Source organism: Ictidomys tridecemlineatus, chromosome 5 (assembly GCF_052094955.1).
Source record: "Ictidomys tridecemlineatus isolate mIctTri1 chromosome 5, mIctTri1.hap1, whole genome shotgun sequence".
NCBI lineage: Eukaryota > Metazoa > Chordata > Mammalia > Rodentia > Sciuridae > Ictidomys > Ictidomys tridecemlineatus.
In genome coordinates this window covers 152,769,485-153,057,842 of record NC_135481.1, presented here as the reverse complement: position 1 = coordinate 153,057,842, position 288,358 = coordinate 152,769,485, and the positions used below count along the sequence as shown (strand labels likewise).

The 288,358-nt window shown below is 42.4% G+C and overlaps 3 protein-coding genes across 5 annotated transcripts; 1 reads left to right on the top strand and 2 right to left on the bottom strand.

The window, feature by feature from the left end:
- The first annotated feature begins 153,899 nt into the window (after positions 1-153,899).
- On the top strand, positions 153,900-168,604 carry Cst7 (cystatin F). 2 transcript variants are annotated; one of them, XM_005334592.5, is made up of 4 exons: positions 153,913-154,260; positions 164,781-164,953; positions 167,177-167,293; positions 167,998-168,604. In XM_005334592.5, exons 1-4 carry the CDS (start codon positions 153,948-153,950, stop codon positions 168,073-168,075), a joined length of 681 nt encoding a protein of 226 aa, XP_005334649.3. In that variant the 5' UTR covers positions 153,913-153,947; the 3' UTR covers positions 168,076-168,604. The 2 variants fall into 2 exon arrangements, with proteins under 2 accessions (XP_021588404.3, XP_005334649.3); XM_021732729.3 differs by lacking the exon at positions 167,998-168,604 and having other exon boundaries at positions 153,900-154,260; positions 167,177-167,522.
- Positions 168,605-172,869: 4,265 nt separating this feature from the next.
- Apmap (adipocyte plasma membrane associated protein) lies at positions 172,870-208,680 on the bottom strand. 2 transcript variants are annotated; one of them, XM_005334590.5, is made up of 9 exons: positions 208,495-208,680; positions 199,567-199,683; positions 194,225-194,340; positions 183,841-183,933; positions 182,266-182,382; positions 180,837-181,011; positions 180,130-180,264; positions 178,177-178,369; positions 172,870-173,980 (listed from the first exon to the last, which is right to left on the bottom strand). In XM_005334590.5, the coding sequence occupies exons 1-9, from the start codon at positions 208,584-208,586 to the stop codon at positions 173,771-173,773; spliced, it is 1,248 nt and encodes a 415-aa protein (XP_005334647.1). In that variant the 5' UTR covers positions 208,587-208,680; the 3' UTR covers positions 172,870-173,770. The 2 variants fall into 2 exon arrangements, with proteins under 2 accessions (XP_005334647.1, XP_021588403.1); XM_021732728.3 differs by lacking the exon at positions 183,841-183,933.
- Positions 208,681-224,378: 15,698 nt separating this feature from the next.
- On the bottom strand, positions 224,379-284,941 carry Acss1 (acyl-CoA synthetase short chain family member 1). The gene is made up of 14 exons (XM_005334588.4): positions 284,581-284,941; positions 272,606-272,702; positions 252,600-252,799; positions 244,338-244,513; positions 243,580-243,732; positions 238,829-238,976; positions 237,455-237,592; positions 235,745-235,837; positions 234,081-234,193; positions 233,590-233,716; positions 231,658-231,785; positions 231,447-231,510; positions 227,663-227,781; positions 224,379-226,014 (listed from the first exon to the last, which is right to left on the bottom strand). The coding sequence occupies exons 1-14, from the start codon at positions 284,906-284,908 to the stop codon at positions 225,835-225,837; spliced, it is 2,064 nt and encodes a 687-aa protein (XP_005334645.2). The 5' UTR covers positions 284,909-284,941; the 3' UTR covers positions 224,379-225,834.
- Positions 284,942-288,358: the final 3,417 nt, after the last annotated feature.

Below are 288,358 nucleotides of genomic sequence, written 5' to 3'. Positions count from 1 at the left end.
GTCACTGAAGGGCCCAGGGACAACTAGAAGTGAGGGATGAGAGTGTTTGTGCCAGGTTTTCCTCATGGGAGAAGAGGAGGAATCCAGGGAAGATGAGGAGGAGAGAGTGGCATAAAGTGGTCCACTTCATGCTTTGAATAAGGCCCTTGCTGTTCTTATTTTTAAAACCACGTGTTTCTTTCTCTTCCTCTCCCTTCCTCCTCCCTATTTCTCTGGGGAGGCAGGATTACCTTTCTTCCCCATCCTAGGCAGAGATATCTGTCCTGGAGCACACACTCACCACAGGAATGAAGTAATTCAGACTTCAGAGATGGTGCCCGAAGATTTTTTTTTTTTAATTTTTATTGTTGGTTGTTCAAAACATTACATAGCTCTTGACATATCATATTTCACACTTTGATTCAAGTGGGTCATGAACTCTCATTTTTACCCCGTGTAAAGATTGCGGAATCACATCGGCTACACATCCACGTTTTTATCTACTGCCATACTCGTGTCTGTTGTATTCTGCTGCCTTTCCTATCCTCTACTATCCCCCCTCCCCTCCCCTCCCCTCTTCTCTCTCCACCCCATCTACTGTAATTCATTTCTCCCCCTTGTTTTTTTTTTTATTTCCCTTTCCCCTCACTTCCTATCCGAAGATCTTTTAAAAGACTGTTTTCCAAATTAACAAGTGAATTACAACTCTGAAAAAACACCTGGAATGTAGACTTCAAACATCCTCTTTAAAAAAACCCCTGTTCCCCCTGATGGGGAAAATCACAGCCTCTGAGACAGGATCCCCCTGCATTTCTCCTTGCTAGCAAAAGCAATAAACTTTTGTTTTCCTCCCCCCCCACCCCCCCACCGCCTCAAAACATGTCCTTGTTATTGGATTAGCACCAGGGACAAGGACCAAGCTATCAGCAACGAATGTGGGGACCCAGGTGGAATCTGAGAGCAGCCCCCACTCCAGATTTCTTGGACAGGCCTGGCTCTCCAAGGAATCCCACTTCCATTATAAGAATGCAAGGTGGCTGGGGAACTTGTTGAGAGCCAACTTCTGGAGAGTTAGGGGCTGGGTGAGTTTGCCTCTGGTTGAACTAGATGAGCCGGTCTTTGTCCTAGATGCCAATCCAATAATGAGGACACAGTTTTGAGAAAAAAGAAAAAAAAAAAGTTTTATTGCTTTGCTAGAAAAGGAGAAATGCAGGGGACTCCTGTAACAGATGCTGAGATTCTGCCCATCCTCAGGAACAGGGGACTTTTATAGGGGTGATTCAAAGGCTCCATTCCCTGAGTTCTCTGTTGGAGTTGTAATTCACTTCTTAATTTGGGAGATAGTCATTTCTGGGATCTTCTGGTATCATCCCCAAAGTCTGGATTCCTTCCTTCCTGTGGTGGGTGTGTACTCAGAGACAGAGAACACTGCCTAAAATGGGGAAGAAAAGCAATTCTGTTTCCCCCATTAGGGAGGATCGGGGAGAGAGGAAGAGAATGAAACATGTCCATTTTAAAAATAAGTTGCACTGGCAGAGCAGCGAGGGCTCTTCAAGTGGACCACTGTTACCCAGGGAAGGCCAGGTTCGGTGACGGCAAACAGGGGCAGAAAGAACATCCTATAAAAATATTGCAGCCTGTGTTCATGGTAACACAAGAGCTCTTCAGAAAGAGGAATGCTTTGTGCTGGGATGCAGAAGCACTTTCATCTAGGGAAGGGACAAAAGAAATGAGAGACAGGGCAATGAACTGACTCCAAGCCTTCAGCTGATCCTGGATGGAGAAGTCCAGACACTCCCTGGACAGTGCATTTGCCCCGGCTTTCCTACATTCAAACCCCCCATATCCACTAGCCTGCAACCTAGAAAAGATAAAGACTCTGTCATGGCAGAGACTAACCCAGGAGAATAGTGTGTGCGGGAGCAAAAGGAAAATTTCCCTCACCTCTGAAATTTCCCTGGGATGAACTGACAATAGACAGATTAACAGGAGATCAGACACAGAAATGGATCCGTGTGCACAAGGGAGAATACCAAGAGTGTGATGACCAGTGCAGATGCTTCTACACCCTTCTTCATTAAGGGCAAAAAGTGGGTGGGGAAATGTTAGAAATTTGAGACAGTAAATTATTATCAAAGATAAAGAATGGACCTGGAAGACAGAAACTAATTTATAAGTGGTTGTTTGTTTTGTTGTTGTTGTTGTTTTGTTTTGTTTTGAATTTCAATGAGAGACAGACATGATCTTGTAACCAAAGTCCATCCAGGTGTGAGACTCCTTAGTATTTCTTTTGTGAAAGATAATGAGATTTAGGGGTGATGGAAGATTGTTTCCTCTAGTGGGTCTGGTCTGAGTGCAGATAAAGAAATAGCAGACCCAAGCCTGTTCCAGCATCTGCATACCAGGGTGCCACATTCAGGGTTAAAATTCCTGGACTTCTTCAGTGCCCAAGGCCACATGGCAGTAAACAGAGGAGTCATAATGGAAGTACTGAGTAAGAATCATGACTTCCAGCCTCTCAGGGTGAAGACTCTTCATCTCTGCTCTGTCCCTGGAACCCAAGCCCCTGGAGCATGTCTTATGGATAATGCTGAAATTCTCAGCCCTCCCTGAACCCCAGTGACCAGCACCCAAGACCTTCTGTGTAAATGGCCTCCACTGGAGAGCTAAGGATTCATATGATAAGATACAAATCCTAGGCTCGTTATTGACTAACAATCTCGGGGGGGGGGGGGGCAGAAACAGGAATCTGCTTCTAACAACTTACTCTTCTGGGGGTCAGGGGACAGGGAAGACAAGAGCATCAGACCAAGAGTGGGCAATCATGAGATGCAGCGGAGAGGTTTGTGAGAAAGAGACAGAGACGGCAGACAGGGCAGGTCCATAAAGACTTGATTACATGGAGCAGGTGAATGGTGGCTTTCAGGAGCCACACAGTCCAATTTATCTCTTTGATCCATAATGACAAAGCAGAAATGAAAACTTCCCTCTCTTCTTTTTAAAAATAAGTTTTCCTCTGTGCCCGGTCAGAAGCACCCAAAGCAACACAAGGTTGACAACCGAACAGAAAGTGCCATCCACCACCATCGGGAGGGGCCCCCAGCACTGCTGGAGCGTTTGCTGCTTGGCCCCTATCTCCATGTCCATTACTGTAGCTGCAGAGTATGTGACCACCGCGGATATCTTTCCTCTGTACACATGTGTATCAAGGAAGGAAATTAAAATGGAGCAACATTGGCTCAGAACAATTAAAATGGAGTCGTAGATTTCATTAGCTCAGGCCTCAGGTAGCCTGCAGCTGAACCTTTAAACTGGCCTGTAGACATGCCCACCACCACCACCGCCACAGGCAAGATGAACTTGGGACTTGGCCAAACTAGTTTTGTGAAACATTGTTGACCTCTACTGACCTCTTCCGCTATGGACCAAACTACCTGGAGATTGAAATAGCGCCCTTTCCATACTAGACCACTTATCTTTTACCATCACCAATCATGATTCCTGACTAAAATGTGATATAATTTCTGACCCCCATTGCAGCATAAAGCTAAAAATACAGCCCCCATTTTGTGAGACTCTAGAGTGTATTCTCAAGACTGCTTGAATCTGTGTTTTCCTGGATTTCAATCCTCAGTAGCCCCAGGTAAATATAATCTTCTTTATTCTCAACTAGGTTGATTTTATATACTTTCAACATATGTTAATTCTTTCCTTTTTTCCAGGACATATTGTCAATAAACTAACGCACATTTTATCATTAAGGTAAACACAAGGAGGGAAAAAAAAATCTCCCGTAGGTCTCTCATTAACTTGACATGCAATTTTCTTTTAAACTTCCTTGTGAAAAGTAGAGCAACATTTGATCAGAAAAGGAAAAATAGAGTGGGGGCTGGATAGGGGAGGAGAGTTTAATCTCTCATCTCTCTCTTCCCTTTGTGCCATTGGAGTTATAATAAGTGGCTATAAAAGCTGATCCAGCTTTGGGGATCAGCTTGTCAGGGGAGTGGTGGGTGGATATAGTGTGTGCAGTTCCCTGGTTTAGTGCAGTCACAGCAGCCGATGATCTGGGGGCCGTGAATTATGGCAGGGGCACTGTGAATCAATGAATGTTCCAAGACTGACCCATAAACAAAAGAACGGTATGCCTCCTGCACATCGATGACACCGTTTTTCAAAAGGATGTCGATGGTGTGGTGGCTGATGAATGCAAGCTCGTTCTGAAACTTACCTGTGTCTGAGGAAGCCCTGGTCGCTGTGTTCTGGAACTTTGGAGCACCATCATGTTATAGCTGTGATATTTTCTTGATATTTAAATAAAAAAATGCTCACAAAGCAAAGTGAGGAGTATTGAGATGAGATCGTGGTGGCAAGCCAAGGACCGAGGAGGGGTGGACATCATTAGGGAATTTAGGGGTAAGAGAACTGATTTATGGCTCAATTGTGGAGCTGGTGACGTGATGAATGTTAGTCAAAAGTCAGAGAATTGTACACCAGAAAGTAAGTGTTCATCTAATCATACTTAAGACATTTCATTAAATTAATACATATTAACTAGAAAAATTAATTCTATTTTTAGTTAGTTAGTTAGTTAGTTAGTAAGTTAGTTTTTCAACTGAAAAATTTCCTCCTGATATAGCAGGGGAAATCAGTTCTGATTTTGATAGACCTGACATTTCTGAGTCATAGGTGGTACATAACCCAATTAACCCCTAAGGGTGCCCCAAAGTCTTTTAAATTAAGGCAAACCACTATTAGATATTCCTTCACACCTGTTAGAATGACTATTATCCAAAAGACAGTTAATAACAATTATTGACAACTATATGGAGGAATGGAAGCCCTTGTACACTGATGATTGGAATGTAAATTAATGCAGCTGTTATGGAAAACAATGTGAATGTTCCTTAAAAGTTAAAAATAGAACTATCATATAATCCAGTGATCTTACTACTGGCATATATCCAAAGGAAGCAAAATCCGTACATCAGAGAGATACCTGCATTCCCATGTTCATTATTACAGCATTGTTCACAATAGCCAAGATCTGGATGAACACAAGAATCCATCAACAGATGAACGGAAAAGAAAATGTGGTATATATACAAGATGGACTACTATTCAGCGGTAAAAAATAAGAGTAGTCTGTCATTTTGCAACCACATGAATGAACCTGGAGGACACCATGTTCAGTGAAGTAAACCAAGCGCAGAAAGACAAAGACTGAATTACATCATTTAAATGTGACATCTAAAAAAGTTCATCTCACAGAAGTAGAGACAATAGTGATCACCAGAAGCTGGGAGAAAAGGTGGCAGAGAAATAGGGAAATGTTAAATAAAGGGTGTTAGGACTCAAATATGAGGTATCCTACAAAATCTCCTGAATATCCAGAGATCGAATGATGAGATTATAAGAGCTGTAATCTAATTCTAGTTGGAATAACTAGGTGGCAACCATAAGCAAGTAGGGTATGGCTAGAGGAGGTGGGTCACTGGAGACACGTCCTGGAAGGGTATATTTTCCCTGTGTTCTCATATTCTCTCTCTCTCTCTCTCTCTCTCCTCTTCCCAGCAGCCATGAGAAAAGCAGCTTCTCTCTGCTATACCCTCTGCCACAATGTGCTTCCTCACCTTGGGCCCAGAGCAACAGAATCAGCCATCTATGGACTGGGATCTCTGAAATTGTGAGCCCCTAAATTTTCTCTCCTCTCACATGTTCTTGTCACATGTTTTGGTCACCGTGATGCAAAAGCTGACTAAAGTAAGAGTATAAAGTTAGACAGTAGAAATAAGTTCTGGAGATCTATTCTACAGTGTGGCGACTGTAGTCAATAATAATAATGTACTGTACACTTGAAAATGGCTGAGAGTAGATCTTAAATCATTTCACAAGAAAAAAATAAGCACATAAGGTGAATGGAGAGTTAATTAGCTTGACTGAATCACTTTGCAAATATATACATAGATCGAAATATCGCATTGTGGGCTATAAATACATATTCAACTTTCATTTTTCAATAATATTTTAATAAAACTGGAGGGGGGAAAAGAAGGTTTTGAGACAGAGATATAGACCTACACACTTAATCTTCTTGATCTTCAGGTTCTGTCCTGCCTCATGGGGCAGTTACAGGCACTAAATAAAAGGGCACCTATGTCACACAGTGACCTATTGGCAGTTGCTTCCAGACTCCAGTTTCTCTCTCACTAAACATCTTAACTGCCTTTTGTGAGATCCACCTCCTCAGTGATCCTCCTCACTTCCTACTCTAGTCCCTATGGTTCTAGGAATGGGAACCAACCCTACAGACTTGGTCCTAACCACCACGGTGTACACATAGCCCAGCTAGAGACAAAAATCACCAATGGCAACAATATGCTTGCAAGAGAAAAGGAACTTGCATCTTCTACCATGGGAATTCAGATGAAATTCTTTTTTGCTTGCCATGAATGTAGAAGGTCACTCCCCAGGAGGTACTGGCAACCCTCTTGGGACCATAATGGGAGAGAGACTGCCTGGAAATGGAGCAGAGACATGAAATGAGAGATTATGAATTCTGGTCCAATTATTGGTATCTTGGGGGCAAGTCTCACCTGGGTCTGTCCATGTACTGCTCACTCGAATGATCCAATAAGCATTCTCCATAGTTTAAGACTGCAAAAGTGAGGCTTCCTCCTATATGCAACATAAAAATGCTGACCACCCCTTAACATTTGATAGAGGAGAGTACTAGTAAATGGCTGCATTATTATCATGGTTGTTTTGTATTCATCTTCTACCCTGATATCTAATTAGAGAATCTAATGCATGCAGAATGGTCTGCCAGTTGATGGAGGAAGAAAAGATGAGTCCAATGTGGCTTAGTGGTGTGAAGATGACACAAAATACCTAAAAATTACAAAACAGTAAGGGGTAATGCCCAAGGAGTTTCAGAATGTTCCTCTGAGAATGTAAATATCAGTCACAAAGAGCAGAGAGCTATTCTTGATAGATATTGCCTTTGACCTACATAACATTTAGACATAAGCAATGGAAGGAGTATAAAAAAGAGACATGGGAGACTCACACTTAGGACCTCCTCTTCACTTCCTCCTCCTCCTGCATCTCACCACATGAAAATCACTGCAAGTCCAGATTAACTATCCCTAGAAATGACCAGGCTGTCCCATTCACCTCCCAGAGAGAAGCCTGGGCCTCTGACTGTGTCCACTAGGACCAACCAACATCCTGTTGGATTTGGGCTCCTCAGCCCAAATTCAGCTTATTCTGGCCAACATTGGTTAACTCTTATCCAGATCAAGCCACATTCCCCACACATTTCTCGGGGATCCAAATAAACCTTTTGAAGGCCTCCATGTGTGACTGGCTAATGGTTTATGATATCCTTTTCCTTTCTCCTCTTGGATGCCCAGATGCCTCAAGAAAGCACATAATGAGGCAAAAACCAGACATGATCACCAACACCTCTTAGATTTTGTTTTCTAAAACACCAATCTCAAAATAGAGGGAGAGGTAGATGCAGTGAACAAGAGCTTTCTTCAAACTAAACAACTTTCCACTGGGTGTGCAGGGGAGAGGCTTTGGGATCCCTCTACAGGGAAGGAGGTGGATCATGTGTAACTCATTCCATCAAGTGACTCCATGATTTTCTGGCCTCCCTGAAGCCCAATCCTGTGGGCCTAATCTAAGGACCTTGCTAAATCCTTGAAATGACCTTGGTGGTAAGGAGAGACTGGGCATCGGAATTCCCTTTATAACCAGACGTGGAATTTCCCATGGTCTTAGGGGAAGGGTCTAAAACTAATGAAGTTGACCCATGGAAATTTTTACAATGCAGTATTTCCGTGGATTAAGGTTCATGCCTGCTGCATGCTATGCCTTTGCCTCCATACATCCTTTGTTTGGAGGGTAACATGTTCACCTAAACAGCCACTTCTCCTAGAGTGGACATTTCAGTCTGATAGCCTTGTTACTGAAAGCTTGATCCTCATTCCTGATGCCAATCCAATACAAAGACAAGGTTTTGAGAAAAGAAGTTTTATTGCTTTGCTAGCAAAAGAGAAACATAGGGATCTCCTGTCCTAGAGCCTATGATTCTCCCCATCATGGGGAGCAGAGGGTTTTTAAAGAGGCGATCCAAAGGAATCCTGTTTCCTGAGGTTAAAGAGGAAAGATTAGGGATATAAAATTGGGGAGGGGAAGATCAGGGAGGAGAGGATCAGGGAGGAGAGAAAAAAACATGTCTGTTTTAGAGCAGCAAGGGCTATATTCAAAGCATGAAGGGAACCATTCTTAAATTTCCCTACTGTCAATTTCTATCTTCCATTTCTATGGGAAAAAACGGGGTGACTACATCTCCAAGATGCTTCCTGCTAAAATTGGGCAATGAAGAGGGTCTTTAGGGTGGAAGGTTTTTACTTTTTGTGGCTATTCTCTCTTCTGGAATTTGGTTGTGTAGTTGCAACAGAGACGTAAATGAAAAGCACATACACAAGTGAATGATGAGTGGGAGAAGAAGAAAGAAATGTCTGTTTTAGACCTGCAAGTGCTATATTAAAGGTTTAAAGTGGACCAATGTTACATCCTCATCTGCACCCATATAGAGCCAGGTCACAGGATAATCTAAAAGAAACTGTCCGGAATGACGTGGCACATAGAGGAGCACTTTCCCTCCTCTGCATCCTCCATTGTCAGGATGAATGTCCCAGGATACAACCTCCTTCCATAGGCACTCTGCTCATCTGGGACCTTCCCAGTTACAAGAATATCCACTTTTCAGAGCCCCTGAAGTCTCACAGCCTTCTCAGCACTTTTCCCCAACCAGACATTCAAGATGCATCCATCATAGGTTTTCATTTTGTTTTGCTTCCAACAACTGAAGTTGCCACTGTAGAATTTTCACCCATATTTTTTCCCAAGTGGAAATTTCCTCAGTCCCTCTAAATAAAAACAAAGGAGCTATCATGTCAATGCTATCATTGCCTTCAGTGCAAACCTTCCTCAACCCATCCTGGTGGCCCAAGGGAAATAGTGGAGACTGAAAACTCAATTGAAAACAAGTAGACCCCACCTCGAGCCCTACATGGTTGTCGGTGTGTTCCACGCAGATACCCCTAGGGAACTGAGAGACACACAGGGATAATCCTGGATGGATAATCCAGGAGGGATAATCCAGGAGAACTTCATTGGTTGCCTTTCCCTGGGGTCAATGACTGCTGGGGGAGGGTCCAGCTCCCCAGATTCAGCTCCTGTAAAGCAGAAGAATGGACTAGTCACCTCCTAGGCCCATTCATCTCTGTGACCCCTTCTCCTGAAGGTGAATGCATGATGTGATGGGGAAACAGGCACTGACTTCATGAAGGTGCAGTGAAGAACCAAAGGCCAGGCAGTGGATGTGGGGGGGGGGGGCATGCAGGAATGCAGGCAGGAGAGTGCAGAGGACCCTGGAAGAAGTCTGGAACATCCCTGAATATATGGCAGAACATCCCCAAAAATATGTCTTTATGCTCATCCCTTGACAGAACAGAACATACTAGTACTCACCTGTAGTCCAGCTACTGGAGGGAGACTGAAGCAGGAGGATCCCTTGAGCCCAGGATTTCAAGACTAGCCTGGGCAACATAGTGACATCCCCATCTCAAAACAAAAGCATAAATAAAAACAAAAAAGTGATTAGATGAAGCAAAATGCAGGACACTCAGAGATCAGGGAACCCACTCTGAGGGTTTCACCAAACCATCTCTGACAGCTGATGGAAGGAAGGTCTCGATTCCACCCAGGCCTGGTCATCGTCAGAGTATATTCACAGGTCACCCCCCTCTGCCCTGCAATAAGTGAAGGCACAAAGCTCTGAGTTTGAGAATCATCTCACTCTGTACTACAATGTCCTTCTAAGACTCCCAGGTGACATCAGATAGAGCAGTTTTAACTTGACCTAAAATTCAAAGTTGAGCCTGAGGACATTTAAGAAAAATGACTGGTACGAGGAGACCCGCATGTGTCATAACATACCCAAACGACCAGTTCTTCTACACTTTTGTTTAAACAAAGTTATCCAATCGTGGCAGCTCTTTTCCATGTTTACATTTTTTGCAGATAAAAAAATCCAACTTACAGCCCACATACTCACCCAGAAAGGGGTACTGCCCTGTAAGCAGGCTGTGATGGAGACTCGTGGTCCTAACTGTGGCTCACTCCTCTTTAAAAAAAAAAAAGCTATGGTTTCTACTGGACAATCCAGAGGACCCCACAGTTCTTCAGCCTGGCTTCAGTTAGCATACCCTGCAAAGCTTTACCCCCAAGGTGACCTTAACACCCCAGGTCAGTTAGGTCCCACCTCCAGGGAAGGGAAGGATCCAGCTTCACTGTTTTGTGAAGCCTCCCCAACCAGGTGGTTCCAAAGAAAGTTAAGTCCCAGAACCCCCAATTTAGACTGTTAAACTGTGCCCATAATCATATTTTATCACATAAGCCAATTTTCCAAGAAATAATTGAGGCAGCTGGATGCCCAATATGATCATCAAGATCATAATAATTACGACTAACACCTGATTAATCATCACATGGCCCCAATATGGAGGCACACCAAGAGCACATTGAAGAGAGGGCAAGGGATGTGAGAGAAAGAGAATGAGAAGCAAATGATGTGAGCCACACCACAAGCAGCTCCCACACCAGTGGACCACAGAAAGTTCCAGAAGTACAAGAGATGGTGGGTCTGCTGTCCCATGCTCTGTTCCCTGTGCTCTTCAGAACTTGAGTGACTCTCCCTGCTGAGCAGTAATACCTGCAATGTCACACTCCATGGCCCCAGGCTAATCCAGCAGCATCACTGGGGCCCAGCTGGTAAGTGTGACATGCCCCACCCAGTTGTGCACCTGCTAACTGCTGCACCCACTCTCACCCAGCACACAGCCCCTCAAACCCCACCCCACACAGGTTTATGTGCCACCATTCCCTTTTATAAGGCCCTCTGTTTCAAAAGATACTCCAAGCCACAGGGGTCACCCAAGGATTTGAATTTTTGCCCAGAATGGCACTTTATTTTTTTGTTTGTTTTATTGTATTTTTTTGTTGACTTTATTTTTTTTAAATACACAACAGCAGAATGCATTACAATTCTTATTACACATATAGAGTACAATTTTTCATATCTTTGTATATAAAAATGTTCATACCAATTTGTGTTATTATACATGTACTTTGTTGTTATTTTTTTTTGCATTACAACTCTTATTACACATATGTACCAGAATTTTTCATATCTCTGTTTGTATATAAAGTATGTTGACACCCAATTCATGTCTTCATACATGTACTTTGGATAATGATGTCCATCACATTCCACCATTCTTGCTAATCCCCTGCCCCCTCCCTTTCCTTCTCACCCCCTTCCCTATCTAGAATTCATCTAATCCTACCATGTTCCCCCTCCCTACCCCACTATGAGTCAGCCTCCTTATATCGGAGAAAACATTGGGCATTTGTTTTTTGGGGATTGGCTAACTTCACTTAGCATTATCTTCTCCAATGCCATTCATTTACCTGGAAATGCCATGATTTTATTCTCTTTTATTGCTGAGTAATATTCCATTGTGTATATATGCCACATTTTTTTTTATCCATTCATCCACTGAAGGGCATCTAGTTTGGTTCCACAGTTTAGCTATTGTGAATTGTGCTGTTATAAACATTGATGTGACTATGTCCCTGTAGTATGCTGTTTTAAGTCTTTTGAGTATAGTCCAAGGAGAGGGATAACTGGGTCAAATGGTGATTCCATTCCCAGATTTCCAAGGAATCTCCATACTGCTTTCCATATTGGCTGCACCACTTTGCAGTCCCACCAGCAATGTATGAGTGTACCTTTTTCCCCACATCCTCGCCAACATTTATTGCTGTTTGTCTTCATGATAGCTGCCGTTCTGACTGGAGTGAGATGAAATTTTAGAGTAGTTTTGATTTACATTTCTCTAATTGCTAGAGATGGTGAGCATTTTTCATATATTTGTTGATTGATTGTATATCCTCTTCTGAGAAGTATCTGTTCAGGACCTTGGCCTACTAGAATGGCACTTTAGATTGCACACGAAATAAGAGAATCAAGAATCATCATATTAAAATGACGCATATAATTACCAAACTAAACATATAAATATATAAATATAGTTACCAAACTAAACATAAAAATTTATGTTTACAATAAAATAAATAACACACAGTGCATGTTAAAATTAACAAACAGTTCCCAGATTCCAAGAATTTATCTGGAATGCCACACTGGGATAGGGCTCGCAGCTGTTCTCAACTCAGGTGAGACATGAGGAGAACCAAGAAGGAGACATGGAAGAGAAAGACATGTTATCTCAAAGTAAAGAGAATTCTGTCTTCTCCTCAGTTTGGATCCAGGGGTTTGGCCCACTCTACTGGGTTTGCCCTGGACCATCACGGCCTCATAACTGAAGGCTGAAAGAAGGGACCCAGAAAAAAAAAAAAAGTGATGGGTCCCAGGTAATTCCATCAAAAGCCATGAGTTTCAGCAGGGAGGATTTGACTGAGGACAGAGCCAAGGAATAGAGACAGCGAAAATGTGTCATGTGCTTGCATTTCTTTGTTCAGTGAGCTCCTGAAAAGATTTTTGCTCAGAATTAAGTTGTCATCGGGATGCTATCTTTTTATTTCTTAGTATGAATGGATTTTACCTAAATTTACTGAAGCTGAAGGAATGTCTTTGAGATTTGTTTAAGTGCATTAAAAAAAGTAAATCCCATCCTGACATGTGACCATGGTTAAATCCAAACTCTTGAGACCAAAAGGTCACTGAAATAAAAGTATTTATTGAGCTGTTACAGGTGCCAGCCAGAAATGAACCAGATCCTGGAACAAGTTCCATCAGTAGGGCCAGGTGGCAGTCAAAAATATGTCAGCCAGACCAGAACCAAAAGCAACATTTTATAATAAAAAGTGGGGGAAGGAAAGTGCATGTTATTTATATTGAAGCTATATTGGCTGTAGATAAAATAGGAGAGGTGGGATTACATGAAGCCTTGGGATAGGAGGGCAATCTACAAAGAGATGCACTTTTTGCTTCTGGATAGATCCAGGTTAACAGTTTAGAAAGCTGACAGGTACAGTGGCCTTGCTGGTTAGCCATGATAGGATTTCAGCCCATGTTTCAGTATAAACCATCTTTTTGTTGGTTTCACCTGAAGCTGTCCACTGACTGTTTCCCTTATCTCCTATCCCACCCCATTACCTGGCTATTGTAGTTAAATTTAGGACAACTAAGACATTTGTCAGCAGCATGTTTCTGATCACATCACAAAGGCAATTTTTTTTCCTCTGCCTCTGCCCTTTTCTTTCATTTATTGAGCCAGACACAGAAAGGACAGAGCAGGCGACTAGTCAACCCAAAATATGACCCTCATGGAGCTCACATCCTGGTCCAATGGAAAAAAGCAGAGAGGAAAATGTATTCACCAGCGCCAAGCAACATTAAGAAAAGGAAAACAGGTCATGGGGGGTCCATGACTCTCTTCCAGGTGCCCTCCAAGGGCAGGATGTGCTGAGACTTAGAGACAGGAGTCAGACCTAGGGCAGAAAACACCTGGCAGAGGGAACTCCTGTACCCGCCAAATACAGCAGGAAATGCAGAGATGGTGAAAATGCAGAGCTGCCCTGGAGGAACCTGTGCTGCTGCGGTTAGAGGGAAAGGAATTGTGGCTCTTTATGAAGAGCAAGCCTTACACGAGACCCCATTCTGATGTGTTTGGCTTGAACTGACTCCTCCAGTCCTCGTGGACAGGAGCTCCTATTGCACAAGACGGAACATGGCTCCAGAGGCCTCACTCCCAACCACAACACTGTAGGACAAGGACGCAGAAGACTGAGAGGGAAAGATACAGTGAGTGACCTTGAAGAACAGAGCAGAGGTCAATGAAAAGGCACTCAGGACCTCACTGGGAACAGATGACTCAGTGTGGCAGGGGCTAGGCCACAAAAGATGATGTCAACCCCACCCTGTTATCTGGAGCCCCTAGGAAGACACCATGGAAGATGTTCCACCACTCCGAGGCAACCATGCAGGCCACCATGAAACACAGCACACTGCCCTGAGGCATTTCCAGGCCACGGGTGGCACCAGACAAGGAAGGGAACTTTTTGCCAGTTCTCAAGTCTTCCCAAGTGATGCACTATATGCTGTGTTCTTTCCAAATTTCTTAAGGCAGAATTCATTAGTGTAGCAAAATTGGCTCTTGTTTTACTAAGCCTGGGGTGGATGGTTATGTAGCAATAGTAACAGAAAACCAAAGATATGCAAAAGAAAAGAAAAAGTGCTAATGACTCTGAAATCCTGCAATAATTTCCAAGAGTGCTCTAAGTTCCAGTCCCTGGGTCTGAGGCCTCACTGGGACATTAGAAACTTCCTGGGGACAGATGACTCAGTGTGGCCGAGGCTGGACCACAAAAGTAATGTCAACCTCACCTTCCCTCACAAGATAGGGCTCAAGGGCTGACTTTCTCACCAGTGGACCCGTACATCTGTTCTACGCCGTGGACCTCCCCAATCCCTTCTCAGTTAGGGGTGCTTTCTGCCACATTGCCCCCATATAAAAGCCCTATAAACATGAAACAAATGTACTGTAAACACTGATGATACATGAAAAAATGCACCATAAAAAAGGACATATAGCACATAAAAGTTTCAGCTTAACCAAATAATAAATTTAACCTAGTCTCATTAATATGCTAATGATAATAAACATGAAACATTTAATTAACTATCGCTTTGCTCATCTTCTTTGAATTTTAAAGCTTTCCAGCATGCACTGAACTTATTTGCAACTTCTTAAAAACCTGAAGCAAGTGTGAGCCGATGCTGTCTTTCCTGGTACTACCTTCTCTTTGCTTTTTTCCCTCTCCCCTGTCCCGAGATCTTCAGATGGGTTCTGAGGCAAATAAATAAATAAACAAACATGTATACAAACTCACACACAAATACATACACACACACACACATATATATATGACTCATATGACTCATATGTATATATGAGATATGTGTGTGTGTGTGTGTGTGTGTGTGTGTGGTGTAGACAGACATTTATACAGAGAGGTTTGTGAAGGTCAGTGGATTGCTCCCTCATCATGAGAACATTCTGATTCCTGGACTGTTGGAGTCCAGCTCCAACAGGGGGTCTCAGGAGAGGAACGGATGGTGAGGAGTCGGCGAAAGATGGGTGGAGAAACAACACAGACACAAAAGTGAAGGTGCTGAATCCCAATCTTTACTTGTGACGTTAATCATATGTACTTTTCATTTTGGCAGGCTCACAGTACTTTGTGGTTACAAAACAGGAATCATTATTCAAAGAAACAAAATATTACGTAGCTACAGTTAGATAAGAAGAATGTATCTTAGCTTATGCATAAACAAGCATTTTTCTTTTCAGTTCGTGTTTTGCTTTGAGCTGTTTCTGCTAGTTAACTTTTAATAATAGTTAGAAATGTCCCAGGCTATTGGCCTTTACCTTGACTATTCTTTCTTGACTTACTGACTAGAATCGGTGCCATGGTTATGGCAAGTGGTTAACTTGAAAAGAGAGGTGACTAATTTTAATCAAACAAGAGTAAGAGCACAAACCATTGTGCACAGGAACAAGAACAAGTTGCCCAGTACTAAGCACTAATCTGTCGTCTTAACATTAATTCTTCTTCTCTAGATTTTAATTTCTCAAAAACTTCCTTGACTGTTTTTCCTACAGGGGGTTTTTCATTAAACATTAACAATTTACGCTTCACAGCTGAATCATTGCATTTAGAGCAAACAGATCTATTCTTTAGAAGTAGTTGCATTCATTGGGAAAGTCATGTTTTTTCCTTCATACTTAATGGTCATATGAGAAGTCGCAACTATACTTATTAAAGGAATACAAAAACAAACCAGCCCATTCCCAGAAACATACTGCGCTCCTCCAGAGGATGGACACCTTGCACCATCCACCTCAGTAGGGCCTTGCCATTGCCTGAGTCAGGGGAGGGGTGCAGCACTGGACCTCTTTAAGTACTCCTAAAAGAACTGACTCAGGTGCACAGAAAGTTGTTAGGAACTACAAGTGACAGTATGCTAGACTCTGCTGGATAAGACAATTGAGGCCTTGAGCTGCCAAAATAAGCAAGAGTGCATGCCACCTCACAGTGCAGTGGGAACACCATTTGTGGAAGATCAAAGACTCTAAACTATACTACCTCTTGGAGTGTTGATATACACTATGGTGTGCACATTTCATGCACCTGGATTTAATAAATTGGCTTGGTCAAATTTTTGAAAAGAATGGCCCAGAAAAATAAGCATGTAAACTGAGCAGCCAGTGTTACCCAACAATCTACCCCTGCAAACCCATGTCCCCAGGAGAGCTTGGGGTATAAATTCTGCAGTTCCCTCAGACACTGAGAAGATCTGGGGTCTCAATGGAGAGGTTGTTTTGCTGAGCTGTGACTCTAGTGTTTGAAGATAAGCAACTTGGTGCCACCACAGTCCTGACACAGCACGGAGCCCTTGAACCGTCAAGACTTTGTGAGTGATTTACGGCACATGCCCCATGCAGAAACTCATGAGTGTCACCCAAGGTGAGAAGATGTTACAGCTACAGTGTAATTCAATCCTCTTCTGAAAATGAAAACAAAGAGGCTTCTAAGTATTGTTCACATAAACCAAGCTTCATGTGCCATACTTTTTTTTAATTTGTTCTTTTTAGTTATGCATGACAGTATTTTGATGCTTTATACATACATGGAGTATAATTTCCCATTCTTGTAGTTATACATGATATAACCACAAGAATTACAAGTATGTGCCACCACTGTGCCTGGCCTTAATTTATATGGAATTACACTGGTTGTGTACTCATAATGAACATGGAAAAGTAATGTCTTATTCATTCTACTTTCTTTTGTATTCCCATCTCTGCTCCTTCCCTACATTCCCCTTTGTCTAATCCAATTAACTATATTCTATTCTTCCTTCCCTCACTCCTTATTGTGAGTTAGGATCCTCTTATTAGAGAGAACATTTGGCCTTTGGGGTTTTGGGGGGGTTGGCTTATTTCACTTAGCATGATAATTTCCAGTTCCATCCAATTTACCAGTGAATGCCATGATCTCATTCTTCTTTATGATGGAGTAATATTTCATATATGTATGAAATATATATGTATGTATGTATATATATATATATATATATATATATATATATATATATATATTCCATAATTTAACTATTGTGAATTGAGTGGCTATAAACATTGATATGATCATGTCGCTACAGTCCTTTGGGTATAAACTGAGGAATGGGATAATTGGGTCAAATGGTGGCTCCATTCCAAGTTTTCTAAGTAATCTCCAGACTGCTTTCCAGAGTGGTTGCTCATGTGCCATACTTCTTAAAATCTCATCTGAGTCCTTCTCAGGGAGCACTCTTACTCCAAACTAGGGACAATGGTTAAGAGAGAGAACAGCCACAGCTGGAGTGGGGCAAGGAATCACCATTTCCCTCCAAACCTCATACTTTGACCTGTTGGTCCAAATCAACTTAGCCCTAAGGCCATCCTGTTGAGAGTAAATATCACCTACACAAAATGTCAGATTCATACTCCATAATATGGTGTGAAGCTATGGAGCTTGTTCCTTTTTATTTTGATACATTCCTGTTTCAGAAATTCATGATTACTAAAAGAGAGTCCTCAGGAAAAGGGCCTGACATTCTTAATTTAATCTGCAAGGCACTAATGGAGTTGCTCACTCTCCTTACACACAGCTGGTCTTCAAAGACTTAATAAGTCCAAGAACAGGGGATGGGTCTTCAGGAAATATAGTTGGTAGTAGAAGAATTCAGAAAATATCATCAAAGATCATATGGTGGAGCAAGAAAGAGACAGACAGACAGATTACATCAGCACTTGAAGGGCTACTTGATCAAGACAAAACTCAGGAAGATTTTTTAGGCAATAGAAGGTAGAGATTGCCATATCACGCCTCTCCAAGACTACCTTTGGACTGAGGATGCAACTCACCAGTAGAAAGCAGACTTAGTATGTGCTTTCAATCCCTAGCCACTCCCACCATGCCCAAAACAAGAAAACAAGGCCAGGCACAGTGGCACATACTTGTAGTCCCAGCGGCTCCGGAGACTGAGGCAGTAGGATTTCGAGTTCAAAGCCAGCCTCAGCAAAAGCAAGGCACTAAGCAACTCAGTGAGACCTGTCTCTAAATAAAATACAAAATAGAGCTACGAATGTGGCTCAGTAATTAAGTGCCCTGGAATTCAAACCCTGATAAAAAAAAAAAGAAAAGAAAAGAAAAAGAAACAAGAATAACTTTAAGAAGTTCATTAGATTTAGCAACAACAACAACAAAAACCAATAGTCTTCTCTGGAAGAAAAATACAAAAACAGTCAACAAACAAAATTTTTAAAGTCTTAATCACAGACAATAGTCAGCCTATTGCAGTTATTCAAAGAAAAACCTGTACACAGATGTTCACAACAGCTCTTTTCATAATGACCCAAGAATGGCCATTTGTTGGTGAATGGGTTAGCAAAATGTGGTTATAGCCATATAATAGAATATTATTATTGGAATATTAAAAAGGAGGGAAGTTATGATTCATGTCACCACATGAGTAAATCTTTAAAACATTTTGATAAGAAGCCAGACATAATGGGATAAATATGCATGATTCCTTTTATACGAAATGTTAAGAATAAGCAAATCCATAGAGATAAAAATAAAACAGATTAGTGATTATAGTTGGTGGCAGGAGGTGGGCATGGGAGGTGAAAGCTAATGGGTACAGGGTTTCTCTTTGGGGTGATGATAAAGCTAGATATTGGTGATGGTGCATTGTATACTTCAAAATATACAATGGTAAATTTTGGATCATGTGAATTTTGCCTCAATTTTTTGAATACTCTATTTGATTCATCATTTTAGATCTTCTTTGGAGCAGTGTCGGGCCAGGGCTCCTTTATCAGAATGATCTCAGCAGGGTGAGGAAGGTAACCAGACAACCTGCTTACAGGCAGGAGGGAGAGTGTTCCAGATGGTCTCAGGAAGCCAGAGGGGTTTGTCCAGAATGTACGTATACACCAAAGCCTGCTTTTTAAATAGTTCACACAAAGGATGTTAAATCAAAGGATGTAGAAAGGGGTAGACAATTTCTCCCATGAATCCTAGCAAGGAGCTGCGCAGAGCAGGCAGTAGGGAGAGGAAGTGAGGTGGGCGGGGCCAGGCTTGCTTTTAACCAGCCTCCATCAGAAGTGGGGTGGGAGGGACCCTAGGAAATGGCTTCCCAGTGGCCTTTGTTCTTGAACCTTCTATAGATTAAAAAGGAAAAAAAGAAAAAGAAAAGAAAAGAAAATTCCATTCAGTCACCATCCCACATCCCAGCAAGAGCATAAAAATAAAGTGATTGCTTATTTTAAACACCTGAAGTATCTATGGCAGCAGCAACTCAGAAAATCTGATCAGGTGATGATGGGAACTGGGTCACACATGAACACCCATTTTAAACACACACCAATGTCACTCTTTTGCAAAGGTCAAAATTAATGTTATGTTGAAAACATTTTTCAAAGCACAATTATCTTGACTTGTGAAGCGAATCAAATTCCTATTAGGTTTACAGTCTTGAATTTAAGCATGGCACATTTCACCAGAAGGGCTTCACCCATTAAAGTGAAAGCCAAATTAAGGAGATATTACAAGGACCTCATATCCCCGGAGCTGGCTGCCTTTGTCCACACTCATTGGTCACCCATCCTGCAGGAAGAAGCAAGATACTGAGAGGCTTTTCTCCTCCCACTGTATCCCGCCACAGCAGCATGATATGCTGTCTTGCCTGCTGGGTGGGGTCTGCCAGAAGCCCTTGGCCTGGGGAGCCTCAAGTCATTACATCTCTGGAGCAGTGAGAGGCACAGTCTTAGACTGTTTTGTGTGGCTATAACAAAAACACCTGAGACTGGACATTTTATAAGGTAAAAGAGTTTATTTTTATCACAATTCTGGTGGCTAGATGGTTCAACTAGCATGGCCCTGACCCCTGGTTGCATCATAACATGGTCATGAACAGGAATCAAGCAAAATGAAAGGCAGCCTCCCTCTGAGAGATCAGCCAGTTCCTCTGAGTTCCTTCGGAGGGTGGTACCCATATGACCTAATTATCTTGAATTAAGCCCCACCTCTTTTTTTCCTCTGTGTGTGTGTGTGTGTGTGTGTGTGTGTGTGTGTGTATGTGTGTATGTATGTATGTTGCTGGAGCTCAAACCCTGGGTCTGGTGGTGCATGCTAGGAAAGTGCTCAGCCAATGAATTATACCCCTAGCCCTTTTTTATTTTTATTTTGGAGATAGGATCTACTAAGTTGCCCAGGACAACCTCATATTTGCAATCCTCCTGCCTTGACCTCCCAAGTAGCTGGGATTTCAGCACCTGAAAAACTGATCTCAACATGCAAGCAGGCACCAACTTTTAAAAGCTCCACCACCTCAACAGCCCACACTGGGAACCCATCTTCCAGCACAGGAGCCTTTGGAGGACACACTCCAGCCATGTCTATCTAAACCGTAGCAGCCACCCACTGTGTTGCCTACCCACAGACGGGGCAACAGCCATCAATCAGGTCAGAAACAGAAAAGAAACTGCCCAGGGGTGCCTCCACCCTGCCTAGCAGCCCATCTGCTGATGGCTGGAAGCTGGATAGACATCATGTAAAACTGACCCAGTATAAAAGTGACCAACTTTCTGTGGCTGCATAAATTAAAAAGCATCACAGTTTTAAGCAATACCCATCTGTGAGGCATAATTCTGTGGCTCAGGAAGTCTGAGAGAGTTCCGCCGGTTTATTTGCCTGGGTTTAGCTCTCACAACCTGAAATCAAAGTCACCTGTGCTGTGCTTTACCTGGAGGCCCCAGGGAAGGCTCACTTCCAAGCTCACAGGGTAACAGTGGCTTCCCTTCCCTGTGGTTCTGGAACTAACATTCCTGTTTCATTGACTGTCAGTAAGCATGGACCTCAGTTCCTAGGGGTTGCCCTCAGGTCCTGGCCCATGACACCTCTATAGCAAAACCAGGAATGCAGAACCCGCCTGGCATCAAATGCCCTACCATCTTTATGTCCCTCTGACATCTTCCACCACCAGGTGGACAATATTCCCTTCTTCAAAGAGATCCTATGATCAGGATTAGTTCACCTGGATGATACCTACTTTGAAGTTGAAGGATTAGTCCATTTCTCCTACTATAACAAAATACCTGAGACTGGGTCATTTCTAAAGTACAGAAATGTATTTCTCCCAGCTCTAGAGGCTGAAAAGTCAAGGTCAAAGCCCTGATACCTTTGGTGTCTGGTGAGGGTTTGCAAGATGGTGCCTTGTGCTCCAGAGAGGACAAATGTTGTGTCCTTTCATACTAGAAAGCGGAAGGGGAAAAGGAGGCCTCCAGTGCTCCCTTCAGCCTTTTGTAGAGTGGAGATGGGTACTGGGGATTGAACCCAGGGTTGTTCTACCACTGAGCTACGCCCCCAACACTTTTTATTTTCTATTTTGAGACAGTCTCATTAAATTGCTGAGGCTGGCCTTGAACTTGAGATCCTTCTGCCTCAGTCTCCTGAAATCATTGGGATTACAGACATTCGAGTTTAGCCTCTTTTGTAAGGATGCTAATTCAATTATAAAGGGCCCCTGCTCTATGGCTTATTGCCTCCTAAATGCCTCGGTTTATCACGAATGACTTTGGCAATTAAGTGTTGACATATAATTTGGGGGGAGATACATGCAAACCACAGCAGAATCCTAATTGCACCTGCAGCAGCAAAATCCCTTTTACCATCTAATGTTCCATTGTTGCATGACTAATGCCTGTCACACTCTCAGTCTTGAGGATAAAAGTGGGAAACCCTGGGGGGTTTCTTACAATTCTGCTAGCCACAGCCAGTAACACCATATGTTCTCTTTTCCAGGATCTCCCCCCTACCCTCCATTTGTGCCCAATTTCTGGGCCTTCCAAGTTCACTAATAATAATAGTGACAGTTAGCCCTTGGTGCCAGGTCCTTTGCTCAGCACCTGAAAAACTGATCTCAATTAATACAACCTCCTATGAAGCCAATTTTGTTACTAATCCCATTCTGCACAGGGGAAATTAGAGGCTCAAAGAGGTTAGGCAATGTGCCCCAGGTGACACAATCTGTACACAAACGCAAAGCTGTGAAGAATCAGGGCCAAAATGGGCATCTTGTGCTCCTAACTTGGGCCCCAAGTAGTCACAGTTTTACCCCTCTGTAGGCACTGAGCACCTGCATATGGTTACGGGACCCCTGACCCTGTACCATCCACCATCTCCCTGTGTGAGAAGCCCTAGCCTCACCTCCATCCTTGCCTTCTTCTGTGCGAAGCACTCTGGCTTGGACATGCAAACATAATACATGAACACATTCATACACAAACACACACACATACAAAAAAAATGCATGCATACACAGAGAAATATGTAGGCACATGCAAACATACATGATATACATATGCACACCTAAACTCATATATATACACATATTCACATGCACAAAAACATTCATACATATACACACGAAGCCAATTTTGTTACTAATCCCATTCTGCACAGGGGAAATTGTTCCATTGTTGCATGACTAATGCCTGTCACACTCACAGTCTTAAGGATAAAAGTGGGAAACCCTGGGGGCCATCTTAGAATTCTGCTAGCCACAGCCATAACACCATATGCTCTCGTTTCCAGGATTCTCCCACCCTCCATTTTGTGTATATCAACCTACATATACACAAACACTTACATATGCAGACATAAATATATACACATATGCATGCATGTACTCATAAACACATACACATAAATGAGTGTAAGTATACACACATACATTCATATATACATGCCCATATAGTCATATATTCATTACCTGTACTCATAAACACACATCTAAATACAAATAGTTCTAATTCCAGTTTATAAATATTCATGTTTATGATTTCTCCACTTTCTAACATAGCCAAGAAAGTGTAGTCCAGAAAGTTTTCAAAGCAAAATCATCAGTCATTGAACACACTAATAAAAAAATCTCTATAATGGAGTAACATAACTATCTAGTTTTGAGCAATGTAGCTGCCAGTGAAGCCATCCAAATAAACTTCTGGAAAAAATCTGAAGCTCTCAATAAAAATTCCAAGGAACCTAAAGAATTCTGAACAGTCTGAGTAAATAAAAATGTAAAGATCAAGTCCATGAGCTGGGAAGGTTGGATGGGTGTAGGATGATTTCAGGGCCACCTCAAAGCCTTGATCTTGTCCTTTTCCTGCATACTGCACATCTTCTTTCCCTTGGAGGGGTTAGCCAAGGTTTCAGAGAAGCCCCTTCATCCCCTTCCCCCAAATGCCATGGATGACCAGGCCCCATGTCCATTCTCCAAGATGACCCCACTTGCACCCTGGTAATCAACAGGATCCCATCATACCTGCTTTGGAACCTTTCCTCAGTTTGAATGACACAGCTGATGCTTTATTGATTCATCCTGTTGCAGGATTCACGCAGAGACAGAGCACCAGGGCATTCAACAGGAAGAAGTGTTTATTTTGTGCAAGCACAGACTTGGCAGATTCTCATTCAAAGACCAACCCTGAATGCACAGGGGCTTCACCTTATATGGCCCCTGCTAGTCCCTCTCCCTCCTGCATTTCATTATATATTAGCCCCTTTGTCTCCCTTATATGGAAAAATACATTTCGTGTGGGTATTCTATACTGTAAAATCATAAAGAAGTTATGACAGAGCTACGCAGAAGCACGGAAGTGGGGGAGTTGGCAGGGTTGCATATGCACCCTGAGTGTCAGCAGTGTGTCATATGTGTGCTGAGTGTGCCATCTCACCTTCCTTTTGTCTGGAAAACATGTGTACATGGTTACTGAAGGCGTCCTATTGTCTGACAGAATCGCACACAGATACTAGCTATGCCATGCTGTGTCTTTGTTTGAAGAGAGCTCCTACCACATTCCCTGCTTTGATGATCAGATCCATTTAGGATCAAAAAGCATAGTCCTAACTTAATGGCTTATATTTTCATAACATCATGATGTACACAACGGTAGCATCCATGAGGTTGGAGAGGGATCTTATAACCAGGCATAACAGGCCGGGTAGGAGGAGGCAGGCCTCCCGCATTGAACCCACAACAATTATGAGAGTTTTGAATCCCTCAAAAGTTGAAAACTATCCTCCAAATAATTCCCCAGGTTCCCAGCCTTTCCAGGTCTGAACTGGAATGGGGTGGTCTTTCTCATATGATCTGTAATTTCTTCTATGACCTTGCCTTCATCCTCAGTCTGTAAGCAACAGTTGCTCACACACCCCCACCTTCTGCTGGTTACCAGGGTGCAAGTGGGGTCATCTTGATGAATGGACATGGGGCCTGGTCATCCATGGGATTTGGGGGAAGGGGATGAAGGGGCTTCTCTGAAACCTTGGCTAACCCCTCCAAGGGAAAGAAGATGTGCAGCATGCAGGAAAAGGACAAGATCAAGGCTTTGAGGTGGCCCTGAAATCATACCCCACATACCCCACCTTCAGAAGCAAGCAACTAGACTAAAGCCGAGAAGTTTTGATAGATAGCATTGTGCATTTGAGTACTTTGGCCAATAAATCGAGGGCTTATGTGGTCCCATTAGTTATAACTTCAATATTAGCCTGTAGCCTAATGATATGATTTAACCCGTGGATGGGAGTTCGGTATCCCCAGGACTCATCCTCTGCCCAAGTGGCTGGCCATAATAGTGAATTACCCACTCAGGGGGCCATTCATCATCTCTCCAGTCACCAATTGCCAGGGTTCACCACTCTATTTAGGCCCCTCAGTCTTCATGTAACTGGGATTCCAAGTTGCTCTCTTCTGGCTAATGGAAGGAGGAAAAAGAAGGGGAAAATTGTCCCTGGTACACAAGATCCAGACCAGAATCCGGGCAGTTTAGCATAGGCAGCCCTTCCACATAGCCAGTGTAGTCCACCCGGGACTTGCCATTTGATTTCTATGGCATCCTCATTCCAAGACTGTTTAAGGTTAGAGAAATTTGAAAACGTATGGGGATCTGGTTCTGTGTGATTTATGGATCCCCACCAATAATTTTTCTGGGTAGTTACATTATAGAATTTTTGGCCCAGACAAATTTTTGATCCTGACTAAGATGTTGAGCAGTTTTCCCTCTCGGGAAAGACAATATTTTCCAATAATTGAGGTTTTTAAGGAACTAAATACAAGGAGTTGAACAGGGAGATGTGGTTCCAGGGTTCATGAGGGTCTAGCTCTTTAGCCTCCCATGGCCACTGATCTCCCATATTAGTTCTTCCACACACATAGCAAGAAGAGACTTTCAAGATTGAACTACAGTCTCTGCCAAGAGACTGGTTGTGATGGAGACAGGAGGTGGGCTTTTCTCCATTTCCTCATAAACAGAATGAAAGACTTGTCGGGCATGGTAGCTCATGCCTGTAATCTCAGGGGTTTGGGAGGCTGAGACAGGAGGATTGCAGGTTCAAAGCCAGCCTCAGTAAAAGCAAGGTGCTAAGCAAGTCAGTGAGACCCTATCTCTAAATAAAATACAAAATATGGATGGGGAGGTGGCTCTGTGGCCGAGTGACCCTGAATTTAATCCCTGGTACCAAAAAAAAAAGAGAAGAAGAAGAAGAAGAAGGAGAAGGAGAAGGAGAAGGAGAAGGAGAAGGAGAAGGAGAAGGAGAAGAAGGAGAAGAAGGAGAAGAAGGAGAAGAAAAGACTTGGTGGGAGGAAGACTTAAGTTGTGACCCTTTGGAAGTACAGTATGGTTCCTGAATCAGTACTTCAATCAGCTATACATATGCCAATTTGGCAGTCTGTTTTCCATCCTGAGTCTTCAGAATCAAGAATAGTGAAATTAATAGGGTTATAGGCTCCCAGTGTACAGTCAGGTGTAACAAAACCCCAAAGTAGGACAGTTTTGCTCTCTCTCATTCTGCCAAGTGGCCCATGTCCAACCCTTACAGCCTCTTTGGGGGGCTCCAAAGCAAGAAAAAAGAAAAAAAAAACTCTGTATAATAAGTACACATGAACAACATACCATTTGCAGGATGATTGCACATATACTTGTCATTGAGCTTGTATCTTTTTCCCCCAGTAAGTCTCCACATAATGTGGTGGACATATGGTGGGTCACAGCAGGTACTCAAATCTCACTCATGACCCCACATGCATCAAAAGGTACTGACCCTAGTTGCTTTAGATTAGTGAGCTGAACTGTATAAATTAATGGGTCCTGTTCCAAATCCCCTTCCCATGAGCTCCGAAGTTCCAGTCATTTCTCAGTTGAGGAATATTGTGGATTGAAACAAGAATATTGACCCTCCTGTTGGCAGATAGAATAGGTGGTCTTATTATGCTAGCAGGTCCCCAAGACTTTTCTTTGGCAGGAGAAATGGGTTTGAGTAGAGTAAAAGTAGAATTGTGGGAATACCTTGGCCTGATCAAGTCATGCAAAGGCATAGGTCACAGGATGAAGGGCTTAAGGTCTACAAGCAGGAGCCAGATCATACACAGTCGTTAGCAATGAAACATCCTATCAAAAAGAGGTAATAAACCATTAATAGAAACTTTTCAACCAGTGCCAGTCAGCCAGAGCAGTCTCTGCTAATCCTACAGTGAAAATTAAAGCTAAGACCGTGACAACAAGGAGGGATAAGGGTAATAGTGCCAAAGCATTAGAGTGAAAACTCTAATATAGGAAATAATAATTGTCCATTTATCTTGGCAGGTGGTCAATTCCTCAAGCTTCTGCCATGTGTAGATTACTCAGCTTCAGGGGTGACTAAAGCAGGGCTATTATCCTCCAGAGTCTCTCAGGATGCCACTTGCTTATTTCAGATAGTCAATTTGCATGGTGCAACTGGATCTGAAATGCACTTCCAGTCATGAGAAGTTGGTTTCTGCTGTGATAAATCCAGGGGACCACTTCAGCCATCTTCACTGCAGTAGGGGTAGATGAAATGACAGTGAATGGAGCCCTCCAAAGAGGCTGTAGGGGATGCTCCAAAGAGCATCTCCTGGTTTAAAGGGATGGGCATCAGTAGTCAGGCTTATGTGTAGCCATTCCCTAACCCAATGGTGTATAGTGGTCAGGATTGAGCCAAGAACCTGCATCTGCTGCCTCAATGTAATGTTGCCCGGTTCCTTTAAATCTCCTCATATACCCCTTATGATGGGAGGAGGGCATCCATGAAGAATCTCATAAAGACAGAACTCTGTCAATAGAGCTATACCTAATTCTTAACAAAGCAAACGGCAAACCTGGTCCCAGTGTAGGTGGGTTTCTGATATCACTTGCTTAGTTGTAACTTTAGAGTTTGGTTCACTTATTCTACCTTTCGTATCTCTGGGGATGGTATGATATATGTACCTTCCAGGTGATCTTCAAATACTTTACCATAAATTACTCCAAATACCAGCCATTATTAGATCACATAGTGATCAAGATTCCAAATCAGGGAATTATTTCCTTTAGGAGAGGTTGGGCCACTTCATATGCCTTCCCTGTGTGAGTATAAAAAGCCTCTGTACCCAGCCTGAGGAAGTAGACACAAAGACCAGCAAATATCTATAGGCTTGAATCCAGGGGAGCTCCGTGAAGTCTACAACTTCATTTTCAAATAGGGTCCCTCCAACATTTTGTACCCCAGGGGAGGACTCAGGTCCCTGATGAGGATTATTTCAAGCACATGTTTCACATTGTTCACACACAGCTCAGGCTATGCTGGAGAGCGAGGGGATGTAGAAATTACGGCTTAACGTGGCCTTGAGAGGCATCCAGCCAATGTGGGTCTCTTGGTGGAATTTCTGAACAAAGGCTGGGGCTAGGGCCTCAGGAATTGCTCTTCAGCCACTCTTGAATCTCCACTGTCTGCCTGGGAGGTAACTGCCATTGTGAGAAATCGGGGTCCCATTCTGCCAATGGACTATGGTATAGGGCAGAAATCAGGGCTGTTGGTTCTATTGCTCCCTTGGAAGTCACAAACCTTTCCTCTTAGTCTGCTTTATGATTTCACCAAGTGACCATGGCATTTTCCCTTTGATGTCCCTGACAATGTATGCCGACCACCTTTTTAGGAGCCCATACAGCATCTAAGAGTTCATGGATGACTTTGCTATAGTTTTGTCTTTTCCTCCTGAGTTGATTAGGCCCTCTTCCTTATACAAAGCTCCACGTAGGTGGAGGGTAGAAAAGGCATATTTAGAGTCTATGTATATATTGACACATATCCCTGCTGCCAGATGAAGAGCTCAAGGAGTTCAGCCTTTTGTGCTGAAGTTCCTTTTGGTAGAGGTTCCACCTCAGTGGTAGAATGTAGGGTCACCACAAAACACAGCCAGACAGTCTCCGTCTTCCACAAAATTGTACTTCACCATTGGGATCTTTGAAAGTCCCAGTCTGTTAAGTCCAGCCAGCTGGAAAACACCTCATCTCTGATTCTTATCCAGTCATGATCTGGTAGACATGGCTACCTAACAGGCTGTAGGATCATAGGGTTTTAAGTCCTCATTACTTCTAGGTGGATATGCAGATTTTCACCCAGCATTTCTTGATATCTGATTATCCAGGTATTAGTCAGCCAATACAGTCCTTTATACTCAATGTCAGTACTGAGTGTGGCACTTGGACCATTAATTCTTGTTGCATAGTCAGTTTATTGGCCATCGATGCCAAGAAGACCATGGCTCCAAGTATTCACAGGCAGGGTGGCCATCCTCAAGCCACAGTCAAGTTGCTTGGAGAGGTATGGATGATGCCATGACCTCAATATCTGGGTCAGAACTCCCAGTGCAGTGCCAGTATACTCATTTACACACAAGAAGGAAGGCTTGGACATGTTCTCGGGGGATTTACAGAATTTTCTAGAACTATCCTTCAAAGTGCTCTTCTTATCCAGGAAGCCACCTCTTAACCCCGTAAGCCATCAGAGTTTTTTTAAATATTTATATTTTAGTTTTAGGTGGACACAACACCTTTATTTTATATTTATGTGGTGCTGAGGACCGAACCCAGTGCCTCATGCATGTACTCTACCACTGAGCCACAACCCCTGCCCGCATCAGAGTATTTTTATAGCCTGTACTCATTGGAGTCAGCAAAGGAAACATGTTCTTCCCCCTCAATAGCCATTGTATTTGTGTCTACCTGGCCCCTCCAGCCACTTTTGAAGCTGTGTGAAGGGAAAGAACCCGGCATTGGGAACTATGAAATGAATTAGAGGAAATGGATATTTATGTGCTGATAAGCACACATCCAGGATGGGCAAGAGTCTAAGGCTACCTCTATCAGTGACCCTCCCCTGGAGGGTGATATGTTGAGATGGTGCACCTGGGATTGAGTTAGGCAAAATGATAAAAGAATGATAATCCATTTGGACTTGACCTGGCCACACAAACACTTGAAAAGCAAAGAATTCTACCTAGCTAGTGGAGAAAGCAAATATCAATGAGATTCCAAGTGGTATGGATTCAATGTACCATTGCCAGCTTTGAAATCGAGGGCAGGCCACATGGCGAGAAATGCAGATGCTCTGTTAGGGGAATAGGTCCCTGGGAAAAGTGAGTTCAGCCCTCACCTGCTCTCTCAAGCTCTTGTCTTTCAGGCTTCTGCCATGGGGTGATGCACAAGAAGGTCCTTCCCAGATGCCAACCCCTTGGTCCTGGACTTTGAGCCTCCAGAACCATGAGAATGAATGTTGTTTCAGTCATCTAGTTTATGGTATTTAATTTATTTATTTATTTTTATTTGTTCTTTTTATATACACATGACAGTCTAGTATATTTTGACATATTATACCTACATGGAGTATGACTTATTCTAATTAGCATCTCATTCTTGTACTTATACATGATGTTGGTATTTTCTTATATGGCAGCCTGAGCTGACTTCATGCTAAGAAAGCAACCTCATTTACAGAAGCTAACCTCCATAAAACAGCCCATGTGACTTACCCCATTTGTCTTTCAGTTTCGAATCACCAGGATCCTACAAGAGGGAAGATTTTCTCATTTCCCACGGTGTTCTCCTTTCTTCTCTGAAGATTCCAACCTGTCATCACCTACTCATGACTCCCCAAGTTATTGATATCTCTCCCAAGTCCTACCTTGTGCTTTGGGCTGGGACCTCAGGATGCACCATGTAGGACTGTGATTTGGAAGCTTTACATGGAGGAGATTGCCATGGAAACTAGGCACCCTAGGACCACAGAAAGGGAAGAGTCTGGTCCATGACCTGGGGATTAGGGAGGATTCCAGGGATATCTAGATTCCCCTGAACATAAGCATCAATATACTTTAAAACCAGAATTTTGATAGCTCTGAGAATGGCCTTAGAAATTACAGGTGCTGACTCCATCACTATTTTCAGATTGTGTTGAAATTCTCCTTCAAATACATGTGGATAGTGTTACTATCAGCTCTCCTAAAATCATGTAACTCAGTTTCAGAAGGCAGAGAAAATTTGGTAAACTGAGCCAAAGGACAATAGGAAGGCTGTCCATTACCTAAGATCTGGAGCAACTCTGTTGCTAATGCCGTATTTCCTGTCATTGAACTTGCTGAGACAGTTTTTCACACTGTAGCTGAGAACCCACCTCCTATGCTGAGTTGGCTTAGAGGTTTGCATGAAATAATTAATTCACTTCATCAAGGATCTCTTGAGTACCCTGGAGCTCACAGTCTAGTGGGTACAAGAGGCAGGAATAAAAGCATTGGCCAATGTGGTCAGTGCACAAATGAATAAAAACAGGGCACTGTGAGGGATGAGGAGGGAGAACATGAATATATCACAAAAAATATGGTGGAAGGGTGTCCTTAAATATTTGTCAAATCAATCTGGTGACTTAGTTAATAAAGCAGTGATGAAAAATGGAGAATTTAAACCACCAAGCAAACTAGGAAAAGCTGGGAGACTGCAGAGCTGCTCAGGCCCCAGGAGGCCACCCAGAGCAATAGCCCCAGAGGGTCACTATTTGGAGTTGCTCCAAACAATGTAGGAAAACACAGCAGAGTCAGGTTCACTATGACCCATTGGAAGGGGTAAAATCTTCATATTTGCTCAAGGGAAAACACCCTATTCTGCAAAGAACTAACTTACTCTGCAGATAAAAATTAAGTGAACTCAGAAAGAATGAACCATGGCTATTCCTGATGATAAACAGGTGAGTCACAGAGTCACATTCATCAAAGATTGAACTACATGGCAGAGGGTGCCATGGTGAAGTTTTATCTGGACCTTGATGAGGAACTACTAGGTAGGAGAGATGCATTAGTCCTTGTCTAGGTCTTAATGTCTCAGGTTTCATTTTTGAAAGATGCTCCTGGTTCAAGTCTTCTCCGAACAGGTGGGACTTTGCTCTAAATCTCTCATAGGTCTCCAACAACGGAGTGGGTTAGGAAAATGAATACCTCTTTATCCTCTTTAATTTTTAAAATTCAAGCAAAATACAGTAAATTGCAAAATTCTTGACTTGAGACCAGAATAGTCCAGAGTTAAATTGGGGAAGCAATCCAAATGTTTAGCCCTCAGGGATCCTACAACACAAAGTGAGTGAATTAGAAAAGATCACATATAACACTATTGGAAAAGCAGAAGCCGAGGATCACATCCATTGCTCAGGACTCCAAACCCAGCTATAGTCCTTGCAAGTTGTGTGACCTTGGGCAAGGCTTTTAACCTCTCTGTATGCCTGTTTCTTTATCAAAAGATTGTTGACAGGATTACATGAGAAAATTCATGTAAAATCTTAGTACAATACCTGTTACAAACATTAGCAATCACTCTCGTAGATTGTGATTAGTAGAGCAAATCTACTATTCAACACTAGTTTATTCCCCAGTACTAAGTTCCTAGACACAAGCTTACATTCCCCCTCTTGGCCATTTCTCCTATAGGTCTGCAACCATTTGCTTCAAGTCATAAAATCCATCCCAATCACCAACAATATGAGAACTCCCTTTCTTAATCCATAAGATTAGCCCATTCTACCATGGTATTTGCTTTCTTTGTTTTCAAGAAAATTTGCTTCTGTGACTTTTATGGTACATTAGATTGAAGACACCATTGATACAAAACCACTATTTTATATACTGCTAAAAATGAAAATCCTCCATCAGGAAAGCTATGATATCCCATTAACTCTAAGATGTACCTGATCTTGGAAAAGTTTTCTAAATGAATACATCCAGAATCAGTGAAAAATAGTACTTTATCTACACACACACACCCCCAAAAAAAAATCACACAGGAAGAAAGTCAATGCCAGCTTCCTTCCCAGTAGTGAAGGAAGAGGCTGTCTGCAGCATCCCAGGAAGCACATAAACACAGCCAAAAGAGTATCCCTGTGCTCACAACTCCAGAATAGATCTTTTTCTAGATTCTAGAAAGAGGAAAGAGTGATTCACATCACATTACTTCTTGTCATTCTCCTGAAGAAGCCTGACCCTATGAAAAGGCACTATATGGGGTAGTGTCTCATCATTCTACCACAGCCACTGCTCCACTACTCACTGAACTATTCCTGAGCTGTGGTATAAAGAATGCACTCCGTTGGATTCATCCTTTCTTCTCTGTGATTCTGAGCGTGAGGGCAATGGAGAGCCCAGGTAAGCTATACTATACACTGTATCTATCTAGTTTTTGTGTTTCCTGCACTCCCAGTCTCTGAAACTTTCCCTCTACCACTAACATCTCCTTTTTCCATGTGGTAGGTGTGCATGGGTGAGTGTATGAGTGTATGTATGCAAGCATGCCTGTGCATGCCCACACACATACATACACATAAACACACACACATACACATGTACATGCCCAAGATGGGTCAAGAGCTCCACCGACATGGTTGAGTCTCTAAAATGTTATGCAGACTGAAAAGGGACAAACAAAAAGATTGCATGCCATATGTGAAATTCAAGACCAGGCAAAACTAATCCATGCTAAAAGAAATTACAACAGGCTTACTTGGAATGGGTAACTAACTCAAAGGACTGACTAAAAAGGGTCACAACAGAAACTTCTAGAATAACAAAAAAAAAATCTGCATTTTGTTTGTGTCAACCAAGAGTAAAATCAACATTGTGAAGACCAAATAAAATTATACTTATTTAAAGTTAATTGGGATTGCACTACAAGAAAATCCAGTTCAAACAGCCTTAAAAATGTGTTCCAAGGCACATTACAAAATGGTGGCTATACTTAAAGCTTACAAACACAAGGGAGTATTGGTTACATCATTTGTTTTTCAAAAATTGTGACTGGTAGTAACAGAGTTAAACTGTTTTGTTGAAAAAGAAATTGGATGTTGTCTGAATCTCTAGGTAATTTATGAAAAAATAGGAGGTTTTACAAAGGGTCAAACTGTGAATTGCAGTTTGTCCTGGTCCAAGGGTCAATATGCACCTAGATGCACAAGAGCAGGCAGCCTAGTACAAATGTTCAACTACTGACATTTTTTTAGACCTGACTGACATTGCCTCCTAATTATTTTAGATTCCCCAAATCAATGCTAATACTCCTCCATTTCTTTTCCTTTTTTTTTGACATTTGGATGATGGTTTCACAGAAGTATAAAATTATCCAAACTCATCAACTAAAACTTAAAATCTGCAATATTTTATCTGCGTAATTCCTAAAACAATAACAATAAATGCGGACATATGGTCTATAGTAATTGTTCTCCTCCATAGACACAGACATTTCTAAAACCCTATGAATATATGCTTCTGACAGTACAGCAGGGACAGAGAGGGAACTCTGTCTTATTTACTGTTCTACCCCCCAGATCCTAGAACAGCACCTGGCTAACAACAAATTACTATATGAATAAAAGCAAGACATGGTAAGCTATACTTCATAATTATCCATGGAACATGAGAAGGATTCCCACAATCCCATGTGCAAGAACAAACCTGACCTCATTGTCTCAGCCGAGACAGTTTTTTTCAAACTGCAGAACTCTGCGGGATATAATCCTCCTATACATCAGAAATGACACCCTATCCCTTCAACAAACCCCAATTTTAATTTATCTTAGTTCATGTTTGATACACAGTCATGGTCCAATGTTTATAATAACTGAAATCTCTTCTTAGCTATACCTGCAATATACCTGCTCTGGTTTATATCTACCACCCTTTCATGCACTCATGAATATTTTTTTATAAAAATGGGGCAATGCTGCACATGATGATTGATAGGTTTTTTCCCACATAAAAATATTTCCTGTGTCAACATAAAATAACAACTCTTCTATGAACATTTTTAAAAATAGTTTACTCTGAGCCAAATGTTATCCTGAATGATATGTTCTACAGTGGAAGAGATTGCATGAACTTCATAGCCACAGAACAAAGAAGGCCATAAATCAATGCATTTGCCAGTTTACATTGGTGGGAGCATTAGGTAGGTGGGCTATAGCAAAATTGGGAAATAATTCCTATAATCTCAGAAGTTATAGAATTCTTAGCTTTAACATTGGTAGAAGCTACATGTCTGCTAAGCTTAGTGATATACTCTGAGTGTTTTACCTAATAGTCATGAGGATGTTAGGTCAGATGCAGATTTTGAAAGTAAATGACTATGAAAAGGACTAAGATAGCTCAAGATAATTTTGGCTTTTGACCTGCAATATTCCATCCCTCCACAATCACAATGTGCTACTCAGTCAAGGTTAAACAGTCTGTGGGATCTTTTACATGAAGCTTCAGGAGATGAGGCTTCACACCTGTTTATCTGTTAAAGTCATTCAGCCTTCTTCAACACTTGAGGCTGAGGGGATGAGCATTTCACTCAGTGGGTGTGATATTGCATATTTGTACAGGTAGTTTACTCAGTGGATGAACTTTTGTGCTTGTACTACACTGCGACATTCAGTGACGACTCTATTAATTATTGGCTCAAGTTTCTTCTACTCTGTTCCTGTTATGGTTTAGTTATGAGGTGTCCCAAAAAGCTAATATGGGAGACAGTGCAAGAATTTTCAGATATGAAATGATTAGATTATGAGAGCTGTAACTGAGTCAATGGATTAATCCAATTATATGGATAAGGTTGTGGTGGAAATTAAAAGAGATAATTTATGCAATGTGCTTAATGGGACTTAAACACCATCAGTGGATAACAGTTTAACTTCCTTTTTAATTATTAGTTGTTCAAAACATTACAAAGCTCTTGACATATCATATTTCATACATTTGATTCAAGTGGATTATGAACTCCCATTTTTACCCCGAACACAGATTGCCAGTTTAACTTCTTCCTCTTGGTTGGACACTGAGCTTATCCTCAATGTTCTATAAACAAGGCTGCAATGAGACACTGTAACAGCCAAGCCATTTTGCTTATTGTAAAATACTTTCGGAGGCTACCTTCTTCGTGTGACCGAGCACAGTGGACTTACCCCTTGGTGAGTGCAAAGCCAATAAGCACATTCAGGAGAAAAGAATAAAGAGAAGCTTGTTATTTGAACCATGTAAGGAGTGCTTGGGAATGAGTCCCAAAGCAGTGTCCCCAAACACAGGAGGCAAGGGGATTTTTATTAGGAAGAATCATGTATATTCATATTGGAAAGACTTGTCGCGGGGTAGAAGAAAGGGCATTAAATCTGTATAATGCTTTTGGTAGTGTGGCCATTTTGACAATATTAATTCTGTCTGTCCAGAAGCATGGGAGATCTTTCCATCTTCTGAGGTTTTCTTCAATTTCTGTGTTTAGTGTTCTGCAATTTTCATTGTAGAGGTCTTTACCTCTTTTGTTAGATTGATTCCCAAGTATTTTATTTTATTTTTTTAAGGCTATTGTGAATGGAGTAGTTTTCCTAATTTCTCTTTCAGTGGATTCATCCCTGATGTATAGGAATGCGTTTGATTTATGGGTGTTGATTTATATCCTGCTACTTTGCTGAATTCATTTATTAGTTCTAGAAGTTTTCTGGTAGAAATTTTTGGATCTTCTAGGTATAGAATCATGTCATCAACAAATAGTGATAGTTTGAGTTTTTCTTTACCTATTTGTATTCCTTTAATTTCTTTCTTTTGTCTAATTGCTCTGACTAGAGTTTCAAAAATGATGTTGAATAGAAGTGGTGAAAGAGGACATCCTTGTCTTGTTCCAGTTTTTAGTGGGAATGCTTTCAATTTTTCTCCATTTAGAATGATGGCCTTGGGTTTAGCAGAGATACACTTTACAATATCGAGGAATGTTCCTACTATCCCTAGTTTTGCTAGTGTTTTGAACATGAAGGGGTGCTGCATTTTGTCAAGTGCTTTTTCTGCATCTATTGAGATGATAACATGATTCTTGTTTCTAAATCTATTAATATGATGAATTACATTTATTGATTTCCCTATGTTGAATCAACCCTGCATCCCTGGGATGAATCCCACTTGATGATGGTACACTATCATTTTAATATGTTTTTGTATGTGACTTGCCAGAATTCTTTTTTTTAGTTTTTTTTATTTTTAATTTATTTATATGCAGTGCTAAGGATCAAACCCAGTGCCTCACACATGCTAGGCAAGCACTCTGCCAATGAGCCACCACCCCAGCCCTTGCAAGAATTTTATCGAGAATTTTTGCATCTATGTTCATCAGGGATATTGGTCTGAAGTTTTATTTCCTTCATGTGTCTTTGTCTGGTTTTAGTATAAGGGTGATTTTAGCCTCATAGAATGAGTTTGGAGGGGTTCCCTCCTTTCCTATTTTATGGAATATTTTGAGAAGATTTGGTGTTAATTCTTCTTTGAAAGTCTTGTAGAACTCGGCTGAGAATCCATCTGATCCTGGGCTTTTCTTGGTTGGTAGGTTTTTGATGATATTTTCTATTTCATTACTTGAAATTGATCTGTTTAAATCACGTATGACCTCCTTATTCAGTTTGGGTAGGTCTTACATCTCTAGAAATTTGTTGATGCTTTTGATATTTTCTACTTTAATAGAGTATAAATTTTCAAAATAGTTTCTAATTATCTTCTGTATTTTAGACATGTGATATTTCCTTCTTCATCTTGTATTTTATTTTTTTAATTGATTATATTTTTAAAATACATGACAGCAGAATGCATTACAATTCTTATTAAACACATAGAGGCACAATTTTTCATATCTCTGTTTGTATATAAAGTATATTTACACCAATTCATATCTTCATACATGTACTTTGGATAATATTTATCTTGTATTTAGTAATTTGAGTTTTCTCTCTTTTTCTCTTCATTAGCATGGCCAGGGGTTTATCTATTTTATTTATTTTCCAAAGAAGCAACTTTTGTTTTGTCAATTTTTTCAATTATTTCTTTTGTTTTGATTTCATTAATTTCAGCTCTGATTTTAATTATTTCCTGTCCTCTACTGCTTATGATGTTGATTTGTTCTTCTTTTTCTAGGGTTTTGAGATGTAATGTTAGGTTATTTATTTGTTAACTTTTTATTCTTTTAATGAATACACTCAATGCAATAAACTTTCCTCTTAGTACTGCCTTCATAGTGTCCCAGAGATTTTGATATGTTGTTCTGGTGTTCTCATTTACATCTAAATTTTTTTTTAATTTCATCCTCGATTTCTTATACTATCCATTCATCATTAAATTGTGTATTATTTAGTCTCCGTTTGTTACAGTATCTTCTATTTTTTATTTTCACATTGATTTCTAATTTCATCACATCATGGTCTGATAGAATGCAGGGTATTATCTCTGGTTTTTTGTATTTACTAAGAGTTGCATTGTGGCATAAGATATGGTCTAGTTTAGAGAAGGAGGTATGTGCTGCTGAGAAAAAAGTATATTTGCTCATTGATGGATGAAATATTATATACATGTCTGTTAAGTCTAAATTATTGATTATATTATTTAGTTCTATAGTTTCCTTACTTAGTTTTTGTTTGGAAGATTTGTCCAGTAGTGAGAGAGGCATGTTAAAGTCACCCAGTATTATTGTATTGTGGTCTATTTGACTCTTGAAATTGAGAAGGGTTTGTTTGATATACATAGATACTCCATTGTTTGGGGCATAAATATTGTAATTGTTATGTCCTGCTTATACACACTTCCCTTAAGAAGTATGAAATATCCTTGTCTCTTCTGATTAACTTTGGTTTGAGGTTTACTTTATCTGAGACGAGAATGGAAACCCTTGCTTGTTTACGCAATTCATATGAGTGATAAGTTTTTTCCCACCTTTAACCTTCAGCATGTGGAGGTCTTTGCCCATGAGGTGAGTCTCTTGATGACAGCATATTGTTGGGTCATGTTTTTTAATCCAATCTGCCAGTCTGTGTCTTTTGATTGATGAGTTTAGGCCATTAACATTCAAGGTTATTATTGAGATATGATTTGTATTCCCTGTCATTTTGATTTATTTCTGGTTTTTGATTTGTCTTAGTTTCTCATTTGGTTGAATGTCCCTTTAGTGTAGCTCCTCCCTTTGCTGGTTTTCACTTTTTTTCCACTTCATCCTTATAGAATATTTTGTTGAGAATGCTCTATAGTGTAGGCTTTCTAGTTGTGAATTCTTTTAAATTTTGTTTATCATAAAATATTTTAATTTCATCTTCAAATCTGAAACTTACTTTTGCTGGATATAAAATTCTTGGTTGACATCTGTTTTTTTTTTTCAGAGCTTGAAATATATTATTCCAGGACCTCCTAGCTTTGAGGGTCTGGGTTGAGAAATCAGTTGAGATCCGAATTGGTTTCCCCTATTCATAATTTGATTTTTATTTTCCTCTCAAAGCCTTTAATATTTTATCTTTATTCTATGTGTTAGTCATTCTCATTATAATGTGTCTTGGTGTGAGTTTGATGTAATTTTGTACATTTGGGGCCCTGTAAGCCTCTTGTATTTTCCATTCCATTCTTTAGGTTTTGGAAAATTTCTGCTATTATATCATTGAAATGATTGTGCATTCTTTTGGTTTGTGTCTCTGCTTCTTTGTCTATTCCAATAATTCTTAAATTTGGTCTTCTCATGTTATCCCATAATTCTTGGATGTTCTGTTCATGGTTTCTTACCATTTTCTCCACATGTTCAACTCTACTTTCAAGATTATATATTTTGTCTTCATTGTCTAAGGTTCTGTCTTCCAAGTGGTCTAGTCTGTTGGTGATGCTTTCTATTGAATTTATAATTCGGTTTACTGATTCCTTCATTTCGAGGATTTCTGCTTGTTTTTTTATTTTTTATTTTTTTTATGATATGTAACTCTTTATTGAAGTGGTCTTTCACTTCCTGTATTTTTTTTATTTCCCTCCTTATACTATCCTTTACTTCACATATCAATTTAACTATATACAATATAAACTCCTTCTTGGACATTTCTTCTACTGTGTTATCAGTGGCTTATGTTGAAACATGTTGGTTTGTTTGGGGCACTTTATTCCCTTGGTTTTTCATGTTGTTAGTGTGTTTTCCCATCTAAAAGTATGTATCTAAGGCAGGATAAATTCTACCCTATAGACCTACAGTGTCCCTGAAAGTTTTTAGCACTTCACCTTACTGGTAAGGCCAATATCAACAGCACCCAATATATAGCCTTAAACCTAATAGCTCCCACTAAGGTGTCTACTGATTTCTTGTTTTAAACCAAAATGATGAGTTCAATAGCTGTTTATAATACAAACAGAATATTTTTAAAAATGATTTACAATTGCAAGTGGTGGATGAGAGAACAGAGGTGGTGTAGTATGCAATATTTTCGAAGAAGGGAGAAGCTAGAAGTAAAAACTCACAGGAAGAGTGGAAGAGGAGACAGAGATTGGCTTTTGGTTGGAGAAAATTTTGAAAGAAAATCCAAGAAATTAGACAAGAGAAATTAAGAATACAAGCAAAGAGAAAAACTTAAAGACATAAGAATGCAACAAAAATGCAAAACACCATTCATTTATCATTGTCTTCCACACAGTGATCTTGTTCCAAATATGGTAGAGAGATTAGTGAATCAAAAAATAAAATAAAATAAATCTTGCTGGAGAGTTAAACTGACTCTGTCAGTGTACAACAGTTTCTCAGCCCTGTCTCTGATATCTCTCAGGATCACCAAACCCAGATCAGCCCTTGCAAACCCAGTCTCTATCCCACCAATCTAGGCTTCAGATACCTAAGGATTGGCTCCGCTGCAGTCCCAAGATCTCAATGCTGCTCCTACTTGCAGAGAGACCACCAGGGATACACTCATGCAAGGAAACAACCCTGAGATGCAGCAGCAAGACAAGGGCCACCAGCACTCTCAGCAGAAAGAGCCCAGGCTCCTCCAAACCCACAGGCATCCCCACACTCAGGCCCTGGCTGGTGTCTCAAAATGGGTGCAGCCATGTGCCACCAAACCTGGAGTCTCCCGAGAAGCAGTTCTCTAGGCCGTGGTAACAGGGGTAGTGGAGGTGATTGTTGGCTGCAGGCAGTGAGTCAACGGTAGCAGCAGCTGCAGCTGTGGGGGCAGCGTCACCAGGCCATCTCTGGGAGGTCAGTAGCAGTGTTGGTTTCAGCTGCATCCAGGGAAGCGGTTTCTTCTGTGGCAGCAGCATCCAGAAAGAAGACCTCAAGACCACCTCAGGCAACGGAATCAGAGGCCCCAGCAATGGCAATAGCGATGCAAGGGAGGTTGATTGGCAGGAGACTTCTGTTTCAGCGACAGCGACCACGGAGGTAGGGTAGGAATTCGTGTACAAGGTAATCCAGGTAGCCCAAGCTGTGCCAGAGAAGAGACCTCGGCACAGCAGCGATGTCTGCCAGGGGAAAAAAAAAAAAAAAGATTTTAATGCATAAGTTCTGCATACTTTCAAGACCTGTCCCTCCCTAAACCTGTCTCCCTTCCAAGCCTGCTACTCTCAGATTTCTGGGAAATCTGTATACTGTTAATTAAAACCCCAATAAATAAATTAAGTATAGAGAAATACCTGATGTTTCTACAGCTCATATATCACTCAGACCTTTCTTCTAGGACCCTTTTTCTTCCATGACAATCACATGTAGAGGGGGCACATTCCTGACCGTGTTCAGTTTGAGATGGTGTTTTTCATATATCACATGTTCAAAAATGGTGGGTGGGAATGCCCCCCGCTAGTGAATAGTTTAGCATTAAAATGAGATTCTAATGAGCAAATTTTTTCTGTGTCCTCTAGAAAAGTGACATGGTAATTTGGGTTAAGCTGATTCCTTGGGTTTTCTCTGAAAGGCTTTATCTGAAATATAAATAAATTAATTAATTAAAACTAAAAGGAAAGTTATCCATCATTTTAAGAGGAAGCAGCTTCTTCCCCTGAAAACTCAGGTGCTTTCCAGCTAACGCTAGCAACAGAAAACCTTTTCATCCTGTTACTGAAGGCTTGGTCCTTGTTCTTGATGCCAATCCAATAATGAGGACACTGTTTTGAGAAAAAGGGAAAAAAAAGTTTTATTGCTTTGCTAACAAAGGAGAAACATAGGAACTCCTGTCCTAGAAGCTGTGATTCTAAGATCAGAGGGCTTTTAAAGAGGTAATGCAAAGGTTACATTCCAGGTGTACCCTGTCTGGGGTAATAATTCACTTGTTGATTTGGGAGACAGCCCTTTCCTAGTTCTTCTGGTGCTGTCCCTGAAGTCTGAATTACTTCATTAACTGTGATGTGTTTGAAGCATGAGGTTGATCCCTGTTGCAATACAAGTTTCAAAACTGCCTTTCAGAAGCGAATCATTCAAGTTACTTTGCAAACCAAGAGGGCAAGAAGTGCCCATTCCCCACATCTGGCTAGCCCCAGGAATATATGTTCATATTTGTCTGCAAAGTTTTCCAGTTGTTCAACAAAAAACACTCTTATTGTTACCTCCATTTTTTGTTAATAGTAAATATTTTTAATATGTACCAACCCTTTGTTTTAACCTATACCTTACGTTGTTTTTTGTTTTGTTTTGTTTTGTTTTTCTTGTCTTCTTCTCTCTGGGGTTTATCGATTTTCTTTTTAATATGTGAGCACTCTTTAGATAATACAAATATTAACCTGTAAGGAAAATAATAAAAATGGGACACAGAGACAAGATGCAGAGGTAGGAAAAGAAGTGGCAGAATGGCAGAGGCCAAGCTGATAAGCTTTATTTATATCAATAGGTTACTTTAGGTCATTGACATCATTAGTACATATTGTTCATTGTATTACTAGGCTGGTTATAGATTTAGCAACAAAATGCAGCTTATTCCTCAATTACATACTAAGTTGCAATGTGCCGCAGTCCAGCTGCAGCAAAATAACTAGGGGGTGACGAGCAACTTGTGTACATTGATACAGCAGGAGTAGGAGCCGTTTATTGTAGGACAGGAGGGGTATATATACATTCCACACAGCTTATCTTAATTAACATAAACTAGATACAGCAGTCAACCAATAAGGAATCTCCACACTTAATGGCTCGCTGGAGTTACTTCACAAACCACTCCCTCTGGCAAAATGCCAGGCGCCATCCCGACTTGTTTACAGACTCTAACAGCAATGTGCAATGTTAGGAGCTTTATGTAGCTCTCAAGAAAGTCCATTGTATAAAATTACTGTTATGTGGACAGATTTAGGCTGTGAAACACTGTGGTTGTCTAACAAGAGAGTTCCCTTATTCCCAGGAGCTGTGTGCCTGAGATCAAAGTGGAGGCTGATAGGACTTTAGTGGCATTGCCACACAGCAGCTAGACATAGCACATGTATTAATTATCTTACTAGTTCCTAGGAGAAGCAGCAGTGCATTCTAAGGGTAGGAAACAGAGTGCCAGTTACCCCCAGGAGTTCGCTCACTAGAGGAATGCTTCCCTGTATATTTCCACAGCCAGAATCCCTTCATTAAACATTTTTAGGATAACCATGTAATTTATCTACCAAATCAGGGCTCTTCTGAGAGGAAAAGTGTTGCAACCAATAATTACGCAGGACACCAGGCATAAACCAGGACTCCCTGAAGCAAATTAAGAGTTATGAGGATGGTGTATCTAACCATCTGCCGCTTGTTGCAAATGTTTCTCCTGTTTTGCCATTTGCCTTTCAATTCTGTTTAAGATGTTTTGACATTGCCGATATTTAAATACTTATGGAGTCAAATCTCTTTTTCTTTTAGCTTCGCCCTTTTGCAACTTGCTTTGAAAGCTCTTCCCCCACCCAAGATTACAAGATGCTGACCTAAGTGTCTCCAGGCATCTCTACCCATTCTTGAAGGGACCCACAGGTCCCTCCTCAGGGTCCCAGACCCCATGGTCCACAGACACCAGGAATGTACTCTGTAAACAATGTGTCCTATTTAGAGTCAGATAATACTAAGGGGAAGTTTAAAATATTCTCTTTTCTCTCTGAAGTTTCAATAATTTTAGTTTATGAAACAAACTGATGAAAGACAAAGGGGAAATTTTATTACCTACCTGTCAAGGAAGGAAATCAAAATGAAGTCACTTTAACTCAAGCACTTTAGATGAACCCAGAGGCCATTGTTGAATCAGGTTTTAGACGTATCCACATCTAAGCTGAACTTTTAAACTGGACCACCCACACATCTGCTCTTGAATGTAAGCTGACCTTTGAAATGGGCTGAACCATAGTTTCCTGAAATATTGTTTGCTAAGCCCTGTTGACCATTGGTACAATAAGCCCCTTCCCCCAAACTACTCAGAAGTCTCCTGGAATTGATGTGTTCTAGCTTGCAACCCTAATTACCCCCAAATAAATGTGATCTTGGCCAGGTTGAATGTATTCCTGGTGGACATGCCTAAACATGGAGCCACACATATACAGTATGAAACTCCAAAGAAGGCTACAGAGTTGAAACCATATAAAAAGGAAAACTGAGACCTCTGAAGGGAGGAGGTCACAGGGCATGGGAGGGAAGGAGAGGAAAATTCACTGAATGAAGGTCTTCTTATTATACAAGTGAAGTGGCAGTCATGAGAAGGCCACCTGTGGTAATCCCTGTCCCGGCCTTCATCTCTTCTTCCTGGAAAACCCATTTGCATTCATGGCTTACTTCTACTACCGATGTAAATCCTCTCCACAAAAGGACAGCCTGTTAGAGATATTCCTGTGTCTGCAGTTCCCCTGAATTGCCATCTCAAAGTTTTCAAGTGTTATTTGAGGGTAGCCTATTTTGATCTCCTTCGATACAGAGCAGAAGCAGAACTCCACCCTGCTAACTAGAATCTCTTAGTGTCTGTATATAGAAACTAACTGAAGTCTCAGAAATAAATTAGTAAATATTCTATTGACAAAAAATAAATATCTTTATTTTTAAAATCCAGCAACACAGCACACATGTGCAGAACAAATATGCCTATGAGCTCCCGGCAGGCAACCTCAATTCCTCTGCTTCTTCCAGCACTTTCCCTGCCCATCTTGTCTCAGCTTCTGCTTTCTTATGGCAATTATCTGTGCTATCAAGAGCCACTTAATGAATTTTTCTCTTTAGCAATACTTGGATTATTTGATTATAAATAGAGTCTGGCTTAGGGCTTTGCTATGAGAGCACATTGGTTTAAAAATCTAAAACGCGGCTATTTTCAGGCCAGCCCTGAGGTCCAGTGGTAGATAAGGAATCCACATTTCTGTTCAGCCAGGGCCATGGTAGCTCTCCTATAGAAGATGGATGGATTTGCAGTGTGGGTAGAGCCAGATTATTTGCCCAACCCAAGCCAACGGTAGACCAGCAAGCCAGTAGACCAGAGTTCATTTGGAATAGTCAACAGGAATGGAAAACCTAGATATCACCACATTGTCCTATTGCTCTGGCCAACTGAACCTGCAGCTGATCCATTTGCTGACATGATGAATGCCCTAATGCGCTCCAGGCTTTCTTAAGCAGGGAGCTCAGAGAAAGTAGAAACTGCTTGAAGAGAACTGCAAGTTCAAATCAAATGCATTTGCAACCTAAAAAGGTCTCTTTCCATTTACATCCCCTAAACTAAACAATGAGGTTGCCTGTTGGCTGTTCATAGATCAAGCTTGATTTTCACATGTGTTCTGTTTGCTGGAATTTATTTGGATTTTTTCCCCAAATAGAGTATTTATTAATTTATTTTTAAGACTATAATTAGTTGCTATATACAGACACTGAGAGATTCTGGTTAGCAAGGTGGGTTTTCCCTTCTTCATGGCACTGAGGGAGATCAAAATAAGCCACTCCCATATAGCACTCTAACGTGAAGTTTTTGCTAGATGAACTATTAATTTACTGTCCATTGTCTCAGGTTGGTGTCTTAGATATGAACACAAGAACCTGGGAGCAAAAAGAGTTTATTCTGTGAAAAGTTTCAGGAGAAGACCTCCTTTGTGGTCCACAGAAATCCTAATTTTCTACACATTTCATGTCAAGCAGCATCACATGAAGCAGCTCTCTGTGTGTCGAAATCTCCATCCAGGTCTCTCTCACAGCTCTCCAAGGGGTTCTCAGCAGCAAACTCCAGTGGCCAGCCCAGGATCTGCTGAGGACATTATGTTAAATGAAATGTCAGGCACTTAAAGACAAAGATCATATGTTCTTACTTATATATGGAAACTAAAGTCAATTTCAAAGACAGAGAATAGAACAGTGGTTTCTAGAGCCTGGGAAAGGGGGACGATGGAGACAGGATGCTCAGTGGGTACAGGAGAAGAGTGAGAAGAAGGAATGATTTCTAATGTCCTATAGCTAAGTAGGATAAACATGGTGGGCAATCATTAATTGAATATTTCAAAATAACTGGTGGAGAGGATTTTTAATGTTTCTAATCTAAGGAAATGGTAAATGTCTGATGTGATAGATATGTCAATTACCACATCTGATCATTACTCAATGTGTTTATGTATTGAAATATCACAGTGCCCCATAAATATATACAATTACTATGTGTTAATTGAAAATAAAAACACAATTTTTAAAAAATTGCAGTTATAGGGACTGATAAAAGGGATAGTGAGTGGTGGTGTAATGAGTTCAGAATTTCTTTGGAATGATGAAAAAGTCCTTGAAAAGAGACAGAGATGGCAGCTGCACAAAATTGCAAATGTACTCAATGCTACCAAATTGAACATTTATGAATCATACACACAAATAGTAAATTTTATGTTTTGTATCTGTTACACAATAAAAATGTATCCTGAATAAAAAAGTTAAACATATATTTACCATACAACCCCCCAAGCAGACTCATAAGTATTTATCCAGGAGAAATCATCACTCTGGTCACCTAAAAATGGTGATTTTAGACTTTTAAAGTGAGCAATCATATAATCATTAATATTATTCACTATTTTCTTGATTCATATTTTTAGATTTAAAAAGATGAACAGTTTTGACAGATGTAGAAATTTCTTTTACAAGGATATTGTTTAAACTCGGCAAACTATTTCATATAGGAAATAACATTTCATAAAAGAACTAAAGTTATTTTTTTTTAATAGTACTGGGGATTGAACCCAGGGGTGCACTCTACCATTAACCTACATATCTTTTTATTTTTTTTAAGACTGGACCTAAATGTTAAGACAGGGCTGTTCTTAAACTTGTAAACCATCGGCCTCAGCCTCCCAAGTTGCTAGGATGGGTTATAGGTGTGTGCCACCATGCCTGGATAAGAACTACATTTTCTTACCAAAAAAAAAGAGAACCTCAAAAATCATTGTCTGTCTCACTAGTTTACATTTTAAACATACATTAAATCTCTAAGCTATCACATAAAATGCCAGAATTCAAGTTCTATTCACTCTCTTTAAAAACACTTTGTGATCATGTTTTATTCAGAACCAACTGTTTAAACTGTTTAAACCAGGGGGTTTGAAGACATGAACTGCAAAGATACAATAAGAAGCAAGCTTGAAGGATTCTGAGAGTTTGTAAGCTAACTCTCAAAAGAAAAGCATAGGGTGTAGCCCAGTAATGGCCTAGCATGGGCAAGGCCTTGGGTTCAACCCCAACTGTGCAAAAGAAGAAGAAGGATAAGGAGGAGGAAGAGGCTGGGGGGAGGAGGAGGATGAAGAAGAAAGGAAGGAAGGAAAGAGCAAGGAAGAAGGAAGAAAAAAAATGAAAAACCTTTTAACTTTTTAAAAAAGCAAAATATAAGTATGTCAGGGGCTACTCCTGGAAATAAGTTTTCCAATTAACTGCTATGTAGAACACACTGTTTATGAAAGGCTAAGTAATGCATGTCTGCTAACTTCAAACATATGTATAATATCTAGATATACATATAACATGTGACATAAAATATATACATGTGTAACATGTTATTTTATACATATATATAATTATATATATGTGTGTGTGCATATATACATGCTCAACAATAATCAGACCAATTATTTAGAACTTTGACAAAAAAAGAGTGTTTTCAGGAAGCAATATTTTATCACTGACATTGTTTAATACTGTCATTCCCTGGTTGTAATAAAAGCAGACAGATTGCAGGCAGTTTTATGATTGCCGTAAAATTCTTTACAGAAAAGGCCCCCATTGACTGCATGACTGCCCCCACTCAGGACACCTGTTCACTGCAGCCTAGAGTAGGTGTCATCCTTCCCTCCCAACAAGGCCCCAGGTATTGCCCTCATTTACTTTAGAAAGGGCTCTTACCCCACACTCAACTAATGGCCACCCTCTCCACTTCTAATGTTGAATAACAGCCCCTGAAAATTCAGTCAAAACCTGGTACTCTGTGTCTGAGACCAGACATTCCCTTTTTCTTCAACCATTCCCTTTCCCCTGCAGAGTCTATTCCCACTTATCCAAGAACTCTACAAACAGATTTATTCTGCCCCCACACCCACCCTCTGCATCTGTCACCCACATTCACTGGGTCAACAACCTTGCGATCACCCTCCAGTGTAGTCCCAGCATTCATCCCATTTTCTCTCCTTCACATCAGCATTGACACTGTATCTCAATCAAGTCAGCGGGTAGTCCCAGGGCCCTTGGGTAGAGTAAACTATTTTGTTTACCCAATGAAAAGCCCAAATTTTTAAAGATCCCAGGTCATCTTCGTGTGTCTCACAGAGCTGGAGACACAGGTGATCATGACCCAAATAGCAAATTGTTTTGGAGTTTTTTGTTCTGAGTTTGTGTTTGTCAACTTTTTGTTACTGTAACAAATACATGAGATTAATCTACTTATAGAGAGAAAAAGGTTATTTGGGCTCACAGTTTTCAAGGTTTCTCTCTATGACTGATTGCTCCCATTGCTTTGGGCCTGTGACAAGGCAGCAAGTTATAGCAGATGCCTTGTGCTGAGAAAATTTGCTTATCTTTTGGCCAAGAGCAAAAAAGAAGAGAGAGAAAGAGCCAGAGTGCAACTATCTCCTTCAAGGGCAGGGCCCTAACAACACCTTCTACTAGGCCCCACATCTTAAAAGATCCACCTCCTCCCAATAATGCCAAGCTGAAGACCAAGACCTTAACACCTGGGGGAATAGGGGACCATATCAGGTTCAAATTATAGCAGGGACCATCTCTCATGAAAGATTTGCCAGGATTGCCAGTGGGGAGGGAGATGGTGCATGTAACGGAGACATTCATAACCCCTAGAAACCAGCCCCTAGCCAACAGCCAACAAGTGTACCATCCACGGCTGTGAAAGACTGCAGGAAAGGTTCCGTGTCTGGACCAGATGGACTCTTGCTGACTCTACTCTCCTAGACCCACTCCACACCTATTCTGTCCCCAGTAGTCGTCCCTGATCTCTTCATTCCCTGTAGATCAGTGAGTGAGCCTTCTCTCCAAAGCCCTCTCTTCCCAAAGACCTTGAGAGCCACAGGTGACTAGAGCAGACAAATTATCTCCTGAAATCATGGAGAAGTGTGGAGAATGTCCAGGGCCACGTGCTGGTGGACCACCCAGCTGGAAAGAACAAGGCTCTCCCTGCTTACAGGTCCCTGCTTGTTCAGGGTTCCCTTCTTCCACCAAGAGTCCTTCCACTTCTAAGCACCCACAGCCCTCTCTCTGCCCTGCCTCCAGAGTATTGGAGCAAACACGAGCCACGTAATGCTCAAAACCTTTCCACAGAAATGTGTCTGTAGAGGGTAGCAAGGCAGGAGTTCTCTCTGGTTAGGGAACACTCCAGTAACGGATCTCTCAGGGCAGGATTTCAGATCCAGTGGATGGCTCTTCCATGAGTGCTCTGTCCAGGTAGGAACTCCTTTATATTTCTTAGTGCCACAGATACCAAAGTGGGCATCGACCCTGAAAAATAGACCTGTCAGCTGTGAGGGCACAGAGAAATTAGTCAGCTAAGTAGTCTGACCACCATGCTCCTCAAATATGGCATGAGGCCTTGGGTAAATCATGTTCCATCTCTGGACCTCAGTTTTTCCAAGTGTGAAAAGGAGAGCAGACCAGCAGGTCTTTAAAAGCCTTTCCTGCCCCTAGGGTTTTCAGACATGTTACTCTGAATTTAATAAGGCAAAAACCAGTGTTGTGCTGTTTTTCTTTTCTGTAACAAAATACTGAAGCTGGGCATTTTATAAAGAAGTTTATTTAAGTCACTGTTTTTGGAGGCTGAAAGCCCAATTTCAGGTGATTCTGGTGAGGATCACTGCACATAAAAATGCTGTGCAGAAGAATGCACATTAAAAATACTAATAATAATAAATATATATGCATATATATATATAAGTCAAAGAAATTCAGGGGCCAAACTCACACTTTTTATAACAATAAGAACCCATTCTCAAAGCCACTACCTGAGTTCCCAAGAAAACTACTGCTCAAGGTGGTACCCCCAACACCCTAATCATCTTCTACTAGGTCCCACCTCCTAAAGGTTTCACTGCCCCTCAGCATTGCCACAGTAGGAATCAGCATCAAAATTTCCAGCACAGGGGATTTTAGGGGACTATGTCTAATCATATCCAAACCCCAACAACCAACTACATAAAAATGGGGGAAATCATCCTCCTGCCAACTTATCTACTCAATTGTCTCAAATGATTGTTTCTATTTAAGTGACTGAAGGGATTTCCTGTTTGTTGTTCTAAAATTGTTATGATTTTAGACGGAACGCGTGAAGGAGGAGAGTTCAGCCTTTGGGAGAAAAGATGCTTGAGCTCATGATGCTAAAGAAATCAGAGATTAAAGACAATAATCAGGGACAGCCCTGGAGAGGCTTCCCAGGACTCTCTGGTGCTGTTGAAGCCTCGGTACATAGTTTCTTCTATATTTGCACCTCCCTTCCCAAATCTGCCCTCTAAATACCAACAGCGTGAGTTGCTATCCACTTGTAGGCCTCCTGAACTCCAGAAGATCCCTCCCCAAAGTCCTTGATTGCCTGCTAACCTGGGGCAGAATGCCCAATCACCTAACTTATGGTTCACTCTGAACCGAGACCCCTTACCTACCCTCTGCCCTCACACCACACCTGTCGTACCTGCAGCCCCTGTTTCCCAGGTCTTCAGGAGGCCCCAGGTTAGTTACCAGAGCCTTGACTAGCCTCTCTCCCTCTTTTTTTTCCTTACTTGCTAAATCCCCTTCCCGGAGGGTACCCTCTGTGGACTTCTGAAGGCCTGGTAAGCTAATGCTGAAAGCTGTGGCACCAGCCGCCAGGAGACGGGGCTTTTCTGGATGGGTACATGTGCCACAGACAGGTTCCTGTAGGGAGTCCTCAGGATGGATGGATGCATAGACACATCTATCTCTTGGAGGGGGAAAAAAATACCTTGAAAGAAAATGGGAGAGAGGAGACAAACATCCAGAAGAGGAGGAACAAACAAAAGTCCCTGAACTTTTCTTAGCCTGTGACTGCCAAGCAACCAGTGATCTCCTAAGCCACGCCAAATAATGAGCAAGTAGCAATAACAGCATTCAGGTCCATTACACTGAAAAATGGGAGGGAATTTTATGGACTGCTGATTAAAACCTCATCCCCTTGCAGAGCATCTGGCAATAGAAGCGGAGGCATTCATTACACATACAGGAGTCAAAATATATGGGCAATCAGTGGAGTTTTATCTTTTGAGGAACTTTCAAAGGACATGACACCCCAGTCTTGGGAAGATTCCAGTGATTCCAAGACATGCTAGCTGTGTTTAAACGCTGACATTCAGATTACCTTCAAAGGGCCATGTGTGGGGGCTGTCATTTTGTGCTGCTGTTTACTTATCTGTCTCTCATAATGACTCAAAGGCAAGAGATACTTGAATTCTCATTGCAGCTTTATTGTGCCAGCGACCTAGAGATATTTTTCTGTTAAGGTCTTTTGTCTTGTTGTCGGCCCTCTTGAAAAACCAGTGACAATAAGACGACAGCAGAACGGATCAAAAGGTGAAATATTTTCAAAGAAACCACTAAGCTATTGTTAGTTAAGCCTTCGTCTTATTTAATACACAGTTCAGATTCCTGATGGCCTTGCTTTAACAGTTGCTCTGAGGGAAAATGGATAGAAAAGAGAAGAGGAAAGGGACAAAAAAAAAAACAAACTGCCATAAAGGTACTGATATGTGGCCATTTTGCAGATGAGGAAACTGAGGTTCAGAGAAGTTCTTAAAAAGTAACCCAAAGTCACAGGGCAATTGAGTCGTGAGGCCAGGAAGCCTGGACTTACAGTATGTCCAAGATAGGTGAGAAGGAGAAAAGACGTTGCCTGACCCTCGTGGATAGGAGGTGGATTGTGAGAACTGGTTGAGGCAGAAGGCCATCCACAGTCAACCGTGGGGAGGCAGAGAGCTTCCCTAAGAGCAGAACAGGGTGGAGAACAAGATCAGAGGCTCTGCCCTCCTGCAGGTAGGACTGAGGCAGTTCCAAGACTAGAGAGAAACCTTAGAGTTTGAAAAAGAAAGGACTCTCCCCTGAGAAGACACCCACCATGGTTAGGATCTGGAAGGCTCCCTGCCTCTGGGGCAGACAACTAAAATCTGAAGATTGAAGTTGAAGTAGACCTAGATTCACAGTCTTCAGGCCCCTGACAGGAGCAAATGTACCTCCTTCCTGAAGTTACTTGAAACATAAGTGCCATATTTGGATGAGCGCCCTCCGGCCTCAGACTCCTGTGTTAAAGGTCTGGTTACCAGCGGGTGACACTATTGGGAGGTGGTGAAAGTTTTCAGAGGTGTAGCACAGTGGGAGGAAGTTAGGTTATGGGGTGTGTGTCCCTGAGGGGATATGAGTTCCCCAGCCCCTTCCCATCTCTCTTTCTTTCACTTTGCATTGCCATGGGCTGAGCAACTTTGCTTCACTGTGTGCCTTGCCGCGATCTCTGTTTTCAGGCCTGTTTTAAAACAACCAGGTCAAGTCATCATGGACTGCAATCTTTAAAACTGTGAGCCAAAATAAACTGTTCATCTTTTAAAATTGATTATCTCAGGTATTTTGTTACAGTGATGGAAAGCTGACTAATCCAGCAAGGCACAAAGAATCCCCACAGATAAAGTTGAAAAGCCAGTATCCATCTGGCGCTGGTGATGCTGATTGACAACCATACTTTGAGACTTGCCAGATGAAACGAGGCACAGCTGTCATTGTCTCCTGAGAGTCAAGAACTGTGTTGGGCTGGGGATGAACTGTGCTTGGTCCTTACACAAACTTCAAGTTGACTAGATAAGGCAGAGGGGTGGGAGGGGAAGGGAGGGGGCATGGGGTTATTAATGATGGTGGAATGTGAGGATCAGTAGTATCCAAAGTACAGATATGAAGACACAATTGGTGTGAATATACTTTGTATACAAGCAGAGATATGAAAAACTGTGCTTTATATGTGTAACAAGAATTGTAATGCATTCTGCTGTCATACATAAATAAAAAAGAAAAATAAATAAACTAAAAAAAATACTTCAAGTTGATAAGTTGCTACGAGATGATGTCCTTAGAGAGGGCAGACACAGCACAGGCCCTCAGCAGGCAAGGGTGCTACATGCTTATCTTCTCCAGTCTGATAAACATGCATCTGCATAATGTCATCAGTGAATGTTTAGTGAATAAAACTAATCAAATACTTAATGCAAGAATAAAATGTAAGGGCCAAGCACACTGGTACCATATCTGCACTCCCAGTGACTCAGCAGGCTAAGGTAGGAGGATCACAAGTTCGAGGCCATCCTCAGCAACTTAGTAAGACCCTGTCTCAAAACAAAAGATTTTTAAAAGGGCTGGTGATAGAGCTCAGTGGTAGAGTGCCCCTGGATTCAATCCACAGTGCCACAAAACAAAAGGGATGAAATAAAAAGCAAACTTCTAGAATATAAGGTAACAGGAGAATTGAAACTAAAATGATAAGAAAAATTACAGGAAGAAGCTAACAGAATAAACACTCGGGGTATGACTAATGCCAGAGGTATTATGCTTCTAGCAGAAACACAGATGATGAATATTCCAGAATGATAGAAAGTGCCATCCAAATGGAAAATCCACCAGGTCTAAACCTGTAGCATGAAATAACATAGATCCAGAGCAAACCCTGAAAGACCAAAAGGAGTAGACAAATCCACCACCAACACAATGCAAGATTCAACCTCTCTCTCCATAACCTGTGATATCAGAAGCAAATGTGACTCCATTTTGTTTTATGACTTCATCCTGTAAAACAACCATGCCAAGCAGAAGGGTCGTGACCAGGGCAAAATGTTCTTTTCCTTTTGCTATAGAAATCTCTGAGAACACGAAACTACCTAACAGGGCATTGTTTCTGTAACTAGGGTAACGGGGCTCTGTTTCTGTAACTGGGGTGACTGGGCTAACTGTGATTGGTTAGGCTTCCCTCCGCTTGACTGCACTCTCCCGCTTCTGTAACCTGGCTTGCTTGCATTGGCTAGACACCCCCCGAACATCACTTTTGTGGTTTTCACCCTTGCAATTGTTTGGGGCTGATCAGGGGAACAGCTTTATGTTCTGGTCAGCCGCCACCGGTGCGCTTCAATAAAGGCTTGATTCGATTATACTTGAGTGGTCTGGAAGTCAGTTTATGAAACCCGGGATGAAGCTTTAATTATAACAACCTATAAGTCAAGCAGGGGAAAAAAATGAGCCAACACAATGAACCAGCTTCATGGTTTGAATTTGAAATGCCCCCAAAGTCTCACGTGTTCAGATCTGGTCACCAGTGCAGCAATGTTCAGAACTGAGTTTTGGAGAATCTATTGGATCCTGAGGGCTCTAATCTCTGCAGTGAGTTAATCCACTGATGGTAGAGTGGACTACTGGGAGGGAAACTGCAGGTAGGGAGGCATGGCTGGAGGAAATAAGTCACTGGGGATGTGCTCTGGAAGGGTTTACCTTGTCCCCCACCTGTTTGCATTCATATTCTCTCTCTCTCTCTCTCTCTCTCTCTCTCTCTCTCTCTCTCTCTCTCTCTCTCTCTCTCTCTCTCTCTCCCCCCAATTACTTACAAAGTCAACTGTCTACATATTTCCTACCTTTTATCTTTTCCAAACTGTTGATTCAAAACTGTTGTCCATTTCTTCATTGGATTGTCAGTCCTTCTCTTTTACCTTGAGAAGTTATTTTTGTACTTTCAGAATATGCATATTGATCGCCTATATGAATTGAAAACCAAAACAACCCCATATGTTTGAAAATGTTAAAATATCTTCTAAATTGTTCATGGAAAAATAAAATAATGAATAAGTCAAAGAAGATATCATCGATGGATATGATAAGCCACTTGGAACTGAACAATAACAAAATGCCATCTAGCAAGTCACCCAGTGTACAGGCAAGGAACAATTAAAAGCAAGTACCACTTAACTTTAGGGGTATAACTAAGCATCCAACTTAGAAATTGGGAACAACTGAATGAAGTAAGGAAGAAAATAAGAATTATAAGAATGTAAATGAATAACCTAGAAAAATATGGCTTAAATCTAGTCAATAAAATGAAAATAAGTCCCTCTGGAGAACTGGTTCTGGGGGAAATTCTAGGGAAAGGTTTTACATTCTTTTACTTTTTGCACTTCTCTATTGCCCAAATTTAGTTTGAAAAATCATGGACTACTTTTTAAATTTTGTAAATGTTAAATCATTAATTCCATGAGTCACAGATCAATGTATCTTCACTGAAACCAAAATGCAGATGCTATAGATAAAGGAAAAGACTAACATGCAACCCAGTTCCAACCCCAAATGCTTCCAGTAATCACTGTTATTAGATGGGTGTGTACTTTTCCACAATATAAACTATTTCCAGTTTAGTGTGATTTTTCATGAATTTATAAACCAATACTTGCATCTGTCACATTTTCAGAAAGTGAATAAAATAATGATCCTAAAGGAGGGAAAACGCCCACAGACCCATGAAGAAATGAGAAGCCAGGATTGTGTCCATCAAACCTAATTTCTAATTTCTGAAACTTGGAGGGTTCTATCATGATACGCCATAAATTCCTTATATGCTACCCTGGCTCCTCCGGTGAATACACGTAAGAATTTGTGCCCTGGTTCAAGCTGTTTGGTCTCCCTTCATTGGTGTCATGAGGTCTCAATGGTTGGCAAACTCAATTCCATTTCAGCCTCAATTCCATTCCTCCCGGAAGTTCTACTTCACCTCGCCAGAGAGTTCAAGATTAATCAGAACTCTCTCCCCACCTGGTTCTGAGTGGCCCTTCCTAGGTTAGCATTAAGGCACAATCTCCATTCCAACAAGGTTTCTGTGACCCAGTTTATTTCCTGGGGAAATTATGTGGGTCTTTGTGACACATTCCCAAGGCTGGATCTTGTGTCCCAGCCACATGGTCAGTTCTTGATTTTGGTGGTCCAAACCAATGCTGACTCTCCATGAGATGGGAACCCCAAAAAGGAACAAAGGAGTCTTTCTCAGAGACATAGTGGAGCGCTGTGAGGTCACATCTTGCCTAGTCATCAACCCTATACACTGGGAAGGCACCACAGCTAGTATGATGTGGTAGGAAAACACATCAGGGGTAGAGTTCAGATCACTTCCATACCCTTTCACATGCTTGGTATGCCCCTTACACATCTGAGTCTCAGTTCCTAGCCTGAGTTCACTGTATGACTTCTGCTTTTCCTGTCTCTGAAAAATATTGTGAGGGTTAATGTTGCTAAGTGGAGGCCACTGCAAGGAAAATAAGTATCTTAAATCAACCTATTCCTCAGCTCATCCTACCAGGACCCAGGACAACAAAAAATCAGCTAGAAAGTCCAAAGTGAGCAGGGAAAGTCTGTCATGACTGGGTTGACTTGTTCTCATCCCAAGGCCACCCAAAGATCACCAAAGCTTTGTATGCACTCTGGCCTCCACCAGCTGATGCAGTTGTTGGCCAGACCCAGAGCCTGATCTCCAGCCCAGTTCTGTTAGGTACAAGCATCACTTCTTCCCTGAGCCTCAGGCTCTGGAGGTGAGAACTTGTCAGAAAGCAGAGCTCACCCTCTGCAGGGACCTTCCAATCTCCACTCTTTCTCCCCATCCCCATTTAACCCCTTCTGTGACCTCAGGTTGTCACCATTGATGCAGAGGAGTCATCTGCTCCTCACCCTGCCAGTCCAAAGCAAGAAGATAGAGCGGTCTCCCCAAGGTGAGAAGAGAGCCCTGCATTGCATATCTCAGCCCAAGAGTGGAGAGCATGTGTGTGCTTCAGGAATACAAACTTCATGCATCCCCTGCAGACTGGGGCAGGGACTGACTGGCAGTGATGTCCTCTCAGCCCCATCCCCTTGGTGTGTTGCTCATAGTTCTCCATCAAGTACTGAGACTCAGATGCACAAATGACATGCCAAGTGTCTGCAGGGACATTGGTATGACCTGAACTTGTACTTTGGTGCATGTTCCTACCACATCAACACAGCTGGGGATACCTTCTCTGGGTATAGGGTTGGCCACGAGGCAGGATGTGACCTCACAGGGCTCCGAAAAGTCTCTGAGAGTGACTCCTAGTGAGACAAGTGTTGAAAATCAGGATGGGGTCCTGTTCCCCTGGTACTGAAGATAGAACACCCGAGAAATGCCAAGGGATGAGCAAAAAGTTTTATTTAAAGGATAGAATAGAGAGAGTGTGTGTGTCCTCCATAGAGGAGGGGATCCAGAGCTAGTACCCTAGGGAGGTGTCTTCCCCCTTTTATAGATTTCAGATTTCCTTTCTTCTCATGCCCCTTCCTCCTCTTATCTTGCCTACACGACCAAAAAGTGGCGTGACCAAGGACAGGAAGAGAACCATCCAGGGGGTATTCATTAACAATTTCTTGATGAGAAAAACAATTCCCTGGAGGCAGGTGACTTTGGCAACTGCTGAGGAGGAGAAAGTGCTCTGGGGGTAACTAGCGTTTTATTTCCTTTTGATCAGCATCTATCTTCCTGGTCCAATCATTCATTACCTATGCTGACTGTCATTTTACCCTGGTCTCAGTAGGAGAGGCAAGGGACAGCTTCAGCCCCCAGAAATTGATATCTGGTAGTGGCCATAAGCTATATTTTAAGGTCAGTCAAACTTTGACACTTGTGTATGCAAGCAACAAACTAAGCACTTGAAGAGGTTTGTGGGATTCACCCACATCGTGGAGATAGGGGAAATGCTAGGCAGTTAGGTAGAGAGCCCAAGTGCTCCCCTCCTCCCTTATCACAAGTTGCATCACAAGGCCATGAGCTCTAAACCACAGAGACAACTCTAGAAAGCTGAAGTTGCTCAAGCAGCTCATAGTTCCAAGGCACAGACCAATCAGCAAACCCTAGCAGCAAGCTTGAATCACATAACACCAAGACTCCTAGACTCAAAACCCAACCATTAATTTTTAAAATAAACCAGACCCCTTTTATGCCCATAAAAGTAGGATGGTCAGCCCTAGCAGGAAGCACTCTTAACCCTCCCAGGCACGGTGCCAGGTGTTCTGAACCCTTTCTTTCTTTTTTTTTTTTTTTTTTTTTTTGTTATTCTCAGTGTTCTTGGACTCGATGGAACACAGACCCCATCCTGACCTCCTGCTGGTAACATTATAACCACGGGAACTTTTTTCTGTCATTATTGACACTTTTTATGTGTGAAAACAAAGGACTTAAGGACCTTGCTCAAGCAGCACCCAAAACAGTGGTCCCTGGGGTCTGGAGTGGCTAAAAATAAAGTCCTGAGACCCAGTGAGGAAGAAAAATATCTTCAGATATTTTATTGTTGGCTAATGTTATTCCCCATCCCACTAGGCCCAGGGTCTTATGTCCCACCATCTCTTAAACATTACTATACGAGGGACCACACATGAACCACTGGGGGACACACTTACACAGTATCTAAACCATAGCACACCAGATACAGTGGAATATGACTGTAATCCCAGTCACAGAGGAGCCTGAGGCAGGAGGTTCAAAAGGTTGAGTCCAATTCTCAGCAACTAAGTAAGACCCTGCCTCAAAATAAAAATAAGAAGGGCTGCGGATGTAGCTCAGGATGTGCCTGTGGATTCAATTCCCAGTATTATTAAAAAAAAAAAAAAAAAAAAACACTCAATCTCATTAATAGACAAATACAAATTTAAACAAGCAAAACAACCTAACATTTTTCTTTCATAATATTAGCAAAGATATAATATTGGCAATGGCAAAAGGGTAAAGAACTAGACCCTACCAGTCACTGGCAACTGAGAAGCACTTTTTCAGTCTTTTTAGAAAGAATTTGGTAATAGCTCTTAAAATTTTAAATACATAGCACACATTGTTTCTTAAACTGCTTATTGCATGTGTGCCCTTGGGCTATTTCTTGACCATTCTGTGCCTTGGGTTTGTTATCTATAAATTCAAGATGCTCTGAAAAGTAAAGAAGACCCATTTAAAGCACTTAGCACTGCAGCAGGGCACAATGAGTACTTTTAAGTGTTCACTAGGGTGCTCTTCTGCAGAAAGAATTGTTAGGTCCTTAGGCCAAAGTAACTCCATTTTGAAAATCAGCACCTGCCCACCCACCCAGGCATGACCTTCCCCTTAGGCCTGCCCCCAAAGAGTCCCTAACTACTGAAACCACAACAAAGATGTCAAGTAAAAATCACAGGACCAGATGGGTTATTTTTTAACTACTCCATTGTACATGACTATATAGTTAAGAAGTTTTTTCAGCAGGCTGCTGTGACTTGCAGAAGGGCAGCCTGGCAATAAACCTTTGCTTGAACTCAGAGCTGTGTCTCCCATGGATATTTGCACCAGCTATCCTAACAAGAATTTCACAGCAAAGCTGCATGTACAAAGATGCGCTCCACAAATTTTTACCAATTATACATCAGATAGAGCACAAACCTCTAGGATATATAAAGAACTCAAAAAGATAAACACCAAAAATACAAAAAACCCAGTCAATAAATGGGCCAAGGACCTGAACAGACACTTCTCAGAAGATGATATACAATCAATCAACAAATATATGAAAAAATGTTCATCATCTCTAGCAATTAGAGAAATGCAAATCAAAACCACTCTAATATTTCATCTCACTCCAGTCAGAATGGCAGCTATTAAGAATACAAACAACAACAATAAGTGTTGGTGAGGATGTGGGGGAAAAGGTACACTCATATATTGCTGGTGGGACTGCAAACTGGTGTAGCCAATACAGAAAGCAGAATGGAGATTCCTTGGAAAATTAGGAATGTAACCATCATTTGACCCAGCTATCCCTCTCCTTGGTCTATACCCAAAGGACTTAAAAACAACATACTACAGGGACACAGCCACATCAATGTTTATAGCAGCACAATTCACAGTAGGTAAATTGTGGAGCCAACCTAGATGCCCTTCAGTAGATGAGTGGTTTACAAAAAAATGTGACATTTATACACAATGGAATATTACTCAATAAGAGAGAATAAAATTGTGGCATTTGTAGGTAAATGGATGGAGTTGGAGGAGACAATGCTAAATGAAGTTAGCCAGTCCCCCAAAAACAAATGCTGAATGTTTTCTGTGATATAAGGAGGCTGATTGATGGTGGGGTAGGGAAGGGGAGCATGGGGGAATAGACAAACTCTAGATAGGGCAGAGGGGTGGGAGGGGAAGGAAGGGGCCATGGGGTTAGAAATGATGGTGGAATGTTATGGTCATCATTATCCAAAGTACATGTATGAAGACACAAATTGGTGTGAATATATTTTGAATACAACCAGAGATATGAAAAATCGTGCTCTCTAGTGTAATATAAATTATAATGCATTCTGCTGTCATATATAAATTTTTTAAAATTAATAAAAAAATAAAAACAAAGATGCACTTCAAAGCATTCCTTACAGTAGAAAATCCTGGAAACAACTTCAATCTCATAATCCCAGAGCTAGTTAAACAAGTTAGGTGTATCCATACAATGCAACCAGGGTGCCATTAAAAAGAGTGACCCCAACACTTGCACACATATGGAAAGATGTAAACAATTTATGACTAAGTGAAAAAAGGCACACTAAATGAGAATATAATCTTATTTATGTTATCTGAAGAGGGGAGTCAGGGAAGTTTGAAAGGTTCCTCATCACAGAGAGGTTACCCCAAGAGGGGAGAATAAGTGGGGGGATGGGGGGACACAATGTACTTCTACACTGTTTTGAATATTTATAAAAACACAACTTTTAATATTTTTTCATGGTGTGGGGATTTAGCCCAGGGACACTCAACAACCACTGAGCTACATCCTTAGGCTTTTTTATTTTTTATTATGAGATAGAAGCTCACTAAGTTGCCCAGCTGACCTTGAATTTGTGATCCTTCTGCCTCAATCTCCCAAATCACTGGGAATAAAGGGATGCTCCATGGCATCCAGCTAAGCATTTCTATTTAAATAGAAATTTCACTGTTTAATGTTGAAAAGTATAACCTGGTGAGAATTTTCAGACTCCATCAGAAATCACAGAAGAGAATATACTATAGACACTTGGTCATTGAGCAGATACTGTTTGGTTGCTGTCTTAGTCCACTCCAGCTGCTAAATAAAAAATTTGAAAAAAAAATACCATAAACTGAATGGCTTATGAACAACAGAAATTTATCGTGGTTCTGGAGGCTGCAAAGTTCAAGATCAAGGCAGATTTGATGTCTGGTTGTAACCGAAAGCTCTGTCCTTGTCCCCAATGCCAATTCATGCCAATTTAATAATGAGGTCACGATTTTTTGAGGAAAAGGAAAAAGAAGTCTTATTGCTTTGCTAGCAAAGGAGAAACGCGGAGACTCCTGTCCCTTAGACTGTAATTCTGCCTATTAGGGAAAACAGAAGCTATTTAAAGAAGTTATTCAAAAGCTACATTCTGGGTGTGCTCTGACAGAGGGTCCCAGAGAGTCCTGTTGGTGTGTGGAGGATTGACTTGTTAATTTAGGAGACATTTACTTCCTAGATCTCCAGGCAGACATCTCCTTCCTGTGGAACACTGATAATTCAAGGTAATTTTGTTTCCCATCCACAGGTTAGGGAGGGGGATAGGGAGAAGAGGAAAAGGAAAACTTTCCATTTAAAAATAAGCCTCAGAGCCCGAAAGGTGGTGCATGCCTGTAATCCCAGTGGCTCCGCAGGCAGAGGCAGGAGGATGGAAAGTTGAAAGCCAGCCTCAGCAATTTAGTGGGGTGCTAAGCAACTAACTGAGTGAGACCCTGTCTCTAAATAAAATACACACAAAAAAAAGAAAAAGAAATAGAGCTAGAGATGTGGCTTAGTGGTCGAGTGCCCCTGAGTTTAATCTTTGGTAACTACCCCTTTTCCCCCCACCCTCCCTACCCTCACCGCCCTGCCAAAAAAAAAATAATAATAATAAGCCTCAGAGCACCCGAGGGCTATATTCACAAGGTGAACCACTTGTTGCATGGTGAGGGCCGCTTTCTGGTTCATGGACAATGCCTTCTCACAAGGTGGAAGGGAAAAAAGAGCTCTCTGAGGTCTCATTTATATGGGTGCTCCCAAAAGTCCAAAATATGACCTCCCAAAAGTCCCCATCTCCTAATACCTTCACCTTGGAGATGAGAGTTCCAAACATATGAGTTTTGAGTGACACTGACCCGTCAGCATTGAAGGGAGCATGGGATCACTGGAGTGGGAGTAGCAACAGAGCTGCCCACAGATCCTTCCGATTTGGTTCACATGATGACCCAGCTAAAGCCACATACATGCAAGGTCCAGAGACAGCTCAGGGCCTGAGTTGAAGAGCAGGTAGATGATGAGAAGCAGAGAGGGAGCAAAGAGAGAGGAGGGCACACAAGACACAGGGTGGGTGCCAATTAGGAAGACAAGTCCTAAGATTGGCTCAAGGAGAAAGCACAGTTCTGCGAGCTCTGCCACCTCCGTGCTATGGCCACAGCTTCCCCTTGGAGAGGATATGTAACTGAAAGCTCAATCTCTGTCAATCAATGTCAATGCCAATCAACGTCAATTTAACAAAGAGGACCCGATTTTGAGAAAAAGGAAAAAGAGGTTTATTGCTTTGCTAGCAAAGGAGAAACACAGAGAACTCCTGTCCCAAATCTGTGACTATCTCAATCAGGAGGGACAGGGGCCTTTTAAAGGAACTTCAAGGGTTACATTCCAGGTGTGCTCTGGTAGGGGGGGACCAAGGGCACTCTGATAGCTGTTAAGATTCACTTGTTAATTGGGGAGATATTCACTTTCCAGATCCTCAGCAGGCATCTCCTTCCTGTAGTGGGTGTGTTCAAGGGCAATTAGCTAGGGGAAGAAAAGATAACACTGTCTCCCCAGTCTTGTTAGGGAGGGAGATAGGAGAGAAGAAAGAGAAAAAAAAAGTTTTTTTAAAAAAAATGTGCCTTAGAGCAATGAGGGCTACATTCAGAAGGTGAAGGGACTACGGTTACAGATAGGGCCAAGAGTTGAAAACTTGTGCCAACAAATGCCAAGTAATGAACAAGGAAAGGGAGAGCCATCAGGATATGACAGGGAATGCCAGAAGCAAGAGTGAACTGCGTCTCTGGCCCAAATCCATCCAAGGAGGCACCTCCCACTCCTGAGCCCTAGCCAGTGGTTGCCATGAAGGGAAATGGGCTCTTCTTAAGTGAAATTGGACATTCAGAGTTTTATATGCAACTCTCAATTTATTAATATGGAAACTAACTTTAAAAGTGTTTATACTTAACACAAGTCAAACAAGACATGTGTAAATCTCATGCTGCTGCAAGGTGACATCCTCAACCTCAGGGGTCCGTATCCAGTGACACTGTGTGAACTTGGAGTCATGTTATTGGAGCTGGGCCATAGGCAGATGACTCTGGAGGAGAAACTAGAGCAGGGAATCAGACACAGTAGAAATGATGCTTGCCCAGGAGACAGGGTAAACATATTTATAACAAGCTTAAATGGGGTACACACAGCCCTCTGGTGCACATCGGTACATTACTATTAACTAAACTCCAGGCTTCCTCTGGATTGCAAGAGTTATCCCCGATAGAGACCGTTTTCTGTCTGTTATAGTTTGGTTATGAAATATACCAGAAATGCTCCTGTGTTAATACAGGAATGTTCAGAGGTAAAATGATTAGATTATGAGACCTGTCACCTAATCAGCAGATTAATCCATTTGCTGGATTAAAAATTTGAATGAACTGACTAGGTGGCAACTGTCAGCAGGTAGGGGCGCTACTGGAGGAGGAGAATTTTTCTTATGGAAGGATAGAATTTCTGTTGCTACTACCTCATCCCAGAAGTACAATTTAATCATCTCTACCCAGCTTTGAATGTGGAGTGGAATTAGTGACTACCTCCAAATAAGAAAGAAAAGGAAAAGGGAAAGAAATTACCCCCTGGTGGAGAGAGCTGGAAGACTGTTCTGGCCAGGTGGTGGAGGTCAGTGTCCCAGCGATGCCATGTGAATGTCAGGTGGCCCAAGTGATGGGCTGACAAGACCTCACAGCACACAGCCCCAGCCTATTATGAGCAAACCTCAGCCCATTCAAATTGAGAGGCACCCAGCAGAATGCCTGGCCTCCTCTCAACTGTCAGAATCATGAGAAGCAAAGGAAGACTGAGAAGCTGTGACAAACCAGAGGACATAAAGAGACGTGGACTCAATGCCATATGGAATCCTGGATGGGACCCTGGAACCTTATGTTAGTCAGCTTTTCATCTCTGTGACCAAAATACCTGACAAGAATGACTGAGAGGTGGAACGGTTTACTTTGGCTCACAATTTCAGAGTTTAGCACACGGTCATCCAACTCCTCCGCTGATTAGATTAGGAGACCTGTAACCTAATCGAGGTGAGGCAGAAGATCGTGGTGGAAGAACAGCAGGCGGAGAGTGCTGCTCTTCTCATGGTGGCCAGGAAGCAGAGAGAGAAAGGGAAACAAGTCAAAGAAATACCAAGGCATATCCCCAGTGCCCCACTTCCTTCAGCCATGCCCCACCTGCCTACAGTTTCCAGGTAGTTAAGACCATTCAAATGATTAATCCAGCAAATGGATTCCTCAGCTGATTAGGTTATAGATCTCAAAATCTAATCATTTCACCTCTGACTATTCCAGCATTAACACAGAAGCTTTTGGAGGAAACGTCATATTCAAACCATAACAAATAGAAAACAGACTCCAGTGGGGAAACTCCTGCAATTCAGAGGAAGCCTGGACTTTACTTAATAGTAATGCACCCATGTGCACCATGGCTGCATGCACACTGTGGTCTTGGCTTTGACCAATATGCTATGGCAATTTAATAATGGAAGAAATTGACTAAAGGCTATGTATGTTCTCTGTACAACCCTTGCAAATCTTTGGCAATCTAAAATTATCCCACCCCACCCCCGAAAAAAAAGAGTTGTTCCCTCTCCTTTCTTTTCTTTCTCTCTCCAAACCCTCTAGATGCAGAAGTTCCCAGGGGTGAGAGAAAAAGGTTGATAGGTTCTTTGCCTTCCAAACAGAAGAAATACCTCAAAGCCTTAGTAAAAATATGAATGAATGAATGAATGAATGAATGTGAGGTCTAGAACCTAATTAGTGGATTGATCCATTTGCTAGATTAATAATTTGAATATATGACTAGGTATAATCTAAATATCAATGCTTTGTCAGTTTTATATATATATATGTAATATATGTAATTGTAGGTAGGTGGAGCATGGCTGAAGGAGGTGGGGCACTGGGGCATGATTTAGGTACAGAAATACATCCACAGATCAGCCGCCTGGCTTCATAAAAGAGGTTCGTAGCATAGAAGTTAACTAGTGAGATCAAAATAAACACTAAAAAAATGACAAAATCATGGAATTTGCAGGGAAATGGATGGCACTAGAGCAGATTATGCTAAGTGAAGCTAGCCAATCCCTGAAAAACAAATGCCAAATGTCTTCTTTGATATAATGAGAGCAACTAAGAACAGAGCAGGGAGGAAGAGCAGGAGAAAAAGATTAACATTAAACAGAGACATGAGGAGGGAGGGAAAGGGAGAGAAAAGGGAAATTCATGGAAATGGAGGGAGACCCTTATTGTTATACAAAATTACATATAAGAGGTTGTGAGGGGAATGGGAAAATAAACAAGGAGAGAAATGAATTATAGTAGATGGGGTAGAGAGAGAAGATGGGCGGGGAGGGGAGGGGGGATAGTAGAGGATAGGAAAGGTAGCAGAATACAACAGTTACTAATAGGGCATTATGTAAAAATGTGGATGTGTAACGGATTTGATTCTGCAATCTGTATTTGGGGTAAAAATGGGCGTTCATAACCCACTTGAATCTCATGTATGAAATATGATATGTCAAGAGCATTGTAATGTTTTGAATAACTAATTAAAAAATAAAGTAGATTAAAAAAATGAATAAATAAATAAACACACAAGACTCAATTACCTTTTTCTTTGACCAGGTCTGAAAGGGCCCTCCCTCTGGCTCCTGCCTCGAACCACCCGGTGGGGCAGCAAGGCTTACTCAGGACTAGCAGGAGAGATCGAGAGAGCAGGCCAGAGGATGGCCTTTTATTGGGGAACAAGAAATTCATGGGAAAATTCCATCCAATGAAGGTCGAGGGGGACAGCATTCCAAGGTCAGGGTCAGTGATTGGTCTCATGGTCAATGGTCAATCACACACCCACACGGATGGGCTCTCGCACCTAGAGAGGGTGGGGATTAGTTCGACACAGTTTAGCCAGAACACCTCACACCCAATCAGGGAGATGCTCAATCACGTTCGAGAATGGCTTCCCACACACAGATCAATAATATACATTTTAGAACTCAAGGCAGACCCACAGACACAAAGGGACCAGATAATTGGTAAATTTGGACAGGAAAAAATAGTCTTAGAAGGACAAAAGTGAGAGTCTACAAAGATGGGAACAAGGATGTTGCACTTAAGATTGCATGATGCAGCAAAACTTTCTGTGCCAACCTTTATTACTGAAATCATTACAATATTTTATTGTTTATAAGTTCTCTCTATTCACAAGTGAAATGGTTTAGTTTGTTAAAAATAAAAAGCATTTTTCAGTGCCTACTCTGTGCCAGCATCTTATCATATAATTTAATTTTCATACTCTACATGAGAATTAAGCCTAATTGTGACTAAAACTTTGTTTTAATTGCTTTCTAACTGTCTAACTTCCCAACTAAAATCCAAATTCTGTTAGGCAGAACTTCCTCATCACTGTAACACTGGTACTTGGCAGAGCTTTTGACATATATGAGACAGACTCTGTAAAAAGGGATAAATGAATGAACATCTTATTTCAGAGCCTATTTTCTGGTCTTCTAAAACCTTTAACCATTGTACATCCTGTACAATATTTTATTTATTTAGGTCTTTATTTTGTTTCTTCATGTATTCCAATGCCTACAATAATAATATTTTACACAATAATATTAAATCTATAACTGAGTGCAAAAAAAAATAGTTCAATACTACAGAGCAATAAGTAAGTGACACACTGAACCTGGAAAACTGGTACACTATAAAGAAGGGAAAAGAAAGTTGAATACCTATCTTACCCTCTTGAACAAAGTAGTCTTCAGAAGAGGGAAATACTTAGATGAAAGCAGTAAGATTATAAAGGAAATGTAAGAGAATAACTTGGTAATCCATGGCTGAAAAGAGATTCCTTAAAACAACAACAAAAAATTAAAACCTGAATAGATTCACCTATACCAAAATGAGGTAGTTTGATTCAGTAAAGATCCATACATAACATTAACAGGTGACAGATTGCCAGATGGCATTTATAACATTTTAAACTGACAGAGGATTGATATTTAGATTATACGAAGAACTTCTACAAATAATACGAAAAAAAAAAAGACAAGAAACAAGAGAAGAGCAATCAAAGGTATGAACAGTCTTAACTCATGAGCAGCCAGAGGAGAGCACATTTAAAACTCTGGCCAAGATGGAGTGGCAGGAATCAAACCTATACCCCATGCCCACCTAAAATAGTCACACAAAAACAAAACCAACAAGGTATATGAAGCAACTATGCCCAAGACTTAGGTTTCAGGTGGTAGAAGACTCAAGGGCTGAGACTAGGAAAAAGAAGCAGCCCTGGGACTGCCCCCATCTCACTTCCATGGGAGTTTCCCAGGCTGGAAACATGAGGTGGGCAGCAGGTGGCCAAGCAGAGACTGGAGGACCCCTGAGTTAGGAGACAGAGTTGAAAATCCAGGGGCCAGGGCAGCCAGAGATTGCAGAGCACAGCATGGCCAGGAGAGTGCTTCAGAGTGCACAGGGAGACTTGCAGGGGCCCCAAGTCCTGAGATTACCATGGATCCATGTTGGAAGAAAATATCTGAGACTGGAAAAGAATCACTAGAAAGGAAGGGGGGGAATCATGGGCCAGGAATAGTGCCTGATCCTAACAACCCCACCAGCCATTGGGTAAAGTATTCAGAAGAATCTGACCTCACTAGTAGATTAGGGACCGCCCCTGTATTACCTAACAGTGTTCACAAGTGAGACTCAAATGAATCAAACCATTTCCAGTAACTTAATTGTATCCCATAATAAATCTTAAAAAAAAATACATAGAAATATAAAAATGCCCAATCCCCGAGAAGTTAAAATTCACAGCATATGACAACCAATTAAAAACTACCAAACGTGAGCTGGACGCAATGGTGCACAGCCTCCCAGTGATTCGAGAGGCTGAAGCAAGAGGATCACAAGTCCAAAGCCAGCCTCAGCAATTTAGCAAAATCCTGCCTCAAACTAAGAAATTTAAAAACAGGCTAGGAATGTGGCTCAGTGGTTAAGTGCCCCTGGGTTTAAGTCCTGGTTACCCAACCAAAGCCCCCCAAAATCACCAAACATTAAAGAAACAAGAACACGCAACTCATAAAATGCACCTAAAAATGTGAGACATTTAGCAATACACCTTTTTTTAATAGATGGCAGTGAATCATTGATCCCACTCCCAGATGTACTTGAGGAAATTCATGGAAGATGTTCTTCATGCTAGAATTCAGGATGACCAAAGAGGGTGGGGTTAACTGAAAGTCTTGAATACACTAAGAGCTAATACTAATAGCTGCAAAAGGTAATTCTAGATGCCAGAAAGTACCACAGATACAGCTGAAGAATCTCATGTTGGGAGAAATGAAAATGGAAGATGTTTGACACACACACTATTCTTGCACACTGAAAACATGCAAACTTGCAGCAGCCCTGCACATCTAAAAAGTGTCCAACAGGGTGGAAGTGTGGGGGTAACAGGGCTGAGGATGGAGGAGCTGCAGCCAGGTGGAGTTCTAGGGTTCAGAGCAAATGCTGCAGTGCAGCTCCACACCCCAGATGGCTCTTTTTCCCCTTACCAGGCCATCACTAACCTGTCTTTACATTCCTCTCTGGTCCTCCCTCCTTTCTTCACTGATGGAAAAAAGATATTGACAGGGGAGTTTATAAATGTGTCTTGTTCACTATAGCTCCATTTTAAATAGCTCAGAATTATTGACACCGCACAGGCATGATACTCTCTCTGTTCCTGCCAGCAGGAGATAAAGGTTATTCTTCTTTGCTGGTACTGTCTTGTTCCTATTCATTCAGTGCCTGAAGACCTCTAAGAAATGCATCCATGGTCTTCTATTTCCCACATAGACTCCAGGCTTCCTGTTCCCCTCCCAGCTCCTGCTCTACTCCATCTGCATGTCCTTCATATGACAAGCATTGCTAGGCACCTCTTACATGCAAGGCCTCTTTTGGATCTGGCCCTGGCCTTCCAATGCATGCAGATACTGAGAACAGTTCCCAGACTATGACAAAAGCTATGGAGGAATCTAGCTATGGAAGTCACTGAAGAAGCCTCCTGCTAATCCCTCCTCTGTGTAGTTCGCATTTGAGCTTGTGTCAGTAGCTGAGCTTTTGTCAATCCAGTGAGGAGTGGGACAACACAGGCCATGCTTTATGACAGGCAGTAGGTGAGCTTCATTGTGGACAATTCTATAGATTGAGCCACAGTCTGGGTGGAGGCGGCGGGGAAGTTGGGGGAAAAATAAACCTCAAGGCTCCCCAGGGCTTTGGGAAGATTAGCACCAACTAGAAGTGCTCCTGTCTCAAACATCCCAGGCACAAAGACACCATCTGAGTGAGCTTCAGTTACTCCTACTGGTACCCACCTCTAACCAGCCTCTCCGCACTGGCATCCGCTGACTGATTCTCTATCCATGACATCAATTCTTCCCAGGGTCAAGAACATTGTTATACAGAAAAAGTGGCAATCTGTACCCACCTGTTGAGAGTCAAAGATCAGTAACCTCTTCCTACCAGTCAGGAGTCAAAGGATAGACCAAGAACAAAGAGTTCCAGCTACCCCAATACTCAGTGACTTAGAACAATGGCTGCCTTAATTGCTATGACTCTGCAAACTAAGCTGGGCTCCCCTGGGGGGGGGGCTCTTCTGGCCAGTGGTCACTCACTGCCATCAGCTCAGAAGTCATCTGAGGGCCAGGCTCAGCCAAAAAGCTGGGACAGCTACACCTTATTGTCTCACTAGTCTAAGAGTGAACACCATACAAGGCAGCTCAGGCCCTCCTAGCACAAAAGCAGAAGTGCCAAGCCTCCTCAAAGCCTAAGCTGGTCCTGTACTAGTGTCACTCTCTCCACACTTATTACAAGTCACAGGGCAGGGGACTAGACAGGCCATCTACACCAGGAAATTTGTTCATTGGGAACCACAATGTTACAGATAACATAGAGCAAGCCTCCCAAATTTGCCCTCCACTCCTTCTCACCCACCTCCTCCACAACTGTGGCAGCCACTCCATCTCCAGGCTCCATCCTGCTTCCCTTTCCCCAATAACCCCATCCCCCCTTTGGGGAGAAACTCTGTCCTAACTTCAGGCCACTCTCCAGGATGCTGACATGCTGCTTAGAACTTGCCAACTCTCCTTCTCAGGGGATAGCAGCTGTGGCCAGATAGAATGGTGTTGTTCCTACCTGCCTAATAATATCTGGGTCTTAATGATGCCAAATCCCAGGATTCTGGCCAATGCATGTTCCTCCCACAGCATCCACCACTCAGGGCTGGGCATTTGTTAAGTCCATTTCACTAATAGGCAGAGACACTATGCCTTCAAATTCTAATCCTTGCATAACCCTGAGCTTTCACATCTGCTTCATGTTCATCTCATTCTCTCCTCACCACACCCACCAGGCTTGGTGGGTGTGGTGAGGAGAGAATTCCAAGATTCACACTGATTCCAAGATTCACACTGGGTTTGGAGTAGAAGGTCTACTTAGGCCACCAGCATAAATCACAACTTCAACTCCTCCTCCTACAGAAAGCCCTGTATGGGTTGCAGCAGGGTATCTCTACCCCCTTATTTGCAGTTGCACCCTAAAAAAAATCTCAACAGGGATATATTTAATATCCAGAATTCATGGAAGATATATCACTAAGCTGACTTTTTAAAATATTTTTTCTGAAACAATTTTTATTGAGATATAATTCATACACTATGAAATTCATTTTAAAGTGTACAACTCAGTGAATTTTAGCATATTCACAAAGTTGTACAACTATCTAATTCTAGAATATTTTTATCACCTCCATAAAGAAATTCCATACCCATTAGCAGTCACTCTCCATTCTCCCCTCCCCTAGCTCCTGACAACCAGTAATCTATTTTCTGTATCTGTAATTTGCATACTAAAAATATCATACAGTATGTAGCTTTTGAATTTCTGGCTTATTTCACTTAGCATAAAGTTGTCAAGATTCATCCATGTTGTAGCATAAATCAGTAGTACTTCATTCCCTTTTTTGGCTGAATAATATTTCACTATGAGGATAGACCACATCTTGCTTAACCATTTATCAGAGAATGAATATTTCTATCATCTCTGCCTTTTGGATATATGAATAAGGGTGCCGTGAAAACTCATGTACAATTTTTTGTGTGAACATACATTGTCACTTAGGAGTAGAATTGCTGAATTGTCTGGTAACTCTGTTTAATGTTTTGAAGAATCATCAAGTTGTTTTCCAAGTGCCTACACCATTTTTCATTCCCATCAGCAAGGTATAGCAATAATAATTTCTCCTTATTCTCATCGTCACTTGTTTTATCCATCTTTTTTATAGTCATCCTAGTGGGTCTTACCTGAAATTTACTTGGAAAATTTTTATTTTTATATCCCTAATATTCAATTCACAAGATTTAAAAAAAATGCTGGGAAAATGGTAGAATATCTGAACCATGAGTGGGGTTTATGGGTATGCATCTTCTCCATCTCACAAGCCATTCCACAATGTGGCCCTGACTGCCTCAACCAGTGGACAGAGAGATGCTATGTGACTTCCAAACTTGGTCTTAAAAGGAGATGCAGCTTCTGTCTTATTTATAGGAACACTCACTTTTGAGCCACATGCTGAATCCAATGGAGGTGTTCTGGTGGATGCCCAATGAGCCCAGCCCTTGAGTTGTCCTGCCCAGTGCCCAGACATATGAAGACTCCAGCTCCAAACTTGAGGTCTCCCAGCTGAGGCTCCAACATCATGAAGCAAACTCCAGCCAGCCCTCCATGCTCTTCCCCAAACCATGACTCACAGAAGCCATGAGCATAACACAGCAGTTGTCCTAAGCCACTTAGTTTGGCAGCTGTTTTTTACACAATGGTATCTGCAGCCGTGACAATCTGTTCTGGATGGTCTGGCTCCCAGGGTGGTGAGGTTACCCCTGCAACATAGTCAAATTGAAGTTAGGTCATCTGGTGATAAAGACAGAAGGTGCTAAGAAAGTGACATTCTATCATCATAGATTATCCCTTATAGGAACTGTTATCTTGTGTTCCAGTTATCCTTGGGGGGGGGATTATTTAAGGTTATCAATTATAAAGAGGCTTTTTAAAATTTTAGATATATTTTAAGAATTTTTTTAGAAGTTTTCAATCAACAAGTAATTCATTATCATTTTCCCCATTTCAAGTAATAGGAACAGGCTCCTGGTTTGTGCATCAGGTAAGAAGTCTTGTTTCAAGGACATGTGTTACTTTGAGAAAATGTTTGAAAAAATCAACTTAAAATGATAAAAGGTTTTGGCTCCTGGTTTCAGTTCATGGTCACTTGGCCCTGCTGCTTTGGGCCTGTGGTGGTACAGTACACCACGGTGGGAGTACACGGCCAAGGAGGCTGCTCACTTCCTGGTGGCCAGGAAGCAAAGAAGAAGGATCCAGATCCTAATATCCCCTTCCAAACACATCCCCAGTGACCTAACTTCCACCCACTTTGCCCCTGCCCCAAAGAGCACCACCTCCCCATAGCCACCACAGGTTAGGGCCCAAACCTTCAACACATGGGCCTTTGGTGAGCCTTCAAGATCCAAACTATAATTTGTATACAGAAGGAGCTCAGAGAACTCTCTTAAGAAAAATCCCCCTCAATAACATCATAAAAACATGACCAGAAAGAAAGAACTAGGAATTAGACGAAAAAATCTCCACTTACTAGAAGAAAATGTAGGCCCAGCACTCCAACATTTCCACTGAGGAATTGACTTCTTAACAAGATGCCTAAAGGGCAAGAAGTGAAATAAAAAATCAATAAATGGGATGGCATCAAACTAAAAAGCTTCCTCACAGCAAAAGGAAACAAGAGCATGAAGAAGGAGCCTACAGAATGGGAGAAAATCTTTGCCACCTGCACCTCAGACAGGGTGTTAATTTCCAGGATATGCAAAAAAAAAAAAAAAACTTAATACCAAGAAAACAAAAAATTAATCACTAAATGGATAAAGGAACCAAACAGACACTTCTCAAAAGAAGAAATACAAATGATCAACAAATACATGAAAAAAATGTTCAACATTTGGCAATTTAAAAAAATGCAAATTAAAACTAAACTGAGATTTCACTTTACTCCAGTCAGAATGACAACTATCAAGAATTGAAGTAACTAATAAACGTTGGCAAGGGTTTTGAGGAAAGGGTACACTCATAAATTTTTGGTGCAACTGCAAATTGGTGCAACCACTCTGGAAAGCAGTGTAGAGATTCCTCAGAAAACTTAGAATGGAACCACCATTTGATCCAGCTATATCGCTACTTAGTATATAGCCAAGGATTTAAAATCAGTATACAGCAGTAGCACAGCCATATCAATGTTTATAGCAGCACAATTCACAATAGCTAAGCTATAAAGCCTACTTAGGTGCCCTTCAACAGGAGAATAGATAAAGAAAATGTGATATATATATATATCACTTAATGGATGAGTAATGATCCATTAATATATATATTTAAGGGATCATTACTCAGCCATTAAGAAGAATGAGCTTATGACATTTGCCAGTAAATGTGTGAACTTGGAGACTATCATGCTAAGTGAAATAAGCCAAAAAAAAAAAAAAATAAGGTTGAATGCTTTCACTGATATGTGGAAACTAACACACAATGGTGAGTGGGGTGGGAGTAGGAGTTCTATAAACTAGACAAAGTTCTATTAGAGGGAAGGGAGAGGGGGACAGGAAAAGGAAGACAGGGGAATGAATCTGGTATAATTTTCCTATGTACCCACATGAAAACACCACAGTAATTCCCAACATCATATACATCCACAAGAATGAGGTCCTAATTACAATAAGGTCCTTGCTTGCATAATTATATCAAAACAGATTCTACTATCATGTATAACTAAAAATAACCAGTAAAAAAAAAATCCAAACTATAGCAGGACTCATTGTGGTGGTAGATAGCTAGGTATGCAATCTGGCCAGGACTTCTCAAGGTAGAGCAAATGTTCAGCATTCCAGTGAGTCCTCACCCCAGATTCTAACACCTATGACCTCAATATGTAACATCAAAAATTGCTAGAGGCACTGTCCACTGGAAAGGAGCCCCATCTCCCTGCCCCAGTCACCAAACACTGTACTGAGCTTCTGCTAAAGCTGGTCATCTTCCAGGTACAGTTCCTCCTGCTTTCCCCTTCCTGCCTGCCCTGCCTGGAGCTCAGGCTGACCAGCAGCCCTTGGAGGATTCCACTGCCCCCAGGAAGAAGCCACAGGGTGACAGTGGTCTATGTGTAGCAAGAGTGGGAAGATGAGAGGACAGTTGAGCACTCTTGACCCCACTCACTGAGCTTTTCTTTGCACCACCCACTGTGCAACTAGAGGTTCCCACTGTACAAAGGAGGGAAAAAGACAGAAGAGGAACAAAGGAAGTGAGATTAAAAACTAAAAAGCCAGATTGGGGATATTTCAGGGAAGCAAGCCCAGCACCTGAGCCATGGGACAGCTCTGGGCTGGGGTTTTATAAGTTGCATCATAAAATAGGAGATACATAGGAGACAATCACCTTCATAGACAGCAGCTTCCAGGGATCCTCCAGCAACTGCACAAGGGAGAGCAGAGGAGGGTCTCCTGGCAGCCCCCAAGACTAGGGGGTTTCTTGGGTCCTCAGAGCAGAGGGAGCAAACCTAGATAAACACTGAGGGGACTTGTAAAACACCACCATCTACCCAGCCCTGACAAGCACACATTCCCACAGTGGCCCTGGAGACAACAGTACCATGTGCCACATCATCACTCACCTGTAGCCTGTGCCACCCCAGCAGCACCAGAAGTCAGGTGGCAAGGCCTTCTGAGGTCAAGAAAAGGCAGCTCATTGCAATGGTGTGAATTCGGTCTGTCCCCACCAACACTCACATTTGGGTTTAGTCCTCAATGTGGCAGTGTTGAGAGGTGGGCCCTGGGGTTAGGCATTTGGAATGTGGGACCTGAGCGCTCATGAATAGTTTATACCTTTCTTAGATGGGTGATTTCTAGCTTTTGAGGGCCTGGATCAGTTACTTAGAGGGCAGGTTGTTATAAATCAAGTTTGACCTTCCCTTGCTCTGCTTCTGTACTCATCTGCTTCCCCTTCTGTTTTTCTGCCATAAAATGGAGCCCTCGTCAGATGCAGCTACCTGATCTTGAACTTTTCATAACCATGAGTCAAAATAAACCTCTTTTCTTTAATAAATGATCCAGTGTCATGTATTTTGTTATAGCAACAGAAAACAGACCAAGAAACTCATTTGGAAGAGAGATAGGTGACTCTGGGGACAAGCTGAAGCTCAGGACACTTGGTGAAAAACAAAGCTGAAGTCCCACAGCATGACCAGGGATCCCCAGTCTGCAGGGTGAAGTTGGCTTCCTTTCATCTGGTAGTGCCATGGCTCCCATTATTGTGATTAATTATCAACAGCATCCTTGGAAGACAGGGTATCCATCCGCAGCCATCTGATTAAGAATGAGAGGCGAATCAGTGGCCACCATCTTGGAAAGCTGTGAAGGACTACAGGGCCCCAAACCCAACGTTAGGAATTCTAACTCCTGTGCCCTACAGGATGTTCCCATGTACAACCCCCATGTTAAAACCCCACAAGCTGCACATAGCACTTCCCAGCTGCACTTAACACTCCAAGCTCTATACAATGCCACCACCAGATGTTCCATATAGATAATCCTGGGAAGGCCAAGCTTGAGCAAATAGAGTAAAAACAGGAACTAAAAGAATAGGATGCAATTTATGGGTTTCTTTTCTGAGAACATAAAGTGGAAAAAAACAAGTTTACCCCCCAGGTGACCTAAGGGGCTGGACCTAGAGGAACTTAGATAAACCAATAGAATAACTGTTACTGTGCTAGGCTGAAACCTTGCCCCCTGCTTCCTATAAAAACTCTGTACCCCCGAGCCCGGGTGTGCCAGTCACCGAAGCTCCGGCTGAGGTTTTGCTGTGCACCCGCAGGCGCCTGTGTGAGAATAAACCCTCCTGCGGTTTGCATCCAGTGTCTCGCGTGGTCCATTCCGGGTTGGGGGATCTGGGGGGTCTTTCAGCTGAAGTATCCACCGCCACTCTCCGACAGATTGCAACAACAAAACAGGTGTGTGGCACTCAGCTCATCCCCCATACATCAGGGAATTCGCATAAAATCTCTCCTAGGCTTTCCGGGGGAGGGAGTATCAGAGTGAGCCTGCATAAAGACTAGGGGAAAACTAGAGACACCTGACCTTCAACCCCCCCTCCCATCAGCAGCCAAAACGAAACTTGTCTAGCCAGTGCTGGGGGAGGGGCAAGCAGAAAAAAATCAAAATGATAGAGTGCCGGGGATCCCAATAGCCAACTGTGTGACCCCTGAGATCTGGGCAGACGGATTCGAGTGGCCTGCCCCGCGGCTACAGAAGGCGTGGCGCCTCAGAGAAGCGATTAATTAGCAAGCAGGGAGAAAAGTGGCTGGGACTCAGTGGAATCCCGCCAGCCAAGCCAGCACTGACCCCCGGGCTGAGTACTGGATTTCAGAGGGGGAAGGAAGCGGTACAGTTCTATTCCCCACAAGGGAAACAAAACAATAGAGTGCCGGGGTTCCCAATAGTCACCCTCCACACCCAACAAACGGCAGGCCCAGAGTACAGTTTGAACTGCCGAGAACCATCCCTCAGGGGAAATCTGGTCTAGCAGGAGAAACCAAGACTAGCAGGAGACACCAGGAGACTAGAGGCAAGGCCCTCTCTACTGGGCGGCTGGAAACCGCAGGCCCGCCGGTGACAGTTCACCCACTGCCCGCATAACTGGGCGGTAGGAGAACGCCAGCCCGCAGGCGACCAATCACCCGCCCGCAGCCTGTGATACAGGGTGGCTGGAGACCGCCCACCTGCCACGACCAGGAGCTGAAACCAAACAGAGACAGTCCAGTCACACCCCCTCATTAGGACACCCTGGCAAGGAGCCTGGGGCCCCTCATAGCAGAGTAGTGTCTTCACTGGAGCTCGGACATCGGAATTCCTTCCCAGCGGAATCCACATTAGCAGGCATAGTTTAACAACACAAAGGAGAGACATCAGAGTAATACAGAACCAAAACAAATCTATAGAAGAGAGCAGAAACACGACAATCAAATAGAGCTGGAAAGTAATGTGGACAACATGAAAAAACAAGGGAAAAAAAAGAATATAAACAATGCAAGACAACTTAATTCTACAGGAGGACATAGAAACATAAGAAGCAGGGATAGGAAAAGAACTCAAGGCATACCTAACTCGAATGGAAAGAAATATTAGAGAAGACATGAGACAGCAAGTCCAAGCAATAAAAGTATATTTTGAAAATGAATTAAACAAACAATTCAAATGGCAAAGAACGAGCTCTACCAGGAGATAGAGATCTTAAAAAAAAATCAAACAATAATCCTAGAATTGCAGGAAACTATAAACCAAATTAAAAACTCAAACGAGAATATTACAAATAGACTTGATCAGGTAGAAGTCAGAACATCACATAATGAAGACAAGGTTTATCAACTTGAAAAGAGTATAGTCAACACAGAAAAGATGCTTAAATCCCATGAGCAATCTATTCAAGAGATATGGGATGTCATAAAAAAACCAAATTTGAGAGTCATCGGGATAGAGATTCAAACCAAAGTCATCGGCACAGAGATTCAAACCAAAGGAATGGACAGCATATTAAATGAAATAATTGTAGAAAACTTCCCAGAGATGAAAGATGGAATGGATTGCCAAATCCTGGAAGCCTATAGGACCCCAAACATTCAAAACCATAATAGACCAATTCCAAGACACATAATTATGAAGATAGCCAACATACAGAACAAGGAGAGAATATTAAAAGCTACGAGAGAAAAGAGGCAGATTACATTCAGGGGTAAACCAATTAGGTTAACGACTGATTTCTCATCACAGACTTTGAAAGCGAGAAGATCCTGGAACAATGTATTTCAAACGCTGAAAAATAATGGATTCCAACCAATAATACTGTATCCAGCAAAATTGAGCTTCAGATTTGACAACGAAATTAAAATCTTTCATGATAAACAAAAGCTAAAAGAATTTGCAGCAAGAAAACCAGCACTGCAAAGCATTTTGAGCAAAATACTACAAGAAGAGGAATTGAAAATTAGTGCCCAAAACTAACAGCAGGAGGTATCTCAATAAAGGAGGAGGAAAATAACCAAAAAGTAAAACTAGCCAAACTAAAATAAATAAATAAAGAAGCATGAATGGAAGTACAAATCATATCTCAATTGTAACCTTAAATGTTAATGGCCTAAACTCACCAATCAAGAGACATAGGCTAGTAACCTGGTTCAAAAAAACAAATCCAACAATATGCTGCCTTCAGGAGACTCATATGATAGGAAAAGACATACACAGGCTGAAGGTAAAAGGTTGGGAAAAATCATACCACTCACATGGCCCTCGGAAGCAAGCAAGAGTGGCCATACTCATATCGAATAAAATCAACTTCAAACCTAAGTTAATCAAGAAGGATAAAGAAGGACACTATAAAAGGAACCATCCACCAACATGACATAACAATTATCAATTTGTATGCACCAAACAATGGAGCTGCAACGTTCATAAAACAAACGCTCCTCAAGTTCAAGAGTCAAATAGACCACAACACAATAATTATGGGTGACTTCAACACACCGCTCTCATCATTAGACAGATCCTCTAGACAAAAACTGAATAAAGAAACTATAGAACTCAACAGCACAATCAATAACCTAGACTTAACCGACATCTATAGAATATATCAACCATCATCAAGTGGATACACGTTCTTCTCAGCAGCACATGGATCCTACTCAAAGATAGACCATATATTATGCCATAAGGCAACTCTTAGTAAATATAAAGGCGTGGAGATAACACCATGCACCATATCTGACCATAATGGAATGAAATTGGAAATCAATGATAAAAGAAGGAAGGAAAAATCCTACACCATATGGAAAATGAACAATATGTTATTGAATGATCAATGGGTTACAGAAGACATAAAGGAAGAGGTGAAAAAATTCTTAGAGTCAAATAATAACACAGACACAACATACCAGAATCTATGGGACACAATGAAAGCAGTTTTAAGAGGGAAATTCATTTCTTGGAGTTCTTTCCTCAAAAAAAGAAAAAACCAATAAATAAACGAACTCACACTACACCTCAAAAACCTAGAAAAGGAAGAGCAAAACAATAGCAAATGTAGTAGAAGACAAGAAATAATTAAAATTAGAGCAGAAATCAATGAAATTGAAACAAAAAAAAACCATTGATAAAACTAAAAGTTGGTTCTTTGAAAAAATAAATATGATAGACAAGCCCTTAGCCATGCTAACGAAAAGAAGAAGAGAGAGAACTCAAATTACTAACATACGGGATGAAAAAGGCAATATCACAACAGACACTACAGAAATACAGAAGATAATTAGAAAGTATTTTGAAAACCTATATTCCAATAAAATAGAAGATAGTGAAGATATCGATAAATTTTTTAAGGCATATGATTTGCCCAGATTGAGACAGGAAGACACACACAATTTAAACAGACCAATAACAAAGGAAGAAATAGAAGAAGCCATCAAAAGACTACCAACCAAGAAAAGCCCTAGACCGGATGGGTATACAGCGGAGTTCTACAAAACCTTCAAAGAAGAATTAATACCAATACTTTTCAAGCTATTTCAAGAAATAGAAAAAGAAGGAGCTCTTCCAAATTCATTCTATGAGGCCAACATCACTCTGATCCCAAAACCAGACAAAGACACTTCAACGAAAGAAAACTACAGACCACTATCTCTAATGAACTTGGATGCAAAAATTCTCAATAAAATTCTGGCGAATCGAATACAAAAACATATCAGAAAACTTGTACACCATGATCAAGTAGGATTCATCCCTGGGATGCAAGTCTGGTTCAATATACAGAAATCAATAAACGCCATTCACCACATCAATAGACTTAAAGACAAGAACCATATGATCATCTCGATAGATGCAGAAAAAGCATTTGACAAAGTACAGCATCGCTTTATGTTCAAAACACTAGAAAAACTAGGGATAACAGGAACTTACCTCAACATTGTAAAAGCTATATATGCTAAACCTCAGGCTAGCATCATCCTAAACGGAGAAAAACTGAAGGCATTCCCTCTAAAATCTGGAACAAGACAGGGATGCCCTCTATCACCACTTCTATTCAATTTAGTTCTCGAAGTACTAGCCAGAGCAATTAGACAGACAAAAGAAATTAAAGGCATAAAAATAGGAAAAGAAGAAATTAAATTCTCGCTATTTGCGGATGACATGATAATATACTTAACAGACCCAAAAGGGTCTACAAAGAAGCTGCTAGAGGTAATAAATGAATTCAGCAAAGTGGCAGGTTATAAAATCAACACGCATAAATCAAAGGCATTCCTGTATATCAGCAACAAAACCTCTGAAATGGAAATAAGGAAAACCACTCCATTCACAACATCCTCAAAGAAAATAAGATACTTGGAAATCAACCTAACAAGAGGTGAAAGATTTATACAATGAAAACTACAGAACCCTAAAGAGAGAGATAGAAGAAGTTCTCAGAAGATGGGAGAATGTACCCTGTTCATGGATAGGCAGAACTAACATCATCAAAATGGCGATATTACCCAAAGTTCTCTACAGGTTTAATGCAATGCCAATCAAAATCCCAATGGCATTTCTTGTAGAAATAGATAAAGCAATCATGAAATTCATATGGAAAAACAAAAGACCCAGAATAGCAAAAGCAATTCTAAGCAGGAAGTGTGAATCTGGAGGTATAGCGATACCAGAGTTCAAACTGTTCTACAAAGCATTAGTAACAAAAACAGCATGGTACTGGTACCAAAACAGGCAGGTGGACCAATGGTACAGAATAGAGGACACAGAGACTAACCCACAAAGTTACAACTATCTTATATTTGATAAAGGGGCTAAAAACATGCAATGGAGGAAGGATAGCATCTTCAACAAATGGTGCTGGGAAAATTGGAAATCCATATGCAACAAAATGAAATTGAATCCCTTTCTCTCACCAGCCACAAAAGTTAACTCAAAATGGATCAAGGAGCTAGATATCAAATCAGAGACACTGCGTCTGATAGAAGAAAAAGTTGGCTCCGATCTACATATTGTGGGGGTCGGGCTCCAAATTCCTTAATAGGATACCCATAGCCCAAGAGTTAATAACAAGAATAAACAAATGGGACTTACTTAAACTAAAAAGTTTTTTCTCAGCAAGAGAAACAATAAAAGAGGTAAATAGAGAGCCTACATCCTGGGAACAAATTTTTACCCCTCACACCTCAGATAGAGCCCTAATATCCAGAATGTACAAAGAACTCAAAAAATTAAACAATAAGATAACAAATAATCCAATCAACAAATGGGCCAAGGACCTGAACAGACACTTCTCAGAGGAGGACATACAATCAATCAACAAGTACATGAAAAAATGCTCACCATCTCTAGCAGTCAGAGAAATGCAAATCAAAACCACCCTAAGATACCATCTCACTCCAGTAAGATTGGCAGCCATTATGAAGTCAAACAACAATAAGTGTTGGCGAGGATGTGGAGAAAAGGGTACACTTGTACACTGCTGGTGGGACTGCAAAATGGTGAGGCCAATTTGGAAAACAGTATGGAGATTCCTGGGAAAGCTGGGAATGGATCCACCATTTGACCCAGCTATCACCCTTCTCGGACTATTCCCTGAGGACCTTAAAAGAGCGCACTATAGGGATACGGCCACATCAATGATTATAGCAGCACAATTCACAATAGCTGGACTGTGGAACCAACCTAGATGCCCTTCAATAGATGAATGGATAAAAAAAATGTGGCATCTATACACAATGGAGTATTATGCATCACTAAGAAATGACAAAATCATAGAATTTGCAGGGAAATGGATGGCATTAGAGCAGATTATGCTAAGTGAAGCTAGCCAAGCCCTAAAAAACAAATGCCAAATGTCTTCTTTGATATAAAGAGAGCCACTAAGAACAGAACAGGAAGGAAGAGCATGAGGAAAAGACTAACAGTAAACAAAGACGAATGGGGGAAGAGAAAGGGAGAGAGAAGGGAAAACATATGGAAATGGTAGGAGACCTTCAATGATACACAAAATTATAAGAGATTATGAGGGGCAAGGGGGAGGGGAAAAAAGGGAGAGAATTGAATAACAGCAGAGGAGGTAGAGAAGGAAGATGGGAGGGGAGAGGAGGGGAGGGGGGATAGTAGAGGATAGGAAAGGTAGCAGAATACAACAGTCACTAATATGCCATTATGCAAAAATGTGAGTATGTAACAGATGTGATTCTGCAATCTGTATTTGGGGTAAAAATGGGAGTTCAAAACCCAATTGAGTCAAATGTATGAAAGATGATATATCATGAGCTCTGTAATGTTTTGAACAATCAATAAAACAACAAAAAAAAAAAGAATGAGAGGCGTCTGCCCCATGATCTGCTACCCTTCAGGGGCTTTCAGTTTGGCCCAGCTGCCAAGTGAAAAAGAGCTCAGGGACCTACTTTTATCTCTTCTCCTGTTACTTGCTCATCAGATCTGGAAAGGAATTGAATAGTGTCTGAAGTGTTCAGGCTCCAAGAACAAGTTTCCAGATCTTCAAGGACCTGAGCCAACATGGGGGAAGAAATAGAAGAGTAGTTTGTGTAAGAGGCTTAGCAGAACCAATGTTTGACACGTACAGGGCTTCCTCACATAAAGGGAGGAAGAAACAGCAACATTTCAGACCAAACTGAGCACCCCTAGCCTCCCATGCAAATAGAGATCATCATGGGCTTGGAAACCAGAAAGTGTGCAGATACAAGAACAGTTTTACCAGTCCCTGCAGGAGTGGACCAGCTCTGGAGTTACTGCTCCCCCTGTCCCCACTGACTAGCACGTAATGAATTAAAATAAAATCAGTGCTCTCTGGAGTGTAACCCTGGTCTGCTCTGCAAGAGGTATAATCAGTTATGTCACACAATGGGGCAGAGCAGAAAAAACAGTGACATAATCTCTAGGCCCATGGTCTCTGCGGACCAAGATTGACAGCCCCAAGTGGCTAGGATAAAGAAAAATATTTGAACGCTTAGACCTAGTGGGGTGAGGTGAAGAGGCACCACCATGCATGATGTTCAGCGTTGGATCAGATGGAGGCAGAAATGCTTGTCCAGAGTATCCTCTTAACATCAAATGAAGATGGAGGGGCTGAGAAGGAAAGGAGGCTGAGCCAGGGAGGCAGGAGCTGATTGTCATTTTGCTGGGTGTCATACTTCACTTCCACCCAGCCCATGGAAAACATGAGGATCCAACACAACCTGGAGGACATTCACCCCACCTGGCCATGGCAGGAGGGCCCCAGCTGTGTGTAAAGCAAGCTCTCTGTGCTCTGGCTTCGGGATGGCATCTCATCTCAGGTGAACACATTCCAGGTTGCATGAGGCATGTGGTGTTGTTTCACCCTGCCCTGTGGTGTCTTTGACATGCTGGATCCATGGGAAAGTCTCCTTTGGATGAGGGGAAGCCATATGTTTAGCCCTCCAAGAGAGAAAGGAAATATTGCTGTTGGAGAACATCACTGCCAATTATTTTATTTTAAAAGGAAATAAAAATGAACCTAAAAGAATGAAACAATAGCTCCTTTCTACCCATGGAATCCGCATCATCTTGGACTCTATCTTCCCATCTGAGGACACTGGGCCACATGAGGCACCCCAGTTCCTGCCAAGGCTTCCCTCTTGCTAGAATATAAATGACTAACCAGCTCCCTCTCCATGAATTTGCCTTCTAAAAGGAGACCACTCTATCTGAGGTTTATCTGCCACACCCCTATCCTTCTTCCCTCCTGAGCCACCAAATGAATTTGAAAGGGAATAAACAAGTTGTCACAAAAAGAATTGAAAACAAGTGGTCAGCAAGCTAGCACAAGATTCTAGTCAATTTCTAAAACACAGAAGGCAGATGGAAATGCATTGGTGGACCAGACAGAGTGGGAGCTGTGACCCAAAACAGGCAGATGGGAAGAGTCTACCTAGAAGAACCCACAGAGTGAACATTTTGAGAAGCATTGTCATGAAAGGACACCAAAAGCAGCCTGACAGATAGGATCCAGCTTCCTATTCTTTATAACAGGAAAATCATTAAGGAAAAGGCCAATTGGACCACAACATGTTGTATTTTTCTTCATGTTAAGAAAAGTGGCAGCATGGGGATCCAAGATGGCGGGCCAAAGGGAGGCAGCATTCTGTGCCACTCTATGACCTGGGACTCAAGTAGTGAGAATACTGTTTTCTGCAAGCAATATTTCTGTTCCTGTGCAGGAATCACGGCCACCATGTCCATGCAGAGCTCCACCTGGCTCCATCTGGCTCCCCCCACCCAACCAGACACCCAATCACTGAAAGCAGCCACCTCCAGCTTGGGTCACCTTCCTTACCATCTTTGGTTGGGACAACTCCCAGTTTGGAACTCTGGCTGGCCAGGTACCCAGTTTCTATCCGCCCCCCTCTCCCCAGCAGCCGCTAACCCAGCATAGTGACACCCTGGTTACCTTCACCATCCTGAGAGCAGAGATACCAGCTAACAACAGATGACCCCACCTATTGGATGAGAATGGAAACAGGAAGGAGACTGATCTCCAACCTTGTTTCTTCCTTCAAGATTTTATTTTTTCCTTCTCCTTCCCTATTCTTTAGCCCTCACATCCCCAACATGTGAAACCAAGTATCTGCATGAATTAGGATTTTGAAGACTGAGACATCTAAATAGTATATTACAGTTGGGTTACATATACTTTTTTTCTCCAATTTTTACTATTTTAATTTTTCTTAATATATATGGGTGTTTGTTTATATACTTTACTGTCCTTCCACTTACTTATCTACCCAAAATTATTTTCTCTCTATTCTCCTGCTATTAATCTTCTTCTTTATATTTCTCTTCCACACTTTCTAAGATGTAATAATTCTATATTCTCACCTCCTCCCTCCTCAGCATATCATCCTATATCTCAACCCCAGTTCTTTGTCCACCATCAGAAACTGTAAACTCTTTTACAAACCTACTGATCATATTATAGATAATAATTGAATTCACTACTTCTATACATTGTGACCAAACTGTAAATGACTGAATAGCAACTAATTGTTTTTAAGATAGTATATTGTTTATATTGAGATTTGTTAACATTGTCTTTCCCCTCAAAGGAGAGGATCCCTATAGGGCACTATAAGCATACATGGTAAAAATGGCAACTCCTCAGATCAACAGTGCTAGAAGGGAAGACACACAAGAAACATGAAAAGACGTGGGAGGTTCTCCTTCCATTTGCATGCAATTTCCCTATAAGAGGTTGTGAGGGGAAAGGGAAAAAAAACAAGGGAGAGAATTAAATTACAGCAGATGGGGTAGAGAGAGAAGATGAGAGGGGAGGGGAGGGGGGATAGTAGAGGATAGGAAAGGTAGCAGAATACAACAGTTACTAATATGGCATTATGTAAAAATGTGGATGTGTAACTGATGTGATTCTGCAATCTGTATTTGGGGTAAAAATGGGAGTTCATAACCCACTTGAATCTAATGTATGAAATATGATATGTCAAGAGCTTTGTAATGTTTTAAACAACCAATTAAAAAAAGAACAAAAAAAAAAGACGTGGGAGGAAAGTACTCCAAACAAATCAAGATACCACATTATTAGAATCCATGGCCAGCACAGCAGAGAAGGAGTTCAGAATGTACATAATTAAAATATTCTGTTAATTAAAGGATGATATAAGAGAGCAAATACAGGCAGCAAAATATCATTTTGACAAAAAGCTACATAAACAAATACAGGAAGCAAAAGATTACTTTAATAGGGAGATAGAGGTTCTTAAAAAAACTAAATAGAAATCTTTGAAATGAAAGAAACAATAAACCAAATTAAAAGTTCAATAGAAAGCATCACCAACAGATTAGACCACTTGGAGGACAGGACCTCAGACAATGAAGACAAAATATATAATCTTAAAAAGAATGTTTACAACCCAGTGAAAATGGTAAGAAACCATGAGCAGAATATTCAAGGAAAAAAGACCAAATTTAAGATTTATTGGGATAGAGGAAGACATAAAGTTTCAAACAAAAGTAATGAACAATCTATTCAATGAAATAATATCAGAAAATTTTTCAAACATGAAGAATGAGTTGTAAAACCAAATTCAAGACATTTACAGGACACCAAATGTAAAAATCACAACAGATCCACACCAAGGCATTTTATAATGAAAATGTCTAACATACAGAATAAGGAGAGAATATTAAAAGCCACAAGAGAAAGGAATCAGATTACATCTAGGGGAAAACAATTAGGTTATGTGCAGATTTTTCAAAGCAGACCCTGAAAGCTAGAAAATCCTGGAACAAGATATATCAAGCTCTGAAAGAAAATGGATGCTAATCAAGCATCTTGTATCCAGCAAAATTAAGCTTTAGATTTGATGATGAAATAAACCTCCCATGATAAACAAAAGTTAAAAGAATTTACAGCTAGAAAACATTCACTACAGAACATCCTTGGCAAAATATTCCATGAAGAAAAAATGAAAATCAGCAGAGGAAGGTATTACATAAAAGAAAAAACTAATCAAAAGAGAAACGAAGACAAGTTAAATAACAAAAATAAACAAAAATGGCTGGGGATACAAATCATGTCTCCATAATAACCCTGAATGTTAATGGCCTAAACTCACCAATCAAAAGACACAGACTGGAAGATTGGATAAAAAAAAATAGCCCCAACAATATGTTGCCTCCAAGAGACTCATCTCATAGGAAAAGATATCCACAGACTGAAGGTGAAAGGTTGGGAAAAAATCATACCACTCACCTGGATTGTGGAAGCAAATAGGGGTTTCCATCCTCAAATACATAATTTTATTTATAATAAAGTAGATTTCAAGCCAAAATTAATCAAAATGGATAAAGAGGACCTTTCATACTATTAAGGGAAACATACCTCAACAAGACATAACAATTACAAATATATATGCCCCCCAAAATAAAGCATCTATGTTCATCAAACAATTTTTTTCTCAAGTTTAAGAGTCAAACTGACCACAACACAATAATTTTGGGTGAATTTAACACACCTCTTTCACCACTGGATAGATCTTCCAAACAAAAGCTGAACAAAAAAAAAAAAACTATAGAACTCAATAATACAATCAATAACTCAGACTTAACTGACATATATACAATATTTCATTCTTCAACAAGTGAATACACTTTCTTCTCAGAAGTACATGGATCCTTCCCTAAAATAGACAATGTACTATGTCACCAAGAAACTCTTAGAAAATACAAAACAGTAGAAATACTACCCTGAATTTTATCAGATCCTAATGAAATGAAATTAGAAATCAATGACAAAATAAAAACTACTCCAACACCTGGAGACTAAATTATATGCTACTGAATGAACAATATGTTGCAAAAGATATCAAGGAGATTAAAAAGTTCTTAGAGGTGAATGAGAACACTGATTACAACATATTGAAATCTCTGAGACACTAGGAAGGCAATACTAAGAGGAAAGCTCATTGCATGGGTTCATTCCTTAAAAGAAGAAAAAAATCAACAAATAAATGATCTAACACTACATCTCAAAGCCCTAGAAAAACAAGAACAAGTCAACACCAAAATCAGTAGAAGACAGGAAATAATTAAAATTAGAGATGAAATTGAAACAAAAGAAACAATTGTAAAAATTAACAAAACAAAGATTTTAATTATTTGAAATAAATAAATAAATAAAATTGACAAACCCTTAGCCATGCTATCAAAGAAAAGGGGAGAGAAAACTCAAATTACTAACAAATATGATGAAAAAGTAAATATCACAACAGACACTACAGAAATACAGAAGATAATTAAAAATTATTTTAAAAACATATACTCCAATAAAATAAAAAATATCAAAGCATTGACAAATTTCTTGAGTCATATGATTTGCCAAAATTGAGTCAGGATGATATTCACAATTTAAACAGATCAATTTCAAGTGATGGGATAGAAGAAGCCACCAGAAGACTACCAACCAAGGAAAGCCCAGGACAGAACAGATACACAGCCAAATTCTACAAGACCTTTAAAGAAGAAATAATACCAATACTCTTCAATTTATTTCAGGAAATAGAAAATAAGAAGTAGTACTTCCAAACTCATTCTATGAGGCCAATATCACCCTGATTCCAAAACCAGGCAAAGACACACTAAAGGAAAAAACTTCAGACCAATATCTCTAATAAACATACAATACATGCAAAAATTCTCAATAAAATTCTAGCAAATTGAATACAAAAACATATAAGAAAGATCATGCACCATGATCCCAGGGATGCAAGATTGGTTCAACATATGGAAATCATAAATGTAATTCATCACATCAATAGACTTAAAGATAAGAATCACATGATCATCTCAATACATGAAGTAAAGGCATTCAACAAAATACAGCAGCCTTCATGTTCAAAATACTAATAAAACTAGGGATAACAAGAATATATCTCAACATTGTAAAAACTATCTATGCTAAGCCCCAGGCCAACATCATTCTAAATGGAGAAAAATTGAAAGCATTCCCTCTAAAAACTGGAAAAAAACAGGTATGCCCTCTTTCACCACTTCTATTTAACATAGTTATTGAAACTCTCCCTAGAGCAATTAAACGAATACATGTAGGAAAAGAACTCAAATTACACTATTTGCTGACAATATGGTTCTATACCTTGAAGACCCAAAAAAATTCCACCAGAAAACTTTTAGAACTAGTAAATAAATTCAGCAAAATATCAGGATATAAAATCAACATCCACAAATCAAAGGCATTTCTGTATATCAGTGACAAATCCTCAGAAAGGGAAATGAGGAAAACGACCCCATTTACAAAAGTCTCAATAAAATAAAATAGTTGGGAATCAACCTAACAAAAAAGGTGAAAGACCTCTACAATGAAAACTACAGAATGCTAAAGAAAGAAATCAAAGAAGACCTAAGAAGATAAGAAGATATAGCTTGCTCTTGAATTAATATTGTCAAAAATGGTCACACTACCACAAGCACTATACAGATTGTATGCAATTCCAATCAAAATACCAATGACATTCCTCATAGAAATAGAAAAACAGACATGAAATTCATCTGGAAAATTAAGAGACCCAGAATAGCTAAAGAAATAATTAACAGGAAGAGGGAAGCAGGTAGCATCACTATACCAGACCTTAAACTATACTACAGAGTAACAGTAACAAAAACAGCATGGTATTGGCACCAAATAGACTGTAGACCAATGGTACAGAATAGAGGACACAGAGACTAACCCACATAATTACAGTGATCTTATATTAGACAAAGGATCCCAAAACATACATTGGAGAAAAGATAGCCTCTTCAACAATTGGTGCTGGAAATCCATATGCAACAAAATGAAATTAAACCTCTATCTCTCACCATGCACAAAACTCAACTCAAAGTGAATCAAGAACTTAGGAATTAAACCAGAGACCTGTCTAATAGAAGAAACAGTAGGCCCAAATCTCCATCATGTCAGATTAGGCCCCCAGCTTCGTTAATAAGATTCCTTTAGCACAAGAATTAAAATCAAGAATCAATAAATGGTATGAATTAAAACTAAAAAGCTTCTTCTCAGCAAAAGAAACAATCAGTGTGGTGAATTGAGAGCCTACATCCTGGGAGCAAATTTTTACCAGTCACACATCAGATAGAGCACTAATCTCTAGAGTATATAAAGAACTCAAAAAGCTAAACACCAAAAAAACAAATGACCCAATCAATAAATAGGCCAAATAACTGAACAAACACTTCTCAGAAGATAGTATACAATCAGTCAACAAATATATGAAAAAATGTTCAACATCTTGAGCAATTAGAGAAATGCAAATCCAAACTACTGCAAGATTTCATCTCACTACAGTCAGAATATCAAGAAAACAAGCAACAATAAATGTTGGCAAGGATGTAGGGGGAAAGGCACACTCATACATTGGTGCAGCCAATATGGAAAGCAGTATAGCGAATTCTTGGAAAACTGGGAATAGAACCACCATTTGACCCAGCTATCCCACTCTTGGGTCTATACCCAAAGGACTTAAAAACAGCATACTAGAGGCGGGAGGGACCCAGCTAGCCAGCCGTCTGCCCCCGCTCACGCATGCGGTAGGCGAACGACCTCACCCAGAGGCGGCAGGGGCCAAGCCACCCACCAGGCAGACCCGGAGGAGGGGCCCAGCCGCAGCTGGCCCTTGGCAGACCTGGAGGAGGGGCTGGCATGGGGCACTGGGGTGCAGTCTAGAGGAGGCACAGAACATAGAGGCTTGGCTTGCAGGTCACCAGATGGAGCTCTGAAAAAACATAAGGTCTCCCCAATACCCCTCACCTCATCAAACACATTATGAGAAAAACAGATGGAACTCATCTTGGGAAATCCCACCAACCCTTAAAACCCATCAACCGGTGGGTGTGGCTACTATTGCGGTTCTGCGTAGATCAGGCACATGGTTAACATCTCAGAATAACAGCAGAGAGGTCACAGGTGGAAACTCAAGTCCTCTCACACTGGCTACCTCCACCACCCTGAATGCAGAGATTCAAGTTAGGAATAGACAACTCCACCTACTGGAAGAAAAGAAAATAGAGTTCTGAGAGACTTTTTTTTTTCTTTTTTCTCTTATTTACTTTTTATCTCTCTATTTTTTTCTCTTGATTTCCTTGTTATTTTTTCCTTCGTACTCCCTCTATCCCACTTTCAACCCCCCAAATTTTACTATTTATAAGTAGGGTACTCTTCTAAATACAGATAGGAGTTTGCATCTATACATTCTTCCATAAATTACACGTTTATTGGTTAGAGATTTTCAAAGTTGCTAAGTTATATTAACCCCATATCCTCACTCCTTTCCACCTAAACATAACATCCCACACCTGAAATTCAGTTTTCTTCATGCTACCAAGGAAATGGTATGCCTTTTATGAAACTAATGACTATATTTTTAAATGATAATTGAAGCCAACATCTGTAGACATACAGTCTAGCTATGAATGTATTAATAATGAAAACTTGTGCTTAGATGATATACTATTGATATTGGGAACTGTTAACATTGTCTTTCTCCACAAAAGAGAAACTTTGGAACTATACAAGAGCAATATAAATATATAGGGGGAAAATCAATAACACAACAGTTTTACAAAGCTGGAAAGAAACATGAGCAGACAAGACAAGGAAAGAAAGGACCACAAACAATGCAGGTCAATTCAACATTAGAAGAGGTAATATCTGCAGCAGATGGAATGTCAGATAAAGACTTCAGGATATACATGCTTCAGATGATATGGAGTCTCAAAGAAGACATTAGACAGCAAAATCAAACAATGAAAGATCACTTTGACAATGAATTACATAAACAAATCCAAGAAGCAAAAGATCAACTCTACAGGGAGATAGAGGATATATATAAAAAAAACCAGAAATCCTGCAAATGAAGGAAATAATGAGCCAAATTAAAAATTCAAATGAGAGTATTACCACGAGAGTAGATCACTTAGAAGATAGAACATCAGACAATGAAGTCAAAGTATTTCAACTTGAAAAGAACATAGACAGATCAGCAAGACTGTTAAGAAACCATGAGCAGAACATCCAAGAAATATGGGATAACATAAAGAGACCAAACTTAAGAGTTATTGGGATACAGGAAGGTATAGAGGTCCAAATCAAAAGAATGAGCAATCTGTTCAATGAAATAATACTAGAAAACTTCCCAGACTTGAAGAATGAAACATAATCCCAAATCCTAGAAGCCTACAGGATGCCAAATGTGCAAAATCATAAGAGATCCACACCAAGACACATTATAATGAAGATGCCCAACATACAGAATAAGGAGAGAATTTTAAAAGCCATAAGAGAGAGGATTGGTAAACCAATCAGGTTAATGGCTGATCTCTCAAAACAGACTCTGAAAGCTAGAAGATCCTGGAACAATATATTTCAAATGCTGAAAGAAAATGGGTTGCAACCAAGAATTGTGTATCCAGTAAAATTAAGCTTCAGGTTTGAAGAAGAAATTAAAACCTTCCACGATAAACAAAAGTTAAAATAATTTGAAGCTAGAAAACCAGCGCTTCAAAACATCCTTGGCAAAACTACATGAAGAGGAAATGAAAAATAACAATGAAAACAAACAGTGGGAGGTAATACAGTAAAGGAAAAACTAATCATGTTAAGAAACAAAAATAAACAAATATGGCTGGAAATAAAAACCATATCTCAATAGTAAACCTAAATGTTAATGGCTTAAACTCACCAATAAAGAGACATAGGCTAGCAGAATGGATTATAAAAAAAAGATCCAACAATATGCTACCTACAGGAGACTCATCTAATAGGAAAAGACATACATATACTGAAGGTGAAAGGTTGGGAAAAATCATACCACTCACATGGACCTCAGAAGCAAGCAGGGGTATCCATACTCATATCAAATAAAATAGACTTCAAGCCAAAGTTAATCAAAAGGGATAAAGAAGGACACTACATATTGCTCAAGGGAACCATACACCAAAAAGACATAACAATCATTAATATATATGCCCCAAACAATGGTGCAACTATGTTCATCAAACTCTTCTCAAGTTCAAGAGTCAAATAGACCACAGTACAATAATTATGGGTGACTTCAACACACCTCTCTCACCATTGGACATATCTTCCAAACAAAAGTTGAATAAAGAAACTATAGAACTCAATAATACAATTAATAACTTAGACTTAATTGACATATATAGACTATACCACCCAACATCAAGCGGTTACACTTTTTTCTCAGCAACACATGGATCCTTCTCAAAAACTGACCATATATTATGTCACAGGGCAACTCTTAGAAATTATAAAGGAGTAGAGATAATACCATGCATCTTATCTGATTATAATGGAATAAAACTGGAAATCAATGATAAAAGAAGGAAGGAAAAATCCTATATCACTTGGAGAATGAACAATATGTTACTGAATGATCAATAGGTTACAGAAGACACCAAGGAGGAAATTTAAAAAATCTTAGAGATAAATGAAAACACAGACACAACATATTGGAATCTATGAGACACAATGAAAGCAGTTCTAAGAGGAAAATTCATTGCTTGGAGTTCATTCCTCAAAAAAAAAAAGAAAAGAAAAAAACCAACAAATAAATGATCTGACACTTTATTTCAAAACCCTAGAAAAAGACCAGCAAAACAACAGCAAAAGTAGTAGAAGGCAAGAAATAATTAAAATCAGAGCTGAAATCAATGAAATTGAAACAATTGAAAAAATTGACAAAACTAGAAGTTGGTTCTTTGAAAAAATAAATAAGATCAACAGACCCTTAGCCATGCTAACAAAGAAAAGAAGAGAGAGAACTCAAATTACTAGCATATGGGATGAAAAAGGCAATATCACAACAGACACTATAGAAATACAAAAGATAATTAGAAATTATTTTGAAACATTATACTCCAATAAAATAGAAGATAGTGAAGGCATCGATAAATTTCTTAAGTCATATGACCTGCCTAAATTGAGTCAGGAGGATATACATAACTTAAGCAGACCAATATCAATTGAGGAAATAGAAGAAGCCATCAAAAGACTACCAACCAAAAAAAGCCCAGGATTGGATGGGTATACAGCAGAGTTTTACAAAATCTTTAGAGAAGAACTAATACCAATACTTTTCAAGCTATTTCAGGAAACAGAAAATGAGAGGGCACTTCCAATTTCATCCTACGAGGCCAACATCACCCTGATTCCGAAACCAGACAAAGACACTTCAAAGAAAGAAAACTACAGACCAATATCTCTAATGAACATAAATGCAAAAATCCTCAATAAAATTCTGACAAATCGGATATGAAAACATATGAAAAAGATCATGCATATGATCAAGTAGGATTCATCCCTGGGATGCAAGTCTGGTTCAATATACAGAAATCAATAAATGTTATTCACCACATCAATAGACTTAAAGATAAGAACCATATGATCATCTCGATAGATGCAGAAAAAGCATTCGACAAAGTACAGCATCCCTTTATGTTCAAAACACTAGAAAAACTAGAAATAACAGGATCATACCTCAACATTGTAAAAGCAATCTATGATAAGCCTCAGGCTAGCATCATTCTAAATGGAGAAAATTGAAGGGATTCCCTCTAAAATCTGGAACAAGACAGGGATGCCCTCTCTCACCACTTCTATTCAACATACTTCTCGAAACACTGGCCAGAGCAATTAGACAGATGAAAGAAATTAAAGGCATAAAAATAGGAAAAGAAGAACTTAAATTAGCACTATTTGCAGATGACATGATCCTATACGTAGTAGACCCAAAAGGTTCTACCAAGAAAATTCCAGAGCTAGTAAATGAATTCAGCAAAGTGGCAGGATATAAAATCAACACGCATAAATCAAAGGCATTCCTGTATATCAGCGACAAATCCTCTGAAATGGAAATGAGGACAACCACCCCATTCACAATATCCTCAAAAATAATAAAATACTTGGGAATCAACCTAACAACAGAGGTGAAATATTTATACAATGAAAACTACAGAACCCTAAAGAGAGAAATAGAAGAAGACCTTAGACAATGGAAAGATATACCTTGTTCATGGATAGGCAGAAATAATATCATTAAAATGGTCATATTACCAAAAGTACTCTATTGGTTTAATGCAATGCCAATCAAAATCCCAATGGCATTCCTTGCAGAAAAAGAAAAAGCAATCATGAAATTCATCTGCAAAAATAAAAGACCTAGAATAGCAAAAGCAATTCTAATCAGGAAGAGTGAAACTGGTGGTATAGTGATACCAGATTTTAAACTATACTACAGGGAAATAGTAACAAAAACAGCATGGTACTGGTACCAAAACAGGTGGGTGGACCAATGGTACAGAATAGAGGACACAGAGACCAATCCACAAAATTACAACTACCTTATATTAGACAAAGGTGCTAAAAGCATGCAATGGAGAAAGGATAGCATCTTCAATAAATGGTGCTGGGAGAACTGGAAATCCATATGCAACAAAATGCAATTGAATCCCTTTTTCTTACCTTGCTCAAAAGTTAACTCAAAATGGATCGAGGAGCTAGGAATCAAACCAGAGTCTCTGTGTCTGATAGAAGAAAAAGTTGGCCCTAATCTCCATCTCCTGGGGTCGGACTCCAAATTCCTTAATAGGACACCTTAGCACAAGAGTTAAAGTCAAGAATCAACAAGTGGGACGTATTCAAACTAAAAAGTTTTTTCTCAGCAAGAGAAACAATAAGAGAGGTAAATAGGGAGCCTACATCCTGGGAACAAATATTTACCCCTCACACTTCAGATAGAGCTCTAATCTCCAGAGTATACAAAGAACTCAAAAAATTGAACAACAAGAAAACAAATAACCCAATCAACAAATGGGCCAAGGATCTGAACAGACACTTCTCAGAGGAGGATATACAATCAATCAACAAATACATGAAAAAATGCTCACCATCTCTAGCAATCAGAGAAATGCAAATTAAAACCACTCTAAGATACCATCTCACTCCAGTAAGAATGGCAGCCATTATGAAGTCAAACAATAACAAGTGCTGGTGAGGATGTGGGGAAAAGGGTACACTTGTTCATTGCTGGAGGGACTGCAAATTGGTGCAGCCAATTTGGAAAGCAGTATGGAGATTCTTGGGAAAGCTGGGAATGGAACCACCATTTGACCCAGCTATTCCCCTTCTCGAACTATACCCAAAAGACCTTAAAAGAGCATACTACAGGGACACAGCTACATCAATGTTTATAGCAGCACAATTCACAATGGTTAAACTATGGAACCAAACTAGATGCCCTTCAATGGATGAATGGATTAAAAAAATATGGCATTTATACACAATGGAATATTACTCAGCATTAAAAAATAACAAAATCATGGCATTTGCAGGGAAATAGATGGCATTATAGAAGACTATGCTAAGTGAATCTAGCCAATTCCTAAAAAACAAATGCCAAACATCTTCTTTGATATAAGTGGGGCGACTCAAAACAGAGCAGGGAAGAAGAGCATGAGAAGAAGATTACCATTAAATAGGGATGAGAGGTACGTGGGAATGGGAGAGAGAAGGGGAATTGCACGGAAGATGGAAGGAGACCCTCATTGTTATGCATAATTACATATAAGATGGTGTGAGGGAGAAAAAAGAGAGAGAGAGAAATATGTCACAGTAGTTTGGGTAGAGAGAGGTGATGGGAGGGGAGTAGAGGGGAAGGGGAATAGGAAGAGCAGCAGAATACAACAGACACTAGTATGGCTGTATGTATAAACGCAGCTGTATAACCAATGTGATCCTGCAATCTGTACATGTGGAAAAATAAGAATTTATACCCCATTTGAATCAAATGTAAGATATGTCAAGATCATTGTAATGTTTTGAGCGATTAATAAAAAATTTTTTTTTAAAACAGCATACTAAAGGGACACAGTCACATCAATATTTATAGCAGCACAATTCACAATAGCTAAACTGTAGAACTAACCTAGATGCCCTTCAGTAGATGAATGGATAAAGAAAATGTGGCATTTATACACAGTGGAATATTACTCAGCAGTAAAAGAGAATAAAACATGACATTTGCCAGTAAGTAAATGGTGTTGGAGAATATAATGCTAAGTGAAGTTAGCCATTCCCAAAAAAACAAATGCTGAATGTTTTCTCTGATATAAGGAGGCTGATTCATGGTGGGGTTTGGAGGGGGAGCATGGGAAGATTAGACGAACTCTAATAGGGAAAAGGGGTGGGAGGGAAAGGGCAGGGGCATGGGGTAGAAAAAATGGTGGAATGAGATAGACATCATTACCCTGAGTACATGTGTGAAGATGTGAATGGTGTGAATATACTCTGTACACAACCAGAGATATGAAAAATTGTGTCCTATATGTATAATATGAATTGTAATGCATTCTGCTTTCATGTACATTAAATTAGAATAAAATATAAATTTTTTAAAAAGTAGCAACACACCCAGAAACAGCCTCACCTAGCTAGGCCCTAGGGCTCCGCCTCTGAGAGATAGGGGCAAGCTGTCACCAACAGATGCTCCTTGATCAGCTGGACAAGAAAGGACATGCCAGTCCTGCCCAGGCTTCAGCTGCCTCTTCAGATACAAAGAGATGCAAACACACACAGACATACGTGGACACACATACATACAGAACACAGAGGCACAGAACACACACATACAGCAAAGGACAGATGCCATGTGACCCAGCGCACCCCTCCCAAATGTGGTCATTATATGTAGAGGGTGGTGTGAAAAAATAAAGTTAACTGACAACAGAGAATTGTAAGGCAACTAGAAACTTCCCAGCCCAGTGCCTTTTTCCCTGACCCCCACAGACACACACACACACACACACACACACACACACATATACGCACACACAGAGAAAACAGTGTTTTCTTTCCTGGCCAGCTGATAAACACAACCGAGAAAACAGACTCAATAGCTGCAGAAAACATACCCACAGCCACATACATAGACATACAAACACAGAATACATGGATACACATACACACAGAATGCACACACTGGACACCAAGAGAGATGCACACAGACACAAGAACACATAGAGGACACACACAGAAACACATTTACACACAGATTCACATGGAGAACACACACACATACACATAGATAGATATAGATACACAGAGAACACCCAGAAACTCACAAATATCACACCGACACAAAAATACACAGAAACACAGAGAACACAAGCAGAACATGCACACACACCTTGAACACAAAAACACATATAACACACACAGAGATAAAAACACACAAAGACATACATAGACACACATACATATAGAACACAGAGACACATGCAGAACATACACATACACAGAGAGGTACACACAAAAACACAAAAAGACACAAACAACACACACAGAGAGACACACAAACACAAAGATACACAAAAAGACACAGAGATACAGAATACATATGTATGTGCACACATAACAAAAGGACATGGACATATACACACACGAAGAACACACACACTTACAAATGGCAACCCACACAGACATGTACACACAGAGACACAGAACCTGCACACTCAAACACAGATATCACACACTGACATATGTACATACACACATAGAACACACAGACACAGAGACACACATACACATGTATGACACAAACAGACACACAAGCATACTGACATACACATAGACATGCATACATACAAAGGATACATACACATATACACCCACAGATCATTACACAGGCACACACAGATCACACATACACAAAAAAACACAAACATACACACACACACACATTTGGGGACTGGAAATGCCTATGCTAATAGCAATTCTTTATGTGGCACTGTTTACATACTGATCTATTACAACTCTCTATGCGGTCAGTCCAATTAATCCTTATTCCCACTCCATGTAGTAAGGACCATCACATTCCTTTTATTTTAAAATTTATATATAAGAAAAGTCATGGGGCTGGGGTTGGGGCTGGGGCTCAGTGGTAGCGCACTTGCCTGGCTTGTGCGAGGAACTGGGTTCGATTCTCAGCACCAGATATAAATAAATAAAAATAAAGATCTATCATCAACTAAAAAAAATATTTTAAAAAAAGTCATTATTTGGGGTTACCAACACATGCGACCATGTAACCACAATCAACATTCAGGATGGACTCTTCACACCAAAATCTCTCATGCTGCCTGTTGTGGGCAACCCCCACCCACTCCAGCCCCAGCAGCCCGTTCTCTGTCCCTATGTCAACAACACATTTTTTAAAAGCAAGTGTGTTGGTGTCCATGATTTCACTCTTTTCTTATGACCTTGCTGATACAGTCTGGGGGTAATGTGAATTAAGACAGAAAACACAGAGTGGCAAAACCTTAGAATTCTGTTTATGGTATATTTCACGATATACCTGAAGTTAAACAAAATGCCAGACTATGTTAGTTAGCTCTCCATTTCCATTTTCTGTGTTAGTCAGATTTCCATTACTGTAACAAAATACTTGAGATAATCAACTTAAAAAGAGGAAAGATTTATTTTGGTTCATGATTTCATAAGTTTCAGTCCATGCACAGTAGAATTTGTTGCCTCTGGACCTGTAGTAAGGCAGTATATCAGGTCAAGAACACAATGTGAAATAATTTGCTCATCTCTGGCAGCCAGGCATCAAAACAGAAAAAGGAGGGGCCAGGGTCCCAATATGATCCCCTTCAAGGACATGCTCCCATATGAAGAGAAGACAAACCACTAGGCCCTACCCCTTAAAGGTTCCACCACCTGGCAGTAGCTAGGGACCAAACTTTAATATATAGGCTTTTGGGGAACGAATATCCAAACCATAGCACTGGCCAAGCCCAGTTTATACAGATAAACTTTATAAAACTTCATGAAGCCCCAGATCATGTAACTTCCCAAGTCTTCTCATTCCTAGTGGTCAGCACTTAATGGTGATCAACAGCCTGACATGGTATTCACACGTAAGAGAATGAAGTTGGGCCCCTACTCTAAACCTTTACAAACATTAATTCAAAACAGATCACAGACCTAAACATGAGAGGTAAAGCTGTATAACCCCCAGGAAAAACATAGGGCAAAGCTTTGTGATATTGGATTTGGCAATGATTTCTTGAATATGACACCAAAAGCACAGGCAACAAATGAAAATGGACAAAAGGGACTTATTGAAAATGTAAAGCTTTTGTGCAAAAAAGGACCCTATCAACAAAGTAATAAGGAAATTCATAGAATGGGGAAAAATAATTGCAAATTGCATATCTGATAAGGGATGAATATCCAGACTACATGAGGAAAACCTAAAGCACCACACACACACACAGACACACACACAAAAAAAAAAAACCTGAAAACCCAATTTTAAAATGACCAAAAAGAACATGATAGACATATCTCCAAAGAAGACAAACAGCCAAGAAGTACATGAAAGGATGCTCAACATAACTGACTTTTTAGAAAAATACAAACCAAAACTATAATAAGATATCACTTTGCACCAATCAGAATGGCCATTATAAAAAGTAATTACAAGTATTGGTGAGAATATGGGGAAACCGGAACACTTGTACATTGCTGGTGGGAATGTAACGTGGTGCAGCTCCTGTGGAAAACAGCATGGAAGTTCCTCAAAAATTTGAACACAGAACTGACATCTGATCTAGCAATTCCACTTCTGTGTATAGAGTCAACTGAATTAAAAGCAGGTCTCAAAGAGATATTTGTACACCCACATTCCTAGTAGCACCATTCACACTAGCCAAAAGGTAGAGACCATTTAAGTGCCTATCAACAGATGGATAGTGTGTTAGGGTTCTCTAGAGGAACAGAATCAATAGGAAGTATGATTATAAAGAGGGGATTTATTAGATTGCCTTACATGACCAGAAGCTGGAGAGTCCACAATGGCTGTCGGCTGGCTGGAGAACTAGAGGAACCAGCAGCTGCACAGTCCAAGAGGCTGAAGCCTCTGACAAGAAGGATCAACGATGCTACCCAGTCCAAGACCAAAGGCTTCTGGAAACTCCCTGGAGAATCACTGGCAGAGTCCACTGTGGAAGAGTGAAGGAGTGAAAGTCTGATGTCATCAGTCAAGCACAGCAGCAATCAAGAACCCATTCAAGAAGAATCAAGCTTGCATCTGCTGCTGCTTCCTTGGTCTTCTTACTCTTATTCCATCTAAGCCACCATTCTATTGAATGGTACTGCCCACACTTCAGGAGGGTCTCCACTTCAGTTAGCGATCGTACATGCCAATCATTCCTAGACACACCCTCAGTGACACACATAGAAGCCTCTTAATCTTCTGCATCTCTTAATCCAATCAAGTTGACAAATCGAATTGACCATTACAGATGGATAGACACAATGTGGTTTGTACATACAATGGACTATTATTCCCAACCACAAAAATGAGTGGAGGAGATCCGATACATTCTACCACATGGTTAGAACTGAAAAACATTGTTAGTTGAGATAAATCAGACATGAAATGACAAATAATATATGATTCCATTTATGTGGTATACCTAGGATAGGCAAATTCATAAAGAAAGAAAGTAGGATAGGGCTTACCCAGAGCTGAAAGAAGGGGAAATGCAAAATTATTACCCAATGGTTGTACGGTTCCTGTTAGGAGCGATGAACATTTGGGAAATAAGAGTGGTGGTTGCTTAACTGTGAATGTAACCAATGCCACCAAATTGTAAACTTAGAAATTATTAAAATGGTAAATTTTGTTATAGAAAGTTTACCATTTTTAAATGAGTAATATATCCTAAACCATTGAATTGTATACTTTAAGTGAGTGAATTGTATGATATGTGGATTTTATCTCAATAAACATGTTTTTTAAAAGGGGAGGACTTACTGGCAGCCACCACCAGTCATAAGGCTGGTGCCTTTGGCATTTGGTGCTGGGACAATTATAGGTTCAGCTTTCAGCATCTGCCTGCACATAACAAGGTTCACAACAAACCTCAAAGACTCCATTTCTTGTGCCAGAAGGGGAAATGGGTAATCTCCACCTTTCCCACACATATCCCTATTTGTAAGAGAACTGAGATGTGCAACCATCTAAAAACATTTGCACAGCAAAGTCAATGATCTGGGCCAGGCAAGCTTCAGGGGAACTGCCACACACCTATCTGTGGATGCAAAGACTTACATCTGGGTCATGCTACAGAGGAGGGTGGTAGCTGGTCTTAAGTTCTATGTCCCTTTTCAGCTCTATTTTATATTAGTCCTCAGTATGAGTGAATGTATGCAAACTACCAACTTCATTCTGCTATTTTGAATCTACCAAAGGCATTAATTATGATTTGATTCTCTAAAGAGGAAAAAAATGCCTCAATTCTTTATATTTGCATTCTCTTCTGGATATTATCAGCAGTGCTTATGCACAGAGGCCAAATTGAATGAGAAATTTAGAATTTCTCTTTCAATTTCTCAAAGAGAATAGGTAATGGGGGTCCATTGTGGGCTCTCCATCACAAAAGTCGCTCAAGGAAGTATAAATTAAAGATAGTCTGCATATGCAACCCTGGACATAGGGACTGTCCCAGACTTCACCCAGCTAGAATCCAAGGTGGAAGCATTGTCATATAGGATTTGTGTCCATTATTGGCCCTGGAGCTCCCAGGATGGGCCTCATGGAAAGGACAGGAATAAGAATCAGTGACTGATCTAGCTCTATGTGCTGGATATAGCCCCCTTGGGTCATACCTAAGAAGGTAGCTATGGAAAGACTGTAATTCCCTAAGTCACACAGCATAGAAGCATCAAAGCCAGCATGCCAAGACTAAGTTGTTTTGACCCTGAATGTAGCCCCTGAATCACTAAGCTGTTTTGCCCCGATGTACCCCACACCCTGACTCCAGTAGCATTTTCCACTGGTTTCAAACACCTCCAAGCAACAGTGTGATCAGAGTGCCTGGGATGCAGAGCACCTAGAACAGAGTTAAAGCTGTACAGTATTTTGAATTTAAAAATTCAAAAAGGACCAGGGATATAACTCAGCATCTTCCATGGAAACGCCCTTTAGTCATGAGAACAATGATTGAATGGACCTCAACACCCCCCTCCAAGTAATAGAAGTATATACCCACAACTTTGCATGGCAACTTTTCAGCCCTCCACTTAAGGAGGCAGAGAGTACTTCCCTACCCTTATCTGTGAGTTTGACAAAAAGAATAGAATAAAGCAGAAATAATCATGTGCTGACACCAAGCAGAAGTGCTTAGAGGCCTTGTGTGTTTCTTTTTGCCTTCTGGTGCTTCTCCCAGGGCTACAAGGGCATGCCTGGGTCAGTCTGCTAGAGCACACAAGAAATATGGAGCACTTTTCCCCATCAGCCTACTCCCAGTTAGCCCACATGGGCAACTGAGCTTTGTAGTGCTTGGTTATACAGCAAGAATGGGCAGTCCCAATGGTCATTCCTTTGCTTGACATAGACAGTCCAGTGTCACTGACCCATCTTACAGATGAGGAACCTAAGGCTTGGAGGTGCCCAGGATCATATAAGTCGTATGTGCTAGGGCTGGAATTAAGCACAGTTGATCTGACTTCTTGGACAGAGCACTGTATTACCTGCTTACCACCCTTTGTGAAATGGAACCAAAGCACCTCAAATTACCTGGAAACAACAAGTTACTTTTCCACTGGAGCTTTCTGTTTCTGTTTCTTGAATTCTGTGTATCAAATTTCCTGGTTTTCATTAAAAGCCAAAATAGCTTGTAATTCCAGAGACTCGGGAGGCTGAGGAGGAGGATCACAAGTTCAATGCCAGCCTCAGCAATTCAGCAAGGCCCTAGGCAGCTCAGCAAGACCCTGTCTCAAAATTTAAAAATTCAAAAAGGACCAGGGGTAAAACTCAGTGGTTAAGCACCCCTGGGTTCAATTCACAGTACCCAAAATCAAACCAAAAAAAAAGCCAACATAGTGACATGAAAAGAAGAAAGCCCTGGAAATGAATGGGGCCTTTCTTAAAATGATGTGGCTGCCAGCTTTGCATATCATAGCTGGTATTTACTGTCCCCTCTGTCCTTCTCTTCATCCAAGGCATGCTGGTCACTCCTCACCACTTTATTTAGAAGGGTTTGACACTAGTGGGGATCTTTTTTTGTTAGAATTATGGTGGGACAAGTGGAAGGCAACGTGGGCTGGTGTTTTAGGGTCAGAACAACTTAGTCTTAGCATCTTGGCCTGGATGTTCTATGCTGTGTGACTTAGGGAATTTCAGTCTCTCCACCGCTGTCTTCTCAGGCACAACCCAGAGGGGCTGCTTCTGGCACATGAACTAGACCAGTCAACGGTTCTTATTTCTGTAGTTTCCATGAGAAGCATTCTGTGAGGTCCAGGGCCCACCATGGACACAAATCCTGTATGTATCAATGACAATTCTTCAGGTCTTTGTGGAAATACACTGACTTTTAGACTCCAGCTTCCCAGCCTTGTGAACAAATAGGTTAAAAATAGAACCAACACTTCTGAAGTTTTGACATCTAACCAGGCACAGTGGAACATGACTGTAGTCCAAACATCTCCGATGACTAAAACAATAAGATAAATCACAACTTCAAGGCTAGCCTACACATCTCAACAAGACCCGATCTCAAAATAAAAAAATAAAAAGTACTTAGGATGCAGTTCAGTGGTAAAAGCACCATGGGTTCAATCCCCAGCACCAAAAAATAAAGAGTAAGAGGTTTGGGACATTCTAAAAAGAATTTTGTTTGGTTGAAGGGGGCTGCTTCTGCAAAGTCTTCAGCCACTTGTTTTTAGACACAATAGGCCTAACCATAGTTCTAACCTGTATATCGCTATCATAAATTGCATAGCATCACTGACCTCCTTTCCTTGGAAGTCAGGGATTCTTCAGGAACCAGTTCACAGTCACAAGTCAGGTCTTGAGCACAGACCAGTGCCCCTTATGGAGAGTTATCAACCTACCAAGTTTGTTAAAGACAAGTAAAGTAAATGAGGTTGATTGAGAGACATTTCATCTTTTCTTGGCTAACAAACATTGTTGGGTGTTTAGATAAGTATTGTCCAACACTAAGGGGGTGGTGAGAAATCATTACTGGTCCAAGCCATCCTTAGGAGCACAATTCCTTTTGTAGTATTTATTCATGTTGGGCATATTGACCCTCTTCTGGCCAATGAGACATTAGGAAAAATCTCCTAAGAGTTTGAAAGAAGACATTTTTTTTTCTCTATGATAAAAAGCCAATCGCAATCTCTATCCCCTCCCCCACAGTCAATCCACTTGATTGTTTTTTTATTTTTATTTTTTATTTTGAACATGATAATACGGGGAGATAATATGAAAGGCAACACCTGGACCTGAGGCAGCAGTTTTGAAACCATGAGGCAACAAGCCTGAAGACAAAAAGCCAACAGGCCAAAGACGGCAGAGAAGAAAGATGGACAAAGCCTGAGTCCAGGATGATGGTGCTGGACCACTGAATCAGCTCTGGCCCTGGCTCCCTCTCTGCTTCATGTAATGTGAAATTATTATGTGACTTTTTTTTAGGGTACTGGGGCACTTTACCACTGAGATACATACCCAGCCCCTTTTGTTGTTTTGTTTTATTTTGTTTTGATACAAGGACTCATGAAATTGTCCAGGTTGACCTCATACTTGTGATCTTCCTTGCCTCAGCCTCCTGAATTACTAGGATTACAGGCATGTGCCACTGCACCCAACTAATTATGTGACTCTTTAAATAAATTATTCGTTTGAGGATCAAATCCTTGAATCTGAAAGCAACAACACCTCCATCCCCATCCCCACATGTGAAGGCCCTGCCTAGCCGGCTGGCTGGCCTGGCTCCCCTCCCCGGTCTAAACAGGGCATGTGGGTGCCTGATGAGGTGCAGAGGATAGCACTGGGCCTGTGGAGTGGTCAGGTGAGGATGCCAAACTTCTGCACTGCCCCCAACTGCATGCAGAAGAGCATGCAGCCCCACCTGGCTTCCAGGTTTCCCTGGGATCCACCCAGATGCCAGGAGTAGATAGATACTTGTAGAAGAGCTGACTCAGAAGATAAAGCACCTGATCAACTAAATAAACGTGACCAACTATGTGTCAAACCCTTTAAGAACTCTGTGATCTGTGGAATTAGTCCTCACAGGACAGTTATTCAACATAACACAATATCAACAATATTTGATCTTGCCAGTCATTTGAACAAACCACATTTGAACAGACCCAGAAAACAAAAGAACTGAGTGAAAATGAAATCAGGACACTGAAACAGGAAAAAAAAATGATGAAACTTTTGAACAGAAAAAAAAAATAAAGAAATTACAGCAATGTTCAGAAGAATGTATCTGTGCAGAAGGGGATAATGAGGAGGAAGATATTTCTCTGTTAACCATTGAAGAGAAGGAGAACAAAAAATACTGAAAGTCTTTGACTCTTGATTTTGATTCTCCTTGGAAAACAAAACACACCTCTGGATGGACATGAAACTGATGAAATCCAGGAAGGTCTCTTAACTCCTGACCTCTTTTGAGCACTGCTGGAGTGTCAGATAAGTTCTGTGAAGAGGTCCTGAGGAAGTGCCACAGACCACAGTGGTTAACACATCCTCAGTTCTAAAACAGCAGAAACCAACACTAGAGATCTGCGAGAGCTGCACTTGGGGCTCACTTCTTTCCCATTACCACTGACAGTGTGGTGGACATAGCCAAGGAAGAGTACCTTCTTGTGTTGGTGAGATTTATACATGAATCTCATAGCCTAAAAGAGGAATGTGTTGTGTTTCCTGCCTTATAAAGCTGATGCAGGAATTTGGGCTGTGAAATTTCACACTACAATAACCCAAAAGTAGGGACAAATACGGAACGTTGTCATGGGCAGGCTTACATTGTGTACAAAAATATCATTGAGCTCCGTGTAAATTTTGTATTTTATTACTTCACTGAATTAACTTATGAGTTTTAACAATATTTTTGTGTGTATAATCTTTAGAGATATAAGATCACGTTTTCTGTGAATAGAGATCATTTTACTTCCTGTTTTACAACTTAGATTTGCTATATTTATTTTTCATGCCTAATTGCTCTGACAAGGAATTTCAGCAGTGTTGAACAGAAGAACTGAGAACTGACATCCTTGTCTTATTCCTAACATAAAATGAAGATTTTTTTATTTTTCCATTTTCACCATCAAGTATGATGTCTGCTATAGAGTTTTAACATTTGACTTTCATTATGTTAAAAGTTTCCTTCTAATCCTAGCTTTTGAGGTTTTTATAATCATAAAAGGGTATTGAATTTTGTCAAAGACTTTTTCCTTTTTTTGCATCAGTTAAGAGGATTGTATGTTTTTTGTCCAATAATGTGGAGTATTACAAAGATTGATTTTCATATGCTACATACTGGAAACTATAAAACATTTCTGAAAAAAAATCAAAGTAGAAATGAACAAATTAAGAGACATTTCATGTTCATGAATTAGTAAACTTAATTTTTTAAGATTTCAATATTACACAAAGTAATCTACAGATTTGATGCAATCTCTATCAAAATTCCAATTATTTTTGCAGAATTCAAAAAATTCATCCTAAAATTCACAAGCAATCTCAAAGAACATGAATTATTAACACAGTGCTGAAAAAACAATAACAAAGTTGGAGGACTCAATTTTCTGGGTTTCAAAATTTACTTTCATAGATGCAGTAATCCATACAATATGATATCTGCATAAGGACAGACATCTAGACCAATGGAATTGAATAGAGAAGCCAAAACTAAGCCATTACAAATATGGTCAAATAATTCTCAACAAGGATGCTAAGACCATTCAAAGGAGGAAAACATTTCCAATAAATGGTGCCAGAAAAATTAGAGATTCGTATGCAAAATAATGAGGCTAGACCCTTACCTAATATCACATACAAAAATTAACTCAAAATAGATCAAAGACTTAGATGTGAGAAGTAAAACTATACAACTCTTAGAAGAAAACAGGGCAAAGTCTTCACAAAATTGGATTTGACAATGCTTTTTTAGATATGACATCAAAGGCACAGATAAAAAAGAAAAAAATAGATCAATTGGACTTTGTAAAAATTTTAAAATTTGGTGCATCAAAAGACACCATCAATAAAATAAAAAGGCAACCCACCAGAATGGGGGGAAATGTTTGCATATATATCTGATAAGGGGTTATCAGATATTCAGAATGCACAGAGAACTCCTAAAACTTAACAAAAACAACAATTTTTTTTAATGGGCAAAGAATTTTAATAGGCTTTTCTCCAAAGAAGATGTACAAATAACCAATAAGCAGATGAAAAGATGTTCAAGATCACTTTAAAAAAAATTAAAAACAGAATATAACAAGAGTTGGTGAGGATGTGGGAAAATTAGAACCCCTGTGCACTGCTGGTAGAAATGCAGAATGGAACAAACATGGAAAACAACATGGCAGTTTTTTTATTCAAAAAATAAAACATGTAATTACCATATGATCCAGCAATTCCATTATTGGGCATATAGTCAAAAGAACTGAAAGCAGGGTCTCAAAAAAATATCTGCATGCCCATATTCATAGGAGCATTATGCACAATAGCTAAAATGTGAGGAAAAAACCCCAAGTGCCCATCAATGAATGAATGGATAAGCAAAATTTGTTATCACAAAAAAATGAAATATTATTTGATCTGTAAAAAAGAAGGAAATTCTGACAAATGCTACATCAATGAACCTTGGAGATATTATGCTAAGTGAAATAATTCCATCACAAAAAGAAAAATAAAGACTATATAATTTTATTATATGAAATGTTAAAGTAGTAAAAATAAAATAAACAGAAAGAATAATGGTAGATGCTAGGGACTGGGGGGAAAATAGAATGAGGAGTTATTATTTAATGGATACATAATTTCCATTCTGTAAAGTGAAGGATTTCTGGAGATCGATGGCAACAATAGCTGCATAATACTTTCAAGGTGTTCAATACCACTGAACTGAACACTTACAAATGGTTAAGATAGTAAATTTTATGTTATGTGTATGTTGCCAAAATTAAAAACTGGGCTGGGGGGGGGGAGAAGACCTTCAATAAAAGTTTTTAAAACTCTTAGAAAATTAGGAATAGAAAGACATTTGCTCAGTCTAATCGGGATATCTATAAAAAGACTTGAGCAAACCTCATGCACAATGTAAACATGATAGAATCCAAACATGACAAGAACATCTACATTCACAATTTCTATTCAACATCATGTTGGAGGAGCTTAGCCAGTACAAGAAGACAAGTAAAATTCTTTTTTAAGTATATAAGAATTAGAAAGGATTTTGTCATTTACAATTGATTTAATTGTCTACATGGAAAACCCAAGAAAAAGAACAGTGACAGGTAAATTACTAGACTTAGAGTTTAGCAAAGTCCATAGATCACATTCAAAAATCAATTGCATTTCTAGAAACTTAAAAAAATAGAAAATTTGAAAAATAGCAATTACAAAGGCAAAAACTAAACAAATTTTAAAAGTGCATAAAAAATAAACCTAATGAAAGATGTGAAATTTTATAAGAGGAAAATGCCTAAAATGGATTAAGAGAGACATTAAAGAGGCCTAAGTACATGAAAATCTAGGGATAGGAATGCTAGAAATGTAATGATGTCAGTCCCCCACAATTAGCAACTGATTTAATGTAATCCAATCAAAATCTCCAAAAGGTTGTTTTATAGAGATTAACAGGTTGATTCTAAAATGTACATGGAAGGGTAAAGGGGCTTAAGAGAGCCCAGATGTTTCTGAGGAGAAAAAGCTCAAGGGAAAACTTGCTTTACCTGATATCAAGACTTATTATAAAGCCACAAAAATGAACACAATAAACAATAAGGAACAGAACAGAATGCGGAGCCCAGAAACAGACCCATGTACTTGCAACTAGCATAAGGCAAAGGCAAAGTTTGAGACAAAGGGAGAGAGAAGCAAGACTGGGTTAACTGATGAGTACAATGGAAGAGTGGACGTAGGTCCCTACCTCCTGCCATATACAAAACCACTTCCAGATGGATGGGGACCTAAATGGGAATGGTAGCATCAAGGAAAATTTAGGAGCTCTATGATCTTATTATCTATAGATAAGAAATATCTTTATGATTTTGTAGAAGAGCAAAGCTCCTAAACGAAACAAGAGATTACATACTGAGGACTGGGAATGTAGCTCAGTGATAGAGTACTTGTCAAGCATGTGGGAGACCCTGGGTTCAATTCCCAGCAACACACACACACACACACACACAAAAAAAAAAAAAAAAAAAAATCTATGCTGGGTATAATGGTGCCTGTAATCCCAGCTATCTGAGGTCAGGCTCCGAAACTTAGCAAGATCTTGTCTTAGTTTTTTTTCATGATTTTTGCTAGGAATGTAGCTCAATGAAAAAGCATCATTGGGTTCAATTCCCAATGTGGCAAACAGAGAGAGAAAAGAGAGAGAGGAGAGAGAGAGAGAGAGAGAGAGAGAGAGAGAGAGAGAGAGAGAGAGAGAGAGAAATGGAGAGAGAGGTTACATACTGGTGCATTTGCTGCTGTTATTTAAAAGATGGGAAAGATAAGGCACATACTAGGAGATCTGGAAGATGTATTTTTAAGAAGAATTAAAGCCATATTTGTAGATAACTCCTTAAAAATCTTAATGTTATGGTTTAGATATGTTCCCCCAAAAGTTAATCTGTGAGATAATGCAAGAGTTTTAAGAGGTAAATGATTGGACTATGAGAGGTGTGGCCTGATTGGTGAATTAATCAACTGATAGGGATTAACTGGGTGGTTACTGTAGGCAGGTAAGGTATGGTTGGAGGAGGTTGGTCACTGGGGTTGCTTTGGGGGGTTATATTTTGTCCCTGGTGAGCAAAGCTCTTTGTGCTGCCTTTTTCCTGTGTCCTTAGCAGCTTTCCTCTGCCACACTCTTCCACAATGATGTTCTGCCTACCTTAGGCCCAGAGCAATGGAGTCACCTGCCTATGCACTGAGACCGTGAGCTCTACATAAATTTTTCCTCCTCTGTGTTGTTCTTGTCAGATTTTCTGGTCACTGAGGTAAAAAATTTTGTCTAAAACACTGAAAAATATAAACAACCTGGTAGAAAAAATATGTGAATTTGTATTTCACAGAAAAGGAAATCCAAATGGTCAGCAAACAATTGAAAATGGATTTAAATTTATCATTAATCAGGGAAATGCAAATATTACAATTTTACATGAACTAAATTGGGGGGGGTAAATGCTTAAAAAATGAAAACCTGAAAATTTCAAGAATTTTCAAGACAGTAAAGTTAAGGGAGCTTTTGCTAGTAGGAACAGTAACCAGTATAACTTAAACAGGGAAACCCTGAGTAAACCCTCTAGCTTCACTTGTTTTTAGTTACTTATTTTACCAACACTTTTAGAGGTCACCCCCTTTCATTAGCTTTGCTATGGTATAACCTCCCACATACGGGTTATGATGGGTCATAATTGCTCAAGTTGTTTCTCAGGAACTTAGACATAGCTCAAACTGGTTGGAACCACTGACCCTTCATTTGGGCTTGTGCAAGTGTCAGATAAATGATCTTTTGATGTCAAAAGGCCAAAATCTTCACTTTCAGAATATGCTAATGCCCTCTTCTGAATATACATCCTATGAAGAGCTGTGAAGTGTGATTAAGCATGCACAAATCATCAATACTTTACTTTTCCTGGCCTCAAATCACCTTTCCCCATGCCTCAGACTACCCTGTTTCTCTATCCCATAAATTTTACCTTTAAAAACCTACTTTCAAGGAGGCAGATTTGAGATTTGGAACTCTCACTTCGTCACATCTGTCCACCTTAGGAAAATTTTTTCCCTTTTTCAGAACTCTGTGTTTTCGTGGTTGGCATATTGCATGGTGGGCAAAAAGGGCATGGTTGGGTAACATGACCAACAAGGAGACCATTTGTCTTTGTCTAGAAAGGTTGTTAGTTCTCATTTACTTCAACCAGAAATCCTGTTTCCCAGCAATACCCTGGAGAATCTCACCTGTGCCCATAAAGACCTAAGTTAGAGCTCTGATTTTGGAAATGAAAGACTGGAAATACACAGGACTGTGGAAGACATTGTCAGATGGGTACATGTATGAGCATGAGAAGATTTTTTGATAACTTCATGTTGAATGAAAGAAAATGAGCTTCAATGTGGGAGGCCATCCTCGCACGTGATTTGAGTTACCTCCCTGGCTGGGTGAGAGGCGCTTAGAAGCAACGGTGTCAGAGCCTTCCCCATCCTGTCCCAGGTAAGAGGGTGTGGGAGGCCAAGCTTATGGGTGACTGAGTTACACTCCCCAGCTGGGTGCTGAGGCGCTCAGTCACAGAAATGGGTGTGTCTTGCTACAGCCCCATGGGTGAAGCTATGCTCACCTGTTCCTTTGTAATATAACCCCTTGCCCTGTTTAGGATAGAATCTTCCATGGAAGGGCCTTGTGTGTGTCCCCTCCTTTGACTGTGCCCTTGGGTGTGGCCTACCCAGGTGTCAGTCAACCTGCTGACAGTGGACATCATGAAGATAGACTCAGCCCCCTGAAACCTGACCCCTTGCCTCATTTGAATAGCTTCTCCTCAATAAAAGGGGTCAGCGCGCTCTCGCTCTCTCTTTTTCTGTGGACCCTTAAGGTCAGAGGAGGCGTCACAGCAACCCCAAAGAAAAAGGTATTTGTGTCTCTTGTGTGGTTATTTCGTGCAGCCCAGTTAGCCCAGTTTAACTGGAGTGACCCCTGAGCCTTTTAGTCGAGAACAGAAACCCGGCACAAGGGCTTGTCCCTAGAGAGGCGTGCCTGACCACTGACCCGAAGACCAGTTGCTGGCCCTGACCTTGGGATGCTGCCCCCCTTGACCTTCATTGGATGGGATTTTCCCTTGAATTTTTTTGTTCCCCAATAAAAGCTCACTCCCTGGCACGTTCTCCCTCTCTCGCTAGCCTCTTCTGTAAACCTTGCCACCACATTAGGTGGCTGGAGGCAGGAGCTAGGAGAAGCCGTCTTGGAGCTGGGAAATAAAGGTAAATGAGAGTATGTCTCTTTAATTTTAAAACTCACTAGTAATTTTCTATGCATCGAACCTTCTTTTATGAAGCTCGCAGGCTGGTCTCGCAGCAGACTTCAGAATAGCAACAGTGTAATAGCCTCCCTTTAAACCCAAAACATCCATTGTTTGTGGCCACACAAACAATAATGATATTTAAAAATTAATATAAAGATTGAATATCTAATTCTGAATAGCGTGCCTGGTTGGAATAGAGAGAGCAGAGGAATGAGAGGAAATACAGCAATGGCTTTCAACTGAGCCTATAATGTTTTGCTTCTTTAAAAACTAAATTATCTGAAGTAAAGGGCATAAATTATATGGAGCTTGACATGATTATAGCCATCTTGACTCATAACCACCATGACTGCCCTAGAGTAACCCTAGTTGGTCTTTCATGCATAGTACAGCAAATGTTAAATGGACAAAATAATCTTAGAGGTATGCAGACATTTACAAGTATGTGCCTGAGTCTGATATCAGCTAAAGATAAACCAGGTTCATTCCTGTTAAGATGAAGTCATGTTTGTCCTAGACAATAAATATACCCCGCCTTCTGACCCAAACTGCAAGGACCCACTTGGTCTTGGTGCTACCCAGGACCATACTTCAGTCAGTAACTCCCCAAAAAACCATACCCTGTGCAATCCTAGGCCTGCCCATCTCTTTACTTAGGTCTCACAGCACCTTGGAGTTCTCATATACTGGGACCAAGTTGTTCCAGAACAGTTACAAACATTGGAACATTGGGAATCTATGTGGCAAGTGTACAGGTGCTTACTATTGTGCTTTGGTGCTTTTCTGTATGTTTAAAATATTTCATGATCTTAAAAATCAATATCAGTTTAAGAATAAAAACCTCATTCCATTTGTTATCCCTTCAGAGTGATTGGTGCCTCATCCTGGATCCAAAGACTTCCCTGAAAGTTATGTGAAAGTTATGAACAGGACAAAGAAAATCCCAAAAAGAAGCTGGGTAGCGCCTAGGAAAATCAGCAGTCCACAATCTTCAGTGATTTACCCCAACATGACTCCCAAGAACAGTTTTCACATCTCTCTGTGGGCAGAATTTGCCCCATCCGGGGCTCCATGACCCATCTATTAGAAGACAAGGAAAACAGTGAACTTGGTTCACAGCTGAACTCTGAACCCAGAAGCTCTGGGAGGAATCCCTGCACTCCCCCAGCTCTCCTGGAATCAGGCACTTCGAATGCCAAAGTCACTCTCTTGTGCTTCCAACAGCAATGCTGCAATCCATATCTAGGGATGAGAATCCTGAAGCTCAGGGAGATGGCATGTGCTACCCAAGATCACCCCATTAGAAAATAAAGAGTCTTGGATTCAGATACAGAGTTGGCTAACTGCTAAACCCATATATCTTCCAACCTAAGCCTCTTTTCCCCAAGGAGAACAGGAGGCAGAGGACAAGGCTTGGGGTCCTCAGCTGAGGCTGGAAGAGCAAGAGTAGGTTGTTTTGTTCAGTCCTTGGAGCATCACACCTGCTCCCCAGAATCTGAGTCCTTCCTAGGAAGGTGCTGCAGAAACCAGGGCAGGCAGGGGAAGAGGGTTGCTCTACCCCAAATAGGCTGAAAAACAGTCACCATCAAACATAAGAAAAGGCAACCATTTTTCACCCATGCCACCTACCACAAGGAAAGCTGCTAATACACTGAAAGGAAATCATATTAATAATGAAATCGCTCTAATTTCCCAGACTTAGGAGCTGTTTCACCAGCTGTGCATTTAAGCTGCTTCAAGTTCTTCAGATTTTTTTCAAGATAAAACTGCCTCATTTCATTTCATGTACTCTTCATCTTATCCCTAAGCTTCATGGAGTAATTTTGGCAGCATAATTATGTTCTCTGGGGAAATGTATTTTGATGGAGAAAAGACATTTGCAGCCTTGTTGGTGAAGCAGCCTATAGAGCTGCACCTTTGGAAAGTCATCCTGCAGGGCAGCTAGTGGGGTGCAGGAGGGGGCATGGAGGTGGGGCACCTCCACCTTGCCTTCTTGCATTAGTAAGAACGGTGGGACCCCATCAGCAGCAGCATATGATTCAACCCTGGGCCCAGATGACTATCTCAGCTAGAACTTGGGGCTTCGTATCTCAACCTGCCCAAGCCCACACATGGGCATAAACTATACCTTCCCAAATGATACCTTTCCACTGTGTGTGTGTGTGTGTGTGTGCACGTGCAAGCACAGAAGTGGGGGACCTAAGTTTCAAACCCAGGATAGGGTTTGGGGCTATTTAAGGGATGGGCATAGGTAATTAGAGGTGAAGTGGTCCTTGGCCTGTGCATGCATAATCAGGCTTCATGTCTGCTCATTGGTTCAGAAAATGGCAGCATTAACATCATCTAAGGGTGGAGTTTTCAGACCTGACATTAAAACATCACACTTCAGATACCTGCTCAGGCCCAAGTGAAGGGTCAATGGTTTTGACAAGAGAAGCCTACAAGTCCCTGAAAGGTAATGTAGGAAATTGTTGTCATCAAGACCCACATGTCAGAGATATCATCTACAGCAAAGCTAGCAGGAATCTCAGCTGCATAGCTTCCAGACTTAATGATTTTAAAAGTCAATTAAAAGCCAATGAACAGAAGGATCTTGAGTTCAAAGCCTCAGCAAAAGTGAGGTACTAAGCAACTCAGTAAGACCCTGTCTCTAAATAAAAATATAAAATAGGGCTGGGGATGTAACTCAGTGGCTGAGGGGCTCAGTGGCTGAGTGCCCCTGAGTTCAATCCCCAATACCAAAAAAAAAAAAAGCAATTAAGCTAGAGGGTTTATTCATATTTTCTGCCACTCTGACTGCTGCCACCAGATCTTGGACTTCCAAACCCCCAGAACCAAAAGTCAAAAAAAAAAAAAAAAACTATTCTCTTAATAATTGTCCAACCTTGGGTATTCTGTTATAGAAACAGAAAATGGACTAAGACAACCTTAGAATTCAAATATGGCTCCCAGGACCTGGCCAAACATACAGATTCGTAGATCTAGCTCAGTTCAACAGCATCAGAATCTGCAGTTAGCACAATCCCCAGAGAATATTGAACCATGAGTAAGCAGGTTCATATCTCCCAAAGTTATATATCCACCCACATAAATAACAGTCTATTCCACCTTCACATTTGAAATGAAAGCCCTGACTCTGCTTCTTGAGATGCTAAAAGGGTATTTTCCACTCCACCAGCCCCACAGAGCTGCTGCAAAGTGACTTGATTTTGTTCAGAGTTCCATGTTTGACATAAAAACTAGTAGGGCATGTGCCAAGATGTTAACAGAAATTCTGTCTGAGTGGTGAAAGATTTTTCTCATATTTGATCAATGATAAGCTTATGTATTTCATGCACTGAATATTTTTCTTTCGTACACAATAAAAAAGATAGTCTTTAAAGGTGTGAACACAAACACAGTATTAGAAATCGGAGATTCCTCATAAAGGACCTGCTGCACTCAGTATATGCTGAGGCAGCCCTAGCCCTAGCCAGTCCAATTTCCCTGGCTAGTACATCATGGCCCATTCCCAACTTCCAGCCCTTCTGATTTCTAGTCCACTGTGTGCTGGAACCTGGAAAAGAAAAGCTATACAGGAACAGTGTTTCCATCAGCATCAGAGTCCTGAAAAGCAGCCCTATCAGCCCCTTAGAAAGATATCTGGCCCAGCCAGGACCAAACCACAGTGGGCCAACAAAACCAAGAGTCAGGAAAGGAGTGTGAATCCTAAACTCACACCACACTTCAGAACTAGAAAAATTTTGAGAAAAGGAAATTTCATTTCCCAGCTCTCGTCCAGGACAGGGTGCAGGGCTAGGCATGGAAGCAAAGCTGGCTAAATAGATTAGAAACCTTGAAAAACAGCACAGGTCTTAAAGCCCTGACTGCACACTAGAATCGCCTGGGGAGTTTTCCAAATTCCAGTATCCAGGCCATACCACAGACCAATGAAACCAGGATCTCTGGCAGGGCCTCAGGTATCAGTGTTGTTTTCAAATCCCCAGATGATCCCAGGGTGCAGCCAAGGCTGAGAATCAGTGGTGCCGTGTCAGCAAAGTGTCTCTGCAAAGAACCAGATGAAGCATGTGAGCTTTATGGTCCCTGTCTCAACTGCAGTGCCACCAAAGTGTAAAAGCAGCAAGACAGGCCTGAACCCATGAGTGTGGTTGTGTTCCAGGAAAACTTTATTTACAAAACAGGCTGGGTCAGATTTGGCCTCGGATTTATACTTTGCCTAATTCTTGACCCCTAAGGGTCTAATTTAACCCACCTGGAATTTGCATTTTTGACAAAGCCCTAGGAACCATGCTGCTGATTTGCAGCCATTTAAATTTGATCTCAGAATCTAGCTCCCCAGTTACTCCCAGAATATATCTGCCCTGCAGTGCTGCTAGGGAGTTCTAGAGGAGAGGCTGAGCCTCTATGACCACATCAGGTCACACCTCACCTCAGCCTGCTTCCCCACAGGCTCCACACCCAGGGGAAGTCAAGGGGATTGCAGGGAAAGAAGGTGGTAGCAGGTCCCCTGGCAAATGTCTATTGTGGACCAGCCCCAGAAAGGACTTGCCCCAGTTTGTCCCAAGCAGTCAACTCTAAGTACCGCCAATTTCAGTTTCCTCTGTTAGAAAGTGGGAAAGGCAAACCCAGCCAACCAGTAGCCCCATCCCAAAGAGACAAGAGAAGCCTGGGACTGTAATAGTGATCCACTTCTTGCTTTGAATATAGCCCTTTCTGCTCTGCCACTGAAATTTACTTTTTAAATGGACATGTTTCTCTCTCTTCCTCTCTCCCTGCTTCTCTCTAATCTCTCCCTCTCCCTAATCTCAGGGGAAACAGGATTATCTTTCTTTATCTGTCTCTGAGGACACATCTACCTCAGGAACTTAAGTCATCCAAACTTTGGGGATGATACCCAAAGATCTTAGGAATTACTAGCCCCCAAATTAACAAGTAAATTACAACTCCAAACAGAGAATGTGTTGACTGTAGCCTTTGAATCACCTCTTTGAAGTACCCTGTACCTGCTGAGGGGCAGAATCGCTGCCTTTGAGACAAGAGTCCCCTGTGTTTCTTCTTTTCTGGAAAAAGCAATAAACCTTCTTTTTTTTTTTCTCTCAAAATCATGTCCTCCATTTATCTGCAAATGCCATGATTTTATTCTCTTTTATTGCTGAGTAATATTCCATTGTATAAATGCCACATTTTGGGGGGCATCTAGGCTGGTTCCGCAGTTTAGCTATTGTGAATTGTGCTACTATAAACATTGATGTGTCTGTGTCCCTGTAGTATGCTGTTTTTAAGTCCTTTGGGTATAGAACGGGGAAAGGGATATATGGGTCAAATGGTGATTCCATTCCCAGATTTCCAAGGAATCTCCATACTGCTTTCCATATTATCTGCACCAATTTGCAGTCCCACTAGCAAAGGATGAGTGTACCTTTTTCCCCCTATCCTCACCAACACTTCTTGTTGTTTGTCTTCATAATAGCTGCCATTCTGACTGGAGTGAGATGATATCTTAGAGTAGTTTTGATTTTCATTTCTCTAATTACTAGAGGTGATGAACTTTTTTTTCATATATTTGTTGATTGATTGTATATCATCTTCTGAGAAGTGTCTATTCAGGTCCTTGGCCCATTTATTGATTGGGTTATTTGTGTTTTTTTTTCTTTTTTGATGCTTAGCTTTTTGAGTTCTTTATATACCTTAGAGATTAGTGTTGTATCTGATGTGTGAGAGGTAAAAATTTGCTCCCAGGATGTAGGCTTTCTGTTCAGCTCACGGATTGTTTCTTTTGCTCCGAAGAAACTTTTTAGTTTGAATCCATCCCATTTATTGATTCTTGGTTTTACTTTTTGCACTATAGGAGTCTTATTAAGGAAATTGGGGCCTAATCCCACATGATGAAGATTAAGGACTTCTTTTTCCTCTATTAGATGCAGAGTCACTGGGTTAATTCCTAGGTCCTTGATCCACTTTGAGTTGAGTTTTGTGCATGGTAAGAGATAGGGGTGCATATAGATTTCCAGTTTTCCCAGCACCATTTGTTGAAGAGGGTATCTTTTCTCCAATGCATGTTTTTGGCACCTTTGTCTAATATAAGATAATTGTAATTTCGTAGGTTAGTCTCTGTGTCCTCCATTCTGTACCATTGGTCTACTGGTCTGTTTTGGTGCCAATGCCATGCTGTTTTTGTTACTATTGCTCTGTAGTATAGTTTAAGGTCTGGTATAGTGATGCCACCTGCTTTACTCTTCCTGCTAAGATTACTTTAGCTATTTTGGGTCTCTTATTTTTCCAGATGAATTTCATGACTATTTCTATGAGGAATGACACTAGGATTTTGATCAGAATTACATTAAATCTGTATAGTGCTTTTGATAGTATGGTCATTCTGATAATATTAATTCTGCCTATCCAAGAGCAAGGTAGATCTTTCCACCTTCCAAAATATTCTTTGATTTCTTTCTTTAGGGTCCTGTAATTTTCATTGTATAGATCTTTCACTTCTTTCATTAGGTTGATTCCCAAGTATTTTTTTTTGAGGCTATTGTAAATGGGGTAGTTTTTCCTCATTTCCTTCTCAGAGGATTTGTCATTAATATACAGAAATGCCTTTGATTTTGGGGTGTTGATTTTATATCCTGCCACTTTGCTGAATTCATTTACTAGTTCTAGAAGTTTTCTGGTGGAGCTTTTTTGGGTCTTCTAGGTATAGAATCATATCATCAGCAAAGAGTGCTAAAATCATGGTATTTGCAGGTAAATGGATGGCATTGGAGAAGATAATGCTAAGTGAAGTTAGCCAATCCCAAAAAAACAAGTGCTGAATGTTTTCTCTGATATAAGGAGGCTGATTCATACTGGGGTAGGGAGGGAGAGCATGGGAGGAATAGAGGAACTCTGGATAGGGGTGGGGGGTGGGAGAGAAAGGGAGGGGGCAGAGGATTAGCAATGATTGTGGAATATGATGGACATTATTATCCAAAGTACATGTATGAAGACACGAATTGGTGTCAACATACTTTATATATAACCAGAGATATGAAAAATTGTGCTGTATATATGTAATAAGAATTCTAATGCATTCCACTGTCATTTATTTTTAAAAAATTCAATAAAAAAATTAATAAAATAAAACCATGTCCTCATTATTGGTTTGGCAATAGGGACAAAGACTGAATTTTGAGCAACAGAACCTCCACAGAACCAGCTCCTGAGAGGGCAGTGACCAGTGCCACCCCAATGCTGCCCATCTGCTGCCTTTTCAAGTTGAAATATGAGCTGCTTGGCTCAGAATCTGGGTGCATTTGTGTATGCTCTGAGTAGCCCTCTAGGTTGGACATTGGCCACATCAGAAGCCTGCACTATGCTGTACCACAAATCAGAGTGAGGCAGGCACTGGACCATACCAACACCCACAGCCCTGCAGAAGCTCCACAACAAGACAGAAATGTCAACACAATTCTAAGTGCCACAAAATTGTGACAGGAATCATGAACACCATTCCCTGCAAGACTATGGCCAACTCATAATGACTTGTAGATGTCCAATCCAACAAAGCTAATGAGGGCCACCAAAATGTCACCACCTTCCTTACTGAGATATCTTCTTTCTAACAGCCTGGGCCTTCGCCGTCTCAGACCCAAGTCAAACAGGGGGGCACCTTCTGCCTCTCTTGTCCTAGCACTGGCTCACTTTTCCATTCTCATTATATTCTCAGCCTGGTGGCTCTAAAAGCTGCATTGAGCAAACAGAGGCCTATCTCCAAGAGGACTTTAACCCCCTCCCCTGACCCTGGGGCTCAAGCCACAGATTTCTGTGGGTCAGGAAAATCCATGTTATTGGGGTATCAAGCAGCAGGTGGAGAAGGGAGGGGAGTGAGCAGGGACTATCACAGACTCCAGCAAACTATGAGGCTGGTGGAGATGGGGAAGAAAGCAGCAACTCTACCTGGGTTGTCCCACAAGGGTCTAGTAGGTAGTGGGACCATTTGGGGGTTTCTGCATAGTTAGGACTTGGCACATTCAGGGAGCAAAACACCCCCAAGAACCCGATTTTGGACACAACACCAAGTTTTATTACCAAATAGCATCAGAAGCAGAGACCTCCTGACTTCTGACTCCTAGTGGAAAGGTTCTGGCCTTTGCCTCTGGGAAATCACCTGGGACCACTTGATGTAGTCACCCTGGATGTGGCCCATGTTTGAGAACCACTGCCAGGGTATGCCTTCTGTGCTGCTGGAAATGCATATCTGAGTATAAGGGGGAGAGGAAGCATGTGGGCTGATACTGGGGGAATGGGGAGAAAACGGGGGTAGGGAGTGAAGAATAAGTTTAAGAAGGATGCATCAGCAACAGCCTATAACCTAAGAGTTTCCACCTCTGCTGAGGATCAAGCAAATTCTTACCACCCCAACCAACCTTTCCATAGACAGCAGCCATAAACTCTGGACAAAATCAAAATCACTTGCAGGCCATAGGAAGTCCCCCAGGGTAGGGAGATGCCAGTGGAATCCTAATGTTTGGAGGAAGGGAGGCCCACGGGGATTTCCAGTGCCCAGAATTCTACCTGCAGACAACTCCAGCCAATCTCAGAGCAACTGAAATTTCAAAGCAAATGCACAGAACAGCAGAGAGCAACATTGGGCTGCCACAGCCCAGGGTAGTGAAGTGCAGGTCAGAGAAAGGAGGAGCTATTCTTTCAGCCCCACCCATTGAACCAGAATCCCTAAGGACCAGCCCTTGAATCCCAGGAAGGAGCATGATTTACAGGTGATTAGAAATGCACATTCACAGGCCTTCCCCAGACCCACTGGATCAGAACCTTAGGTTGGGGCCCATAATCCAGATATTGTTTGGTTTGGTTTGTACTGGGGATTGAACTCAGAGGTGCTTTACTACTGAGCAATAATTTTATTTTATTTTTTTATTTTGAGACAGTCTCAATTAGTTGCTGAGGCTGGCCTCGAACTTGTGATCCTCCTCCCTCAGCCTCCTGAGTCCCTGTGATTTTACAGGTGTGTGCCACCACACCCAGCAGGACTCTGTTTTAATAGGATGCATACCTGATTCACATGCATACTAAAGTCTGAGATTCACAGTCAACGGTTCTCTCTGACTCTGAAATAATAGGTTTGGGATTCTTAGTCTTTGAGGCTCTTTGCTGCTGTTGGACTCCCAATTCCCATAACCTGTTGTAGAAGTGTGAGACTATGGGACCAGGAATCAGGACCATGTAGCCATTCTGCACGTAGTAGGATGAGGGGTCCCCTCAACCCAACTCCCAGAACTCAGCTGCCCTGTCATTCTACTCCTTGTAAAGCAGAATAAAGACTCATAGCTGCATTGAGGGTAAAGCAAGTCAGTACACCAGAAACACTTGCACATAGTAGGTGTTAGAAAATTTCCAGCTCTGGTCATGGCAGTGAAAGCTGAAGTACTCTCACACTGCAGAAGAAAGGGCAGGGAGTTGTCACACTCTTCTCAGAGCCACATGGATCCCAAGGACTCGGAAGATTTTGGAAGGTCTCTCTGAGCTCAGGGTCTACCAGATGCTCCTCCTCAAGAAGCACCTGTGATGGGAGGTGCCACATAAGTGGTTTCCACTCCAGTGAAGCACACCACAGGGCACAGAAACTCAGGACAGTCAGTGATGCCCACCCTTGAGCTATGGCATGCTCAACTCTTGCCCTCTGCCCTCACCCAAATCCCCCTGAGTGCTAGAACTGCTTCAGAGATGGGGGAGTTAGCAAAGAGTGCAGACACGTGGATGTGACCAGGAAGACACAGTGAGCCAATGATTCCCAGGGTAAAAGCTGAAGATAGCACACACGGTGGACACGGCACAGGCTCTGGATTCAGACTCTTCCCCACCCATGCATCACTGCTAAATTCAGGCAGCTACATGCCCACTTTATCTCATTATTACAACCAGGCTCATTTTGTCCTCCACTCAGTGGGCCAATGCCTGAATCAACAAGTTTTGCAAAAGAGAAAGGGTTTCATTCATGAGGTGGCCAAACTTGAGAAGGCTCAAATCTGCCACCCTAGAGGATAGGGCTTAGGGCTATCTATGAGATTAAAAAAAAAAAAAAGGAGGATAGTTTGAGGCCCAGGGAAACACATTTGCAGGTATGGAAAAGTGAAATAATTGGTGATCTGTTCAGACATGATCAAACTTCATGGCTCTCAAAGGGGTGCATGTTCAGAAAATGGTGGCACTAATGTCATCTGAGAGTGAAGTTTGTGGCCTCCTGACAGCAAAATATCACCCATCAAATGACTGGAGGAGTCCATGTGAAGGGCCAGGGGTTTTGATAGGTCTGGGATAAGAGAGACAAACGCAGCCTCCAAGTTCCTGAAAAACTACTTAAACAATTGTGGTGATGGTGAGCTCTATCAGAGGTGTGGACAGTAATAGCAAAGTCAATGGGAGCACAATGCTTAGCTAAGTAACCTCTGAACGTGGTGATAAAAAAGCAAGGAACTAAAGCTAAGTCAAAGCCAGGCAAGATGGCACATGTCTTCAATCTAGCAACTGCGGAACCTGAGGCAGGACGATCATAAGTTCAAGACCATCCTGAGCAACTTAGTGAGACTGTGTCTCAAAATTAAAATAAATAGAAAGGACTGTGGATGTAGATCCATGGTACAGCACTCCTGAGTTCAACCCCTAATACTGAAAAAATTAAAAAATCAATAAGACATTACTCCATTAAAACCCATCAAAGTTAGAGGGTTTATTCAGGGTTTCCCCATATTTTAACTATAAAATCAATTTGAATACCTGCCTCATAAGATGGAAATGTTATGAGGATGTGTATGAGCATAAGGACATACAAGGGGTCCTGCACACAGTAGGTACTCAATTCATGGTGTTTGTTATGACCCCATTCAGGATCTACAGACATACAAAATGCAAGCAGCTTTCTTGGCCAAAGGAGATTTTAAGAGTTGACTTGGAATCATTACTCCTCCCTGGAAGGACACAGATACCCCAGTAAACTCTCAAGACTCATCACAGTGCTTTGGTCTGTCCCTCCTTCTGTGTCCACCAGAAAGAGAGACTACAAAGCAGAATCTAGGAGGATGAGGCCCAAGAATGGCTACTCCCAAGGGGTCTCCTTACTATTAGAGAACATTGAGAAGTCATCCTTGGGTAAGAGGGACTCTGGCCAACTAACCAGAAAGCAACTCTGAAGCCAGGCTGAGCATAGAGCAATTGAGTTTGTTTATAGTTCCATGAAAGGAAGATCTTCCAACCAAGAAAGGCTCTGGCATCCAAAGACCATAAAACACTGGAAATATCATGGCAAAGAAAATGGGCCATCGAGTTCTGGAATTCCCACAGATGTGGAAATGCTTGGATTCTAGTTACAAAGCCCATGACTCAGGTGACCATGTTGTGCTTCCTATTGGAAGGCGACATAATGTCCAAGATTTGCTTCAAAATACACCAACAAGAAAAAAAATAAATCGTTTGTATGTTTGGTGCTGGGGGCAGAGATAAAAAGAAACTGGCAAGATTGTTGGAGCTGAAAAAGGAGATCTTTCTACTTGTGTGTAAGTTTTTGAGCATAAAAAGTTGAGATACATCATTCTAATATCTGTTTCCCATGCTAGTAACTACTTTCCAACAATCTCTGGCCAGCAGTGACTGTAACCACCAGCTATATCCTGGCTTTAGAGAGTGAATGGCACACGGCCCTCTTGACTCTATTTGGGACCTTATAGTGAAACTAGAAATTGACACTTAAAAGGCAGTCAGGATTGGTCAATCCATCTTTCCTTCACACTTCCTCCAAATAGCCAATATCTAGTTGTTGACTATTTCCCAGAAGGACTCTTAGAAATCCTCCTCTGACTTACTGGGATATCTTCAGAAGCATGGATCTTTTCCTCCATCTATCATAGGCTCAGCCTTGGAGATACTCTGCCACATCTTTCCAACATTGTCATCCAGGTGTGTGCTATATGCACCCTCTGGGATTTCCAGCTCTGAGCATCCCACACCAGCTTCTCACTTGCAGACCCAGGCTGAAAGCCAGTACCACAGAGTTGTTCCTCAGAACCACTGCTGGACACCATCTCTCTTGTTTTCTCCACGGCCCTCTGCCTCCAAGTTCCCCTAACACATTATTTGTGCATTCAAGGAGGCAATGGTTTCTACCAGACTTGAAGCCATATTGTTAACTTTCCTGTCTCCTGACTGCCTGACTGGAGACATTGCCTACCCACACCCTTCCCTTTATGTGACCTGAGCACATGTCCACTCCCCACCGCTCTGACCAAGTAGCTCCGTATAACACCCACCCTATTCACAGATGAGTGGTCCATGGGTAACTGGCTTATTTGAGGCCACTGATGAGTTGTGTGGAACAATAATAAAAAAAGAGATGAAGGTGGGTCTCTGGAGACAGAATGGAGAGACTTGAGGAATTCAGAGTGGTCAGCAGTGTCTCCTGATTTTGGAAGGAACCAGTGAGAGAGTTTCACCAATATGCAGATAGAGACCTTCTAGGAGAATCCACGAGGCTCCCAGGATTCTCCCAGCCCTCAGCACCCCATTGCATTATGGAAGGAGGGACCCCACCCTTCCAAGAAGTTCCTCTTTGCTGAGTGACTTAATGTTGTATTCTCTCAAGTGTCCTTAGGAAATGCTGACACTCTCGAGAGTCCCTCCTCAAGTAACTTCATCATTCCTTAGAGCTGGAGCAGAATCCTGCTATTATGGAGCCAATAATTGTGGCCTGCATGTCTCTCATTGTCCTGGGAAGAGCCAGTATTTGTGGGATACTGAGTCAGACTTGGCAGAAGAGACTTTAGGAAGTAGGCGTGTTGCACATTACAAAGCCAGAAACGAAAGATCCATAGAAGATAAGTGATGGTTTCTGGATGGAGCCTCCATGTCCCCCTCCTCCTGGAGTGGCCTGGGTGGGGAAACCCCTAAGAGAACTTACATGGAGCTGCTTTTAAGCAACCTGATTGATTTATATGCCTTCAGCCTGGCTTCCTGTCTTTATGTCCCATTCATACCTTCAGCTTCAAGATCTGCTGAGTAAACAAACCACATAGCCAGGCATGGTGGTGCATGCCTACAATCTCAGCAGCTTGGGAAGCTGAGGATCACAAGAGGATCACAAGTGCAAAGCCAACCTCAGCAGTTTGACGAGGCCCTAAGCAACTTAGCAAGATTGTCTCAAAGTAAAACATAAAAAGGGCTGAGGATGTGGTTCAGGTGTTAAGTGCTCCTAAATTCAATCACCAGTACCAAAAACAAAAACAAAAACCCAAACAGGAACCACATATACATAAAGAGCACTCTTTTTTTGATAAATGACATAAACTTATTTAACCTAATTTAAATATTAGGAAATGTATACATATATTGAACTATTACATGATTAACATATACAGTTTTATATTTTTATTTATTAGTTAAAAACAAATTTTAAAATGCCAATGTAAAATTCTGTCTCAGTAACTTCATGGACTAAATGCCTTCCCATGTGACCTTAAATAAGTAACTTCATTTAAAGAACATTCTTCCCTCAACTACAGTATCCAATGCCAATCCATCACCTATAGACACTAATGGAATGGGACAATCTTGAAGGTATCCACATAATCTTCCTAACCTCTTCCCCCATGCTTCATTTTGTGGGACTCACACCTGCTGTCCCCCAGCCAGGGTCTGTGGGAAGAAAAAAATATGTGAATCCTACCTGCAAGTGAGAACATGCCCCCCTCCGCCGGGTCACCTCCAGACTAGGACTTTACTCCTGGTTTAAATGCCACCAGCCCAAGGACTTTCAAAACTGACAAATAACTGGGAAATCAATATAACACCCAAACATCTAAATGACACATGCCACCAGTTGTCATACCCCACACATGCCTGGGATGACTGGTTTGGGTTACTGCGGTGATTTGAACTTGACAGCATGTCGACCAGGAGTATCTGGACTCTTGGGGAAATGAACTAACTTTAGATTCCTCTGAAGGCCTGAAACTATCACTACAAGTGCAAAAAGAGAGACAGGCGGGCCATGTCCTGATGTTACAGAGGGGATAAGACCAGCAGCCTCCACCTGGGAGGGCCACAAGGTAGCACTGTGAGAACAAAACCCCAGAGTCCACAGGGCAACTCCAGTCTCCAGCTTCCAGGTGTGCTGGGAGTAGACACAGAAGTGAAGAAAGCAGAAACACACAGTGGGCCTGAGCTACTTGCCCTCTGACCATGTGTATCTCCTGTAGGTCAGGGACCAGGGCAAAGCCAGCAACAGAGAAGGTTGAGTAGACAGGGGATGATAGGCCCCCTGACCACAGTGTAGCCCTCAGCAACACCCTGGTCCCTGGGCAGTTTCCACAAGAACCAGAGACTTCCAGTACCCTCCAGCTCAGGGCCTGACACCTGCTGACTGTGCTCAGCTCCTTGAATCCTCTTGTCTCCAAGTTACCAAGTTTGTTTGCATCTAGATGACCACCTTATGCTCACAGTCACACACACACACACACACACACACACACACATACACGCACACACGCACACACACATACACACATACACACACACTCCCCAAGTCTCTTTCTCCACAGCTGACCCTACTAAAGATTTGGAGAAACAGAACTTACATTTCAAGACAAGATAATTTTATATTTCATGTCCAACTTCCCATCCAGAAAGTGCCTGGGTGCCCCATCAAACCCCATATCCTCTCTCTCAATCCCTCTTAGAGTCATGGCTGTTCCATATAAAGTGTGCTCAATCATCTATTTTCTCTCTCCTGTCCACAGCCTTCACTTCCACCTCAAAGTCTGATCACGCTGTCTCCCTTTGCAGAAGCAAGTGGAGCCAGCTTGCAACATGGTTCCCCACTCTTCTTCAGATGCATCCAGCCAAGCACAATCCAAGACAGATATTGGCTGAAGAGGTAGTTGTCTGCTCATGGAGACCAGGGATATCAAGCAGATGTCAGCAGGGGATCAGAGAAACATTCAGTATGGTACATGGGGAAATGCTGACTGAAAAATGACTCACAGACACTCTTATATGAGAGTGAGGCCTTTTTTTTCTGGAAATGCCATGGTTTCCTTCCAGGTTCCCAATTATTAAATGGCTCTAAAGACTCTCTAAAGGTTTCTGAAGAAAAAGTGCACCTAGAAAAATGCTGTGCTGGCTCTGAACAGGCTGTCCCTTCTGTCACCTGGCAGGCATGGTGACTGCCTGGCAGAAACAATGCTGTGGCTACCACTGGGTGACCTATGAGTCAGATTGGGAATGGCCAGGCACCTCTGTGACCCCTCTTAGGAAATTCTGAAGCCTCATGCTGGAGACACCACATAGAGAAACCACACAGAGAGACAGACCACACAGTAGAGGAAGTAGATACAGGCCAGGCTCATAGGGCTGCAGTGCAAGAGAGGCCGGGAAGGACATAGAGTTAGACTTGCACCCTGAGCCCAGCAGACTCCACGGTTGGGAGAGGGAGGAAAAGACAGTGATGCGTCCTGTCTCAGGCTACTGAGTAAGGGGCGGCCAGTTAGAGGGCAGTAGATCATCTTTTTACTTCTGAATGCAAATCTCTGTTTTCAGGTCTCCATGACCCCCTGAGAGAAGATGGTTCCTTTCAGTAAAGGAGGAGGAGGGCCAGAAATGGGGAGGGACAGAAACAGGCAGCCAGAAAGGCAAAGAGACAAGAAACAGCCACTGAACTGAAAAATTCTACGGACCTTTTGCATCAGCACAAGGTATGTGGGAAGGCTTTGTCTTCCAAAGGTATAACCAGGAACCCCTACCTCCTCATTGAGCTCCGTAGGCCTGGTAGAAGCAAGAGTCAGACTGAGATCAAGGCCCTGATCAAGTCCCCAGCACCCAGCACCCAGCACCTCAGCTATTCCATGTACTAGGCTCAGAGGGGATTGATGTTACAGTCCCCCTTGACGACTCAAGCAGGGACATAACTGCCCAGATAAAGACAGAAGGACTGCTGCTCCCTGAGATAACAAGCCACTACTCCACACTGAGAGTCACGGGGGGTGTCTCTTTATCATTGCATCCCCTTCACAACAGTGACATCAATCAAATCTTACAGAACTGGTTTGTGAATGTGGCTTATTGTGTAAAGGTCTTAGATCCCAGTCCTCCAACTTGAAAGCACAGCAGTGCCTATTCTTATGCATCATGCGTGTCTGATTGAAAACCAACCACCCAAGATGCACACAAAGAGCTGGACACAGGATGTCCAGCACAGGCATTTAACATTATGAAAAATTATGCATGGGCTGAACGAATAAGTTGCCTTCCAGAGATTACTTTATTCAATTATTTTTAAATAAATATTATTGTATATATTTAAGGCAGAGACCGTGATGTATTAAGATATATATGAGTAAAATTATTACACAAGTGGAACAAATGAACATATTTATCATCCCCCAGCGTTATCTATTATGGTTTAGATATGAGAAGTTCCTCAAAAGCTCATGTGTAAGACAATGCAAGAAAGTTTAGAGGTGAAATGATAGGATCATGAGAGCTTTAACTTAATCTGTGCATTAATCTACTGATATGAGTTAACTGGGTGGTAGCTGTAGGCAGATTGGGAGTGGCTGGAGGAGGTGGGTCAATGGGGACGTATCTTTGGGTTTATAATTTGTCTCCGGTAATCAGAGTGCTCTCTGCTTCCTGAAAGCCTTCCTTGTCATGCCCTCCTTCCATGATGTCCTGCCTCACCTCGAGCCCAGAGCTGTGAAATCCCATATATGGACTAGGATCTCTGAACCCATGAGCTGATGATCTCTGAACATTGTGCTGATGCAAAGGGTCAATGGAATTTTTCAGTTCAGTGGCTGGTTCTTGTCTCTTTGCCTTTCTGGCTGCCTGTTTCTGTTCCTCCCCATTTCTGGCCCTCCTCCTGCTTTAGTGAAAGGAACCATCTTCTCTCAGGGGTCATGGAGACCTGAAAACAGAGATTTGCATTAAGAAGTAAAAAAGATGATTCTAATGAACTGAGATTGAGGAAGTTGTGGTTGTTAAAGACATTACAGTCACTAAGGAAATGATAAACACTTTACACAGAGACAATAGGAAAGATGGTTTGAGGGCATCTCGGGAACTGGCAAGACCACACCCATCTCATGATGATGGGTGTAAAAGTAAAAATTCTTTTGAGGAGAGACCATGGGGGCACCCTGCTTCCATGGGGTGGGGGTGGGGGGGTTAGCTAGGAAGTTTTTTCCCCATGCTCAGCCACCCGTGCACTAAGAGGCTGCAGTAGTCATGGTCCCAAGAGGTTTGGCTACTGCTCAAGATGGTGGCAAACCTTGGCATCAGTCATGTGGTGCTGGTTCTGTAGGAATTCGGGATGCTAAAGTTAGGGGGTTATGGGAGTTTCCACCAAGATTTCAAAGGAAGGCCTAGGAGGCCAGGCAAAGTGTAGCTGGGTCAGAATACCTACAAGAAGCCCCTGAGAGAGCAACACATGAAGGTGAGAAGGAAGTCAAAGCTACAGTGAAGACTCCCAATATTAAGAGATGCCAGTAACATGGGACATCTGCCAAAGAAAGCTGCAAGAATTGAATTCAGCAGAAAAAAAAAAAATCAAGAGGGAGGCCATGTGGGTTGCAAATAGCAAGGCCATAGGGACAAAGTTACACAAGCCTGTAAGGTCAGGCACCAATGATCAAAAGGAGGCAGATTAAAAGCATCTGAACAAGGCTTTATTGAGATCTGCTCCGGATCGAGACCCTCCAATACAACAGAGCGGTCAGAGGAATCCACCCAGGCTCAGCGGGGATTGGAATTTGATGGGGCTTAGGGCAGGAAGAGAGGGCTTGGAATAGGAAAGAGGTTTTTAGAGTCCCTTGTCCCCCTGGGGTTGGTGGGGGGATCTTGCTGAGATCAGTGTCCTTCCAGGATTGGTCAGGAGACCTTGTGTTTCACAGGTGGTTATGAGGCATCATCACTGTTGTTGGTTGTTCTTTTGCAGGCACAGGTTGTCCGGTGCTTTGTTCCCTTAGCCACCTCAAACTGACCTAACAAAGCCTCCCTTTTTTCAATTGATTTTTAAAAGTAAATGACAGCGGTGTGTTTGACAGAAAGAAAGAATATGGTGGCTTAAGCAGAATGATGGAAGGGAACAATTGTAGCAGCCCAGAGCAGGAAGCAGGAAGTAGATCATGCAAAGCCTTCTAGGTGATAGAAGTTCAAATTGTATCCTAAGAGTGATGGGGAGTCATTAGAGTCTTTAAGTCTAGCATGATCTGACTTAACCTTTCAAATAACTCACTCTGGCTACACTTTGGAGGGTAGAAAAGGGGCTTGGTTAGAAAGTCACTGGTGTTATGGTTCCAGGAAAAGGTGATAGCCCTTTCATGGATAAATCTAACATGGCTTGTTTAAACATTAGCAATAAGGGGTAAAGGAAGGGAGAAATCACATGATTCTTCAGGATTTGGGCTTGACCATCTGGTTAGACAGTGCTGACATTTCCTGAGACAGGGAAGATGGAAGGACAGAACCGTTTTAGCTTTATTACCATTGAAATACATATTAAACATTTAAGTATCAAGCAAACATTCATGTACAGGCATCTGGAATGCATGTGAGGTATTTGGGCAGGAGCTATATGCCGGGATCCTGCCCTAGCAGGGTCCAGGGAGTCCTGAAGGATGAGTGGCGTCGGCAAAAGGATGAGACAGGAGTCGTTCCGTTGGAGCAATCTCCAGAGAGAGAGCTGATGCAGCTTTCTCTGGGTCATCTTTAATTACAATTTTTCACATCATTATAGATTCAGAATACGTCATTGATTATATAATTTAAAACTTTGCCAACACATGACATTTCCTTAACCATACTTGGGGGTACAAAAAATGTAACATTATTTTTCCAGGATATGATCTTCAGTTATATAATTATTAAAAGTACAGAATCATTAATAAAATATGTCACTAATTTACATTTTTCAGATTTTCCCAAGATTTACTATTTTCCCCAAGATATGCTATTTTCTTATTAACTAATGCCAAACTACGTAACCAGACTCTAAGTCTCCTAACCTGTAAGGGTAAAATTTCTAAGCTGATTCTAAGCTGCAAAGCCTGAGTTAAAGTGTAAAAGACCGGGCATTGTAAAGTTTCCAAGCTGCAGGGCCTGAGTTAAAAAGTGAAGGACCAGGTATTATTAAAATCCTCTGTTAGGACAATACCTGAACTGCCCAGTAAATATTCCCACTGACTCCCTGGTTGTCTAATAACCTGGGACTCTGTGTAGTTTGTCACGTAGAACTTTAGGCCCTAAAACCAATCAGTTTGAATGTGTACCCCACTTAGAAGTGACCAATCACCCCTGCCAAGCCTGTTCCCGCCAATGAATGTACTAATGATGTCTCAGAGTTGTTGTTCAATTTTCCCGCGCCTCATGATGATTTGTTCTGATGAATGCAAAGCCCCCCCGCCCTCCCCAAAAAGTGTACTTAAGCTCTGCTTGACCTCTGCTCTGGGCTCTGGGCTGTTTTCCCTTCCTGAGTGAACCTAGAGCCTTAGTGCACTGAATTAGGATCCTCTTCAATAAAAATCCCCTTATGCATGTTGCAAAAAAAAAAAAAGTAAATGACAGCGGAATGCATTAAAATTCTTATTACACTTACACAGCAAAATTTTTCATATCCCTGGTCATATATAAAGTGTGTTGACACCAATTTGAGTCTTCATACATGTACTTTGGATAATGATGACCATCACATTTCACCATCCTAGCTAATCACCTGCCCACTCCCTTTCCTTCCCACCCCTCTGCCCTATCTAGTATTTATCTATTCCTCCCATGCTCTCCCTCCCTACACCACTATGAGTTAGCCTCCTCATATAAGAGAAAACATTTGGCATTTATTTTTGGTGGGGAATTGGCTAACTTCACTTAGCATTATCTTCTCCAATGCCATCCATTTACCTGCAAATATCATGATTTTATTCTCTTTTATTGCTGAGTAATAGTCCATTGTGTATATATGCCACATTCGTTTTATCCATTCATTCACTGAAAGGCATCCACAGTTTAGCTATTGTGAATTGCGCTGCTATAAACATTGATGTGTCTGTGTCCCTGCCGTATGCTGTTTTTAAGTCTTTGGGTTATAGACTGAGGAGAAGGATAGCTGAATCAAATTGTGGTTCCAGTCCCAATTTTCCAAGGAATCTCCATACTGCTTTCCATATTGGCTGCACCACTTTGCAGTCCCACCAGCAATGTAAAAGTGTACCTTTTCCCCCACATCCTCACCAACACTTATTGTTGTTTGTCTTCATAATAACTGCCATTCTGACTAGAGTGAGATGAAATCTTAGAATAGTTTTGATTTTCATTTCTCTGATTGCTAAAGATGCTGAGCATTTTTTCATATATTTGTTAATTTATTGTATATCCTTTTCTGAGAAGTGTCTGTTCAAGTACTTGGCCCATTTATTGATTGGGTTAGTTGTTTGTTTGTTTATTTATTTGTTGTTTGTTTTGGTGCTTAGCTTTTTTAGTTCTTTATATACTCTAGAGATTAATGCTCTATCTGATGTGTGAGGGGTAAAAATTTGCTCCCAGAATGTAGGCTCTCTGTTCACCTCACAGATTGTTTCTTTTGCTGAGAAGAAACTTTTTGGTTTGAATACATCCCATTTATTGATTCTTGTTTTTAATTCTTGTGCTATAGGAGTCTTATTAAGGAATCTGGGCCTAATCCCACATGATGAAGATTAGGGCCTACTTTTTCTTCTATTAGACGCACAGTCTCTGGTTTAATTCCTAGGACTTGATCCACTTTGAGTTGAGTTTTGTGCATGATGAGAGATAGGGATTCAATTTCATTTTGTTGCATATGGGTTTCCAGTTTTCCCAGCATCGTTTGTTGAAGAAGCTATCTTTTCTCCAATACATGTTTTTGGCACCTTTGTCTAATATAAGATATTTGTAATTTTGTGGGTTAGTCTCTGTGTCCTCTGTTCTGTACCATTGGTCTACCAGTTAACAAAGCCCTTTAGAGAGAACATTACAATGCCATGTGCCCTGGATGCTGAACATGGAGCTACAGGACTTGTTTGCTCAGCTGGATTTCTGTATTGCTTTTGTCCCACCCTTCTTTCTATTTCTCCCTTGTGGAATCGAAATGTTTATTTTGTGCTATTATATATTGGATGTATGAAACTTGCTTTTGATTTTTATGGGGCTCACACTGAAAGTTTGCCTTGAGTCTCAGAGGAGAATTTGAACTTGAACTTTTGGATAATGCTAGAACTGTTAAGACTATGGGGACTCTTGAAAATGGACTAAATGTATTTTGTACTATGAGATGGGCAAGAGCTTTTTGGAGCCAGGGGTGCAAAATTCTGGTTTAGATATGAAGTGTCCTCATAAAATTCATGGGTAAGATAGTGCAAGAAAGTTTAAAGGTGAAATGATTGGGTTATGAGAGTTCTAATCTAATGAGTGCATTAATCCACAGATAAGGATTAACTGGGCAATATCTGCAGGCAGATGGGAGTGGCTGGAGAAGGTGGACCGCTGGGGCATGCCTTCAGGGTCTATTTTCTATCCCTGATGAGCAGCACTCTCTCTGCCTTCTGACTGTCATGTCCTGAACTGTTTTCTTCTACCCTGCTTTTCTGCCATGATGTCCCGCCTCACCTCAGGCTCAGAGCTATGGACTTGGCTGACCATGGACTGAGACCTCTGAAAAGTTTATTAGCCTCAAATAAACTTTTCTTCCTCTGTGTTGTTCTTTCCAGGTTTTGGTCACAGTAATAGAAAACTAAAACATTCCCCATTTTCCCCAAGTGTAGCAAGAGCATCTACAATCTATTCATTTAATACAAATCCTGAACATAACCCACTATGTTAACCATAATCCTCATGCTGTACATTAGGTCTTTGACTCACTCACCTTATAGATTTGGTACTTTGTATCCATTGGCCTTCATCTCCCTACCTTGTTTTATTCTTTATGTATGTTGATTTTTTTAAGATTCCATGTTTGCAATATATATCTTTTTGTGTGGTTTATTCCACTTAGCAGAAAGTCCTCCAGGTCCACTCACTTTGTGGCAAATAGCATTATCTCATCCTTTTTAAAATACAACTAATGTGCCATTGTGTGTGATTGTGTGTGTGTTGTGGGTCACATCTGGGTCCATTCACAAGAGTTACAAGCAGACACCCCCCCACCTTGTGTGAGATTTTCTTGGGAGAGCCTTTCCCTTCTAAAGGGCAAAGAGATGTTGGATTTTTTCCCCAGAAGACACCAATACCTCCCCAGGAACCCAACAGCCATATGTCCCCACATGAATTGCACTAGACTTAGAGGCTGGGAGGCAGGAGGTCAAAGGGAACAGCTCCTCCAGGGCTCACAGCAGGGAAGGAGAGAAGTACACAGGCCAGGGATCTAAGGAGAAACACTGCTGAGACATGTGAACTTCCCCTCAGCTTCTTTATGTGACACCTACAGGACAGCCATGATAAGGGCCCAAGCCCTTGTTATGCATTTTTCTACTCTTTGATGGGCAGGGGATTTAATGGAAATTGAACCCAAAGCATGATCTACATCCTCAGCCCTTTTTTTATTTTTCATTTTGAGACAGGGTCTCACTAAGTTGCCTGACTAGCCTCGAACTTGCAACCCTCCTGCCTTAGCCTCCTGAGTAGATGGGATTACAGGCATGTGCCACTGTGCCCATCAGGTTTCCACTCTTCAAAAAGCACTTGTATGGCTTAATTGTCCCTGCAGTTTTCCAACACTGGTCTCTTCAGAAAGCTTATCGCAGTTGATAACTTTCAAAAGGAGCTCAGAAGGGCCTGGACTTCTGTCCCAAGCCACGATCTGCAGTTCGGCTCATGTTCTATTTGTTTCTCTTCCTCTGGACAAGAAGCATGGACCCCACCATGAATGTCCTACTTAGGATCATCGGAGGAGACAGCTCTTCCTTTGTGGGGCAAGGGCAATCTCTACTGTTAAAGGATAAGATATAATGATGATGAGGTGGGGTGCTCATCCCAGAGAGGACAGGAACACTGGCTTCCCTGACAACCCACCCATGAAAAGACGCACTCCAAAATCAGCTCACCTAATTTCCTTGGGATGTATATGCAGTAGTGTAGTGGAATAACTGGGTCATATGGCAGTTCTGTTTTTCATTTTTTAGGAAACGCCATTTCAATTTTTTTCTATCTGTTCATCAGTTGTTGAACGCTTAGATTTTTTCCATTTCTTGGCTACCGTGGACAGTGCTGCAATAAACATGGACGAGCAGATGTCTCTTTAACATACTAATTTCATTTGCTTTGGATATCTACATAGTAGTGGGATAGCTGGATAATATGATGGTTATATTTTTAACTTTTTGAGAAAGCTCCCTGCTGTTTCCCATCATGGCTGTACCAGTTTATACGCCTACCTACCAACCATGTCTAAGGCTTCCCATTTCTCCACACAGACCTGAGCATTGGTTATATTTTGTCTTCTTCATAGTAGCCATTCTAATTAGGATGAGGTGACATCTCATTATGGTTTAGACTTGCGCTTCCCTGATTATTAGTGAGGTTGAATTTTCCATATACCAACAGACCTTGTGCCTGTCTTCTATTGAGAAACGTCTATTCGTGTCCTTTGCTCATTTTTAAATTTGATCTTTTAGTGTTCTCACTAATACCAAAAGCTCCATCCTTGTCCCCCAATGCCAATGAAGACAAGGTCTAAAGTAAATGGAAAAAGAAGTTTTATTGATTTACTAGCAAATTAGAAACATAGCAGATTCACATCTCAGAAACAGATTCTAACTGCCAAGGAAAACAGAGGGCTTTTAGAAAGGGAGGATACTGGGGCTGTTTTCCAAGCATCATTATTAGTAAATATAATGAATGTTCAAGTTATCCTTGAGAAAGATATTCTAATTTCCAGGTCTGGAGTTTCTATATTCTTACAGGCAGTGAGTGGAAGGATAGGTAATTCAGCTTAGGATAGGAAAAATGTTCATCTTCTTTCCCCTGCAGTTAACAAGGGGGAAAGGGAGGGGAAAAATGTCTTTTAAAATAAGTTACCAGTGGTTGAGCAGCAACTTTTATATTTAAAGGATAAAGTGGACCCCTGTTACATCTCCACAAAGAAATGAGAAATGTTTGAAGTGATAGAGACACTAAATACCCTGACTTGACCATCACCCAGTACCCCATAAATATGGACAACTATTGTACATCAAACAAAAATAAAACATTTTAAAATGAAAAAAAAAAGGAAACCAGCTAGAGTCATTGCAGAGGGAGGTTCAGGTTCAATCAGGATGCACTTGAACCCAGCTGGGCTCCTGTTTTATTCAGCTTTGCATTGCTGCAACCAGAATACCTGACAAGACAACTGAGAGGAGGAAACGTTTACTTAGAGCTCATAGTTCCAGAAGTCTCCGTCCGTAGATGGCTGATTCTACTGCTCGGGGCCCAAGGTAAGGCAGAACATCATGAGGGAAGGGTGTGGCAGAGAGAACCTGCTCCCCCTTTGGCATCCAGGAAGCTAAGAGAGCTAACGGGGAGGGGTCACAAGGAACAAGAAGCTTCCAGGACACACCACCTCAAGCCATGCCCCACCACCTACTTACCACCGAGTCAGTCCACTCAAACTAGGATGGACTGATTAAGTCACAGCTCTCTGAGTCCGATCATTTCACCTGCAAACATTCCCGCATTAACACAGGAGCTTTGGGGAGACACCTCATATTCAATACATAACAGCTCTGTTCTGTAAAAATAGACCATGTCCAGAACACTGGACACAGTTACAAAATGAAGAGATTCCCCCTGAAGTCAGCTGTGAAGGAAATCTTGTCTAGAAACCCACCTAATGCTCTGACCTCCCAGGGAATTCGCAAGCAGAGCTCACAGCACCTCCAAACAGGGCCTGAAGATGTGAGGAAAATACGTGTGGAAAGAGTCAGAATTCTCTGAAAATATAAAAAAACAAATAACCAAGTGGGAAGCCAGGATCTACCAGGAAATTGCTTGACAAATGCTTGAAACACGTCCTTCAAGAAATGGCAAGGTAAAGAGCAAGCGAGAATGCTGTGCAGAAGAAAGCGAGGCTGGGTGTTATGGAAGGAAAAAAATATTTCTAGGCAGAAAAAAAAATCATGTAGACAATTTTACAAATTAGTTTTTAAGAGGAGTTAACAGGAAAAGATATGTAAGACTTTTACCACCATCAGGCTGAAAAAAAAGCTAACGAGGACACCAGGGCCAAGAAATACCTGGGGCAGATACTCTCGGTCCTCTAGGGTGGGCTGGAACCATGAAGTCCTACAGCCTGGGGGGAAGAAATCTCAACAGCCTTTGAGTTTCAAAATGCACACACTCCAACCCACTCACACTGGGAATTTATCCCACAGGGAATCAAGAATTCAAAGATCTGTGAGTGTGGCTCACAGGCAGGCTAGCTTTCAGTATAGCTAGAGGCAGCATAAAACCGGGAAGAACCTGAATACCCAACAAAGTAAACAGAGACAAATCTTTAAAAAGAGAAATGATTAGATAAAGTATGCTATTATCATTCTGTGAAATATTAGGCAGCAATACAAAAGAAGGAATTAAAGCTCTATCCATGGCCTTAATGAATGAACCAATGTACTCCTGGGATCTTTTACTTCACAGTGTAGATTTTTTTGTTGGTGGTGGTTGTTCAAAACATTACATAGTTCTTGACATATCATATTTCACACTTTGATTCAAGTGGGTTATGAACTCCCATTTTTACCCGGTATACGATTGCAGAATCACATCAGTTACATTCCATTGATTTACATATTCCCATACACTGTATCTGAATTTTATCTCACTGGAAACAAGCCAGCCTCAAAGGCCATATTTGAATCCATTTGGATTCAGAGTTAAAGGGAAGCCAGGGTGAGCCAAGGTGCACCTACCTACAGACCTGGACCCTTCAGCCTTTTGGAGCTGCCATTTCATTCCTCTGTGCAGTGACTACCTGCCAGGTGCTTCCTGACCCCAGGTGCTTCCTGGCCCCAGGTGCTTCCCTGGCCAGAGTTATGACCTAGATTTTGAATACTATGTGCACAAGTTTGGGTTTAATGAATTTCTCTTTCTCTTTCTCATTTTCTCCAGATCCTTAGGTCCCTCCATGCCTTACCCCTATTCACCCCAAAACCTTTATCTTTCTTTGTTCCCAAAGACCAGAAGGAAAGGTCTTTGGTGGGGAGATGACTCCACTGGGCCACTGACTCCATCCTGAAGGAGGCTCTGAGATCATGGAGGTCATAACCCACAGAGTGTCCTGCAGAAAGGAGGGGGTATTTACCTACCAGCTCCTGGTTCTCCCTGGTTCTTGAAGCTGGTGACTTCAAACAGGGAGACAGAGAAGTAGGAATGCAAACAGGTGACATGTGCAAGGGTTGCAGGGTGAAGTGTTTTCTCCCTGCGATGGATGGAGGCACAAGACAGAAAATCCCTTTTCTTGCTCCAACCCCATGAGTTCAGGCAGACACAGACCCTGACCCAACAATGGGAGTCAGCAGCCCAGTATCCATTAGTGGCCCATGAATATGCCCTGGGCTGCCCTCTCTGGGGCAGTATTTCTGCTCAGTCCCCACAGCTTCCAAACAGTGATCTGGGGTCTGCAGACTCCATATCTGTGCCCTCAAAGCCACAGCCAATATTGTATCTCCAAGCTCAGTCCCTTCACTTCTGATCTAGCAGGTTCTGATGAAAACTTTGAGGTTCTCCCCATGAAAGAGCAGCCCACATCTCTTCTGATGGAGAGGAATGGCCTTGAGCCAGAGCCCATAAAGCAACCACACCTATCTGACAGCACAGCACATGGTGCCAGCCTTCCTTTGACAGCCTGGAAACATCCAAGTAAATTGGTCACCAGGGGAAGTCTGCAGGCTGTGAAAAACAACAAAACAAATTGACACTGGCAAGAGTTAATTAAAGCTTTTACAAGAGTTCATTCGAGAAGGACCACTGAGTTCAAGCCAAATCCCAAAGCACAGAGAAATTAATGAAATTCACACATGCCCCCAGCCTAGACAACTAGTTAGGTACTAACAAGCCACCCACAACTAATAGAGGTTCACTCTTTCTATAATGACTTAATTTGCAAAAGCAGACTGCGAAATTCAGTGTTCCTCCAACTGCAGAAAAAGGCAAAAATGTTCACTTTTTTTTTTTTAACAAAATATTTTAGCTTTAGGCAGGGATGAAATAAATTGAGCAAAGAAAGTTTACTAGATGCGATGGTACAACAAATTCTAATGATAACACTTTTCTCTGGGAAATTAGCCAGAATCCCATCTCTTGATGACCAGGAAGTAGAAGGGAAAGTCACAGAGTGGCTGGGTGACCTGAGCCAGACTCCAAAGAGATGCCACCTGAGAGGGAAATACTCAGAACATGGCGTAAGATTTATATTTTATTTTTTATCAAAGTTAAACCTATTCTGCAACACAAGCAGGTTTCCTATAACTTAAATTTCATGTGTATAATGGAGTCATCTTAAGTAAGGAAACCATGTGGTCAGAGTGGAGCCATTTTTAAATTCCCTAACAGGTATCCAATCACAACTATAGCCCTTTTCCATGCCCTATCCAATTTAAATAAGCTAATTTAATAGATTTACACCCCAAAGCTCTTCCTATCAGGAGCAAGAACTAGTGCTTTGTTAGGGACAAAAACTGGCAGCCTGCCACCCAGGTGTGCTTGCTCACTACATTCCCTTTGGGGTGTACCATTCTGCAGAAGTATACTCTTTTGCAGAATTTTGCTTTGCCAACCTACTTCCAAGCATGTGTTTGATTTCTTCCAACACCTCAGTATTTCTAAAAACAGGCAATTACCTCCACAAAGTGACTGCCCAGAGACAGCAACCAGACACCCGAGGCTACCTGGAGAGTGGCTGGCATAATCTCCCTCACAAGTAAACACTGTGGCCAGAGCATGTGTCCAGACTTTTTCCAAAGAGGCCCAAGACTCTATCACTTGAAGTCTTACAGTTATTTTTAGGGATAACTATAACCCCAAGAAACTGTAAGCTTAAACCCCTCTCAAAGTGGGGTCCTGGATAGGCAACATCAACTTCACAGATCAGAAAGGTACATGCTCAGATACCTGCCAGGTGTGGGACCCTGCCCCTGGGCAGTAACAAGCCCTCCATAAGGTTCTGATGCACAACAGGAACAACAGAGTCTAGATTCCTTTTGAAATCACAGCTAGGACCCCTAGCACAAAGGAGCCCAGAAAAAACTAGAGTAGATATAATGGGAAACTGGATCAGGTAGTGAATTCTCCATCTCTGAAGGAGTTTAAACAGAGGCCAAGCAGTTGTCGGGCAGAGTCATGGATCAATAAAACATATTCGTGGATGGATAAGTGCTCAAGCAAATGTAAAAGTCACTTGTAGGATCTAGCAGAGTGACAATGTGTTTCCTGAATAATATTCCAACTTTTCTGAAAATTTCTGATAAAATGTTATGGGAGTAATTCAAATGAAGAACTAAATCAGATGAGCATCCCTTCTGATCCTGGACTGGAGGTATCAGATATCACACTAGAGTGAATACTCCACCCATCCAAGCAGCCCTGAGGTTGGGTGAATACTCACAGCAAATCAACTCAGAACTACAGAAGGTTGCTCAAGACAGGACAAAGGTGAGGGAAGAAGTGAAATTCACCCTAAATTTATTTATGAAAATAGGGAATTTGCTCTAGTAAAACCAACTGTGCCCCTAAAATTGCAATCTGGAAATTTTTATTCAAAAGCTACGGAAGCTAACACCATAAAGAAAAGCAGTAAAATATATTTATCCACCGTTCCATGTCAGCATCAAGCCAAGTGAATGACACCTGAGAGTTACAGCCGCCTGCGGGAAGACACACCTGGGCACTTAATTAACATGGTGATAATAAGTGGCTGGTAACAAATGAGGCAAAAGGGGATTGAGGCAGAAATGCCATCTTCATAAATTTAAATCAGCAGTCATTCTATGAAAAACAAAGAGCAGACAGTGGAGGGAAGGCAGATAAAAAGCGCAAGACAGATGTATCAGGTGGCAGTGCACACACGGCTAGCTGGTCCCCTGGAAAGACTTTCAAATGCTCATTTCCAGGCTCCACGCTTAGACCTTCAGAATGGGAGGGTGATGGGGAAGAACTAAGAATCTGCATTTTTGTTAAGTTGGATGCTCTATCCTGATGCACAGCTACTATGAGAACCAAGATCTCCACTAGGAAAAGTGCCCATGCCCTAAGCCGGGTGTTCATCTGGCCATGCCCACATCCCAGTGCCTCATCACTGGGCTATAGGACTACTAATGGAGGGGCCTCTGTAAGTGCTGTCTCTGCCATTCTTGCCTGCAGATGGGTCAGGCCAGAGCTATCACCTTCCACCCTTGGCCCAGTTCCTTCCTCACCTTTGTGAGCCAGCTCCAAGGCTCTGGGTTTGCTAAACCCCAGCTGCCCACAGTCATAACTTGATCCTAGTCTACCCTGCTCAGACTGCCAATCCTGATTCATCTCCCTTCCCCTCTTCTTTCAAGTGTGGGAAAAAAACAAAAACTACACAAAGAAGAACAGGCCAATTCTGAGTACACTGTGGCCAGACAGTAAGCCACCATCAAGGGCTTTGGGCAGAGATTCACAAGGCCAAGTTTGCAGGAAAGCTTCAGGCTGGGAAGGAGGGCTCCAGAAGTGCCCTGATTGGAGGTGACTAGCCAGGAAAACTGAAGGAGACTACCATAAGTGGGCATCCTATAAGAATAGTCCCAGGCAAGGTGGCTTTCTCTTCTAACTTTAAAATGAAAAAAAGTAAAGGAAATTGGTGGCTATCTACAGAGCCTGACCATTGAACTGGTGGCTGTAGCGATGGTGTCTGGCCTCCTAGGCTGGTGGCTGCAGGCTGTGGATCAGAGTTCCTTGTCCTGCATGGTCCTTTAGTTTATTACTTTTCTCACTAGAATCTCTCCCCTGTCCCCATATGCCACATGTACTCCAATATGCATCTCCAGGTCTATTCTGGAGACTCAGTGCTAGCCCCTTCTGGAGGATGAAAATGAGGTTAAGTGGCCTGGAAATGATGCCCTGAGAGGTGTCAGCAGCTCTCCGTAAAGGGCAGAGATCTCAGCTCAGAAACAGGTGGGGCAGGCCCAGTGGCTCACAGAGATGTACAAGTCCTAACCTTGAAGTCTAAGAAAATGTCAACTCACAGGGCAAAAGGGAATTTGTAGGTGCAATTAAGCACCTTGAGATAGGAAGGTTAATCTGGATTGTCCTGAGTGCCCTAAATGTAATGACTTGCATCCTTAAAAACAGAAAATAAATCCTAACTTTGTTCAGAAAGATATAAAGAGGAAGAAGAATAGGAAGTTTCTCTCTTGGCACCTACCAGCCCCTGAGTCCCTGTACTAAGGTGGCACCAGACCCTGGCACCCAGAGCTCCCTGCTCTGTACCTTCTCCTCTGTGTCCTCTGGGATCAGCTTCTTCTAGCTACTTCCCAGAGTCCCAATTCCAAATCCCTGGAGGACATATTACCCCTGATGGTCCCTAGATAGGAAATCCCAGTCCAAAGGCCAAGGCTCATGTGGGATCTCTGCAGAGCAGGTGGTGCACACAATCTGAGAACCTCAGCCCTAGGTTCTCCCTGCCAGTCATAGGTCACACATCCATCTGCAGGGTGAGACCTGAGTAGCCACTGAACACATGGCCCTGCTGATGACTACAGAACTATTTCCTCTCAAAACTATCATTTGTTCCACCCTCAAGTGAACCTTTCTAGGATCAAGAAGCTCTACAATTAATTCAAAGACTCAGGATAACATGATGGGTGCTGACAGGCCAGTTCCCAGAGCTAGCCACACGGAATACCACGATTGCCCTTGGAAGGAGCACCATGACACCTGCATGCCACATCTTTGCTCACGTTGTTCCCTCTGCCTTCACCTGTCTCTTTTTTCTCCAACAATAAAAATTCCTACCTAATCATCAAAACCCCATTTAAATATAACTTTTATGGTGATCATCCATCCCACTAATTGCAGATAAATTACTGAGGATTAAGTAAGATAGCATTCTGCAAGCAGGAGCCTCTGGGGTTGCAATGAGTCAGAGATGCACTGTCATGAACCAGGGGGGGCTCAGACAGTCCCCAACAAGGGCATGACCTTGAGATAGACAGATCTCTGCAGCCCAGGGAAACTCCATAGAGGCACTGAGCTTCCCGCATGCCGGGGAACACAGTGACACAGTGCCTGGAACAGACAAAGCAGGTTTCATCCAGCCTCCAAGAACCAACCCCATTGTAGCCAGCTGAAAACTGACCATGCATGACTAGGCACCTGTGGTCAGCCTCACTGGTTCTGAGGGTGGCATCCAGGCTTCTGCCACCCTCGAAAGCACCTCCATTCTCCTGGTAAATACCATTTCTAACTTCTCCATCCTCCCTTGAAACTCATACCTCTGAGACTGACCCTGCCACAAACCTGTTCCCTCTCTGTGTCTGTTGGGCCCCTTCATGCTGAAAAGCAAAACAAAACTGGAAAACTCAACTCTAAGTTGGGTCTAAAACATCAAGGCAAATTAAAAATAAACAATAAATAAGTAAATAGAAGGAAGACCAGCAAAGGAGAGGAAGGGGAGCAGGTGCAGGGGGAGGGAAGCAATGAGAACTATATTGGAGCAACTTATATTCCATGCATGCATGATTATGTCAAAATGAGTCCCACTATTCTTTATAATTATAATGCACTAATAAAAATATTTTTTAAATACAGTTAGAAAATTTGGGAGGACTCATACTTGGAAAATCTAACAGAAAGTGAGCCTCAGAGTGAGTATGATTCAGGCGTTTGTCATGGTTGAGTCTCTATAATTCTTTTCTCTTGCAGTTTTTTCCTAGGCCAGACTGCCCTCTTGTAACAAGAAGGCTACCAGCATCATGGGGACTTCATTCATATTCATGGGAGGAGGAGGGAAGAAAGGAGGGAAACAGGAGAGAGAAAGAGTGACACATCTTTTTCTCCCCCAGTTAAGGAGCCTAAGCTTCTCACTCACCTCTGACTGAGTTACCACCTCTTGTTTGCCCCTCCTGAACCACATTCACTCCATGAGTGGGCCCGAGCCAGCCCCCCAACCTGAGGATACAGGACCTGTGCCCCATTGCCTGCCCTGCCTTGTCCAGCCTCATGGAAAGCAGGTGGCAGCTGCACTGGGTGAAAAAAGTCAGGGATGCAGGGGACTTTCAAGAGAAGTCTAGACCTCAACTCTTTCTGAACCTACTTAAGGATTGCTTCCCAAAGATATCACAACAATATGTCTCAACCTATCTGCTTTGTTTATGATATAAGAGTGACACTGTCCCATTGAGAAATGATTTCTGCTTTTTTTTCCCTATCTCTTGAATCTGGATAGGTCTGTGATTGACAGAAGTGAATCTATGTGGCTTTCATGACTAAGTTATAAAAGATGATGGGCTGCTACCTGCTGCCTCCGAGGACACTCCTTCTTAGACCCAGCCAACATGCTGTGAGGAAACCCAAGGGGCTTCAAGGACAGGAAATGTGGTAGCACCAACCAGAACAAGCCTCTCTGATTCCAGGCCCATGCTTAAATCTTCCCAGGTGACATGCCAGACTGAGTGGGGGCATATATCCCTGCAGGTGCATGCTGCATCCCTGGCTTGAAGAATGCACAGTGATGATAAAAAAACAAAATAGCTGCTGGTTCACAACATTGAACACTGCAGCTAAGTGGTGGGCCCCATAATATTCCAAATGCCAAGGTGCTCCACAACAGAGGCCCAGTTCGGGTAAGCATGAAGGGACCACTAGCCTTGATGTTTCCCCTGTAAGCTGAGAACTGAATTGCCAGAGCTCTGCATTTAACAAGAACTTTCTCCTGAACAGAACAGCATTTGCCAGAGATTTCTGAAGAGGACCCAGAGGAGGCATGGGGACTGCAGCAGATCCAAGTGAAGAGGAAAGGGGTGGCAAAGAGACAAGCCCAGGGCCCCTGAGCAGAAAGTTAGGAAATGCAGCCGAGCATGGTGGCTGGCATTTATAGTCCCAGCTATTTGGGAGACTGAGGCAGGAAGATCAGTTGAGCCCAGAAATTTAAGACCCACTTGGGCAACACAGTGTGAGACACTTCAAAATAAGCACAAATTGGGAAATTCAAATAACCAAGCAAAACTGTTCATTGCTTAGATCACGATGCCACCTCATGGACAAAGTTGTTCTGACATGCCCAACTGCTCTGGAGAAAAGTTGAAATTGTATTCATCACAGAATGGCCATCTCCACCACCCTCCGAAAGTCTCCTAGCACCACTAGTCAGATAAACACTGTTGACTTTCAAAAGCAAAGGATAAGCAGAGCAGAAAGGAAGTGAAAGCCACCCCACTGCACCTCCAAGGCCCCACCTGGTGACCCTCCCCTGGGGTTTCATATTTCTTTCATACATTGTTTGCATACAGAAAAAAAAATCTTTCTCATGCACCCATTGAGATTCCTTCAAGGCCACTTCACTCTACACAGCCTCAAGGATAGTCCTAGATCAGTGCTGCCTCTCAGCATCTCTCCCAACACACTTGGGACACCGTCAGAGACCCGGCTTTACAAGTTGCAGATGCAACTTGAGCACCCACAATGCCACCTTGTGGACAAAGTTGTTCTTACATTCCCAACTGCTCTGGAGAAATGTTGAGATTGTATTATCACAGAAATACCAAGAGAAACAGCCCTGGCCATGAGCACTCATGGGTCACTATCACACTTTCCCCAGAGTCCAGAGCCCATCAGAGGGCCCAAGTGGTCAGAGCCAGATCCTGGAAGTGAAGGGAGGCCACACTGCCAGACCTGAACCTGCTCTGCATAGCTTCAGGCCACTTCTTACCTCTGTGTGCCTATCTATAAGATGATGTTTTGGAAATTAAATGAAGAAATAGCCAGTCCAGAGGTCTAGGATAACATATGGCAGGCTAATAACGATGTATTGCATACCTGGGGTTTGCTGTGAGTATGTGAAAATAGAAAGGAGACCAGTAGAGTAGAGGAAGGGGATGTAGGGGAAAGGCAGAAGGAGAGAAAAAGGGGAGGTACAGAGGAATTAAACTGACCAATTTATATTGGAATATTGTATGTATGAACAAATATGTAACAACAAGTCCTAATGTTGTATATAATTATAATGTACTAGAAAAAATAACTTAATTGAGGGTAGATTTGTTTTATTTTGTGATACTGAAGGTTGAACCCAGGGAGACTCTACCACTAAGCTACATCCCCAAGCCCTTTTTATTTTTCTTTTGGAGACAGGGTCTCACTAGCATGCCCAGACTTGCCACAAATGTGCAATCTTCCTATCTCAGCCTCCCAAGTCACTGGGATTATAGTCATGTGCCACCTCTTCCCCTGCTATTTATATTTAATGAGACTACATTCACTTGCCATGACCTGGGCACTAGGTGGCAGCTAGGGCAGTGGAAGCTCAGTTATGGAAGAGATAGTTCTGCTGAAGGATCCTGTAGACTTCTCTCTGTGAATCTGGGCCACTGGGGACAGAAGCCAGAGAGCCATCATGAGCACTGGATGATCCCAGTCAACCCAAGCCCCATGTGGTACAAATGCAGGCTGGGTACCAGGACAGGAATGTCCTCTAAATTGTCCCTGGTGTTGGGGGTCTCCAGAAGTGTCCTGTGCCCCCTCACCCAGCCCACAGAGCAGTTTCAATGGGACCTGGCCTCTCTCTTCCCTGGGGGAGAGCAAAGATCACCCTTCAGTGGACTTCACTCTCCCTCCCAGCAGGATCCCCAGCAGCTGCATCCAGACTTCCTGAGCTTCACTGTCCCCACCACAGTCCTCTGCCAGGCATCATGAGAGCCATGTGCTAATTGACTCACAGGGTGTAAGAAGGTTGGCTCTGACAAAGATCCAAGCTCAAAACCTGTCCATCCTGGTTTTCCGAGCCTGCACCCATCCCTGCCTGTGTGGTAATAACAGAGGCTCAGAGAGAAGTCACATGTCAGACCCCAGATCCTAGGAGTGATCCACCAGGCCTTCCCTCAGGACCTTGTGTCCACTCAGATGCAGGGGGTCCAGGATGCTTCCCATGTTGCTGGGCAGATGTATTAGCAAGCAGAGCCCCCTCTGCTGGGGACAGCAGGATGGATGGCCCAGTCCTCCTGTGGGAGTCAATGAGAATAGCCTCCTGAACCCAAGCTTTCTTATCAGTAAATCAGGGATGCGTACACTCCCCTGAAAGGTTTACCTTGACAACTGATTGAATCAATTTGCTAAGGGGCCAGTAGGAAGCAGTCAACCCTTTTAATGATCTCCACCTGCCCAGCCTCACCAACCCCAGGCCACCCCGACCTTTTCAGCCTCCACTGGCAGCACTGGGGGGCTGCTGATGTCCTAGAGCATAGGCCCACCCCACCCCCACCTCACTGTCGGCCTCACTGCTGCAGGCAAACCTCTGCATGTCTTTCAGGAACTGTGGCTTTTTGCCAAAAAATAAGAACCAAAATTAATAATAACTACTACTTTTTAAACTTAATCTCTGAGGGACAACTCTAAGCTCTCCCCTCAGACCTTCACAAGGACTCCATGACATGGTGTTTCATCCCCATTTATCCTCAGATGGGAAAACAGGCCCAGGGCCTACACATGCTATCACTGGGCCCCACAAACCACAAAGAGCTGCTCACTCATCAGAAGTCATGAAGCAGCTGAACCAGGGCTCAAACTGAGGCTGCTGAGAACCAAGCCCTTGCTCATCCCACCAGACCAGGCTTCCTCAGCCTCCTCAGCCTCCCACCACCAATCAGGGTCCAACATGGGGCCCAACATAGCCGGAGTCCTCTAGCACCCCAGTCCAAGAGCACCTCACCCGATCAGGCTGTCTCCCCACTACTCCTCAAAACCCCAAAACAGGATGAACATAAATTCAAGTTCAGCCTCAACAACTTAACAAAACACTGCCTCAAAATAAAAGGGGCTGGGGATGTAGTTCGTGGTAAAACGCCCCTGGGTTCAATTCCCAGTTTTAAAAAAAGCAAGGCAGAAGCTTCAAGAGATATCTATAGCCCCCCACGGGGCTCTCAGCCTCTTAGCCTTGCCCTGTCCCTTGTCTCTGTGGCTCCCCACCTGTCCCACACAAAGCCCCTATTATGGTTTAGATATGAGGTGTCTCTCAAAAGTTCATGTGTGAGACAATGCAAAGTTCAGGGGCGAGATGATTTGGTGGCGAGGACTTTAACCTCATCAGTTGGTTAATGCACTGATGTGGATTAACTAGGTGGTAGTGTAGGCAGGTGGGCTGTGGCTGGAGAAGGCGGGTCACTGAGGGTGTGTCTTTGGTACTCATATTTTGTCCCTGGAGAGCAGAGATGTCTCTACTTCCTGGCTTGTGATGTCCTAAGCAGCTTTCCTTTGCCATGCTCTGCCACCATGAAGCCTCACCTCAGGCCCAGAGCTATGGAGTCAGCTGGCCAAGGACTGAACCTCTGGAACTTTGAGCCAAAATAACCTTTTTCTCCTTTATGTTGTTCTTGTCAGGTCTTTTGGTCACAACAACCAAAAAGTTGACCTCATACCTGAACTGCCAACTACAGTCAGAGATGCTCTGAACAGAGGTGAGTGAATTTTGCCGTTGTAAATAAACATGGACATCTGCACACTATACCTGCCTTCTAAGGGCTCTGAGAAGTCCCTCACCAAAAAAAAAAAAAAAAAACCTGCTCGGTTCTCCTTGTAGTAGCATTTAGTTGCACACACCTGATATCCAACAGTTTGGGAAACATGACTCAAATTTATAAGGATGACAACAAAACCACTCACCATCATTGAACACCCTATGAGCCATCCCCCGTCGGATCTGAACTGACTCCTCCTTTCTGTTTTCTGAAGGTGAGAAGGACTCTGGCTGCAGGTGGCCTTTTGGAGAGGGATCAGCGTCTGGGAGGAAGGGTCCCTGGCCATGATACCGTCAGTTATTGGTGAGGAGTTCTGCTTCCTCACATGTTGAAGTTTGAACATTAGAGAAGCATACAGGGGCAAGCATATAAAGCAGGGTTTACTTATTTATTTTAAATATTTATTTTTTAGTTGTAGTCGGACACAATACCTTTATTTATTTTTATGTGGTGCTGAGGATTGAACTCAGGGTCTTGCATGTGCTAGGCAAGAACTCTACTGCTGAGCCACAACCCAGCCCAAGCAGGGTTTATTTTTAAAAGGGATAAAATTGTGCTGTGAATGGATAATTATGAATATAATACATTCCCCTATTGTCATGTATGAAATAAATAAATAGATAAATAAATTATTTTTTAAAAAGGGGTAACATAGACTTCTCCCAGGAGGGAGAAGGGGGCCATAGCTGGTATCCTGGTATCCCAAGAAGCGGGGTGTTCTGCACTTTTTATGTGTCCTAGGCTTCCTTTGTTCTCCTGCCCTCTTCCCCTAGTCTTTCTCCCTCCTGACTAGAGGCAAGAATGCTCAGAGGGATGGCCAAAAGGTGTGAAAAACAGGTGGGCTGAAGAGGGAAGGGCAGGATAGTGTAGCCCAGGACACATTAATTCACAACTTTATAACTTCCTGTAGGGAGGAGCAACTCCTGGGACAGGTTACCTCAGCCACAGGTTGGAGCCGGGAGAGGTTCTTGATAAGGGTGGAGGAAGGGCTCAGAAGGAATTAGCATTTCAATCCCTCAGGGGACAATCTCCAACTTGGGGACTCACTGAAAATTGGCCTCCTTGATCTGACCTGACTCAGTTTACCTATCTATACTGACTGTCTAATTCTGGTTTCAGCCATAGCCCCCAAAAGATGCAAGAATTCATAATGATTATCATTACAATCATTGTTACTAGTATTTATAAACTCACTGATGTTGTTATTTTCACCGATGCTAAATTATCCTCTCAAGCAGTGGGAGCTGCTTCTGCTTGGCCCTTAAACTCGTCTACCAGAACCCCGTGGCCTGATGTTTTTGCCCTGCTCTCAGGGAATAGGACAGATCCCTAGCTGATCTTGTACATCTCCTGTCCTGGTCTGGAATCAGCCATGTCTCTTGAGTAGCCTCATCTTCTTACTGAGAAACTGCATTTAGGGGTGCTTGTTGCCACCCAGTTGGCCATTTTGTATGACCTCTTCAGTGGGGTTAATCAGTGTTTGTACTGAACTTTAGGAAGGTTGACAACAGGCTCTCCCAGACCTCCACCACCCTGCCCCAAGCCACTCCCTTCCCTAGAGCAGGGGCAGGACATGTGGTTTGCCTAATGCAGACAATGGGAGGTCAATTCTGCAATAATAATCCATAAGAAGTAACCCATTTCTCTAGAACTCTCTCATGCTGGATTTAAGGAAGCAAGTGTACACATTGGAAAGTCCCACAAGGCTAGGAAATGAAGTGGCCTACATCCAGCAGCCAGAAAGGAACTGAGACCTTCAGTTCCTTTATCTTTTTTTTTTCTATATTTATTTTTTAGTTGTAGTTGGACACAATACCTTTATTTTATTTATTTATTTTTATGTGGTGCTGAGGATTGAACCCAGGGCCCTGAATGTACTAGGCCAGTGCTCTACCACTGAGCCATTACCCCTCCCAGTTCCTTTATCTTAACTTCAAGGAACTGACAGCCAATTGGCACATAAGCTTAGAAATAGGTCCTTCCTCCTATTAGCCTCTGGGCCTGCAGCCTGGGCTAGGACCAGCATTGCACCCTGGTGAGCCCTGAGCAGAGAACTCAGCTGAGCCAGGCCCAGACACCTGGCCCATAAACTATGAAAGGAAGATGTGCATTGCCTAAACTCATATGTGGTTCTTTGTTACACAGCCACAGATAACAATATAATAACTGGGCACACTTCATTGAAATTCCTTTACAGCCCTCTCCTAATATATGAGAGAGAGTCCTAAAACTTGCCCTCCACACCCTGTGGATGCCTGACAGAGGATAGTTCTGAACCCAATATATACTGTTTTTCCTATGCATTCATAATTCTGATGAAATTTAATTTATAATTCAGGAATAATAAGAGATTAACAGCAATAACTAATAATAAAATAACAATTATAACAATATACTATAATAAAAGTTATATGAATGTATCCTAATTCTCTCCCCACTTTCCCCCAAATTTTATTGAATCATACTCCCCCACCCCTCTGTTTGATGATCTGAGCTGTTACAAAGCCTACCTGATGAGATGAAGTAAGGTGGATGACTAGGCACTTATCACACTTGTGACCTAATTTTTGCAGTTTGAGGTGCAACATCAAAACTAGCACAAATTTCTTTTTCCATCTTCACAGTTTAACAGAAGATTCATTCATCCCATAGATCTTAGCAACCTCAATATACAATTTTTTTTTCTTTCCTTACTAAGTCAAGAACTCTCACTTTTTAACTCAAAGGAAGCACTTTATGGCTTCTCTTTGGAATATACAAATTAGCACCTGAGTAAAATAATTGTTACTTGAAAACAAGCACTGTGCTATTGTGACAGTCAATCTGATAACTGAGACAGCTACTAAGTAACAAACAGGTGAATAGCATATATAGCCTGGATACAATAGACCAAGGCATAATATATTAATATATGTCCCAGGCAGGGACAGTATGAGATTTCATCCAGAAACACCCTCACAGACACACCCAAAAATAATGTTTAACCAAATAAGTGGGTACACTGTGGCAGAGTCAAGTTGACACATAAAATTAACCATCACAACATACACACACAGATTTAGATACATACACATATAAATTCATATCCATTCAGGAAACATACACATTCACCCTCAAAGATAAACTCTTAGACATACATGCATGCATATACAAAGAGAGACAGATACATTTACATTTACACACATAACAGCTTATACACATACTGCTCCCTAGACTCTACCACAACCTTATAACAACATTGTAGCAACAGTACCTTCCTGCTATGGCACTTTGTGACTTAATGAGTCTCCCTGTGCCTTTGCTCATCCAGCAGGCCTGAGAATGGTGAGACCACAGGATGTGACAGTTCCTCCATTCACACTCCAGGCATGGTGCTAGATGCATTTTTCGAGTAATAGTCCTCACAACAGATATCAGAGCAACCAGGAACCTGAGAGGCCATGAGAGATTACACGTTTTGTCCAGGTCCCACAAAACCAGATCTCCCTGCCTGAAATCCAGTGTAACTTGGCAAGGACCCCCTGGGACAGAGTTTCCCATGGGATCATGTAAAGTGAAGGCTCTGATTTTAAGTCTGCATGTCCCACCAGCCTAGGTGACAATGCTGGAACACCTCTCACAGTAAGTTCAAGATCCAGACATTTCATTCCTACCTGCACATCCTATTGCTGAGGGCACAGGGATCTCCCTGAACCTAAGGCTATAAGAGTCTGTACTACAGTACAAGCCTCATTTACATACAGAATGTAATGTACCCATTTAATCTCCATCTAGTGGAGAAAGTCCATTTACGTGGAGAAAACTCCTAAATCCTCACCAAAACCTGGGGGAGGAGGGACACTGAGGCAGACAGCCTCTAAGGTCTAAGGCTACTAAGAAGCAGAACCAATTCAAACTCAGAATCAGAGTTTATCATCTCTGGGCTGGCAGGTAAATGAGAGGCCAGAACCACTGGGACACATACTGTTCCTTTCCCTCCTTTGCTGGCTTTGAGCCCAAGAGGTTAAGTGATAAAACAGTTAGTCACCAAACCCTGCTCAGCTCCTGGTTTCCTGATGCAGAAATCTTTCAGAGGGCACATGTTCATCCGCTAAAGCTGTATGTAGCCTGACCCTGTTTTCCTACTCAAGTTCCTAGGGGTAGATGTCACTCACACCAAGGGCCGCTCAGAACGTGGTTCCTTTTAGAGAAGAAAGTCAAGTGATTCTGCTTCTGAAAATCCCCTCTTTTTTTTTTTTTTTTTTTAAGCGCTTCCTCCCACCCCGTAAGTATTTCTGGGGTAGAAAAATGCACACGCTTTGTTCGCAGGTCTCATTTCTCTTTCTCCTCCCCCAGTAAATGATCGCAGCTTGGAAACTTATAAAGGAAGCGGTTGTCTTTGTGGCGGATAGATTTGGAGATGAGCTTCTGGTAAAAATGATTCAGCAAGAAACCACCCCCTACCCAGCCCCCAAACTGGCAGCCCACACCCCTCCCCAGCCCAGGGGGCGGTGTGCAGGGCGGGCTCCACCCCAGGAGGGCAACCCACCACCGACCCGGGAGCTCAGCCCACTGCTCCGCACTGCTCACAGCCCGACAGTCATGCGGCCGGCCGGGGCGCTGCTCGCCTTCTGCTGCCTGGTCTCCAGCACTAGCAGCGGCCCTTCCCCAGGTAAGAGGAGGGTCTCCTGGTCGCTCCCCACGGTGGGCCCGCCTTGAGATTGCTCCAGGCGTCGGATCTGCGTTTTCTCCCCGCCGCGGATCTTCCCCGACACTGTCTTGGTTTGGAGCCAATAGAGAACCGCACAGCGGTGAGGGGCGCAGGGCTCTGGGTCCTGGCAGCAGCCGCCTCTCGGGGAGCCAGGCTTCAGGGATGGAGGATATGGGGACTGTCCCTGCTGGGAACAGTGGAAACGTCTTCGGGTCCTTGCTGCTAACCGATCCTGAGTCCTGTCACGAAGAGTACCGGGACCCAGAGGAAAGTTGAGTTGCGGTTAGGCGGCTTTTATCTGGCTGTTCGTCCTTCCTGCCTGCCTGCGGCTACCTTCCTGTGACTTGGCCTCATGGACCCTAAGGATCAGACACTTGTCCTTCCTGCAGTCTGGGGAGGAGGAAGAGGAGGACACTCCCTGTGCGCTGGGAAACTGAGGCAGAACCAGGTTAGGTAACTTGCCCAAGTCACATAAGCTTGAGCGCCTGCTCCCCAGGAGGGAGCTGGGCGGTGCTCTCCCAGCATGCAGAATCAGACCCCAGAGGAAGAGTGAGAGGGCCCCTTCCTTGTTTAACCAAGGAACCCTGTCACTAAGCCCCCCTCTCTGCTGGCAGGGACAGCACTCAAACTGCATCTGGTTTCTGCCCTTCTCCCTCTTTGGAGGGAGCTGGGGTTTGGCCAAAGGTAACCAGATAGAGGGTGTTCAGGAAGGACCAATGACAAGGGGATGGTACCCAGAGTCCAAGGTCCATAGAAGGCTCACACTCCTTCATGGTGAATCAAGATACCAAGGAATCAGGGACACTGGGGGACACCGCTTCAGGCTCCTAAACCTACAGGTCAATGTTATAACTTGGGGGCCACAGGTTCAGGGCAGGAGTGGGAGAGTGGGCAATCTTCCGCTGTCAGAGAAGGAGACAAGCCACAGCAGCCTCAGGGTGGGTACTCAGCAATGGGGTGGTTAACACATTGCTAAACTAATAATGAGCTGGGGGCGGGGGGGCAGGGCACCAGGCCCTGCCTCTTCACCTGCTCCCTGCCTTCTTAATTCACACCATGAGACCCTGAATCCCAGCTTCTCAGCCTGTCCTCCTGTCCCTGTCCCGATCCACATTGCCCTCCTGCTCCCTTCCCCCTGCTGTCAAGGACGGAAGTCAGGAGCAAAAGATGCACATTGACACCAAAGAAGCAAGCCCCTTTTCAAAGCCTTGGTGAAAGGTATCCTGGATGGGATATGGAGTCTGTGGTGTCACCATGTCCTGGAATTATCCATACTTACTGTTCATGATTTGCATAAGTTCTGGTTTGCCTCAGTGTCCTCATCTGACACAGCAGGGACAGAGTAGTACTAGGGGATCCTTGAGACCTGACATACTGGATGACTGTTAGTGGCATCTTTCTGGCCATATTACCATCCACTTTGCTGGTGAAGGGATGCTGGAAAAAGTCCTCCCCTATCCACTCCATATTTGAGCCATACAGAGCTGCATCAGGGCTAGAAGAAGTGGGACTCTCCCTTCAGCATCCCCTCCAGGCCAGCCTGGGCCTCCTTCCCAAGACCTGTTTTCTGCCACTGAACCCAGATGGGTGCCCAGAGTCCACCCTCACTCAGGGCACCACAGACCCACTACCTATTAGCCATGGATCCTGGGACTTCCCTAAGCCTGAGTCCCAGCATCCATGAAATAAGAAATAACTACATACTCACTCAACCCTGGGGAGCCTTCGTTGAGTTGGATCAGGGAAGGCACTCCAGAGGTACATGGTGGACGTGGTGTCTCTGTAGCCACGTTGCCCCTTGCTCATGAGTCTGTTGCAGCCCTTTCCTCTGCTGTGCTAGTGACAGCAATTTTTCCTGGTCCTTCCATCAAGGTCCTCATCTGTACAGTGAGGGTGCCTGGAAGCCTCTATCTGGTGTTTGAACAGAGCCAAGGGCCCCAGAGTAGAATCTACTCTCACCTCCTACCCATGACCCCTATAGCTTCTCTGTTACTTCTTCTGAAAACAGATCTCAGAGACTTTTGAGAGTTGGCAAAAGGGACTCCTTTTGTCTTCTTATGGCGACATGTGACCAGGTCGCACCCTCTGGACATTTGGCTTCTCTCCATGCCCACTAACTAAACTGCAGAGACCTCCATGCTGAGCCTCAGGTCTCCTCCCTGAGCCCTTCAGAACATAGGAAATTGCCACATTGCCTCTGCCCTTTCACCGTTGGTTGAAGATGAAAAGCCCTTCTTTCTCAAGTTCTCATCAATTCCAGGAAGCTCCACTGCTTGCCATGTCACACTCTGTCCCCTTCCCACCCCCTCACCAGTTAAGATTGCAGTAACCCATCTTCCCTGGGGCAGGGATCTGTGGTCAAGTAGCTACCTGCTTCCAGGAGCACTGCATTATACCCAGAGAGGACCCCTGAAGCAGCGGGCAGGGAGGGTGGCACCTACACCCTGGCTTCCTGCAGGAACCCCTGGGAACTACTGCAGGTTGGATCTGTACCTGGAGGTGACCGCTCACAACCTTCTATGTTGAGGTTTCTATGTGCTGGACATAGGTTTGCCCCCAGAGACCTCCCACCTTCACCGTGGCCCTATTGCACGTTGATATATTGGATGATAATTACTCTTGTTGCTTCATGTGTGTTACCTCATATATTCTCAGCACTACTCTAGAAGGTTCCTGCCATCGTTATCTCCATTTTACAGATGGGAACACAGAGGTTCAGAGAGGTTAAGCAGCTTGCCCAAAGTTTCATAACCAGTGAAATTTCAAAGCTGGGATTCCAACACTGGGAGTGGGGATAAGATATCTCTCCCCAGGAGAGACCCGAATCCTGAGTATGCCAAGGGGACATGTGTGCCCTCAAAAGGATAGCTTCACTCATTTCTCATCACTCAGGTATCCCAGAGCACATGGTAGGGACCCAGACTCAAGGAATTTTGATAGCATCAGGTGAGAGCAGCACAGGGATGCAGGGTTCAGATGACTGTCTCCAAAGAGGATGGAACAAGCACTCCTGAGCAGGACACTTACCTCCAACCACTGCGGTCCTTGGCACAAACTTCAGACTTCTGCAGGGTCCCAGCACCCAAGTTGGCACCAGCCCATGACAAGGACAACACCTCTACCCCACCCCACCCCCACCCAGGAGTGTCTGGCTTTCAAATACTTGGGTTTCCTCCTGGAAACCTGGGATAGGTTTCACCCACTGGAGATTCCCCAAGCCATGCGTAACCATTCCTAACAAAGGATGATGGTGGACAAGGCCAGCTTCCCTAAACACCTGAATACTTCCTCTTTCCTACTCAAGGCAGGAACTCTTCCAAAAAACTCCCCTCCCAGACTTTGGGGGTGGGGCCAGACAGGGAGGAGAGGCACTAGGCAAAAGTCAACATCTTCCACTCAGCTTCAGTACTTTGAAATGTGGCCAGTGTCCAAAATTCTATTGTCTTCTTATGGCGACATGTGACCAGTGTGTCTTACTTTTTCAGAAATGCAAATTAAGAGAGCAGATGGTGGTACAGCTTATAATCTCAGGTACTTGGGAAGCAAGGCAAGAGGATTACAAGTTCAGCCAGCCTCAGCAACTTAACAGGACCTTAGCAGGCTGAGGATGGTTCCCATGGTAGAACATCCCAGAAACTATTTGTGGAGTCCCTTAGGGTACATTGGCATGTATGTTAGTGGTAGTTCCAGGACACATTCTAATCTCTTTAATCTGCCTGGAAATAGTGAGCAATTGCTGCAACTAAGAACACTCTGGATCCTGACAGTGTCTCCCAAGCTTTGAGGTTATCTGTTTCACTTTTAATCTCCTTTAAACTTTTAGATATATCCTTGAAAGAGTCATTACATAGCAAGTGTGTCCTTTACATGAAGTATGTCCAGGGATCCAAATGTCAATGTTAGGATTCTAAAGAAAGGAGTACAGAGGTAGATCAGGAATAGAAATAGGAACAGGAATGTTGGAATAGAAGTCATTTGTGATTTATACGGGAAGAAAAATGTATTTTTAAGCAGAGTACATCAGAACATTTCCTCCAAGCTTTCCCTTCCATTCTTATCCTCACCATCTGGGAGAGGAGGGACCTCCAGACTTCTGTAAGTCATGGACTGTTAGTGCTGATAAGGGCTAACAGGTGACTTACAGGAGCATGTACCTAGTAGCCCAGGGTCTAGAACAGCTGAGGAGCCTTGTAGGAATCACCAGTCTATCCTAGTTCTCTAGAGGGTCCAGAGCTGCTGTAGGGCAGGAAGGGGAAGTTTCTGCCCACCTAGGCACTCCTGGGGTGTGTCCTATTACATCTCCTCTCTTCCCAGAAAGGACAACCTCTGAGGACATTAAGTGCATCCTAAAGGTAGAAGGGCAGAAGCTCAGCTTTCCTCTCTCCAAGCCCCTTCAGCATTTTGCATCTACATACTAGGTGTCCCTTGTCCCCACAGTGCTGCAACACTGGGGCAGTGCCTCCTGAGTGGGACAGCGTGCCTGGATCAGTATCCTGCACAATGCTGTGCATCACCCAGCCCCAATCTTCCTTCCAAGTCCCCTGCCTCTCAAAGAGTCACGGAGTTGCTGTCTCTGCCGTGTTCCTCCCTCACCTCCCCTGGACCCCCTTGCCCGACATGCATCTCAGTCTGTTCTGGAAGCTTCCTACCTTTTGTTACAGGACACTATTGCCACTCAGGGAAGAGGCTAGGCTACACAGCCCACTGGTCACCAAATATTCAGAGTCAAAGTGGTGGAAAAATGGATTTTATTCAAAAATGGATTTTTATTCAAATCCAGCTTTGAAGGAAGATAGGAGAAAGTTTTATTTCAAAATTTTCCTCTTTAGAGGTTCTGGGGAAAGCTTTTAAAAGAGAAGACGTGGCAAAATGGGACAAAAGATAGGAAATAAGCATGCTGATTTAGTTAGCCTATGCTGGACAGGCTGAGCAGGGCGTGATCTCAGCTCTCAGTTTCCTCAGCGCCTCCCAGGTCAGGGCAGGCAGTCCCTCCGTCTTAACTAAGGAAGTTGCTCTCACTTTTTGAGGAGCCCCCATTTTCGGTCTGCTCCACTTTCTGGGGACATAGCCCATACTTCCCACCTCATTCATTGTACTTGAAAAAAGAGTTCATAGCGGTTACCTTTGAAATACTAAGAATGGTTGTTTTGATTTGTTTGTTTTACTCTTCTCAAACTTTCCACTCAAAATAGAAAAGTTTATATTTAAAGAAATCATACATGTTTCTTTACAAAGAAAATATGAGCAATTAAATTAATTTACCTTGAGGGGAAAAAAAACCCTATTCTCTGTTGGCACAGATACACTGAAACCACTATCCCTTTCACAAAAATGTCTTTCTCTACTGTCTAGACTAAAACCACACTCCACTTCCATGGTCAGTATGTAGTTGGTACCCAGGGAGCATCCTGAGGCACTGGGCTCCTTCCCCTATTGACTTGACTTCTGCAGGGTGCAGGAGACTCCCATTGCCACCATCTGTGCCCCACCTGGGCCAGAAGTACCCAGGGAAGGCAGGTTCCAGGGTCACACCAAGACCCACCAACCCTAGCTCTGGTGCTCATGGAATGGAAGCAGATTTTGTTGTTTTGATCCTGGGAGACCTTTTGTGAAGGCTTTCAAGGCTACTGGGGAATGTCATACTGGAGGGCATGCTGTGAAGAATAGCCCCAGAGACTTCACAGAGGGCATGCTATGAAGGACAGTTCTCCACAGACCACATGCCCACAAAGTTCTATGTGTAGGAGACACTAGAAATGTACAACTTTCTTGAAGACAAAAGGTCAAGTTCTTTGGGTACCAAAGTCTAGAGAGGCTTGCAAAGTAATTGCAGCTTAGTTTTATCGTGGACCTCTGGCCTAGGAACCAGCCTAGGAGCCAGGTAGAGCCCCTCTTGGTCACACAGTGATGGTCTCTCTTCACAAAGGAGGCTAAGCCCCAGAGCCACTGGGATACCCTCAAAGTTACAGAATTCCCCTAGACTCATGTCTTCTCTACTACATCACCCACCCCTTGGGCTACTACAAGGAGAAAAGACCCCACAGGTGAGCTTCAGGTGGCCAGCAGCCTTACCCTTCTGGCACACTTAGTGGTCAAGCATCTGGGTTCCAGGGAGGACAATGGTGAATGACCACCTCTGTGTCTCTTAGTAGGAATTTATTGATAAGCTTATTGACCTGAGCTCTAGTCACCATTTCTCACTTCTGGTGTGATGCAAGTCACCTGGTTGGAACATCACCAAGTAATTGTTACAACACACCTGACTGACCCCACCCTCCTACATGAGCATTCTGTTTCAGAGATCAGGTACCTAGTATACAGCCTGTTCCTTCCTTGTTCCCAGGCACCCTGCCCTACCCCCTGGCCTCTGAGAGATCCATCTTGCAGGGCTCCTACCTCGTGAGATTTTACCCTTCTTTCCTGTTCTGGGCCTTACCCATACCCTGGCCTAATTCCCAACTCCTAGTGCATTAGTCAGCTTTTAATTGCTATCATCAAAATACCCGATGAGCAATTTAGAGTAGGAAAAGTTTATTTGGGGCTCATGATTTATGAGGTTCAATCCCTGGTGAGCCAATTTCATTATTCTGGGCCTGAAGTATCTGAGGCAAAGTATCATGGCAGAAGGATGTGGTAGATTGAAACTGCTCCATTCATGGTGCCCAGAAAGCAGAGAGAGAGAAGGGAAAGGGCCACAGGAAAGACAAACACTTCCAGGACATGCCCCCAATGGCCTTCCCCCTCCAGCCACCTGCTTACAAGTTACCACCCAATTAGTCCATTCAAACTTGGATGGACCAATTAGGTTACAGCTCTCGCAATTAATCATCTCACCCTCAAACATTTCTGCATTAACACAGGAACTATGAGGGGACATCTCCTATCCAAACCATAATACCCAATTCAATGTAAAAGTCATTTCTCCTGTCTGCTTCCATTGGGCCTTATGATCATCTACTTGGTCCCAAAGAGAAGGGCAATTTGTCCTCCAGAGGAACACCCAGATCTGCTTCCCACAATGAAACTAATGCTCCATTGAATTTACTTTGGTGTTTTCCTCCCAAATGTTTCAATTTCTTCATAACTCAGGGAACCCAACTCTCTTAACTCCCCCAGAGTTATCCTGTCACCATTACCTCCTCAAACAACAGCATATCTAAAACCCAGACACATAGGGAGCTTTGCAGGCTCGGTAGGGAGGGAGAGGGTTGACCATGGGCTACCATCCACCTCTTCACTTCTTGTACTAGAAACCAAAGCCCCAAAGCTTACCTATGGTGAGCACTACTGCCACCTTCTGACAGCCAGGTCTCCCCTAAAGAAACACAGACACCCAGGGCTTTCACCTGAGGGGCTCCTCCTGAAAGTGTATGTGTGTGAGCAGGGAGGGGTACTAGGGACTGAACCCAGGGTCACTTCACCCCTGAGCTACATCCCCAGCCCTTTTAATTTTTTGATTTTGAGACAGATTCTTTGTAAAGTGCAAACCAAAGGAAGAGTCACCCAATCCCCTAAAAGTGCCCTCTGCCTGGAGGGACACTGTCACCTGCACCAGGAAATGAGACCATAGCTGCCTGCAGCCTCTGTGCACTTGAAATGAGGTTCCTGCCATCACAGAGCTAAAGTTCCCATTTCATTTAATGTAGTTAATTTAATACAGTAGGTTGGTGCCAACCTCTTGGTGTGTTAATATTTCAGGGAATTCTTTTTTATCTTTCTTTCTTTTGTATGTGTGTGAGCAGGGAGGGGTACTGGGGACTGAACCCAGGGTCACTTCACCCCTGAGCTACATCCCCAGCCCTTTTAATTTTTTGATTTTGAGACAGATTCTTTGTAAAGTTAGCAATTGCATAGGACCTCGCTAAGTTACCAAGGTTGGGCTCAAACTTGCAATCCTCCTGCCTCAGCTTCCCAAATCACTAGGATTACAGTGTGTAACTCTGTACCCAGCTCAAGGCATTCTTAAAAAGTGAGGTAGTTTACCAACCTAAGACCCTCTATCCCATTCTCCCTCCCCCACTACTATACTTAGAATTTCCCCAAAACCTTTTTTTTTTTTTAATGATGTTGGGATTGAACACAGGGACATGCAAGGCAAGCACTCTACCAACTAGCTATATCCCCAGCCCTTAACATTTTATTATTTTTTATTATTTTAATATACAATCCCTGATCATTGAGAGGGGAGTAATATTCTTTTTTTTATTGGTTGTTCAAAACATTACAAAGCTCTTGACATATCATATTTCATACACTTGATTCAAGTGGGTTATGAACTCCCATTTTTACCCCATATACAGATTACAGAATCACATTGGTTACACATCCACATTTTTACATATTGCCATACTAGTGACTGTTGTATTCTGCTATCTTTCCTATCCTCTACTATCCCCCCACCCCTCTCCTCCCATCTTCTCTCTCTACCCCATCTACTGTAATTCATTTCTCTCCCTTGTTTTTTTTTTTTTTGAGAGGGGAGTAATATTCAAGACACTCATTAACCATCAACCAGAAAAGGTCCTTATTCACTTTTCGCAGTATGGAGCCTCTGTGGCTTCTTTAGAGTCATATTTCTTTCATAAAATCAAACACCTGCATCTGGCTCTGCTTTACCCCTAATCCTCCCCTCACTCCAGCATCCCTAGTCTCCTAGGTCTTGGCCTACATATTTTGTTCTATTTCACACTCTAAGTGGGGTTTTGTTTTTTGCTTTTTCTTTTTCTTTTTTGTGAAGGATCTGTGGATTGATGGAGTAGAATTTTTCTTCTAGCTACTGTAGCAATATGTTTGATTTTTAGAAAATGGGTTATGTCAGTCCACACCAAGCCACTAAAATCCCAACTCACAGCTGCCTGCCATGGCTCCCCACTCTCTGAATGTGGATGCAACCCACTGACCCAGTATCCTCACAGACAGGCCCCTGCACTCCTCATTCCCCTGTCTTAAATGTCTTGTTGCTCTGTCGTTGATCTTGTTTATTTGTAGAGCATTAAACTTCTGCATCCCCAGTTCCCAGAGCTGGCAGGAAGAGGAAAGCTCAGAAAGCAAGTGCTACAAGGGCCAATGAACAAGTTGAACAAAGGAATGAATGGCAAGCTGGACTTGAGCAGGGTCATCAGGAATCCTTCAAGTCTTCGAGCTCCACTTCTCTAGGAACTAGAAGCATAAGAGTTTGGGGAGCCAAGGAGGGATGTTGGGGTCCTCTGTTCTGCCTGGCTTTGGCACAGATGCTGGTGACAGAAGCCCTTTATGTTACTTTCCTCATATTCTGGCCAAATATGGGCTTCCTGATACAGGAAGAGCAAGAGAAAGTAGAATCAATCCAGCCCACCTACCATCCTTAACTGACTACATGCCAGGCTTGAGTGGATCCCTGAAGAATTGGCATTCATTCATAGGAAAGTAAAGATTTATACCCAGACTTATACCCAGAGAACCTCAGGGGACAGTCTAGGAGAGACATCAGTGCTGGAGCTGTAGGAAGTGGGAGAGCTAGGGTGGGCTCCAACCAGAGTCTTGAGATCAGATGTTCTGCCAAGAATGCAAGAGGAGGGTGGTTGAAGCTAGGGCCTTACCAGTGGAGAGGCAGGACTGGGTTGAACAGTCCATGTGATCCACTTGGCTAGGACAAGCTGGAAGTGGTGGGTGAGGGGCAGGCAGGGCCAGCTTCTTCTAACACCCTAAGACCACATCCTATCCAGATGTCTCACCACTAGGGGGGCATGTTCAGTATTTCTTTAACATACATGTTGGAAATTCCCCTGGGTCCTGAAAATGTTCTGTCTGGTGGGGGAGTGGACAGTGTTTTAGTGCGCTTTTATATTGCTGTGACCAAAACATCCAACAAGAACAACTTAGAGGAGAAGTTTATTTGGGACTCACGATTTTAGAAGTTTCAGTCCATAGACAGCTGATTCCATTGCTCTGGGACCTAAGTGAGGCACTACATCATGGCGGAAGGGAATAGTGGAGGAGAACTTCTCAGCTCATGGTGGGGTCAGGAAGCAGAGAGAGCAAAGGGAAGGGGCATCAGGAATGGTGAACCCTCCCAGGGCATGCCCCCAGTGACCCACCTCCTCTAGCCATGCCCCACCTGCCTCCAGTTACCATTCAGTCCATTTGAACTAGGATGGACTGATGAGGTTATAGCTCTCACAATCCAATCATTTCACGTCTGAACATTTTTGTATTAATATAGAAGCTTTTGGGGAGCACCTCAGATCAAAACCATAACAGATAGGGATTACATCATACCTTCAGCACCATCTAGCTGAGGAGTTTTGGATGTTCAGCAGACATATGGATACACAAATGCATGGTGGGGTGAGCGTGGGTAGATGGAACAGGGAATAATCAGGGCTGAGGGCCATAAGGCAGAGAGAATAACTAAGTGACCCAAGGCATGAGGCATTGCCCCTTGGATTATGTACCCTGCTACCATCAATGTTCCCATCTGGTACTGTGTTTCTCTCTTTCAGATTTCTGTTCACAGGACTTTAACTCAGGTGTGAAGCCAGGATTTCCCAAAACAATAAAGACTGATGACCCAGGAGTCCTCAAAGCTGCCAGACACAGTGTGGAAAAGTTTAACAACTGCACAAATGACATCTTCTTGTTCAAGGAGTCCTACATTAGCCGAGCACTGGTACAGGTGAAGGTCTAGGTTCTGGTGGCCCCATTATCAGATACACCCCTGGGAAGCCGAGAGACAGCAACCCACCACTAGAACATACACAAGGACAGGAAGCTGATGGCGGCAATCAAAACCAGTGTGACTCACAGCCAAACACAAAAACCCAGGGTCCTTTGCTTGCTCAAACCACACTTCCCTTGGGTGGTCACCAGGCGGCTGGCCTAAAGCCCATTAATGGGACTAAGGAGTGCAGAGGCAATAACCCCACTCCTAAAGTAGCATGCTAAGCCTGACACTCCTGCAGAGCAGGTCACTGCTTTACCTGTTGGAGCTACCCCCACCAGGGTCCCAGGACCCCTGTCCTAGCTTTAGTCCCTCCTGCAGCCCAAAGACCTTCTCATCATTCACTTGGAATATACATTCAGATCCCACAGCTATGCCCAAGTCACTCCCTCTCTGACTCACAAAACTTGTATGCCAATCAGCCTGCTCAATGTCACATCCTGTAAGGCCATCACTCTTCTTAGTAATCTATTGTGCCTGCTCAGTGCTGTTCCTCCTTCCTCAGGAGCCCAAGGGGCACAGTCAGCCTTGTTCATCTGTGTCCTAAGAATACATGACCAGCATGGATGATGGGAAGTAGAACAGTGAGGATGTTGTGGGACAGACGAGGCTAGACACTGAGGCATGGACAGGAAGCAGGTTCATTGGCTGCAGCCAGGTTCAGAATGGAGGCTTTCACCACAGTCCATCACTCTGAACCCTGAGTTCAGAGATTTTCAGAACTTTATACCCAGTATGTAGGGGGAGGGGCTCAGAGGTTCACAATATGTAGAAGTCCACACAATAGCAGCTTTTTTTCACTGTTGAAAGCATTGAACCCAGGCCTGAATACAAAAATGCAAATGCCTCTGTGGAGGTCTTGGGTTATTAGCCTTTCTTATCACATCCTGCTTCTACAACACACCTCCTGCCTGAAAAATCTGTTGCAGAAATTCTTGCTGATGGTCTAAGAACAGTTATGGTGTCTCTGGAGAAGCTTAATTTTTCTGTGGAGGAGGGAGTGCCACTAAAATGAGACACCTTCAGGAGGTGGGTTGCCTGGTGGTCTCTAAGGACACATCTGCTCATGTAGGAAGTTGGTTTCAGATGACATCCACACACCCAGCTTGCCCTGGTGCCTGGAGGGACAGAAGTAACATGGGAGTGGCCCTACCCTAAAACAGATGGTCTTCACTTCACTTTTGGTTACTGACTCAGTAACCACAGGGTTAGTGGTGACTTTTATAATCTTATGCTTTTGGGCAACTGCAACATTTTTAAAATATACTTTTAGCAGTTGAAGGGCCTTTATTTTTTATTTATTTATATACGGTGCTGAGAATCAAACCCAGTGCCTCACACATACTAGGCAAATACTCTACCACTGGGCCACAACCCCAGCCCCAAACTGCAAATTTTGTGAGAGCAGTTGTGTTCTGATATTAGGAAACATGCTATAGAAGACAGTTTGGTTTGTGCCAATGTCATCACTCCAAGGCCCAGTCTCAGGAGCCTTGGGTCTTGCCTTCCCCAAGAAGGTCAGTGCAATGCTCTGGACTTGAGTCCCCAAAGTCCTCCATGACAGGATCAGGACACTGTCCTTCTGTACCTTGGTGATGCTGGATATTTTATTTCATTTGGTATTTGGTGGGCCAGAGATTAAAACTTGAGGAAATTGTATCCAAATTTTCTTAGAACATAAAAGAAGAAAATGAAATGGGTCATGGCTATGTCTAAATGGAGAGGGGCTATTTTGAAATCTAAAATAAAACAAAACACACCGTTCCAAAGGAACAGGGAAGGACGCTAGCAGATGTCTAGAACTCAGCAGGTGTGTCCTCTATTCAAACACCACCTTGGGTGCATAGGGCCTGTGGGATGGGGCAACCCCAGCCTGGAATCCCTCTTGAATACAGAGTTCTGAGCAGAAAGGAGCCATCCTAAAATAGGACACAAAGTCCTCAAGTCCTTGTCAGTCAGCCCTGTGAGTAAGCAGGGAAAGGGAGTCAGGGGAGTCCAGCCCATTAGTTCTTCTACAAAGTCCTGGGCTTTCCTTCACCCAGAGGTGGCTCTGGGAAGCCAGCTCACTGTCCAGAGCCTTCTTCATCTATCTTAATGCACCTCTTGCTAGCAGAGGGGCTGCCATCCTAGCCAGCCTGTGCCCAATAACCCAGGACCTTATCCCTTTATTCGTTCCAGGTAGTGAAAGGCCTGAAATACATGCTGGAGGTGGAAATCGGCAGAACTACATGCAGAAAAACCACACATCATCCCCTGGACAATTGTGACTTCCAAACCAACCCTGACTTGAAGCGCGTAAGGAAGAGGGGCTGCCCTCTCAGCCTAGCCCTCCTTAACTGCTCCATTCATCCTTCAGGGCTGGGGCTGCTTCTCTGACCTGATCAGTTCCCTGACCACACACTTCCAAACCTCAGTCCAGAAGAGGTCAAGCACAACGCACAGACACACATGGAGAGTGCGAGGCAACGACATCCTCTCCAACACCCCCCTACATGACCTGTTTGTCCCTCCCTGAAAGACACATCTCAGGACAGAAATGCCTGGAATCAGGGTAGGGAGATTTGAGCAGGAAAAACTTCCATATAATTCAGAAATTACATACGTCTGTGTGTATTATACATAGTATGTCATATGATTTATATATTATATATGGTATGATATATATCATGTTATGATAAATATATATAGCATGATATATGATAAAATGATATATAATATCTCCCTTTGCAAAAAGAAAGCAAATGTGGCAAAACTCATTAATTCATAAATATAGGTGAAAAGTACATATTCTTAAATCATTCTTTCAATTTTCTTTGAAAATTTTCCAAATAAAAATGGGAGCAAGGGATATCTCTTCAGTGAGGAACACACCCATGTACACACATACACAACACCTTAGTGGCCCAGGTGTGGTATCAAAGTGTGCCAGGAGAGTTCTTTGGTGGGGAGGGTCCTCTGAGGCATTCAGGGGGTCCTTAGGAGAGCCTTTCTTTTTTCAGATTCTGAGTTGCTATACTGAAGTTTGGGTCATCCCCTGGCTCCGAAAGTTCGAGGTGCCTATTATTCGTTGCCAGTGAGTTCTGACTTTCGCCTGAGTTCTGCCTGACTTTCGCCTGCCTCTTCAGCAAAACTTTGGCTGTAAGGACACCCACCATACTTGTGCTCTTCGTTTCCTTCAGCCCCAGCACTGTGCCCAGCTGATACAAACCTTTAAGGACCTTCTCATGTGTAGGCAGATGGAAGTGCTAATGGGTCATTACAAAGTAGCTGGAGTGGGAAAATGATAGTACATCATGGCCAGATTAAATATATCACATTTCCTTCTGTAACTTTATTGATGCTGTACTAGATAGAGGGTCTGAACCTATATGGGTCTGAGTCTTTTGATGGGCCTCATTAGGGTTGGGGACAGACAGATGTAGGCTGACCTGAGGGGGAGGACAGGGTACTCTCTCCCATCCCTCACCCCATGGAGAGTCAAGGCATCCATCTCTTGGTTTCAATTATTAGCATTATAGCACTAGATCTGGGACAAGTGTGCTACTGATCACTTGATCTCTGTGGATGATTAAAGTTATTAATAAAAGACGGATCATTCCAGTGCAATGGCTCTGTGTGTCACCTTTTAGTAGCAAAGTCAGGAAGATGAGGAGAGCAGTGCCAAGAGTCCTTCTCATTGTGTGGTCTGGCAAGTTTAGGTTGCTTTCATAAAGTTTCTCAGAGGCTTGTCCAGCAATTAGCTGCTAATTAAAATGTGAAGTCTGAGCAACTAGAAACAGGGAAGCCTGTCAACATGGTGGGCAGGGCAAGGAGGTTGGGAGAGCCTGCCCTCCAGCCAGGTTTCTTCAGGGTCAGGCCTCCACCTGAGTTCTCTGCTACCTTTGAGACCTGAGGATTTGGAACAGCTTAGCACAAGAACAGAAGGGCTTGGGCATGTAGGGTGGGACAATGGTGGAACAAAGCCATCCAGGGACAGGCTGTGCAGGGGCATAAGAAAAGAAAGAGGCAATTACAGGCTGCAGACCACCAGATCCTAGGGAAAGACAGATCTTCAGCTTGATCTAGAATTATGGAGCTGGATCATAGAGGGAAGCCTAGGAGCTGACTGGTAGCCTGGTTCTCTGAGCCTTCATTCAGAGGAAGGTGACCATAGGTCCCTGAACCAGCAAGGCCCATTCACTGTGGGCTTTTTCCTCTCCAACTCTCTTTAAAGTGACTACATGTAAAGTAGGGTGTACACTGTTAACAGAAGGCATGCTGGCACCTTGAAGAAACATGGACTTGATAATCTCTAGGAAAGAAAACATGCGTCCAATAGGCAATGTATGGCTCTCCACCATAAATGCAATCAATGTAACACAAAAATAAATTACCCTTTGGTTTTTTTCAGTGAAATATAAGTAACCCAAATTCCAAATGTTCCTTTATTTTTACTGCCTTGACTCATCTTCTGGCCATTTAATTCAGGGATAGTGGTGGCAGCAATGACATAAGATATTTACTTTATTTGGTGATTCCTAAGGCCCTTGAAAGCAATCCTTCCATAAAAGGCCCTGTTGACCCTACACACAACCAGTCAGGGAGTCACAGATTGGAGGAGCCAGAGGGACATCAGGACACAGCTGAGCCAGACCCTGGGAGACTTTTGCAAGTTGAAGCAATAGATGAAGGGGCCCTATACCCTTACTTCCCAGTCCATCTCATTTACACAAGTACAGACCCAGAGTACATCAAGGTCAGGCTCCCTGCCTCTCCTGCCTCCCAGGTGTCAGAGTGAGCATGGGTGTGTTCAGGTGTGAGGAAGGGGGGCCCATGTTCATGAGCTGTAGCTGAGCTCTTCTGTCCTAGCCAGGGCTCCCTCAGGAAAGAGTCCCTACCAACCCCTGCAGCAGCTTCACCCCTGGAAGAAGGAAGCCTCAGATCCTGACCTCACATTCCCAGGTTTGAACACTAACCTATACCAGAGACTTTCAGTACACCATTTGAATTTCGAGTCTATTCCCATCTCTTATAACCAGCCCCGTCACAGGTCTATGAGACCTGTGCCGCCCACACCACATTTCAATCTTCTGGAAAGTCTCTCTGTGGGCCTGTACTCCAAGGGAAGGCTTTATCTATAATACACCACCATTTTAGTTATTTACAATTTGTTTCATTTCATATGTTACTGAATAATATGTTCCCCCTTAGACCAGCCATGCTAATGCCATAAGGAAAGACACTTAGCAGGCCCATGCAACCTTGACTTCTGGAAGCCAACTGCCAATATGCCTTAGCATTATCAGAGACACACATACCAACTATGTCCCTGAAGACACATTGTTCCTGCTGCCAAAGACAGCTGTGGTAGATTTGAACAAAGGGTGAAACAAAACATCCACATGGAGATGGGAGTGAATGTCAACTGGATGACGTAAAATCCCAGGCTACCAATCCAGTTTTGCCTACTTTAAAAATGTTTCAGCTTGACCCCTACACAAAGGGAATTATTCTGACACTAAAAGCAAGTGGTTCCATCATCTAATGTTACTATCACTGAGAAAAGGTAAGGTTAAATACCCAGGCTTCTAAGATCGATTATGACCAAAAAAAAAAAAAAGAACAGAACTTTTGTTCAAGGTCTCAAACTGCCCAAAACCAGTCAAAATCCTGACAGCCCTGAGTGTTCCATAGTTTTCCCCAAACTGCTGCACACTCCTTGCCAGCTGTGCACACTCCTAAGGAGCCAGATCCATAGCCACATGGATCAAAGTTCTCTATTCTCACCTTCAGACTCCTGCTTAGTTTAGCTTCCCCTGCAGGTAGCAGATGGACCTAGGCTAAGATTAACGCCCCACCACTGCCCATGGGGACTACCTGTGAAGCTTCAAACCACAATGGTACCCAGTCTACCCCAAGACCTGGCATCCCAGAGAACTCTGATGTGCCACCAAAGTTAGAGCCCGAGCCCCACCACAACCCATAGGCTACAGCAGTGGCCACTGCACAATCAGACCCTGGGAAGGTCACCTGTCTCCAGTTCAGCCTCAAAGTGCCTCAATCATGGCACAGGAGTCTCCAGCTCAGTTGCCTTCTGGCTATGACTCTGGGCAGTCACTGACTCTTGGAGAATCAGTTCCCATCTATACAATGAGACCATAACTCCTTGCCTCGTTAAAAGTTAGTGTATGGCAGCCAGATGTGACATGCACACCTGTCATCCCAGCTACCTGGGAGGCTGAGGCAGGAGGATGGCTTGAGCCCAGGAGTTCCAGGCCAGTCTAAGTGACATAGTTGAACTCTGTCTCAAAAGAAAAACAAATAACAAAAAGTCAGTGTATATGAAAAACTTCCAAGACTGTACACCACTCTGCAAGTATATGCTGATAGTAAAAGAAAGGGGTTTGGGGATGCAACCCAACTATAATGGTAGAGTGTTTGCCTATCATAGGCATGTGTAAGGTCCCAAGCACTACATGTGCAAAAAAAGAAAAAAAAAAAAAAAAACAGGAATTTCATTCCTATGAAAGTTAATAACTGAATCCTGATAGAGTTTTTGTGATAGATAATAGAGGCACCCAATGAATCACCTGGTTGATTTTTAAAAACATGTTAATAATTCACACTAGAGTAAATCCCTTTTATGTTTACCAGCAGAAGCATGTCACATATTTAAACCTAAAAAGAAGACTATCTTTTTCACCTTCTCATGCCAAATTACCACATAAAACACAGGAAATGACACCTGGAGACAGAAAATCAACACCTGAGTCAAAATCAAGACTCCTTTGCTGAAAACTGTGAAAAACAATTTACCAGCTTCTTTGCACCTATGAGAACTAAGCATTAAGCACAAAGTTCTCTATTCTCAAACAACTGAGAAATCAGCATACATTTAAATTGTTTTTATGACACAGTGATTAGGTATTACCTTATTATTCTTTTATACATGATATGTCCCATCATTAGCTGTTTAAAAGTATTTAATAGCCAGGTATAGTGGCACATATCTGTAATCCCAGGTACTCAGGAGGCTGAGACAGGAGGATCACAAGTTCAAGGCCAGCCTAAGCAACTTAGCAAGACCTTATCTCAAAAAATAAAAAGGGCTGGGAGTATATCTTGGTGGTAAAGCATGCCTAGGTTCAGTCCCCAGTATCCTCAAAAAAGTAATTAATGACTACTCAATTTTCTTTCCTATAAAGGCAAATAAACAATATTAATTGTTGTTCATTTGATTAAATACAGATTGTATCCGTTGGACTGGAGCCAATCTTTGCATCTAGTCTACTGTCACTTTATTCCACATAAAGCCAGTCCAGCGGAGGTGACACAATAGATAAATCAAGATTAACTCCTTATCAAACCCTTGGTACCTCCACTAACATGAGGGCTCTTTATATTCTTTATATTTTTATAGCATAACCTGTTTAAAATATTGTCTGTCAAGTTTTTCAGATGCTTCTAGAGATATAATCTCTTGTGCATTCTCACAAACACCAGGAAAGAAAGGAACAGGTGCCAGCCCCATGCTGTAGGCTAGAAACAGGAAAGAAGTATATTATCAATCTATCAAAAAATGAGTCAACAAGGCTGGGATGTAGCTTAGTGGTTGAGTACCTGCCTAACATGTGAAAGGTCCTGGGTTCCCTCCCCAGCACTGCAAAAAAAAAAAAAAAGAAACAAGGAGGCAGATAGCTGAAGAAGGTTGGTGTCATCAGATGCTCCATGACTTCCCTTCAGAGCCAACTAGATAGGATGTTTGGCCCTAAAACAACTCTTACCCAGACGATACTCATATCAACACTTGATGGAATTAAATTCCAGTCATTTAAAATAAGTACATAAGAAACTCCCAGTCCACATCTTCAAAAAGTTAATCAACAGAAAAGTGGATATTATATTATTTATTATTATCAAAATTAAGACCAGTGTATAGACTTGTCAAGATACACAGCAACTTAGGGCTTATAACAGTAGCACAAATATGACGATGACATATGCACTATTATATCTGTGAGTCTAGAGGTGAAAAAAAAGGATGTTCCTAAACACACCCCTGCAGTAAGTACTAAACTACTGGATTGTCCAATTCCAGCAGTATAAGTATTCACAGAAAGAAACCCCAAGAAGTCTTCTTGCCACTGGAATCGGCCTACTTTTCCTACATGCTTACTCAAGGTCTTGAAAACTTCCAGCATGAAGGAAGGCCAGGCCACAGCAGGTGGAAAGTGGGAAGATACCCCTCCACTATGGAGGGAATCCTCAGGGACCAAGGGCCCTTGTCCTGCACAGCTCCTGAGAAACAGTCCAAAGTCACAGTTCACACAGTTCTTGCTGGCTAGCCTCAGTATATTTCTACTGTATACCCCTGTTCTCCTGTACCAACATCCCCCACCAAAAAAAAAAAAAAAACCATAAGAGTAAAGATACTGAGGCCAGCAGAACAAACCCTGAGCCCTGTTAAAAATGTATGAAGTTTCCCCAAGTTTTGGAGAATTACTGTACTCAGAAAGCTTTTTTTTCTTTCTTTCTTTTAAGGGAAATGGCTTTACATGAATTCACCTTCTCCATAGCAGATATGTTATGCTTTCCTCTAAAGATGAAGTCAGGCCCAGGTGATGGGTGTCCCTTGGGGACCTACACATTCTCAAGGTTACAGTAGCCATTCCTATCACACCTCTGAGGACTGACAGGTACATGGGGTCAGAACTGTGTCCATAGCTCCTCCTGAATCAGGTATGATGGCCGAGTATAATGATTCTTAGTGCGCATGGTGAGCTGCTGGGCCGACTAAACAGATTGAAGGCTGAGTCTGCAGATGAAGGGGGACCTGAAGGAGCCCAGGTATAGGTGTCCATCATGTTCATGTACCTCACTGATGTAGGTGGCCACCAGCCCATCAGGATCATGCAGGCTTCTCCGGAAGGCACCACTGTCACTGAGTTCTAACACAAGGCTGTACCGTGGCACAAACTTCATCACCGTCTCCTGACTAAACAGCTGGAAGGGAAGCACAGTGCAAGGAGAGCTTACATTCTGACTACAAGATCGCCCCTTGCCAACTAAGAATGGTCAGGTTCCTCAGGGAAGCCCCATAGCATAGAGGTAAGAGTGGCCCCATGCCCCCCACCCCTTGCAGATCAAGCCAAGGAGGACAAGCCAGCATGAGGACAGTGCAGATGAACATGGAGAAACACAAATCACACCCAAGAAAGTGAACACAGTATAGCCAAAGCTGAGAATGATCTCACCCACCAGAACACTGGGTCAAACCCAGAACAAGTTAACCAGAATACACAAATCCTGATTAAAGTATTTCAGACATGCAGTGTATAAATAATGGAGATTGAAGAGCAATTCACATTCAAAAAGAGCCTGGGAGTTAAGTAAGTTAAGTAAGCAAGTCCACACACCACACACCTCTAAAGCCAATTCTTCAACTTCTTGAAGCTAGCACAGAGCCTGAGGGTACCACCTGGCACATGATACTGAGAAGGGCACTTCTGACATCTCCTGGGCATGCCTAGCCAAGGGGCTTATTAGACTTGGATTCTTTTAGCAACATGGGGCTTACGAGTTTTAAGCAGGGAAATCACTGGGGAGAGAGAATTTTTGACAGAGTAGAAGGACCTCAGGTTGGTAATTACAACAAAGTACTTAGCTGCATAAGAGCAGTGTCCAGAAGTTAATAGGCAGATTAATTCATGTGAAAATACCTAAACAATTGCAACTGTCCTGGGAATAATGTCTTCCAGTCACTGAAAATGTTTAAGAAGACATTCAAGTCAACTTAGCTCTAGAAGGTTCAACAGCAATGGATCAAAGTTGCTTTCCTCCATAAGGGGCTTTCCACCACCAGTGGAACATCCCTCCCACTGTCTAGTCATGTATCTTTCCCTCTCTTCTCTTTCCATCTTATTCCAAAAGATCTCACCCTCTCTTGTTTCAACTAGTTATTTTTCCAGAAACCTCTCAAATCTCTACCTCTATGTCCAAACCAGTGTTGAATCCCTGGCTGCCTGTACTCAACTCTACCTGGACTTCACAACAGTACTTCAGCTTTGCCAGACTCCCTAGCTCTGGAGACAGGCCCTCACACCCGTTGCTATAGCCAAAAACCTAACCCTTACCCTTGATCCCTGTCCTTCCATGCTCTACAAGCTTGGTCAGCTTTTTCATGGCTGTGACCAAAATACCCAAGAACAACTCAGAAGAGTAAAAGTTTATTTGAGGTTCATAGTTTCAAAGGCCTCAGTTTACAGACAGACAACACCATTGCTTCCCTGATGGTAGCCAGGAAGCAGGGAGCAAGAAAGGGGCAGGGAAAGAGACCAAAGGGAAGATGCACCCTTTCAGGGCATCTAACTCATCCAGTCAATGCCCCACCTTCCTACAGTTAAAACCCAGTCAGTCCATTCAAACTAGGATGGACTGATTGTTATAGCTCTCACAATTTAATCATTTCACCTCTCAATATCACTGTGTTAACAAGAGCTTTTGGCGGATATCTCACATCCAAACTATAACACCTGACCACCTTAGAGTCTTGCAATACACCTATGTGTATGCCACCCCAACCCTGGGACCTGCCACCACCTCTCCCTGACCACCAGCCCTCACCCCAGGTCCCCCATGGCCACTCAAGTCATAGCTGTAGTTACCTTCCTAAGAATTCTCTGTCCTATGTCATTTCTCTACCTGAACAATTCAGTCAGGAAGCCCCTAGTGTGGCTGAGCAGGTAGTTGCATACAGAGGACAAGGAGATCACAGTGGCCTAGCACAGGTTGTCAGAGCACAAACAGGGTGAGGGGATGTCCCTGCAACCAAGTGGCCTAACAAAAGAGAGTAAGAGTGTTCACCAGGGACAGCTTGGTACAGGGTATCAGAGCCCTTGAATAAAAACACAAGCTCCTGCAGGCAGGCAGAAAGAAGAGCTGGCCCAGTGTGGCAATCAAGAGCCCCAACAAAGGCCATATGAGAGATGGACTAAGGCTACATTTGGGGGAACTGGTTACATTTGGGGGAACTGATTAAACTGGTAAATATATGAAGGATAATGGTATCTAGACATTTCATTGTTAGAGAGGTATAAATAATGAGAGAAATAAAGGGAGAAAACTAGAATTAATCCTGTGGTGTTGGACTGAAATTGGATATTCCTGCATGAACAGCTGTATTCAATTTAAACAGATGACAAATTAATATAGATGTAAGTACATATTCCTGAGCTTTGTCCTTCGAGGGGGCCAGAAAACAGGGACATCCAAAAGCAACAAGTGAACCATCCAGTCCTCCAGAAGGAACCATGGTTCATTAGAGAAATGGCCAATTCTACATGCGGGGCAGGGAAATACATGATCCTGAAACAACCTGTGTGACAGACAGTGACAAAATGGTCCAAGAATGAAAGGAATGTGTCCAAAGGTACAGGAGCCACACTGAAGGGACTTCCACTGGCCACAGATGGACAATATAAACATCAAGATAAATAATGATAATAACATTATAACCACTGATAAAATAGGAAGCCATGGGATAGCACTGATTATTAATTATAAATGGACAAAGAGTGACTTTACAACTGAGAGACCTGGCATTTGATCACCAGAATCAGGTGATCAAAATTGCCACCACTGCTAATGAAACAAAAAATATCACATACCCTTTGACTGTCGCACTTCTATGTTACACCTGCCAGTGACATAGAACCTGAATTGAATCATGAGAAAACACTACACTAATCCACATGGAAGGACATTCTGCAACATAAATGACCTCTAAGCTTCTAAAAGATCAAGGTCAAAAAGTCAAAACAAGACAGGAATTGCTCCAGACTGAAGGAGAATAAAGACACATGGCGAATAAAGGCCATGCTTGATTCTGGGTTGAATCCTTTTATAATTAAGGACATTAGGACAACTGGCAAAACCTGAGTGCAGCCAGTGGGTTAGACAGTCATAAGGTATCCATGTGAGTTTCCTAGGTTTGGTTGTTGGTAATAAAAGACAAAATCTTTACAGGAAGAAAACTTCCTAGTATCTGAGAGCACAGGAGCACCAGGTCAGCAACTTATTTGCAAATGATTCATGGAAAAAAAAAATCTTTGTCCCCTATCTACTCATTTGTTATAAATTTAATATTGTTTCAAAACTAAAAAAATAGAATGTTCTGGTTGAGGAAAAGAGACACAACCCTCATCCCCAAGAGAAAGCATATGCTAATCTCATTCTGGCTACAGGAACACAGACAGAAATTGAGCATAAACCATACTCAGCTCCAGTGGGTGAAAAATGAGTAAGAGGAGACATCATGGGTAAGGGGAATTATGGCTCAAATGAAGACCACTGAAGGCCAGGGGCCAACCTGACCAAGAATGTGAGCCCACATACACAGCCCAATACAGTGGGCTCAATAACTGCTGCCTGCCACCTCCAGGACTCTAATTTACAAATATTTTATATCAATTTCAAATACCTATTCAACTTGCATTAAAGAAGCACCTGTGCAAGTTACTCCCCCACTGTGCAAATGTGCTGAGCTGTGATTCAGGGTATTTCATAAAGGCACTAGGAAAACTCTAGGATGATGCAAGAACAGAGATAAATGATAATAACATTATAACCAATGATATGGCCATGTTGAATGGGTTATGGCTAGTCATTGGTGGGGATGGATGATTTTGTTTTAATGGGAAAGAGTTTGGTATGTTAAGAGGTCATAACAAATGACCTGTGTGGCCACACATAATCCTATGGAGATAACGGACACAGTGGGTGGTATGGAGATGAGTTTTTATGTGTGGCCACATGAAGAAGAGGAAGGTACCTCATAATTCTGTGGAGGAAAAGACAAAGCGGGTGGGTGTAGGGCAAAGTTACAGGGTCTGGAGAAGAGTGGAGACAGTTGGAAACAGCCATAGCAAAGAGGGAAGAATGAAACTGACAAGCAAGGTGGAGGCCCCAGAAATCATAATGATGGGTGACAAAAAAAAAAAAAAAAAAAACAGAAACAGAGAAACCAGAAGAGGACAGAGAATCAAAAAAGGTTCAAATGTTTAAATTTATATGTCAAGATGAAGAATAAAGTGGGCTTGTAAGTCATCATTATAGGGTACCAAATATTATAAGCAGAACTAGAAGAGATCATAATTAGATTAATTTACTTTTTTTTAAAGAATTATACTTTTGATAGTTACCTTAAAAATGATTCTTTTAATATAGGGTCTCTCAGATAAGAAATCCAACATGGAAAACCCAGGATTAGGGCGAATGGTTGACATGGCGACCCAGTACCCCCCGGAACTGCTGGGTCGGATGTTGTCAGGAAATCCAGGCATGTTCTCCACAAACATATCAGCCCCTCCTTTCATCAAGCCAGATACATAGACCCTGAAAAATTTACCCAAGCAGGCAGTGAGTAGTAGCCCTCCAATCTGAGAAAAAAAAAATTTACCAAACTGGTCTTGGTCCAAAAACAATTATGGACACTACTGTAAATATATCCATCATGTACACAAGCACAGCTGCCATGAGGACATTGTCAAGGGCCCCAGAGCAGCATGAATAGAGAAGAAGCAGGTGGTGTTGAGGGGACTAAGGCCCACCTGGCAGAGAAATGGAAAACAAGTTGTACAGTAGCATTAAATCAAGATACTCTTTCAGACTTGCAACTCCCCAAAAGAATGAGAAAGGGAAGGAAGGAAACCTATCCTTGAACTTTGCTTTTACCATTTATGTCCATATTATTTTCTTGTTGTTGCTGTTGTTCATTAGAGTTGAATATAATAGTGGAATCCACTGTTATACATTCATACATGTACACAAAATAAATAATATAATTCAGCCAATATCATTCCCTAGTACTTCCCTTTTCTCTACCCTCCTCCCTATCCCAGCCCCTTTTCTCTACTGATCTCCCTACAATTTTCATTAGATTCCCTCCACCCCTGCCAAACTTTCTTTTCCTTTTTCTTCTATAGCTTCCATATTTGAGATAAAACATACAACTCCTGACTTTGTGAGTTTGGCTTACTTTGATTAACACAATGTTCTCAAGTTCCATCCATTTTCCTGCAAATGACATAGTTTTACTCATTACAGGTGAATAAAACTCTATTGTGTATATATACCACATTTTCTTTATCCATTCATTCATTGATGGACACCTAGACTGGTTCCATAGTCTAGCTAACGTGAATTGTGCTCCTATAAATGTAGGAATTTATATATCACCATAGTATGCTGACTTTAATTCTTTGTTTTTCTCCTTATTTTTTATTGGCACATTATGCATAATGGTGGATTCTATTGTCACATATTAGTATATGAACACAATATAACAATATACTTAAGCCAATATTCCCAAATATTTTCCTCACTCCCCTACTGCTCACTCCTTGGTCCCTTTCCTCTACTAATCTCCCCCTGCTTTTTCTCCTACACACACTTTTCTTTTCCTTTTTCCTCCCTAGCATACACATAGGAAAAAAAAAACATGACCCCTAACCTTATGAGTTTGGCTTGTTTTGCTTAACATAACATTCTCATGTTCATCCACTTTCCTGCAAATGATATAATTTCATTTTTTCTTTATGGCAGAATAAAACTCTATTGTGTATATCTACCGTGTCTGTCATTCATCCATTGACAGACACTTACACTGGTTCCATAATTTGGCTACTGTGAACTGTGTTGCTATAAACATGGGTATGCATGTATCAATATAGCATGCTGACTTTAATTCTTTAGGATAAATATTGAGAAGTGGTATAGCCAGGCCATATGGTGGATCCATTCTTAGTCTTTCAAGGAACTTCCATACCGATTTCCATGGTGGTTATACTAATTTATAAAACCACCAACAGTATAAAAGTGTTCCTTTTTCTCCACTTTCTCTCCAGCATTTATTATTATTTATATTCTTGATGACTGCCATTTTGACTAGTATAAGATGAAATCTCAGTATAGTTTTAATATGCATTTCCCTAACTGCTAACAATGTTCAATATTTTATCATATACTTTTACCATTATTACAAAAGGGAGAGGTGCTCTGCTGCATCTCAGAGTTATGTCAACCATATTTCCACCCCATCCCAGGCTATGGTGAGCTCTGCTGAACAACTGATAGTTCAGTTAACACATACACACCTTCGTATCCTTGCCAAGGTTGTTTCTGCTACCAGGACAAAATCTTCCTCAGGAGAAAGCTGGACTCCATTAGGGAATCGTAACTGGTCCAAAAGAACTTTCACTTCCTTGGTCACAGTATCATACTCTAGCAGGCTGTGAAGATCAAAAATGAAGGGTCACATAGGTAAGAGTCCATGGCCTTCAGTGGGCTTAGAGCTTTCCTTCCTATTCTGGGCCTCTGGAGCATGAGCTCTAGAAGGTGACTCAGCCTCCCACTGGAGTGACCAGGCCTTGGGGTCTTCTGCTTGAACCTTGTCTAAGGCTAGCCAGTGGGGGCCTTTCCCCATCCATAGCAGATCCACAGCAGCCTCTTCCAGAGAACCCCACAATCAATTAATTCACTGACCTAAGAGCTGGGTCAGCACTAGAAACACCAACACTCCAGTCATAGGAATCTCCCTTCTGAGGAGTAAGCGGAAATGCAGGCCTGCTCGGGTACTTTGCCAGTTTGTCTAGACCCACCCCCTTGGATGGACTGGTCAGTTTCATTTTAGTTCCTCAAAGAAGAAATGATAGCTCCATCACTTGATTCCAAAAGCCATTCCTACAAGCAGAAATATTTTGCTCAGAAACACTAATATGGCTCCTAGAAGTAATGAGTTCTGATGAAGCTACCATGTCTGGCTGATTAGCTAACTTAGGGGAAGACTGAAGTGAACACTCACCGCCCATCATCAGTACCCTCCATGACCAGAAGCAGATAATCCCGTCTTTGCCATTTACTGCTGGAATCTGTAAAATAAATCTTCCTCCCATCCCGAGTGATGGTCAAATCATTCACAAAGGACATTTTCTTTCCCTCAACGGGTGTCTCAGAGGACAAAAGAAGTTTCACTTCACCTGAAGTTAGGAAAAACATTTGCTTTTACTTTAAGAACTTTCTTCTCAATAATTTCAAAACATTAATCAGCCTAAATGGTGTGAAAGGAAAAAACAAAATGAGCTTCTCCATTGTCATAGGTCAGAAGATATGTTCTTTCTTATGTAAAAACAGCATATTAATGCTAACATAATAAGGAAGGAGAGAAGAAAAAAAGTATCAAGAGTGTTATGTTAAAGGCTTTAAAGTATTATTTTGCTTGAGAAAAATATGAATGTTACATTCATTGGCTTTTAAGTAAAGAAGTAGCAGGAATATGTTCTTAAAAATAGCAAGGCTCAGTGACATGCACCACAGTTCCCGTTATTACAAAGGCTGAAGCAGGAGAATCACTTGAGCCACATTTGAAGCCAGTCTGGGCAACACTGTAAGACAGAATCTGTCTAGACTAGGCTAGACTTAGACTGAAATAAAATAAACTAACAACATAAAATAACATTACAAAATAAAATTAAAAAGTAAAATATAAAATAAGGAAATAAAAATAATAGAACATTTATTGAATATTAAGCTCTTTTCATGTATAATCTAATTTAGATCTTGGAAGCAATACCACAAGACAGATCCAACTACTATCCCTATCTTATGCACGAAGAAACTGGGCATAGAGAAGCCAGGTAATGCATATAGTTGCACAGTCATCAAATGGCAGAGAGGGGCTACCCAGGTGGCCAGTCTCCAGGGTCTATGATCTGGCCCCTACAGACAGTCTCCTCCATGGCATAAACTGCCAACCAAGAAAGTACACAGAGCAAATATTGTAACACAGTCAAAGTGACATCGTGAACAGTCAGGGGATGAAAAGGGAGAAAAAAGATGAAGAGCTGGAGAAAGAGAAAAGACAAAGGGGGTGGTAACAAAGAGATAAGAGAAAAAATAAATAGGAAGACAGGATACAGAAATATAAAGAAAAATAAAGATAAAAAGATAGGAAGAAAAGGTCTAAAATCCCCAAATGCACCTCCTTGAGACCCTGTGGCTAAAATACTAATAACAGAAGAAATCAACACAGATCAAATGCCATCACACAGAGAGATCTGATGGCTAAAACTAGTTGACATATGTAGGCAATGCTTTCAGTACCATTCAGTGAGTAAGAAAACATTAGAGTCTCTAGCAGACCATTCTTAACAAATCCTATTAAATCTACTTATACACACATCATATAAAAGAGCTGAAAACACCACAGAAGGAAACACATTATTGTCACATACGTTTCTGAGGATTTACTTCAAACAGTCCCTTGTATGCATCAGCCACAAAAAGAGTTCCATTGGGCCCTGCCCGGATGCCCAGAGGTCTCCCACAAGCAGGTTCATCATCCCGGGTTTCTAGGAAGACAAACAGACAGGAATTGGCGATTGCCCTCCTCAGTGTCCAAGTATCTCATCCATTTCTACCTAGATAGACATCATGATGTACAGAGCAAAAAGAGTCATAGCATTAGAACTAGACCAGTCCCTATAATGCTCACTTCATGATGTTCAACGTAGGTGCTACTGCAGAATACTCACTGGAGGTGCTCACTCCAGGGTACTCACTACAAGTGCTACTATTTAGATGTCCACAAAGAGTGCTCACTATGGGCGGTGGTGCTTGTGGGTACTCATTGCAAGGTGTTTAAGTGTAGGTGCTTGGTGCTGGTGCTTACTGTGAGGTGCTCATGGTGGGTTGCTTACTGCCAAAACGAAACAGAAAAAGGCAGGTTAAATAATCAAGCTTAGAGTATGATCCATCATATAAAAAACTGAGTGGGCGTGAGTACCCATGAATAGAAAGACATCTGAAAAGTTACTCACTAAAATATCCATAACAATTACATCTGAGAAGCTAAGGTGATTTTTATTTTGTTTTTATTATGTTTGTATTCTTTCCATTTCATAATGAAAATGCATCATTTTACGAAAATATTCTAGCTATTAAAAATGGTAACTAGGGGTATAGCTCAATGGTGGAGAGCTTGTTCAGCACACACAAAGCCCTGAGTTCAATCCCCAGCATCACAAAAAATTAAAAATAAAAATCCAGGCATGGTGGTGCATAGCAATAATCCCAACAACTTGGTAGGCTGAGGCAGGAAGAACCCAATTTTGAAGCCAGTCTCAGCAATGTAGCGAAACTTTCAGCAACTTAGTGAGACTCTGCCTCAAAATAAAACTCAAAATAAAAAAATAGGGGTAGGTTTGTAGCTCAGTGGTAAAGCAGCCCTGGTATCAATCTCCAGTAATATAAAATGACAATAAAAATAAAGTAAAATAAAATAGCATAAATAACATAAAATAACAAAATAACATAACATAACAAAATAAAAATTAAAAGAAGCCTTGGACTATCAATTTTTAAACAGTAGAAGTCTTCTACTCTAGGTTTCCAAAACCTGCAATGATTTAAGAGCATTTCACTTTGAATGACACTGCTACAATTCTTCAAAAGCTGATACAGCCATTACACATGAGCATTCCAGTCATGATAAAGCCACCTACTTTTCTGTAACAGCACTTCAACATCATCAATTAACCTCTGAAACCACCACAAAAGTGACCACAACATGAGGAACAGTGAAGAGGTATAGCCCCACAAAGTATCCAACAGGTTCTATGGCTACCGTCCAGTTGGGTAACCACCAAGCCCTGTGAGGTCCAGCAACCAACCACCTGGCAAATGCAAATTCCACATCATGTTCTCTCTGCCAAATGGTCATGGCTTCTTCTTCTCCAAGGGGAAGCTGGCTTCTAGAGAAAAGCAGTTCTACAGGTGGCACCTTTTTGAATGACTTGTCGCCCACTTACTGCATGGGCCCGAACCAAACCGGGCGATGGTCTCTATTTCACCACTTTCAAGTTTTACAACCCGGCCATCTGCTGTGCCAGTAAACATCACATCTGTTTTAAAAAACAAAGAAGGAAAAAGATTATTAATAGTTGGCCCAAGAGGGGCTGGGGATGTGGCTCAAGCAGTAGCACGCTCGCCTGGCTTGCGTGCGGCCTAGGTTCGCCTGGCATGCGTGCGGCCTAGGTTCGATCCTCAGCACCACATACAAAGATGTTGTGTCTTCCGAAAACTAAAAAATAAATATTAAAATTCTCATTCTCTCTCTCTCTCTCTCTCTCTCTCTCTCTCTCTCTCTCTCTCTCTCTTAAAAAAAAAAAGAGTTGGCCCAAGAATTGTGGCCATACCACCTTCTTCCAAAATCGGAGGTGACTTGGTTGTTTTCATTTCATGAAATGAAATTGCAGTTCTGAGGATGAACAATAGGTGATGTCTGAGAATTAAGCTTACACTGACAAAACTGCAAGGGCCTAGGGAACTAGCATGTGGGTCTGATCCTGACCATACAGGTAGGGTAAAACACACAAAAATCAGTGATAAAAACTGAGAGGCTGCTATTGTCTAGTCTGAAAGTCTAGACTGATACTCGGGACCCAGAGGCACAGATGCATGTTCACCTCAAGGCAATATCTGCTGCTGATGTCGATGACTTCCTACTAAAGAAGAAGAACTGCTCATTTGGGCAACATGGGTACTAAAATTAGAAAGAGAAGATTAGCATATCTTAAAGCAAGGATGATATAAAATTCATTAAACATTTCAGTTTTTAAATGATATATATTTAAACATGTAAACTCTAGGGCAACCACTATAAAAAGTTTTAAAAATATATATATGTGTATTTGTGTGTGTGTGTGTGTGTGTGTGTGTGTGTGTGTGTGTGTGTTTGTGTGTATTTTTTTTAACTGATACTCTTAGGGAGAAAACTGAATCATAAAAAATGTTTTTGGGTTTTTTTTTCCCAGTACTGGGGATTGAACCCAGGGTGCTCTACCACTGAGCCACATCTCTAGTCCTTTTTATTTTTGAATTTTGAGACAGGGTCTTGCTGAGTTGCTGAGGCTGGTCTTGAACTTGTGATCCTCCTGCCTCAATCTACCAAGTTGCTGGGGTTACAGGTGAGTATCACCACACCCACTTTAATAAAAGACACATACAGATTAAAAGTACAGGGATGGAGAAAGCATGACATACTACCACTAATAGAAGAAAATAGAAGTAGCGTATTAATTTCACACAAAGCAGATTTCAGAGCTAGGAAAATTATCAGGGATAAAGAGGGGCATTACATAATGATAATGTAAGACATAACAATCTTTAATATGGATATGCCTCACATCAGAACATCAAAAACTGTCAGAACTGCAAGATGAAATAAGATCTATCATGACACTTCAACTCCCTTCTTCTACCCAGCAAGCAGAAAATTGCTAAGAACAAGGTTAAACTCAACAGCCCCACCAATATACTAGATTTAATTGACATCTAATTAATTATTTCATCCAACAATGGTAGAATACACTCAAATCTTCCTATTCACTAGTTTACTATGTGTGAATTCAACCAACCATGGATCAAAAATATTTGGGGAGGGCTGGGATTGTGGCTCAGTGGTGGAGTGCTCGCTTAGCATGCATGAGGCCCTGGGTTTAAACCTCAGTACAATAAATGTAAAATAAAGATACTGTGTCCACCTAAAACTAAAAAATAAATATTAAAAAAATATATTTGGGGAAAAAAGTGTCTATGATGAACATGAACATACTTTTTCTTGTCATTATTTCCTATACAATGTAACAACTACTTATGTGATATTTACATTGTTTAAGGTATGATAGGTAATCTAGAGACAACTTAAAGTACATGGCAGAATATGCATAGGTGATATGCAAATTCCATGTCATTTAATAAAAGGGACTTGAGCATCTGCAGATTTAGGTATCTATGGAGGTCCTAGAACCAATTCCTGGAACATACCAAAGCCCAAATGTATACATTCTTCTCAAACTCATATAGAACACTCACCAACATAGACCACATTCTGGATCATAAAACATACCTTAGCAAATTTAAAAGAATATATCACAATACGAGATCTTAGGTTATACTACAGAACTATAGTAACAAAAACAGCATGATATTGACACCAAAACAGACATGAAGACCAATGGTACAAAATAGAAACACAGAGACAAATCCACATAAATATAGGTATCTCACTCTTGACAAAGGTGCCATAAACATACATTGGAGAAAAGATAGCCTCTTCAACAAATGGTGCAAGAAAAACTGGAAATTCATATGTAGCAAAATGAAATTAGACCCCCATCTCTCACCCTAAACAAAATGCAACTCAAAGTAGATCAAGGACCTAGGCATTAGACCAGAGACCCTGGACCTACTAGAAGAAAAAACAGGCTCAAACATCCATCATTGTTGGCTTAGAACCCAAATTTCTCAATGAGACTCCTAAAGCACAAGAAGTAAAATCAAGAACCAATAAATGGGATGGTATCAAACTAAAAAGCTTCTTCACAGCAAGAACATAAACACAGAGCCTATGGAATGGAAGAAAGTCTTTGACACCTGCACCTCACATAGAACGCTAATCTCCAAGATATATAAAGAATTCAAGCTGAGTGCAGTGGTGCACACCTATAATACCAGCAGCTCGGGAAGCTGAGGCAGGAGGATTTTTTTTTTTTATTGGTTATTCAAAACATTACAAAGATTGCAGAATCACATCGGTTACACATCCACATTTTTACATAATGCCATAATAGTAACTGTTGTATTCTGCTACCTTTCCTATCCTCTACTATCCCCCCTCCCCTCCCATCTTCTCTCTCTACCCCATCTACTGTAATTCATTTCTCTCCTTATTTTTTCCCATTCCCCTCACAACCTCTTATATGTAATTTTGTATAACAATGAGGGTCTCCTTCCATTTCCATGCGATTTCCCTTTTCTCTCTCTTTCCCTCCCACCTCATGACTCTGTTTAATGTTAATCTTTTCCTCCTGCTCTTCCTCCCTGCTCTGTTCTTAGTTGCTCTCATTATATCAAGGAAGACATTTGGCATTTGTTTTTTAGGGATTGGCTAGCTTCACTTAGAATAATCTGCTCTAATGACATCCATTTCCCTGCAAATTCTATGATTTTGTCATTTCTTAGTGCTGCGTAGTACTCCATTGTGTATAAATGCCACATTTTTTTTATCCATTCATCTATTGAGGGGCATCTAGGTTGGTTCCACAGTCTAGCTATTGTGAATTGTGCTGCTATGAGCATCGATGTGGCAGCATCCCTGTAGTACGCTCTTTTAAGGTCTTCAGGGAATAGTCCAAGAAGGGGGATAGCTGGGTCAAATGGTGGTTCCATTCCCAGCTTTCCCAGGAATCTCCATACTGCTTTCCATATTGGCTGCACCAATTTGCAGTCCCACCAGCAATGTACAAGAGTACCCTTTTCCCCACATCCTCGCCAGCACTTGTTGTTGTTTGACTTCATAATGGCTGCCAATCTTACTGGAGTGAGATGGTATCTTAGGGTGGTTTTGATTTGCATTTCTCTGACTGCTAGAGATGGTGAGCATTTTTTCATGTACTTGTTGATTGATTATATGTCCTCCTCTGAGAAGTGTCTGTTCAGGTCTTTGGCCCATTTGTTGATTGGGTTATTTGTTTTCTTATTGTTTAATTTTTTGAGTTCTTTGTATACTCTGGATATTAGGGCTCTATCTGAAGTGTGAGGAGTAAAAATTTCTTCCCATGATGTAGGCTCCCTGTTTACCTCTCTTATTGTTTCTCTTGCTGAGAAAAAACTTTTTAGTTTAAGTAAGTCCCATTTGTTGATTCTTGTTATTAACTCTTGTGCTATGGGTGTCCTATTAAGGAATTTGGAGCCCAACCCCACAATATATAGATCGGAGCCAACCTTTTCTTCTATCAGACGCATAGTCTCTGATTTGATATCAAGGTCCTTGATCCATTTTGAGTTGACTTTTGTGCATGGCAAGAGGAGGGGATTCAGTTTCATTTTGTTGCATATGGATTTCCAGTTTTCCCAGCACCATTTGTTGAAGATGCTATCCTTCCTCCATTGCATGCTTTTAGCCCCTTTATCAAATATAAGATAGTTGTAATTTTGTGGATTGGTTTCTGTGTCCTCTATTCTGTACCATTGGTCCACCCGCCTGTTTTGGTACCAGTACCATGCTGTTTTTGTTACTATTGCTTTGTAGTACAGTTTGAAATCTGGTATCGCTACACCTCCTGATTCACACTTCCTGCTTAGAATTGCTTTTGCTATTCTGGGTCTTTTATTTTTCCATATGAATTTCATGATTGCTTTATCTATTTCTACAAGAAATGCCGTTGGGATTTTGATGGGCACTGCATTGAACCTATGGAGAACTTTTGGTAATATCGCCATTTTGATGATGTTAGTTCTGCCTATCCATGAACAGGTTATATTTTTCCATCTTCTAAGATCTTCTTCTATTTCTCTCTTTAGGGTTCTGTAGTTTTCATTGTATAAATCTTTCACCTCTTTTGTTAGGTTGATTCCCAAGTATTTTTTTTTTTTGAGGATATTGTGAATGGGGTGGTTTTCCTCATTTCCAGTTCAGAAGATTTGTCGCTGATATACAGGAATGCCTTTGATTTATGAGTGTTGATTTTATATCCTGCCACTTTGCTGAATTCATTTATTAGCTCTAGTAGTTTCTTTGTAGACCCTTTTGTGTCTTCTAGGTATAGGTTCATATCATCCAAAAATATGATAATTTAAGTTCTTCTTTTCCTATCTTAATGCCTTTAATTTCTTTTGTCTGTCTAATTGCTCTGGCCAGTATTTCGAGAACTATATTGAATAGAAGCAGTGAGAGAGGGCATCCCTGTCTTGTTCCAGATTTTAGAGGGAATGAGGCAGGAGGATCTTGAGTTCAAAGCCAGCCTCAGCAACTTAGTGAGGCCCTAAACAATTCAGTGAGACCCTATCTCTAAACAAAATATTAAAAAAGGGCTGGGAATGTGGCTCAATGGTTAAGTTCCCTGGGCTCAATCCCTGGTACCAAAAAATAACTCAAACACTTAACACCAAAAAAAACCACAAATGACCCAATTAATAAATGGGCAAAGGAACTGAATAGACACTTCACAGAAAAAGAAATATGACTGGTCAACAAATATATGAAAAAAAGTTCAACATCTCTAGCAATTAGAGAAATGCAAATTAAAACTACAGTGAGATTTCATCTTACTCCAAGAACGGTACTATCAAGAATGCAAGTAACAATAAATGTTGGTGAGGATATGGGGAAAAAGGTACACTCATAAATCATTGGTGGGAGTGCAAATTGGTACAACCACTCTGGAAAGCAGTACGAAGATTCCTCAGAAAACTTGGAATTGAACCACCATTTGACCCAGTTATCCCACTCCTTGGTATACATCCAAAGGACTTAAAATCAGCATACTGTGGTGACACAGCCATATCAATGTTTACAGCAGCTCAATTCACAATAGCTAAGCTATCTAAGGAATCAACATAGGTGCCTTTCAACAGATGAATGAATAAAGAAAATGTGATATAACACACACACACACACATACATACATACACACATACACACACACACAGTGGAATATTACTCAGCCATAAGAAGAATGTAATTATGACATTTGCCAGTAGATAAATGGAACTGGAGACTATCATGATAACTAGAATAAGCCAATCCCAAAAAAACAAATGCTAATTTCTCTCTGATACGTGAATGCTAACACACAATAAGGGCAGGGGGAATAGAAGTTCATTGGATTAGACAAAAGGGAATGAAGGGCAGGGAGGGGGAATGGGAATAGAAAAGACAGTAGAATGAATCAGACATAACTTTCTTATATTCAGATATTAAGATGAACAAGACCAGTGTATCTCCATACCATGAATGATCACAGATTGGGGACTTCTAATCCATGTATGTATAATGTCAAAATACACAACAAATAAAATTTTGAAATAAAATATGGGTCAATGAAGAAATCTCATGAGAAATTAAAAATATTTTGAACTGAATAAAAATGAAAATACAACTTATCAAAATTTGTGGGATACAGTGAAAATGGTATTCAAAGGAAAATGTCACATTGAACAAATATATTAGAAAAGAAAAATATATTTAAAATTCATACTCTTTAAGTTTTCAACTTAGGAAACTAGAAAAAGACAAGTAAACTAAATTCATCAGAAACAAAAGAGGAAACATCACAATAATGTTCACAAATTTGACAACCTGGATGAAATGGACCAATTCAATTCCTTGAAAGACACAATCTGCCAACACTACACAAGAAGAAATAGAAAATGAATAATCCTGTGTCTATCAAAGAAATTGAATTGATAATTAACAACCTTTCAAGAGAGAAAGCATCAGGCTTAGAGGGATTCACTGGTGAATTCTGCCAAACATTTAAGAAATTACAACCAATTTTCTAAAATTTCTTTCAGTAGATAGAAGCAGATAGAATACTTCCTAACTCATTCCATGGGTCCAACATGAACCCAAATACTAAAGCCAGAAAAAAATATTATGAGAAAATTATAAACCATTCTCTTACATGAACGTATACACAAAGATCCTCAACAAAATCAAATCCAACAATGTATAAAAAAGGCTATACATCAACCGTGTGGAATTTATCCCAGGTATGTAAGGCTGGTTCAACATTCAAAAATCAATAGGCTAAAAAAAGAAAAAATCACATGATCATAATAATTGATTCATAAAAAGAATCCAACAAAATCTAATACCCATCTATAATATTTTTTTTAAAAAAAGGCTCTCAGCAAGCTAGGAATAGTGGGAAACTTCCTCAAATTGATAAAGAACTCCTTTCAACATGAAACTGATTAAAATAATTTTTAACAAAAGAAACTAAAAGGGGCAATTCTCCAAGCTCATGGATAGGAAGATTCATCATTATTAAGATGTCAGTTCTTCCTAAATTGAGCACAAATTCAACTCAAGCTCAATCAAAATCCCAGCAAGTTATTTTGTGAATACCAACAAATTGATCCTAAAATTTACATGGAAAGGCAAAAGACCTAAAAGAGCCAACATAATATTAAAGAAGAAGAATAAATTCCAAAGATTGACAATACCCAACTTCAATACCCACTATAAAGCCATCAAAATCAAGACAATCTGTTATTAGCAAAAGGCTACACAAATAGGTCAATGAAACAGAACGAAGGGCCCAGGAATAGATCTATATAAACATAATCAACTGATAGTTGACAAAGGAGTAAAGCTAATACACTGGAGAAAACAGTAGTGCTAAAACTGCACATGCAAAAAAGTTAATCTACTGTCATGTATGTAAGAAATACATTTTTTTAAAAAAGTTAATCTAGACACAGATCTTACACACTTCACAAAATTGACTCAAAATGGACCACAGACCTAAATGTGAAATGCAAAAATGATAAAAATTCCAGAAGACAACATAGGGTAAAATCTAGGTGGCCTTGGGTATGGTGATAACTTTTAAGGCATGATTCATGAAGAAATAATTGACAAGCTAGACTGCATTAAAATTAAAAACATCTGTTCTATGAAAGACATTGTCAAGAAAATGATAAGACAAGCCACAGCTTGGGAGAAAATATTTGTAAATACATCTGATAAACAAACAAACAACACAAACAATAACAAACCTGTTATCCAAAACAAAAAAACTCCTAAAGGATGTGAGGGTGATATGATCTCCATTGATCACCAGGTTAAATCTGGCTAATCTGGCTGGCTAGGCAGGTGTCCTCTTCCTCCCTCACCACTCCGTGTGCATGCCTCCCAAAGCAGCTGCTCTATTAAAGAGGATAACCTTCCCCAATAGAAGAGGATAGTTCTTTGGTCAGGGTATAAGAGTAGCTGTTCCCCTGCTAGAACCTCCAAACACTCTATCAAAGAAATCTTAAAATTCAAAAATGAGGAAATAAATAATCCAATTACAAAAATGATCAGGGGCTGTGGCTGTGGCTCAGGGGCTGTGGCTGTGGCTCAGCGGTAGCGCACTTGCTTTGGCATGTGTGAGGCACTGGGTTCAATTCTCAGCACCATATATAAACAAATAAAATAAAGATTTATCAACAATTTTTAAAAAATTTTTTAAATGATCAAAGGACCTGAACAGACACCTTATCAAAGAAGATCTACATGTGCCAAGTAAGCACATGAAAAGATGCTCAATATCCCATGTCATGAGAAAAAATACAAATAAAAACAAGTTCAAAAAGGCCAATATCCAAAACACTGACAATGAAAAATACTGACAAGGATGTAGAGCATCAGGAATGCTCACTCACTGCTAACGGGAATGACAAATGATACAATCACTTTGTAAGATAGTTTGAAGGTTTTTTGTTTTGTTTTTGTTTTTATAAAACTAAACTTACTCTTACCTTGTGATCCACCCTTTATGCTCCTTGGTATTTACCCAAATGAACTGAAATACTTACATCCACACACACACACACAAAAAAAAATCAGCACACAGATATTTATATCAATTTTATTCATAATTGATAAAACTTGGAAACAACCACATGTCCATCATAGCAAATGGATAAATAACTCTGGTACACCCAGTCAATGGAATATGATTCAATGCTAAAAAGAAATGAGCTAGCAAGCCAAAAAAGAAATGGAGGAAACTCAAATGTGTATTGTTAAGTAAAGAAGCCAATCTGAAAAGGCTATATACTGTATGATTCCAACTAGATGGCATTCTGGAAAAGGCAAAACTATGAAGACAATAAAAAGATCAATGGATGCTGAGTTTAAGAGAAAAGGGGAGATGAATCAGAGAGTGCAAAAGATTTTTAGGGCATTGAAAATATTCTGTATAATACTATAATAGTTAATACATCTGTCCAACCCATAGAATATATACCACCAAAAGTGAATCCTTATATAAATTCTAGATGCTGGGAGATAATGATGTCTAAATGGGTACCACTCTGATGGGCAGAGTGCAGGAAAAGCACATGGTAAAACCCAACACTAACACCCATTCATGATAAAAACTTTTCTGGAAAACTCTGTACCTTCTGTTCAATTCTGCTGTAAGCCTAAAATTGTTCTTAAAAATAAAGTCTACTTTAAAATTAAGTATGTTAACTGGTAAATGCTTTTCTCCAGCACTTTGCTAACGCTAACAGCAAGCAGCCAGCCATCTCCAGGACAACCTCCAAATGAAGTGGCAGCAGAACAGGTCCCTGGTGACCTCCCTGTGGTTTACACCCACAAGGATGTAACTAGAGGTCCCTACTGGGCCTAACCAGAAATGCCACCCAGCCTTCAACATGGAGAAAAGAAAAGAGATAGGACAAGCACTCTCTTTGAGAGATAAGAAAAGGCCACCAGCTTGCACTTCAACTCCTACAGATCCCAGTTTTAAACTATAGTATTTTACTTTCCATAAAAAAAAAATTGTGAAATTTACTAATAAATGTCAATTTCTCTTTTTAAGATAAATATGAAGTTCTATCATGAAGTACTTATTCTTCCTGAAATAATTTTGACTTTTGCCAGCCAAAAACTATCCCAACGATTGCACAAAAGGGCCAGCCTAGGGTCCCATGTCAAAGAGCAGGGATTAGGCAAGAGAAGTTGCTCAAACATCTTTGGAGAAGCAGTTGGTGACTAGCATTAGGAATAAAACAGAAGTATACTGGATGCACATGCCCACAGCCATTGCCCAGAAAACACTGGACTTCAGGGTGACTAGAGGCATTTTTGAAAGAAACTACTCAGAAATCCTGACCAGTTAAAGTGTGCCTTTTTAACCCCAAGCTTGATTCTCAATGTGACAGAAATGCCTTGTTCTATATTGCTAGAGAGGCAAGCATTTGAACCAGACCCAATTCTAGTTCTCAAGCATAGGGAGGTGTGACACTACCCACTTAAATAGAGTGGAAATATTAAGAAACATTCTTCTTCATTTCAAAATGAGCTAAGAAATGATGTGCTGTCAAGTAAGACCTATCAAATGAATTAAACATAATGTCTGCATTTTGCCTTTTCCCTTTCACAACACTTTAAGCACATTAAGTGCTCTACAAAAACTTAGAATCATCCCCTTGCAAAAAAAGCATGCAACCTGGTCACAGGACACCAGCAAAAAGAACACTCCCATTGGGTCATCCCATAGGATGTCCATAGCTAAGAAACACATCTAGGGTTCCCCCACCCAACCCCTGCAGCTGTTCCCACAGAATCCAACCATACGAGCAACAACAGCTTGGAAGGCAACCAAGTCACTCCACTTCCTAGGGTTTACTTACCTCCAATATTTACTATGGACTCTGGCCCAATAAGTTGGTTTTCAAATAGCCTTTCTGCCTGTCGCAACTTCGTATTTGGTTGCAGGACACCAAGCAAGATAGGGGGTTCTTTAAAGCTGTAAAATAATTAATTGTAAGAATTTGTAAAAATATACGAGAAGGAAAATGCTTATTGAAGGTCATGTCAGCTCATTCTCACAATGGCCCCATCTCACCAAGAGCCACAGTACTTGAAGTGGCCTCTTAGAGCTGCCCAGGCTAGCCCCATTAACCTTCCACATCCCCTCTGTGCCACTCACAATAGACTCTCCATGCTGGGTCTTTGGCTGGTTGGTTGGATGTATGTGTGAGTGTGTTAGGGTTGGAACCCAGGGCCATGCACATGTGCACTTGTACACATACTAGACAGAAACCCTTATCACTAGGCTACATCCCTGGCCCCGTGCTGGGTCTTGCCTGCACTAGGCACTTCTCATTTTAGATGTTTCTCCCTGGCTCTTCCTCTACCTGGAACATTAAATCCCTTATAAGCTCCTTTTCCCCCCTTGTTCCTCCTTAGCAAGGCCTGCTTTGAACACCCAATTTAATGTTCAATAGCTCCCTGAGTCCAGACCCCTATCTGCTCTATTCTTTTATAACACTTGTCAGCTTCTCATGTACTATTTAATTTACTTTCCAGGTATATTTATGGTCTGTCTATATTTATTGTCCACTAGAACAGATATTTCATGAAATCAGGGATTCCTTTCCATGTTTAATTCTGCTGCATCCAAGCACCTAGTACCCAATCTGGCACACAGGAGGCTCCCAATGTACACTGTTGGGGGGAGGAAAGAGAAATATTTCCAAATCCTCTTCCCACCTTGCCCTCCAGCAAGGTAGTTTCTTAGCCTGCCCATCAGTGTAGAAGAACCAAGGGTCGACAGAGATAGCTGAGGATGTAGAATGATTGGAAAGTAGATAGGATAGAAAGCTTTCCTATCAAAGCATTTCACTCCCTGACACCACCTCTAAGTCAGCACTTGCATAGGACACAGATAACATCACCACCCCCAAATCAAATTCCCTCTCCTTTCCTTATTCCCAATAATGGCTTTTTCCTGCAGTAAGGAAATACACTTTTAGGTTAACAGGGGGCTTAATTTCTAAAGGAAAAGAGCAAACATGCACTTGTGAAAGTGTCCTGCCTGCTTTGTCTGAGTTCAATTTTAACCTTGGGAAAGTCCATCTCCTGAGGTGAGTGTACAGAGTAAACTGCATATTGAGCACATAAAGCCCAGGGACGGAAACACTCAACATCTCTACCACCATGCCCTGGGACTTGGGCTGAGTTCTTCCACAGGAAGTATTCAAGAAGTATTTGTGGAATCTAACTAATCAGCATATAGGTCATGTTCCTGCTCACAAAGAGCCTGAATATAATCTCAGTAGGGAGAAAAAAATTTAAAAAAAAAAAACTTATGAGAAAAAGAACTTATGCAAAGAACAAGCAAGAAAGGGTCCCCATACCAACAGCCAGACAGCAGCAATCTCAACAAAAGGGAGTCAAAAGGAAACTCAAATCAGGCAGGGACTCAGGATATCACCCAGCCAACAGGGCAGTATGAATTCTTATTAAAGCCAAGTGAACCTCTGCTAACTCTTGCTAACTCAATAGCTATGACAGTCACATTCATTTTCTAATTTTTATCCTATTTCTCTCCATGGTTCTGCCTGACCAGGATCACACTTCAATCTTCCCCTTGAGATCAAACTTCCTAAATATCTTTGCCAACTCGGTCAACTATAAATGTAGTAAGTCTGTCCCACACAAATGCATGTGTCCAGGACACAATCTTGTGGCACACCCTCCAAGCAGACACTGGCTTAGCAGCAGCTACTTGGGTATATACTCCAGCACTCTGAGAAAGGACTTAGTTTCTATCCAGAGAGGAACAAAAGGATTATTTTTCACTGAAGAATATGGATTTTTCTAGTCTTTTTAAAAATATATTTATCAGTCAGGTATGGTGGTGGCATATGCATATAATCACAGCAACTTGGGAGGCTGAGGCAGAAGGATCACAAGTTTGAGACCAGCCTCAGAAATTTAGTGAGACCCTCAACAACTCAGTGAGACATTCTCGCAAAAAAAAAAAAAAAAAAAGGACTGGGATGTAGCTCAGTGGTAAAACATCACTGGGTTCAATTTCCAGTACCAAAAAATAAATAAAATAAATAAATTTTTCAGTTACAGTAAAATTTAAGGCAAAAAAATATTTAGCAGTGCTTTGGAGAACAGATTTTGTTACTGTAACTTTTAAAAATGACAGAAAGAGCAATTCTATTAGCATATGAAAGCCTTTTCAATATTTCAGAAGTACACATTTTATTTCTAGGGTGAAACTATAAAACTGAAAAGATGATAAACTTAAAAAGTAGCAAAAACCTTTATGGGTAATCAGGAACATCAAAAGCATAATAAATTAAATACAGACAGTGCCCATGAGAGATTTGTAGAGAAAGGAGAGAAGAAGAGAAGCAGAGTCCCTCACATTCTGACCTCCTGCAGTAGGGAGCAACCTGGAACCTCACAGAGCTATCTCAGGAAAACGGATTCTAGTCCCATGGTGGTGGCTCACTTTTCTGAGGCTGAGCATCACTAAGTTGATGTGTGTGTGTGTGTGTGTGTGTGTGTGTGTGTGTGTGTGTGTGTGTGTGTAGTGTTGGGGATTAAAACCAAGGCCTTGTGCATGCTAGGTAAGCACTCTACTACTGAACCACATCCCCAGCCCCTGATGCTGGCTTTCTTACATCTATACAAACCAACTAATAATGGCTTTGTCATCCTGCTCACATCTCACCACATTGACAAATAGACTTTCAAAGACTTTATCAACATCTTATAGAAATCAAATGTTGTATATGGTCTGTCTGGAATAGACATTCCTCTGATCTCCCACAATGGAAAAGGAAGGTAACTTTGGGGGCAATCTTTTGAAAAGCCTAGCAGCCTTCCTGATGACTTTGCTCCATAAGTATTAACTGCATAATCACCCAGTCTGGAAGAGCTACCACTCCTCTCCGCTCTGTCACACCAGGCTTCTGGTCCATGTGCTCTCTGTGTTGTCTCTGATGTTTGAGAGGTCATCTAGTGCTCTAGAGGTAGCCTCACAAATATACTTCAGTAGCTGATCAGTCACTCAGCGCCACCTCCTGGCCAGGTCCTGTTTACCTTCATGCCACTCACCAACTGCCTTGCAGAGAGATAGGGTAAAGTTGCCAAACCTATTGTGGTAACAGCACCACTTGCCTCACTGAGTGGGTCTCCTCCTTTTTTGCTTGTTTCACCCTGAACAAGGCTTTAAATGAGGCTTTTTTTTTTTTATGCTGTCATTAGCATTTTCTCCAAATCTCAGTTCACTGCTGTTCCTGAACTCTCAGCAGGTCTTTGGCTTTTGCTCCATGAGTTGGGGCCCATCCTCCCAATATCTTAGCATGTCAGTCTTGTCTGAGCCCATGGGAGAGATTCCTGTCAGTCACATGGTTTCATTTCACTTCTCCCTTCCTTCCTCAACAGGCTTATCTACTCCATGGAGAGCACTTTCTTTACCCAACATCACATCCTTATTGGGCCAAGTTTCCTCCCAGTTTCTGGCAGAGTTGCATGGCCCTCTTCCCACGGCATTTCATCATCATGCTTTCTACATATAAACTTGCTTTCCCTGAGATCAAAGGACTTCAGTCACTAAAGCCCCATCCTCCCCCTCTCAGCTCTCCGCTGCTCCCCCTTTTTAAGGGTAGACCCTTGAAAATGCACTTCTGATCCCAAGCTCTGGACACTGTTCACTCTCCTTTGCCATCTGGATCATCAAAGAAGGTCCAGAAAGTTTCTACTAGGGTAGGCTGAGCCGTCCTTCTATATGTTGAAAAGGGTTAGCAAGAGAGGTCCTTTGGAGAGAAGTCCCAGAATGTTCTCAAGTGTAGCTCAGGCAGAAAGCCACACTGGAGTACCTGCTGGCATACCAGGAATTAGAGGCTATGCCCTCAGAACTGACAAAGCCATAGTCTATTCTCAATCTCATTGTGTTTTCACAATACTTTGTACCTTTGCTAGTTCTAGTCAGTGATATTTTCTCTCTCTCTCTCTCTCTCTCTCTCTCTCTCTCTCTCTCTGTGTGTGGGGGGGTGTATGTGTGTTTGGGTGTATGTGTGAGAGAGAGACAGAGAGAGAGAGAGATGCAGGGGGTCAAATCAAGAATCCTGCACTTGCCAGGCAAGCACTCTACCACTAAACTACATCCCCAGCTCCTTTATTAATTCTAAATCCAACAATAAAAATTGACTCTTGCCACATATGTCAATCTAAGCTCAGAACTGTGCCCTCTTTATGTCTCTGTATCCAAATGGGTACTGAACTTAGGCATACTAGGTGCTGAATACATTTTAAGTGAATTGAATCCAATATAAAATCTTAATTTTTATTTATAACAATATGTTGTTCATTTGTAAATGTTATATTCACTCTATAATTAAGCATGATTCTTGACTGAAGCTTTTGAAGCCTTACATGGACCGCTCATCTAAAATGAACTTCAGGCTATGTATAGTGGCGCATGCCTGTAATCCCAGCTATTCAGGAGACTGAGACAAGAGAAGCACAAGTTTGAGGCTAACCTCAGCAACTTAGTGAGGCCCTAAGCAACTCAGCAACCTATCTGAAAATAAAAAATAAAAAGGGCTGGAGCCAGGCATGGTAGAGTATACCTGTAATCCCAGCGGCTGGGCAGGCTGAGGCAGGAGGATTGAAAGTTCAAAGCTAGCCTGAGCAAAATTGAGGTACTAAGCAACTCAGTGAGACCCTGTCTCTAAATAAAATACAGAATAAGAATATATTTCAAGGGGTTCCTTTTTATAAGTTATAATTCACTATATTACTCATACAGCTCTACTGGAAAAAGAGGCAATTTAGGAAAAGCAGAACATTAATTACAAGTTTTCAAAAAAAGTCAGTTGATTATAAAATTTAAACAAGGTAATTTAATTAATCTTACTGGTATATTCTTTTGCCACTTCAAATAAATCAGGGTTAGCATCAATATCTCTAATTGTTATGCTTCTCTTATTTTGATTTTTGTCCTTAATTTGTGCATGGTTTGAAACAATGACAGAGATAATATCACACATATACTGAGTAACATCCAACTCAACATGAAAACATAGGTACTAAGGAAATCATACAGTTCTATTTCTTGAAACTTACCTTTTTGCCAAATTAATTTATTCATCCTTCTTTCCCAGAAGTTATATCAGCCTAATACATTTCCTCAAGTAACTCTTCCTGAGAATGACAAGTGGCTCACCTGAGAGGCTGGGGATCTATGGGAGACTCCAACAACATCATGGCTCCAAGCAGGGGAACAGTAAGGGAGACAGCCAGCATCAAGAAGGTCACCCGGAAAACTCTACCACTAAAGGAGCTGCCAAAAATAACACACAAAGGCAATCAACAGTGCTCTACACAGTGACAAGCTTGGGTGATCTGAAGGCCCTTTCTGCAGAAATAGGACCACATACCCAGTTTCCCACTGATAGGTCACCAACCTCTATGGCTTGTGATTAAAGGTTAACACTGATTACTAGGATCGGCAAACATGACTTTGTCCTTTTTTAAAATATCTTGAATTGTATGAGATACTCTGGTCAGTTATTTTCCAGATCTTAGCAGAGTTTTAAAGAGAGCAAACTCAAAGAATTGATGAGCACAAAAAGTAATGGAAAAAAAGAGTTCCAATGATGTGCAGGATTCACACTCATCTACAGAGAAGATAGGTGTCTCTCTCAAAAGTCAAGATTTCCTGGTACAAGGATTCAAAGCAACAACACTCAGTACTATATTCTCTAAGATTCTCAGGGTTAAATGATAGAGAGGGCTGGAAATGTGGCTGCATGCTAGAGCATGCAGGGGGTGGTAGACAGATACAGATACACAGAAAGAAAATTCAAGAAGCAAATAGAATCCTGACAACTGCCTGAGCCTCCATTTCCCCAATTATTTTGCAAATGCCACCTTCAGTAATTGAAAGAGAAATCCAGCACTCCTACTTAGTAGAAGAGATCTGACAGATGTTAAAGGCAGTCACATAGAATCTAAAAAAATTAAAACTCCAAATCATCACCCCTAAAATCTTGGGAAGATCTTAAAACTGCCTTGGAAATCTCAAAAAAAGCTATGGATAAATGACCAGTAGCGACTAAAATATTTATGAACCAGACCTCACATACATAGTTTTTCACTGGGTCAACAAGTGAGAACATTTGGCATCTTGCTACAAAATAAGCCTCACAGGATCATTATTTGCTTACACAAACTGCATTCAAATTTACTAAACACTTCTTAAAATTAACTTGCACAAATAAAATCAAGAGATCCTAAGGTAGAAAATTTTTTTTTCTATCAAGAAATAAAAAATGTTGACAAAGAAAAAATCAAGATTCATACTTAACAAAAAAGATTTGATTTAAGGGCAGTGCTTTGACTTTTTACAGAAGGACAACCTTCTGATACTTGAACATGTTTAACTCTGTTTCAGGCATAGTATAGAAAGGTGGAAACCTGGGTGCCAATCTTTACTTTCCCAACTACAAGCTAAGCAACTTCAGGCTGATTTCTTCATTCCAAAGTTCCCTATTGTGAAATGTGATGTTGAATAGGAAAACAACAATGTCCTGCCCAGTTTTGAATGCTTATGGCTAATAAATGAATAAAACCAAAAATAAATAAATTCTCCAGTTTCAATTTAGATAGAGAAAAAGACAAGAGAAAGAAAGATAATGGGGAAGGAAAAAAACAGCTAAAAAGAATAGAAGTTCATTGGATTAGACAAAAGGGAATGAAGGGCAGGGAGGGGGAATGGGAATAGAAAAGACACTAAAATGAATCAGACATAACTTTCTTATATTCAGATATTAAGATGAACAAGACCAGTGTATCTCCATACCATGGATGATCACAGATTGGGGACTTCTAATCCATGTATGTATAATGTCAAAATACACAACAAATAAAATTTTGAAATAAAATATGGGTCAATGAAGAAATCTCATGAGAAATTAAAAATATTTTGAACTGAATAAAAATGAAAATACAACTTATCAAAATTTGTGGAATACAGTGAAAATGGTATTCAAAGGAACAAATATATTAGAAAAGAAAAATATATTTAAAATTAATATTCTTTAAGTTTTCATAAAAGTATTCTCTTGCATATATTTTAGACAGCACAACTGAAGGGTGTTTGAACTCTGCCAACAACATGAGTGGGCAAGAAACAGAATCTTCCCGAGTCTCCAGAAAGGAACACAGGCCTCCTGTCACCATAAAATTATGGCATCTCCCAATAAATGGAAGGAGCTGAAGAATACCATATTAAGAAAAATAAGCCAATCCCAGAAAACTCAAAGGTCAAATGTTTTTTCTGATATGCAGATGCTAATTCACAATAGGGGGGTAGGAAAGAATAGAGGTACTTTGGATTAGGCAGGGGGGAGTGAAGGAAGGGGTGAAGGGAGAGGGTAAGAAGGATAGTAGAATCAATCAGACATTAATACCCTATGTACATATATGACTATACAACCAGTGTGATCCTACATCATGTACAACCAGAAGAATGTGAAGTTATACTCCATTTATGTATGATGTGTCAAAATGCATTCTACTGTCATGTATAACTAATTCGAATTTTAAAGTTCTGCTAGTAAGATCTCAGAAAGAAGTGAGGAACATGACTAAATAGACATATATTATCTTAAATACCTAACTTATGGGAAACAGAATGTTAGAAATGTAGACATAAAGGCACTGCTGATAAGGGCTGAGAAGGATGTTGAGAATGTGCAGGAAAGGGAGAAAAGCAAAATTACTTGTATGAAAGTAGAACCTTGTAATACAGTGTTAGAAAGCTAGGCTAAATGTTGACCTCCACAAAAGTTGAACTTGTAAATGATGAGACTGGACACTTAGCTGAGACATTTCTGAGCAGTATTGAAGATATAGCCTGCCTTCTCCCTACTGCTTTTGCTTCCAGAGCAGGTCAGGCATAAATGGCAGAACTAACGACTTTTTCCCCCTTTGACATTTCTAATCTGTCCTTCTGAAAACCTATGAAACTCTGTCCCAAACTTTCTTCTCTTTGCTCATATAAAGTTAGTCAGAATCCACACCCTGAACCCCTAGGCAAGTAAAATGTCCAGTCAACAGTCCTTACTCCTTTCACTAGGTGGAAAAATAGGTGACCCAGATACTGAAAATCCAAATAAAATGCCACAAACCTAATCAAGGAGAGGCCATGAGAGCTCAAGTTGCTGGAAAAAACAGGCAGCCAGTAAGGAAAAAGTCAGGTTGCCCCCGCTCCGCCAATCCTATGTCCAAACCCCAGAGTCATACAACCTTCTTCTAATGCAACTGAGTCATACCAATAAGGACACGTGAAAATGCCCAATTAGCACAGATCAACTAAGACCAGACAGACTGACAGGAGGCTAACACAACCTAAGAGGTCTGCAACAGGGAGAAGAGTAAGAGCCATCAAAAGAGGAAAGACAAAAACAATAAAAATAAGAATACGCCATGCAATGTGCTTTATGTGGGTAACTAGGCAGAACTTTGCATCTCCCTGCTTTACTAATGAGGGAACACATGGGGAAAGCCTCCAGGGGCTTAGCCATGGATCACTGCAAGAACTGGAAGAACACCAGTGAGAGCCAGCTCCAACTCTAGGTCTATGTCATCATCGGCAACACTGCCTGCCAAGGACAAGAGGAGAAGGTAGACCTACAGCCCACTGAAGGGGGATTTGAAAACTTTGGACGCTTACTGCAATGTGCCTATTCTAGATACTTCAGATCAATGGAATCACACAATACATGGCCTTTTGCAACCTGACTTCTTTCACTCAGCGTAACATCTTCCAGGTTCATCCAAGTTGCAGAATATAATCAGTACACTGTTTCTTTTACTAGTGGAAGAATATTCTGTTGTATGGATATACCAAAATTTCTTTATCCAGTTATCCACTGAAAGACATCTGAGTACAAAGGAGAAGTGGCTTCTTCCCCTGAGTGCAACCTAGTGATTACTTAATAAGTAAAAAAGTTTTACTGGGTGATGACAGTTTTGAAACTAGATAGAGCTGGTAGTTTCCCAATGTTGTGAATACACTAAATATCACTGAATTATACAGTTTAAAATGATTAACTGTATATGAATTTTACCCTAATTGATAAAAAAAATAGTTGAGTAATCAAAATATTCCAAACTTAGATGGTAATAACTGTTAGAAAATTCTGTGATTATACTAAAAATAAAAACACAAAATTGGATATTTTAAATGTGTGAATTTTGTGATATATGAATTACTTCTCAATTTTAAAAAACGTTTTTTAAAAAGTCAATGACATTTCTATGCAAACTGCCACACCGGAGGCTGGAACATTATAACTGCAGTGATTTTCTTGAAGTGGCCTAAAGTTTTTTAACATAATGGAAATAACAAAGTATCCATACAATAAAGTGGGGCTGGTTACAAACACAATGGCAAAAAGGCTTTTGATAGAGTGGTTCTTTTAAAAGCAGAGTCTAAAACTTGAGACAAATACAGTTGTAGTTTGGGGGATTTTAAATATCCCCCAAAGCTCATATGTTGAAGGCTTGGTCCCCAATGTTCAGAAGTGGGGCCTTTGGGAGGTGATTGGAGCATGAGTTCATGAATGGATGAATCTACTTATGGACTCAAGCTTAATGAATTTGAGGAAAGGAGCTTTGTTATAAAAGTGAGCTCTCTCTCTTTACTTCCCAGCCATGAGATGGTCAGCTTTCCTAAACCACATGCTTCTGCCATGATATTCTAACCAGTCACAGGCCCCAAAACAAATGAACCACACAACCATGAACTGAAACCACAAGCCAAAATAAACCTTTCCTCCTTTAAGTTGATTACCTCAGTTATTATGTCACAGCAAAAGAAAACCGACTAACACAAACACTTTCAAAGGTGCATAGGGAAAATGTGGCTGTTGGCTGTAAGTACTGACCTCAAAGACATTCTATACAGAATCTAACAGGATATTCCTGTCTTTTAAAGGAAACTGATATAAGTATTCCTCCCATCCTAGCCTCTCAAGGGAAACCACAATGTGTAATCTTTCATCTTATAGCTATCATTAACATTAAAATCATTACCATTATCATTAAAATAACAACAAATAATGACAATCCAACCAATGTGCAACTTTCCCCCCTCACCTAACAAAAAAGATTCTTTTCATTTGTCTCAGATTCATAATACTTCTCCTTTACTACACTGAACTTTATATGTTTTTAAAGGAATTGTGGGAGTTTGCCAGGGATTGAACCTAGGGTATCCAACCCCTGAACCTTGCATTAAAAAAAAAAATCTTAATGTAATAATCTGATTATGACACCTGCTTAAGCATCTTGTTGGCCCTTCAAATAATGATAAAAGGCTCAATTATGTCCAAAACAAAAAGTCTAGCCAGGATTGAAAATGACAGTGCCTATAGCTAGAAAGATGGTCAAAATTCCAGGGACAATGACATGTGTCCCATATTGCCTATCCTTATCAGGTATCCAGCAGCGACACCCCTTACATTTACAGAGTATAGAAAGCAGAAGAATTTAGAGTTCACTGGTCTAGTGCTCCCAAAGGCAGCAGCCCCTGGATGGACTACATCAAAATAATTTGGACAGCCCTATGCAAGACTTAAACATTCTAGTTGGGAGGTCTACAGGCTGAGAGCCCCTTTTTTTTCTATCAATTGTTCTTGCTGTGCTGCTGGCCACCACTAACCTTATCCAACTCCTTTCCCAATGAAAGTTCATCAACACCTCCTCACCCCTACTCAATCATCATCCAACCTCTACTAGAAAGTTGTATGGCCAAGTTTTATAAACAATAGCCTCAAAATAAATAAAAGTACTTGAGCAGCATTATCCATTGCTGATGGAACACAGTAGCCATTAGCCATGTATATATATTACTGAGCATTTGAAATGGAGCTAGCTTGTTAAAAAAAAAAAAAATGAGGCAAACATGGCTCCTGTAACCGTCCTATTCCTGCTCTGGGCAATGCACTTATTGTAGTCCAAGGTTCACAATTTCCCCAGTTTTTCTCCATGTTTCCCTTTGACTCTGTGCCCACATTATTATAATTTGGACACTAACTTACCACTGTCCATTTTCACTGACAAAGCATCACACATCCCTGCTTGTACTGACACATCCAGGAAGGCTGGCAACTTACTTCCCAGCTGCAGTCTGAGAAATCAATTTGTTTATCCCATTCTCTCAAGAAGAGCCTGAAGCAATGCTCACCTCCTTGAGGACACAAGCACCCTGGAATTTTCTATGGTCTCTAAGGCAAGAGCATAATCACAATGATGCAACGTGTTTTCACAGTGACTGCTGGCCTAGACACAGTTTACAAAATCCTCTGAAAATTTCACCAGCCAAATCTGAAAGGTGTTCTCTAACTCAGCAGCCCAGACATCAGTGCCTTTAAATGTGAACTGAAATCTTGATGTGTAGGGAGACCAAAAAATTAGCATGTGGTTGTTTGTTTGTTTGTTTGTTTTGTGGAAAACCTGTTCATCCCCAATCCATAAGGTCCCAGCAATTTTGAATGTCAAGGTAATCCCTGGAACCTGAGAAAGTCAAAGAGTAACAAGTGCAATCTTTTTAGATGACTGCACTTTGAATTTGCTCATTTTTTACATCCCTTTAAATTAAATCTTCTGGAATCAGCATTTTTCCTTGAAAAAAAAATAAGAAGAGACAAGTTAAAAGAATCATTTGGAAAATACACACACAGGCAGAACTAAGTGAAAACTTCAGATTCCTGACTATTCTTGAATTCACAAATTTATGACGGCTCCATCTGTTCCTTTACATTGCTTCCTTACTCTTCAGTCTTCAAATGGAAAGAAGAGACTCATAATTATTTTTTTTAAAAAAAAAGCAGACACTTGTAATTAGCCTAAAAGCCTACAGGAGTTTATTGAAAAACAGATGTTAAATTCTCAATGTACTCATTCTTCACTCCTAAACAGTTATATTAAACAGTACTCTTCCTAGGCAGAACTGTATTCCTAAAGAGAAGGAATACTTTCAAAGTGTGCAATTATTCTTTCAATAAAGTTTCTATAGCATGTGGGGAAACTGATGCCAAATAATAATTATAAAAAAGCTTGCACTGGTATGTTAAGTGCTTAGCTCATTTATGTTCCACACTGAATAAAAGGATTTAAAAATCAAATTCTCCTTATAGCTTACAAACAGAAATTCAAGAGCTTTGGCACAAAAATCTTACTTCCAAAGCATATTCTTAAAATGTGCTTTTCAATCACAGTCCAACAGCCAGTTTCATCCTCTTCATTCACTTTCATTTCTCCTTTTACTCTATTCTACTGTAACTTTATATAAATCATCTCACTCAAATTTCAATGACCTCATCAGCAAAACAGAACAAATGCTACCTTTCAGGCCAAGATCTAAGAAACCTATAATATCCCTTTTTCTATCATTAATGTCTTCCAAGATTTTATTTTGTGACATTTATTCTAAGTTTTCTGTCCTACTTTTATTCAGATTTCTTTATTTCACCCACCATACATACAAGACTTTCCTGACGTATGTTGAAACCCTCAACATTTAAGGTTGTCAAGAGGATAATTAGGCAAACTACTAGAAATGACCCCAAAAGAAATGAAAAATATATAACTTCAGACAAAAAAAATAAGAAAATTAGCTATAATGTCATAATAATAAATGTAGAAAGAAAGGATGGTGACAAAAACTCACTTTGAAAGAAACCATTACATATATACAGTCAAGGGATCAATAAATAAGAGAGAGATAAAAATATAGGAAAATAAGAACAATTGTTCATGGCCATCAAGAAAATATCTTAAACACAGATGTAAAAGGCATACTGGAAAAGATCAGGTGGCAGAAGATGACTTTAGAACATATAATTTACCTTGTCACTAAGGAAGAAATCCCCCACAGAGAATCTGAACAAACAATTTAATTAAGTCTGCCCCTCTGCTCTGGGGGCAGGAATGGCAGAGCAGCCATCCTGAGGGTTGGGCCCATTAAAAAAGTGCCCTAGAGTACTGTATGCCCACTTTTCATTTCAACACACTGCACCTCATCAGAGCCAACTGCTCTTTCATTTCTCGTGTAAAGTGCCTTATTTTCATAGTTTTTGTAGTAAAGTTTGACCAATGCTTGCATGTCCATTCTAAAAAACTCATCAGTCATCAGCAGCCAATTAATTTACAATATCCTCAGTAAGCAGGGCAACAAACTTGTCCTAGTTATAGCACTGAAAGAACTTGGAAACCCGAGGGAAAGGCAACCCAGAATGGGTTGAACAACTTGGTCTATGGAGTCTCTTGTTTCTCCCTAGAAATTAAAAATTATAAAATTATGAAACTCAGGACATAAAACTGAAAAGTGAATTTTAAGTATTCAAACCAAATGCTATGTTTAAGGATCATGCATCAGCTAACAAAACACAACATACTCAAATTCTGGAAAATCAGAAAAGGAATAAAAACACGAAGCCTGAGATTTTTTAGGGATCAGCAACTACAGTTTCCTTTGCTTTTCCATCCCCATCAGGAAAACTTGCAAGGCTGAATTCCCACCAAAAAAAAAAAAATGCCTATCATATAACTTCTTGTATAGGAGAACCGCAGTTCATGCAGCGTGATGGGGGACAGGTGCAGAAGAGCAGGTGTAGAAGGCAACTCTTTGCTGGATCACGAAATGGAACTCAGGCATCTTTTCAGATTTTCCTTCGGGAAAGTGGGTGCAAAGGAACAGAAAGACGCAGGGCCGTGACCGGACGGCTGTCAGGTGAGCTAACAATAAAGACAGCACGAACCGGGAAATGAAATGAAGGAAAGAGAGGATGCAGCCTCTCCGAAGACCGGGCCAAAAAGGGACAGGTGCTGCGCGAGGACCCGGAGAGTCGACTGGGCGCACGTTGCACCTCAAGTCTGAAGGAACTGGCACCTGCATCGGTTTTGTCGGAGCCTCTTTCCTCCTCTTTAAAACGAGTTTTGCGTGGGGATTAAATCAGAGTTCTTGCAACGTGCTTAGCATGGCATTTACGCGGTCGCGGTTAGAGCAGTCGGTGTTGCCCAGGAGGGTCACCCCGGTCCTCTCTGCCCCGGTTCTCGCGCCAGGTCTAGAGGTCCGGCCTACCTGCCGTCCTTAGCCTCCGGAGCCGGGCCATCATCCGTGACTACCTGCGGCCGCAGGGGCCGGCGCTGCCGCAGCCCGTCCGCCTCGCTCATGATACGGCCGCGCCACCTCGTCCACTGCCACCCGTAGCACTAAGGCAGCTTGGGCTCAGAGGCCAGCTCGCTCCGCCCCTTGGCCCCCGTAGTCCCCGCCCCGTGGCGCACGGAAATGACGTAAATCCGACGACCAATCCGGCCGCCAGAGTAGGCTTAGCTCTTTGGCTGTCGGCGTGTTTTCGGGCTGTCGGCGCGCGGGGCCCAGCGCACTATAAAGGCCTGTGGAGACTTTGACCCGCCTTGGTCTCTGCGACCCTGGACGCTGGGGGCCGAAATCGTCCCGCCCGGACCAGCCGTAGCGCTTTCCGCCTTCCCTTCAACTAGTTTCTGAATGTGAGGCCACACTAATAATCTCTATGCACTTCAGCAAGTGCTGGACTGAAGTGTCGGCGGGTTTTGTCCGAATGGAGGAAGACACTGTTTTATTAAACGACAAAGACTGGGTTCTTAAAGGCAGCGTAAAAGACAACTTGTTCATGTGCTTGGAGAGCAATAACCCCTAAAAATTATTTCATCTTTTCTGAACTGATCTGGTTAATGGGAAAATCTAGACTAGAAAATGTTTTTCTTTGCTTAATATCAGGTATTGATTGTTAGGTGTTCTTGTGAAGGTTACAACCGATAATTGATAAAGGTTCTATAAGGGTTACCCTTGAGGCAGGGTACAAATAGAAATTAGTGCAAATTACAAAGAAAACATGAAGCATTAATTTATCCACAGTATTATATTGAGCCAGGGCATTTCTTGGTATTGAAAGATGATGTTGAGCAAGCCACAGATAAGGTCCCTCACTAATAGAAATTAAACTAATAGGACAGATGACTTTAATCAGGTTATTCAAGTAAGTACAAAATTTTAAACATAGTAATTGCTTTAAAGGAGATGACTTTGATCTTGTGAAAGTATTTGACAGGTGAAGAGATTAAAAAATGAATAGAATTTGGAGGGAAAAACAGGGTGAGGGATTTTCAAACAGTGGGAACCAAGTCTTGTTAACAAGTGCACTAGGAACCCGTCTCTGGGAAAACATGTTCAAAATTAGGCGTAGAGCAACAAACATGAAACAAACATGACGTTTTCCTTTTCAGCACTAGGTGACACTAGAATTCCATGTGAATGTTCAGTATTCATTCAGAGTTAGAGCCAGCTTGTGGGAAGTGAAGAGTTCTTAACACAAATTCCATTTGGTAGAGATCTCAGACATTGGCAGCATTTTACTTCATTCCATGTCATCAAAAGCAGCCAGTAGAGTTAATATGTCAGGGATGGTGTTTTAACAAAGTGCTATATGATCTGATCTCTTCCTCCTGTTTAGATTATCCTTCCTGCCCTGCATTCCCTGGTGCACACACTCAGAATTCCCTGCCACTCTTCACTTACTATTTATTCTTCCTTGTCATACATATTTTTTCACCTCTCCAGACTACCATTCTTTTCATTCAGAGCCCACTTCACATATCATTGTTGAAGATGATCCTTACCTCAATTTCCCAAGTAAACATCATCCTTTTTGTTTCCAGAGTACTTTGAACATGCCCTGACTATAGCCATAAGCCTATTACATTGAAGTTATTTGTATTCCACACACAGTGGAATCAGTCCACTGACCATAAACAACCAGGAACACATCCACCAAAAAAATATATGAATAATAAGTTGGGTTTGTTGAAAATTCAATGGCAAAGAAATGCATCAGAGGACTGGGGGGATTCTCAAAAGTGAGGTACTCATGGGGCTTCGGGGCTTGACTTATTCATAGTCTTGTCAGCATTCATAAACTAGGAGAGTGAATGGAGGAGCCAAAGGTCTTATCTCTGGAACACATGAGTCCATGTAGAGTTACTGGGAAATGAACTCATGGTCTTATCTCAGAGCACATGGTTCCTAATGACTTGGTTTTAAAATAATCTGAGATCATTTTTATGTTGAACAGCACACCTTAGTAGTTTCTCTGTTTTCAAGTCATACCAAAGTCCACTTTGCTTGTTGTATCTTGTTTCAGTTTTCAGTCCCCCTACCCTACCCTCCAACCTAGTTGCCAACCAGATCAACTTTGCTTTCTCATCTTGCTAGTTATTGGCAGAGGGATAGGACCATGATGAATGGTCACATCAAGTTTCTCAACTTAAGCACTATTAGCATTTTGAACTAGATAATCCTTTATTGGGGAGGTGGAAGGAGACCTGTCCTGTCTATTGTGGGATATTAACAGCATCAGTGGCTTCCATGCACTAGCATCCCACCTCATTGTGTGCTATTGTTTAGATCTAGAACCCCATAGATCTATATGTTAAAGGCTTGGTCCCCAGCTTGAATCAATATTGGGAGGCAGTGGAACGTTTAAAAGTTGGTTCCTAATGGGAGGCCTTAAGATCACTGGGAGCAAGTCCTTGAAGGGGATAGCCCCAGCCTCTACTTCTTTCTCTTTTTGTATCCCTACCATGAGGCAAGTGGTTTGCTGATTTTCTCAAGCATTTGTTAGGATGACAGAAAGCTAGCTCAATAATCAAAAATGTCAGGGTTGGGTTTGTGGCTCAGTGGTAGAGTGCTCATCTAGCATGCAAGAGGCTAGCACGATCCTCAGTATCACTTAAAAATAAAATAAAGATATTGCGTCCACCTAAAACTAATAAATATTTTAAAAAATTTAAATGCCAAATGTCCCCCAAGGGACAAAATAGCTTTTGGTTGAGAACCACTAGCTATTGGTTGAGCTGGTTGGTGTCAAGGGTGGTGGCACATGCTTGTAATACAGCTCCTCTGGAGGCTGAGGATTACAAGTTCAAGGCCAACCTGGACTGAGCAACTTAGATCTTGCCTCAAAAAAATTAAAAAATAAAAAAGACTGGGATGTAGCTCAGTAGTAGAGCACCCCTGGATTTAATCCCTAGTATCCCCCCAAAAGAGAAAATCAATAGGTTAGGCCATTCCACACCTGGACTCAACATGAGGCTCACTTCCATTGAAACGCTGGCCCACGGGACAGCATTTGTCTTAACAAAATAAGGACTTTGCCAGCAAGGAAGAAGGAGCACATGACACTGGGCAGGCAGCCAACAGTGTGCCTTGGAGCTAAAACTATAAATAAGCCTGACTTCTAATCCAGCACTTTTCCACAATCCCATGCTGTTTCAATTCTTTGCACAGATATCTCTGGAAAGCCTGCCAAGTGCCAAGTGCTATGACAAAGGGAACTAAGGTGACCCAACCTGCATGGCCATTATAATCTTGGAGAGTAGATAAAAAGCATAATAGCCCTTATAAAGCACTGCTACAGAACTACAGTGGGCCTCGAGGGAGAACAAGTGCCATTAGGTGGGAATGATTATAGAAAGCCTCTTGGAGGAAGTGACCTCTGCATCAAGTCTTGAATAACTAAGATTATAGTGAGCAGGTGTCAGGGGTTTAGGGAAGGACAAGAGACAGGCTAAGAAGGAAGAGTGGGAGTCTCAGAGTTGATAAACAAGGAGGTGATGATCAGGGTTAGACTTCAAGATTACTGAGATCAAGGAAGAATAGTCTTAAATGGGCAAAGAAGGGCAAGAAGTGGGCTGAGCCCTCCTCTCTACCCACAAGTTCAGGAAAGCAGGAAGAAGAACAGCTACCTTGAGAAAAGTTTTCAAGGCAAGTTGTGTCATCATAGGAAACTGGCTTCAAACTGGTTTTCAAGGTGGGAGACTAAAGACTGTGAAGTTAGAGAGCATAGAAGAGCTAATATACAGCAGAGAGAGCATCTTAGACATCATGTGGTTGCCAGATTCAGACACATACAAGAGCCAACTTACAACATGGTGGTGATCATCTATAGTCCTAGTCATTCAGAGGCTGAGGCAGGAGGATCACTTGAGCCCAGGAGTTTGAGACCACCTTGGGCAACATGGTGAGACCCTGTCTCAAAATAAAAAGGGTTGGAGTTATAGCTCAGTAGTAGAACACCCCTGTATTAAATTCCCATATGCATTCAGATATATATATATAGAGAGAGAGAATTTCTTGAAAGGATTTGGGATACCTCATAGAACAAGGAACAAAGTTACTCTCCTCACCACCACCTCCTGCCTCCAGTTGTCTTGCCTCTGCACCCTCTCCATGCTTCCTTGGCAAACCCTTCTGTTAGATTGACTCCCCTCCACTGTATAACTGGAAAAGACAGGTTGTCACTTTGCCATTTGATGAAGTAAGGTAGCCACAGGCAGGGTTCTGGCCATGAAATGAAAACAGCAATCTGGAAGTTCTTTTGACTTTTTCTGATACAAAAGTCAAATGGGACGGACTCTGCCCCCTCCTTTGGGGCAGAAACACAGTGAGAGGAGAAAAGCCCAAGTCAGTGGGTGCTATAGACTCACTTCCAGCAACCACCTACCTATAGGCTACTTGTTCACTGAGGAAAACAGTCCCTGTACATCTCAAACCACTTTCAGTGGAGCAATTTGTGCTGCCCCTGAGTACATCCTATCTGAATGTTGGCATCCTCTGCTTGGAGATGTTAATGGCAAAGGAGTATGAACTCAAACTTAACTCTTCATTACTTCTCCTTTCCAGAATTCCACCCCCAATAACTACAGTCTCTTTGTCCAAATCCAGAGTCTAGGGAAGATCTGATACTCCCAGTAAGGTGCCCAAGCCTGGCCTGATGTTTTGTGTTAGAGAACAGGATCCTGTGGCCCATGGACTGTTCAGCAGAAACCAACAGAGCTGACAATGGTTTGCAGGCATGGGCAGGGCAGAACTGGCACACTGAATATATGTATGTCTGCCCCCATGAGAAGCAGGTGGGTTAGAGGTAAGGATTAAAAATAGGCTGACTGGGAAAATTACCTTAATTGCCCTATTAGGGAGGATTCATAAGTCAACCCAGACTCAGTAGGAAGAGGCACTGAATAGGAAAGACATTTTAGCAGCTGGCGTCTACCAGGGTGTGGTATCCATATTTGTTATGTTTTGTAAAGTAAATTCACCATCCTCATTGTTCCCTCAATGCTGACTTCAAGATGGGCATAAGTCACTCATTAATCATGTCCTAGAAACAATTGCTTGAAAGCAACATACCATTTCCATTTTGATGATTACCGTTCTTTTTTTCTTTGGCTAAACAAACTTACACACACTTGTAATACAAGTTCAATGTTTCTTGGACTCTCAATAATAAAGAGACATGTGATTCAGGTGATATAATGTCTTTTAGGATAGGAATTGACCCAAGCAGTATTGGTTCATCCGGAAGGCTATGTGGAAGAAGTTTGTATCTACCGAAACAGATTAGGAAACCCAAGATTTCCCAATTGGTGACCATTATTAATAGGAAATTTCACCCTTTTGCAAGGGTGAAGTTGGTAATGATCATTATTTCAACAGGTTTTCTAAAGTCCTTAAGTCCTTACTTATTTATTAATAGTGTGCTAAGACAGTTAACACCCAGCTCTCTTCCCTTCTCTACTTCTGGGCTGATTTAGAGTAGGATTCTTGCTTGGAGATGTCCATGGCAAACAAGCATGAACTCAACTCTTCACTACTTCCCCTTTCCAGAATTCCACCCTCAGTAACTACAGTCTCTTTGTCCAAGTCCAGAGTCCTAGGGAAGATCTGATACTCCCAGTAAGGTGCCCAAGCCTGGGCTTGTCACCTTTTTTATGTAAGTTGGCACCCTGAGATCAGGGTTCCAGGGGCACAAACCAATGCCTTCTCTAATCTGTGGAATAAAAACTGCTGTAGGTGGGAGATGCAACTCCTTGTTCAGCAGAAACCAAATGCAAACTTAGAGACTCACTCATGGCCATAGTGGAGGATGACCACATGCCTCTAATTGGGAAGTAAGGGAAGAAGTTTGGAGTATCCCTAAATTATCTCCATATTCTTAAAAAGGGAGAACAGGAAGTAAAACAGTTGAGCAAAATGGTTAACCTTCACACCCCATATGTAGAAATCAGGAATGTTTCTGTTTCCTCACCCATTGCCCTCCAGAAAGCAGCAAAGGTAAAGACAAAATAATTCCCCCTTTGATATGTTCAAACCAAGGCAGCAGGCATGAGGGCTTTTATGCCAAGACTTAAGGGCTGTTAACCCATGTGAGACCTGAGAAAGGACTGTGAATGAAATGTCATTTGTTGGAGTCATTTTCAGTGTTTATTAGTGTGTGACTGCAAGCACAAGGCAAACTCTGAACACTCTCACTTTCATTCTAACAGTGTTGCTGAGCTCCCAAATCTTTATAGGGAGCAAGTCTGGAGCACAAGGGACTCATAAAAGGAAGCCCTCCTAAACTCATTGACTGATTTTTAAGTTATTGCATTTACCCAAGGACATAGTTTCTTGTCCTACTCTTTATTTAACATTCAGACCCAGGAGAGACAGCACTAAATCAAAGAGCACTTTCTCCTTCCATTCCCCATGCCCCAGTTCTGCTTTTCTAGTTGGCTTCCTCTGGTGTCCCCTGTGCCAGGAGGGCCATCATTGTGTTTAGCCCATAAAAAGAGGGCTGACTGCAGCCTTCTCAGTGTCAGCTACTGGACTCCAAGGCACTACAGGAAAGGGAAAAGGAAATGAGCATGCCAGGTAGCAATGGCCAATATTCTAGCTAGCAATTGTGAGCTGTGGCTGTGGTTGACTGTTTGACCCCAGAGTGCTGAACTTTAAGAGAATTGTGCTCAACTTTGGCTGTACTTTGGAATCATCTGAAAAGCCTGCAACCCACACAGTGTGGCTTGGCCACTGGGAGTTTTAAGAATTCCCCCAGACACTTTTAAAGCCAAAGTGAGCAACACTGCTTAAAAGGAAAGTAAATAGTATATAGAGAAATATATGCACCATCCCACTGTAAGGGACCTGAGTCAAGTGTCCCTAAGATCAGAGACTCTGGAGAATAACCACCATCACTCTTCATTGGGGATCTAAGAGACTGCCTGACTATAGGAGACACCTGAGAAACTGTTCAGGGCTAGCTGAACAGTTTATTAGGCCTCAGCTGATTTAGAACCAGTTGTAAGTATGTAAAAATGTGGATGTGTAACCGATGCGATTCTGCAATCTGTATTTGGGGTAAAAATGGGAGTTCATAACCCACTTGATTCTAATGTATGAAATATAATATGTCAAGAGCTTTGTAATGTTGTGAACAACCAATGAGAAAAAAAAAAAAGATTCCCACTCTTGTGGTAGTACATGATGTGGAGTTACCCTGGTTGTGTATACAAATACAAGGCTAGGAAAGTTATAATCAATTAATTCTACTCTTTCCTATTCCCCTTCCTCTCCGTTCCCTTCATTTCCCTTTGTCTAGTCCACTTTATTATTGCCCTACATTTTGGGTTAACATCATTTACTGGTAAATGGATGGAATTGGAGAATATCATGCTAAGCGAAATAAACTAATCCCCTAAAACCAAAAAAAAAAAAAAAGAACCAGTTGTAAGAGAAAATAGAATTCATTTTTACTAGTGTCTTAATTCTTGAAGTCAAGAAAGCAAAACTCTCTACCAGAAGTTTGGAAAATGTTCCAGAAAGAAAAGTGACTAGAAAAGTTATGATTTGAAAATTATTCTATTAGATTTTATTATTGGCTAATAGCTATCTTTACAGGTGATAACAGATTTATAATACATTCTATTAGTAATTCTCTTATTAAGCTTCAAGGCCAAGATAATCTTGTACTAGGTTTTATTTTATTGCACTGCATTGTAATGGTCTTTGCCTCACCTATACTGCCTAAGATTCTAGATACTATCTGTATTCTTAAGTTATTTCCACACATGTATTTGTAGCTTAACAGTCAAGTATATATTTTTATCCCATGGTGCAAAGTTATGCATGAATGTACATTTCAATAATTTTTTAAAGTGTAAACAAATTTGAATCAGCTTAAATGTCCATTGATGATGGTTAAATAAATGCTCAGATATATGATTGCCATATGCAGTCACTAAAAAGAATCGGAAGGGTCTAAGTATACTGATGTAGAGATATCCATGTTATATTGGAGAAGAATAAATACTGTATGACATTTCCAAGTCCTCAATAACTTATGTGAAACACTTGTGTTTAAATGTATGTTGAAATCCAGAATCTTGCACTCTAGGAACATTATCCAATGTTTTCTCTTTTTTGATTAGATAATTCACACTCCCAATGTTGACAGTGATGAGCAACATATTTAAAATATTTGCTTAAGGACATTTTGTAGCCCAAAAATGGTGAGGAATTACTGGACCAGGATCCAGGTACATGAACCCATTGTTTGGAGTCACTTTTTTTTCCTGGGTACATTTGCAGATTCCAGAAGGAAAAGTTGACAGAGCAAGCCACATTCCCAATATCTAGTTCTGAGTTGAGTTAATTTGGGGGACACAGTTGATAAAATCTTTCATGAGTCCTGCAAGATTGAGCCATGGTGACTGGCTCAGTACCCTGCCTGTATTGGTTTTTCCTCCTTCCCTTTTCCATACCTCTCTCACCACCACAACCAACACCCATGCCTCCCACCCCAGTTTCCTCAGACTTGTTCCTGGAATCACATTCTTAAGTAAATAACCTGCCTTCAAGCCTTTATGTTATGTTCTGCTTTCTGGACAATCCAGGCTAAGGCAGCGAGATAGAGAAAACACCATGTGAGAAGTTCCAGTTTATGGGAATTTAGGGGCCTCAAAAAAGAAGAAAGAATAGACAAAAATAATATTCAAAGAGATAATGGTTAAGATATTTTCAAAACTGAATTAAATAGACGTCAAGCTACAGGCCCAAGAAGTCCAGATACCAAGCAGGATAAATAAAAACAAGTCAACAAAAAAAAATAAAACTGAGAAAAAGACAAAGAGAAATATGAAGATCAGACAAAAGTGGCATATTACCTTTAAATGATAATCATTTTATTAGCTGGCTTCTTAACAAATAAGGAAGAATAGATACCAATGAAATGACAGAAAATAATTTCCAGGCCAGAGTTATACCCAGATAGACATAAACTAAATGATTTTTTTTTTTTTTTGCCAACAGAGATGCATTCAAGGAAACTATAAAGGGTGCTTTCAGGAAGAAACAGATGGAAACTTAGATATATGAAAAGGAGAGAAATGGACCAAAATGAAAATATATGGATGAATCTAAATATATAGTCTGTAGAAAACAATGATGTATAAAACAGTTATGCCTTATAGAATTAAATCTAGGGGAAATTAAAATATATGGTTTATAAGTTCAGAGAGAGTTATGTTCTTAGATATCTGCATTGACTGGAAAGAGGGTAAAGCTACCAATTAATATGAGTTTTAATATGTAAAGGATGCAACATATAAGCTAGGGTATTGATTAAAAGAATAGTCAGAATTTATAATTTCAAGCTAATCAAGAGAAGGCAGGAAATAATGATAATAAATATCACTCCAAAGGAAGGCAGAATATAAAACTGAATAGGCAAAACAGAAAGCACTGAGTTAGATGGTATATTTGAACCCAAATATATATTATATTAAATATAAATGAACTAAGTATATCATTTAAATAACAATGATTGTCACATCAGTTATAATACCCAAAGTGCATCCTGGGGGTGTTGATCAATACTTATTATTTGCATGAATTCAATTATTATTAGCATCAGCAGGCTTGTGTGGGTGAGAGGCTTGTGGAAGCCGGTGGTGGCAGTTGGGCTCTGAGGGTTTTTTCCTGAGGAGCTGTTTTGTTTGGCGTTTGTAGTTCTAAAAATAAAGTTAGTTTCTTTTGACAAGTGGCTCCTGAATTGTGCCCAGCCAGACTGTAGCAATTAGCCCTGAATTCAATCCCTAGCACCATTAAAAAACAAAAGTGCAACTATATACTACTTAAAAGAGACATATCAAAAATATAAGAATATAGAAATATCAAAATCAAATAGATGGAAAGTAATCCATGCAAACACCAACAAAAAGAAAGCAGATGTGGCTCTACTAATATCAGACAAGATATATATTGTACTTTGGATGTAAACTGTTCCCCAAAGTCTCATATGTTAAAGGCTTTGTCCCCAACTAGTGGCACTATTGGGAGGTAGTAGAAACTTCAGGAGGTAGGGCTAGTTGGAGGAAGAAAGTCACAGGGGGTATGACCTTGAATCATTCATTGAAACCCCAGCCTCTTCTCTCTCCTTCTCTCACTACATTTCTCTCTCTCCTTCCTTGTTGCCATAAGGTGAATACTTTGTTCCACTATGTCCTTCTCAACATAGGCTCAGAATCAGTGGAGCCAAGTGACCATGGGTTGAAAATTCTGAAACTCTGAACCAAAATAAATATTCATCCTCAAAGTTGATTTCCTTAGGTATCTGGTCATGGTGACAGAAAGCTGACTAACAGAAAATTGGTACCAAGAAGTTTAGATATGCAGGCTAGAGAAGCCTCAGAATGAGAAGCAGAGCTTAATGGGCAATTCTGGTGGGGGTTCAAAAGAGCAGAATGCTGATAGGAAAACAGACAATAAAAACTCTGCTGCTGTGGTTTCAGATGGAAACTAGGACTCTCTTAGGAATTTAAATAACAAAAATTGTCACATCAGTTATAACACCCAAAGTGCTGCTGGGGGTGTTGATCCATACTTATTTTCATATGGAAACTAGGACTGGATTAGAGACAATTTGCCTTACATTCTAACAAAGAACCTGTCTACATTTTGTCCATGCCCTGAGGTTTGTGTGAGGCAGCTTAAAGGTGATGGACTAATTAATCTGACAGGAAGTTTCAAAGCAACACAGTATTCAGGCAGTACTGACTGCATTTAACCAGATTTACATTGAGATCAGGAGCAAAAACAGAGTAAATTTGAAAATTTGACCAGAAAAGGAGTGCTGTTAAAAATGGGGCCAAGGAGAATGTGGTTGCTGAAGAGATTAGCACCATTAAGAAGCCAAAAACTTTATACAAAGAAAATAGGAAAGATGCCTTTCCCAGGCTGAGGGGTGTAAAAGTGTGAACCCTGCCCATCCTAGGCTAAGGGGTGTAAAAGTGTGAACTTGTTTGAAAGTCTTTGAGAAGAAAGTCCCTGGGTACCTTGCTCCTATAGGCTCCAGCCTAGTAAGTTGTTACCCCAGGATCCAGAAAATTGGACACCTGATGCTCAATTGTAGTCCCAGCTGCTCAGGATGCTAAGGCAAGAGGATCACTTGAGCCCAGAAATTAGGGGAAAACCTGGGCAACATAGTGAGACCCCCATATCACTGAAAAGTAAATAAATTGGTGGTAGGCTGAGCATGAAGCAAACCTCAACCAATTTCAGAAGGGCTAAAATCATAGCAATATGTTCTATGATCATCATGTCATCATGTGAATGAGCTAAGCACCAGTGGAAAAAAAAATACCCACATGATTGTATGTTTTCTCTCATATGTGGACACTAGATATTAAAAAAAGGAAAAGAAACATGGAGGAATCTCATAAAAATTGAAAGGAGATATGTAGAGTAAAGGAAAGAAAGGTGGAGAGGGAAAGGGAAAATACTGGGGAATGATATTGGCCAAATTATATTGTTATATTGTGTGCTTGTATGAATATGTACCAACAGATCCTACCATTGTGTACAACTATAATGTACCAGTAAAAAAAAAAATAAGTAAAAAAATCAAAGAAAAAACACCCAGGTGTTTTGTAATTTTAATGATATCTTTCTATTCAGTCCCTAGGAAATAAGATCATAATACCAAATCCAGAACTTTACTCCTTCCTGCAAGGTCAGGGTACCTTTTGACCAAACCCTGCCACAGGATAGCTGGGGGAGACTGGATGCCCATCATCTGCTTTGCAGCAATTTCTTTGGAGTAGCAAAGAGTATTACATAAATAACAGGTAAAGACAGAAAAGAAATCTTGGAAGCTGGAGAAAGAGGGAACCTTGCCCAGAAACCCCAGAGCAACTCTGTTTGTTAATTATTTCTGTGGTTACCAAGGGAGCATTGTCACAAGCCCCAGAAGATAACTGTCAGCAATTGGGCAAGTAGCCTCATCATTTTTCAGTGTCTTCATCTGTAGTTTGAGGGGGGCAGCTTATCTCCAGAACTCTGTCAGTAGTATATCTGGCAGGATAGTCTAGAACCCACCCTCCACTCCCATTTTTTCCCCAGGACACTGTGAAGTAGGAAAGTTGTCTCATTTTGGGCAGCTATAACAAAATACCATAGTCTGGGTAACTTAAAAAAGATTTATTTGTCAGTTCTAGAGGCTGGAAGTTTAAAATCAGGCACTGGCAGATTTGACATCTGGTAAGAACCTATTTCCTGGCTTACAACTGGCTGTTGTCTTATATTCTCACATGGCAGAAAACAGAGGAAGCAGGCTTTTTGGTGTCTCTATTAGGGCACTAATCCCATGCAAAGGCTCAACTCCTAATACCATGACTTGGGAGGTTAGAGTTTCAACAAACGAAGTTCAGGGGGCAGGGAAAACAAACATTTGGAGCATAGAAAAACTCATTTCTTCCTCACTTTGATAGGATGGTTACAAGTGGTGACTGGGCGTGGTGGCATTTGCCTTTAATCCTAGAAATTCCAGAGACTCAGGCAGAAGGATTGCAAGTTCAAGGCCAGCCTCAGCAACTTAGCCAGACTCTGTCTGAAAAGGGCCTAGGGATGTAACTCAGTTTTAGAGCACCCCTGGGTTGAATCCCCAGTGCCAAAAAATAATAATAATTATATAAATAAACCAACCGGTAGGGTCTGAGCTGTAGCTCAGCAGTAGAGCACATGCTTATCATGCATGAGGCCCTGTATTCAATCTCAGACACCAAAAACAAAAAAGCAAAAGACAACAACAACAAAACCCAACCGGTATTTACAGCTCAGAAATTATATGTTTGTTTGGTTTAATCCTGTTATACAGCAAAATTCCCAAATAAAATGAAGTGAAAAAATTCTATAAGAGTAGAGATTATTAAATCTCAATTTGGCACACCTTCTACCAAATAAAAAACAAATCATCTTCAGGCAAGTACTCTCTTGATCTATATTTAAACTTCTTCTTTCCCCATCCAAGATAAGCATTTCAGTCTGGCATGATGGCAAATGCCTGTAATCACAGCAACTCTGGAGGTTGATGCAGGAGGATTATAAATTCTAGTCTAGCCCCAAACTTGGTGAGTCCCTGTCTCAAAAAGACAAACAAACAAAAAAAGAGTTGGGAATATAGCTCAGTGGTATAGTGCCCCTGAGTTCAATTTCCAGTGCTGAAAAAAAAAAAAAAAGAAGAAGAAGAAGAAAAGATAACCAATTCATAGAGTTCAACAGTTAAGATGCCTTAAAAAAATACAGAGATGTCAGTATCTTTCACAAGCCCCCCAACCCCCAGGAAGGGGCCATACATGTTGAAAACAGGTATCAAGGGCACAGGCTGTGGGGCCAGATGTGCTATGTTGTGGTTTGGATCTGGAATGTCCCCCAAACACTTATGTGTTGAAAGCGTGGTCCCCAATGCAGCAAGCAAGTTTCAGAGGTGAGATCGTAGGCAATGATTGATTGGATCGTGGAGGCTCTGACCTCACCAGTGGATTAATCCATTTGATCAGTGGATTGATCCACTAGATGACTCCCCGAAACAGTGGAGCACTTCTCTCTGCCACGTCCTCCACCATGTAGTTTCTGCCTTGGAGCCAGTCAACAATGGACTGAATCCTCTGAAACCATGAACCAAAATAAATCTTTCCTCCTCTAAGTTGTTGCTTGCAGGGTATTTTGGTCACAGCAGTGCAAAGCTGAATAACATACTACATCCAAATCCAGCTCTTGGCAGGAAGTGGGGAGAAGAATGTCCACCTGAGGTAGAGGCAACATAAGGGTGAGACAGGGTCATGGGCTCCACAACCTATCACAGGGCCTCCCTTGCACACTGTGCTCAATAAATTTAAAAGTTTCTGTCACTTTCCTGATGTGGGGTATTATGAGGGCGGGTGACGCAGCACAAGCAGATCAGCTCTCAGAGAACTCCCACACCTCAGGCTAACCTCTACTTGTCCCATAGCCAAATCTCCCCCTTCCAACAGGGGAAATGAAGGGAAATTCATGGAACCTTTTCTTTACCATAAAATCAGATGTTATGCATGAAACGGGGATGAATGCACACCTAACGTCATCCCATAATTTATCTTTAGATAAAATGTGGCAGTCAAATCATGAAATGTTGAACTGTTAGCCATGATTGTTTGTTATATTTTATTTAAAATTTAATAGGGACATACTTCCTTTAGGAACTAGTCATGCCAAAAAGCTGAATTTCCCTTTAAGCACAGCAACTTTTGCTTTAGCTAAAATTATCTTAGAAGGCACACACTGCTCCTTCCTAAATCTGTGATTTGCCTCCCTGGCTTGTGGTCATTACAAAAGTAATCTAGCATGCTGGCCTGAGGGGCACTTATTGTTCAGACTGACAATCTTTGAAACCCAGTCTGGTGTTCCTTTATGTTTCTCCACTTCTGAGGTGCCCCATCTCTGCCATCACGGTAGCTGCCTAATCTCTCTGCATCTCAGTGTCACAAATTTTGGTGCTCGTCAGGACATTTCAATGATGACAGAAAACCAAAAACAAGAAGGGAAGTCTGAGGGCAGGGTGAGTCCCAGCATTTTGATGGGGCCTGAGCTTATCCCTCAGGTTCCATTCCCCATGTGGCCTTTTCTCCAATAGGCCCTATCTGTGGTGTCCACATCCTGCCTTATCCATCAGGGAGTGGGCAGTAGTCCCTTTACCCATGGTGTCCTTATGTTCCTCAGTGGCCCCAACAGTATCACATGGCCAGGCCTGAACCTGTCACTTAGGCCAGGGACAATGATACTAGAAATTATCATCACAAACCCATCCTTGCAGTCAGAGTGGGGTCACTGAGAGTGGAGTGAGAATGGCTCCCCACAGAAAATCAGGGACACTCTATCAGAATAGCCACATGAGGCCCTGCCTGGGGAAGGGTGTGTGGCTACACAACTCAGGAGCAAATCCTACTGTTAGCTCCCACAGGATCCAAAGGTGCAAAAACATGTCTTTTCCCAGTGAGTTGCTCTTCCATGCATTCAGAGTCTGCCTCAGATGGGCACACAGGCGTCCTCCCGGCATCTCGGCACCCCATCTCTGTGCTCATCCACACTCAGTGGCTCAAGAAAACATCCCTTGGGAATAGTCACTCCAGCTCTGACTTATGAGGCAGCAGGTGTCCAGGCTTTGCAGGAGATAGCTCAGTTGTGTTCTGATAAAAATCCTGCTCCTGCATTTGGGGCAGGATACAGAAATCCTCCCCTGCCACACCTAGAGTGGGGCTACCCTAGATGTGGGCTATCCTGTTCATGTTCGCCTTCTGGCTACCCAGGATCTTGCTTCCTTTCTCACTTCTATTACCCTCCACACCAGCACCACACACTATACCTTTGTGTGGTGATGGGAATGTTTGTCTCCCTATTGTCCCAGTGGACATGTTGCAGCTACTAAACATTTGAAATGAGGGTACAATAACTGAGGGACTAGATTTTTATCAGATTGCATTTAATTTATAACTAAATAGCCACAAACAGCTACTGTGTTGGAAAGCACAGTAATTCAAAGCCAAGTCAATCTGTCAAATAACAAAGATAGGTAAGCTGTTAGTGTATATTTACTCCCTATGAGAAAACAGACTGTTCGTTTGTTTTTACACTCCTGGGGATCAAACTCAGAGCTTCACATACGCTAGGCAAGCATTCTACCACTGAGCTATACCCCAGCCTAGATATATTTTTAAGTGTTATCTTTTGAGTGAATAGGGCCCTAGGGGTACATTCAGCAACAAAGACTAGCCTTAACCAAAAACATCACCATAATGAGAGAATGGACAAAATAAAGCTTTATTTGAACACCTCTGCAGATCATCCTGAGAGTTTATATCAGCAACGTAGAAACATAAGCCATTTCATAAACAGTGTTGTAACTATGGCTCACCAAGTCCAGTGCGTGGCTCTTTGTTGCTAATGGTAAAAGAAGCACCATTATTCAAAGTGTGCGTGCTATGGCCACTGCCACATCCTGGGATCATAGTATACTCGCCTGATCACTAAGAGGCCAGCACAGTAAGGATCCATAGAAGGTGTTCAGTACCCCAGCACTCCCTGAACACCTACACAGCTACAAGGCACTGTAGGGCAGATAGGGCAGCCTTTCCCTGCCCTTGAGGGCCCTGCTCCCTGATGACCTGCACCTGTGAGCAGACCCACACATGTTTTGTACACTTTCCATGAAATAAGCACTCAGTGGCCTCATGATTTACATCATTTTGCTAATGTTCGGAGGACTTAAGGCACATTGAAAAAGAGAGAGACTTGATTAGAAGCTCCAAGTCTCATCATTGGACCATAGTAGTTATTGCTGCAACCACAGAAAGAAGGGCAGAAAGAGTCAGGCAGCACTAGTGCTATAACAACAAGTCACCTGAGTTTTCACTGGCTTCTCTGAATGGCTGTACATATTTGGAGCATGTTCACCTCCTACCAAGAGGCATCTGGGGGGAAGAAAACCTTTCCAGATCATATCTTGGAGTAAAATGCCCACAGGAGTAGCTTCAGAAATAAAGGTGAGCATGTTCACCCTATTGCTTAGGAGTTAATTCTATTTATAACACAAACCAAGTACTGGAGAAATAGACACCAGGAAATGGACATCAAATTACAAGCTGGCAAGTTCTTAGGATAGCTATGCAAATATGTGAATCAGATTTCCAAAGACACTAAAAAACAAAAAGAGCATCCTCTGATTGTCCCCATGTTTCTCACCAGTGGAGGCAAAAAGGGAGATTTTCATAACTGCTACAACGAGCGTATATAAGGAAATCATCACAGTACTCTTGAGTGCTTGCACATTATTCTCCCCAAATATAAAAGTATAAAAAATAAGATCTCTACCTTTTGAATCTAAGAACATCAGCAGAAAACAATGATTGCTTCCAGCTCTTAAGTCGGGGAGCTGGCTCCTCTACTGGGCTTCTCGTCTCCCTGTACTGTCTCAAAGGGACACAGATGTGGATGACAATGATTTTAATTCTTGGAAACCAAGGCCAGGATAAGTGTAACAAGTGCTTCCCCCATCTGACAGTACCTCTTCACAGGTTATGTAACTCTGGGGCTCCCCCAGAAGAAAGAAAGAGTCTCCAGCCCCACTTCACACTCTGGGCGGTACATGGGGGCTATGTACTAGGACAGGAGTTAGCCACCTCAGGGTGACATTTGAGGAGAACGTGTAGAGCCTAGGTGCCGATCATAGTCCGAGTGTCCAGGTAGAAGTGTGCCTTCTCACTTGGCAGCAGCCTGCTTGTCTTTGTATTTCTGGAAGGTGCTCAGAATCTCAGTGATGACACTAGGGTCCTCCAGAGTGGTGGTGTCCCCCAAGTCCTGGGCTCCACCAGTGATGATCTTCCTCAGGAGCCGCCGCATGACTTTCCCAGATCGAGTTTTGGGAAGACGCTTTACCACCTGGTAAGGACAGCAGAAGCATCAGAATTGGGTACTTCTGGCTATACTGAGATAAGGACTCTGCTTGGGGGAATGATACTCCTCACTGGGGACTCGAAGTGGCTCACTGATATATGGGCCCACATCAAAGAAGGATGGGGTTCATCGTCTCTGGCTTTCTCTTCCTACAACCTGGATCTAATGCTGGAATTGACCCAAAGGACAGCATCAACCATGGGGGGCTTCGCTGAAGGCCACACCAGTCCAGGTCAGCTGAGTAATCACCTCTGTCCTAACAGCTATACCATGTGAGGCTCCCCAGGTAGCAGCAGATCCAAGCACAGGTACCTTATCTCCATCCCCAGACAGAGACTTAGTTGGTCTGTTTTACACAAGAGGTGAGAACCATTTAACAGAAAAATTTTGTCTTGGAGTCTGAAAATTTTAACATTTAACATTTTCAAATAGCTATGTCCATCAATGCAAATGCCAATACATTAAGAGCCGTGTTTGGGATCTCCCCCACCTCCCTTTGGTGCTGGGGAGTGAACCCAGGGCTTCATAAATGTGACATCTTTTAACAACTTTAGCAATTCTGCCTTTGGAAACATTTCACTTCACCTAAAAACTCGAGTCACTAGGCCAGTATTGTGAGTAATACCAAATGAAGCTAGGCCCCTTCTGCTCCAGAGGACAATCAGCAACTCAGGAATCATAATAGGAAAAAAGTTAATGAAGAAAGGAATGAGAAAAGCTAAAGGGATGAAAAGGTGGCCTGGTTCTGCCCCCTAGATCTTTCAGATGAGTGATCTCCCTCACTGGCACCTGGAGATGTGTTCAGAAAAACTACACAGGGCTGGAAAATTCTGGTATTTTCCACATGTCTCTTTATCTAATATCCCTTATTTGGCTGGGGTGTGGCTCAGTGGTAGAACACTTGCCTAGTTTGCACAAGGCCCTAAATTCAATATTGTTTTGGTCTGGATCATAAACATCCCCTGAAGGCCATGTGTTGAAGACTTAGCCCCAAGCCTGTGGTGCTATTGGGAGAGGGTAGAACCTTTAAGAGGTGGGACCCAGTAGAAGGAACTCAGGTCACTGGTAGTGTGACCTAGACGGAGATTTCAGAACCCTGGCCCCTCTCTCTCTCTGCTTCCCAGTTGCCATGACATGAACAGCTTGGCCCCACCATGTGCTCCCTGCCCATGATGTACTATGGCACTACAGGCCCAACCAACCATGGATGGAAATCTCTGAAACTGTGAACCAAAATAAACCTTTCATCCTTCTAAGTTGATTATCTCAGGTATTTTGTCACAGAAAAGGAAAGCTAACACAGATACCCAGATACTAGAAATATTATTTTATTTTTTGCAGAAAATAAAACAATATTTCTAGTATTCTTTACTACCTAGTACTGAACCTGTAACCAGCCTCCAAATGCCAAAGTACAAGAACATCTAATCTTGCCCAGAACTCTCCTAAACAGATAAGTGCCATTAGCTTTGGATGCTACAGATCCTCCCTGTCTCTTTTCGTTCTCATCTATCATCCAGGGAAAATACTACTAATGTCAGTTTTAACTGTAAAGAAGAAATACACTCACAAAAGCATCACTATTTGATCATTTGGGGAAGTAGGCTTAAAATGAGCAGTGCCATCCACTCACCAGAATCTGATCAGGCACGGCGTATTTGGCAATCTTGGTGGCCACCGTAGACTTGAGTTCACTCACCACGATGTCCGCGTCACCCACATCATCTTTCAGCACAATGAAAGCAAATGCAGCTGGAAGGAAAGCAAAGGTTTGAGGGTGTTGGACCCTACAAGATACCTCACAAAGCAGAATGTTTTGTATAACCTACCATAAATCCAAAAGATCTTTAAACCCTACGTTGGTGACACTATGGCAGCTGGTTTCCTTGCAGCCCTAAAGATGTATGACCGTTGCATGGCAAAGTGGCAGTGATTACTTTATCACAAGCACCCTGGAAGGGCATTCATGTGGTTGACAGTTTGGCACGACAGATACTGTCGTGTGAATTAGCTACTGTTGGCTCAGCTGTGCGAGAACCCGTGATGTGGGCTCATGGACACAGACAAGGTTGGCGGGCACCAGCCTCATGAGTATATAGCCAATATAATATAGCAGCCTTGCCACAGTGGCTGTTTATTTTACATTAAATTAAATTATAAACGCATTCCTGAAATGCATGAGCCACATTTTGAGTGCTAATCGATACCACATGCGATAGGGGCTGCTCTGCTGGACAGAGCAGATATAGATATGGAACAGTTCCATCATGACAAAAAAAACTCTGCTGGGCAGCCCTGGCCAACCCATATCTTAGTGCAAATACTAGGTTTTGCTTCTCAATATCCTAGCAAGTTACAGAAAGGATGTACAATGGATTCCACTGTCACACAAGGATCTAATCCTATTGTTCTCCACATGAATAGTCACTTCTCCAACACCATTTGTGATACCCTGTCCCTTCCCACTGACTGGTAACATCCTTTCTCTCATACATTAAGTTTCTATATACATGTGTGTAGCTCTTTTTATGGTTCATTTGCCTGTTAATTCCTGCACTAATTCCCCTCATCTTAATTCATTCTTCTTCCAGTACATATCTCACCTAATACACTATGTCGTTTCCTCATTGACCATGTTTATTTTTGTTCTCTCCCCTCTGCTGATGGTTCCCTAAAGGTTAACACTCTATTTTATCCCTGCTGTGTCCCCAGCTCTGATACCATGCACTGAACACAACAGATGCTTAATAAATGCTTGTTAAATCCATCAGTAAATGATTATTTCCCAAACAAACTACAATCTGCAGGCAAGTACAGCTTTTGCCTATGCAAATCACCTGGCAAACTCCTATTCATCCCTCAAGACCCAGTTCAGCCCCTTTGTACTCTGTGATACTTTTCCTGACTCTGCCCGTAAAACCAGTTATGGTACTTGCTGTGTAAAGTTTGTTGTCAGTCCTACTACCCCCATCCATGAGGTTGTGAGATCTTTACTGGAAAGAACCCCATTTTTGTCATCCTGTTAGTTGATATGGGATTGGAAGTGGGCCTGGACTATTGAGTTCTTATAGAGATGAAGGGAGGAAACCACATGGAAGGAAGAAACAGTTAAGAGTTAGAAGGAAATGGATAAGGCCCAGGATATCAGAGGTCAGAGGCATGAGACCCTGGTCAGAGGCTCAAAGGGTCTGAGTCTTAATTAAACTAAACTTAATTAAACTGGGGCTCCCCTCACTCAGACCAAGTGCAAAATAGAGGGTGTGTTGATGGATACATAACAGCTTTGACAATCAGCTTCTAACCAAGAACTTAATGGGTTACTCATATATTACAGATAAAGAGATGTTTAAATTTGTTAGAAACCAAGAAAATGCATATCATTATGCCCATGAAATGTACATTTTCTCCCAACAGCCTGGCAGGTATGAAAGGCCAGGTGATAAAGACTTGCTTAGGATGAGCAAAAATGCTTAGAGCTGCTGATGGGTATGGAAAGAGCCCAGGAGCCCTGAGAACACTGAGTCAGGTGCCCTGCAGCCAAGACTCTCTCCTCTGAAAAAGCCTGAGAGACTCCTGCATCCTGGGCTATGCCACCCGAGGAGAGGACAACCCCAACATGATCTGCCAGACCTTAAGCTGCCCTGTGAAAGGTAGTGACTATCACATACCCCTACATTTTATTCCAAGTTTGCTTTCCAATGTACCTTCCCTGCCTTTGCACTTATTTTCTGGGGTTTTTCCAGGGGCTGATGAACCCCCAGGACAGGGCAGAAGGTACCTGGGATCACCAGCCCCTTTCAGCAATACCTTTGTCCTCTCAGGGCCCCAGACCCTGAGCAGGAAGCACTGCTCAGCCACGAGACTCAGACACACTCAGCTCCCACAGCTTCCAGACTCCAGAAATGTACCAGTTCTGAGGATCTCCAGAGGTGGGGGTCTAGATCCCTGCCAGTGTGAGGTCCCTTTAGAAGTTACCCAAGTCATATGTGAAGAACTTTCCTATCTTCACTCTCTTCCCACCCTAATTATGTCCAGCCCACACCTCTGCTGGCCACTGCCACTCACAGCTCTCCCATTAACAATTCCAATCTCCTATTAACAATGCCACAGCAGCCTCATCAGCATATCATGGCAACTGAAAATGCTGTTTGTAAAGCATTTAAATAAATTTAAAATTCTACAATGGGTCAATTTGAGGAAAGTACTTGAAGGATTGAGTTGTAGCTCAGTGGTAGAGCATATGCTTAGCATACATGAGGCCCTGGGTTCAGAGCCCGACACCAAAGCAAATAAAAATAAAATAAAGTAGTTGGAGTAAATAGTGGAACAGTGGAACACAAATGTGGCAGGGAGGCATGAGATATTTGGGACAAGTTGTGACACAGGATGTCCCTAAAAGAAGGAAGGTAAACACTCAATCCCAGGCTACTGGGTAGGGCAGAAGAGGTCTGCCTGTCCAGCAGTGTCCTGGAATAGGATCAGCATATGTCTGGGTCACACGATACCAGGTCAGTGTGGCCACTGTTGACCTGGCTTTACAATACTCCAGCACTCCTGCCCTTCCCCAGACACAGCCACTTAGGAATCAGCAGGCTTTGGAACAAAGTGTGTCCTCAGTAGAGAATACCATTCCGATCACTCATTTTACCTCCCCCTGCATGTCAACATGCAATGGGAATCACGGGTCAGGTTTCTCCAGAGTCCCAGCACACTGCTCCTGCACTGTGACATACAGATATGGCAAAGGCAGAGCTGACGCGAACATTGTGACCAAGCAGGTGAACAGGGGAGGACTAATATGGCCGGACATTTTCTTATGAACTCTCTGTAACAGGGCTTGAACAGTGCCAGGAGGAAATTTCTCAAGACCAGCCAAGGGTCAAACAGGTCACAGCTTCTTGTGAAAGAGTGTCCTTAAAGGTCAGTGAAGCCTGGGTATTTCAGAATTCACCCTAGCCTAACACACACAATGTCCAGATTCCTCAGCCAAAATCTCCACTTGAAAAGAAAAGCAACAGCTTCACCCATTAAAAAAAAAAAAAACTTGTCCTGCCCTCCATGTCTACTCCTTTTTTTAAATTACTTATTTATCTATTTATTTATATATGACAGCGGAATACATTACAATTCTTATTACACATATAGAGCACAATTTTTCATATCTCTGGTTGTATACAAAGTCTATTCACACCATTTGTGCCTTCATCCATGTACTCTGGATAATAATGTCCATCACATTCCACCATCATTTCTAACCCCATAGTGGGGTCGGGAGAGGGAGCATGGGAGGAATAGATAAACTCTAGATAGGGCAGAGGGGTGGGAGGGGGAGGGAGCAGGTCTACTCCTTTTATTAGGGTTCCTGTGATGGGCATGAGATCAGGAATCAAAGAGGAGTGTATCCTGCAGCCACTTACCTTCCCCTTTGATGTCATGGGGGTAGCCAATGACAGCAGTTTCCGGCACTGCAGGGTGGTCAGCCTGTGCACGACAGAGAAGAAAAGTGCAAAACATGGTGACCCCAGGGTGCCGAAGGTAACTCAGGTTGCACATTCCCATCCCAACTCAGAGGTAAGAGAGGCATCACAGAGGTGCAGGGGCAAAGGAGAAGGTCCAGGCCAAGCTCACCATCGCATCCTCGATCTCCGCGGTCCCCAAGCGGTGGCCACTGATGTTGATGACGTCATCCATGCGCCCTGTGATCTGGTAATAGCCACCCTCAGTTCTGTGAGCCCCATCTCCTGTGAAGTAATAGCCTGCACCACAGCAGGGGGAACAGCACCAAGAACTTGAAACCAGAACCCACAGAACTTCCAGCTTCCATGAGAAACAGAGGGACCCATGTTCCAATCTCACTCTACAGACCCAAACTGAAGTCCAGTGCTTGGCTGAATTCCTGACCTCCTGGCCTTTCTGTCAACTCCTAATGCAGACACCTCTAAATAGTACCACTTGGCTGTGTTCTAGTGAAGGGGCAGGTGGCACTGAACAACAGAACATTGATCCTGTGAAGACTGCATAAGTCCAGGAAGCAGAACACAGACAAGTATTGCCTTCAAGAAGCTTCTCCCAAATGATGAGTCTCAGCTCCCTAAGCTTAAGATTTATTGAGAAAATTACTGGTTTCAAAAAGATAGGGAAGATGATGTTCATATACACTTCTGATCCAATAACACAAAAGCAAACCAAGAAAAAAATAAAAGTAAACTGCACCTCAAATAGAGCATTAATTTACAGGATATATAAAGAATTCAAAAAACCTTAAGCCTCCAAAACAAGTAACCCAATCAATAAATGGGCTAAGGAAATGAACAGATACTTTACAGAAGAAGAAATACGGTTGGTCAACAAATATATAAAAAAAATTTCAACATCTATAGCAATTAGAGAAATGCAAATCCAAACTACTCGAAGATTTCATCTCACTTCAGTCAGAATGGCAGCTATTATGAAGACAAACAACGATCAGTGTTGGCAAGGATGTGGGGGAAAAGGTACACTCATAAATTGCTGGTGGGACTGCAAATTGGTGTAACCATTATGGAAAGCAGTATGGAGATTCCTCAGAAAACTTGGAATAGAACCACTATTTGATCCAGCTATCCCACTCCTTGGTTTATACCCAAAGGATCTTAAATCAGCATACTATAGTGAGGCAGCCACATCAATGCTTAAAGCAGCTCAACTCACAATAGCTAAACTATGGAACCAACCTAGGTATCCTTCAACAGATGAATGGATAGAGAAAATGTGGTATACATACACAATGAAATATTACTCAGACTTAAAGAATAATGAAATGATGACATTTGCAGGTAAATGAGTGGAGCTGGAGACTATCATACTAAGCGAAATAAGGCCAATCCCCAAAATCCAAAGGTTGAATGTTTTCTCTGATATGTAGATGCTAATCCATAGTGTGCAGGAGGGGGGGGGGTGTTGGGAAGAATAGAGTCACTTTGGATTAGGCAGAGGGGAGTGAAGGGAGGGGAGGGGGATAGAGAGTAGAAAGGATAGTAGAATGAGTCTGACATTAATACTCTATGTGCATGTATGACTATATGACCGGTGTATTTCTACATCATGTACAACCAGAAGAATGAGAACTTACACTCCATTTATGTATGATGTGTCAAAGTGCATTCTACTATCATGTATAACTAATTAGAATAATATTTTTTTTTTAAAAAGTAAACTGCAAGAAAACTCCCAGCCTTTATGACAGTTTTCCAAAATGGTTTCTTCATTCATCTTTCCTAATAGCTAACAGGATGCCCATTATGGGCCAGGTGCTGTGCTTACGGGATTCACACCCATGTCCACCAAGCCCCACACAGGCCCCTGAGGTGGGACTGACTTGCATGGTAGAGATAAGAAATGTCAGGGAGGAAAAGGGAGAGAAGGCTGGATTTAAATTCATGCCCCCAGAGGGCCTATTCTTAACCACTGCATTGCAATGCACTCAACTGCTATTAACTTAAAACGTTTCAGTAATCCACGGAAATACGATTCCATGAATCTATGGGATAGGCATGAGAGTCCCTTCTTCAGCACACTCACCTGGATATGCCTTGAAGTAGGAATCTATGAATCTCTGGTGGTCGCCATAGATAGTCCGAGCCATTCCTGGCCAGGCCTGGGAGATGCACAGGGCCCCAGAGACATCGCTGCCCTCTATGACATTTCCCTGCAGACCCAGGGAGACGTGTGTGAGAGAATGGGTAGACTGATAAGCAAGGAACTGAAAATCAGCTTGGCCTGAGGCAGAAAAATGACAAGCCAGGGTCCAAGTAGAACTGCCTCAAACTTTCCTCCAGAGGACCTAAGGAAAGCCCTGGGCTCGCTCTATGCTGTGATGCCATCAAATGTCTCTCTGAGAGGGGACTGCATAAGGGCTGCATGGGGACTCTGGTCTGTGCTTTAGAGGCCAGACCCTGGGTGCACACAATGAGGGAAAGGAGAGTAGAACAGACAGGGGCAGCAGGAGGATGCCTGGTGATTGCAGTTAGGTGCGTGTGCAGAGGAACAACCTCCACAGGGCCCTCACACACCTTCTCATCCAGGAGAGCAGGGATGATGCCAAAAAAGGGCCTCATCGCCATGCCAGGGAGGATTTCTGCCCCTTCTTCTGAAGGCCGAGGTGCAATGCAGATGCCTCCTGTTTCTGCAAGGATAATGAGAAGAAAGGCCAGATTAGCTTGGGAGTCAGTGACAAGTTTGTCCAGACTATATCCTCAAAGGACATGTGACACCTCCTCTGTGCTCTGCCAAAGTGGGAGGTGGATGGGACCATGTTTTCTGGAGCACAAAAACTTTTTTTTTTTTTTTTGTACCAGGGATTGAAGTCGGGGCACTCAACCCCTGAGCCACATCCCCAGCCCTTTTTTGTATTTTATTTAGAGACAGGGTCTCACGGAGTTACTTAGTGCCCCGCTGTTGCTGAGACTGGCTTTGAACTCATGATCCTCCTGCCTCAGCCTCCCAAGCCGCTGGAATTACAGGTATGTACCACTGCGCCTGGCTGGGGCAAACTAGGCTTGGGTTTGGGTCCCTCCACAGGGACACAAGCAGAACCCTAATGCAGGGCTCAGTCCTGGAAATTCCACATTCTGCAGCTGGGGCAGAGGCCTCCCTCCGCTCAGGGACCCTTCTGTGTCAGACCCTGTGTGAAATAGGAGAGGGCAGAGTCCACTCACTTACATAGTAAGATGGAGGAAAAGAACTGCTCTGGGTCAGTGCCCATTTGACCCAACAAATAAGAGAGGCCCACAAAGCCTGTCCTCGTGTCATCTCTCCCACTCGTCTCTATCTGCATGGAAATGCATCCCGAGACTCAGCTGTAAAAGAATCTCCATCTGTGACTTTCTGAATGAATAAGAACTGTGCTATTCAGAACATCTCACTTGCTGGCTACTTGAAGATGGAGACCTTGGAGAGTTGCGTTATTTTATCAGCAGTGACCTCTTGCCCAAACATCCCAGTACGTCAGACATCACAGAGAGGCGGGGACAGATCAAAACAAAATGCCCACAGAAACACTTCCTTCTCCCACTAGAATTTAAACTTATGGTCTCTTGTAACACAGTGCCCTGTCCCCATCAGATGTACCAGTGTTTAGAAAAGAGCCTCTTGGGGCTGGGAATGTAGCTCAGTGATTGAGTGCTTGCCTAGCATGTGAGAGACCCTGGGTTGGATTTCTAGCAACAAGGAAGGAAGAAAGGGTGGAAGGGGAGGGAGGGAAGAAAGAGAAGGGGAGAAAGAGAGAAAGGAAGGAAAGGAGGGAAGGAGGGCTGGAAGGCGGGAGGGAAGGAAATAGGAAAGAAGAAGGGAGAAGGAGAAGGAAAGGAAAGTGAGGCGAGGCAAGGCAGGAAGGGACCCCTAAAGAGAGAAGTGAATACTGAGCACTTACTACATGCCAGGCCTGGGCCACATACCTGAGTTGTGTCATCTCACTTCATCCTCACTGGAGAGCCTGTGAGGGAGTACTCACTTTACAGGTGAGGAAACAGAGGCTCAGAATCATTACACACAATCTTAACAGCTGTAAAACAGCAGCCATGTGTCGAAGAGACTCATGCACGTGGTACTCATCACACTTCCTTCTGACAGCTCAAACCTTGGTCTCAGCCTCACCCACTAGACCCTCCAGAATCAAGGCTTATACTGAGACCAGCACCCCCAGACCATGTCTCCTTCTCCTTGGGAATATTCTCACCTGTCTGCCACCATGTGTCCACCAGCGTACATCTGCTGTCCCCCACCACCGTGTAGAGCCACTCCCAAGCCTCATGGTTGATAGGTTCTCCCACTGAATCCACACATGAAAGGAAAAAAGAAATTCACAGATCTCAAATAAACCCGAAACTAAAAGGAAGAGATTGCCAAGGGGGAAACAGCTCTGTAATTTTTCTAAAGGACATCTGGGGAGACCTGAAAAGCTGTAAGTTATCATGTTTGTGGTCATCAGAGAAATATAAAGGATACCAAGGTGTTTTCACTATTAGGAGGTCAAAAAGCAAAAAGTCACCAAGAATGTGGGAGACACAAGTATCACATACACTATAGGAAAACAGTTTGGTACAGAATTTTTTTGAGGGGGAATTGAGACATATTTATTAATATTTAAGACTAACTATGCCTAATACAACTACTTTAGACAATCATTGAGCCAAATATTTTAAAGCTAAATATAGAGCTGGGGATGTAGCTTTCTAGAATACATGAAGGCCTGGGATCCATGCTGAGTAACAAAAAAGTAAAAATAATAAATATACATTTTCCATATCACCCCAAAATTTGACTCTTGACACACTCCCCAAAAATGAGTGTAGAGCTGGGTTGGTGGCATGTGATTGAGAGGCTGAGGCAGGAGGATCACAAGTTCAAAGCCAGCTTCAGCAAAAGTGAGGTGCTAAGCAACTCAGTGAGACCCTGTCTCTAAATAAAATACAAAATAGGGATGGGGATGTGGCTCAGTGGTCAAGTGCCCCTGAGTTCAATCACCAGTACCCCACCCAAAAAAAAAGAGTGTAAATACCCACCAAAAGCGGACACATACAGTCATAGCATCTCTGTTCATAACAGAAACTATAAACTGCCCTCAAGAGTAGAATGAATAATAAATTATGGTATATCCGTCCAATGGGATACCACAGAGCTGTGAAAATAAACAAACCTCTATGACTCACACAGCATGCTCTTTGCCTATTTATACAAAATCCAAAACACACGAATTAACCAGGAACACTGACCCACACCTATAAACCCAGCGACCAGGGAGACTAAGGTAGAAGGGTCGCAAGTTCAAGGCCAGTCTCAGCAATTTGGTGAGCCTCAATCTCAAAGTAAAAATAAAAAGGGCTAGAAATACAGCTCAGTGGTAAAGCTCCCCTGGGTTCAATCTCCAGTACAAAAGCCAAAAATCAAAACAAAACAAAAAAATCCCACAAAAATTAACCCACTATAAGAGAGGCCAAATAGCAGTCATGGATAGGGGATACTATACAGAGCCTTCTGTATTCTATTCTATATTCTTCTATTTCTAGAGCTTGACTGGGATGTTGGTCAGCAATTTAAGTCTGTAAGTAAACATTCCTCAAGCTAAGCCCTTGACATTTGTACATTTTACCATGTCTTATACCTCAATGGGAAGGAAAAAAGAAGTGCCTCTGCCTTAAGATTCTAGTGTCTGCCCTGATAAAATGCCTCCAAAGGGCTAGTATTCAGCCTATGCTTACCAGTTTAGACCCACTGTTGCTAAAATAGTGAAATACTCTCCTGTTGGCTGCCTCCTGCTCAGAAGCACCCCCCCCCCGCCCAGTCCAATGTCTATCCTGGAAAAACAGCCCATGTTACCACTAAGCCCATCCTGATTCTGACAGCCCATTCAGGCAGACCTTCTCCTGCCACAAGGTAGGCCACTCACCTGACCCCAGTGTCCGCAGGGAGGAGCGGTCATACTTCTTCACCCAAGTGTCGCCATATTTCAGCAATAGCCGGACAGCTGTTGGGGCGCCATAGAACTGATTGATCTTTAACCTCTGCACTGTCTCCCAGTACCGACCTATAAAAGAGCCCAAACCCACAGTCAATAGGAGAATCTATCAAACACCATCTATTTTAAACACATCTGGAGACAAGCCCAGTGTTACTGAGTGCTGGGTATAGGCAGACATCTACATGTAGTGCAGTCACAAAAAAAAGAGACCCATACCTGTCCCTGACAGAAAGGGGTCCTAAAGGCAGCCTCCTCCCAGTACTCCCCAAATCCAAGGCAGCATGTTTGCCCCTGGTTTTGGATGAACTACATCCACAATGTGTACCCCACATGAGCTAGACAGGAATTAGCTCAAAGGGATATCACTATGAATTTTCAAAAATGACATCAAACTTTGACATAGTCACAAATTAAAGGGCCCCTAAAGGAGTTAGTGGTCTTACCCCTGGTAGCACAATCTCTGCTGTGTGTGCACAAAGCCATGTACCCAGTATGCCTAGCATGCACACACCTGACCCCTCCTCCCACCAAAACCAAACTCACACCATTCCCTAAAACAATGCAAGTAAGGCCAAACCTGCCATAACTCTCCACCCCTAACATTGCCCCTATACCCTCTTCCTTGGTTGTATCCAGCCCCATTTGGCAGCTAAGAGGAGCCAGGGGAGGTAAGAAAGGAGTCCATGCACTGTAGAATGCTCGGGGCAAGAGTCCACAGGCAGAGTTGCTATGGTTCTATTACATTAAAACAAATTATTTGGGGACAGTATGTTATGTGAGAGAAGATACCGCAGGCAGCAAGATGTGACCATGTTCTCAAAGTGATCTCAGTTTAACAAAGGTGGCTCCAGGCCACACATGGCCTTAAAGGATCTAGCAGAAGGGCTAGGAAGGACAGGATAGGAGGGCAGATGGCCTGGGCTTCAAGGAAAGGATGGATCTGGTCAGGTGAGGTGGCCACAGAGGGAAGAGGAACAGTGCTGAGGTACTGGCCCAAGGCAAGCAGCTTAAGTTAGACAGACAGGAACACTGCAGTGGGTGGTTTTGAGATGAAGTAGCTTCTGGCTCATAATCAGACTCCTTCATATTGAGCATCTAATCTTCCTGAAGACCCTCTGCTAGGTGCCAGTCCACTCAGCAGTGCTCAAGGCCAAGCTTCTCCAGTGTCCACTTGTCAACCACAGTGTTGTCTTGTCAACCACAAGAACCACCCCTTTCCAGACCTCAGCCTATGCCCTAATGCAGGCCTTTTCCCTTCCCTACCACCAGTACCGGGACCCAAACAGGATCTTCAGTTTTTACCAGCATCAGGGTAAACAGGAGTGCTCTCAAAAAGGACACTGGTGGCTCCATTGCAGAGGGGCCCATACACCACGTAGCTGTGTCCTGTGATCCAGCCAATGTCAGCCACACAGCCAAAGACATCGCCTGGCTGGTAGTCAAACACAAGCTGTGAAAGCAAAAGGGGGACCATTAGGAGCTTGTCCTTCCACCCCACCACATGCCCACACAACGTGTGCATTGGTCTGTAACTGAGATGCAGTCACCATGGCCACCAGTGGCAGGATGACAGAGTGCATTATGGAGGCTTCATATAGTGCACAGAAAGGGAAATACAAAACTACAGGTATAAGAAACAGTAGATGTGAGCCTGTGGGAACTGTCTGGGAGAGCTGGCAATGTCCCTTTTCTTGAAATAGGTGTACACTCAGAGGCAAAACTTTACTACCTAGTTGTCTGTTTAAGATATGGGCACCTGGACTGAGGGCATAGCTCAGTGGTAGAGTGCATACTGAGCATGAACAATCCCCAGCACATGCACACACACACGCACACACACACACACACACACACACACACACACACACACACACATACACACCACGCACATACACGGGCACCTTCCTGTATTACTTTATGCTGCAATTTTTAAAACCCCTTAAAAGCTGCAAAACAGAAAAGGCAAAAAGACCCACAACTTCATTGAGTATCATTAGCTTCTAAGAGCTCGAGGAGAGATATTTGTATTTCCTTCATTCTGGCTGAGTGTCCAACCAGAGCCTAATCCTGTTTCGGGATCCAACTGCCCATCTGTAGGAAACACAGAGAACAGAGGGACACCAGGGACAAATGGCCAAGTGCTACAACAAAGTTTAAGAAAATGAAAGGGATAGAGGGGAACCCATCCCTTTCATTTAAAAAGACATCAAAAATATTGTGACCAGGGCCAGGCTGAGCACAGTGGCACACACCTTTGATTACATTGACCTGGGAGGATGAGGCAGGAGGATCCCAAGTTCAAGGCCCCCTCAGCAACTTAGTGAGAATCTGCCTCAAAATAGAAAATAAAAAGAATTGAAAATGTATCTCAGGAATAGAGCACCTCTGGGTTCAATCCCCAGTATCCAAAATAATAATAATAATAATAACAGGCAAGAGTAGGCTCTAATGTCCAGGGATGAACTTGTGGATAGGACAAAACTATAAAAAGAAAAACACAGAACAGTGATTATTTGGAATATTGAAGAGGGGGCTATAGTCATAAAGGGGAGGTTGGTAACATTCCATTTCTTGACCAAAGTGGCATTTGCCTTATAACTCGTTAATTTGATTTGAATAGTTTTCTTTATCTATGTTCTAAAAAGATGTTTTTAAAACTCTGGTCAAGTTGGCCCCCAGGTCCTGCTCCTGAAGACTGCTGGTCAGTTTCTCCAGGGTTTGCAGATAGCTCAGTGGAGTTTACAAGTGGCCAGGTGAAGCTATTTTTCCAAACTAGGGAGCTATTTTTCCAGGCTCCACAAGAAAGAATGCATTTTCATTCTGTGGCCCTCATCACAAAATGTTCAAAAGTCAAAAGAATTATTAATACAACTTGAACCCAAATTGCCAAGTCTGTCATGAGACTGCAGAATTCTCCCCCTATAGTGCATGGAGGGAGATCAGTCTCTAAGGGCCCAGCATCCAGGCAGAACCCCAACCCCACTATACACCCCAGACATCACTCGCACCTCCAACACACTCCAGAGTCAACCATTCTAAACCAGGCGAGCAGCACACCTGTAATCCCAGCAACTCAGGAAGCTGAGGCAGGAAGATACCAAGTTCAAGGCCAGCCTCAGCAATTTAGTGCCATAAGCAACTTAGCAAGACCCTATCTCAAAATAAAAAATGAGTTTGTAGATCAGTAGTAAAATACCCCCAGTTCATGTCCAATATCAAAAAAGAAAGGAAAAAAATCACAAAAACCTAAAACCCTTTTCCCTAAGAGCCTTAATTCTATAGTATAAGCATACATGCATGTGTACACACACAAACACATGTGCACATATACACAGGCAAGCATATGCACATATACATGTACCCACACACATCTATATGCATGCAAACATGCACTTACACACACACACTTGTGCAAGAGCCCACATACTAAAATCCCAGTGATTATGATGAGGGCACCAACAACATATTGCGCCAATGGCTTGACACACCTAGTCACCTGAGCACAGTCACCTGAACTGCAGGATAGCCCCAAATGTGAGGACTCTTAATCCCACCTTACAGCAAAGGACACACAGACTAATCCAGCCACTGCAGGGCATAGCTGGGACACACATCTGGTTGGTAGTTCACAGTTACCTAAACAATCTTTTTCCTATGTGTTGCTACCACTGAGCAGAGAAAGTTGCATAGTCGCCTACTTTCTTGTGGATGCCTAGGTCTCCCTGCATCCCAAGTCCTGAGCACTGGAATGGGGCAGTCCCTAAATATCAAATGAATGAGAAGAAACACACTTCTCTTTCCATTATTTTTCATATTTAGTCTTATCTATAGAAGCCTTAAAAGTATTCCTAACACTTCAAAAAACCTCCACATATTAAAAAGTCATTCAAAAGATGTCCCCCATGCCTATAACCCCACTTTTTTTGCTCATGTAAGCAGTGTCTGGGGAACACTTTGAAAACACAAATAGGCTGGGCATGGTGGCTATAATCCCAGTAACTAGGGAGGCTGAGACAAGAGGATCACAAGTTCAAGGCTAGGCTGGGCAATTTATCAAGAACCTCAGTAACTATGCCAGATCCTAAGGCAAAATTTTAAAAATAAAAATAAAATAGTTGAAGATGTTGCTGAGTGATCGAGTGTCCTTGGTTTCCATTTCCAGTACAGAAAGTAAGAAAAAAAAACACAAATAACAAAGAATCCCACCACATTTGCAGCTTCCCTAATGTATGTTTTATATAAATTGATAGAAACAGATCCACTTTGACTTTCCTGGCATTGGGTCTCAGTGATTATGTGTTCCAAAACATTTTTACTTACACAATCTGCCAATCTTTGTAACATCCCTACTAGGAATTGAGGAGGAGTCGGGTTTCAGATGAGCAAACTGAGGTCAAGAAAGGTCCAGGGACTCAGACAAAGTCAGCCAGCAGCTAGAGGTAAATATGTTAATATATATTCATGTTCGGCATGACATATGATCTGCTCAGCTGGCTCTGTACCACATCTGTCTTTCTGCCTCACGGTCAATGTGCTGGGCATAAGTTCTGTGCTCTAGCACTTCCTTCTCTTTCCCTCTGTAATTCCCTCTAGGAAACCTCCTCACTTCACTTTCATCTCCAGGAGGCACTTCCCCAAGAGACCCAGCCTGCCCAGTCAGAATTTTCCATCTTACCCTTACTGCTACCCATAGTGACCAAGTCAGAATTAACTCTGGACCCCAACCCAGCCAAGATTTTTCTGAGACTGTTGAGGCTTTCTCTGGCTCCTGGGTCAGCCTGGCTGGGAAACTCACCTTCAATACAAGATTGCCAAGGCAGGGAAAGATGCCACCAGCCAGGTCAGCTCTGCTTCTATGGGCCTAGACTTCCAGGTCATCTGAGCCAGTCATTTCCCTTCACCACTGCCGCCAGCAAGAGTTAAGCTGGCTTTTTACAACACAGTTTAGTCCACAGATGGTAGCTCAAAACTCAAGTCCACATGGGACATGTCAGCTACTCCCCAAGGTAACTACGAATACCCTACTAAATCACTATTCCCCACCCATCCACATTTAAACGAGTACTGTTTTGCAAATGCATTTATTGGAATAAAAAATATGCTCTATCATTGATTTATACTGCAAAAGTTGTGGCCCACTATAATGCAATTTCCACATAGTAATTTAAGTTTCCTTATAAAAGTAATTTTTTTAAAAATTTTACTTTTGAAATGAGCAGGAGATAGAACCCAGGGCCTGGCAGTACCCATCTTCAGCCCTCCTCCTCACACAGGCCTCTCTACCTTGTGAGTCAGGGCAGCATACAGCAGGTGTGGATGAGCCCCTTGGGGGTACCAGTGCTTCCCGAGGTTACAGCATATGCTAGGTAAGTGCTCTGCCACCGAGCTATACCCCCTTGTCCTTTTTTAATATTTTGAGACAGGGTCTAAGTTGCTCAGGCCAGCCTTAAATTTATAATTTTTCTGCCTCAGCCTAGAATAGCTGGGATTTTTCAGTTCTGGGATGGAATCCAGGACCTCACACACACTAAGCCTGTGCTCTACCACTAAGTCACACCCCCAGTCCTTGCAAATTTCTGTTGTTTAGACTCTTGTATTTCCCCAATAGAGTTGTAATATACAACTTTTTACATTTCGGATGAAGCAAGGGACTCATGAAGTCAGAAGTGCCTGGGCCCAGAGCATCAGAACACAGCCCTGCTGATGAGCAGCATCAGCCTGATGTCAGAGCCAGGGAGGCTCCATCCCACAGGCATCAAGCTGACTGAGGAGTGGGGGCAGATTAGAGGACTGCAGGGCCACAGTCAGGCTTGGATGAAGGGCCCTGTCTTGTCTCACAAGCATACATCCCTGCTCCACTATCTCAATGGCATGACTCACAGTGGCCCTGCTTATGAGTACACCATAACAAAACACCATATCACATCAAGAGGCATCATCCCAACACAGGAGGAATTCCAGCCTTAACTGCATACCTCCCAACCCTGCCCAGAGCCTGCTGGTGGCATGGCAGTACCCATCCTCAGTCCTCCTCCTCACACAGGCTTCTCTACCTTGTGAGTCAGGGCAGCATACAGCAGGTAGCCTGCCTGGGTGTGGACAAGCCCCTTGGGGGAACCAGTGCTTCCTGAGGTGTATAGCATGAAGAGCATGTCCTCGCTGTCCATGCTCTCTGGGGTGCACACAGGGGCCTCTTTGGCCATTTCCTAGAAGGGAGAAGAAACACACAGCAGATACAGGGCAGTTAGTCTCTCCCCTTCATTCAGCTTCCCTGAGAACACCATTTCCCCAGCTGCAGTGGGACTCAGCAGAACAGATTCAGAGCACCTTCTCTGGTCTGCCCAGGTTCAATTCCAAATGCAGAGAAGACACAACATAAAAAGATGATTCTAGGGGCTGGGGATGTGGCTCAAGTGGTAGTGCGCTTGCCTGGCATGCGTGCAGCCCGGGTTCGATCCTCAGCACCACATACCAACAAAGATGTTGTGTCTGCCGAGAACTAAAAAATAAATATTAAAAAAAAAATTCTCTCTCCTCTCTCACTCTCTCTTTAAAAAAAAAAAAAGATGGTTCTGGACTGTACATTTAGCTCAGAAATTGACACATGCTTAGTATGCACAAGGATCTGGGTTCAATTCTCAGCATGAAAAAAAAAAGTGGCGGGGGTGGGTGGGTGAATACAACAAAGGAACCCTGATACCTGTAGGGAACCAAGATTGAGAACTACAGCCCAACCCCAGACCCTGTTAACCAATTTCTTCTGTTAATTAACCCTGTTAATCTCAAACTACACAAAGTAAAGTAAACCCACCTGCTCGAGGGGAATGTCCAGATCCCCCATGTGGACCTTGTTGTCTGTCCTGTGAGCCACCAGGACATGCTGGACAGTTGGACAATTCTTCACAGCTTCATCCACTATTTTCTTCAGCTCCACCACACGCCCTCCCCGGAGTCCTTGGTTGAAAGTGATAACCACCTTGCATTTGGCTAACAGAGACAACACGGACATGTCTAATCAGTTTCCTCCCTGCTTCAACCCTCCTGGCCCAACTTGAAGCCACACATCCCAGGCCTAAGAGTGTCATAAAGTTTCATTTTGAGTAAAAAAATCAATCAAAAGAGTGGCTTTGCTATGCAGCAGCACCAGGTCTTTCCCAGCTCTGAAGATGAACAAGAAGGAACCAGAAACAAATGACAATGAAGCTCAACTTCTCCTCCTTCATGTTGGCAGCATAAAGACAGTTTCCAAACCAACTTCCACCCTTCCTCCCATCTTCCCCAGGTGAGGGGCTGTCACGCTGCCCATGGCAAAATGGTAGCAGTGCAACACTGAGAGGTAAAGGCCAAGCCCACAATGTCCCAGTTCCAGGGGAATTTTTGTAAGCCAAGAACCTTCACTGTCCAGAGAATAGAGACCCCTCCACCCCTGGTGGCTTCCCAGGAGCTGTCCACTTACCCTCACCTTTAGATCAATGCTCCTCCCTGGTTGCATTTGATCTTCAATGACTGAACCCGGGTCAGCCAGGCCCAGGATTATACTGGGGAACCTGAGCTTCCTAAGACAATGAGGCAAGGCCCAGAGCAGGAAAAGAGAGACACACAAACTTGGGCATGAGGATCATAGGCAAAGGAATTACCCTTTGCACCGTACTCTAATGTGGGATAACCCAGAGGGAACAAGACTGAGGTGGGTCATTATATAGTTATTCTAACGAAAAGTCTGGAAAAAAATATCCATTGTAGCAATAGGCTGTACCGAGGGCCTATTGTAGAGCAAAGTGCAGAAGTTCTGAGGAATTACTTCCACCCCAGCTCTCCTCTATCAATGACTCTCAACAGAAGAATAAGTACTTCAACTCCCCTACCTGCATGAGGGGTCATCCTGATGCACATGAGCTATGCTATCACTCAGGCTTCCCTGTGGATGAAGTTCTGGCTGCCCAATGTAGACCCATCTTTCTGAACCCACTTCCCAATGCCTGAGGACCACCTGCCAGATAAACTGCCTACAGTGAGACTCTTGTCTCAGGATCTCTTCTATGAGAGCAATATGTCACCATATTCCTGAGCCATATTCCTGTCTGAAAATACTTTTGAGCTACATGCCCAGGATCTTTTTCCTCCTAAGAGCCCTAGAGATGTCATGAACTTGAGGGCTGTAAGAATTCTCCAGCACAGGACTTTGCAGCCACATGACCCCATAATAGGCCCATCTCTAGATTGGAGAGACTGGAGAGATACTCTAGACCTGCCCAGGAGTAGCCATACTTTCATGGGGCACTAGGACACCCACATGGGTCTGGCCACATATATTCTTTGCTCTTCAGACCTTAGCAATATGTCACCTAGAGAAACTGAGTCATATGAGGCCTATCAGAGACTCTCCAACTCTACATCCCTGTAGGGGGGTGTGACCTGAGTGAGTGCCCGATAGATGAAGAAGGAAGATGACCATCTCCCACCCATCTCCCATGCAGAAGTGGCAGCTCCTTCTCCAGCCTCCATGACTCATACTTCACTCCTGCATTCTCACCTGTCCAGGGCCCCCCTGCCCAAGCTGTTCTCAAGGTCAGGACCCAGGGAGAGTACCTGGGAGGACAAGGTCATCTCACCCACGGGATCCCTCCACAGCAGACTAATGGGGACAGAGCTAGTGGGGCATAGGCAGGAGCCATGTGACACTACCTGGGAGGCCTCAACTGTCCCTTCCTGGTTTGGAACAGGTCTTGGAATCTGTGTTTGTTCTCAATCACTCCCATGGAAATGACCACAAATTTGGTGGCTGAGGACACCTCTTTTTAGTTCACTGTTTACAGAACAGATAGGCTTGAAGGTGCTCTGGGCAGAGTCTTGCAAGGCAAAAAAAAAAAAAGGTGTTGGCAGGCTGAGCTCCCATCTGGAAGCTCTGGGGAAGGATCTGCTCCCTGGCCCAACTGGCTATTGGCAGAACTAAGTTCCATGAGACTTCAGGTCCAAGGTCTTCATTTTCTTGCTGACTGTCAGCCCTGAACCATTCTTAGCTTCTAGAACCACCCACATTCCCTGGCTCATAGTCCTCTTTATCTTCATACAGCAATAAGCAAGAGAGAAGATAAAAGAATAATGGTGACAGCCTGGAAGCCGGGACAGGTGACTGGAACTCTAGAATCATGCATACCAATGAAGGTGGCTACCTGGCTCATGGCAAGACCCAGGTGGTCACACTCAGAAAATACACCAACCCTCCTAGTGGTAGACTGAAGATAGCTACAGATTCTTTGACCTAGTCTTATGGAGAAAGATGATCTAGGTCCTTTCCCCTTGTATCTGGACTGGCCAGTGAATGGTTTGACCAATGAAGTATTAAAAAAAAGGATGCTCTGTGTATTCTAGTCCTGACCATGAGGACAATCAGGCAGTCGTGGATATAATCCTGTCAATAGTATTGAGTTGAGGGTTTTTGCATCATTTTTCATAAGGGATATTGGTCTACAGTTTTCTTACAGTGGCTTTGGTATTAAAGTAATGCTGCCCTCATAAAAAGGATTTTGGAGGATTCTCACCTCTTCAGTTTTGGGAAGAGCTTGGGAAGAATTGATGTTAATTATTCTATAAATTGGTTAATTTATCAATGAAACTATCTGGTCCTGGTCTTTTCTTTGGTGGGAAGTTATTATTTTCTCTTTAAAGATGAAGAAACCGAGGCACAGAGACATTAAGTGACATATTCAGAGTCAGGCTCTTCCACCAGAGTTTATTCTTTTAGCATTACACTGGGATGCTCTTTTCCTCTCTTGCTGGTGTGGCCATGGTTATTAAGTGTGTTTGTTAAGATGCTTTGAGACAAGCAATAACAGTTGACTCTGGAAAACTCTGGAAGACGAGGGATTTGGTACCTGGATGCTGGGATAGTGCCCAGAATCTCAGGATTCTTAAACTACCAGCTTGGGAAAGCAGAGGTCTCACCACTTCTGAGGGCCTTATCAGGGGACCTGTAACATTTTTTCAGAACGTTGCCACTAAGAAAAACTTGCCCCAACACCCTCTGGTTTCTGTGTCCAGCTCTCCTGGTATTAAGTTTCTTGGGGCAAGACTCTGTTAAGACAGTGTCTGGGTCCTCTTGGGCCAACAAGAGACACTCTTGATTCTCTTTTCCTGTATAACAAACTGCACCAAAACTTAGTGCTTAAAACAATAACTGAACATAATATATTTTGTTTTCATAGATGCTCCTACGATCAGTGGGATTTACCCCAAGAAGAAAGGGTGGTCAACATGCACAAACCAATCTATGCAATATAACACACTGACAGAGGGAAGGAAAAGCCGAAATGTAGAAAAAGCATTTGAAAAAAATTCAATACTCTTTCATGATTAAAAAAAAAAAACACTTGTCAAACTAGGAGTCAGAAGGAACCTACTTAACCTGATAAAGAGCATCTATGAAAATCAATAGCTAACATCATACTCAACATCAGAGACCAAAGCATTCCCTCAGGATCAGAATGAGACTAGGATGCCTACTTTCCCCACTGTTATTCAACATTATAACAGAAGTCCTAGCCAGAAATATAAATTAAAATCATCCAAACTGGAAAGGAAGAAGTAAAACTATCTCTATTCACAGATGACATGATCCTATAGGTAGAAAATCCTAAGAAATACACACACACACACACACACACACACACACACACACACACACACCACTGAAATTAATAAATAAATCAGCAACTTTATAGGGTAAAAAATCAAAATATGCAAAAATAATTTCTGTCTCTATACACAAGCAAAAGATATTAAGAAAACAATTCAATTTACAAAAACTTCAGGCTGGGTATGGTGGCACACGCCTGTAATCCCAGCAGCTTGGGAGGCTGAGGCAGGAGGATCGTGAGTTCAAAGCTAACCTCAGCAATGGCAAGGTGCTAAGCAACTCATTGAGATCCTGTCACTAAATAAAATACAAAACAGGGCTGGGGGTGTTGCTCAGTGGTCACATGCCTCTGAGTTCAATCCCTGGTACCAAAAAATAAATAAAAATTCAGAAATAATAAAATACTTAGGAAAATGTATACAAGGAGGGGCCAGACATATACACTAAACCCTACAAAACATTGCTAGAAGAAAAAATTTTTTTTTCAGTACTATAGATTGAATCCAGAGGTACTCTACCACTGAGTTATAACCCCAGTCCTTTTTATTTTTATTTTGAGACAGAGTCTCATTAAGTTGTGAAGGCTGGCCTTGAACTAGCATCACTCCTGCTACAGCCTCTCCAGTAGCTGGAATTATAGGTATACACTATTGTACCCAGCTTGTAGAAGAAATTTTTTAAAGGCTTAAATATAAAGAAATCCATGATCTGGGATTATATTGTTATGACAGTGCTTGCCAATTTTTCAACAAATTCAATGCAATTCACATCAAAATCCAACAGCCTTTTACATGGAAATGGAAAAGCTGACCCTAAAGTTCATGGAAATGCAAGAGACCAAGAATAGCCAAAACAATCTTAAAAAAAAAAATACAAAGTTGGAAGACTCATACCTTCTGATTTCAAACCTTTCTGTAAAGCTATGCTATCAAAACAGTTTGAGATAAGAATAGACAGGCACAATATAGAATACAGAGCCCAAAAGAAGCCCATATGGTCAAATTATTTTCAAGAAGCGCAGGCTAAGGTTGTACCTCAGTGGTAAAGCACTTGCCCAGCATGCACAAGACCCTGGTTTTCATCCCCAACCCTACAAAGGGTGCCATTCAACAAGGGAAATAATGGTTTGTTTGACAACTGGTGCCAGAACCACTAGATATCCATAGGGCAGAGAATGAAATTGGACCCTGACCTTATACACTATACAATAAATAACTTAAAATGACTGGTACACAGCTTTGTGGTAGAGCACCTGCTAAGCACATGTGGACCTCTGGGTTTGATATACAGTGGGGAGCAAAAACAAAAAACAAACAAAAAAAAAAAACCTCAAAACGAATCAAAGACCTAAATGTAAAAACCAAAACTACAAAACCCTTAGAAGAAAATATAGAAGCAAATCAATATGATACCATCTGCAATGGTTTTTTACAATAATACAGCATAAGAAAAAGCAACTAAAGAAAAAATAAACTACTTTATCAAAATTAAGAACTTTTGTGCACCAAAGAACACTACTGAGAGAGTAAAAAGACAACCTGTAAATCATAAAGAGGATCTGATAAAAGTCCACCATCCAGCCAGGCACAATGATGCATGCCTATAATTCCAGCAACTCAGGAGGCTGAAGCAGAAGAATCGCAAATTAAAGGCCAGCCTGGGCAACTTGGCAAGACCTTGTCTCAAAAAATAAAAAGGGCTGGGCATATAGCTCAGTGGTAGAGCATCCCTGGGTTCAATCCCTAACACAAAATTAAATATATATATATATATATATATATATATATATATATATATATATATATATATCCTTTTCAGCATCCAGAATATAATAAGGAACTCCTAAAACTCAATAACAGGGCTGGGATTATAGCTCAGTGGTGGGGCACTTGCCTCACACATGTGAGGCATTGGGTTTGATCCTCAGCACACATAAAAGTAAATAAATAAAATAAAAGTATTGAATCCATCTACAACTAAAAATATTTTTTTTAAAAAAACTCAACAACACATGGACAAATGACCAATTAAAAAACAGGCAAAGTGTTTAAGCAGACATTTTCTCTGAAGAAGACATATAAATATGTGTTGGTCAGCTTTGCATTACTGTGACCAAAATACCTGATAAGACCAACTTAGAAAAGCTTATTTGGTCTTATGGTTTCAGAGGTTTAGTCCATGGTGGGTCAACTCCATCACTCTGGGCCCATGGGAAGGCAGAACATCATGGTCAAGGAGCATTGATTACTCACTTATTATTCATAAAGCCATGGAAAAGGGGAAGGGGCCACAGAGGAGAGGAACCCTTCCAGGGTATACCCACAATGACCCACCTCCTCCATCCATGCCCCACCTGCCTACAGACACCACCCAGTTAGTCCATTCAAACTAGGATGGAATGATTATCTTACAGCTCTCATAATCCAATTATTTTACCTTTGAATATCCCTGCATTAACAAGGAGCTTTTGGAGGGACATCTTATATCCAAACCATAGCACTGGCCAAAAAGCACAGAAAAAGATGCTCAACAGTATTAGTCATCGGGGAAATACAAATCAAACCACAGTGAGATACTGCTTTATTCTCACTCTGACAGTATAATTTTTTAATGGAAATTAACCAGAGCTGATGAGGATGCAGTTTCTGGAACCCTCATATGTTACTTGTGGGAATGTAAAATAGTGTAGCCCTTTTGGGAAACAATTTTGCTATTTTTCAAAGAGTTAAACATAGAATTACCATATGAACCAGCAATTCTGCTCCTAAGTCTATACTCTCAAAATTGAAAGCAGGTGTTCTTGCATATGAACATTCATAGCCAATCCATTCTCCAGTCCAAAAGTGGAAACACCTCAACTGTCCCTCAACTGCTAAATGGATTAACAAAATATGATATATCCACACAGTGGAACATTAATCAGCTACAATAGGAAGTAAAGTACTGATACATATTACAGCATGGCTGAACTTTGAAAAACTCAGGCTTAGTGGGGAAAAAAAAAAAAGCCAAACACAAAAGATCATGTATTGTACAATTTCCTTTATTTGAAATATCCAGAATTGGCAAATCAAAAAATAAGTGGTTGCCAGAGATTAGACAGGAGGAAAGGGGTATAACTTTTTTTTTCTTTTTTTTGGGGGGGGGGGCAGGGAGCAGTACTAAAGAGTAAACCCGGGACACTACCACTGAGTTACATTCCTAGCCCTCTTCACTCTTTATTTTGAGACAAGTTCTCACTAAATTTCCCGGCTTGCAATCCTCCTATCTCAGTCTCCAAAACTGCAGAGATTTACAGGAGTGTGCCACCACCCCCAGATCAGGAATGCCTTCTTGGCAGGTATAACATGCCTGGTTGGGGCCATGAGAAAGTTCTGGAACTAGATAGTGATGCTGATTGTACACCACTGCAAATGTACTTACTGCCACTGAGTTTTACTCTTTGAAATGGTCACAGTGAAAATTTTAAAGGAGAAAAACAAAATAAGAGTACAATTTTATACAAATGCATGAGGACTAAGTTAGTAAAAATTAAAGAAGATAATCTTTGCAAAGTGCTTTGAACAGTGTCTGGCACAGATTGGGTGCTGTAAAGTTCTAGAGAGGCGAAAAGCAGAAGAGATGGCAGCACCATTCCTTGAAAGTGGATGAGAAACCCTAAAGGGGAGTTGAAGGGCTTCCGGGACATTTTTAAAAAGGCTGGTCAGCAGGTTCTAAAAACTCAGTCCTTTAACTCTGCTCAATTCACAGGCAAGTCTTCAGTGAGACAGAAGAACTCTAAATGGTTCCCGGAAACTGGCACCTTCTTTAGAAAGCCAGCTCAGGGGACTCTGTAAGAAGAGCAGGAATAAGACTGCACAGACACTGGGCCACCAGCCACATACTGGACAATGATCCAGACACTCAGCCCTTTGACAATAGCAAGAGCGGGGAGACACTATTGTTCTGCTCTGTCCAGGAGTCTAACCTGCAGTCAGAAACCCTTAAGGATATATCTATCACATGCCCCCTCACCTGACTCCAGATCTCTGGAGATGATTCACCCCTTTGTTCCGCACAACAGAAAGCTACCAACCTGCAGTACCTCCTCATGCACAGCCTCACCTCAATTTCCCTACTTTTCCCTCCTGTGCTACAACCAGGCCAGCTTCCTCCTGGCCTCACACACACTAAACTCTTGCCACCATCAGCCTATTTTCTCTACCTGGAACTCTCTCCTCCCTTCTTCTCCTGGCTAAATCCAACATGCTCAGATCTCAGCTCACAGAACAAAAGCTTGGTCACCCATGTAGTCACCCTGGTAGCATTGTCATTTGGCTGTGTAACTTTTCATTTATTTCTAGCCCTACTTCTAGTCTCCTCCTTGGTAACCAGGCCCCACAGGAACAAGGACCAGGGGATTCCTGGGTTCTTCCTTTCCCCAGTCCATGTGCTCACCATCGTTGATCCTCCCAGCCAAGGACTCTGCACTGAATCCAGCAAAGACAACTGTGTGGACAGCTCCGATTCTGGCACAGGCCAGCATTGCTGCCACACTCAGTGGAGACACAGGCATATAGATGGCCACACGGTCCCCTCGGTGTACTCCATGCCTCTTCAGCGTGTTGGCCAGGCGGCAGGTGGTCTCCAGCAGTTCTCTGTAGTACAGGGAAGAGAAAGCCATCAGAGATAGGAAAGAGCCAAGACACAGAAATTTTTTTTTATTCCTGTTATATAATTTCTTTTTTTTTTTATTGGTTGTTCAAAACATTACAAAGCTCATGACATATCATCTTCCATACATGGGCTGAAACAATTCACAAGTGGCAAGTATCATACCTCCAGCCCAGTGCACAAAATTTAGCAGGTACCAGAATACTTGTTGCATAGCAAGTTCATTTCCAGAAAGAAATAATTTTAACATTTGTACATTCACTGAGACATTGCTAAGCTGATAAGTCTATCTTTGCCACCACATGTATCTGAAGCACAGATTATATATAAGGGACGTCTGAAAATATTCTCCTCCAAAAGAAAGACCCATCTCATTAGTTAGATCTTCAGTAAGGAAACAGGAGACCCCAGTTTTCTGAACAACACAGGCCAGTGGCCAAGAAACCCTCTTGCCAGTCAGGGTCACAGGCCTTAATAGAAGAGTCCTCAATTCTGTGAAGTCAGAATCTGGAGGGAAGGTAGGATGGGATCTGCAACCCTGCTGGAAGCCCAGAAGCAGAGATGGCAGGCACTAAATAAGCACAGGAGCACAGATGGGTGGTTCCCCTTGGTTTAAGCGGTATCAGTGCCCAACCCCTCCCGGTCCTACCACAAACTTGAGTTCACCAGCCAATCAGAACTCAATCAAACCTGAACCTAGATGAGTAGGTTAGGAGTGACACGTGATCCATTCCAGCCCATCAGAATCCAAAACGCTTATCTCTAAGTACTTGAGAGCTGCCTCCTTGTACTGTGCGGAGCAGAAAATGAAGAAAAACAAAGGCAATTGCGGAAGCAAGCTGAGACCTATTGTCCATATCCTTCAGTTCCCTTTAACTATGTTCCAGCCTATCTCACTGAACTTGAACTTGGCAATTGCAGTAACCAGTCATTCCCCTATTTTTGCTGTTTAATTTTACCCAATTTTTTTTTTAAATAAAAAGAACTAGCACAGATGGATAGGATGAGAAGAAACCCCTTTTCTCTGGACTTGGGCTCTCTACCACTCGTCACATTCCGGTTCTCTGCATTGCTGAAAAGGGCCCCTGAGCCGGGCAGCACAGAACTCTGCAGATGCGTTAGAGGCAAGACCCTCCCTCCTTTGAGCTATGCAAGACCTAATAAGTTTAGTTCCCCTTTGTTCAAAGAGCTGTCAAAGATGAAGCTCATTAAGAGGCTGCTGGGAAACCACAGTGAAATGAAAATGAAGGGTCCCCATCTTAAGCAGGGACCTCAAGGAGAGCTTTGTTTCCTGCCAATGCCATCCTGCAAAGGAGACCAGATGAGAACCAAATCCCAAGTCCAGCCTGCACTTCTCCCAGGCTGGGGAGCTCCCGCCCAGCCTGGATCCAGCCCCTCTTGAGGAATTTCATCTTTTCTTTTTAAAGCTTTCAAAGGAGGACAAAGGCACCATTGAGTGGCGCTCCACCCACCCCTTGCCTAAGTTCCAAGGAAAGAGCACCCCCCTGACCAAAATCACAGACTCTAGGGCCCAGAAACACTCTTAAAGGAGGCTGTGAGGGCCTCCTACAGTGCTAAAGAAGCAACTTGGGTCAACACAAAAGAGCAACTCTGAGCCTTCAAAGGGGGGTCCATTTTCATAGCTCTGAGGGCTTAAGCCTCTGGGCAGTGTAGAGGGAGATGGAGGTTTGACTGCCATCAATCAATGGTGTTGAAATTCAGCTTTTATTCTACAGACCTAAAGCAGCAGTTTGAATGTGGACTCTCCATATAGAAAGACTCGGGTTAACTTTCTGTAATAGCTGCCCTGGCAGGGGAGCTTGTACTTCTCAGTTGCCATATAATTGTGAGAAAAAGTAAGCACCATCTATCTCATTTAACTGATGCAAGCATTAATGAGAAAAAGGAGCCACCCAGGACCCTGCTGAATATTCAGTAGGTATTCTCTTTCCCAACAGATGAGAATTCCCAGAAATCTTTGAAATCTTTCCTAACATGACTAAAATCAACTAACTTACTTGGTGATTAAAAAAAAATCTCATTTTAAGCACCTAGAATCCCATTCAAGGCATCTTCACAGGGAGATGTGCAAGGATTTTGGCACTGGACAAAGAAAATGAGAGGGATAATGTCCTGGAGCTCAGTCACTGGGGGCAGCACAGCAAGCTTTCAGGACAGAAGATTGAGCCAGAAAGGAATGAGTGGGTTTTCCCTGGGAGGGCAGAAGTTGCCCAGCCACTGAAACTGGGCAGCTAACCACAGTCCAAAGGAGGCTCTACAGACCAGGTTGAGGCTGACCACGTGTTCCCTGGAGAACTAAAGGCTTCAACATGCACCAAGGAGCTGGAGCTTCCATGTGTTCCTTGGGAGACTGAGGGCCTCCATATGCACCTAGTGGCCTGGTGCAAATCTAGGTCTTGAAATCATTGAAAAATAAATGCTGTTCAAATAGTTCTGTCTAAGTACTCTGAAACTGTTCAAAATCATGTTTTTGAATATTTGTGACTTCTCAAACTCTTCCACAAACCAAAATGCTACTGCTTCCACATCAAAAAAAAAAAAATAACGTTTGACTAGGAGGTATAGCTCAGAGTGCAGCACTTGCCTGGCATGTGCAAAGACCTGGGCTCTATCCCCAGCACCACAAAAAGAGAAAAAAAGAAAAAAGAAAAAAAAAAACAGCCACTCAGAAGAGCTTTTGGGCCTTAGCTTCCGGAAACCTCAGCTTCCTCTTTGTTACAGGATATTCGATCTTGCACCTAGTGCACTTTCCAAGGTTCAGCAACAGGCAGCTTTCTTAGAAATGATACCAGTAAAATGAGTTAGAGCTTTAAGTTCAAGGAGTAATATAACACTTGGTCAGGTACTGAGCAGGACATTAAAGTTTGTCTGCAATGTAGACTACTCAAGGCCCAGCTTTTACTGTAGACCAAATATTTTTCTGGCTGGCCTTCAGGGGCTGACTGGCCCTTCCGTATGCAACTCATAACATCGACTGGGAATAATTTGTGTTCAGTATTAAAGATACAATATCTGACTGCAAGAATCTGTCACCAACATGACACCTGCATGAACTCAGACTATAATGCACCCCCTGCTCCCCAGCCTCAGGATCTAATATAAGCCCAAAACAGGAAACAGCTGGAAACAGAGTTCAGAGAAAAGAGAAGGAAGAAATGCACTGGTATTTGCTTTCATACATCTTCCAATCAAAGCTGTTTCTTCATGGTTAATATTTGAAAGTATCTTTCTCTCCTAGCCATTTCCTGATACCAGCCCAGGGAATTAAGATAAGTTGTTTCTATGCTGTGTTTAAGGAATAAATTGAGAGCCAAGATTGTTGGCACATTCCTGTAATCCCAGCAGCTCAGGAGACTGAGGTAGGAGGATCATGAGTTCAAGGCCAGCGTCAGCAATTTAGCAAGGCCTTAAGCAACTTCGTGAAACCTTGTCTCAAAGTAAAAAACAAAGGACTGGGCCTGTAACTCAATGATAAAGTATCCCTGGGTTCAATCCCCAGTGAGAGAGAGAGAGAGAGAGAGAGAGAGAGAGAGAGAGAGAGAGAAGAGAGAGAGGGAGAGAGAGAGAGAGATTGAGGTTGCATAATTTGTTCATTTCCTACAGTATCTCTTGTTCTCAGTAATCATGAAATAAACACTCGCTGACAGATTTATCTTCTTTATGATCCATCTGTCCCTCTAGAGTACAAGGTCTACTTGAGCAAAGATTTCATTTTCATTTATTGCTGTCTTCCCAGCATCTAGAACTAAGCCTAGTTCATAAAAGATTCTCGATAAATATTTGTTGAACAAATGAGCATGAAACAAGAGTCCAAACCCACCCTGCATTCTCCTGTACCTGTGACAGACACAAGGTGTTTCACAGGCACAGTCACCTCTGTCCTCTCTACCCTTGTGCTGAGGCAAAGGTGTCAATTTCATGTTTAGATGCATATGCTGTCTCTAGAACTTAATATTTTCTTCAGCATACTGTTTCTGCAAAATAGAGGTGGTGAGGGGAAAAAAAAGGATGGATTTTAGGAAAGAGGAACATAGCAAGACAGACTTCTTCACTCTGGGTAGAGGTGGCTCACAACTCATGGAATCAGGCCAAGGCACAGACTCCTCTGACCGTGACATTCCATAGCCACTAAATTTGAATTAATGGTAATGACATTGGCTCACTCTGCTAATTACTACCAATAAAAGTATAGAAGCCCTGGAAATCAGTTAACCAGGCTCTTAAACCAAGTATGAAGCTCCTTATACATTATTTGTTTGTGTGACCCTGACCTTTTAGTAAAGAGAAACTGCTATGAAAATATAGAGCAGAAACCACACTTAAACACAAAAAATGTCTCCAAGCTTCTATCTGCCAAGCAAGGCCCAAGATACATTGGGGTTCCCAGGAAATAAAAGCCCAGTTGCCAGGGGTCAACCAGTCCCTCAAGCAGTATGTTTTCTAAATTCCTTGCAGAAAACATTTTTCTTTTGTTTGGTTCTTTTGTTTGTTCGTCTGTTCCTTTGTTTTTGCTTTGTTTTTGAGACAGGGTTCTCAATCTGTTGCCCACGCTGGTCTCCAACTCCTTGGTTCAAGTGATTCTCCTACCTCAACCTCAAGAAGCTGGGACTGTACCAGTGCACGCCATCATACCCAGCGTTTTCCTTAAGGTTTTGGTGTACTCTATGGAAAGTACTGAACTCCGAGAGTTTCCCAGAGATGGCCCCTCCAGCTCTCGACACCCCTGAGATGGCCTGATAACAGGGCCTACCACTAATAATGCTTGTGAAGCACAAATATGAAGTCCTGGGCACCTTTGATTTTTTATTTTAAGTTTTGTTTGTTTGTTTGTTTTTTTACCATGCTGGGAATTGAACTCAGGGCCTTGAGCACGCTGGGCAATTGCTCTACTACTGAGCAAAATACCTTCAGCCACATCCCAAGGGCCTGTAAAGATGCCCTATATACAGCAATTATAATCACTGCAGAAAATGACAGACTGTGAAATGGGAAAAAAAAAATGTAGTTAGTACTTCCCTAACAGAGCTGGGTACCTCAAGGAGAGGAAGGAGAACAATTTGCTTGGCACAATCCACATCCCTTGCTCAGAGTCAATGCGACACAAGTATGTGCAGGTGCCTTGCAGCCCAGCTGCTCTATGCCCTGGTGGCAGATACTAACAGCAGGAATGGTTCTGAGAAGGAGCAGAGTCACCCACTGTCGGAGCTGCTGCCAGTTCTGGGGTCCAGATTCTCAGCTGGGGCTTGTGACTCCCAGAGGTCAGAAGGAAGGCAGGCCCACTGTGCACTTTCTGAGCAACCCATCCATCACCAGCTGTGCATCACCCCACTGTCTCCAGTCATACTTACCTCCCACTGTGAGCACAGGGAACCTTTTCCCCAGGCCACCTCCTACTTCCTCAATCTTTAAGAGACAGGTCCCCCCCCCAATTCCCTCTTCTGGCCTTCCTTCACCTCCACCTCAATTCTCACTTCCTTCCCTTGAAATGACAACAGTAAAGGCTGTTCCAAATAGTTTACACCAAAGCACTCATTTGCATCAGCCTTTCATCACCATGACAAAATACCTAAAATAATCAACTTAATAAAGTAAAAGGTTTATTTGGTTCACAATTTCAAAGATTTTTGTCCATGGTCACTTGTCCTTGTTGTTTGGGCCTGTGGCAGCACAGTACATAAGGCATAATATATTCCTCATGGTGGCCAGGAAGCAAAAGAGAGAGAGGAAGGGGCTGGAATCCCATTGTTCCCTTCAAGGGCATGCCCACAGTGACCTAGCTTCCTTCCAGTGGGCACCACTTCCTAAAGGTTCCACCACCTCTCAATAGTCCCTACATGTTGGTAACCAACCCTTTAACACATGGGCCTTTGGGAGACATTTAAGATCCAAACAATAGCACCATTCAACTCCAGCCTAGGGGCTCAAAGGCTTCATTCCCCTCCACTTTCCAGATGAGGAAACACACAGAGAAGTTAAGCCACTTTCTCAAGGCTGCCCCATTGAATGAGTCAGAGTAGAATTTGATACTAGGCCTAGTCTCCCCTGGGAGTCCCAGCTCATACCCAGTTCTTTTCATGAGCTTCAACATCAGAACACTTGTGGTTGGGTTTTTTGTTTTTTGTGTTTTTTTTGTTGTTGTTGTTTTCCTGTCATAAAACTTGCAAGCTTCATGGTTTTTACCAATTGCCAATGCTCTTGCTATTTAATGCACCATTTTTCCTTGGATTAATTTACTTTTTTAATATAAATGTATTTTAAGAATGAACCCGGTTGGAGGCAGAGCTCAGTGGTAAAGTATGTGCTTAGAATGTGCACACAAGGCCCTGGATTCAGTTCCCAACTCCAACCCAAGTGAACCAAGGGCTCTAAACCTAAGACTGATTCTTGTTCAAGAAGGAAATTACCGCTGGGTGCAGTGGCACAAGCCTGTGATCCCAGCGGCTCAGGAGGTGGAGACAGAAAGAGTTCAAAGCCAGTCTCAGCACTTTAGCGAGACCCTAAGCAACTCAGTGAGACCCTGTCTGTAAATAAAATACAAAAAGGGCTGGGGATGTGGATCAGTGGTTAAGTGCTCCTGGTTTCAATTCCTGGTACCACAAAAAGAAAAAAAAAAAAAGAAGAAGAAGGAGAGGAAATTACCAAGAGAAGTGCTAAAAACCTGCCCTTATCCGTGAGTAATAAATTGAGACTTCCTCCCATCATCAGAATGCAAAACAGGGGGAGAGTATAGGGGTGGTTCCATATTCAAGACCCCCTATTTCAGGGTGTCTTGCCAGACACATCCAGGTCAAATCTCACATCCTGGCCAGAGTCAGTATGCAGTTGACCCGTTAAAGGACACCCTTGTCGAATAGAAGTAACCAGGCAGACCTCATTAATGCCTGATTTCCTCTTGGACCTCTCAGCAGTTGTCCTTGGCCGGAATCTTGTTTCCCCGAGTTTCCCCCGAAAAAGAAGTTCTTTCCCTTCTAGCCACAAAGCACAGCTCACATTTCTGAGGAAACCAGGTGTCAACACATTAAGAACTCCCTCCTTCCCCAGGCTCCTGCGGGCTGGTGGCTCTGGACAAGCACACCCTCCAAGTGGACTCCAAGCCTGGAAGACAGCCCTGAAAACAGCTAGGTCCTGGCAGAACATTCATCTACTGGCAGGACAGACTTGTTTACCTCCCAATCCACATAATTAAGTCCTTTCCCTGGTGAGGTTTGGAAGAGGATGTAGGTTTTAACTTCCTAAAAGCATTCACTATTCCCTTGGTTTAAAAAAAAAAAAAAGCCACAGGATGTTTTTGTTCAGGTCCCACTTCGGGTTTGCATGTTCCCTGTGCCATCTGTCTCTCAAGATTGCCTTGTGCAATTTCATTTTTCTGCAGCAGCAAAGGCAAAACACAGAGAAGCTGAGTTCACATAGAAAGTTCCAGACCGAGTGCAAATTAGGAGTCATTCTATTTCTAGGCTTTTCTGTGGGTCCAAAGAACACTACAAATTAATACCTGGAGGAAAGTCAGCAGGAAGGTGGCACAGTCACCAGGTCACATTCAGAGGGCACCAAGTCTGGCATGACTGCCTGAGACCTGAGTTGGTAACAGGTTCAGAACTTAACAACTAAAAAGAAAAGCTCTGCTTTGTAAAATTTGCTGCTTATACCAGTGTAAATATTTCTACCCACTGCTAATTTTAAACTATAAATGTGACTCAAGTGAATGAAGTGTTGGAACACTATATACACAATCATTCTGAGGAGTACTTGATGCCACCAACCTCATAAGACTTGGGAATCACTAACTAACCTTGCCTTGCTCCAGGGGCAGCCTTCTCGTCTCTCCTAGCAATCTATCTCAAAAACTGCCTTCCCCATTCCTTAAGAATGCCCTTAAAGTTCACATATTTTTTTTCCTTCATGAAACAATAATTGCTAGTCATTTATTTATTTCATTCATTTTATTATTCATTCAATAATAAGTAATTGTCAACAAAAGCTCAAATTGTAAGTTTGGGAAAAAGGGAAGAGCAAATGCTTGCTTCTGTTTTATTCCAAGCCACATGACCTCTCTATTGAGGCCACAGTCTCTCTGACCTTGAGTTTCAGATGGAGTTAAGTTCTGTATAAGCTCAGAGGCTGGACTCCCAGACTCCACTTCATTCCTGATCATGGGATCAAGAGCAGAGAACATGCTCATATATTCTCCCTTGGCAGCCAGGCCACTGCACAAGTTCATGCATCTCATCTCTGCTGTAACCCACTAGAGGCCATGTACCACTTCAGAAGTAGTATGTGAACCTCTGCAATTTCACAAAAGCATTCCTATTTGCACCAGTGGAAACATGCCAAAAAACATTACACAAATTCTGAGGCTAGAAAACAATCACAATTTAGTTTTAACAACCAGAAAACTAATGGGATTAAAATGTCAAAATAGAAGACTGTTATTTTGAAAAAGCTTTGGCCTACCAGGAATCCACATCCAGATAAGCCTACTCTGGGTGGAATTAATAAGTTAGGGGTCAAGATCAAAGCCTGTCAATTTACAATAGTTAAACTGTGGAACTAATCTAGATGCCCTTCAATAGATGAATGGATAAAGAAATTGTGGTATATATACACAATGGGATATTACTCAGCCTTAAAGAAGAATGAAATTATGACATTTGCAGGTAAATGGATGGAGTTGGAGAATGCTAAGCAAACTAAGCTAATCCCCCAAAACCAAAGGTCAAATGTTTTATCTGATATGTGGATGCTGATCCATAATGGGGAGGCAGGAAAAAAGGGAAGAATGGAGGAATTTTGGATAGTGAAGAGGGGAGTAAGATGAGGGGAGCAGGTATGGGGGTAGAAAAGATGGTGAAATGATACAGACATTATCACCCTATGTACACGTATGATTACATGAATGGTGTGACTGTACATCACGTATAATGAAATGAAAAGTTGTGCTCTATTTGTGTACAATAAGTAGAACAACAACAACAGCAAAAAAAAAAAAAATCATAGCCTGTTAGTTATGGCAGACCTTGAGCAGTGGTAGCAACCAAAAAGGCCTTGTCACAACAGGAATACCTGAGAGTTTGTTCAACTGCAAGAAGTGGAGGGATCAGCAAGGCCTTGCTTGTGGCCTGGGATCTGGGAAGCGACAGGTCTGCTCCTCATCTTACAACAGTTAACCCCACCCCTAGGCATCAACATCTCTCAGCCATGTGGCGTGGGGGTCTCCAATAGGGCATCACAGCCAATATCAGGTATCAGAAGGTTGAAACCTTTTACCCTTCTACACTTCCTTGAAATGTGACTTGCCCTGGCTCAACTCCCTATTCCTTCCCCCACAGGGCTGCACCTGACTTGTCTTCACTGGTTTCTACATAGCATCCACTCCAGCCTCCCCAGGGAGCATAATTCCCTTAAGACGCCTTTGCACCTGGCACCTTTGTAGGTAAACAAGAACTGCACATGGGAGAGGCTGCAAGGCACACCTTTGTTTTGCTGGGTTTTTCTGGAGCAGTCCCCCTACCTTTGAGGGTGCCAAGAGTCTGCTGAAGCCAGAGTTCCTTGGAGATTGTGCCTCCAGGCTGACTGTACACCCTGGAGGGGGTCCTCCCTCATCACAGGTTATGAGCACCCTGTAGAAACTCCCTTTGTGCTTAAAAGAGCCACAGAGAATCTGCTTTCTGCACCTGAATCCTAACAGATACATTTCCCTTGGGGTCATTGCAACTGCATTAACAGGTTCATTTTCAAATGCAGATTCCCAAATCTCCTTCTGCCAGCAAGGTCTGTAACAACATTCTGACCAGATTTGTACAGCCACAGAGAATCAAGGAAAGATATGAAGGTGATACAGTGCCAGGCTTGTGGCCACTGTTCTGAGAAGCAGCCAACACCCAAGCTGTCTCCCTCCCTGGCACCCTGTGCTCTCTGCTCCTTACTGCCCAGCAAGCAGCACAGCCAGCACCCAGCACACAGTGGGTGCAGAGACATCCTGGCTCATCTCCCTGTCCTCTCCTCCAGGGGCTGCATCTCTATTCCTTTACCCTTGTCCCCCCTTCATTTCCTCCTCCTATGATAGGGATCACAACATCCACCTGTGACCCAGTCCAGCCTTCAGGACTCCACAGCCATCATCCCCACTTTTTCCTACTTCCTACACTCAAGCATTATCCAGATCAAAGTTTCAAGATGGTCCTGAAACTTTCTGGCACTGATGAGCCCCTTCCCAAGTGGTATCCATGCTTTATGAGTGTCTGCTTGTCCTCTATGGCTCTAGCCATCTGGAAGATAATCATCCTATTAGTAAGAAGGTACACTGTCTGCACACAGACCCTGCACACACCACCAAGAACCATGCTTATTAAAAGGTTTGTGAGAAATATCAGCAAAGAAAATAAATTATTAGCCTGGATGTTCACTTGAGTAAAAAATGTTTGTACACAGTGCCACTGTTAAAAACTTTTTACCTCTTGGTTGGTTTGCATCTTTTTCCTTATTATTAATTCTATACCAAAATGTTAAAAGTTCATATTACTAGTTTTATTTTGTATAGCAAAATAATTAGTGGGTTTTTAAAAAACCTAATACTTCCAATAAACAACTTAAAAATTGTCAGTAAAAAGAAGGAGGAGGAAGAGGAGGAGGAAGAAGAGGAAGAGGAGGAGGAGAAGGAAGTGGAAGAAGAGGAGGGGCAGTGGCACAAACCTACAATTCCAGTGACTGGGGAGGCTAAAGTAGGAGGATTGCAAGTTCCTGGCAGCCTCAGCAAAATAAAAAGGACTGAGGATGTAGCTCAGTGGTAAAGCACCCCACCTTTACCTCTTTCAAGCACAGGACTTGAGCCTCAGATTCCTCAGTGGATGGTCCCAGCCAAAACTGAGCTCAAATCCTAATTCTGGTTTTTCCAGCTATGTAAATGTCCCAGTTCCTGAGGATTTCTGGGAGTTAGGGTCAGGAATAGAAACTAGGATTATCCATTTCAGCATTTGCCCTGTACTGGGGAGAAGGGTAGCACCATAAGGGAGCAGGGGGAGGGTAGGTGTCTTCCAGAGGAATAAGCAGGGGCCCCCACAGTCCATCCTCATCCTCCCCAGGGCTGGGCTCTAGCTGCAGGGGCACAGCTGTGCTCCCCCTACCATGGGAGGAGAAAATGGAAGGGGATGAGAAGGCAAAAGAATGAAGATTCAACTCCTGGGGGAGGGAATAGGGAGATGGGCCAGGGCAAAACACATTTCAAGGCAGTATAGAAGGGTAAAAGGTGTCAACCTCCTGGTACCTAATACTGGCCGTGCTGCCCTGTTGGAGACCCCACCCACATGGCCAAGGGACACCAAAGTGCAGCCTACAACAAAGCTGTGAATCAGACTAACCCCTTACTCAAGAACCTGCAAAAATAGGAGGAAAAACACAAACTGGGAATAACAAAACCCTGGCTGCCTACTCACAGATTCCATAAGCCCCAAGCATTGAGCATCAATGCTCCCCTTGGTAGCCAGAGCCCTGCCTCCTCTCCAGGAGCCAGCACCCCTCCACCTCCCACAATTTGGTCACTCCCTGCAAACTCCTGCATGCAGAAAGGGGATTCACAAAAGGGGGGCACCAGCTCTCAGGGAAGCATGTGTGTGTCCTGGAATTAAACCTCTGCCAGGCTTTACTCCCAAAGAATTCTCAGAAATTTCCCCATCAAGGTTTCTGGAGACATCCAGATGTAAGGTCATTGCTGCTGCAGTCTGAAGATGCAGCTATTCCAAAATATGAAATTCTGAAAACCTTAAACAGTGCCCTGAAACAGTGGTCATATATAGAAAGAACAGAACCATTTCCCAGCTTGAATATCTGGAGCCAAAATCTTAAGGCAAGGTAGGTGCTGGCTTAAAAACTTGTGCATATCGAGTAATACCGAGTTTCTTTTAGATTCCCACTGCCAGCATGCAGATTCCAGACCAACCTTCCCAAATGGAGTTACTCAGATGACCACCCAGAGTGCCACCTCCTCTCAGGTGGGGAAGCCAGGCCTGAACATCACCTGTGGCCCAGGAGCCTCTGACCTCTCTCTCCAACTCTGGGGTTCCCTGAACACACCAACTGCAGAGAGGGTTGTTTCACCCATTTCATCCCACTGTATCTATCAACCTCAGTCAGTTAATGAGCCTCCCTCAACTGCCTCAATGTTTTAATAAAGGAGCTTGTTCTCTAAAGCAAGTAATGTGAGGTGCTAAGGAAGAAATGCAGGCATGGGGAGGGATGGGGCTGCCTTTTGCTAATGCACTTAAGGTGGAATCCCACTCACCCACCCACTCCTGAGCCTAGCAGACACAGACATCCTCAGCCCTATGCTTCTGAAATACTCTGCTGACCTTAAATTAATCCCAATATGCAGCAAACATAGACCCTTCCTCTCCAAACACAGGTCTGGGCTTTCATCCTATGTGTCCCAAGCAACACTCAGCAAGCCAGGGGAGGAAAACCATGATTCTATTGTGCAGAAAAAAAAAAAAACTGAGGGTCAGAGAGGTGATTTGCTGTGAGTTACACATAGTCAGGGGACAAAGCAGGCATCTGGCAGCTTGGTGAAGACACACTTAAGGGAAAGAGAAGAACGAGAGATGGGTAATCGAGAAAATGAAAAGACAGAGACCAGGCAGAGATATACACAAGAATCTATTGGTCCGAGCTGACCAATAAAGGCCATCTCTCTATAGGAGCGAGAGGCAAAACAGGCTTGAGTTCTGGGACTTTTATGGGGGAGGCTCAGGAATCAGAGCCGGGTGGGTCCTAATGCAGCAGTTAAGGGTTGGATTGGTATGAGGGAGAGCCTTTCTCAGAAATGCCTCTGGGAGGGAAAGCGAAACTTTTCCCTTAAAATGACAGTTGTCGCTTAAGATGGCCACCCAGATGCTAAGCAAGGTCCTTATACACGCCCTGCAACATGCATACCTCCCATGGTTCCTCCTGCCTTCATCCTCATGCTTCCTTCCTCTGCCTCTCAAAACTCAGCCCTCCCTGAAGCCCTCTGCAACTGGGTGTTGCGTACAGAGTGACTTCCTGCTTCCTACCACTTGAATCCACCGACACCAGCCTCTTCTGTGACCTTCCTAAGTGACCACGCTGAAGACACCCTAGGCAGAAACAAGCCTGTTAGGAAGGCAGCTCCAACATGAAAATCCCCCACCCCATCCCCAGCTGGCTGCAGCATGTGATGTATAGCAGTTCCCTCTTCCCCAGATAAAAAGGGCACACCACAAGACAAGTCCCATCTTGTGCTTCCCTGTGGGCCCTCCACATTAGACACTGGCTATGTGAATTCTCGATGATGTCCAACGTTCACCCAGCCCTCCCAAAGATAAAACCATTGCCCTCCATGCCCACTGAGGGGTTTGTGGCAGGAAGAGCCAGGGAGGCCTGACATCCCCTCTGCTCCTCTGGGCAGGGCTTTCTCACTGCACCCAACTCCCACCCAAGTAAAAGGCCCAGAATGAAATCCCAGGAAATCAGCCCTGTGGAAATCATTCAGCCACAGATGCTGAATGATTCAGGCACATGATGCTGTCCTCCCCAGCACACTCGGGGGACCCACAATGCTCCACCATGTTTCACAATGCTGATTAGGACCCGCCTTCCTGGCTCAAGTCCACCAGGGTTGGACAGTACTCAAGGTTTTCTAATTTCTGCTTTTGCAGATGAGGATGCTGAGGCCCAGAGGGATGGCCCCAAAGTCACAAGGATGGTCAGAGATAAAACCTGGATTTTTATGGTTTAATTTTAAAAACTCTCATTTGGCCTCAAGTTTAAATTAAAATCCCCTATAGAGAGCCTCAGATTAAAGGACCCTGGTTCCGGCTTGGTAAACACTCACTCTGGCTCTCACAACTTGCCCTCTCCTATTTCAGGTCACACCCCACAGGCTGAACAGATGTGAGACCAGCTGCAAGGCCTCCAACAGCTCTGAAGGGCCTGTGTCCACCCCTAGCTTGGAAATCCCTGGCCTAGACCCCAGGATTGGCAGGGAGATTACATACTACCCAGGCAGGTGGCAGAGCTGAAGCCTCATCAGTCTCCCCAACATTGACATCATCTTGCCAAAAGAAAAGCACTTCTGTGTGTCTACTCCCAAGAGTCTCTACAATCTGTGCATCTGAACTAAGATGAGAAGAACCATCTTCTAAAAGAGGCACATGTGGATGGTAAGAAGATGCAGCTAGCTGCCTAGAGTGCTCTCTTGCCACCTTGCTTCAGGGAGCATGCAAATTATCTATGCCTGGCCTAGTGGCCTCCAGGGGCCCTGCTCCAAGGAGCCTGCTAGATTCCTTGGGCAGATGGCTCTGGGCAAAGGAAAGCTAAAAGGGGGTTCAGGTCACATATGAGGAACTGGGCACAGATCAATCCCAGGCTGAATCCCAGCCTCAGTGCCCTCTGGCAGGATGTGTCCAAGAATTGGCTCCTGCTGCTGCTACTCAACTCTGGTTTTGAAGACACAGGGAGAAGGCACTGGTGATGTGAACAAAGTGGAACCAGGTGAGGATACTGGCATCCCCCCCAAGTTCTTAAAGTGAATCCCCCCAGGCCTCCCTACCACTTGGCCCCAGGAAAGGTCTATGGCCAAGTGAAGTAGAGTTTAAACGCTAATATACAAAACAGCACACACCTGAAGGCCACAAGAGTGTCCACCCAGAGGCAATGATTAAGTAACTTAGGGCATATCTATCAAGAGGCGACACAACCATCACAGAACATGAAGCAGAGCTTTGCCAGTGCTGTGGAAACAAGTTTAAAAGCTGTGAATGTAGCCAGGCATGGTGGTTCACACCTGTAATCCCAGCAACTTGGGAGGCTGAGGCAGGAGGATTGCAAGTTCAAGGCCAGCCTCAGCAATTTAGCAAGACCCTCTGTAACTTATCCAGACCCTATCTTAAAAAAATAAAAAGGGCCGGTGATGCAGCTTGGTGGAACAGCACCTCAGGTTCAACCCCCAGTAACAAAAAATTTTTAAAAGGTACATGTGTGTAGGTGTGTGTGTGTGTGTGTGTGTGTGTGTGTGTGTGTCTATGTGTATGTGTCTGCCTGCGATACAGCAATGGTGGAGATTTTCATGAATTCTCAGCATGAAGGTGTTCTTAAGAGCTGAGCCCCATAGATTGTGGGGAATGAGCTGTTGATTCATGACACAAAGAAGCATGACAGTGATTCTTCAGAAATGAGCCTGTCTAAGGAATTAGCAGACCCAGGAGTGAGAGGTTCTGGGAACCTGAGGAAGAAAACACATTACTGACCATCCCCCATAAGCTGAGTCCCAGAAAAAGGATGCTGACTGTAGCCCATTTTGAAGGGCTTCGTCCTAGGATGCATCAGGTCCCAGTGAAGTCGCTGACATAGCCTATGGCATGTGATGTGGGTTCTTGGCTCTGAACTTGCTGACATGGAATCAAGCCATGGCTTCCCCCACCAGACAGTTGCTCCTAGTTAAACAATTTCACCTAAGGCTATCTCCTTTTCTGAAAGGTTGGCTTAAAAAAGATACCCATTCAGAAAATAAATCACACGGGAAGTTGATTATTGGGGGAGGGGTGATGATTAACTAAGAAGGGACACAAGAACTTTCTGAAGCAATGATTGTTCTGCTTCTTAAAATATGAGTTTGAGTTCCACAGGGGTATGCATGGGTCAAAATCCAGCAAATGTAAACTTGTGCATTCCATTGCAGGTAAATTTCACATCAAAAGAGAAAAATAAAAACATAACGTCCTCTAGTTCATCATGTGCATGATGGAGACTTGTGAAAAGTATACTGATGTCTGGGAACATACTTAGAGGGATGATGGATAAACCACACATGACAAAACAAATCTAGGTGGTGGGCAGATGGTATGTGCACTGTTTCAATTTTTTCATGATAAAACGTTGGAAGTAGTAATAATAATAATTAGCATTATTATTCTTTTCCAAACAAATTGTGGTCTTTAAAATAATGCAGTCATGGTATTTAAAATAGAACTCAAACTTAGTAAGTACTCAATAAATAGTAGCTACTATCATAATCATCATTCTTTTTTACTGGATAATTTTTTATTGTTTTTAATTGGTTTGTTTTGTTTGGAGGAGGGGTTGGTACTAGAGATTGAACCACGGGGCAGTCTACCACTGAGCTACAATACCAGCCTTTTGTATTTTTTATTTTGAGACATGTAGGGGTGTGTGTGTGTGTGTGTGTGTGTGTGTGTGTGTGTGTGTTCTTAAGGGCTAAGCCCCGTAGTTTATGGGGAGTGAGCTGTTGATATGGTCTCCCTAAGTTACTGAAGCTGGCCTCCAACTTGCAATCCTCCTGTCTCATCTCCCTAGTAGCTGGGATTACGGGCATGCACCACCACACTCAGATAGTATTTACACTTCAATGCATTCCACCATCTCCTTGTGCTATCACTGTAGAGTCATTTGGTTATAATTACTGCCTCCATTTTATAGATGGGAAAATTGTTCCTGGAGAGACTACGTGACTTCACAATTCATCAAACCAACAGAGGATGATCCTAAACCAGAATTTGACTTTTTCTGCTGACCCCAAGTCCTATGATAACCAGAGAAAAATCAGGCTGCAAATACCTCCAGAGCAAAGTCCACTGTGCCAATCCCAGGGTGAGTCTGCAGGTACTGACAACTGCCTGCTGTGCCTGAGGTCAAAGTAAGGGGTAAAAGTCAAGAAATTTCTTTCTCCTTGGTCACTGTCCCAGGGGCATGTTAGCATGCAGAATTTCCAGCCACTTGTAAGCTTGCATCAACACCCCAACCTATGGAAAGTACAGTCCTATGGGGTTGCTTTAAAGGGCCTGCAGGCTGGGGCTGTAGCTCCACTGGTGGCACAAGTCTTACCCGGTAAGTATGAGGTCCTGAGTTCCATCCCCAGCACCACAAGAGGAAAGAAGGGAGGAAGGGAGGAAGGAAGGAAAAAAGGAAGGAAGGAAGAGGCTATGAGTTTAGAAGTTAATCTTTGAACTCAGAAAGGTTGTGGCTATTCTGAGGCTCCTGTGGTACCGCTGCATGAGACATCAGGGACATCAGGGCAGGAAAGCACTTCATTTCAATGACTAAGTTGCCCTTGGTTTTAACACTGGCTTGTGTGCTTGAGTGTGTGTGTGAGTGTGTGTGTGTGTTCATGTGCACCCTCCAGCATGCTGGTAGACATCCAGCAGTAAGTGTGGAAGGACAGGAAGAAAATCTCATATCAAACTCCTAAAATGACCAGGAAGATGATTAACCAGGGTCCTTCAAGGACTCGCTGCAATTACAGATGACCTGTATGCACACTTTTCACTCAAAAAGCAAATAGAAATAGCTACCTGGTTTTAAGCCTGGCTAAGATCAGCAAAACCATTTTGGACTAAGTCTGCTCATTCTTAGAATAATAAATACCTTACCTGTATTCATAAATTTGTCTGTGACCCAAGGCTACTTCTTTGCTATGGAACTAAAGTTGCCCTTGTTCAGGACTGGCCGCAGTCCTGAACATTCCACATGGTTTATGTTTAACCAGACATTTCAGGGGGCCGTGGAGCCTAGTTCACACCCTGCTGAAGACTGCAGCATACAGAGAGGCTGGGAGTGGGTGTAACCCATGGTCCACCCGCCCCCAGGGTCCAGCACACCCTGGACACAGATGGAAGGAGTTTAGTCCTCCAGGGAGTGCCAGGACTGGACTGCTCACAGCTGGTATCCAGTTAGCACCTCTGGCCTCACAGATGTTTCTCATCTTTTATTGAAGGATGACTCCCAAGGCAACTGCCTTAAGGCCCTTTTCAGAAGAAAAGTCTGTTTACAGACAAATGGAGCTGAGTCAAAATCATTAAAGTGTCACAGCACCCTATTTATTTGACCAGCACCCCTCATAATCCCCTGTGCACAGGAGGACTGCATGGGGATTTACTCGGTGGGTCCAGTGGACCCAAGGCTCTCAGAAGCAAGATGGAGATAGGGAACAGAAATAAGAAGCAAACACAAGCCCAGAGTTCAGCCCTGTAAGGGAAAGAAGCTGAGGATCCACAGCTGTGAAGTTTCTGATGGGCCTGAGGGATAGGGTGGGGGTGGGGGACAAGCAGGCCAGTTCCACTGGGAGCTGCAGCAAATTAACCAACGTCACCACTGCTGCATGCAAAAGTTAATTTGAGCACAGTTTTACCAGGCTTGGTGAATTTGGTCTGGGATAAAACTGAAATTTGAGAAACAAATGAAAAGCAATGGTGGGGGCCCATTTACCCTCAGGTCACTCAAATGGCCAGAGAGTAACTCACTCTCTTCAGACTGTATCCATTTCTCTGAATACTCCTCCAGTGTCCCCCTCACTCCCAGGTCCCAGCTACTTGTACTTTTTTTCTGTTCCCGGGGCAAATTATTCCCCTTGTCATTGGACTTCAGCTTAAATGACTTCCATGGTCAGCTTTCTACCTCCTTTTCAGGGAGAACCTCCTTGACTATTCAGTCAAAAGTGGCCACTCTACCGGGAATTTGAGGATTGATTGTTATTACACATAACCTATCCTGGCCTGCTGGACACAAAGGCACCCAGTGAAGACTTGCTAGATGATTAGACCAGGGAAGTCTGAAGCCACCTCTAGGATAGTGATCGTAGCAGAAGACCTGAAGAGGTGAGGGGTGGAAAGATATGTGAACAAAAGACACACAATTTAGGCAGCTTGTTGTAAAGGAAAATTATGGCAAATTGTGCCTTAAGGTTTGGGTTTTTTGGTTTTGATTTTTTTGGGTTTTTTTGGGTTTTTTTTTTTTTTGGTTTTTTTTTTTCCAGTGCTAGGGATGAAACCCAGGGCCTGGTACGTCCTACACAACTGCTCTACCTCTGAACTACATCCCCAGTCTCAGGCCAAGAAGGTGTTAATGCCAAACCTATATTCCACACTGAATGATCTCAAAGAATTTGAGCCCCTACAGGAAACCTTAGGAAAGCCCATTACTCATGAGCTCAGCTAACCCGCCCAATACACATGTGCTTGGCCCATGATATAGTAAAGAATTTTAAGAAATTCTTTTTAAGAAATCCAAGAATAAAATCACCATATTTTACCACATAATTGTAGCAGATCTTGTGCCAATTTTTTGTTTTATTTGCAAAAAAAGTGGGGTGTAATCATTATGTGAAGCAATTTTTTAAAAATTATACCAGTATTACTTTAAAATCATTTATGACTAAATTATGTTTGATACAAAATGAGGATGCATGGAATGCTCATAAATGTATATGAATGTAGTAATGATGATTATGGGGCAAAATATGGTATCAAGTTTGTTAAAAAAAAAAAAAAAAAACTCCAAGGCTATTTTTATGTATTGTCCCACACTCACAAGTGAGAATAAAAGGTTAAGTGACCGGCTTTTATGACTCCAGGGTGTATTTTATTCAGTTTGTTCCCATGCTTCCTTTTTCTGAAATGAAAGGACATTTCCAAAGCTGAATCATGTTCTCTGATATTCAGCCACCCACTCCCCCAGAGCCAGACACCAACAGCAGGACCAGGCCAAATGCCTCCCCTGTACCTTGAACATTTGCCATCTCTGCTTGCTTCAGAAAACTCAGTTGCATTTATGGGAATCTAAAGATATTAAATTGCCAAAGTGAACAAGGAGATTGGGGCTCCTGCCAAGCTAGAGAATCCTTCGCTGTTAAGTGGAACCGCATGGGCGTTTGGTGCTGGCAGTCATGACTGTCATTGATCCATGCCAACAGACAGGGAAACTCCGGTCACCCTGCTGGGTGTAGAGGCCTGAGAAGGGATAGACAGTACCTGTAGGTGATCCTCACTTCAGTTCCAGGCTCATCTCGCTCCCAGATCAAAGCCACACTCTCGGGGGACTTCTGAACATGCTGATCCAAGCAGTTGACTGTACAAAAACAGGTTGTACAGACATTAATTCTTCATGTTTTTGGAGAGAAGAGGGGGGCAGGGATCTACTTTGCTGTGGCTTGCTCTACTTGTGCGGAGAGAGACCCTGCCCTCATCCATGGTGAGCTTTCTACCTCCCTGCAAGGAAAGGGTGATTGTCAGAGCTGCAAAAATGGAGGTACCACCCTGTAAACATTATCCCAAAGGTGAAAGGTGACCTCCTACAAATATTCCTTATTCTCAAAGTATTACTGGGACCACAAACACTAGTGGTTCCCAACCCTGGCTACCATCGCCTGGACCTTCCCTGGTCTCCCTACCCAGTGAGGCTCCAGGCTGGACCTCATGGTTTTCAAAGCTCCCTAAATGGTTTTAGGTGTAGCCTGCACTGGGCACTGCAGCCTGAGCTGCAGGAAAGAATACACAGCTCATGGAGCAAGCTTCCTTGTACAAGGTAGAGGTACCAGCCAGCGCAGGGATCCAAATCTTCTCTCCACCTGACACCGTATAAACCAGCCTCTGTTCCAAAAAGTGACTCAATGATGGGAAAATGCCATCTGGTTTTCCAGAAAGTTCTGCTCCCTTCCCCCTCTATTATCAAAGCTCAGATCACATGACTTGCCTGTAAAAAAATTGGAAGGTCAGTGCTACTGGTTTACTGTAAACCTGAGGATTAGTATGATCTGTTCATTTGCTGACATCCTGTTTACTGTTCATTTGATTTCAAAGGTGACCTTAACTCAGACCAATTACTTAAACAGACCCTTGCAACCAACCCTCAAAGCCAATTCGTCCTTACTCACTTTCCTAACAAAGGTACCCAGGTAATTGGAGGAAATGAGTACTCTGAATAGATCTGGGGGGAGGAGGAGATCAGTGGTCAGTGGTTGCAAGTCCACCTGGTCTTTCAGGGTCACCTCAGTGTCCTATATGTAATCTGTACCTCAAAAATTTTAATAAATGTAGATACAGGGGGGAAATTAATAGTACTACTAATTGATACAGGAAATTTCTTTAAAGTACTAGAAGAAAGAAGAGAAGATATGCCCAAAAACTAAAAGAGAGGTAAAGCAAGAGGTTGAACTAAGAAGGGGTTTAGTGAAGCTAGGTGCAGTGACTCACACTTGGAATCCCAATTAGTTGGGAGGCTAAGGCAGGAGAATCACAAGTTCAAGGCCAGCCTCAGCAACTTAGCAAAACTCTATTTCAAAATTAAAAATAAAAAGGGCTTGAGATATAGTTCAATGGTTGAGTACCCCTGGATTCAATTCCCATGATGTAAAAAAAAAAAAAGTGGGAGAGTGGGTAGGTAGAGAGAGGGAGACAAAAAGAGTTTTAGTGGCAAATCTAGAGTTGTACAATCAATAGATATAGTGTGTGTGTGTATACAGATGCCATGTGTACACAGCAAAGCCAGGCTACACTTTGTTTAGTAAAGTTATCAACACATACACACACACACACACACACACACACACACACACACACACACACCATCATCAAGAGTTTCTTTATTTATTTGTTAGTTTTTTTGTTTTTACAGTACTGGAGACTAAACCCAGGGTGCTTTACCACTGAGCTACATCCCCCGCCCTTTTTATTTTTTATTTTGAGACAGAGCCTCACTGAATTGCAGAGACTGACTTCAAACTTATGATCCTCCTGCTTCAGCCTCCCGAGTAGCTGGAATTATCCGTGTGTACCACTGTGCCTGGGAAACTATCACAAAGCTTTCTGACGTTATTTTCAGCTTTAGCCCTGGAGCACCCAGACCCAGAGACCACAGATAACATCAAGAAGACCACAGGGTGTCTGTGTTTCAGCATGACATGGTATGCAATTTTTAAAACACTAGATTCCTATTCCACTCATTGTAAGCCACTTTCCCCGAGTGTTTTTCTGGATGGGGGGTCTTTTAGGAGCACAGAAGGGAGAGGTACATAAAGCCTGAGGTGGTTTAATTCAACCAGCGTCCTGGCCACCAATTCTGATCAAGACACAATGCTGAGTACAGAAGGGAATGCAAGGACAGACATTCAACCCCACGGGTGCAGGTTAACAGTTACAAACATAAGAAAACACGCAAGGAACCAAAACACAAAGCAGGCTATGGCAGGTATGGTAACATTCGTCCAAACAGAACAACGGAGCTCAATTTACCCAAACGAGGCAAACCCATGGAAGTTAAGAGCAACCCCAGACTAAAAGAGTAATAGCAACAGCCTCCACATGAACAGAGCCCTCCGTAGGCCAGGAGTGAGAACTAGCATTGCCCCATTACAAATGGGAAAGGAAGCGGGTAGAGAAGGTAAGTGGTCGGCCAAGGTCACACAGTAGGAGAACTGGCTTTAATGCAGACAGATTGGCTTCAGAGTCTATTCTCGCTACCGTGCTCTCTATAGTCACCCTGTGATGGCCCCAACAGGGAGCCAAGAACAGCTTTATGCAACAGAGAGAAAGGTGAGAGAAAGGTGAGCCCTGTCATATGTGGTGGAGGAAAGAAGAGATGTGAACAGGGTGTGATTTTAACAGACAGGTGAGGCTTAGAATAGTCTAGAAAAGTAAAGGCTAGTTCAGGTAGGTGTGAGAAAAACAAGGCTGTTAGGGGAAAAATGAACAAACTGGTTTGGCAAATATTGGCCAACTATGTCCAGCTTACAAATGTGCTGTTTCTCTGACCAGTGGGGGGTGGGGCGGGGGATGCAGTCGATAAATCGAGACTTTTCACACTAAAACTATGGATTTCTGGCTTCTGGGCAATCAGAAGAGAGGCCATCCTTTGGCACAAGACCTTTTCCCCAGCTACCTGGCCCTGGATGTAACTCTGGGCAGGTCATGACAAGCTAGGAAGGCTCAGCTTAGGATTGGTGCTGCAGAAAGTTCTGGAGGAGAATCAGAATTGGACTGGATGAAAGCTATGTGCCCAAAAGGTAGGTTGGCAGGGAGTAGGCTACTCACATTAGACCTGGGCTCTCTTTAGCCCTGGGCCTCTCCAGCCATCACCTGGGTGTTAGTGATATATGCAAATCCTTCAACCACTCAGATCTGCTGAGAAGTTCCCAGGAGCTGTGTGTCCAGGTTCTCATCTGAGAAGTTCTAGTCGGACAAACTTTGACCCTTTATAACCCTGAAGATGCCGCCTAGCCAGATGCAGATCAAGAAACAGCCTCAGAGACTTCCTAGTAGTCCAGTGACCTGCCTAAGCTCCCAGCCAGAAAGCTGCAGGAAGGGCTCAAACCACACTTTACACTTCACTGGGGTTCATCTCACCGCATCCCACCCTCTCATGACAGCCACAATGTTGGCACATTGTCCTTCCCCAGAGAGTGATCACAACTGTTTTATGCCAAACAGGAAGTCAGAGCTAAGAAAGGTGGAGGAGGAAAGCCTGCCACCAAAAGAAAGCACTAGAGTACAGCCAGGTGACCACTGAGATCAGCTGCGTGTCCATCTCTTCCCAGGGACTGGTTAGATGGCAGAAATCCAGGCAGGTCAGAATGAATCCCCAAGTGCAGTGTTCCCTAGGTGCCTCCTCCACAACACAGAGGGCACTTGACTGGTGGCTACAGAGGCTTAGAAAGATGTTTCCTTGCTGGCCGTGCAGAGTTCAGGGAACTCCTCCTGCCCCAGGGTCCTGGTATGTCCCCTGCCTGATGCTGCCCCACACCTTCCAACTCATGCTTCCTGTCTCAGCTTACACTTCTCCTTCTCTTTGCACATCTTTCTGCCCTCGGACCCATGCCTTCCTCTAATTGCTTGAGATGTTTACTCCTTGCTGTGCCACTTTGGGCAGGGGCCAGATGTCCTGTCCATTTTGTATATGGACAGCCTAGCCCAGAGCATAGAGCTAAGCATACACCAAAACTCTGGATGATGAACACATGGACCATTCAAGTCCTTGAGCTAGAAGAGGGCACTGGGGTCTAGCTGGCACCAGAAGAGGAAACAGAGTTCTTATCTTTGTGGCTTTGACCCTCAAATAGAAGATCTTATTTTTAGCCAAAATCGGTGCTACTCAACCCTGAGTGATGTCAGAATCCCCTAGTGGGATGGTAAGCACACAAGTAGCTGAGCCTCATTCTAGCCCCTGTTTCCATTTTAACTATATGATTCTCATGCTGCCCCCTTTGTCTCAGCGCCACACAAAACGACAGATGTTCATGTGTCTACATCCACATCTATCTTTTTTTATGTAAAATTTTTTTATTTATATATGAAAGCACATCTATCTTATATGTAGATTTTAGATTCCATGGGTTGGGGGGAGGTTTTGTTGTTGTTTTGTTTTGTTTTTTCCTTTTGGAAGGAGAGTATTAATCATACCTGTCTTGTATGGCATCTGGCCATGCCCAGCTGGCAGTCTGATGCCATAGCTAAAAATTCTTGGTCTCAAGTCCAAGCCCTGGCCAAAGGCTCACTAACCACTAACAATGTTCTTGTTATTTAAGCTAAATCTCAGTTTTCTGATCCATATGGTGGTTTAATGACTCTGGGTGGGACTGTAGGAATTAGGCGTCATTTGAGAGTTTTCTGTTATGGGGCCAGAGGTAGTCAGAGTGTTCTCAGGAGAAACAAACAGAATAACGCATCTTTGCTCACAGCCACCACAGCGTGTTACCTAAGGGACAGGGGCCCTAAAATGCTATGGGCACGTTGGCTATTACTTATGGTTTCTGCTAGTGCCTCAAATCCAGGAGGAAAAAGAAGGAAGGTGGGGAGACAGAAGGAAAAAAAGGAAAGAGAAGAGAGAAGAAAAGAGGAGGGGGGCGAAAGGGAAAGAGGGAAGGAAGAAAGGAAATATGGAGGGAAGGAAATTGGGAAGGGAGGATGAAAATCCTACATTTAAATAAACACACACACACCCACACACACACCAGTTTAAAAAAAAAAAAAACTCAATTCAAAGAACTGGGCAATGAGACAAAAAAAAAAAATCCATTTCCAAGTGTTTCCAAGAAGCGTGGGGAAAGGCCTAGTGCAATCTAAGGCACAGCCCCACCTACTTCAAGCCTTTTCCAAATTTCTCAACACACAAAAGTCTTTCCTTCCAGCAGAAAACTGGCCACAACACTTATAAATTCCTCATTCTGGTCAATGGTCTCCATTCTGGGACAGAATGCTAAACCAGACTCCCATAGGAATCAAAAAGTCTCTGAGGACAGGGACCCTCAGATTCCTTTATCATGAGCACCATTCTTCCTCTAACAACTGCAAAAAAGAAAGAAAGAAAGAAAGAAAGAAAGAAAGAAAGAAAGAAAGAAAGAAAGAAAGAAAGAAAGAAAGAAAGAAAGAAAGAAAAATAAATAAAACCCCTTGAGCAAGTTACCACAGTATAGACTTGTTCGTTTACCATATTGAATAAAAATGACAGAAGGCCGTTGTTTTGGATTAAGTTCCTACATAGATGAGGCTAAAAATTAAAATGGAGTCACTCCTGTTAAAGTTCAAGGTCACCAAGCTGAAACTAGGCTGTTTATCTGCCCTTAAGAAAAATTAGGACTAGTGGGGTAACAGCCAAACTTCCCCAATAGGCCTGTTTCCATTGGCATGGTAATAAAGTTCCCTCTGCCTTAATCCTTACATACACACACCCCAGTATAACCTGAAACAAACTGATGTAAACCTGTCAGTTATTTTTCTATTGTTCTGTCTCCCTGCTCTTGCCTTACAAAAGGAAAATAACTTTGAAATGTCCAAAATAGTTTTTTGTTCTTTGTTTCTACTTTTCTCAACCCTTCACTAGCTATAAAACCAACCTCTTCTAAGCTTGGCCCATTGGAACACTGGATCTGTTTTACAAAATAGAAGTGTTGCCCAATTCTAGAATCAGGAAAAAAAAAAAAAAAACACAAAGACAAAAGCAAAAAAACCAATCAGGATTGTTAAACTAAATTGTTGATTTTGTCTTTTGACAACTGATTTATGATCCATCTCTTGATTAGAATTCAGGTCTGTGGGATGGGGTATTTTCTAAATTACTCCACCACTGTATAAATTGGAGCCTTTTTGCCACACGTGGATAATGGGACCACCAACCACTTCATGTTGATGTCCTGAGGAGGCGATGAGGCCCCTGGGAACAGAGTGCGGGCTCAAGTTCACTGGAGCACAGGACCAACCCCAGGCCCAACACAGCCTCCCAGCAGTTAAGCTAATACCTGTTTGTGGGTCATGGGTTTTTAGTTTCACTAACCAAAAAGAATTACAAGAGTGTTATCATTTCCAGTATGAAAATGAAACATACTAACGTAGGAATTTTCAAGAACTCTATTTTTTTTCCTTGTAGTGCTGAGGACCAAACCCAGGGCCTCTCACATATGCTAGGTAAGCACTCTATACCACTGAGCTACACCCTCAGCCCAAAAACTCTAGTTAGTTGTTTAAATATATCCCTTGCACATACACACCCCAATGTGAAGTTGACCCAGCACACAAAAAAATAATTTTAAGCACGCACAGTGGTGCACTCCTGTAATCCCAGCTACTCAGGAGGCTGAAGCAGGAGGATGGCAAGTTTGAAGTCAGCCTCAGAAATCAGCAAGACCCTGTCTCAAAATAAAAAATATAAATAAAAAGGGCTGCAAGGGCTGTGGTTGTGGCTCAGCAGTAGAGTGCTCACCTAGCACGTGTGAGGCGCTGGATTCAATCCTCAGCACCACGTAAAAATAAATAAATAAAATAAAAAGGTATTGCGTCCAACTACAACTAAAAAAAATATTTTAAAAATAAAATAAAAAGGGCTTGGAATCTAGCTCAGTAGTAGAACACCCCTCAGTTAGTCTTTAGTACCACACACACACACACACACACACACACACACACACAATTTTAATCAAAAGAAACTAGAGAGTTAAAATTCACAAAAGGATTCACAATGGTTTTCTTTAAATAGCAAACCTCCCTGGCACATATTGGGGTATTACATCAGTCACAAAAATTGTATTTGCCAACTTTCCATGAGCATCTGCTATTTAAAGTAAGTCATGCCTCTGACAACTGGGAAGAATTCAGATTCTTCCAGAGGATACGCCTCCTAAAATTGGAGTTACATTTTCATTTAGAGTTAAAAAAAAAAAAAAACTTACACAAGTTATTTTAATCACTGAGAGAAAAATCAAGCACAACTGTGTAACTGTGTAGTATCTTGCCATCATCAATGTATCTGTCTTCTGGATTATTGAAGGAGGTATGTAATAGAAGAGAAAGTGGCAGTAAAATGATTTCTGTTCCTATAATTCATGTTCCAAAAATCATCCAAGAGGACTCGGGGTATAGCTCAGTGGTACAGCACTTGCCCACCATGTGAGGCCCTGGGTTTCATCCATAGCATCATACACATATTTAAAAAAGAAAAGGAAAAAAATCTCTCACTGTTTGGGGATGCGGCTCAGTGGTAGAGCATTGGCCTGACACCTGTGAAACCCTAGGTTTGATCCCCAGCACCACAGGGGGGTAGCGGGGAGATCAATGCTTGGTTAAAAATAGTTTATTTACATTCTTGATTAAGTACAAATACACCCATTTTTTTTAAAATAAATCAGACTCAAATTTTAGGGTTTAGAAATTAAAGCCCAGTTGTGTGTTTTGAAAGCCACACACACATCATTATGCTGCAGCTCTTCATTTGCAACTTCCTGACTTCTTCAGTTTACATGCCACAGAGCAAAAACACCTGTGCACCCTATAAAAAACAGAACCAAATTTCAAAGGTGGGAAAGAATCCCTTTATAGAATTTATTTTTCCAAAGAACCTTCTGCAAAGCAGACCTACATAAAGGCAAAGGAGACAAGTCACTGAAGGGAGTGGAGAATCTACCTAGCTGCTCTGGGGGCAGTGACATCCTCATCCCACCTGGCTATCAAAGCATTGAATGGGCAGGGTACTGGGATGCTTTGGGAGCAAATTGGGTGCCTGTGTGTTTTCCAAAGTCAGCTTCTCACCCATCCTGGGATGATCAGATACAAACACACATGGTCCAGTGCAGATGGAACACAGTTCTTAGCAGCTGCTGAAGGCCAAATTCAAGGACACAGTCTCCCCAAATGTTTCATTAATAATTAACACTGGTCAGTAATTGGGGCTGTAATACATTAAAAACAGTGCTGAGTGCTTTATAAGCCTTATCTAATCCTAACAAGAGCCCTAGGAGGTGAGTGCTGATAAACCTCATCAATAAGGAAACTTGGGCAAACAGGTAACCCTCCCAGGTCAAATAGGCTTATCAGCCTAACAATTTTTGCATTGATCTCTTGGACCTCAGGCCACAGGACATTACCTGGGCCTAGACATCAAGCTGTGAGAAATTCTGTGTAATTTTTGGGTATGAGAAGCTGTGTGTAGTTTATCAGTGGAGCCCAACCTGTGATTCAAGTCATTTAAACTATATTAGTACATTTTCTGTGACTATAATGAAATATCACAACAGAATAATTTAACAAAGAAGAGGTTTATTCAGTTCACAATTCTAGAGGTTAAAGAGCTTGCCTTGAAGAACATCTGGTAATGTCCTTCTTGTTGACAGAGTCCCAAGGTGGTACAAAGGTGTCACATGGCAGGATACAGGGACTTTGTGTGTCTTCTGTATCTCTGTCCTCTTCTTATAAAGTGACCAGGATTTAATCATGAAGGCTCCACCCTGATGACCTTATCTAATTCTAATCTCATTCCAAAATTCCATCTCTGAATACTATGGTTAGATTTTTTTCCATCTTAACCTCACAGTGGGGAGTTTTGAGGAGACAGACCATATTCTCACAATAGTATCAACCAGCCTCACACTCAGGAGTGAGAAGCAAGCAGATTCTCCCCGAAGTATGAGAGAGAAGTAAGTCATCCTCACAGGCTGTGTCTAGAATTCTGACCCACAGGACATGTGAGCATAATAAAAAGGTGGTTGTCTTTGTGCCACTAAACATGGGGGAGGCTTGGTATGCAAAAATGGTAACTGAAATAGAATCCGCTTACAATCAATCCTTATTTTATAGATGACGAAAAAAGCAAAGTATAGTAAAGAGAACCCAAAGATTCCAACCTAGGCGTGACTCAAAAGACCCACCTGGAACCTCTAAAGTGTACTGTAACACCCACATGCCATTGTTTGTTTGTTTCTTTAGTAGGGTTATTTCCAGCATGTGTATCCCAATTCTGCCTATTTTTTTTTCTGCCTATTTTAGAAGGCCTTTCATCTTCCTCTGTTTGGAGAATATATGTCAGTGATTCTTAGACCTGGGTGCACATCCTTATGCATGGAAGGTTTGTTAATTCTAGATAAAAGGTCCCTATTCCTAGAGTTCATGATTCTGGAAGTCTAGGATGGGCCCCAGAATTTGCATGTCCAAAAAGTTCCCAGGTAAGGAAATACTGCCAGTTGGGACCATGCTTTGAGAACTGTTGGTCTAGATCTAGATATTTCTGAAGGAGTAACACAAGTTTCAAGAGGGATGATTTTGGTAAATAAGTCATCCTGCTGGTTTTAACACAGAGAGAGAGAGAGAGAGAGAGAGAGAGAGAGAGAGAGAGAGAGGGAGAGACACTAGGTCAAAGCATCCCTTCCACAAATTTCTAGGTAGCTCCTAGTGAAGCCACAGCCTGGCTTGTTCTTTTTCTTATTCTTACCACTCTGGTCCACAGACACTGGTCTGCAATGAACAAGGATGTGGCTGACTGATGAGTGGCTAGGAATGCCCATTTGAGATGAGAAAGCTACAGAATAGATGCTTTTCCACAAGACAGTTTTCTGAAGGTCAATGTCTGGGGCTGAGACTCCACAGGCTGTGTCTGAAGCCAGACTTGTGGATTCCTGGCTTGAAGCTGGCCAGGAGGGGGTTGCAGTCCCTGGGACCCGGAGGGATGTGGGACCGGGGTGACATGGCTTAGAGTTGAATGAGTGGAGCAGAATATGAGCTATCAAGCCTTTATTCAGGAGAAATAAATGAAAGAAGAAGGATTCAGAATTTCTTGCTGACTACCCCTGACCCTAGCTCATAGAATCCTTGGTCAGCCCAATGAGGTCTATCCGGTGTCTTACCAGTTGCAACTGTGTAGGAGCCAACCATAGATGTTCCCAGTAGCCTTGGCCTCCAGAGTCCAGAGGCAGTCTATAAAGGAACTGCATACTTTCTGCCCTCTTGCTTCTGCATGTTGCTTTATCAACTCTTCAAGGGCACATTCCATCAACTCTGCAAACCTAAGGATTTCTCACCACCACCACCACCACCCCCCCACCACCACACACACACACCTCCATTAGTTCAAGGACATTTGCTGCTGAGTCAGTTTTAAAGAAAACACTTATCTAGTAAGTGACTCATTTTGATTAAGCCTGTAGCACAACATGAAATGTGAGGGAAAATGCTAGCCCAAAGTTCTTTTTTGTTTGCTTGAAAAATAAACACTACCTATAATTTCATGCTATTTCATGCTATATTGAAATTGCTACTGCTCATCGATCACCAATAAGCAAAGAGCCTGTTCCATACCTGTGAGCATTCTGTCCTCACAGCCAGTCTAAAAAGTGAGCATTATTTTTACAAATGAGGAGACAGAGACTTGCATAATGGTCCACACCTGTAATCCCAGAAACTTGGGATCCTGAGGTAGGAAGATTGCAAATTTGAAGTCAGCCTCAGCAACTTAGTGAAATTCTGTTTTGGGGGAAAAATATTTTTGTTTTTAAATGCACTGGGGATGTAGCTCAGTTGTAAAGCACTCCTGGATCCAATCCCCAGTTCCAAGGAAAAAAGAAAAGAGAGAAAGAAAGAATACAAAACACCAACAACCAAATGAGAGACTGAGGCTCAGAGGAGTAGAATAACTGGGATGATGAAGCTGAAGAGACAGGATCCCACCTCCAAATTGGGCCTTGACCAGGGCATGATCTGTTGTCCTTTTCTTAAACATCTGGCAGACCCACCACACCCATTATCCCCATCCTGCAGGACAGCAGCCCTTCATCTGAGGCCCACCCTATGTGTCCAGCCAGGCCTACAGTTCCAGGACCTTCTCTTTCTACCTCCTCAGTGCCTTATACTGGGGCGAGAGTGCCACATATACCTCCCCCACCCCCAAACTGTAGCAGAACAGTTGGATTCCAGCTCAGCAGAAATCAGAGGATTAGCAGTCTGCTGGAGCTAGTTTCTGGGATCGGAGTCCCACCGGTTCCAAAGCTGGGTTTGTGCCTTTGAGGTGCAGGTCTTGGGGAGAGGGGAGGGGTGAGAGAGAACTTCCCGCCCACAAACCCCTGAGTAAGGAGATAACGGATTCCAGACGCTGAGTCGGGGTTGTAAGGGTGTCAGTGTTTCTCTTCCCCAGGCCATTCGCCACGACTGTTTATGCAGCAGGGTCTGTCCCCAGGCACGGCAGTCATAGGTGACAACCACTACACGCTTTCCATTTTCCCCTCCCGCCCAGGTACAGGAGCCAGGAAGTCCCGGTTCCTTGAGTAGGGCACTCTGCACCCAAGCCTGGCCCAGTTTGTTGTCCGAGGCTCCCCACAGCTTGCGCTCTGAGACACTGTGGAACTCGGCAATTAAACTTAGGAGATAGTCGGTTGAGAAGCTTCCCTGGGACAAGGCCTAGCTGACGTGGAGCCGAGACTCCATAGGCAGTGCCTGGAGCCGAACTTGTGGATTCCCGGCTTGCAGCTGGCCGGGAGGGGGTTGCATTCCCTAGGACCTGGAGGGATGCGGGACCGGGGTGACATGCCTTGGGGTTGAATGAGTGGAGCCGAATACTAGAGAAGGGGATGGCTCTAAGGCAGCCGAGACGCCAGCTGCGATTCGCCTGGCCCAGGAACAGCTGCTGCCTTCTGAGGTTCCTGGAATATCCCCGGGACTCGTGAGTCGGGGGCGTCCAGAGTCCCCCGTAGGCCACTCACCAGATACATTTAACTGGCCTCCCAGGAACCAGCCGATCTTGCCACTGCTGAAGTCGCAGTCCCAGACAGTGTGGTAGGGGGTGTCCCACACCAGCGTATCTCGCGCCAGCGACCCCCAAAAGGCAGCCGGCTCCTGGGCAGCCTGAGCGCTCAGAGCGAGATACGAACCCGGCTGCGCTGCGGCTACGGCGGGGGCGCTCCCCGAGAGGTGGGAAGTTGCCCCGCCCTGAGCGCTCAGCCCGCGCAGGGGCCGCGCCGGCAGCCCCGGACGCCTGCAAAGGCTGCCCAGCAGCCGCCCGACGCTGCGGCCCACACTGCGCGTCGCCATCTCGCCCGACGCCCCAAGGCGGGTGAGAAGAGTCGGGGCTCCACTTGGAGTTTCCGCGAGCTCCGCCCCTGCTCCGCCCTCCGGCCCCCACCCACTCCTCGCCCGTCAGAAGCTGTTAGCTGGAGCCCGCCGGGGTCGCCACCCGTTTTCTCCCGCTCAGAAAAGGAAGAGGGGAGCAGCCTGAGCAAGGGGCACTAGAAGGGAGTGCGGAGCCGAGCTGGCTCCGGGACCCACATGAGTTCGTTCTGCGCCCAACTGGTCTGCCCTCCCTCCCCAAGGCTTCTGGGCGTCCGGCTGTTTTGGTTTCTGTTTAAGCCTAGACAGCTTCTCCAAGCAGGCAATAGTAGCGGGGGGCAAGTGCCACGGGAGAGCAGGCTCAGGAACTGGGGCGCAGGGAGCCTTCGGGGGTGGGAATGAGCTGGCATGGAAGGTAAGAGACTGGTGAATGGAGCGATCGAACCGCACAGGTGAGTCTAAGGACCAAAGTTTGGTCCGTTCAGCATCTCTAAAAGCTGAAGCCAAAGTTTCGATCGCTCTATGCGCCCCTGAAAATGAACACAACCAGGCGGTGCTGGCTTGTACCCCTCGCTACCGCATGCACACAGAAGCGCCCTGGGGTAAAGAGCTGAATGAGTTGGCAAGAACCCTCAAGCCAGAGAGAGAATGCCTGGGTCCGTGGTCTGAGGGCCCAATGTTCAAGTCACTATCTGCCAGCATCAGTTCTGATAGGGTCACTTCCTGCCCAGGGGAAAAGTGTAACTGAGAAACAAGTGCATGCTCCTGCTAACCTCAGCTGACTCGGGTGATGGGGATTTTCTCTGAATTCTCTAGCATCTGTGGCCTGGGTTGAAACCCTGTCATTTTTAGTTCTGTGACCTTGGGCAAGTTCCTTAACTTCTCTGCTTCATTTTCCTTTTCTGGAAAACTGGAGTAATGCCTCTTTCCCGGAGGTTGTGGTAAAGAATAAACTGAATAATGCCTGTTAAATGTCTAGCAGTGGTCAGCATGACGCAAAGTAAGCTCAATAGAGCGGGTAGTGTTTTTGTTGTGTAGGAACGAAGAACAAAGAATGATAGAAAGGAATTTCTCTCTACAAGGTCCTTACATATTTCAACATTCAAGAAGTAAACACATAATAAAGAAAGTAAACATGGAGAAACGGGATTTTTGAAACCGGTTTGTTGAGTTCTTTGTGCTGGAAAGAATTTCTTCTGGTTAGTTGTGATAGCTTCAGAGGAACGAGAGTCTGCCTTCAGAGGGTCTTCTTCCAGCTCAGGCACCAACCCTGTGCAGAATGTTGCTTCCTGCCAGAGAATAGAGATTTATAAGGCAGTTACAGTAGCTAGCACAACATGTGCCCTTCACTGTGCCAAGCACTTGACCTGCATTTTCTACTTAGTTTAAGAGTTATCTAAGCCGGGTTCTGTGGCCCACGCTAGTAATACCAGCTACTCTAGCTACTCTGGAGGCTGTGGTGAGAGGATCAGTTGATTCCAGACAAGTCTAGACAACATAGGGAGACCCTGTCTCAAACAAACAGACAAACAAAAGTAAACAAAAAACGTGGCCAGAAACTGCAAGCCTTAAGACAACAAAAAACAAAACAAAAACATGCAGAAAAATTTTAAAGTTATCTAGTGCTACCATTCCCCTCTGGTTGTTAGTCCTATAGTGGACCACATAAGGAAACAGCCCAAACAAATAAAAGGATTTACTAAAAAAGCACATGGTTGAGCCAAGTGCTGTGATGCATGCCTGTAATCCCAGCAACTCAGTAGGTTGAGAGAGGAGGATCACCACTTTGAGGCCATCCTCAGCAATTTAGCAAGACTGTTTCAAAATAAAAAAGTTAAAAAGGGCAAACAGCTGGGGATGTAGTTTAGTGGTAGAGCAGCCCAGGGTTCAACCCCTAATAACACACACACACACACACACACACACAAAATAAAAAAGCATATGGTTGCCTAGTGGAAGAAGAAAATTAACTACCAGCATCTCCAGTTAAACCACTTGTCCTAAATTATTGGTTTTAATCAAATATATAAAATTATGAATAGAGGAAATATAACATAGCATGTGGTCTTTCTTTCCCTTGTGTGCACAGGATAACTTGCTGCTCCATCAAATCAAGGAGCTTGTGGTGGGGTGTAACTCAGTTGTAGAGAAAAAGCACATGCTTAGCATGTGAGAGGCCCTGGGTTTGATCCCCAGTAGCGCCCCGCCCCCCCCCCAAAAAATGTAGCCTGGTTTCTTGCCCTGAGTCTGGGCTAGCCTCAATGCTTTGACCAATAGGACCCGGCAGATAGAAGTGATGCTGTGACAGTTCTAGGCTTACAGAGGCCTAGCAGCCCCAGCTGCTGTCACCCAGTTACCATGCAGTGGGGAAGTGATCTCATCTTCTAGAGGAAGAGACTTCACAGAGAGAATAGAGCTGCCTTAGCCCACAACCAGGACCACTAATTTTCCAGACACAAACAAATCCACCTTGGATACTGTAGCATCAGTGTGGTAAAAAGGAACCTCCCAGTCAATTCATAGTATGAGAAGTAGTAAAATATTGTTTAGGCCACTAAATGGCAATAGTGGGGCTTTCTTAGTCACAGATAGCTGATACTACTGGGACCAAAAATTCAGGGGTTTTCTCAGTTCCCTTTATTGGTTACTTTTCATCTCCTTGACCTCGAAGCGTTGGGTTGTTCCTGGGCTTCGTCTTCAAAACCCCTCCCCCCACTTCATGATCACCCCTTAGGAGACAGCAGCCAGCTCTGTGTTCATTGACTTTCAAGTTGATAGCTATGGCTAGGATCTTTCCTCCAAATGTCAGAGCCGTATCCAAATGTTCAATTAATATTTGAGGATTCTTCCTTCAAATACTTTATCTTCCAAGTCAGAGAATGGAAAACATATTTTTCTTATTGTTCAGAGTACACCTTGGTCACCCTAGATTCCTCCCTCTCACACACCATTCACAATCGGTCAGCAAATCCTTGTGATCACCTACAAAATATCTGCAGCATCTGACCCCTCTCCCCATCACCCTCCCCTTCTCCTATCCAAACCACACACACTGCTGTGCTCTTCCCTGCACCTCCCTGCACCCCGATTTTTCAGGGGGCTTCCAATGGCTTCCACCCTTGCTCTCTAGAGCCTAACCAACAGTCAGTGCAATTGCTTGAAAACAAAGGTCAAGTTCTGGGGATGTAGCTCAGAGGCAGAGCACTTGCCTAGCATACACTGGACCCTGGGTTTCATTGCCAACAAAACACACACACACACACACACACACACACACACAGAGAGAGAGAGAGATCAGATGAAATTGCTTTGCAGCTCAGAACAATAATTTAAAGACTTCTAAGTTCCCTCAGAGGAAAGGTCACATCCTTATCCTGGCACACAAAGCTGCATCCTCACTACACAGCAAGAGTGGTCCACAGGAGCATAAGAATT

Excerpts from the sequence above, each read along its gene's own strand:
- Cst7 (XM_021732729.3), top strand. The coding sequence starts at position 153,948 with ATGATCGCAGCTTGGAAACTTATAAAGGAAGCGGTTGTCTTTGTGGCG. Across the intron at positions 154,261-164,780 it reads TAGCAGCGGCCCTTCCCCAG|ATTTCTGTTCACAGGACTTT; the intron begins GTAAGAGGAGGG and ends TCTCTCTTTCAG. Across the intron at positions 164,954-167,176 it reads TTAGCCGAGCACTGGTACAG|GTAGTGAAAGGCCTGAAATA; the intron begins GTGAAGGTCTAG and ends TATTCGTTCCAG.
- Apmap (XM_005334590.5), bottom strand. The coding sequence starts at position 208,586 with ATGAGCGAGGCGGACGGGCTGCGGCAGCGCCGGCCCCTGCGGCCGCAG. Across the intron at positions 199,684-208,494 it reads CCGGAGGCTAAGGACGGCAG|CTCCTTTAGTGGTAGAGTTT; the intron begins GTAGGCCGGACC and ends TATTTTTGGCAG. Across the intron at positions 194,341-199,566 it reads ATAGATCCCCAGCCTCTCAG|CTTTAAAGAACCCCCTATCT; the intron begins GTGAGCCACTTG and ends ATTATTTTACAG.
- Acss1 (XM_005334588.4), bottom strand. The coding sequence starts at position 284,908 with ATGGCGACGCGCAGTGTGGGCCGCAGCGTCGGGCGGCTGCTGGGCAGC. Across the intron at positions 272,703-284,580 it reads AGGCCAGTTAAATGTATCTG|TCAACTGCTTGGATCAGCAT; the intron begins GTGAGTGGCCTA and ends GTTTTTGTACAG. Across the intron at positions 234,194-235,744 it reads GGACACATGGTGGCAGACAG|AAACAGGAGGCATCTGCATT; the intron begins GTGAGAATATTC and ends TTATCCTTGCAG.